This window comes from Platalea leucorodia (genome assembly GCF_965183815.1).
Source record: "Platalea leucorodia genome assembly, chromosome: 1".
In the NCBI taxonomy this organism is placed as follows: domain Eukaryota; kingdom Metazoa; phylum Chordata; class Aves; order Pelecaniformes; family Threskiornithidae; genus Platalea; species Platalea leucorodia.
Genome location: NC_138823.1, coordinates 163,900,003 through 164,188,360, shown reverse-complemented (window position 1 = coordinate 164,188,360; position 288,358 = coordinate 163,900,003). Strand labels below are relative to the sequence as shown.

The 288,358-nt window shown below is 42.4% G+C and overlaps 1 protein-coding gene across 2 annotated transcripts; it reads left to right on the top strand.

Annotated features, from left to right (window-relative positions):
- Positions 1-95,478: 95,478 nt before the first annotated feature.
- On the top strand, positions 95,479-263,357 carry CRHR2 (corticotropin releasing hormone receptor 2; the record flags this gene model as incomplete). 2 transcript variants are annotated; one of them, XM_082306484.1, is made up of 13 exons in its annotated part: positions 95,479-95,584; positions 109,425-109,518; positions 146,262-146,381; positions 190,156-190,241; positions 197,453-197,559; positions 213,052-213,169; positions 217,430-217,583; positions 221,101-221,161; positions 228,105-228,177; positions 242,619-242,704; positions 246,005-246,140; positions 247,895-247,936; positions 262,219-263,357. In XM_082306484.1, the coding sequence occupies 13 exons, from the start codon at positions 95,519-95,521 to the stop codon at positions 262,357-262,359; spliced, it is 1,284 nt and encodes a 427-aa protein (XP_082162610.1). In that variant the 3' UTR covers positions 262,360-263,357. The 2 variants fall into 2 exon arrangements, with proteins under 2 accessions (XP_082162610.1, XP_082162611.1); XM_082306485.1 differs by lacking the exons at positions 95,479-95,584; positions 109,425-109,518 and adding an exon at positions 146,002-146,119.
- Positions 263,358-288,358: the final 25,001 nt, after the last annotated feature.

The following is a 288,358-nucleotide window of genomic DNA, read 5'->3' as shown; positions in this document are numbered from 1 at the left end:
CCACAGATACTTGCAACTTGCTGAAAGTTTGTAGAAATCTGAGTATGCCAGAATGCTTAGATAGTCCTTAAATAGTCCCCATTTAACTCAAAGAGCAGGTTTCCATGAGCTCCAGGGGACTCCAGGGCAGGATTCAGTTGCCTGAATACAGGCATCTGGTGCCACTGCCCTACACAGGTATCTGTGGGTGGCTACCAGAGATGACACAGGATTCATGAGAAGCAGCAGAGGCTCTAGGGGCTGGGCAGGATACTCCCACAGTGCCTGAGATTACAATAGGTGCTGAGAGTGTTAGGCAGCTGAACTGGGAGTTGAATAGGGCTGTACATTTTAGTTCTTGCCACATTTGTTAGTTAAAAATGTTTTTGAATAAGTCTTTTCCCTCCCATCTCATCTTTCCTCTTAATTTGTTCATGCAGTAATCAGTCAGAGCTAGTGCAGTCAAATTTTACTTTATGCATCCTGTAATAGTAAGATTTATTTTCATAGCCTGTAACTAGATCTGGCTGGGAACAAAGATGTTTGGGAGCAAGTTTACACTGAAGGATTTTTTTTTTTTGGTTTGGTTTTGGTTTTGTTTTTCTTAAATTATTAGTAGGATCAAACCAAATCCCAGAATGAGGGTATACCTTTGTTAAAACTTGACCAAATCTGTTTTTCACTCATACCTGTGTGACTCATCTGTAATTCTCTTGAAGTTAAAAGCAAGTGACATGATAGCTCTGCCACCTATTCTAGCTCACCCGCTAGTTTGTCTTATTTCTTTTATTTGTTGTGATAGTTAATTAGAGGCAGAGAGACTCTTCCAGTGGCCGATGAATTCCTCCCCCTCCCATTTTAGCATCAGCTGAATCACTCTCTGGAGACAGCTGTCTCTTTCCATTGCCTGGGAAACTCATTTAGGCCAGAGTCTCAACTTAGGGTAGAGAAATGTCCTCTAAGTGACTTGACCAGGGTTTCTTAGTGGTTCAGTGGAAGAAGAAGGAGTGAAACTTGTGTGTCCTGCAATCCAATGCACTTTATCATCCACTTTGCTTGAAAGCAGCCTAACTTGTATGTACAGCATGAATAAGCCTCTTAGAAATATCTTTCCCATGGCAATTCTTGTCTGGAGAGTGAAAATCAGAGAGGAGGTGGTTCTTTTTCTTTTTTTTAAGTTATGTAACATGCCAGGATCATATAATGGAAACAAGTCAGTGGCAAAACACTGGGGGAGGCTGAATTCAATTCAGGGAATGGAATCTGATTCTATGTAATATCAACATCTGGGGAAAAGATAGCTTATCAGATACAAGGCAATTTCAATTCATTAAAAATGTATGTGCACTCTCCAAAACACACTGTCATGGGAAAATTAACAAATATGAAAACAAACTCATCAGGACTATTGCTGTAATTGAGTAAGGATTCTGTTGTTACTCTGAAACACATAACTAATTCAGGAAGCATACGTCATAGTCAGACACTGCCGATAATGCGATTAACACATATGTATGTGCCCTCAAACTCATTACTGTGCTGACTCTTTCAACTTAAACACACTGCGTTATCACCTTATTCCTCAAAGGTAACATTCACACCATTCTTAATTATGTCTGGTTAAGCAAGAGTCAACATTAAGGTGATTCATCAAAGTTATAAGGCAGGAAAAGTGATTATTTTTATTACTTGCTGCAGTTTTCCCAGGCTGGCCCGACAGCCCAGCTCAACTCTAATGCATAGATCTTGTCAAGTTTTGGATACTGGGACCAGTGATGTCTCTTCATTTTTAAAACTCTAGGCTCAGTTTCCAAAATGATTTATGTGCCTGGGAGTGTTGCGAGGTGTGCAGGCAGGCTGGGTGACTCAATCCTACTGAAACTGGTTGCAGTCCCCTGAAGCGTCTCATCTGAAAACTCTGCTCAGCATCTGTCTGTATCGCCTGGTACCTCGACTCGTAGGGTCAACCCCTGGCTGGCCTCCAGGTGCTCACGCCTCTGCTTCTGACCATTTCCAGAGCTATCCCAGGTTTCAAAACTGCAGGAATCCCAGGTTTCAAAACTGCAGGAACTGGGCCAAAATCCTTCCCAGGGGAAGAGTGTTTGGATCTATACCCCGTTGCATCTCACAGTAGGACAAGCTAAACTGTGTGGCCAGGTCTGGTGCCACTTCTGTGCCTGCGGTTGCAGCTGTGCCGTTGTGCAGCCAAGACCCATCGCTCCATAGGGGCAAAGTGAATTGCTGTAGCCATAGGGCTGCTGTGGGAAACCAACCTCTACTACCTGGTGGGTTTTAAACTGATCAGCACACTGCCCTTTATTCCTGGGTGACTACATTTGGGAATCACACTGTGAGGTGAGCCAGTCTAAGAACTACCCTGGAGAAAGAGGGGCTCTGTTTCATGAACAATACTGCAGGCTTAAATACCTACTGCAACATATATCTCCCCAGACCTGTAGAAAGGGTTATGGTACCAAGGAAAGGGCTGTAGGTTTCATCAGACGAAGGCTGTGAACTAGTCTTGAAGTTGCTTATGAGATGTAGCCCTGAACTTTTATGGGTGCCTGGTGGGATTCTTCCAAACTGTCTTTTTCTGACTTGGCGTTCTGAAGTAGCTTTGCGCAATCTGTAGCCAAGGTCTAAAACATGTCCAGTCCAAATTCCCACCAGCTGTAAGCAAGAAAGACCTAATTGCAGTTCATTCACCATCAGCTAAAGAGTACTGTCCATACAAGAAACAGCAAAAAGTCCTAAAAAGACCTTGTTAAGGTCAAATTTTTACCTGCTGGAAATTTGCACAGCTTGATTGTTACCTACATGCTTCGAGTGTCAAATACCAGCTGAAAACCTGACCCTGTAGCTGAAAGCTCCCTGTTCTGCTTACTTTTTCTGGGCTATTAGCTGAGCTTGAGTGTCAAGCTGAGTAAAGCCAGCTAATGAAAGTATCTGTCGTGGTTTAACCCAAGCTGGCAACTAAGCACCACACAGCCTCTCGCACTCCCCCCCGGTGGGATGAATCGGAAGAGTAAAAGTGAGAAAACTCATGGGTTGAGATAAAGGCAGTTTAATAGGGAAAGCAAAAGCCATGCACACAAGCAAAGCAAAACAAGGCATTCATTCACTCCTTCCCATCGGCAGGCAGGTGTTCAGCCATCCCCAGGAAAGCAGGGCTCCATCACATGTAATGCTTACTTGACTCTGTGTAAGCACTGCTCAGCAAGAACTAAAACATCCCTCTGTTATCATCATTGTTTTCAGCACAAATCCAAAATGTAGCCTCATACTAGCTTCTATGAAGAAAATTAACTCTATCCCAGCCAAAACCAGCACGGCATCACTCTCTAGACAGGGTTACACCTTTCTGTTGAAAGAAATATGTTCCTGTGCCTGTCTCACAAGGCAGTTTGGAGATAACCATCTTTATTGCTTCCTGATGTCTGGGTGAAATGGGTTCACCTGCCTTAGGGCAGACAGCTTCCTAAACCACTCAGGCTTTTGCAAATGCTTCAGGTGGAGGGACAGCAATAAAATGCAGCCAGAGACATTCAGTGGGAAGGAAATGAGCGGCACCACCCCTGCGTGCTGTGCATGAGGTGGGACACGTGGACAGATCTGTGTCCCCAGTGAGGTGACATTACAATCCAGTCAGTAATTCCCCCTGGGGAATTAATTTTTTTACGTTAGACTATGCTGAACCCAAAATAACAGAAGACCTCTTTGTATCCACAGCCCTTGACCTTGAGATATCTTCCCATTAACCTTATCTTTTCATGATCGTAAATCAACCTATGTAGAAAGGTCAAGAAATTGTCTACTACCAGTATCTGTAGCTCAAAACTGCCTCACCTGAGGCAAATCTGAGCTACTGGCTGTAACACCCATTGCATCTGAGATATATCCCTGTCTTAATTTCCCATCTTATCTTATTGATTTCAACTTAATTAACTAAATCAGTAAATCATGCCATTGGATCCAAAAATGCTAACACATGCAACCACATAATGGTTTTCAAGTATTAACTCATAGGGGCAGCTAAAAAACCCAAATAACCGCTCTATCCACCTGAAATTGCTCTTCCAATCTTGCAGTGACCTTGCAATACATTTTCTCCTTACCTCTGCTCTGGGCTTGCATTGTGCATAGTTCTTCACGTACTCTTACAATATATTTGAAAAGAAATCAGATGTTGCATGGGCAAAGAACCAGGCATCTTGTAATCATATTTCTTATTGATTGGAAAATGCTGGAGCAATATGCAATTGAAGGTGTCTGAAAGGAGTGAAATGCCACCTGGTGACCATCACAATTAATGTACTACTGGGACCAGCACTGTTATCCAAATGGCTTCTGGTTTAATTTCACAAATGGTTCCATTTTGTCACCTTAGCGGAGTGGCTCAGAGAATTGGGGAGGGATTATATAATTATTCTCCATCCCTTCTCTCGCACCCCTATTCCCTCTGCTAGTAATGCAAATTCAAAGTGGGCTAGAAGAGAATGACTAGAGATCTCAAATTTTGTTGTTTGTTTTTTTTTTTTATTCCTCATGTTGAGCATCCAAGGCTCTTACTGTATCATACAAATATGTTTCAGATTGTTTTTTTGTTCAAGGGTTGATTAGTATTTTGTTGTATAGGACTGTTGTTTGTGGGCTTTTGCAATCTTTGTGATCAAAGATTGCAGTCCTAGTGACACTGGCTTGGCAATGGTTAAAATGTCTTCAAATCCTTCCTAGTTTTCCAGAGATTACTTCAGCCACAGAAGCCACTTTTTGTTTGCATACTTGCCCTCTGGAAGGAGAAAACACCAGGAAAGACCAGAAGGATGCCAGCCTCACTTATTCGGGCCTATGCCTCTTCCACAGAAAAGATTAGTTCCTTTTTTAACTTCAAGGTATTTTTATTATGCTGTGTGTTTTTTATTATTACAGCCCTGAAGTCTGGCTTGTATTTTTGAGCTGCCATGCTGCTGCCATGAGAAGGGAACAAAAATTCATTAAGTGATCTGTTATCTGTGGTCAGACAAATTTCTTCTGGCCTCTCCTAGGCACCTGTACTCCGACCTCGACTCTCTCCTGTAGCATTGCCTGATGATAAGCATTGATGATAAGCACATGTCCCAGAGGCTCATCCCTCTGTATGCTTTTGGGTCTGAAGAATTGTTGCTGGCCTTAAAATAGTTGCCAAATGGATTGGTCTTTATAGCCTCAGAAGCACTCTTTTGTCACCAGATGCAGCAGGTACCTGAGCAGCTTCTGTTGGGTTTTTCCACTGCAAGGGTGTCCACACACCAGCCTCCACTTCAGCCTTGAGTTGTTGGGCAGTGCACAGAAAAATTCGGGGAATTTGACCTGTTAATGTAAGGCATCTTTAAAATTTGTGACTACTCGAATTACTTTGTTTTCCAGGACTTCGGGTAATCCTGAGCTCGTAGAGGCCACAGAGCAGTTTTGCTGCCTGCATCTTCTCATGGTCTTTGTGACGCATCTTTGCTTTGAAGCTTGGAGGGAATAACAGCAGTAGGGTCTGTAAAGAAGCTATGAAAACTCTCCTGAGCTCAGTAGCTTCCCTGAAACTCTTGCTTTCTAGCAGTTGTCTTGTACTGGGTTTGCATGACAAGGTTTTGGTAGCAGGGGGGCTACAGAGGTGCCTTCTGTGAGAAGCTGCTAGAAGCTTCCCCTATGTCCAACAGAGCCCATGCCAGCTGGCTCCAAGGCAGACCTGCCACTGGCCAAATCCAAGCCCATCCGCGATGGTGGTAGCACCTCTGGGATAACATGTTTAAGAAGGGGGAAAAAAAACCCTGTGCAACTGCAGCCGAAGCAAGGAGTGAGAATATGTGAGAGGAACAGCCCTGCAGACACCAAGGTCAGTGAAGAAGGAGGGGGAGGAGGTGCTTCAGGAGCTGGAGCAGAGGTTCCCCTGCAGCCCCTGGTGAAGACCATGGTGAGGCAGGCTGTGCCCCTGCAGCCCATGGAGGTCCACGGTGGAGCAGAGATCCGCCTGCAGCCTGCGGAGGACCCCATGCTGGAGCAGGGGGATGCCCGAAGTAGGCTGTGACCCCGTGGGAAGCCTGCGCTGGAGCAGGCTCCTGGCAGGACCTGTGGCCCCATGCAGAGAGGAGCCCACGCTGGAGCAGGTTTGCTGGCAGGACTTGTGACCCTGCAGGGGACCCACGCTGGAGCAGTCTGCTCCTGAAGGACTGCACCCCATGGAAGGGACCCATGCTGGAGCAGTTCATGAAAAGCTGCAGCCCATGGGAAGGACTGATGTTGGAGAAGTTCATGGAGGACTGCCTCCCATGGGATGGACTCCACGCTGGAGTAGGGGAAGAGTGTGAGGAGTCCTCCCCCTGAGGAGGAAGGAGCGGCAGAGACAACACGTGATGAACTGGCCGCAACCCCCATTCCCTGTCCCCTTGTGCCGCTCGGCAGGGAGGAGGTAGAGAAATCAGGAATAAAGTTAAGCCCAGAAAGAAGGGAGGGGTGGGAGGAAGGTGTTCTAAGGTATAGTTTTTATTTTCTCATTGTTCTGCTCTGATTTGATTGGTAATAAATTAAACTAATTTCCCCAAGTCGAGTCTGTTTTGCCTGTGACAGGAATTGGTGAATGATCTCTCCCTGTCCTTATCTCAACCCACGAGCCTTTCGTTATATTTTCTCTCCCCTGTCCAGCTGAGGAGGGGGTGTGACAGAGCGGCTTTGGTGGGCACCTGGTAACCAGCCAGGGTCAACCCACCACGCATCTCAAGGGAAGTGAGATTACATTGGTGACTCACTATGAAGAGACTCTAAAGAAGTCCCAGGAAATGGTCTTTGAAGAGCTGTGTGCATCAAACAGCTGCAACAGAAAATGAGCACGTTTAGCTTTGATGTTTTTGATGCAGGACCAGTAATTTCATTGTTTGCCTTATTATGGCAGCACAGCATGTATTAACAGGGCAGACTTCACTTTAAAAAGGACAGCAAAAATGTTTACTGTCTTCCTGGTAATGCAATTGGCCTGTTACATATCATCTATCAGGCATGACAGCATCTCCTATTTCTATGCAGATTTGTTATTTAAGCAAATTTTATGTAGGTGCAGGAGGGGAGGGAGTGTTCTTTCTTTTAATGTACACCTATAATTTATTTAGATCAGAGCTTCCTTGCAGGGAATTAAAAATAAAATCTTAATTTCTACTGTGTTACAAGAACAGGGTTTGCAATTCTTGTCTCCTTAGAGACAGCATTGGCAGTGTGGGACTTTCTGTGCCCCTCTGAGCATTACTGAAATTGCCACGCATTAAGACTGTTTGATCAGTGGAGCCATAACTTGGGTTTAGATGCATTTTCCCTGGACCTAGATATTAACAAAGGCTATTCCAGTTTATGATATTCCTTTCTCTTGGGAGGAATGGTGAGGAGCAGGCAGAAGGCTTAGGGACCCTTTAGCCTTCCCCTTCTTCAGACCAATTTCTACCAGGGGAATGCAGCATGGACTCTTGATTTCTGAATATATGTAGGATCAGGATCACCCTTAGCAGAAAAACAACTCGCAAGGGTGAGCTGTGGCTTAGACAGACCTGTTCCTCTCCTGGAGGTGCATGTTTCCTCCAACACTGTGGTGAGTTTTCTCTTTGGATAGAGACCCGTTTTAACTGGGAGAAGCTGTGGCCATAGTGTGGATCTTTACTTGCAGACAGCCCTAGGCTAGGCACCATACCGAAAAGGCTATGCTGTTCCTTGGACTTGAGATGCTGGCACTAATTCTGTGCAGAGCTGCTTAGTTCATTGCAAAGCGAGGTCTCTTTGCAAAGCGATGCATCATACGTACTTAAGCTATGGAACACCTTCCTGCAAGATGTGGTGGATGTTAAAAAATTACATAGATTCAAAACGGGACTGAAAAGTTCATGGTAGGGGAAAAATTAAATCCATCAAGGCCTATTCAATTTTAAGACAACATCCCTAATGCAGAAAATCCTTAAGCTGCAAAATGATGGAGAGTATTTGCCTTCGTGTTTGCCTGTTCTTTCAGTCTTCCTTGAGCATCTGCTGGTGGAGGCGAGTGGGGAGGTAAATGGGCCTGTAGTCATGAAGCTCTCAAGGGAGAAGCTATTATTTGCTTGACAGAGGCTGGATATGAGCCTTGTACAGGTCTGGAATACTGCCTGCCTTCCATATATCCATGTTCTGGCAAGAGGAACTGAATCACCTGAAGTAGCTGTGGTTTAAGTTGGGTAGAGGTCCCACAGCCACCGCAGTTTCCTGCTTGGAAATTGCTGTTCCCGGTGGCTGTTTGATGCTGCCAAGGAGAGCACCCCTTGGGAGACTGCTGGAGAGGGAAGGGGATCCGCGCTGCCCAGCGGAGCAACTGCCAGAGCAGAGGTTTTCTGGGATGTTTTCTTGCAGGGAGGAGCCCAGTGGGCTCAGGCAGGCTGGGAGTGATGGCCCACCATGAAGAGGGTGGCTTTCACAGTGCTGTGCAAGGCCAAACACAAAGAGGGTGCTTGGGGCGGGGTTCATCACACTTGATTTGGGACATTTGCAAAATGCACAACTAAACTAGGTGCCTCTATAACTTACAGAGAGAAAGAAGCATTTGGTCTGTTTTAGGCATCTGTTTCAGGATGACAGGAGTGGGACTCTTACAAAGGAGGGATCTCCTTCCAAGACAGCCATGCTTAGCTGAATCTCTCTCCTGCTTCTGTGCTAAGAAGGTTTTCCTTGCAGATAAGGACAAATGTCTTCTGTTTCAGGGAATGAAGGAGTGTGTTGAGGCTGCTGTCGGCCCAGACGCGTCTGGAGGCTTGATTGGTTTTCTGAAGCACTACTGTGGAAGAACTGATGAATTCAGTCCTATCATTTGTCTGTCCCTGTTGCTATCTGCTTGTTTAGAAGGGGATTCAGAATTATATTTACTTGAGCTAGAGCATCCCTGAGCAGGTAAGTCAAGCAGAAGGGTGAAGAGCAAGTCCAGTGCCTGGGCTGTGGAGCTCATCTCCCTGGTTTGAGAGCTGTCCCCAAATCCTGCTCACTCAAGCTCACCGAACAGGCTAAATTCACATAAAGCCCGACAAGACTTCACTAAGTTTCTCTGCTGCTTTTCACTTTCCTAGCATCTCTGTACAAAGGCATGGAGTAAAATCTCTGTGCAGTTCATGGCAGAATTCCCACTGACTTCAGGGGAGCAGGATTTCATGTTAGATCTAATATTGTCTGTAATTTGCCTTCTGATTAAGTTAGTGGGCTGAACTGTTCTCAGTGGTGTATTGAGAAAGAGCAGTTCTTTCCACTGCAGGAAATGGCAAGTTCAGTCCTACGTCCTGTACTATTTATAGGAGACCCACATCCTCTGTCCCACCACTGGAGCTCCTTTAATGCCGGTGAACTTCCATGACTTCTTACCAATGGGAATCTCTTTCCTCTTGGTCCTCAAGCTACTGGAAAGAATTAGTCGATGATTAAATTTCTTTCTTCAGTAAAAGGCTTCTAAATTTCTTCAGCGTATGAAAAATTTACTTATTTGAGAACTGATCACTTCACTGCTCCATTACCATGAAACTACAGATACTATATCAGAATAATTATGCAGCAATGTACATACTTATATTTTTTTGCCAGGATCTGCTTCACAGCACAAAGTGAATCAACAGGTTTAATTTTCTTTTGTGGCACCCAGTTAGGCTGGTTGATGTTATCTGGGAACCTTGCCAGAGGTAGTGTGTAAGACATTTTGCATCTGCCAAATAAGAAATACCTACAAACAAATTCATCCCCCTCTGTTTCCTGCATCCAAGCTCATAAAGCGAGTGTGTTCAAAGTAAGTATCCTGAGATCTTACGAAGGAGCCTGAGTGCTAACTGGTGAAACAAGGGAATTCCACAGATTTCTTCCTACCTTTTTTTTCCCTCCAGCAGATAAAATATTTATTGCTCAGCAATTGCAGAAAGGGCAAGCGTGTTGCATCCCTAACTTAATTTCCCTTGGCATAGATTAAGAGGGCAGCAGAATTACCAGGCAATCTTAATGAGGCAAGAGGTCATAATTTATATCTGCCCTGAGAGATGCAGACCCGCCATCTGTGGTGCACTTTACTAGGTAGGAAACTTAAATTCAGGAAACCTGATTTCACACCGCTTAAAGGCAAGCAATTTCCCTCTGATACCTTGTGACACCAAGGCAGCCTGATTCTTCATCTGTTGCTCTTAGGTGCTGCCCTCAGAGCATGCCTTGAGACTGCAGGTGCAGCAACACTGGTATCAAAGTTAGTCTCTGGGACCTTGCATGAATTTTCCATGTATGTTTAACAGCATCCATTCTGTTTAACTGTATGTGATGGGAGGTAGAGACTAAGAGATATTTCCTCTGAGCTCACCTGAGTGGCAAATGGCCATGAAATGTAGTCAGCCTTGCTGGTTTCTCAGAGCTGCTGCTGGGGACAGTGAGCAAACATTGCATTTCAGTAGGTTTAATGTATTAGATGTTAGTGGATGAAAGATAGGTCAAGTTTGCACTGTATGGGAGTCCAGATTCTGTCCATATCATCCATTTAAACTTTGCTCACCAGAGATGTCATCCAAGTAGCCAACACCTGGGCAGAGAGGTCAGAAATCTCCCAGCAAATGTTCTGTAGACTGTGTTGGTATCAATGCAATTTGTTTGTATGGCCATGTGTTTCTGAGGTCCTAGCTATATCCTAGCACTCAGCTGTGCTGGATATGTGCCCTCAGAATCGTAGGAGATGCCTGTAGACACATCTAATTTCCAAGGGAAATAACGGTTCTAATTTCCTCCTAAAGGAGTATTAATATCACAGTCAGCTTCTTTGGAGCTATGGCCTTTGCTTATGTCCTAATGTTTGAAGGGCCAGTGGGAGCCAGTTCACCCTGGAATGGAGCATGGTCCCAACGGAGCTGCCAGCAGAAACACAACTATGCCAAGAAATGAGCCTGTCAGCCTTCTGCTCTGTAGGGACTCTGGGGCATTTGTGCATTGGGAGACTGTTGCTGGTATCTTATACTGCTGGGAAAAAAAGCATGGAAAAACCAACAACCTCCATCCTAGGAGCTGTGTTTAGTTGTACCATAACAAAAGTCCTTCCTCTTAAGTAATGCCCTCATTTTCCAGCAGGTAAATTGGTAGCTATGAAAAGCCCAGATTGCTCCTGCATCTCTGAAGTTGTGGTCAGTAGAATGGCATCAGGCTCAGTCATCTCCCAGTGGTGCTCGGGCAGGTTTCCATCTCATAAGAAGGCAATGCATCTTTCCCATTCCTCCACCCCGTATGTGTACAAGGAGAGGGTGTGCTGGGATCAGGCATGGATGTGACTTGTTAATAATTTCTCATGCAGCACTCACAGACCAGAAGCCAATTGTGTGACATGCTATGTTATCCCAATTACAAGGTGTTTTTTGCCCCAAATGAATTACAAACCCTAAGCTGTACTATCTCTTTCTCTTTAGCACTGGAGGGAGATGGTACTCTTTTTACCAGTCTGCTCCTTTTGAAAAAAGTTCTCCATGAGCTCTGTGGAGTCTTTTGCCTGTTTTCCATTTTCTGTATTTATTTATCATTTCTGCCTGCAGCTTAAATCTGAGATAATTGCTATTTCTTTGCCATAGTGCAAGGTGAGCTGGCTCCCCAATGTGCTTGAGGACCTTCAAAATCTTCCCCGCTATTCCAGCAGCGAGACAGAATGCATTGTAAAATGGTCGCCAGCCGCCCCCGGCAGAATTTGAACACAGGAAACAAAATGACAGATTACTCAACCCCTAGGTAGGCCAATTAAAGGGGAAAAAACCCAACTCAGCAGCAAAAGCTGTGCGTATGCTGTTATAGCTGGGAAAGGGTTGCTTCAAAAAGGAGTTCAGCGTCATCTAATTTTTAGAAATTAATAGGTGCAGTGGGACTGGCTTAGAACAGTGCCCTTTTCTCGAAAGGAAAATTTGGTCTCACTAGAGCTACAGCTTACGTACACTAGCACGGGGAAGCGATGGGGGAATCGTTCTGCCTTGTTCCCAGCCAACTTTCATCCATCAGCTGGAGATCGTGATGCCAGTCAGTGTCAACTCCGGGTACAGCTGGAGAAAAGACATCCCTTGATCATATGGGTAAATGTACCCCAGGATCAGGCTGAGTTAATTGGATTTTGGAAGTAATCCCAAAATGTTGCTTTGAGAAGCTCATGACACAGACAATTAAAGATGTGCGTTGCACAATGTGGAGTTGGAAACGTAAGCTGAATCTTCTGATTTACCATCAGAGAGCTTAATACTATATGGGGAGTGGTTCAGCCATCACCCTGTTAGCTGTCTTCCAAGATCTGAACAATGAAATGGGCACTTATTTCAGATTTGAGAAGGAAAAGTGTAGAGGTCAGCTCTGATAGAAATTGCTGTAGTTCTGCATACTCCAGGAAAGAGAATTACCCCTGCAAAGATTGGGGCTGGTTTGGATCCAGGGACACAGCTGGACCCCGTTCGGCTCACTCACAATCCTTCATCACCGGACAAATACGTCACCAGTTGCAGGGGGGGTGTCGTGCCTGTAATAAATCACCCAACACTGCATTCCAGGCAGAGCAGCTAATAAATGGGAAAACATTCTGTAGTCATAAAACCCAATGATAACTAAACCACAAAGCAACTGAAGCTGGAGCAACTTTACTTCAGCTCTATAAAACTAGGAGTCACACAGAGATTTGGAAAAAGCTTTTTTCCCAACCTGGCAAGTGTCATCTCAAGCAGTAAATCACAAAGCCAGTATGCCTGTGGGTACTGCCTTGGGAGCACTAAGCTTTAACTGTGATAATCTAGAAAAGAGCAAGTCTCTGAATCTCCTAGTTAATACAGAAAGTCTCCTGGGTTACACTGCCTGGTCATCTCTTAGAAGGTCAAGGGTCAGAGCAATCAGATTTGCATTTGTCTTGCCAGTCACCAGAGGTGTCAGTGTGCTACCAGCTGCCGATCTAATCTTTCTAGCTTCCATTCCATCACTGCACTCCAGCTCTCATCTGCTCCACATAAAAGTCCTTACTGGACCTCAGAGATGCTCTGTCTTTTCCTTTTTAGGTAAAAACAAACAAACAAACAAAATATTCAGCTTTTCCTTCATGATTTCTTTGTGGTTTTGAAGAGGAATGGGAGTGGGTTTTTTTGGTTTTTTTCCAGTCCCTGCCTTGAAAAGTACGTTTCATTTGTTTTTCCCAAAATGCTTATGATTTGAGGCAAAACCAAAAAAAGTATTAAAAAGTGTTAATCTTTCAGGCAGTATATCTGATAGATATGTGAAAAAAGGTGTACAGAGGGATATGTCTTTATTTGTCATCCAGTAGGACCAAAATTGCAATTCCTAGTGTAGAATTGATCTTTGTTTTGCAAGTACTGGCATGACAACAAAGAAACTTTAAAGGCTCTGTCTTAGTTTATAAGAATAAATGCAAAACAAGAAAGGTATAAAAGGGAATCTGGATTTTTCCTGTTGTTCTCCAGCGAAAGGCAGTACACACTGTTCTCATGGTCTGTCTCTCTGTTATTGCCTCCAAGGCTTACACTAGTAACGTGTCGAAGTGTCCCACATCTTTAATATTCATGTTAAATTTTTTCAGAAACAAAATGAAGAGCCTTCCACCATAGTCTTCCATGGTCAGGGTTCTGGATGAAGATTGGAAGAGACACCTAGTATTTGAGACATTTGAAACATTTACATTGAGCTAGCAGATGTGCAACAGGACCTACAGGAGACTTGAACCTGTCTGTAGAAACTGTCGTCAGGGTACCCCAGTTTATCTCTGATGAAACTAAGTGGCTGCTCAAGCAACTGAATTGTGCTACTACGTAGGACCCTGCAGATTAATACCTAAACCAGCTGAGTGGTAGTGGGCCTTTGTGCTCAGTTCTGCAAGGGGCTTTGCATCCCTAGCAGTAAGATGAAGGGCTGCTGCTGAGCCTTCTGGTACTGCATTATACAAGCTCATTCCCTACTAAACACGTGTTCCTTCCAATATCTCCACCAGTTAATAAGTTGGAACTTATTCCACCTCATATTTCTGAAGATAAAACAAGAATGTGAAGCACTAAGCTACTGCAGTTTTTCACATCTGGGCTAATTACTTACTCAATTAGCCCAGTATCCCCACAGAGGAGTATGAAGACATATCTTGGCATAATTCATCTGATGTCAATACATCCTTCTTATAATTTGGCATTGCTGTATTGATGATGCAACATCCTTGTATTCTCAATAGTCTGTTGAGGATTTCCGCTCACTGGCTTAATTATCAGGTATGATGGGACATATTTATTCACATTAGCAGGAGCAATTTGTGACTTTATAATCCAAGTCTGCCATCTAAAGAAAGAAGGGGGATGGAGATTGCACAGAGTAGGAATAATGTTTAGGTCCCATCATGGCAGACCTGGGCCACAAAGTTGAATTACCTACTCATTCCTGATTCACTGACATCTTTAGCAGTGATAGATCCAAATTCTTGCTGATTGGTGACTCCAGCTTGTGGTCAAGTGTCTATGCATACAGCTCTAGAAGTTACAACTCACACAGATCAGCACAGAGATTCAGTAGCAATTTATTCCCAATGAATCTGAAGAACCACCCAAGCCCACTGGCCTCGTGTGGTCAAAAGGCGCCATCCTTGGAGCGCGAGATAAGAAAAGGAAGCAATGGTGTTAGCACAGTGCGTGGCTGCCTTTCCTGTTCACTGCAAAAGCTGAGTAGCCATTTCTAGCTGAAGCCAACTCAATCCAGAGCAGGGGATTTTGCACCCAGGAATAATCAAAATGGCAAACTACTGACAAAACTCCTTGAAGTTGATACTTTTTCTCCAAGTCTTCTAAGGTAAATCCTACAACTAGGTCTTTTTCTTGGTGATGTTGTCCTTCTATGCTGTAGTCACCTGCCCGGGATTTACAATTGCCTACTAAGGCCTGAAGTTATGAGCCAAATCTTAGCCTGTTCTCATCTTCTGTGATATCCAGAACTACACCTCTGGACTATCAAACTGACCACAAATATTTCAATGAACTAATTTGTCTCCTCAAGTGAATCATGGTATACGTTCTTCACCTACAATTTTTTAAAGATGTGATTTAATTTCCTCAAACAGGCAAAAGAGCAACAATATTGAAACAAAAGGTGATGCAGCAAAGTTTGCTGAGAAAGTTTCCCCGACATAAATTGGCATAGCACAGAAATGAATCTGGCCCACAGTTAATATCTAGTATTTGTGAAACATTTTAGGACCATTCACACTAAATCATTCTGATAAATGCATTTAAGCCTTGGATAAATAATTTTAAGGAACAGCAAGCATCTTGTTTTCAATTATGACACTGTCACTGAGGAGCCTGGAGGCTCCTATGTGAATGCACTTCTTCATCAACTGCTCAATAACTGTCTGTGTGTTTTACCTTTCAGAAGACAGTAGCAGTAAATAGGAGGTAATTGGAATCTCTGTTTTCCTAAGGGATAAACTGCCTTCTGTTTACCAGCCGATGCTGTCCCCAAGAACATAAGCGACTACTCTAGAGCAGCTGATGTGCAGTATATTGCTGCTGGGTCAAAGCCCTGCAATATCAATACTTGCAGAACCCAGGTCTTCAAAGGGACTTGACTCCTACTGATAGCATTGGGTTTCTGGGACCTGGGACATTTATGCAATTGATTTTCCAGACCCATGTTCATAAGTCACAAGTGAAAATTTGATTTAAGGTCTTATAAAACATAACTTCTTTTGAAAATGTTGCCACTTGGAAGCATGACTTATCTCAGCTAAAGAGCCTTCAAAAATGTTCATACTTTGGCTCCATGCCTGGAACCAAAATGAAAGGCTATCTGTTGGACTAGGAAGAACCAGACAAGCCTTGCAAGGTTAATTTTTAGCCATTTTCATCTGCTGTGTAAAGAGAAGATAAGGGAAAGACAGGAATTAGGACTAATAACAACCTGTTCTTTACTGAAGCTTGTAATCTTCCTGTTAAGTAAATTAATTTTTATATAGAGGAATATGTAAGAAAGGAATTAATTTTTAATTACATATAATGCTTTGCTGCTAAGGGCAATACTGAAGCGTATGGTTTTGTTCATGACTATGGTTTTAATTGTACACATCTCAGACAAGGGTATCTGCAAAAAGTGTATGAAGGAAATGATAGACTAGCCTTCCTGTTAGAAGAACTGGTCTTTTTCGGATAGATCTGCAGTGCCTGAGGACACCTGAATGTACATGGTCTTCCCTAGTAGAAGCTGTGTAGGATTTTGTCTACAAGCTGTTGAGGTTCTGTCTAACCTCCCTCATCTTTCTTCCCCAATGCCTTTAATTAGCTTACTATTCCACTGTGCAGAATTTCTCTTCAGGCTTGTACCAGTCTCATGTAGCCCATAGGCATCTGCCACTCTTCTACCTACACCTCTCTGTAATGGCTCTTCTGGCATTTGGGTGTAGGCAGAATATTTTCCTCCTTCCTGCAGGCTGGTAGCAGACTCTGAAGTCAGAGTCCTCACTACCTTCCGCTCGTACTCATCTCCAAGTTGTTTAATTTCACAATGAAGTTATGTCCAATTTGGGTCCTCTATCATAGTCTAAGAAGCATTTTTTTTTTCTGACAGCTGCTCTGTTGCTATTATCCCAAGTATTTTCAAACTGAAGCTCACATGGGTCATTAGGCAGTTCTCCATCCCCATAAGGATATTACGCATAACCTTTTTAGGGAGCTGGCTCAGAGGAGGACTGCATTTCTTTGTTGAATGCCTTGCCCATAGGTATGCTCACGCAAGAAGCGATACAGCCGGAAACAGGGTTGGGGCTCATTGTGCCAATAAACCTCCTAGCCACAGTCTTTCCTGTCTGCTAGGAAACTGGTCATTTCCTTTAACAAACCGCATTTGAGTGACAAATGAAGATGGGCTCCTATCCCAGGGGACCTGCACAGGCTTTACATCTGCCTGCATTCACACAGCACATGGGCATCTCCTCCTGCCTGAACCGTGATGGTGCTCTGTCCATACCATCTAGGGACAACTGCAAGAAGGTCTTCATGGAGCTCTCCTTATGGCCTTCTGATACTCCTGTCTTCCACAGACCTTCCTTTTAACTCACAGAAGATCTCCTAACACCTTCACCCAGTTCTCACAGAAACGTTTTCAAACTCCAGTTTGAAATCTTCTGCTTTCCTTTCCCATTTCTCTCCCATGCCCTTAATTTGACATTCCAGTGTGGGAAGTCATTGCCCATGGTTAGGACTCCAGATTGCTCTATCTTGCTATCATTCAAACTTTTCTCCATTTTTAACTGTTTTGTAACAGAATTGCTTTTCCCACAATATACATAAAAACCAAGTCGCAGACCCAACGATTAGTTTCTTCCATCTAGTTCACCTTTGCTCCACCAGATACCAAAAGGGCTCTCTGCTCTCCTGGTTTTGGGACTGGAACCTGGGGACTTTGCACTCAATCCTAGTCTCGTCCACCAGGCTTACACATGGTTGCTGCAATGAAGTCCCATACTGTGTTTCTTGATATTCCGCATTGAATCGCCTTTCTGAGTTTTATTTTATGATATGAGACCCTCAGACTAATTCCTTCCCCTGCCTTTGGGTTAAACACTCCCGCTGTGTCCAGGTTAATGTCACGCTTCAATGGCAGCAGTGGCACAGCCAAGCTGTACGTATTTAGGTCTTTTTGCCTGTGCCTGTGGGTTTCTGACTTTCTCTGGTTCTCTCATTTTGGGCATCCCCCCTGCGCACGGAGCTGAGTGCTCAGGATAAAGCATGATATAAAGAGAGAAAGAGAGTCAGACAGAGAACAGGCGCTGTCTTCATGTGTTGAGATGTCTCTGCGTTCACAGTGGGTTTTGGTAACCATCTGTTTTGCTCCCGCCTACATTCCCAGTTCTCTTCTAGCATTACCAGTCCCGAAATCTTTTTCATTTTTCCTTGCCATCTCCCTTCAGATCTGCTTTTTGTGCAGGCATCAGTTTGGGTTTTCCTAAGGAAAATCCCATTTTCCTCACTTTAGTGACAGGACACATCTATCCAAAATTACTCTGTGTTCTAACAGTGGCCATCTCTACCAGATGGTAGTTGTAGTTATCCTCACATCACCTTTATTATGTCCCATTTACAATACCTTCCCCAATTTCCTTCCATCTTTCAAGGGATATCATGACTCGCAGACTAGTCCAGCAGCCGGGATCTGGGACAGGGGGAAGGCAACTGTCACAGGGAGCAAACTCTCCCACAGATCTCATTTATTTCTTCAGTCTGATGGCTTCTTGCACACCTTCTAGGAAGGAACTCTGGAGTCCAGACACTGCTAGATCTGCACTCAGAGACCACCTCTATCCATCTCACAGTAGTCCCCTTATATAGCTTATCGGTTAGACTCTTCCTCTGTGGGATCCCATTTGCCAACATGCTGATGCAACCCAAAAGCAGCTTCTCCAAGACCAAGAATTAATTTAATTGGTCTGAGGTATAAAGCAATGGGAGACAACTGTTAAAGTGAGGGGAAGTGAATGTACAAGGTTTTATTACCTACTCTTCCTTAAACCCATGCAAGTTATGGTAGGTTGCACTGGTGCTGTTGCTTCCCTCTCTGCAGACTCTTCTCTGTGATAGCTTGTGCCAGAGACCCAGAGGCTACTGTCAGTACACCCTTCCTCTACCTTCTTGGAGGAGCATTTCAGATGTCCTTGGCCTTCCTAAATTTTTGGGCTTCAACTTGTTAACTCAGCCTAATGGCCAAAAACTTCCATCCTCGCAGGCTGTGACCTCCATTAATGTGCCATGGAGTCTCGCAGGAGCAGCAGTCAGGCACACCAACACACGTACCGATCAGAGGGAAGACAAGGTTGTTCTTCGCTTTTTCTGCCACCCCGGTGGAACAGCCACCAGCACACCGAAGCCTTTTTAGTAAACAGCCCTTTAGGAGCACCTTGTGCATTTGGGATGTAATCTGCCCATGTGGCGGTAAATCCCAGTTGATTTTTCTACTGCTGATGTTCTTTGTGATTATGCCCATCGCCTTGCACCTGGCAGAGACATCTAGTTATTCTGCAGTGGTTATATAGTCCCATGACACCACCTAAATCTCGACCTATTGCCAATGCTTTCCATGCAACCCTTCAGATGGGTTTTTCAGACCACCATATGAGATTGAGATTAGGCCAATTTGAATACAAGTTGTGTGCAGGACTCCATTATGCAGATCACAAATACTCTGCTGAAGTGCTTGTACATTAGACCTGCTTCACTTCCTTCAATTATTCATCTTATTGTGCTATATTGAAAGGTAATCACATTTTTAAGTGGGTCTGCATTTAAAAAACCTGCCTGATGGCCTTTATTCTCCTTCATTATATGTCTCAGCACACCCTGCATGCATGGCATTTCAGTGTAATCAAAAAGGTAAAATGTATAAAAACCTCCCTGAAAATAATGAAACATCTTATTTTTCATGATGGCAATAAGTAACTTAAACAAGTTGCTACTTGCAAATCGATTTTAAACATTCTTTTACTTTTTTCAGTGTTTATTCGTGGCATATATTTGAATCAAAAAGTTCCCAGAAGAAATGTCATGGTGTGCTGAAAAATTTAACTAACAATATTCAAAACTCAGCCTAGCCTTGCTGTGGCGAATTGCTGTCACATTTAATTACCTGGCCCCATGCAAAACATCTGTTTGGATGTTTTGTTTTAGTGAAAACTTGTTCCCACATCCAGCCTTCCCCAGAGAGAGGAGCAGTGGTCCCCGCAAGCAGGACTCATGCCATCCTTGTGAGCAACTTGCAGTCTTATTGCTTACCAACCACGGACATGAGCCAAGGGCTTGCTCTGGTGTTGAGGTTTGCCAGAAAGCCACTGTCACTTTGGAGAAAAAAAAAAAAAAAAAAAAAAAGATCCAAGTAGCCTTAGACACCTAAACCAATCTCCTTATGCTTCTTTTAGAGTGGTCAGAAGAAATCTTTAGAGCAATATTTTTCTGACCTGGTTTAGACATCTACTTTCATATAAGCTGAGCTATGCTTATGGCCAAGGGGGAGCATGAAACTGTGTGTTAATGCTCATTGCAGTTTCCCATCAGCCATTGAGTGAGCCATCTTGTCACAGAGGAGACTGTTGGGGAGGCTGGTCCGGCCCATACTTGAGGTCCCTCAAACATGAGTACTCCACTACCAACTGGGAGTGGGTAAGAAGAAGAAGTGAACAATGCCTTTTCTCCATTGCTGGGACTGGAAACCATGGGAAGACTGCTCCTGGGACACTATCTACCAGAGATGAGGACTACAGTGAATAAAAAGAAATTTTGAGGGAGGAACTGGGGTAAAAAGGCATGGATGGGTGGATCGGTCTGGGAAAGAGGAGAATATCTACAGCATGGGTTGGTCAAGGAAAGAGCAGACTATCTGCAGCAAGGCTGAGCAAGGCCTCCCAGGGCTTTGGGGTTAGTCTTACCTGCAGTTTTATGGATATACTCTGCCTATTCTGGGTTTATCTGACCACAGTATGGGCTCTGGTATAAAGAAAGATTTGCTCACGGGCACACGAGTGACACCAGAGAGCGCAGTCATGTCACTGATGCATCTGGATCGAGATGGGAGTCCACGGGAGCCCCTGCTTACCCTGTTTGGGGTCAGACCAGGAGCTGCCTCACCAAGGGGGAGCTCTGGGAGACCTGCGAAAATGCAAAAAGGGAGGCACCAAGAGTCCCTGGACACACAGATTCATGACTAGCCCCTAGACTCTGCTGTTTGGGAAGCCCAGGAGGACTAGCTCAGAGGCGCTGCTCCCTTAGAGATGCCTATATTTAGTCAGACGAATTTCTGTTTAAGAGCAGAAAGTTGTCACTAGCAGAGCTGAAAGCAAAACAGATGCTCAGCCCAGCCAGAAGGCCATTACACCGTGATTATTATTACTGTATGCTTAATTTCCAGCTCTCTTGTGACTGTCAGTGATGGATGCTGTGATAAAAAAAAAGTTCTCAATCCTGCAGATAACTGAAAGCATACAGAAATGTAATTCTCTTCCTTTATTCTAGTAAATCTCTATTGTTCAGGTAAACCATCTGGTTATTATCACATATCCACACTTAGGCCCTGGAGGCTTAAGCCCAACTAAGGATAATCCACTGCTGAGCTGACAATGAGGGGCGACATGTGGTAAGATTAATTTTTTTTATAGTTAGAGGTATTAAAAAGCCATTCAGTGAAATGAACTACTTGTTATCACAAATAAATTACAGTTCAGCAGGAAAGAATTATATTGAAAACTGATTGGCTGTAAAATTAATAATGTTTTGGGTGATGTACCTGCTCCTGGCACTTCAGGGAAGTGTCAGGCTGTGGCAGTGATCACACCAGTCCCAGATAGTTCTCCACATCTCACCTTCTAGGATTGATGTGTTAAGTCTTGCTTCTGGGTATCTCGCATGCATTGCCGTATATTGTGGAAGAAGAAGGCACAGTGCTTGTGTGCTGTCTGCGCAGATCTCTATGGGGGACACTTGCCCAAGCGGATGGCTGGCAGAGTGCCCATGTGCCTTTTCCATTCTCAAAACAGGGAGAAGTAGACCCCATGCAAGGTATTTCCACATCAAATGTTTCTATTTTAATGTGTGGGTGTATGACAGGAGGAGAGGAGTATTTTGATTACCCAAAGGTGAATTTTAGCTTGAGAATCTGGTATTTCAGTTGTAGTGATGTCTCTGAAACGGTTGCCAATAATTTGAACAGCAGTGGCCACATCTCTCTTATGCCAACATGTCCCCTTATATAAACAATTGCAGCAACAGATGAGAGCCACTACAACTTTCTTCACTTGGAGAACTGGGAGGAGCTATCTCAGATCCTGTCTGTCAGTATACGGTATGTCTTCATCCAAGTAAGAGCCAGTTTTCTTATATAGACCCTAGTCTCTTTGGAAAAGCTCATGCATGAATTATTAGTGTGTCCTGGTTTCAGCTGGGATAGAGTTGATTTTTCTTCCTAGTAGCTGGTATAGTGCTGTGGTTTGGATTTAGGATGAGAATAATGTTGATAACACACTGATGTTTCAGTTGTTGCTAAGTAGTGCTCACACCAGTCAAGGACTTTTCAGCTTCCCCTGCTCTGCCAGGTGCACAAGAAGCTGGGAGGGGGCACAGCCAGGGCAGCTGGCCCAGACTGGCCAAGGGGCTGTTCCATACCGTATGGCGTCATGCCCAGTATAGAAACTGGGGGAGCTGGCCAGGGGGCAACGACTGCTGCTCGGGGACATGCTGGGCATTGGTTAGTGGGTGGTGAGCAGTTGTATAGTGTATCACTTGCTTTGTATATTATTATTGTATTACTATTATTATTACTACTATTCTATTTCATTTTACTTCAATTATTAAACTGTTCTTATCTCAGCCCACAAGTTTTCTGACTTTCACCCTTCCAATTCTCTCCCCCATCCCACTGGGGTGAGGGGAGTGAGTGAGCAGCTGCGTGGTGCTTAGTTGCTGGCTGGGGTTAAATCACGACATAGTGGAAGAGCCATGTACATCTAATTAGCTGAAAAGTCAGTCATACTCAGAGCTGTGCCTCTGTCATATCTGTGTGTAGACAAAAGTGACTTATGGTTGACATTGGACCTGATTGTTTGAGGACAGCTTGTCCTTACGTCTTCCCTGTGCTCTAAATACGGAACCTGTAGTATTTGGTATGAGATGATAAAAGCCAAGTCTGTTGTGCTGTGGGTTTTTTGTCCCCCTGTTCTATCAGGATGTGCCTATTTAGGATAATGTGAGCAGAGGTTTTGCAAGAAAATTTCTTTTCATGATGAACTCCCATTTCCCAGCACTGAGAATGGCTGTGGGGTCAGCCACGGACAGTAGTCCTGTTAGGAGGGGATGGAGACAACCAGTTTCCTGCCCCAGATTCAACATCAATAAGTTATCTCAAAAATTTGATTGCTTCCAGTCTCTCTCCCTCTGTCAGCTTTATCTTGCTGCCCATCCCATTACACGGGAATGATTTCAACAAAAAGTCCCTAGTCGACTTCCTGATGTCAGAAAATCCTGTTACTAATCCAGATTGTATAGATATAGCAGATAGATACCATGGTTATAGCCTCATTAAAATTGTGTAGAGAATGAATGGGTTCTAACGATACCCTTTGGAATACACATAACTGTGTCAGTTGATTGCCTTTCAGCAAATATCAAGTCATAAAAATGCCATTGAAGGTCATATATATTCAAGAAAGAAACAGTAAGTACCTTCTGAGTTCACAAATCCTATCCTTCACAATAAAAGTCTTATCTGTAGTGATCACTCATTCTTAAAGTTGTCCAAATCTAAAGTTGACTTGAAGTTATTGCTTGTTTCTTTCAGTCTCAGAACCAACTGCAAGAGATTTATCTACGTTAAAAATGTCTTTGCAAAGTGTCAGTCCCAAAAGGCAATTAAACTAAAGCTCAGTGAGATATGATGAAATAAAAAGTAATTAGAACATGCATGTTCCAAAAAAAGAGTTTTCTGGCAAAAATGCATCTGTCTTTAAATTCAGATGTGCTGCAGCAATAGAGCTGAACTGTTTAACTCCACTTGTGGTATTCTGATGAGAATATCACAGTGTGAGATAGTAACACGTGATGGGTAGGTGGTAGCTGATCATGTGTTCCGGAAAGTCCATCTCCTTTTTTTTTGCCTCCATAGTCAGGGGAGCAAGAGGCAGCTTCTGTGGGGCACCAGCTTTGAACTACCCGTTGGGGGAACTCCTCTTCCTTCACTGGCACTTGAGGGAGTCTGGGGAGAGGAGTCTTGGGTCTTACACATCAAATACCAAACACAGACTACGGTAGGGATTTAGCATGATGGAAGTGGTGCAACGAAGTGCATTTCAATGGCAATTCTTTCAGTGGTATCAAGGCACATCTTTTTAGATATTTCATTTTGGAGAGAAATTTGCAATTTTACTCCCCAAATCTTAATGAAGAAAAAAATAAATGATGGAGCAGGCATAATGGTTCCCGAGCCACTCCAAGAAAACCACCCTCATAGGACATTTCTCCTTCATAGGTTTCAATGTGGAGCTGGGATTGTAGAGAGGCATCTGGGGCAGAGCACCCAGCTGAGCTAGGAGTGGCCTCTGAGTCTGTGAGTCCTTGCCTAGCGCGTTATCCACGGAGCTGGACCTCCCGCATTAAACCCATGACACCAAGTGATACAGGGTCTAGCTTGCAACTCTGTTCCCTACTACTTATTTCAGTATTGCAGGATAGCCTATAAGTCCAGGTTATATATCAGATTTACAGCAACATCTGGAGCTGATGTGCATCTTCTTAACTTTTAAAAGGAGACAGCCTTCCATGGCTCCAGTTTCGTGTAAGAACCGTGAGAAAACCAAAACTGAACAGGCTTTCCAAATACTTTATAAATATACATGTATCCTCAAGCTGACATGCTCCGTGCGGTGAATGTGCATATGCTGTGTGTGACTAGACATACAAATTTTTAAGCTGTCGATGCCATTACATAAAATCCAATCCAAACTATTTTAGGCGCTGACAGCATGGGCAATGTTTTTTTCCTGTAGTCTGCTGATTTTAGGTTCAGCCTTCTCAGCAGGCACCTCTTTTCTTGAAAAGGTAAAAAATGTGAAATTATGAGAGTGCACACATGTCTAAGAGGTAAGGAAGTATGACAGCATGATGCATCACCTTCAATGGGTTAGACTGGATTATATTCTTCAGGACGCTGGTGTTTTCTCATTGTCATTTCAGGCTCACCGTAATTGCAGATTCAAGCAGCTCTGAAGTAGACTGGAGTGAGGATCTGCCTTTGGATGGTGCATGCACCTGCACGGCAATGGAAAATTACCTCAGCAAAATGTGTTGTCACTGAGCAGCGGGGTGTTGATGTCAAAATAGAGCTAATTGCTGACCCGGCTCACTTACGTCAGCGGCGTGCTCGCCTCCTTCCCGGCGTTTTCCTTCTCTCTGCACCAGCGCCAAGGCGGAGGAATGAATCTTTCCAACGCATCATTACAGCTGCGGTGGGGCTGGGAACGGCACACACCAGTGATGTGGGATGAGAAGTGACTGTCAGGGCTGACATCATTGTTCTCATGGCATATTGTTCCCTGCTTCACGTGCACCGAAGTCTGTGAAATCTCCGGCGCCGTTCCTCCCAAGAGGTGGCTGTTTCAATGGGGCTGGAGTAACCACTCCAGTCCTTTGGGACCACTTAACACCAAAGGGTGCTGAAAATAGCAATGACTGATAGCTCTGTTTCAGTACTGTAACAGTTTATTTTGCATGTGTTACCTGGTCCCTAGAGTCTTACACATTTATAGCCAGAGGCAAGACTGGCTGTTGGCAGACGCAGGGAATAAAACACCATAGGCTGCTGCGCTTTCAGCAGCGTGCTTAGATTGCTTATTTGTATAGGGCTGGTGCTAATGCCAGAGTCAGATCTAGATCTATTTGTGTGCTTCCCTGAAGCTAGCGGTTGGTGTGTCATCCCTTACTCAACCCCTAATTTTGCACAAGAATGAGGCAGACCCTATGACCTCCCAGTACTGTCTGCTTTGCTCACTCTTTTTGGAGCTCTTTGCTCCTTTCCCTCTTGGGTTTATTGACTATGTGGTCTCTCAGATCCCAAACCCCAGAGTTTAGGGCTCTGACCACTGCCTCATGCTTCCCTCCAGATATGCCATGGCTCAGACTTTGCCTTTCAGCTTAGGGGCCTGTAGCCCGTGTGTCTTCTGCATGCTCCTATTCATGCTCAGTGATTTTTGGTTTTTTCCCTACCTTATCCTTGATACAAAAACATCTAGTGATTAAAGGACCCCAGCTTCCACCTGTAAAGTGATCAGGCTGCTAGATCTGAAGTTACATTAGTTCAGTTCCCCTCACATGAGAAATCATGGCATCTTTGTGAGAGGGCTTTGGTAGATGCATCTGTATACATGTATATTGTATATAATGTGTATGTTGTTCATCATGAGTTGGCATGAGGGGAGGCTCCAGAGCTGATAGATTACCATGGAGAAGAGGCATAGTGAGACAGGTATTGGGACACACACTCAAGTCCTCTAAAATCAAACGAATTGCAAAAAAGATGTGCAATTACCCTAATTATTCCAATATTCAGAACTATATTTGTAGAGGGGAAAGGATTGATCTGTGACAGCAGTGGGGCTGTAGTCAAATGTGCTGTCCTGGGCTCCTGACCCATGCACGGCATATCTTGGGTTTGGCAGTCCTTGGATTGCTCTGTCTCTACAGACTGGCTGGAAGTGTTAAAGTGGGCAAGTAATGAAGAATATTTGCTGTGACCAGCAACAAACCATGCAGCAAAAGGAAACACTGAAAAAAAAATTCTGCCTGGTGTTGTGACCTGGATGGACACAACCATGATAGGTTCTTCCAGGTTTCTGCCTGGGAAGACCAGCAAGAAAACCAGTGTCTTGTCTGTGTGCTGGAAATTTAGCTAACAACTCTCAGTCTCTGGCTTAGACCTGTGTATCCTGTTGCTGCTTGCACCTAAACTGCATCCATATATACTGAACAGTGATGGGAGGATCCCAGGGTCTTTGGTGGAGATGCTTTACATGAGCTGGGCCACTCTTCTTGGCACGCCATTTATTTTTCTTTGTTGACATTATAAAATCTGTTCATTTCTCACACAGAATTTGTATTGGGTTATTTGTGTTTAGGGTGCTGTCCTTAGGCTGGAAACGTCCTTTTGAGCAGAAATGCTGTACAGCCTTTTCCATCTGTACTGTGTTCAGTGAGGAGGCTGAGCTCATATGTTACACTGAATCAAAAGCAAGAGCCTCCTTATAGCTATATCATCGCTGTCTCGCCGCCACGTAGCAGGTGAGAGGGAAACACACTGCGGGCAGCTTGTGGTCTGACAGAGACCATCTGTGTGAGTGCTGACACATAATTTAAGCACTTTTTCACTGTTCCCAAGTTATGTTGGAAGAAGAGACATGCAGAAGGTGTTGAGGAACTCTAATACAGCACAGTGATAGGGGCTCTACAAGCACGTGCTGTCTGGGCAAGAAATTTGCATCTTTCATGCTGCGGGTTTATTATAAAAGGTACCTTCATGGCTTCTTGAAATGCCCTGTCCTCTCCATGGGCCAGTTATTTTTAATGAACTGTCAGCATCTGGCACAGCAAGCAAATCGAGGACTAATAAAAACCTGGTGCACAGGCTGATTTGAAGAACTCTGCGAAACGTCAAACATCAGGAATAGACAATATGAACTAGAGTCACTACCAGGGTGGGCTGCTTTCAAGCACAAAGCCAAGCATGAAATGCTGAGCTGGCTGTACTTTCTGTGTTTGTTTAAAATACAGCTTTTAAAACCTTTCTACCTCAGAGGCCATTTTTCCCTCGGATATCCTTCTCGGGATAAAGGGATACAGTCACATTCTTAAAATGTTCTTTGTTAGTGACAGATGGAGCGGTGGAGGTGTTTCTGACAACCTTACAACTGACAAATGCCTGGAGAATATATACAGTACCTTGCTGCTGGCCCTTATGGTAATTCTTCTTCCCCTTTCATGGAAGCAAATGGTGGGCAAATGACAGTCCGTCTTGTTGCATAAGCACTGATCTGCAGAGCCTTTCCACAGCGATATATGCAGGACTACAAATTTAAAGTCTCCATTCTGCAAGCTGCTCAGAGCCCTGCCAGCATGAGGAGTGGAAGGAGTTCGGTCTTGTTGCATGTCTAGGACAGACAGCAGATTGGTGACGTAGCTGGTGTCTGCACAGATTTTACTAGCTTTTCAGACTTATGTCAAGAAGGCTCTTCCAGTTCCCCTGGGGAGTCCGCTGTGTCAGTGACATTGTGTCATCCAGATAAATGCCAAACATTCACTTTCACCTTTTCAGAGCAATAACAGCCTTACCCCAGGGCTTCTCTGGGGATTAATAACTGTCTAATTTGCAAGGTAGCAGAAAAATCATAAATTACTGATGGGACTCACACAAGGTTGCATAAAAAGACTTGGCCCTTCAGAAAAAACAGGGAGGCGACTCTGTCCCACACCGTCTCCAAAGCCAATCCTCACTGACATCACCAGCTGTGCAGCCAGCTGTTGGGCAGGTGGAAGCACCTCTTCCAGGTTAAGCCTGCCACCTTGAGCAGAAGGAACACCACACTTCATTGGCTTAGGTCCCAGCTGCCTACCACCTAATAGAGCTCAACACACCAACAGACTAGCCAAAAACCCACTTAATTTTACACACCTCAGGATGTGACAACACGTACAGCAGATGCCTAAGCAGGCCCTGTACCCATACTAAAGCCTTGGTGACATGAACAAATAAAAAACTTTTTGAGTCTCCCATTCCATCGTGACACAGCTAAAGCTGAGGCATGCACAGATTGCAAAGGAAAAAATCATGCATGCTGACAGCCAGCTTTGGGAGGACTGGGGTTAAAATTCCTGCTTCCATGTTGTGCAAATTGCTGCCTCAGGACACTTTTCCATCAGTGTGTCTCAAAGGAGGGGGAGGTCCTAGGAAAAGAAAAAGAAGCAGCTTTCTATTTTGGCAATATCTGGTACGAGCATGATCTTATGGTCACGCTCATAACGCTCCATTAGTTGTGTTCAGATCCAGACTGCGCAGTGCTGTCTAAAGACAAAGCAAAGGAGCCCTCCTTCAAAGAGCACAGGCTAATGGATGTCCATCTCCTTGAGGAGCAGCTAAACATGTCCTGGGACATTCTCTCCGTAGCATTTTGCAGGCAGGAGTGAACTGTGCATATGTAGTCAGGACCTTGGTGTTGAATTTGGGTTAATCAGACTTCTCCTGGCTGAATTGGAAGCCATACAGCCAAACCATTTTGTGCTGGGCCACAGCAGAGCTCTAGTGTTAGATTGTGTGATCAAGGGTTAATCACCATAAACACAAAGGCCCGATGAGGAGCTACTAGCTGGCGAGTAGGATAAGAGCTCCAGGAGCTGGGTATGAGAGAGACCATGGCCCAGGGGCCAAATACTGGAGGGACCAGAGGGTCTGTGAGTCGGCTACTGGAGGGACTGTAGGTCTGAGCCAGCTACTGGAGAGACTGTTTGCATGTGTGTCTGTATGGATCTGAGTACCAGCAGCTGGACTGTGGCTGCAGACCTCAAGGGCTCATAGGTCCAGGTGCCAGCAACAGGGGAGACTGGGATCCAGGGACCAGCTACAGGGTAGACTTAGTGTCTGAGCCCAGTTACTGGAGGAATCCACATTGTATGTATGTATTCCACTAACTAAATATATATATGAATATATATATTCCACTATTTTTATGTATATATTTGTGTATACATATTGCACTAACAGACTTCCATCCTGATTAGCAAGAGGAGGAACAAGGTGAGACCACTGGTGCTTACAGTCTTTGTGTGAGGGCTGTGTTTTCTGTCTGCACTGACCTGTGTGACCAGCTGTGTGTGTATGTATGTATATATACATGTAGCATACATGTGTTTGTGTGTGTACCTGTGGGGAATACACACTCAGCCTCACTACTGGTTGGACCTGGGGACACGAAGCTGCGGCAGCCTCGCCTCTGCCGGGCTACTGGATTTGGCAGCTCCCAGCAACTCATGTCTGCCTGAAAACCGCATATACAGTCTGGTCTCTGCAGAATGGCTTTTTGTTTGCTTATTATCCTTTTATTTTGATAACTCTTCTTTCTTGCTTTCTTCCTCCCATCCCTGTGGTATTTGCCTTGAAGTGTCTGTGCACGAGGGATGGTTAGACCCGGTTCCCTTCTCATTCTTCCAGGCAAATCCTGCTGGGCTGTCACTTCACAGGGTCTTTTCCCGTAGTATTTTCTGCCTAACAGGGTTAGAGGGATCTAAGTTAGCACTGGTAACTACTACTTCTGATATAAAGGCAGGCAGCCTGCCCTCGCTTATACATACTACTTATACCAAATTGCATAAACTCAAAACCAAACTGACTTACAAGTTCTGATGACAACTTAATCATGAGAACAAACTGCAGCTTTAAAACCCTGTGATTTAAATCATCTGTAAGTAGGATTTGGATCTAATAGTCTTCCATTCAAGGCTGAACAGCTCAGTAATTGCAGCAGTACACAGAATACAATAAACCACCAGGGGAAAAAAATGAAAAGCCTTATTCAAGACAACAATGCCAGAAGAAGTAATTACCATCGAAGCGCAGGCACTCCTAGGTGTTAGGCACTTCTGTAGCAACATAAGCTCTTCCCAGCTGACTGTGCTTAGCAGAGCTAAAATTGGGAAGAATGAAAACCAAACCAAAATAGGAATAGGAAAAAGCACCAATCCTCTTCATTCGATCCAAGCAGTAGTAACTGGTGGTGGAGGCAGAATAGCAAATACTTTATGAATTTGTCTGGCTTTGGAAGGGTTTTTGCTGAATTGGGGTTTGAAGGCAAAGACAGTCAGTGCAGATTTAACTTCTCCAGTGCAAGAATGAAGTGAGCAGTCTTGCTGTAACGTGACGATCTCTGCTTTGCCTTGAATTTCTGCACACACATTTCTGGTGCTTAGTTAGTTCAGAGATCAGTTTACAGCATGGGTTCTTTTCTCTTGGATTTGACATATTCACCACATATTGCTACTCCAGTGGCCCACAAATGAAAGTGATACAAGATTTAGTAGTGAGTCTTTTTTGCAGGACATAAGCTAACATTTTCTCCCATGCTGAGTGCTGTACAGGTACCATTCGGTCCTGCTTCTGCTGAAGATGATACTTTCCCAGTTTTCCTTCAGCAATGTCAATCTTTCTGTGTTTTTGTTCACACTATGGTCACTTTAATTACATCAAAGATGTTATGTTTCAAGAAGCAGCCTCTTGCTTGGGGCATAAACTTAAAACTGGTTTTCCACAGTACTTATGGCAAAAAATGCTTTAGGCTCTGCATGAAAATGTTAATGCTTCTGATTTCGTAGATTGCTAAGAAAGGATACGCTAGGTCATACACATTGATCTGCTGAATGTCATGTTGTCTGTCCTCTAAGCCCAGCACCAAGGGTAAAACTGAAACATTTCAGTCACCAGGAGAGAGAGAGACATTATTTGTGTAGTATATGACAAGAAGAAAGACTTTAGTGCAGCCAGGTCTGAAGAGGAGAGATGAAAGGACAGGCCCGGGTTATCCCACCAGGTGAGTAATCTTCTGATAATAAGCAAGGATAAAAACGCACCAAAAGAGAAGCTATGTCTTATGGGGAAGAAGAGTGGATGTTTCCAGTATCAGGGCACAGCAGAAAACAGTATTAACAGATTAAGGATATGCAACAGAGAGGCATGAAAATGAGGACAGGGCAGTTGTTTTGATATTCAAGGATGGCATAGATACAGCAACAGAGAAAAACCTAACAGAGAAGAGCTGATAGAAACACAGGACCGGGGAAAGAGAAGCTCAGCAGTAGCATTTGAAATCTGGAATTAGTGAAATGCAGGGATGGCAGTGACGACTCTCTGTCCTGTCATCCACCCCTGCATACAGAGGCAGGACCAAATACATCATCCCTGATCCGTCTGCCCAACCGTGAAGGAACTCCTGGCCTCCTCAGTGTCATTAATCACTTGAAAGCTTTCCTCTGAGTCCAATCCAAATGTTCACATGGTGTTTTCCTTACATTATTTAGTTCAGCGAATTTGCCTTCCCTCTCTCCACTGTAACTAAGGGTTGCACATTGACACATGGGTCAGAAAAATGGCAACCACAGAAGCCCAAATGTATTTGAAATGGTTGGGTTCCACTCAGACTTGTTCAGATATGTTGAAATTGCAGACATTGTCATCATCTGAAACCAGGTAAATTCAATATATTTCGGGGGTCCAGAATGAAAGTGGTATTTCAGCTGAGTCTCTAAACAAACTCAGCCTCTTAAGGTTGTGCGTCCATCTGTCCACGTCAGTCAGTCTTCCTTCCAATAATGTTTTAATATAAAGAAACCAAGTTTGAGAGAGCATTTTGAAGTTTAATAGAGAATTTCTTTCAAGTATTGTGAAAATCATCACCTGGCTGAGTGTGAGAAACCCGAATTAATGGTCACTAAGAAAAAAAGCAGGAACTGCTCAGCTTTATACTTTATTTTCAGTGATTGTGGCTTTCCGGTTGGCATGTGTGTAACTCTGGATCAGCCAGAGTACTTGCAGTCTTGGGGCTGGAGGGGGGGACTGGGGCAGCTGGCTTGGTTGTGGTGGGTTGTGGTGGGATGGTGTAAGAGAAACAGGCTGCAAATCTGGAGGAACTTGGGCTTCACAGATACCACTTCTTCATTTTCATTCTCAGGACATCTGCCCGTCAGAGAGGCTTGTGGCTGCCGGAGGAACAAATCTGCTTTGAAAAGTAGAACAGTGTGGCAACGTTAGGAAATAATTCTGCTGATTTCAGGAGGCAGAAAGCTCCTTTGCACCCTGGGACTACTCATGTTTCTGAGAAGACAGTGGGCAGAGGTTTGGCAGGCTCCCCCGACAGTGATGTGAGGGTACTTTGAACACTGTGAAATGCACATCCCTGGGCAAGTGATACAGAGAAACTAATGCTGGAGGGGAAAGGCTTACTCAGTTTGCCAAGCTGAAGGTCAAGCCTGATATTTGGTTGAAAATAATCCCTTTTCAGATCATTTCTGGTGGAGGGTTTATCAGCATGGTTTTATTTCAGTTCCGTTCTTTCAGCCTGTGGAAATAATGCTTCCAGCCTCCACTTACCACTTTTTAAGCATGAATTAAAAAATCTGACAGCTTGTCAGGCTGTCTTGTATCAGCACTTCCCTCTGCATTGCCAGAGTGAGGTAAAAGAAGGCATAAAGGATAGCTAAGAGAGTGAAGGACTGTTGTGCAGTGAGAGGAAATAGTTTGCTGCTAATGCACATAGACTGAAACATTAAAAGTAAAGGTCATTTTGGGAGTTGTCTTGAAAAGAAATCAGTGCATTTCTAATTCATTGACTAGTATGCCTTAATATGACTGAATATCCCAAGAGACAAAAGGCATTTGGAGAATTTTCTAAAGGTCTGTGGGAGAGCCTTGTGGGTGGAGCAGGGTAATGAAGCTGTCTTTCTACTCTAGCCATCCTAGCCTGTGGTGGGGACTAAAAAGGACCCTACAAATGTTTCTCTGCCCAGCCAGCCACCTCTCCAAGTGACCTTGAAGCCACAGCACTGCCTGGATTATACATGTCGGCAGTGTCACTGTTTGGCCAGAGTGGTCTCAGGTAAGTAAGGTTTTTAGGGAAAGAGGCTATCTTTTACCAGACTTTTTTTGGGGAAAAATGGACAAGGTTTCAAGTTCAGAGTCTTTTCATTGGGTCTGACAAGAAACGGAGCCTATATGGTCTGACTGGAAGATGGTTTCATGTTAAGCATCCTGAAAGCAGCTCTCGGGACAGAAAACAATGAAGAGTTCAAGGAATTTTTTAAGGGAGGAGCTGGTAAAGGTCATCAAATTATGTAGAGCATTTAAATAGGTAATTAAAAGGCAGTTCGGCAATGCTGATAAACTGTAGATGAGAAAATATAGCTGGAAGAGAGGGGAAGGGGAGCTTTTAGAGCACACACTGTGTATCATCCTTGAACCAGAGCACAGTGGTCCAATGTAGTCCTGAGTGATGAGACCAGACCTTAAAAGAGAGCTCCAGGTGGATGGGAATCCTGAGCAGGAGGATTTTGACTTGCGAGAGAGAAGGACCTGAGGGGAAGACCCCAAGACATTCTCAATTTGTGGGTTATCTTTTATCATATTTGGGAAGCTTTCCTTCTTAAAAAAGGAGACAAGCTGTATCATAAACGACAGATGTAGTAAAGCAACATGTAAAAGTTTAGAGAACTGACTATGCAGAAGTGAGAGCAGGCTGTGGGCAGCCTAGCTAAGGCTGTAGTTTGCTGCCTTAGGGTATACAGGACTTGAAAAACATGGTCCTCACTGGGTAGCACAGGTGGTGTATTCTCTCTATGTTTTAGCACAGAAGCCAGGAAACAGTGGGATGAGCTAGTGGAGGGTCTCGATGGTATTAACCATGGGCACCTCATGCTATTATGTCAGCTGTATCTTCACTGAAGGTCTCCTATCCAGCAGGGTTGATTGGATCAGAGACAGGGACTTGCCAACTGGGAACGCTGAGTTACCACAAGAGGAGGGCAGCGGCCAGTGGGGTGGCAGTTGCCTCACACTAAAAATGAGAGCAGGGCTTTAAAGAAGTACCATTGTACTTTGGAAATGCTTGATGGTTGTCACATATTTGCCTGCTTGTCTTCCTGCTGGCCTTTTCCTCCCTCAGTAAAGCATTGCTTTGTTAAGCCATTTGATCTACTGTTTGCAAGTAGGAACTGCACCTCAGCCAGCATCCAGATGGCTCAGAGTGGGACCCCAAGAAGATATTTGTTAATGACACCTAAGAATTGAACCCAGGCCTTTTTTTCTGTCCACCTCCATCTGCCTGCATAGCATTTTACATTAATTAAGGTCAAGCATAAGGGGGCTGTTACGAGTAAAAAATTTTCTGTTAAGTAAAAAATACATAGATCCTCACTTGGGTATTATTTTCTTTGTTTTATATAACCAGTAGTGAAATATCTTTGCATTTGTAGAGGTAAAGTGGAATTTATTTGCAATCTGCTTCTTCTGTTTCAATCTCTTTTGTCAAGACTTCTCATTTTTATGTTCTGGTTAGTGTGTTTGATGCTTGCTCGGAGCAATACACCCACACCTGTCATTTTGACCTTGTGTTCTTACAAATCGAGTCCACTGGCAGCACAAGAAATTGAGCGTTAGTGTTAAACAGGGAGTGTGGAATCATTTGTTTCCATCTGTGGAATCATTTGTTTCCATCTCAGGTAAAAATTCTGAATTGTGTATGGAGGTGGGGCTGGCGCTAAATTAATTGGACATGTAGATTTGTTCACACAGAGCAGCGTGAAACTGCTGCCTTTCCAGCAAGCGCCACCCTAGCCACCACTGAGCTCCCATTCTCACCAGTGTTCCCCTCTACCACCACTCCTATGATTAAAGATTAGCTCTCTGCTAAATTTACAAGGCTCTAAATCTTCCTCTATAACCTGCCTAAGGCTGGTTGGAAAGTTTGCTGGCAAAACAATGTGACTTTTGGACAATACTTAAAAAAGCCTGGGTTCATTCTGCTCCCCCTGATTATACTGGGGCAAAGGATGATGCTGGTCTGAGCTCAGCTCTGCAATGTGCCGCTCTCCTTTTGACTGTGCAGTTTTGGGCACCACAGTACAAAAAGGATGTGAAGCTACTAGAGAGTGTCCAAAGGAGAGCCACAAAGATGATGAAGGGTTTAGAGGGGAAGCCGTACGAGGAGCAGCTGAAGGCACTTGGTCTGTTCAGCCTGGAGAGGAGGAGACTGAGGGGAGACCTCATCGTGGTCTACAGCTCCCTCACAAGGGGAAGAGGAGGGGCAGGCGCTGATCTCTTCTCCCTGACGACCAATGATAGGACCCGAGGGAACAGCAGGAAGCTATGCCAGGAGGGGTTTAGGTTGGATATTAGGCAAAAGTTCTTCACCCAGAGGGTGGTGGAGCACTGGAACAGGCTCCCGGAGGTAGTCATGGTGCCAAGCCTGACAATATTGAAGAAGCATTTGGACAGCGCCCTCAGACATAGGGTGTGAATTTTTGGGGTTGTCCTATGCAGGGACAGGAGTTGGACTCAATGATCCTTGTGGGTCCCTTCCCACTCAGGACATTCTATGATTCTATGATTCTATAAGTGCTACACAACTGAAACCCCTTGTAGTCCCTGAGTGCACTCTTATCTCAATTTCTAGTAAATTCTTCTTTCAGTGCAAGCCCAACACTTGACCCTAGAGCTCATGTTAGCTGCTCCTCTGGGGCTCTGCCCTGTTTGCTCAGGAGGTCGTGGTGCAGGACCAGACCTGCTGTCCACTCATCCCCTAAGCATGAACTAGGAATGATCTTGATTTTTTTGTTTGTTTGTTTGTTTGTTTGTTTTTAATTGAGGGAGCCATCTCCAAGTGCCAGAGCTCAAATCCGTGGAGGATATCCTCCAGTCACCTATACGATTTTCCTAGAGTCACTTATACTGCCTTTGAGGGCCTCATAGTAAAACAATATTTTTATTTTTAATTTAGAGTGTTTCTGACTATTTTGGTTCTTTTGAAGAAGTTAAATCGGTAATTTATAAATTAAGAAATCAAATCGATAAGTATAAAGTATGTCCCATGCATGAAACAGTTCACAATTTATCTGCTGTTAGAAGTTCCAGTCCATTACGAAAAGTACAATTTAAATACACATTAGCAGCTCACAAAGGAATCTGCAGAGTAAGGCTTCCCTTAGTATACTTTTGAAATCACTTTAAAAAAACCCCCAAACATTCTTCTCAAAGGTTTTGTTCAGCACAGTGGAAAGTAGGTCTGGACAAACAGAAGATATGAAAAGCTCCAAAGAGAGATCCTTTATTCACAAAAAGAAACTAACAAACATGGGAATCTACTTGCTAATAACAAGTATTCTGCCCCTCTCACATAAAATACAGGACCAGTTAAAGGAAAAAAAAGATGCAGCAAATTTAAAGAAACATTGAAATGCTCTTTAGAATTGTTCTACTTAACTGGGTCAAGCTATTTTGAGGCTTAAAGGGTGATAGTTTTTACTAGGAACATGAAACATTGATATGGCCAGATTAGCAAACATTATTGATTTAGAGAGCTCACAGGCCAGGAGCGGGAGATGCAGTGTAAAATTCTGCTTATGGCTGTCTGGCCAATCACTTGCTTTCCTTGGAGGGTGCAACTATTTCAGGAAGTCTTGACCTATTGGGAATCAGATATCTAGAATTAGATATTAGTATTTAACATCTTCCTATTTTAGAAGTCTTTATGACCATTTCAGAGGGCTGATTAAAAATGTTTGCTAGATGGGAAATCCATGATATTGCAGGATTAGGGATTTAAGGAGGAGGCGAGGAGGGGCCAGTGCTGCGGGATCTGAGATTGTACTCAGAATGGAGAGCTGAGAGACAGGAGATGGGAGGAGGAGCATCACAAAATATTTGTTTCCATTTTGATATTTAACTTGCTCTCACTTGCAAAAACTGCCATGCTCCAGCTTCTGCTAAATATGAAAGACTGGGTGCCTCAAGCACCCATATCTTAAGTAGCTACCTAAATATTTAGTTTTTACTTCATCCATTTACCTTTAGGAACCCAAAGATTGATCGTTTGGCCTGAAGTTCAGCCTAATACATGGTGCTATGCATGGGACATATATGCGATAGATCTTTGAAGAAAACAGATATCTATTTACTAGCAAGTATATGTATTTGAAAGTAAACTGTGACTGACTAGAATTATGTTTGTGTTAGGCTTTATAGTTAAATATTATAATAACACTGTCTTGCCTTAATTGATGTCCTCACCAAAAATTGCTGAAAACATATCATGTTTGCAGCTCTTGGTTGTATCTCCAAGGAAATTTGAAAGCTCTTGTAAAAAGAGGCTTGGAAGTTGTTGGTTTAAAGAGACAAAAGTGGTTATATTACATCTCTCCTGTCAGACACTGTGATTTGACCAAGAATAGTTGAGATGTGTAACTTTGATTTAGCTCAGCATGCCTTCTCCTTGGATATCATCCTTGATATTTCCCATCTGATTTTCCCATGGCATCCAGCCTCTACAGGCTGAGTCATGTTCTCTTTATGCAATGATATTACCTACTAGCACAGATAGACGAAATCCAGAAGAGAAGCAAATCCCTTCCTGTTGTTTGTTCACATTCTGGTAGTGTCCTTGGCCAAGAGCTGGGTCCTAAGTGTATATTGATGAAATAAAGCCAGATTATGCCTTAGATGACTGAAGCCTCAAGCTCCAGCCTTGCAGGTACTTAGATAGAGGTCATCACTAGGATGAGACCTTTTTTTTTTGTGCGTGTGTCCAAGACAGACTGGAACGGAAGATAGGAATGGTCTCTATCTCTGTTTCACAGTTTGAAAACTACTGTGTTCATAAACATCTAGATTAGATATTAGGAAAAATTTCTTCACAGAGAGAGTGGTCAGGCATTGGAACAGCCTGCCCAGGGCAGTGGTACAATCACAGTCCCTGGAAGTGTTCAAAAAACGTGTGGATGTGGTGCTTAGGGCCATGGTTTAGAGGTGGACCAGGCAGTTAGGTTAACAGGTTGGACTCGATGATCTCAGAGGTCCTTTCCAACCTTAACAATTCTATGATTCTGTGATTCTATGATCTAGACAGACAGCAGCTGGGTTAAAAAATGATCTAGATGTAACATACATAGAAATGAAATTATTTGTCCAAGGTTACAGATTATGTCTGTGGAAGAGGCATGGTTTGAACTGACTCTGATGCCAACAGTTTAACTGAATGTCTCTATCTGTTCTGTACTTCCTTCTCCGAAGAAAGCTTTCTGGGCTGCTTTTTTTAACCAGCTTTCGGTGAATACCACATCTTAGCTCCCGCTAAAGCTATCTTTCATTCGGATATACCTGTTACTTGTAGTTATACAACATTTATATTAAGAACAAGAATTGTGGCAAACAAGCCATTTGCAGCATGCATGATTAGGCATGTGGTACTGCCTCAGCTCCCCAAAGGTTTATGAAGAAATGGGTAGTTACTGGGTACCACAAATGTGGGGGAAATCTTATTTTATGGTGTTTTTTAGAAATCCTCCCTTACAGAAGTTTTGTGATTGTGTGCGTTCTCCATTCTTATCAGGAAAAAAGAGGGAACTTATAAGGATGCTAGATGACTAGAGATGCTGGGTTCCTAAAATGGACTGAGAGGTGAATGACTTATGTTTCCTGGTCATGTTCCCTGATAAAGATCTTTCTGTTCTTTGACATTCACATACATTTTTCATCCTTGCATTTTATTCTTAGTGAGAATTGCCAGCATTTGGGGATTGCATTTTACATTTCATAAATCTCAAAATGTCCAAAAATGACAACGGCACACATGGGTATATGTGAGAGTACATGCACACATTATTCAGGGCACTAGCTGGATAGAGAGCTTTACTTTTCACTCCCAGTAATTCTTAGCTAAGGCAATCTCACAGCCATAAATTCACTACAGAAAACATGCTAAAACTTAGGCGAGAAATGAGAAGTGTTTAATTCTGAAAGTGTAAATGTATTCAACTTTAACTGTGTGAGCAAAACATGTCTTTTATTTTTTTTCCCTGTCTCATTTTATTGAAGCCACCGTTAAAAGTGGCAGGTACTTCTGAATATAGGGGGTTTAATTGTTACACGAAGACAATACTGAGGGTTTCAGCTCTTACTAAATTACTTTGGTTGAGGCTCGGCTGACCCAGAGGGCCCCATGTAGTCATCCTTGTGCCAGTCAAATGTTCTGTCCCCACCACCCTGTTTCTGTGCTGGTGTGACTCTACAGATGCTCCCATTGACTCCATGGCAATGATGCCTTTTGAAATGCCAAGTAACGTGCTAGTGACTCAGGTGAAAGAGCTCTTTGGAAGAGCTCTTATTTTGATCCTCATCATGTTGCTCTTTGGCTTCATTTTATTGTCCTGATGTATTACATTAACAGATCATAATAGGGCCTTTACCTGCCAGGTGCATCACTCTACATACAGGCTTAAAATGTATAAGAAAGTCATTACCCTTATTTTCATAGAAAAGTTGTGTGGTTCAGAGAGAAAATGGCAAATTCCACCATTATTTCATTTGCCAGATATTTTTAATGAGTTTTTTACTGCTTTTCCTATGGCTTGTCTGCAAAGAATGTTGTTTCTTTCCTTTCTCTCCCAAGACCATGGTCTCACTGCAGGTAGGCATGGTTTCAACCTGGTTAGCATTTATGTAGGAGCAGGTGAATTTCAATACAGCTTCACCATTTCTAAGGCCAAAATAGACAGTTATATTTATCCTGTACCGCTCTCTGATGACATAGACAAGCTTTCTTCCTCCTCTTCCTCAGAACAGAAATCGTCAGAGGTTTAATTTAGAATTAGCTCCATCTGACATGAAAAATAGGGATACGTGGTGCTTTTAAGGCAAATGCACAGACCTTTCCCACATAGCTTGGAGGAAGCCTTGCATGCTTTTGGTCGGTCAAACTCCACACGAGGCAGTGTGAGACAGGTGTCTGAAGGTCCTTCTTGGAGCAAAGTAGGAAACAAGTGATATCAAATGAAGTAGAAAATGAAGTGAGATGCACTTTTTTCCTGAAAAACAATCAGTGCAAATGTCTCTCAGAAATACGTGGTTTTGCAAAACACATTTCGCAGTTAGGAAAAACCATTACAATATGACTTCAGGCAGCACTATTAATTGCCTTATAGTTATGAACTGATTTTATATTTAATGATTGGATTTCTCTGTTTTCGCTTGCTGGCATCAAGAGATCTGTGATGGCATAAAATGTCATTCACTCTCAGATATCTTCTTCAGAACAAGTCCATGCAGGCAGTCCTCTCTGATAAGCTGAATGGATGGATGTCATCAATCCTGGCATCCCAGTGTCTTCTTCAGCCCCTAAACTTCAAATGGCTTCTCTTCTTTCTGTGGAAAGATTTGATTTCAGTGAGAGCAGGAATGACTCAAATCTCACTGAGGTTTTAAAATCACCTATGTATTTTTCAGCCATCAGTAATCCCTTTGGCTTTACAGACTTGGCAGCAATTACTGCATTAGCTGATTCAGAACAAATCACTGATATTAATTAGGAAAACCTCCATGGGCAATTGCCTAATTTGGACACCATTTCTATTTCCTTTCATGCCTTTATGAAAACACTGGGGCAGCCTCTTCCTATTGCCTGCACTGGTGTTCATTAAAGTATTTCAGAAAGGAATTGAAACATATTTTGCCTCTCCGTGATTGTTCTCATCAATAACAAGAAAGACATTGCTTGGATTCGAGCACGTCACTGTGAGCCACAGAATCGCTACTCTGCGATGCATAAGGAGAGGGAACAGATGGAATTATATTTAAAACCAATTCTATGGGGAGTTCTCAAATGATAGCAACCTTTGCTACTGCCATTCATTATAGATGCTTATTGTTGAATGTGTAAAGAGAGCCGTAATTATTGATTGCTCACAAGGCTGAAGATGACAGCTAGTAAGAAGTATTAATACCTTGTATAAAGAATTGAATAAGAAATCATTTTTTTCAGAGGCTAGGTTTATTCTGGAGGTAAATTGCAATTTTATAGCCCTCGAGAAAATGAAGTGTAGGAGCACAAAGGTCTGCTCACACTTTCCGCCTGAAGAAACACCGAAATACAGCATATTGCTTGTAAGTTAACAGTCATCAGTGAATGCTGAGCATTAACACAGAGGCGTTTTGGTTTTTTCTTTCACTTATCCCAAGCCATTGGCTTCAGTGATTTTACAGCTGATTTATGTCTTCATAAACAATATTTTAGTGCTTTTGTAAGCCTCTATACAAACTATAATTATTGCAAGCATCAGGAAAGAGACCCGTGGCTTTAGGTCTTGCAAATATTTCAGTAAACTATGCAGTAAATTTATTGGAAAATAAAGTTTAGAAAGACTAAAGCTACATCTGGCCCTTGGTCAAATTTGGCAAATATCACTGACTTGAAAAATGTTCAGAAAATGTTCAAAAAATGTGAATAGCAAAGTGCTAAACTCAGATTTGCTAAACAAAACATTTTGCTCTTTCATTTTGAGAACAGTGTTTTAAATTGAAAATTGATCATAAAAGTAATTGTTTTAATCCCCTTAAATTCATGGAACATTTAATTTCAGTTCAAATAAAATGATTCAAAGTGAGCTCAAATGATTCTTTTTTCCTGCCCATTCCCTCTTCATTTCAGCTGTTTGGAAAAAAAAAGAAAAAAAAAAAACAACCTGTCTCTCTGTGCTCAGCCCCTGAGCTGACACGTCCACCCTCCTGCCAGCTCTGCATAAACCCCTGTGCATTGGATTCTACATGTAATCAGTCATAGAATCACAGAATCACAGAATGCTTTGGGTTGGAAGGGACCTTTAAAGGCCATTCAGTCCATCCCCCTGCCATGGGCAGGGACATCTTCAACCAGATCAGGTTGCTCAGAGCCCCATCCAGCCTGGCCTTGAATGTTTCCAAGAATGGGGCATCTACCACCTCTCTGGGCAACCTGTGCCAGTGTTTCACCACCCTCATGGTAAAAAATATCTTCCTTATATCTAGTCTGAATCTACCCTCTTTCAGTTTAAAACCATTCCCCCTTGTCCTATCGCTACTGGCCCTGCTAAAAAGTCTGTCCCCATCTTTCTTGTAGGCCCCCTTTAAGTACTGAAAGGCCGCAATAAGGTCTCCCTGCAGCCTTCTCTTCTCCAGGCTGAACAACTCCAGCTCTTCCAGCCTTTCTTCACAGCAGAGGTTCTCCACCCCTCTGATCATTTTTGTGGCCTCCTCTGGACCCGCTCCAACAGCTCCATGTCCTTCCCGTGCTGAGGACCCCCGAGATGGAGGCAGGGCTCCAGGTGGGGTCTCACCAGAGCGGAGCAGAGGGGCAGAATCCCCTCCCTCGCCCCGCTGGCCATGCTTCTTTTGATGCAGCCCAGGAGACGGTTGGCCTTCTGGGCTGCAAGAGCACATTTCCGGCTCATGTCCAGCTTTTCATCCATCAGTACCCCCACGTCCTTCTCTTCAGGGCTGCTCTCAATCCCTTCATCCCCCAGCCTGTATTGATATCGGGGGTTGCCCCGACCCAGGTGCAGGACCCTGCACTTGTCCTTGTTGAACCTCATGAGGTTCACACAGACCCACCTCTCCAGCCTGTCCGGATCCCTCTGGATGGCATCCTGTCCCTCAGGCGTGTCAGCTGCACTGCTCAGCTTGGTGTCATCTGCAAACTTGCTGAGGGTCCACTCCATCCCACTGTCTATGTCATTGATGAAGATATTATAGATTAGTGGTCCCAATACGGACCCCTGAGGGACACCACTTGTCACCAATCTCCATCTGTCACCAATCTCCATTGAGCTGTTGACCACTACCCTCTGGATGTGACCATCCAACCAATTCCTCATCCACTGGACAGTCCACCCATCAAATCCATGTGTCTCCCATTTAGAGAGAAGGCTGTTGTGGGGGACTGTGCCAAAGGCCTTACAGAAGTCCAGATAGATGACATCCGTAGCCCTTCCCTCGTCCACTGATGTAGTCACTCCATCATAGAAGGCCACTAGGTTGGCCAGGCAGACTCGACCTTGGTGAAGCCATGCTGGCTGTCTCGAATCACCTCCCTGTCCTCCATGTGCCTTAGCATAGCTTCTAGGAGGATCTGTTCCCTGATCTTCCCAGGCACAGAGGTGAGGCTGACAGGTCGGTGGTTCCCAGGGTCCTCCTTTTTACCTGTTCTAAAATGGGTGCAATGTTTCCCTTCTTCCAGTCCCCAAGGACTTCAGCTGACTGCCATGACTTGTCAACTATCATGGAGAGTGGCTTGGCAACTACATCAGCCAATTCCCTCAGGACTCTGGGATGCATCTCGTCAGGTCCCATAGACTTATGTAAGTTCAGGTTCCTCAGGTGGTCCCGAACCTGATCTCTTACAGTGGGAGGACCTCTGCCCTCCTGATCCCCATCAAATGGCCCATTGACTTGGGAGGTGTGAGGAGAGAGGTTGCCAGTGAAGACTGAGGCAAAAAAGTTGTTGAGTACCTCAGCCTTCTCCTCGTCTGTTGTTATCAGCTCACCACTTCTGCTCATCAGAAGGGGTACACTTTCTTTAACCTTCCTTTTCTCGTTAATGTACCTATAGAAGCCCTTCTTATTATTCTTCACATCCCTCGCCAGGTTCAGCTCCAGCTGAGCCTTGGCCTTCCTGATCCTATCCTTACACAACTAGGCAGTGTCCCTATACTCTTCCCAAGATACCAGTCCCTTCTTCCACTGCCTGTACAATTTCTTCTTGCCCTTTAGTTTGACCAACAGGTCATGGCTCAGCCATGCCAGCCTCTTCTGTTCCTTGCCCGATTTCCTGCACTTGGGGATCGAGAGCTCTTGTGCCCTATGGAAAGCATCTTTGAAGACCTGCTGTTGATTGATTGGTATTCAGTGCCTTGGGGGTGCGATGAGACAACAAAGCAAACAGCTTGTTCATCAGTAAATAAAGACTAATACAGATGGTTTTCTTACAGCCGAAGTTCCTTTACGTTGAAAAATTAATGATTTATTCTATTAAAACATCTCTCTGGAAGTACACTTTATTGAGTTATTGGCTGGCATTTTGATTCCCTCACCAGGGGGAAGTGAAATTTAACACAGAAACACTCACTGAAACATTTCCTTTTGCATTCAGCAGTATATCATGAAGGTCAAAATGCAGTTGCTATAGTTTTTTCACTCTGGTTTTACAATGTTTAAATAATGTCACAATATTATTTCTACATAGTTTGCTATTTATGGGTTCTTTGTACTCAAGCTGTGATTTTTGTATTTCCTGCTATGCTTGATCATTATTGTAATACTTTGATGTCAGTAATCAACTGGTATTTTTTAAAAAGCACGTGAATCTGAACACACGCAGCCTGATTCGGTAGCATTTATCTGTACAGAATAATTCCTTGCTGCCTTTATAACAACTGGGTCTTACTGTGAATGCTCCCAGTGTAAGATATAACTCCAAGAATGTAAGCGGTGGAATTAAAGCCATAAAGTATGGCTTTAAACTTAAGCATTAAAGTATGCTGAAGTGGTTTGGGAGTCTCATATCTTTTTGATATTCAGTGGAACACAGATTCTTAAATGCCTGCCTGACTTTTAAAAAATGAGACTTACTCACAAGATTTCCAGAAAATATATATTAGCCAGGTATTCTGAAGCAATTTGCTGTGTAATATAGGACCATTCCAAAGGGGGAAAAAATAAAGTAATTGGTGCTATCAAATGGGTATGAAGGTCATGAGTTGTTCTCCTGCCACATAGCAACATCTAGTCTGCCTCCACCTCCCAACCCTGATGTAAAAAAATGCTGAAAAGTTCAAAACTTTCTCCTCTACGTGCTTGAAAGGTGTCACAAGGCTTGAAAATTGAACATCAAAATGGGAAATGTGGGTTCCCTTGCAGTCATTAGAGAAGACCATCCCCAGAGGCTGCCACGAGCTTGGTCATGGGAAGCTCTAAGAACCATTTCCCATCTGACTGAAACTGGGGTGCCCAGTCAAACTGCATCTTGTGTCTTGCAAGACTCTGTCTTGTTACTAAGTTAAGCAGAGTCAAGGGCTCCTCTTTCTCCTTGAAGACAAATGGTGCGGCATGGCTTTCATCCTTAAACTAAACTCTGCCCTGCCCCTTCTCCCCAAAATATGGTGGCTTCATCTATATTGATTCTTAATCTGTTCTCTCAAAAAGCTGGGGAAAGGAAGAGCCGTCTGTGCTTATCATCCTGCTCTTTGGGAAAGGAGGAAGGTCTGACTTCCCACAGGGAGTGTCCTTACCTTGGGCTTTTTGACTCTGTCCCTTGTGGTGCTGGCTTTTATAAATTGCTCTCTGCCTAATATTGAACACAGATGCATCTGATTCATCCTCCTCTGGCTCAGGGCCTTCCCCAATAGATGACAATCGTATTTCTGTTTGCCTGATTCTTTCATCTTCATTTTTGCATGTGTTGCTGTACAGTGACGTGTTTAAGGGGAGGAGAAATTCCTCTTTGCCAAATATCTTGTAGCCTGTTTGTTTTTAGGGGTTCTGGGTCTCCCAGAATTTTTTGGTGGAGGGCTTTTTAGTCATCCATGCAATCTCTGATAGACTTTGGCAGCATTGGACCATCTCTGTTTGTTCCTTAGTTCCTGACAGAATGGTGTCTCTGGGTAGGTGAAAATAAATGTCCAGGACACTACCTGAAAAAGCAGCAGCTACAAAAAGAAAGGAAAAGACAAAAGATTAATTTAGCATTGCTGAAATTTGTGAGATATTTGACTATTCTATGCTCAAAAACTGAAATGCTTTGTTTTACAAAAGAGAACCAAAGCCCTTTGTCAATCAGCACGTCTTATGCCTGGATGCCCCATTTTAGTGACTTAATACACTTATTTTTCACAGGTTTCTAGAGGAAGTTTCTTTTAGCCTTCCGCAAGGAGTGATGGTTAATTCTTGTATTTTCTGTCTTCTTTAATTTGTTAAGATAAGAATAGCTCAAATCAATCATCAGAAAGGATGTCATATATAAAAGCTCAAAATGAGATGGTGGGGGAAACAGAAGGTGGAATATTAGATGTGTGAGTTGCCTGGAAAAACAGGAAGGTACTGAGTCACGCTGCTGCGCCTTGCTGCATGTTGGGTGCTCTCTTTGCTATCTGTTATCCCATGGTTTGACACAACCTCTGCCTTGAGTTTCATGCTCTACCACCATGCGACAGTGGACACGATGGGCAGAGGGAGTACAAAGCCTTAGCGATGAATTCAAGACTTCTGTCCGACTCAGCACCTCCTTCCATGACAGACTCACTGCCTTGCCCCAGATGCTCTCTCAGGATCTCCTGCTCTGACAAGTTGCTTTGCAAGGCACCCGGCATGCTGGAAGATATGGTTTGCAAGTTAGCAATTTCCTTCCTCTGAATCGTCTTCTGTGACTGACAGTTTAATTTTGAACCTAAATGAGCAATTTCAGGTTCTTGCTGAGATATGATCCTGCAAGTTGAATGACTCTACCATCCAAGTGAATCCTTAGGATTCAGTTACACACTACTGCAGCCCTAGCAGATGAACCACAGAATTTCTATGGGATTCAAAGAGCCGCCTCAGAAACAGGGTATTCATGAAGACTTTTTGCTTCTACCCAGCTATGCAAAGGTCCTTGGCACTATGGAGGTGAGCATGGAATGGAGAGAGCAAGCTCTGCCATGGCTACTGCGTGCTTATGAGTAAGAGAAAATGGGGGAACTGAGTAGTTTGGGCTGTGAGCTGTTATCCCCAACTCCAGAAGCCCCTCTCAAAGACTGTCACCAGCTGTTTTATGAATAGGACCCAAGGGTTGTCCTGGGGTAAGCAGGTGTCAGATAACCTGCCCACGTCCTCATTATCCCTCTCCTCAAATTAACTGTATCGGCTTAAAAAAAGAAAGATTGCAATAGCTATAATACTGCATGATATCTGTGTTATCTTTGTACCTCCTTGAATCTTCCTTTATTCCTGGCCTGTGTGTATCCTGTTGCAACTGGTTTCCTGCACGTACATGTTCATCAAGTGGAAAACTATTCCTTTCTCTCACTTCTGAATTTGATATTTTGGCTATTTTTTGTATGTGTCTTCTTCACTTCTCCACAGTGAGAGAGAAGTGACATGTCTGAGATGTATTTCCTTTTTTTCTGGGTAAACACAGTTTCATGCTGGCCAGTATTCATATTTTACATCTGACAGTTCATGTCTGGCAATGGAGATCTACTGAAATCACTAGGGATCCATTAAAGAGATGGTCCCTTTTGTGTGAAAGCACCATGTGTCCATTTCTGGGACTGGAGCAAAGAGTCCTCCTGCCTTGAATAACACCCAAGAAACAAAGTAAAACTTCTTTCTTAAAACTGTGTGAGCAACTATTTGGGTGATCATAGGTGAATTCGACCCCTCCTCTGTTGTAGAGCCCCAGAAGCAGAGGAGGATCCTACTGCACTGCCTGAATGGGGTAACTGCAAATCCTGAAAATCAGCTCTTTGGACGTATGTTTCCCATGCAGGTCAGCTAAGCTTAGTTCGAGACAGATGCCTGCCACCTGCATCTGACATTGTGGCATGATATGGACGAGAGGAAACAGCCTCAAGCTGCGCCAGGGCAGGTTTAGGTTGGATATTAGAAAAAACTTCTTCACCGAAAGGGCTGTCAGGCCCTGGCACAGGCTGCCCAGGGCAGTGGTTGAGTCCCCATCCCTGGAGGTATTTAAAAGAAGGGTAGACGTGGTGCTCGAGGACATGGTTTAGTGGTGGGCTTGGCAGTGCGGACTTAACAGCTGGACTTGATGATCTTAAGGGTCTTTTCCAACCTTAATGATTCTATGATTCTATGATATGTTGGTGATTTATCTGGAAAGCAACTTAGGCTTTTTTATTCTGCCAACATTGGGCACATGACATTGCTGTGAAGACAGCAATGGGTAGGTGAAGGTTAGTAGGTCAGGAACAGGGAAGGGGCCCATCCATGTGGCAGATGCTGCTTAAGAAGACCTCTGGGCAGCCTCCCATGCTCACAGCCATGTCCTAGAGCCAGGCCCACCCAGCCTAACCAACCTGGGGATGCCAGAGTCGTGTTGACGTCTCATCTCCGTAAGCAAGTTCTCTGTAGCAGCAGGTGCATATGGTCTGATAAAATTCAGTAAACGCTACCAAAATGTCAGATAGTAACTTGTGCCTTAATTTTACCACATTGTACCTACTTTTTGACTAAATGACAAAAGCCCTATGACCAGGAAATAAAAAATGGCAAGTGGCGTTGATGCGTAATGAATATCCCCAGTCTAACTAACCTTTTCTTATTTTTTTTTTTTTTTTAAACAGCTCCGTGACTGTGTCCCTGAAGAACAGAGGTGCCTACATTTCTGTTTGACACTCGGATGTGATGAACAGTAAAGGATCTAATCAGAGACCTGATGATCATGTTACTGCCTGTAAATTCTGTTTAGTATGTGCTGAATCCAAATAACTAGTGTGCTTCAGCTCCATCTACATAAGAAATAACGAGGAAGAGACTGGGCTATTCCTGTTAGGAATAACAGGGTGGGAGGTAGTCTAGGACAACAAGGAGAGCGTCCTGGATAACCTTTGAGGCTTTTTTCAAGGTCATTCTGGAGTTTTCAAGTTGCTGTAATTTCTTTCTTTTTTTTTCCATAATTACTGGGAAACTGTACTCTGACCTCAGAGACAGGGAGCACTGGGAAAGCTTGGCAACTTATTATTCAGTGAAAGAGACTTTCAAAGGAAGTTTGAATGTATAATGATCTGTGAACATGTACAGGGATTTCTCCCTCTCTCACTCTTTTTCGTGAATTCCCAGCACTGTGTGGATTAAATGCAAAATATAGGGTCAAGACAAATGTGGCTGTTAAACTGTGCAAGTGATAACTGTGTGCCCTTATAATAAGGCCATATTCCTAAACTGTATCTGCTTAGCACAAAATTATTTCTGCAATAGGGTGTCCTTTCATGCAAGCTTTGGAATATGGTATTCTTTTAAATCACTGGTTTTTGGCTTGCCTTGTCTTCTTAGGTCAACATGTGTCCTGAAACTGAAAGACAAGAGAACAGGCATGTTAAAAAAATACAGGGGCAAGAGCAAGTCTAAATATGAGGAAACTTCAGGGTAGTGACCTCAATGGCAACTTCTGCACCATGAGTGTAAGGCTTATGCCAGCCTCACACCAGATCAGAGGTGGATTAGTTTTAAAAATTAAAATTCATCTTTTATAGCTCCCTAATGTCGAGCTCCCATCCATAGTGACAGAGGATTATTGGCTGTCGGAGGAGAAGGCAGGGAAGATGTAGAATAAACCCATTAATCCCCAGTAGCTCTCTACAGGAGGGGATTTACAGATCCCTGAAAAAATGCTTACTCAGCCTGCCAGAGTCACTGCAAACAGCTTACCTGTGTGTAGGACCACATGCACTCATGGAAAGGGGAAAGAGTTTGTCTTTGGTGATCTCAGTGCCACCCCTAAAAAGCAGTCTCTGGAATAAGCATGGTCAGGTCTGCCTCACTCTAAATTGATTTAAGCATTGCCTTGCAGAGCATCCTATATGGAGCTTGGCTGGGTGGTCCTGATGAGGGACCTCTCTCCTCCTGTGTCCAGGCACACAGAACATCTTGAGGTTTGGAAAACTTCCTTTGGCTGGGATGGGTGCAAACTCAAAGCCTCACCATACTGTTCCTCTTAACAAACACGGGAGCTTAGCTAATTAGGCAAACCAGTACTGAGGCTAAAGCCTGCTTTAAAAGCCACGTCTCCAGTTATAGGCTGAGTACAAGTAGCATATAAGCAGCTTGGTGATTAGCCAATGTTCTATGGTCTGGAAGTAAATTTTAATAAAAAATGTAAGACTGCAAGTAATCATGCAAATTAAGGAATGAGGAATGTACATCTGAATTTAATGCTTGCAAAATAGTAAAGCTGAAAAATACAAATCTACCATAATAATATATATCTGTATGCATAGACACAGACTCAACGCACAGTGATCCCATATATCTTGAATGTGCAGTGGTGAACGTAACATAGAATGGTAAAGGAAATGCTAATTTGACTTTGTAACAGAGGAAGGCAAACCAGAGCAATATAAAGTACAGGGCTTCATTAAAGGATATAAAGTACAGATATGGTATTTTAATGGAGAAGAGCAATTCGCCTTAGGCTAGTGTCCATCTGCAGCTCAATGAAGCTGTAAAAACGTGCGTACTTGATAAGATTTGTAATTTTGTATTGCCTCATTATTTGGACATTATGATTTATCTTTGGCTTCGTTGCATCTATAGTAAAAGAAGAACTGGTATTTCCTAGACTGCACTCTTCTCTGCTTCATGACTTCTCCCAGTCTTCATCCTCAGGTTTCATGTGTCACTAATTGAAGGAGACAAACCTCATAAATTATAGAACCTAAAATCAGGTTTTAATTAAACGCAATAGTCTACCTAACAAAAACTAAAGAGTTCAGTCTTGTGGGGAGGAGATTGATGTCCTCCCTTGTGAGTAGTGTCAGCTCTCACTTTCAAACCAAGGTCTTTCAAACATGGTTGAGTCACTTCCCTAGCATCAAAAGTGCTAATAATACTGGAAATTCAGTGAGTGCATAACTCCTGTAGACTCTCTTGACAATCCTAATCTCAGAGCATCTGTGGTCTCATGGAAAATGGACAGCCCTCACATTTCCCTCTGAGAGAGTGTTAGGAAAAAGGTCCAATGTCCTTTCCAAATCCTTCTCTGTGTCAGAGGAATTCCAAAATGACTTTTCACTTCCTGACCTGTGCAATGTTATCTCCAAAAGAGATAAATGACCCAAGGAAAATGGCTTGAGTTGTTCAACCTCAGGAGATCATCTGCACCCTTAGGCTACCAGCCACCAGCTCTCACTGGTGTAAAAAATTAATATTGTGCACTACAGGAGTCAGTCAAGTTTCTTATCAGGGGTCACGGCCCCGTGTGCTGCTGAAATGCAGTGAGAGATGGCTCCTGGCTCACAGAGCTTGTAACCGTAGCCAACAGAGCTGATAAAGGGAAGGTGTCACAGAAAAGCTGAGAGATCTGCCAAGCTTGCACAGCAAGTCAGGAGTAGAGCCATGAGCTGAGCCCAGATGGGTTTCAGTGCTGGGTCAGGCCTGGCCTGGTACTTTTTAGAAGTAGTAAATTCAAACCAAATTTGCAGTAGCCTAGTACAGAATCTACAGCAGAGTGCACAAGGAGAGAAGTCCTGAAAGGAGGACAAACCAAAGGCAATGGGGATCTGCAGGCTACGTAATGCACAGCAAATCATGGCTATTTGCATCCTTTGGAATAAGAGACATTTGTTTTTTGGTTGCATTTGATGGGGCAATAAGTAGCTATTTTTACTCCAGTCTTGAAAAGAGCAAAACCAGAACACTGTGTCAGCATTTTGTCCTGCTGCAAATTCCGGGAGGGTGGATGACTTTGTGTAGGGGGAGGCAGCTCCATTCCTCGATTGGCTTGGGTAGTGCTGTTGGACCTCCATTGGGACATTCCAGTTCAAAACAGACAACGTTCTTGTCTGCCAGCAAGTAGCCTAACAGAGGGGATACATACCTCCTCCTTCCCTCCACCTGCCTCAATCTGCTTTAGCTTCCCTTCAGCTACGATAAGGAATTGTCTTTGGTGGCAGGTGCTGAGTCCCAATTTTTAACAAAGAATTTGGCAGGAACCAGGTGAGAAAAGGTTCAAAAGCTTAAGCAGAATCATCGTGAGTCCTAGCAGTCAGTTTATTTTTATTTATAACTCCCCTTAAAGTCCAGCTGTTTGATACAAATACAGCCTGGGGATTACACTGTGTTGCCCCAAGTTCATCTCTTTGGTAGCTGGTAAGATTATGGAGCTGTGGGTAAGCAGCACGAGGAAGGGTTGTATATCAAACCTTGTCAAACCACTTCAAACCACCTGAGGTGTCTTATTTCGATTATCAATTTAAAAATAGAATTGGTTTTCATTCCCTGATCCACTGATTCCTGCTTGGGTTATTTTAGAATTGCTTTGAGGCTCAGAGGCAGAAAGCATCTAATGAAGATTTAGCTAAACAGATGCTTATCTGACTGTCTCTCTTCTGTTCTTGAAATGCTGTAAGCTATCTTATACTGGCTTGGTCAGAAGTTATTTCAGCCAAAGTTTATACTCAGTCCCAGATTCTGCAAGTTGTAGATGCTCTGCCTTTTTTTTTCCAAGACCATTTCAAGAGCTGCCTTCTTTCAGGAAGAAAAGGTCAAGGATTTCCTTGGAAATTTGGCTTTGATGGTGTCTGATCCTCACAGCTCAGGTACTGTGTCATGGTCACTCCCAGCCACTTCTGCATGTGGCCTCGGCCATCCACTTTATTTGGTTATTCCTGTAGTCCCAGCCTCTACCAGAAAGGATTTTAGGAAGCAACAACACTGTCTTGGATTTCTATGTGGGAAGTGAGATAGCTGCATTAATTTTACATTTCCCAGCCTCTTCCCACTGGCAACAGCATGTGCGAGAATAAGTGGTTATTTAGGGCCAAGGGAGGATGCAAGTTTGGGGCTGTTGCAACCTGAAGGAATCGCTACAATGACAACCAGGAGATGACTGTTTCCCCGGGGAGTGATTTGAGGGATTTCTGATGCATGTAAAAGACAAGTCAACAAATAATACGCATATGCGGAAGAATAAAGTAATTTAAAGCCTCATCAAAAATGAAGCTTTCTGTAAACATGGAGGACAACATGAAGGAATTTAATAGCTGTGTGGTGTTTGTCTGCAGGCCAAGGAGAATACATGGAAAATAATATTATTTCTGAGAGCAGGAGGTCTGAGGTGTTTGGTAGTTGGGAGGGTTTGTTTTGGTTTTTTTTTGGTTTGGTTTGGTTTATTGAAGCAGCTTTCAGGCAATTAATTCAGAGAAGTCTGCAACACAGATATCTCAAGAATGTAAGTCTCCATGTGAAATTGAACTGGGTTTAATGTGTTTCTCTGGCAGTCGATAAAATGGGAGGGAGAGACATAGAGAAATTGTGATGTTGAAAAACCTCACAAAGCTGAAGAGTCAGGGCTGTAATTTTAATAACTGAGGGCAAATGAGGAGACCATCACTTTCAAGCTGCCTCATTACATATTGTGTGATTAATGGCTTTTTCCCTGCACACAAAGGAGCACAGAGACACATTGGGGGTGGTGGCAAACCCCAATAACCTATGCAGAGAAACAATCCCTGGACCCTGCTGCTCCCAGGGCTGCCCCAGGAGAGCACCCACCCCATGAGCTGATGAGGACAAGAGGCTCCTTACGGGATGTTTAGGGGAGGAATTAAAGGAGGGGAAAGGGGGGGATCTGGTTGGTTTGGGGAGGAACAAGCATGGGAAAACAGTGGGATAAAGGGGCAGGTCACAAGTAAACATTTGGTGGCCTGGCCATGCTTGTCTAGCCATGCCCTGCTCCAGATCGGTGCAGCCTGTCCTGTCTCCTCATTAAACTCCATTTCTAAGTACTGCCCTGGGTGAGGGGCTCCCTGTTCTGCATGCATATGTGTCCATGGGGGTCTGCAGTCACTGGAGTCGCACCACGGGTTGGAGGGTCTGTGGGTCTGTGGTGCTAGCAACTAGAGAGACCAGAGTGAGTGCACGTTGTGTGAGCGTGTATGTTGGTGTGTGATCACTAGTGAACACAAGCCAGACTAGCTGGTGAGAGGGACATGGGGCTTGGGAGCCAGGTACGGGGGTGGCCGTAAGTCTGAGCCACATACTGAAGAGACACAAGACTGGTGAGTTGGTTGCTGGAGGGACAAAGGGGTCCAAGCCAGCTGCTGGAGAGACCATGAGGTCTGGGGGTCTGCTGAGAGGCCTCTCTGTGTGCTATGTGTCTGTGCAGGAAGCAACTGGCGATGAGAGGATCCAAAGGCCAGCTACTGGGTGGGCAGTGTCTAAGGCCAATTACATTTTTTTCCTAATTTTCTTCTCCAGTCTCACATTCTCCAGCTGCCATCACCCGATGGTCTCCTTTCCGACTAAAATCCATCATCCTTCAAGTTCCTAGAACTGTCTAATGAACTAATGCCTTGTCTTCTGCTGCTGGCCCCCACCCAGTAGTGAGAGTCCATTCAGAAACATCCCACCAGTGACACCAGGTATCACTAGATTATTTCCTAGTTGTTGGCTCATCCTGATCCTCCAAAAACTGTTTGCCACAGCTTGTTTCATCCAAAGAAAGTTATAAACAAACTTGAAATAACTCCCCACAGCCATCCATCTACAAGTAAAATTACGGTTTCTGAACTCTGAATAACCATTTGCAATTTTTAAGGATCGTTTTGAGATATGCAGGCAGGCACAGTTTAAGAAGGAATTAGACAGGCAGATATTTATCTGGCTGTCTCTGTCTAATTTCATTCCCGAAAGCTAATGCTCTTTGTTGTCTGGGTATGGGTCTTTTAAATGAAGAATTTAATATCGCTATGGTTTGCTCTTTTTTCTTTCTTTTTTTTTTAGGAAGTCAAACCAGTTATTATTTCACGGTGCATTACTGAGCTTTTCTGTCATATTTTTCAGCTTCTTATCATAAATTAAGCTTAACTGACTGGTGGGTAAGTCCAAATTCCATACAATGAGACAGGATCCATTTCTTTATTACACCAGTGTAGGCAAACTATTGTATGTACGGTTTCAGGTTATTATTTCTGATTCAACAAAGGTTTTGATCACTTCTTTAAGTGATTTTCTATATTGGATTTATGATGGTTATGCATCTTTTATATGCAAAATGCTGTCTGGAGTTTGGGACAGCAACCCGAGAGTCAAAACAGCTAGATGGGTCATCTAAGGTTCAGGGCAACTTCTGGCAAATTGCTGTAGATCACTTCTGTCTTCCTTTCTTCTGATACCTGCTATGGAAACAGGAAAGATAATGGAAGCACTTTCCAAGGAAAGCCATGGCTGTTTAGACAGCTGTTTGTATTTGTAGTCTACATATTAGTTGAGTGCTTGGAGATCTTTGGTGAAGAACACGTAACACAAGTTCAAAAACATATTCAGGGCGTGTGAACAGTTTCACTTCTGAGACAAAGGGGTTTTTACACCTAAGTGCCCAATATTTCTATTACCTAGTTCAAACAAGACATTGATAAATTTGTAGCTTGGAAGCCAGGAGTATCAGGCATCTGCTGGGGAGAAAGGGAGCCAGCTGGAAATGATCACTAATCTGGCCTGAAACATGAAAAATCAGTGTCCTTCAAGATATCAAAAACTCAGCTAGATAATGTTCTGGGCAACCTGACCTAACGTTGAAGCTAGCCCTGCTTTCAGTGGGAGGTCACACTCCAGAGGTCCTTTCCAACCTAAATTATTCTAAATTATTATCAGTGTCTGGTCAATTTATCTTTTATATTTTATTACATTTTGTGACATATCTGATATTTTTCTTAAGTCTTATAATGAAATTTAGGAAATTGTATAACTTTAATAATCTATTAAACTGGGGTACACCCACAATATCGATCTGTATTTGTGATGGGTAATCTCTGTAATCTAATGCCATAGCCTATAGGCTTGGGTGCAAAATGATCTGGAAGAAAAAGAAGAGCTTCTCTCTGAGATGTCTCTCTTGGGAAGCAAAGTCTGCATGTGATGCATTTAATTTATTTACTTAATTCAATTTATTTTGTCTTCGCCCTCTTGTTTTCTTTTGTTCCTTCATAAAGTACTATTTTCTGAAGCTATTTAATTAATTGCTTTAATAAACAAGGAGGTGTCAGTCACTGAGCAACATCCTGGCAGTTTACATAATTTTTCCCAGGTTTCTCAATGGGAACGTGGGTTGGTGCTTTAAAATGATCCCTGTAAGTTGAATTTGGCAAAAAGACTACATGGATGAGAATGTAAATAAATAAAAAGCAAAATTAGCAGAACATTTCATTCAGAAATTGCTTGAACAGGATGTTTCCACAGTGTTAAATCACCTTTTCTTCTCTCTGTTTTATTCTGGAAAAGCAAGATTTTTGGTAAATCTACCTAGCTTCTGAAGAAGCTTCAGTTTTGTTCTAACAGCGTATTTTCATTGAGCATGCATCAGTTTAAAAAAGAGCTGATCTACTGGTGGTGCATTAACAAGTGGTGGGCCCAGCTGTCTCCCAACACCACAATTAGAGCAGACTGAGTTATTCCCATGCCACAAACTTTTGTGAGCTTCACCCCAGTTCTCTGGTAAACCACGTAAAGGTGAAGACTCAGATTCAAAGGCAAAGCATGTGTTTCCTCCACGTATATTTGAAATGAAGATCAGCTGTCTGCAAATCCCGTGATCTTTAAGAGCTCAGAACAGCTAGGAGCCTTCGTGGAAAAATGCCTGTTGTTTCATGCATTTTTTTTCCACGTCACTGTCATGACTAGGAGAAATTTAATTTGGCCCTGCACTCGGGGAGAAGTTTGAACTCAGTCCTAGATGTGAGAATGTCGCTGCTGTTCTCGATCCCCAGCTACAAGCACAGTGTGCGCTGCTAAAATTCTTTCACACTGAGCTGCAAAAGTCTGTAACAAAGTATACACCCCTCCAGGAATGATTGCTTTTCTTTTCTCTTCCCTTTATAAAATCTGCTTCTGCCTAAAGATAACCATGAAAACACTAGGAATGAGAAGAGGGCCATAGGTCCACGTGAAGTAGTGGTGCTGGAGGAAAACTCCTTTAGAAATTTAAGAGACTCAGACACTCCAGCCCTAAGTGCAGGAGCTGAAGAAAATCTCTTATTCACGAGGAATGTTTCCTTACCCCTTGCATGCCTGCTTTGCTATATGCTTTGCCCGGCTTGTATCAGAACTGTAAGCACGTGCTGACTTTTTCTCAAATTCACGCCGTGCTCTTGAGAAAGGCTCCAGTCCCTCATCGCAGCCCTTCAGCCCTCCTGAAGTACGAACAGCAATGAGGTAACGCGTGCCAGACTGCAGGAAGCAAGTCTTCACTGTAATGCACTTTTTATCCTGGGGTTTTGTTTTTAATGCTGTGGAAGAATCTGCTGTGGGTTCAAAGGTTTGAGAGGATTTTGTTTAAAGACCACGGATGGGTACCTAAGGGCTTGGGCCAGGTAATACTCGAGCAAACTGTTGCAGTTCGTGAGTTCTGGGCTGGACTCTCGCCTTGTGATAGTGGTAGAGATGAATGTTGTGTATGTTGGCGATGCTTTTTTGAATACAAAGGAGAGTTAAAAATGGACCAGGCTTCCTGGTCTCTTAACTTACTTGCTAGAAGAAAACATCCATGAAACCTGTGAAGCTCAGTCAAGATGCAGATGCAAAAAAGCAACAACAGTTTTGGGTGTTGTTTTTGTTTTTTTTTTCTTCTTTCCTACTACTCATTTAATTAGTATTAGTATGTTTCTCAGTCACAAGCAAAGATCTAAGATTTTAAAGAGCTATTCTTCTTTCACTGAAGTTCACTGTTGAGTGCATTTTGCAGATGGTCTCATTAGGCAGTAAAACCAAGAGCAAAAAGATTCTGGCTTCCTAGTTTGTCCAGCTGATAGTTTTAGTGCTTCAAAGGAGAAACAAAACTCTGGAGTCAGAAGTCAGCAGATAAATATATCTGCAAATTGAGCTTTAATGAGAAAATTCACCTCACCCGGCATGTTCAATGAAAAGATCTGGGGTTTCAAGTGAGCAGCATCACTCTGCTTATCAGCACTAAATTGCAGATGAGTTTGCAAGTGTTTAGCATTCAGTAACCTCCTGCTCTCATATGGGGAGGGACAGAAAAGACTTATTCCCACAGACCTGTCTTTGCTTGGAGAGAAAGTATTCCACCCAGCAGTATTTATGTTTCACAGACACCATAATCTTCCAGCTGACTCTCCTGTCTTCGCCAGCCTCTGTTTATTGCTCAGCTCCAGAGAACACTTTGTGTCTCTTGGTCATTCCTGGAGTATCTTTTGAGGGCAGATGATTCCTCTCTAGCCCTGCACCAAACCACTGCGTTATGTTATCAGGTTGCCCTGACTTTGGGGATTAAATGGAGATGTTCTCTGAAATATTCTGTTGTGCATCGAAGGTGACTGACCATCTGGTTTTTACAAGGTGTGGAAATCTGGAGAAGAGCAGTGCAGTGTGTCAGGAAATAGGACTTGGCAAAGTTCTTCATTTAGAGACTGTCTGGCGCTCATGGAGATCAAAGCTGCATGGTTTAGGAAAGACTGATGGCTTTCACTCCTGCAGCAGAGGGGACAGTCTACTAGAGAATGAAAAATTTATCAAATAGAGCCTTAGGTACAGAAACCTTGAGGAAAAATAGACAGACCGTTTCATTTTGCTTGCTTAGAGCAAGTGCTTGATTTTCTCCCCCAGTCCCCAAAGAGCATTTCTGTCCCTGAAGATGGTTAAGCGGGACCCAATCTCAGCATGCCGTTCAGTCCGTACCAGCTCCAGGCCCCGAGCTGGATACAGACGCTGGAGCCAAGTAGGCTGTTGTTGGCTGCAGGGCTCGAGTGAGCGTAACGTGAATGGCTCCAAGAAAACCGTGCCAAAGCCAACAGCTGTCTCTGATCATCTTTTCCCACCTATGGCTCTTAGAAAAAACACACGTTATTCATGATCAGGGAAGCTGCCCTTCCTAGCTTTTACTGCAACAGACGGAGCATGCTTTGCACAGAAATGTCATTGTGAAAGACTGCAGACTGAAAGTAGTTTGTGTGAGTGGGTTCTGTTTCCCGCTCCTGAGTGTGTTGTGTAAAGCTTAATACTTGCTGGGTTGAAAAATCTGATTTGTCAGGAAAGTTTCCATGAGTTCATATTGGTATAGCAGGGGGACAAAAAAAAATGCCCTACACAAAAAAGCACTATCAAATGTCCATGTGGGTTTCTTTGTGGAAATTTCAGCTAGGGTAATTACTGAGTAACCTATTTTATCAGCAGAGGGCATTTTGGGAATCTAATGGCATATCACCTCCTTGTTCCTGGCAGTTGCCCCTGTCTTAAAAAGAAATGGCATGATAAGAAGCAGAGAGGGACATAAATCCTGCAAAGTAGAACAGCAGGGACTTCAGCTAGGTGGATGTGATCAGCACATGGAATCCAATTATCTTCGGACCCATTAGGCTTCATTTTAAGAGAGTAAATCTGGAGAGGAGGATGTACAAGAATAGAAATTCCATGAGGAGACTGAAAAGTATAGTAGGTGTCCTCTCATCTGAGACAAAAACTGAGCCCAAGCCATGCAGACAGAGACAATTTTTTGTTGATGGAATGTACAGTAGAAATGGTGCAAGTACAAGGAAATTAACTCTTAGTTGGGATATTCCTGCAAGAACAGGGTAGAATCTGGAGATTGAGTTATATTAGCTCTCACACCTGACATGACTTTCAGTAAAGGTTATTTACAATTGGAAGAGTACAGAGAGAGCAGCACCAACATAGTTTTTTAAAAGGTCTGGTATTTAAATTAATCCAGTGGGAATGGGTTTCATCTCATAAACTTCAATTTAGAACTTAATCGTGATCTCTTGCTGAAGGGTTATTCCAGCTCCTGTACAGCATGTCCAAGTCATCTTCACAATGCAAAGATTCTCAGACAACAGGGTTTTGTAAAGCTGAATGGCAACTTAATTGTTTTTAATTGTTTATAAATGTGCTATTCTCCAGAACTTGAAACTGAAACAAAACTGAGGCACTGAATGGCATGTGGAATATCTGTTTGCACTTGTGCCTGCTGAGAAGCAGATAAAACTAGCAAACGAGGACCTCAAACCACTGCAGAAAGACTCTTTCTGGGACCCAGATTAGCATGTCTTAAGCTAACTCAGGCACCTCTGACACCATTGCAAGTATAACCTGAGGTGAACATGAGAGAGAAAAAAAATTAATTATTTAAAATTATTTCTACACATTTTTAATTTACTAAGACATTATTAGCAGAAAAATAGTATAGGAAAACATTGTTTTTGGCTTTTTCATCCCATTTGACCAAGCTAAGAGCATTCTAAAAAAGTGGTTATTTTCTCTTTGGTGCATTTTCATTGCACTTTTAGGTAGCCCTGCCTGTACTTTTCCTCTAAAGAGAGCATAAGAGAAAAATCAAAAGCATTTTGAATTCTCCTTTTTTATCCTCATATAATAAAACAGAAACTGGAAAAAGCAACCTTTTAAACAGAAAACAGAGATCTGGGATGAGACATTAAAATAAAGAGTTGAAAACAAAGTCTTCCTTACTCCATTGTATGTCTTGGGGTGGTATCTGTCATTCATGCTCTTTCTCGGTCAGCATTTCTGGGTTGCAACAAAAAGTCCTGAGTTTTTGAGTCAGAAAAAGAGTCCTCCCAGCTCTTCCCAGTCATGCTCCAGCTGCAGGCAACAGGCTTCCTGGGCTCTCACTATTTCTGTCCACTGCAATTAGCCCTCCAAGAATTACCTGGAAATATTTGGTTGTTCTCAGGGACTGAGCAGTCTCCTCTCCAGGAAATTTGGCCTGGCTGAGAGAGCTGCACAGAAGGAAACAATAATTGCTCTAGTCCAACTTTAAAGAATCTTGTTTTATTAATTTAATTTTTATTTTACCTTTAGCAGTTGGCTCTTCACTGCCCATCTGTGTACATGTCTATAATGGTAAGGAATGGTTTGAGTCTGTCTCCTTTCTTTGTTGCAGACCAGTATTCTTCAATATTCATTTATCTTCCATTTTTATTTCTGCTATATGTAAGATATATGAAGATTGTCTTGGCTGGTCACATCTAATGAGAGGCTAAACTTTTGATGAACCTGTTAATACAAATTTCAGTGGCTGGAGGTGAAGTGTATGTGAATTCCTTAGTATTTATTTAGCTTTTTTGTTTTGTAAGGGAAGGAACAAATAGGCTTCGAAATCCTCCAGACAATTTGAAGCAAGGACTTGCATGTACCGCAGACGCCATAAGGGCATCAGATTATGTCTGGTGTCTGGAGCAGAGCTGGTTCTCGATCAAGAACAAACCCTTTGTGGAGTGCACCAGGGCACTCCCATGGTTGCATGTGCAGGGATCTTGACTCTTGGAGGTCAGTGGTTACCCTAGGCATAGTAGAGAGAGGCTTCCACACAAGACGCGAAGTGGAGAACAGCCACCAAAAGTCTGAAAGAGAACTAAGTAATAACCAAAGGCTGATGCAAGACATATCTGCCTAAATATAGGTTTCCGAAGATGTTGTGCATTGCAAGAATTGTTGACATTTGAGTGGCAGTTGTGTTAATTTTCAGAGGAGGGATGGCAGGGATGGAGGACCGTTGTCAGAGACTCTGCCATACCCCGCGGCCCAGGACAGGAGAGCTGGAATTGATTCCCTGCTTTGAATGAGCCACAGTGGGAACGTGGAAAATGATCCACAAGCCGATGGGCAGAAAATTAACAGAAATAAACAGGAAAGACAAAGTGGGTTTGCGCTGGGTTAAAGTTACCATGTAACTACAATGAGTGTATCTCTGTCCTAGGTACGTGTTCAGAAGGAGTGTGGGTGGAGGGAGGAGGGAGGTATCGTAATGGAGCATGGGTGAATAGATAAGTCATTTAATAGATAAGTCATTTAATAGAATAGTCATTTAATAGAATAGTCATTTAAATATAAATAAGTCAATTAAATATAATATTATATATATAATATATAAAATATAAATAAATAATCACTTAAATATAAATAAAATAAGTCATTTACCCACTTTTTGAGACTTCAGAAAGAATTCTTGTCTATACGTACTGGAATGATGCATGGGTTTAAAACCTCCTGTCCCACCTAGAACGGCTCCAAGAATTACCCATAAAAAGGGGTTTGACTACCTCAAGACAAATCATTATAGCAACAGAAAACATTTTTTCACAGTGAGGTTGCCAGATATTGGAACAAGTTTCTTGTGAGTTTTCAGAGCTTGAATGGACAAAGCCATGGGCAACCTGCTGTAACTTCAAAATTATTCCTGCAGCCAGTTCAGAGATGTCCAGACATCTCTTCCAACATGAATTATTCTGTGATTCTAGAATAATATCTAGTTGGTATTTTTCTGAAAGCTTTCATAAAGCCTTTTTAAAACAGAACAGGATTTTTTTTTTCCTAAATAGCTAGTGATCTTTTCTGCAATTTGCATGAAAAAAACAGGAGTTTCAAGGGATTGGGGTATGTATTTAATGGTGATCTTAAGGTCTACCTGTAGCAGTTCATACCCCAACACTGCCTCATGCTGCCTAGCAGCCTTCCCTTTAGATAAGGGTTACCTCTGCACCTGCAGTCGGACATACAAGATCTGGCTTAAGCTGCTGGCTTAGCCAGTGGCTTTAAGATCTTTTCCTTTAATATCCTGGATAAATCACAGGAAGTTTTCTAAGTGGATCCTAAAAATCACTTAGAGACATCGGAAAACGCTGTCTTCTATCCCTTCATCTGCAGCTGCAGCTGATAATAATTTTCCATGTTGCGGCAGGAATTGTGGGAATTCATGCACCTGTGTTTGCATGTCATGCAGCTTGTGGTGCTAAGTGGCTTTATATGAGTGTGGATAATTCAATTAAGTCTATTCAATTTTTAGTGTAATGTTGCATGCTCCATAAACTCAGCCATGTGGAGATGCCAGCGTTTAAAAACGTGTGCTCACTTCAGAAATATATCCTGTATTAAAAGTTGCTTTAAAGCTTGCTCAGAAATTCTGTACACAGGATAGGGAAGGAATCAACATCCTCTCTAACTCCCATCAAGAGGTAACCTCTCAAAAGAAGCAGAAATATCATTGGCACGGCACCAGAACTCACTCAGAAAAACTTAGTCCTGGCTTAGCAGGCAGGCAGGAAAAGATGTGTTTGTTCATTACCAGCCCCTCTTCAAAGCAGACAGAGAAAAACTTGTAGCCCTCAGTCTTGACAACAGCAAGTCACTCCAGTACAAGCTCCAGTCAGTGGAGGCTTGTGAAGCACGCACGGAGAAGGAGAGAAACATGAAGCCATTGCCTGGGGCAGGCTCGGGTAGACCTTTGAAATATTGATCTCAGTAAAGGGGGTGGATAAAGACATGACAGAAATTAAAAATTCCAAATTGGTCCAAACAGAGTCAGCTTGAAAGGTCTGCTTCATTCTGACCATGTCTCTCTGGTGGCACATTGTTAGCACTGCTGTTCAAACTGTGGCTGATGGGAAGCAGCAGAAAGGAGTTTTGTTCCATTGCTAAGACAGCGTGGACCCAGAGCAGCTAAAGGGCACCAATAACTGGAGCCGAGTGACCGTCAGGTCGATTGTGCTGTGACTTTGGGAATGGTTACAGCCAAGCTGACAAAAGTGTTCCTGACCAACACAGGACAGAGTTGTCACAGTCCCCGAGTGATCAGAAAACCTGCAGATCCTGCTGCTTGGCTTGCAACCGAAGTGACACTCGGGTCCTCAGGGAGAAAAGCCTCAACAAATACAAAACTGATCACATTAAAGACTTGTACAGAAATGTCAGCATTCATATGGAACTATGGCAGGAGTACACAGCACTGATTAACATCAAGGTCAAGGTCAGTCAAGGAAACCAAATGTCATTGTTGCTGTTTAACCTGGCAAAGAAGCCTCTCCTCTTCATGCTGGAGTCAGATGGCAGCAGCGACTAGCAGAGTAGAACAGACCACTGCGACAGCATTTGCAGAAGGTCTGGTCCTGCTCAGTGACTCCTGGGAAGGAAGGAGTAGGAACATCTGGATCATGGAGTCATTCTGTAAACTTATTGACCAGAAGAGCCAGATTAAATAGTGCTATGGGTTTCAGGCCAAACCTATCTTCCAGTCATGCTCAGTTGGTGACTGTGAGGCCTGGGAAGTATGCACTGACAGTCTGTGGTCACTCCAGGTGAGATGGTCTGGCAGCAAAAATGGATCCTTGTATCAGAACACCAAGGTCAGATCTTGCTGAAATATGAAAGACTTGGTTGACCATAAACAGAAGATCATGTTAATGATGTATATTAAAACTTTTGTAGAAGTTCTTTCTGTTTAATGTATTCTCTATGCCAAGCCTCACATTTAGCAGAAAAGTCATACATAAAGGAAACCTATCACTGCAGCAAGGATGCCAGCATTCAGAGGGTCATTAAGGAATGTCTCTTTTCTTCCTTTCACATACAGCAGTTCGCTAAACACCAATACTAGAGATGGAGTGTGGGGTGTGATGAGATTCATTAGCTTTATCCCCATATGCAGGTTTGCTGTCAGCACAAGATCATCCTCTTCAGTAACATCACAGTCTGCCAGATATCTTTGATGGGGGAGTAGGGAAGGAACTTGAGATACTGTTGCTAGCAAAAGAGAAGGAGAGACCTGCCACTGAAAGTGAGATGCAGAGATACGGGACTCAAACTCTTCGCAGCACTGGCAGTGGATATAACAAAGGGCAACAACCACAAATTGCAGCTTGGCCAGTTCAAGCTGGACACCGAGTATGACATTTCCATTTACAGGGGAGGAAGTTGTCAGATCTCCATCCTTGATTCACCACCTAGACTCACCTAGACAAAACCACATCTGAATTAATCTAGTGTTTGTGATAGTCCTGCTTCAAGCAGGAGGTCAGACTGGAGGCATACAGAGGCCTCTTCCAACCAAGGAGGAGAGACTTAAGGCAACAGATGTTCATGAAATTTGATAAATTTCTTTGACCATAGTTCCATCTTCACACTCTACAATCATTACGAAGTTCTCTAAATCTCTTCTTCTCTTGTTTATTGCTTATCTTTTTGTTTGTAGACTATACACAGTAAAATATTCTCGGAAAAGCAATATTCAGCATATCGAGGCTTGTTGAAACAAACTCCTGGAAAACATTGCAAACATAGTTTCCTGACAATCTGGATAACAGAACAGACATAACAGATTCCTCACTGCCTGCCACATGCCTCCTGATGAACCAACAATTTCAGCAGTGGAGCGCAGGTCTCAGCTCATGAAATCTCACAACGCACCATTACAGCCCACAGGGCTGTTGCTATGGCTATTTTTTATCTCCAGTATACATTAACATATGAATTATTGGGGAGGGATATTATTTTTTTCTGGAGAAAGGCTGAAAGTGTTCTTCAGTTGGTGTGATTCTGGACAAAAAAAATCAGCTGCAAATGTGTTCTTTTATCTTGCTGGCTGACACTGTACTTCTATTGTCTTTCCTTCCACACAGCTTGTATAGAGGTGTGAGTCTTGTTGGAGAGAATACAGATCACTTCAGCTTTGTTCGTATTCCTTTCTTATGACTATCCTGAGGACTTACAAATGCAATCAAGTTACCAAGGCCTAATAGGTTATCAAACTTCAGCTGAGTTGTCCATGCACTTGTTCTTATCCCAGGCCAAATGGCAGGCAATGCAAATTATTCCAGACTCCCTTCATTGACAGCTGTACAACAAAATAAATTACTTTCTGTTTCCCACGGGCTGTAAGCATGCACCATTGCCACACAGCTAAAATGGGCAAGGTTGCAGATACCTGCAGCTGAGCACATTACTTGGTGCTTCATTTGTCAATGCAGAGAAATGGGAAATTTTAGGGTGCAAGTCACCTGTCATGTTTTAAAAATCTGTTTAGGGTAAGATGAATAATACCCAGCAAGCACCTATTCCTTCCTTAACTATGCAGAGAATCTAGGCAAAAGCTCAAATGTGGCACTGTGGTCACCTGTATCTGGCCTCGTGAATCCCACTCACTCTCACTTTTTAAGTCATCTTAATTGTGTGTCTGACATCTAAGCTTGGGAAGAAAGAGGAGAAAAAGAGGTAACAAACACATCTACTGTACGCTGCCTGTGCTAAGGGTTAATACCCCAGCAGGGACTGGGTAGACACTATGAAAGGTTTCATTATCAAGTTACCGTTCCAAGTTTGGTTTATAAATACCGCTATATGGTATAATCGACATATATTTCACGGTGCTGAGTTGCTCATTTCCTTCAGCCTTTCACAAAAGTGGATCCCATGAATGCAGTCCAAGCAAAGCAGGACTCTTTCTAGGGCGGCATGGAGTGCAGGCTGGCTTCCCTGATGGGAACAGCCAATATCTGGTCTAGCAGTGCAGGTTTCTTGGCAGGGCTGTAACAAGAGACAATTTTGCATCATGGAATATATATTTGGGGCTTTTTCCTCCACTCTTCTGCTCAAGGAAAGATCATGGTCAATTCAGTTTTCCATTAAACTGTTTCTTTGGTAATAAATGTTGACAATTAAATTTTAACACACAAAATATATCTAGTTGAGGGACCCTCTTACCTAGTCCATCTTCTTGCCTGTCGTCCACAAACCTTAGAAAAAGCTGAGATTTATGTCTGTTCTTCAAGCCTTGTTCCTATGCCTGCCCTAGTACCCTTAGCAAATTGAAATCTTCGAAAGGATCTTGCTGATCATTCTGCCAGTGAGCAGAGAAATCTCCCCATGCTTTCTAGCAGGCAACTTTTTTTCAGTCCCATTCTAGTTATTTTTGCCAAGTGAAGCTTTTTTGAATATTGAATTGGCCATAGTGGCAGTGGTGTACAGAGGGAAAAAGAAGTTGAGGCCTTGTTTGAAACATGGAGTGCCTGGGGAGTGGGAGACCTAGCTTGCACTGAAGCTTGTGGCAAGTTTTCCTTGTGGGGTAAATTGGAATTTGATTGACCTTAAGCTGAACAGTGTGAATTACTGACATGAAATATTTTCTATAGTCTGTCTGTTAGGGAAGATGCCAGGTAATAAACTATTTCTTGCTTCTGTAACTAGCTCCTACAAGAAGGTGGTGAAGTAATCTATCCTAGCTGTGAAAAAAGAGGGGCTAATTGGGCAGGCCAATGTCAAGGAGGAAGATAAAATCATCTGCTGTGCTTGTGGGAACAAAACAACTTAGGTTAGTACTCAAGTGTATTTGCAGAGAGCATATTTGAAATTTGTAAACATCATAATTATTCCCTGAGGAAACGCGATTCTAATAGCTCTGTTCCCTATGCAAGGAACCAAAATGCACCGCAGCTACCCAACACATCCTGAACTTTGAATCTCTGTTCAAACCTACGTAATGAATGCTTGTAAAGAAAGTACAGACCAAGAATCACTCACAGATGTGATCTGACAAATAAATTCTTTCTCTGGACTGTTGCGCAAAGCAAACATGGTAGGAATATCAGGATAAGCCAAGGTTTATTTAAAACCAGGAGCAAATATTTGCTGAACATCTCTTGAATATTCACAGTTTAAATGAGCAAAAATAAAACGCATACATACTGAGTCTCCTCTGCTGTTTAAAGATTCTTCATATTAACAAATCTACTGTATTTTTGGTATTGCTTAAAAAAAACTTGATTTATATTACAGTCAGTCACATCCATAACTATATGCACCCTGAAATAAAATAGTTCTAACCTTTGGCTTATGCATCATTCCTGCAGGGGAATAAAGGTTTTCTCAGCATAGCAGGCTCGACTTTTTCACTATTTATTTCTGAAGCGCTTCACAATTCAGGCTTGTCAACTGTTGACACTGAAGCAGCAAAATGCTAGTGTTGTGGGTGGGTGTGGAATTTGAGCCAGCTGTCTCCCACATCCACTTTTTAAAATGATGAACAGGGAAGAAAACAACCCTGACAGGACTGGAGAACCTACAGATCGGTACAATCACTGCTGCTCAGCATGAGCTGGAGCGTGTGAGCTGCAGCTCTGCACCTGGAGGATGAGTACGCAGCATGGTGGGCTGTATTGATACGGGGGCTTTGTCGCAAGCCTTGTTCTCAGATGTCAGCACTGGATTATGGAAGAGAATTATGAGTGTCCTTACCTTTGAGTATTGCCAGAAACACTGTAATTTGATAAACATAAGAGCCCCCAGATTTAAGTACAAGATTATATTCTTTCATGCTATAGGCCGTTGGCTGCACAGACGATAGTTAGATGATCAGGAACTGTAACTTCTCCTGAATTAGATTTTTTCATACCATAGAATCATAGAATTGTTAAGGTTGGAAAAGACCCTTAAGATCATCGAGTCCAACCGTTAACCTAGCACTGTCAAGCCCACCACTAAACCATGTCCTCGAGCACCACGTCTACCCTTCTTTTAAATACCTCCAGGGATGGGGACTCAACCACTGCCCTGGGCAGCCTGTTCCAATGCTTGACCACCCTTTCAGTGAAGAAGTTTTTCCTAATATCCAACCTAAACCTCCCCTGGCGCAGCTTGAGGCTGTTGTTATGGGTGAGTAAATGCCATTGAGTTCTTTGGTAGTGCCTAGTACCCTGGCATCACACCACATACGTCTCTGCACCAGGGCCCTCCCAGACACCACCATTAGCCTCATGAATACGTATTACTGTCTTTATCCTGGATTCATAGTGTCCCAGAAGTTTCATTAACCTGTCAGTAGAACGTTCAGTGAGGAGCGAGTGATGGATTGCATATGTAAATTGCCTCTTGTCTGCAGGAAACAAGCAATTTCTTGTACACTTACATATCTATTTGCAGAACTCTGGTTTGTGCTGCAGCTTCACTAATACTTACATTTGGGACCAAATCATATCAGAACCCTTCTCATTTGTTAACTAACACTAGCAAATAAATTAGATCGAGAAAAGACCTACAGAAGAGATTACTCTGATAGAGGCTAATGGGATCCTAAGAAGGTCTGGCTGAGAAATTCCTAGCAATTTCAATTTTTTTTTTATTTTCGCTGCAAAAGTGTCAGGTTTTTATGGAAATGAGCATAGCATTTCAACAGCGTTGTAATGTCTGGTCAAGGAAGGGTCTGATGAAAGGAGCAATAGTTCACTGTTTATTCCAGGAGCTTTGGGACTGCAATTCAAATGTCTCTCCTGTCAGATTTAGACCGGGGACTTGCACTCAGACTCCCGTATCACTGAGGGGTGCTGGTGCTGAGTGTAAGATTTAGTCTTTAATCAGTCAGTACCATCTAAGAGCACTTTAGTATAATAATACTTTTTTCCCCAATCCATTCACTGTCCTCTAGACACTGTTTGCTTTAGCTTTCTGCTTATTTTCAACCACCCAGTTTTCATGTTAGCTGAATAACAATAATAAAACAATTATCAGAAATAAAAGAACAGCTGTACCATTGCCCAGGAGAGAGCATTGTGTGGGTATGTGTGTGTCTGAACAGGCTTGCAGTAATAGAGAAATCACAGCTCTTCTCCCAGTCAGTCACAGTTCTCAGAAATATAAAAAACTCAATACATAGAAAAAAACATCCTGGTTTCATAAACGCATATGCCCAATATAAGTGAGCTCTCTTGGAGGAAGCAGAATGAGACTGCCACAGGCAGTTACAGATGAACTAGTTGCTGTTGTTAGTATTACCACTGTAGGACCCTGTCAGTACCTGAAAAACCCTGGAGGGAAATTTGTCAGGAGATCCACCACAATAACACTGCTTGAATAATGGTCAGGTTTGATTATCAGTCACTCTGGCTTGTCCAACAAGGCCAAAAATTGCCAGCTCTGTAAATTGCACAGCATTCCTGCCTTTCTGAATGTAAGGAAAAGCACGGCAGGAGGGGAGCTGCACCTGCTCAGGGGAGTGCTGTGAGCAAGCGTTTACCCTCCACAAAAGCATGTGGGGCAGGAGAAGGACTGGCTACAGCAGAGCAAAATCCCGTGTCTGGTATCAACAGCTTGCAGTCACTGCTGTTTTAAATCCTTCACCCAGTGCAGCTCAGCACTCCTGGGGTCCCCCCAGTAGTTGCTGGTTACCCTCTGGATGCTACAGCAAGTGTGGAGGCCACCTTACTCACATCACTCTACCGACACCTCTGGGGCCCTTGTAACCCAGTGCTGTAGTGAAGAGTTATACATAGGTGCCTGAACAGGTCTATTTTTTTTGTCTGCTGATGTCTATAGCAGTGTTACTAAACATAAGAAGGGCTGGAACAGCTCATTTTTTAATGAATATTGCAAAACAATCCCAACAACAACAACAAAAAAATCATGACTGGTATTAGCCAAGTAAACACATCTGACAGGAGGCCTTACACAAGAACTGTGTAAAACATCACACAAAAAACCTTCTCGCTCTTCAGCAGGCTCCAATGGCTTGGAAGACAAAACTGCTTGTTCTTCAATTAAGCCTAGTTCTTAGAAGCATAAAAGCTCATTACCCAGAAGAGACTATTTACTGCTAATTGCTCCTTTCAGATTTGTAAACATGGCTTTTTGCAATACAAGGATAACTCAACTGAAGAGTTATCCTCTTCCAAGGAGGACACAGAAACCTACCGCAACCCATCCAAACAAGCTGATTCTTCAATATCATATATTGCATTCTGGCAATAAACTGCTTGTGAGCAGGCTGGAGAGCATGGATTACTTCCTAAAGTGTTCTGATAGGAAGGGGGAAGGTGGGGAAGGGAAAAGAGTAATAACTGTTGGACCAGAGCAATTCACAATCAGAAAAAGGAGAATAAATCACTCATTTAAGGTTATTTGTTCATTCTTGATTAATGTGTTACAATTCCCTTTGTGCTCCCTTTCCCTGAATTGCCCTGATCAAGTTATGGTTGACCTTCTTCGTCTTTTTAAACAAGGCATTGACTTTGTTTCTATTTTTATTGAACTATATAATCCCTTTATGGACTTGGTGACATTCATATCCTCAGGGGACTGTCTCGATTCCAAGTCAGTGAGCTGTTTTGCTTTCCTTTTCCCATCTATACACAGCAATGGCATTACTACTGACAATTAATTCAATAATCCACTGGATTGAGGAGCACCTTTCCAAGAATCTTGTGCAAAGTGTCTTGTGAAAATGTCGGGGTTGGTTAGACTTTTAAACTGAGCATTCAGAACTGACAGTAAGATTTGTGGTTTAACAAGTATAAATGAATATGCAGATTTAATCTGCCTTAATTCAGAGTTGAAGGATTGTTATGAAACTATGAAAGAAACTAGAAAGATATCACATGGTTTTTAATCCAATAATTGGGAAGATTATTTAGTTAAAGAGATCAGTCTACTGGTACACAGCATAGTTTAGTGACAAAGGGACAAATCCAAGGTTGGGACAAGTGTTGGGACATTGACATTATTCAAATTTCCCATGCTGACTTGGGCACCAGTTGCAATTCAGACTACTCGCACTCACTGAGCTGACCAGTAAGAAATGCTGAAGAGAGGAGCACATCAGAAACACTTTCTTCTCTTGGTTTTGTGGCACTTCTAGTTGTAGTTAAGTACTGCCACAAAACCGGGGTTCAGAGCCCAGAGGATCCCTGGGGATAGATGTCTGTATCTCATAGGGCAAGAGGAGGCAGAAGAATATTTCCCTGGATGGTTTCTAGGATTTGCATTAATTATTGAGGGGAAAAAACCCTACTGACTTCAAGGTCTGTCAGGGTTTCCACCCCAAGCACTGCACATTTGGCTTGTAAGGCAATTTAAGCAACACCTGGGGCATGCCTGCATGCCTGAACCATTCTGACTGTTCCCTGCTTTTACTTCAGTTCCTCAGAGAACTCATTCCTTGCCATTGGACTCTTTCCTGATGTTCACATGAAAACAACCTGACTTTACTCCTGGTGAAGCCAATGCAAAAGGTCTGACCTTCAGTGCTGCATCCTTACCTCCTTTAGCTTCTCCTACACTAAGAAATTAAAGCATGACAGAAAACAGTTTTGGAAATATAATGGTCTGTCCTGTCAAAGGAGAGTTTGCTGCTGAGCACAGCTGAGAGCTGAGCCAACAAGCATCTTCTGGACAGGTTAGGAATTAACAGGCCATCATCTGTTCCCAACAGGCCCTTTGGATGTGGGCCCCTTATTTAATACAATAGATGTGGGTTGTTCTATGCTGGTTGTTCCCCAGGGCTGGGGAATGCATTTAACTTGTGGATGTAGATGCCTGCTTGGACTCCCTTGTACTGATGCAATGCAGTTTTGAAACCATGACCACAGGTATCCCAAAACAAAAGGCATCAAATGAGTGGCAGAAAGCTGCTTGCTTACCTGCCATATCAGACTCAACTAGCCAACAGCCTTGTTTAGCACTCCCTGGAGGTCATTAAACGCAATCACTGTTTTAGACTATGCTAATGTGTTAGAAAAATCACTTTGGAGCACCTGCATGATTACAGGAATTATGTATAACCTTCTCTTTTGCCCAAATTTTCTGTCTAAGTGACCTCCATTTTCAATGGGGTGTAATTTGTCTGCCTAGTTTTATTTTGTGCTACTGTCTGTCACCACAGCAGTGAAACATCTTCTGTATAAAATCAACAGCAATGGTAAAATCTGACTTTGACTTGAGCTGGAAAGGAATTGTGATGCCTGGATCTGTTGTTGCACAGACTAGTTTATTATCTTCAGCTTCCTTTACTTAGCAGAATTTACCTCAAGTTACTCCTGGCCAAAGGAGACAGACTTAGACTCTTTAAAACAGTCTTTCTAAAAATAAATTGACTAAATCACTCACCATGAGGGTAGTGCAGCTGCTGGGATTTCAGTGAAGAATTTGAAAGTCTGGCTCCACCTCCAGGGTCAAAAGCCTCATGCTGACACAATAGGGAAATGCAATGGTAAGTGAGTATCCTATGGCAGGGACAAGCAGGCAGTGTTCCCAAACATGCACTGCTATTTTTAAAGGAGAGTTGTCTTATGAAACATATGACTTAGTGCTGCAGTTTTAAACAGGAAGAATGCATGTGTGTTCTGTTAACTGGGTAAATAGAAAGACTGCATTAAGTATTGTATTTGTGAATGTTTGAAATGGAGAGACAGTGGAGTGGACACAGTACACCAGGCTAGAAAGGGTTGTTGGGATAGAAGAGCAGCATCAAGTCAATGCACGAATATCCTGGATGAAAAAATGTCCCTAAGTCTCCTCAAATTTTCATGGCTGTTATATTTCCATTACAAACTCTGAAAACCTGATCATAGAATGGTTTGGGTTGGAAGGGACCTTAAAGATCATCTAATTCCAACCCCCCTGCCATGGGCAGGGACACCTTCCACTAGACCAGGTTGCTCAAAGCCCCATCCAACCTGGCCTTGAACACTTCCAGGGATGGGGCAACCACAACTTCTCTGGGCAACCTCTTCCAGTGCCTCACCACCCACATAGCGAAGAATTTCTTCCTTATATCGAATCTAAATCTCCCCTATTTCAGTTTAAAGCCATTACCCCTTGTCCTATCACTACATGCCCTTGTGAAAAGTCCCTCTCCAGCTTTCTTGTAGGCCCCCTTCAGGTACTGAAAGGCTGCTATAAGGTCTCCCCGGAGCCTTGTCTTCTCCAGGCTGAACAACCCCAACTCTTTCAGCCTGTCATCACAGGAGAGCTGCTCCAGCCCTCTGATCATCTTCGTGGCCCTCCTCTGGACTTGCTCCAACAGGTCCATGTCCTTCTTATGTTGGGGTCCCCAGAGCTGGATGCAGTACTCCAGGTGGGGCCTCACAAGAGCAGAGTAGATGGGGAGAATCCCCTTCCTCGCCCTGCTGGCCACACTTCTTTTGATGCAGCCCAGGATACGGCTGGCTTTCTGATTCTCCCTGGCTGACACACTGTAGAAAGCCATCAGTGACTCACGATTTGTTACATAAAGTCTTTGATAACTCTGTGCTACCCACCAATATGGAAGAGCACATTAATTTCATGCACAATTCAGTGCTGTCAGCTCACACCCTTCACTGTTCACACTTCACTTATTTCTCCGGCTTCTGCAGCGAAGCCATTGGAAAGGAATTTAGTGAAGGAAACCCATAAAGCCCTCCAAATTTTTTCTGCCCTGACTGGTTGTGGAGAGAGTCCTGAACATTTGTTGCAAAGAAACCAGATAATCCCTATAAATATAAGGAAAGGCTTGTAAATAAGCATCTTCAAAACCCCACTTTTGGAGGACTTCTTACGATTTCTAAAAATTCAGCATTGGCAACACCAATTTTAAAAATAAATTCTGATCTGTGTGCTTACCAGAAACTGCCCGAGAAGCAGGTCAGATGAGTGTGCTAAAGCACAGAGATGGCTTAGCTTACTGTTTCTAACAATAAGAGTTCTTGGATAACATTTCATCAAATCTTTGTAATTACCATCAAGATTAGTTAACCCTAATAATTAAGACTTGGCAGTGGGTTTTTTTGTTTGCTTGGTGGTTTGGGGTTTTTTTTTTTGGTTTCTTAAAAAAAAGTCTTTCCGAGGGTCTTCAGCAATGAATGCAAACCCTGATTTATGATGCACAATGGAAGAAGGAGAAAAAACACCCAACATATCTTTTTTTTTTTCGGAGTTGATTTTTTTTTTTCGGAGTTGATACCTTCTGGGTATCCAGCAGTGTTCACAGTGACCAGTATTTCAGAAGTGTGATAGTTATATGTAGCAGAAATCATGGTTCCATATGGCATTTTCTGCAGCAGCAAAGATGGTTCATGCTCCCTCACTGTTCACTTCCATCTTTATGTCGGTACACTTGCACCCTCATTGAGCTGTTATAACCCTTTGTGAGCCAAGCTGCAAGCCAGATCACTAAATCAATTGAGGTGAGAAAAAGCGCCAAACACAGGTAAACATTTTTACTGACTATTTCCACCACTTTGCATTTCAAAAATACCACTTAAAAGCTCCTCAGGTGCACTGTCTTTCAGGAGGATGATATAAATGTCTTTTTTGACCATAAACTCTAAATGCTTTGGGATTTAATCTGGAAAATACTATTACCATAGTTCAGGCTGATTTGGCAAACATTCTTCAGCTCCATCATCAGCTCAGCCTTTGAAGGAAAAAAACATGAAGTTAGAGACGATAAGCTCTTCTTCCAGTAAGTGCTAAGCAATTCAAGCCTCATTCATCTTGTTACAGAACTAAACAGCTGCTTATTGGAATAAAGGAATTACAGTCCCCTGTCAAGCTCACTTCTTGCATTTGCTGGATATATAAGGGTATCCAAACCTGATCAGCCTGGGTTCATTCAGTTAATGTCGCCTGGCTGAAGCAAGAGAGGAAAAAAATACCTATTAATGAATAGCCATATATAAAAATTCCATATTAACCTACTCGTTAATAAGAGCATTACAAGAGTAACGCTTGGCTTAAATATCAAAAGCTTACCAATATCACTTGTAAGTATATAGGCATAAGCACTTCATAGGGAAGCTTCTAATTACTCATTTGAATATATACTGCTTTTCAACTTGTTCCACAATTTTGTTCTCACTGCTACCCAGTGACACAAGATAATTTTTGTCTCCTTCATTTATAAAGGTCTCTCTCTCTCTCCACAGATGAGGTTTTGTCTGCGGTGGGACTGGTCGCCTTAGGGCTTTGGTGCTATGAGCTGTTCAACATGGCTGCTGATTAAGCCACATCTCAAGTAATGAAAAATTGCTTATCACCTTGTGGGGGTTTGGCAGTCTTTGTAAAGTGTTGGTGCCGTTCCAGGTTGTAGTACACAGCTGTCATGCAACAGCATGAGCTATAAAATGCCTTTGTCAGGGAGCAGCAATGGCCAGCTGCTCCCTGAGGTGGAGGCAGCCAGGAACTAAGAGTGATAAACCAGCCAGCAGGGCTGGGACCTCACTGGCCAAGATCCTGCCTCACAGCACCCCAAAGTGAGGCAAATCCAGAGATGGCACCAAGGTTCAGCGAAAAGTCCAAATCATCAGGCAAGTTCACGCTGATGAGGTAAGTCCAAGGTTAGGCCAGGAAGTCAAGGTTAGGATCATGTCTAGCAATAATAACCAGTCAGACATAGTCCTGTGATTGCCACTCAGGTCCATGGTGACAAGGTAGGTTCAAGGTCAAGCTGGGAAGTCACCTTGTGGGTCAGAGCGTAGATCAATGGCATCCATGTCCACACACAGCTATGACTGAACACAAGACAAATATTCCTACAACATAACTCAGGCCAAGGCTGAAGGACAAGGACTGAACTCAAGACAAATATTCCTACAACATAACTCAGGCCAAGGCTGAAGGACAAGGACTGAACTTAAATGGAGCCCATGAGCAGGGGGTGAGCACAGAGGCCTCAGGAGACGTTGGTCAGGGTTGATACGGTCCGTTAGTGCTCTCAGGACCCTGGCAGCCTGTTTCTGTCTGCTGATTATAAAGGCAACAGAGACAACAAGCTCAGACACCTGCAGCTGATCAGGTGAATCTCACATCAGATCTAACATCAGTATTTACCTGAGTCTGTCTTGATTTCTGGTGGACCATAGCCTAAAATCAAGCCTGCTTCAGAGTAAACTTTTCATCCCAGTTAGAAGCAGGGCACTTTTGCAAACTGGAATTTAAGTTATTGAGTGCTATTTAGTTTCCACAGGAGGAATATACTGCTTGCTGTATGCAGAAGAGAGTAACTGAATTAAGTAATGCCTCCTTAAGATCTCTTAAGATCAGTTCGGTCTTGCCTGAAGGGCAGGAAGCAAGCGGAGGGCCAAGAGACCCAACCTGATGCTGCTGAAATGCTAGAATCAAAGACTCAAACAAGAAACTGTCTCCCTGAAAAGCATAACAGCCCTTATTTATGAAGGTGGTATGAAGCTTTCCAGCATAGTTTGACTCCTCAGTCCCGGATGATCCAGATTTTCTTATTGTGGTACTTCATTCTTACTGAGGATTCCCATCTTTTTCTCCTGATAAGCCTCTGTAATCCATGCATTTATCACCTTCAGGCTAGGCTACAGTGACTCACTCATCATTACCCGGACACCAGCTAGTACAGAACATGACTATTTGTATCCCCATGCCTCTGTCAGTTCAGTGGTTCTCAAACCAAGGTATGTTAAAGCCTAGGACAAACTCCTGTGGGCCACTGATGTCTGCCTATGGGAAAATCTGCTCAAGAAGTTCAAGCAGCTCCATTTCCTGGTTTTCTTCAGGAAATATTTCAACACCTCAATCTTGGAAAAGATCTCTTCCATTTTGAAATTCTCCCACACTTTCTTTCACCACCACACAACAAAATAACTGAGCCAAAAAACATTGTAGCCTTAAATTCATTCTGAATCTAAGAAGAAGAAATGCCAAAAAATCTGCACAATACTGCTATTGCTCTTGATCGTATATGGAAAGCAATATTATTGTAATAGCTGACAGCATCTGTCGCCAAAGCAGACAGATTATGGATATTTCTCCTGGGAAATATCTATGTTCTGCAATGTGCTGCCAAAGCTGAGATATTCAGTCTAGTCCCAACCAAGCTAATTCTGGACATGCAAACAATACAGTTGTGGTAGTAGGATGTTCCACTCAGATAAATTAGCCTTGCTAATTGACGAATCATAGCTCCATTTTGAGAGGGATATGGCCTGTGACACAATGAGTTTCCATGACTATCATCCAAAGCTTCCCACAGAAAGGAGAGCACACATTACTTTAGCAGACGACAATGGCAAACCCATGGGTAAAACAAACTAGTCTCAGAAGAAGTAAAATATGCCATGTTACAAAGACATTAGTCGTGGCTTCTTGTTTCATTGCTAGAATCAACCTAAGTTTATGCTGATTATTGCACTGGAGTGAGGCCTGATAGCAGTCCACACCTGCTAAGGTTCAAGTGTTCATGTCCATGAAGATATTTGTGGAGCCAGCCAGATTCCCAAGGTCAGGTGGTATGTCTTTGTATTTAAAAACCCTTATAAACTTTTTCTTCTATGAATTTGCCCATTTTTTCCATATATACCAATATATTTCCATATTCCAATATTACATATTTAATTCTATTTATTTCTGTGTTTTCTACAGTTTCCTTTCCCTTTCTGGGAGTGTATAACGATGGGGAAAATATACTTGTATCCATTCTCCCCAGTTTAAGGAGGGAAGAAGAATCTAATTTGTCTGCCCCTTTCCTTAGCTGAGAATCTCTTGCCACAGCTACACACTGAGTCCTCGACACCTCCCTGAGAGGGAGTGGGAAAAGATCTGGAATTTTAGGCCATGGTGATGTCATGTGATTCCTGAGAACACACACGCTACTTCTAAATCAGTCTTATTTTTGACCTTAACTGTAGCTATTGAGTTGCAGGTAAGGAGTTATCTCATGTCCAGGGAACTCAGCATAGCGTAAGCAGTGCTTTCACTAGACTACACAGCCAGACACAGAGATGCACAGTAAATGTGAAAATCCATGGCAATGACACAGTGGTGCACTTATGGATAAAATCCACATGGGAAAATGATTTAGAGGGATGTGGACCCAAAGACACAGCTTATGGAGGGAATGCTGTCATCCTCATTTAGACTATTTTTCTTCTTTTTTTTTTTATTCTTCTTTCTGGCCCTATATTCCTACCACAACTTCACAGTACCTGTTTCTACCCAATTTAAGAATGCTTGCAGGACTTTAACCATTCCACTTCCGATTAATTTTTGGGAAACACACGGCTTAATTAAAACTGGAGGAGGAAATAGATTTTCTTTTTCACTTGAAATTCTGACAAGTGAAAACAAAATTCAATTTTAAATGGATAATAGAAAAACAGATTTCCCCATGAAATGAAATCAATAGTAACATCACATGCTGTTTGTTTGGGGGCATTAAAATGCTTCATTATGATTTCTGATCTCTTTCTTTCATGGGAAATAAAGTAAAACAAAAAGCTGTTTTAAAATGGAAAACAAACCCTGCTGCTCCTGAAAGACTGACAAGAGAATGTTTCTATGGGTGTGTTCTATTCTGATTTTTCAATACACTGTTTTATCAAACTTGATGTATTCCCATCGTACATTTTTCTTTTGACAGGTTGACATTTGCCAGTGGGAAAACATTCCCTAGGAATGTTTCTGATGGGTTGTTTCTGCAGTTCTTAAAGTAAAGGCACAACTTGTGGGATGCTAAAAAGAGTTATAATAATTCCATGGGTGGTTTTGGAAGCAGACAGATCACTGCATTTTGTGTTCTGCCTTAATGAATCGCATAAACAAGTACTAGGGCTTAATGAAGCAGGTAACCTGATGCCTCTCTGTCATGAGAACACAGCCGCTGTACAAAATCCTTAATGTGAGACTTAATGTCTTGACTCTTAATAAGCATCCCCCTACTAATCTTTTAAGTCTCCAGATTTAAATAGCTGCTCAGAAGCTCTGCAGACTGAATTTACTATTAGTGAAAAGTACACTTTACTGAAAGGCATTTATTTCTTGAAAACAAATGAGCAGGGCTGGAACTCAGCTTTTAAGCAGAGATCCCCACTGAGACTGAGGAGAATTACTGCCTTTTACATGTAACGATGGCAAGATCTGGCTCAGTAGTTAGACCATTCTAGAACTATGAAGCCATATTCTCACTGGCACTAGTACGAAACGAGAATAATTTCAGCAAAGGTGACTTGCTCCAGCAATAGCACATTATCTCTTTTCTGCTTCAGATGATGTTCTCACAAAGGTCTGCATTTTTTCATTATTTAAAAAAACCACAAATTTGTGTGCACTTTTTTGTCCTCTACAAAATGACTGCTTGTTTGTGCTATTGCTTGTACCGCCAACCTGTCTTTAGACATTGAACTTTTTACCTAAATGCATGAACCTGGGAATCGTTATGTCCTCAATTCTGAGACTAGTAGAATTATTGATCTTAGACCTTGAACTATCAGAGAAGGACAGGAGGGATTGTAAGCCAGTGGAAAACAAACGTGCATGGCAAATAAAATAAAAAGTGGTTATTTGCTATATTATCCTATTTTCATTTCACGATAGTATTCTGTGAATTTACAATGGACTATATTGCAAACAACATGGTGTCTGAAAGATTTGGACCCTGCAGAAGGTGATCAGAGAATGATTGTTTACCGGTTCTTTCAATTCAAGAACTAAGAGTTGCAAAGCAAAACTACAAAGGGTCAGTTTGAAAACCAATGGTAGAAAATGATTCTTCACACTGCAAGAACTCTGAAACTCCTTGATACAGCATGTTGTGAAAAGTAAGAGTTTACATGGGTGCAAAATAATGGGCATGTATAGAAAAATATGGAATATGGAATGTATGTGGAAAAGACAAATTCATAGAAAAGCTATTTTTAAAAATAGTTTTTAAATGCAAAGACATACCGCCTGACCTAGGAAATTGCTGGGACAGAAATTGCCAGAGGCTGGGTAAATACTCCAGGAAAGTACTATCTGCCTGTCCCATTTTGACAGCATACAGTCCCAGCCCATGAAATGGAGCTAGACAGTCCTTTGTTTTGGCTAGGCACAGCCATCGTTATGCAGTCATATAGCCTACGGTGCTTTGACAACATTGCAATTTCAAGGACGCTACTCCTCCTTTAGCCTGGGGGCCACTGCTCTGCTCACACAGACCCATCCAGGAGTCAGCGGCATCTGCACTTTCCGTTCATCGCAGTCAATTTTTTTTTCATAGCCATTTATGCCTCCTCACAGTTGAGGAGCCAGGTACGTAATTTCAGACTTCATTCTGGAAAGAGAGGATGTGTGTTTCCTTGTGGAGGTTTGTGAAATTGAGGTGAGTGGAGCAGATGTGCTTGAAGGATGAATCTGAGATACAAATGTTTACTCAACACATTTATCCTTATCCATTTTCCATTGCTGTGTTTCCTCAAGCTCTTGGAAATTTTATCAACATGTTTGTCATTGAAGTTTCCACTCACTTAAAACACCACTGCCTGTTGCTACATGAAATTAATCCAAAGACTGCAGACCTATTCACCTGACTGCAGACCTATTAATAACATTCTTTGCATGCTTCAGTAATCACAGACAAGTCATACATCTAATAAGTGCTTTTGAACTACTGTCAAGCTCCTTTTTAAACCTCATTAAGATTGGATTACTTGGTTATACTAATCCTGGTGGTTTTATGCCAGTGGTCCTGACTCATACTGGTTATTGTAACATATTGGCCACCAGAATACAGGAAATGGCAAATTCAAAACTGAGGCTGAAAAAAAGAGAAAAGCAAGAAGCTGCCCCCATGGCATTTCTTGTTTCGTAGCACTGTCCACAGGTCAGATGAAGTTAGGAGTCAGCATCCTGTGCTTTCAGCATTAGATTATTACATAGTTGAGACATATAAAGAGTTGCCTTTAGTTCGTTTCCAATACACTCAGTAATCAGTGCACCCACCATGCAGTGGAGGGGAGCTTTCTGCCTGCCGCCCAAGCTCAAAAATATTTCCTGTTGATATAAACACCACATGCTCCACGCTTTGTATACTGATGCTGCATTTTATGGTAACCACAAAAACATTCTGGGTCTTTCCAACTTTACAGGTAGGGAAAGGAAAGAAGAGAAGACTTGACCTAAAACACAACAAGTCAGCATTTGAATTCCTCGCTCTCATGCCCTTGCCCAAGCCAGCAGACCAAGGTGGTCTTTTCTTATTTTGTGTTTTGGGTTTTTTTTCTGAATCCAAGAATCCAAATATCTGATACTTGGTTAGTTTCTGATTGCTGTGGGAACTACACACTGGAAAGTTTCTGATTGTTGTGGGAACTACACACTGGAAAGCCTCATAGTGTAAGTCTTGCTGTATAGAAAGAGAAAGGTTAGAGGAGGCTGAAAATCAATGGGCTTCCTACACAGAAAGACTGGCATATTGTGAGAATGCAGAGTGTTATATCCTAATGCTTGGCAAATTTGAGTTAATCTAGGATTTGCATTCTGACAGTCACTCATCATAGGCTTAGCATGGTGAGTCTCCTTTACTGAACAGAGGCAGGAGAAATGGGCATTCCAAAATAGTGCTCGGAGTTCCCTTGGATATCACTGAGGAGACATGCTGTCAAAAGGTGCTCAGGTGGCCAAGAGGGCCAATGGCATCCTGGCTTGTATCAGGGATAGTGTGGCCAGCAGGACCAGGGAGGTGACAGTGCCCCTGTACTGGGCACTGGTGAGGCTGCACCTCGAGTGCTGTGTTCAGTGTTGGGCCCCTCACTCCAAGAAGGACATCGAGGTGCTGGAGCGTGTCCAGAGAAGGGCAACGGAGCTGGTGAAGGGTCTGGAGCACAAGTCTGATGAGGAGCAGCTGAGGGAGCTGGGGTTGTTTAGCCCGGAGGAGGCTGAGGGGAGACCTTATTGCTCTCTGCAACTGCCTGAAAGGAGGCTGTAGCCAGGTGGGGGTCGGTCTCTTCTCCCTAGTAACGAGTGATAGGAGGAGAGGAAACGGCCTCAAGCTGTGCCAGGGGAGATTTAGGTTGGATATTAGGAAAAACTTCTTCACTGAAAGGGTGGTCAAGCATTGGAACAGGCTGCCCAGGGAAGTGGTTGAGTCCCCATTCCTGGAGGTATTTAAAAGCCAGGTAGATGTGGTGCTCGAGGACATGGTATAGATGGACTTGGCAGTGAGAGGTTAACGGTTGGACTCGATGATCTTAAGGGTCTTTTCCAACCTTGACGATGCTATGATTCTATGATTCTATGAAAAATGAACCCTTCTTGAAGACAGCACCACAGGGGAGAGGCACTGCTGAGATGGTTCATCTGCTGCACTCACCACCTCCATGGCAGATTAACAAGAGGCAGATGTCAGGTGTATTTAAGGTTGCCTTTTCTTGTTTTTAAGGTTTAATTCTGTAAGCTAGAGTTTTATTCAGTAAAGGACTTCCCCACTGGGCTCACTAGACTAAAGCCTGCTGTCTTTGTTTTAATCCTGATCGCTGCTTAAAGTAGATGAACATGATTCAGAACTCTGCTACAGCAGTTATTTAGATGGCAGGTATGGTCCAATGCCAGAAAAGGGAATAAATCCTCTAAATCAGGCAGTGCTCTGGGGAGAGTCACTCACCTGTGGGAAACTCCCTGCCCCATAAATGCCTTTTCCTTTCAGTAAAAGTATTTTTGTCTATGTTTCACTCTGTGGCCTTGTCAGCTCTGTTTATCTTCCCCACAATTTTATTCATGAGCCAGATCAGACTATCGACTCAGCTTTCTCCTGATTCCGTTTGGTTGATACCACCCTTGGCAGGCAGGTATGTGGAAAGCCAGTCCAGGTATTTGAGGTAGCAGGATGTGAAGCACATCCATGCAACATCTGCCTCCTACTGTAAATCACACAGGTAGAGCATAACCTGACAATGACCACAATCTACTGATGATAACTAAAGTTCACCTTTTTCCCCCTCAGGAGTTCTACAAAGATTTTTCCCAAAGGAAAAATGTTGCCTCCGCATGTAAATTAAATGGCAATGAAATACAGAATCATAGAAAAGCTTGGGTTGGAAGAAACCTCTGGAGATGTCTAGTCTAACTGCTGCTCAAAGCAGGGGTGACTTCAAAGTCAGGCTCAGGGACTTTTCCAGTGAGGTATGGAAAACCCCCAAGCTTATTTTTTAAATAGATTAGTTCCCTGCAGCACATATAGAAACTCTTTGAATCTCTTTTCCTTAAATAATGTAGAATACATTGGAGTTCTTTTCAATTTGGATCAGAGGAGGTGTGCTAGCATTGTATGAGACGGTGTTGGTTTCATTCATTACTGCTGCTTGCTTTCTGCCTCCATACAGGGAAATTTCTAGATTTTTAATTTTTATGAAATATTTTGGTGTTCAGTAGGTCACTGCAAAGCTTAGAATTCTTGTGGAGCACCTGCACTCATATCTAAATTTTAATTCCAGCCTTATAAGGGTGATGTGATGCAGTCCAGCTGCATTTTATCATCATACCTGTCACTGATTCTCAGGCTGGTATGCAGGAACCACTGTTTTCAGGACATATTTGTATCTGTATGCTTCAGCGGCGTCCTGAATTTTTTCATGTGGAGTGAAAGAAAGGTCTGTGGCAACTGTCTGCATTCAGCCAGTATTATTGACAGCTGCGGGTACTTGGGGAATATTATTCTGTCCATCCCTACATTATTCACCCAGCTGTTTCAAAGATTTCAAATGAGAATGAATAAAGCCTTTGTTAAGTCTGTCAAACACCTGTATCTGTTCTTGGAGTTGAAGAGAAGTTGAACCGGTTTATATATAAAATTTCAGTCTTTCACACACTAGAAGTTGTTTTTTTCTGGGAAGTGCAAGATTCAGTCAATTGCTCTCATCAGCTTTTCTGGCAAAAGAGTGTCTTGCTTGCTTTTCACCTAAAAAAGAGGACAAACAAGACAGAAATTGCACACCCTCAAGGATTTCAACTGCAGGTGCCTTTAGCTCAATTTCTCTACATCTGTTTTCATTAGAGTGTAAATTGCATTAGCCCTAACAATAATGTTCTCCTTTCCTTTTCATATCTCAGTGTGTAATGCAGCATTTATTGACAAACAGCCAATACCCAGGGAACTCAATTTCTGAAATTCTTTATTCCCAATTTGCTGGTAAATAAGCATGAAATGATGCATCCCTTTTCTGCTATCATAAGTCATTCTTTCATATCTTCATAGTAGAATTAGCTACTTTCACTGATACTTCAGCATGACTTTAAATGAAAACCTTCCTTTCATGAAGGTTTTGCCAGTAGGGCTGGTTCTTCACCTTCACACTTTATGGTGGGAAGATGAAAACCTGAATACATATTAATTCTCCACTTTAGAATAAACAAGGCGAGGGTTCCCCTTCCATTGCCAGATAGTGTGGTACATTCCGTTCTTCAAGTTTTTCTTCAAAAAAGGGATGGAGGAAGTCATTGATAGGAACACCTTACAACTCAGTACTCCACTTTGAGAAGATTACTGTCTTTCTTACAGTGTGGTCTCTGTCATAGAGAATGACGGTTCTGGAAAAGGTGGAAGTAGAGGCAGTGCAAAGGGAAATGGATGAGTCTCTGAGCAAGCAACAAGTCCTGCTGAATGATTTCCAGTACCAACCAGTGTGGTGTTGTGCTCTGATGTATCATTTGCTTATAATCATTGAATGCTATGCCCTTTTTCCTATAGACAGCACATTTTCCAATTGTGTTTGTAACCCTAGTTTCAGCCATCTGGTGAGACAACTGCTTTTTGTTATTACTTACCAGCATGGCTGCTCCTTTAGCTCCTGTGATAGAGGTCTGGGATGTGATATTGAAAGCGAAAGGATCCAAATCTGAGCCCATTGGTAACTTTACAGAGGCTAGGTAAAAGGATCAGGGAAGGTAAAAAGTGGTTGTGGAGGGAGTGATCACCATTTGCTTATGTTCCACAGCTTTTCAGCTTGAGATCTGCAGAGCTCAGACATGCTAGAGGAAGATAGGGCTTGGATGGCTCAGTTTCTCCCTGCAAATTATCTAGAATAAAAACACTGCTGTGCAAAGGATGGTTTTCAGATGAGACAGCAGCTTGGTACTGGCTGGATTAGAGAATTAGGAGACTAGATGGATGAAAACATGGTTAAGAAATGCAGAGTGGTGAGCAAGCAACATAAACATCTTTGCCTTAAAGAGCTGGAAGGAAATTTCTGTAAGTGATCCGATAGCTTCATCTCTGCTAAGATGAATAAAGTGTTGGCATTTTACAGGAATGCATTTTGATGGAATGTTTCCCTTGGTAATCTACAGGCTGAGTCCACCCACTTTGCCACCTTTTCTGCAGTGACCATGGAAACATCAGGGTAGAGCTCGTAACGAAGTATGTGGACCCCAAAAGCCAAATCTTTTGTACTGATGATGTGCACAGCCTTATCCTTGGGAGGACTTTGGAGGTTCCACTGCTAACTTCATCTGACCCTTCAGGTGGGAGGTTTCAATACTGACATATGATATCTAGCCTGGAAAAGGTTCAACCATCCTAATCTAAGGTAGCATAAGTAAGGCCATTATTTCTTTGTAAAATAAGTTGTGAACCTCCCAAAATGACTGTTAGCAAAAAATGGAGACTGTTGGAGCTAAAGACAGCTGATGCAAAGAAATCCTGTGGAAAGGGGTTATGGTTGATCGTCAGAAGGGCTAAAGGAAATGAACACAAGCAATCTTGGCGGAGCCACAGTAAGCCCGCCAGCATGTATTTTAATTAGGTACTGACTGAGTGCATGAAGCATTGCTCTGTAAAATTTCATACCCGAAGCTATCAAATTTGAAACTGCTGTAGCTGATTGCTGAAATATTTAGGAGCAAATTAACATGAATGACTAAAAGGTCCTACAGCTCTCCTGCCTGTAAGAGCTCTCATATAAAATAAGGCAACACATGCAGCTTTGATTCAGATTCTGGGAGACAGATGTTCATCACAGGGAAGTATTGCCAAAGGTGGCACTAATTAATTGCTGTGAACAAGATGGGCGTCAGAAATCAAATACTCTCATGCCTAAAGATGATGCCTTTCAGTAAGGATTTAAGCGCGTTGGACCAGACCTTCAGTCACTGTAAACTGTCATAATACTGTGGCAATGAAGAACAGCTAAGTATATGGCAAGTAATAAAACCTGCAGTGTAATTTCTTCTCTCATGGAAGATTGGATGGGATTCATCTCATCTAACTTCAGTTATCTACAATGCAGCTGTTCCCATCTGAACTCACAGCTCTCAGCTCCTTTCATAGTCAAGGGAATAAAGAGACAGAACTGGGATGTGAGTCAACAGACTGACTGTAGACTTGAGTTTATGGTCTTGTGAAGCTGGACTTCTCTGACTGTATGGATTAGAGGTCCACTAACTATAAAGGGAGAGTGGAGAAACCAGATCATCTATAGGTACATTATCAATAATGACTTTTATTCAGCCCACTCTTACCTATGACGGCAGTTTGTCAAGCCAGAAAATTTCCTAGGAACTGATGTCTCATTTCCTATGTCCTTTTTTAAAAGTTCAGTGTCCTGTACTGGACATGTTATGAATTTCTTATGCAGAGACTGAAATATTAACAGGAACCTCTGCTTAGTATGCAGGCTGTCTGCTTGCATTTATTTCTATTTATTTATCAGCATAATTTCTAGACCTATTGTTTACCAAATGGAGTATTGTACTGCTGGTGACTCTAGTAAGTAGCAAAACCGAGATGACTGAAGGGCAAGAAGTAAAATGAAAAAAACATTACGTACAAGTTCCTTGTTTTCCTTTCCTAACAGAAGATAGTCATTTGTTTGACTATCAGTTTCTTGGCAGGAAGGTTTTTGCAAGCAATTTATAGACTAACGCAGATGTTGCAAAAGCAAACTCTATGATCATATTCAGTAACTTCAGGATAAGTTTTATAATTATGCATCCAGTCTGAGAGTCCTAACTCACAGAGATAGATACCTAATTCTAATTTATTTTGTGTGGATACTTAGTTCACTGAAGTAAGGCTAGTCCTTATACACAAATGCATATGCTTACATGCCCAATATGGATTCAAGTGGCTAACTTTAGGCACTCAAAATGGAAAAAATGCAGCAAGGACTATCCAAAATAGAAGGCAGACATTCTTCGGAAAAGAGTGATGCTTTTCTTCAGGGATAACACAGCATTATTAGGCTACAGAGATGAAAAGAGATAAATTATGCTGACAGCTGAATTCTAGGCAAATGTATGTAGAAAATTCCCATTTTATGCATTCTTCCACTCTCTAAGCCTGGTTCTCCTGTGTGTACCTCCAGCATTACTTCACTGAAATCCACATGTCTACAAAGTGTAAAACTGGAGTATTATTGCTGTGACTGACAAACAAATACTTGTAAAACTGCTTCTGATTCATTTACCTGCCAACTGCTGAGTCAAATTTTAGAGGCTCCTCCACTAAAGCTGACAGTGTCAGGCAACTATGTGAAGAAATATCATGAACGTTTTTTGCTTGTTTGTTTGTTTGCTATGCTGTGAGCTCCCAGAGAGCTTCCAGACAGTTCTTGGGGGGAAAAAAAAAAACAAAAAAACCAAACAAACAAACATTATTTTCGAATATTTCACTAAGAAGAAAGTTACATGAGCAGTGTTGTCAGATGATGGCAAAAAATAAAACAAACGTTGCATCGGCTAGAAGTTTTTCTAAGGAAATTCCTGACATGCTGAGTGTGGTGGTGTGAGAGCCCCCCACAAGGAAATCCTAAAGTGACTTGGCAGTTCTGGGGCCAGGAATTGCTGACAACTCAGCTACTAAAATAATTAAGACCTCCAAGAATTCAAAGCAGCCTACTCAAGGGAAGGATCCTCTCAAGACTTCATCTGGTGAAACTGCACTTCAGCAAGGAAGCTTTCAAAGGCAATGATGAAGCTTCTCAGAAATGACAGACTGAAATATAGGGAAATCAGTGAAGATCTAATTGAATTACCATGTTCTGGCTGCCGTCACCTGCCATGTGCATACACTCAATCCACAGCAAGCAGAGGCTAAGCACCTTAACTTCTCTGTTTCCCTGAAACTTGTGATGGGCTGGGAATGTGCAAACTGTGAAAACATGGTTCAGCTGGCATGCAGTGGGAGATTCAGTACAAATATTAAGACACGCTGTATTTAGATGTCTCCATGTGAGCTAGGTGCCTCACTAGTTAAAGGACATCTACTCCATATAGCCAGTGGAACATAAAGAGTGAGCGCGAAAGAGATATCTCTATTAGACAGACAAGTACTTCTTAGGTTTCATTGGATTCACTAGATCTCCACTGACTATGATATGAGTTCAGCATTAAAATATGGACACACCTACATTTATTTTTCTCAGTCCATGAGAGAAGTCCTGTCCATAGTAACCCATTTAAACTGCAGGACTTAACTGAGTGTCTGAGCCTCAGTTGAGAATGGAAGCTACTATAGCATGAAGCGTGACATTGAAAGCTAGAGATGAACAAGCTATTTGAGCCAAACACACATCTTGCAGAAAACAAAAATCCAGACAGATTAATTGAATCCAAAATATCCAAAGAGAAAGAAGAAATAGGAGAGGAATAAGATATATGAATCTCTTTGCAAACCTGTAAGTCTCTCAAGTGTACACTGTATGTTCCCAAAAGTATTGTAATAAGAGTTCTTCTTATTGAGGCCTTAACAGTAACTTATAAACTTGTTTCAAGTTAAAAGGATTGGGGGTTTGGCCCTCAAGCTTTGTTATTTATTTTTCTTTAAGACTGCTGATATTAAGAAATCACCCCTTGGAGAACGAGCATTGTTTGAAGATATTGCCTGTGAAGTGGGAAAACAAACATAAAACTTCGGAAACAGCACTGAAAACTACATCCTGTAGAAAGCATTACAAGAGAAAAAAGATGAGTTAGATTTAAGTGTAATCAACGGATTAAAGTTGGATGCAGAAAGTGTGGGTCTCAGTCTTCATTTGATTGCCTAGTGTCAGATCCCTTTCAGTGTCACTGTGGTAAAATACAGGTTAACACTGCAATCTAAATGCAAAATGCAGAATACATTTCTGGTAAAAGAGTGAAAGAGAGAGGCTAACTCAGACATTCCTTTCTGCTATGCGAAAATCCAAGATTTACTTCCACAGAAGTAACTTGAAAGTTATTTGGTAATAATCAAGTCGTACCAAGGATCCATCAAAATATCAGATCTACATAGAGGGTATCAGTGTGGCTTGAACTTCTGAAGCCAAATTAGGCAGTTGCTCTCATGACACATTTTCCTCCTTCCCCATTTGTAAAGGGAAACATTTCCTGATAATGCATTTAACCATATTTTAAAGTCCCACTGAATTAATTGCAACCATGGCACAGGTTTGTAGAGGTTTCAGTACTTATCTAAGTATGGATGGGCCAAAGCGAATGCAACTAATGATTTCCTGAATCAGGATCTGTGTCATCATTTGTGTAATGAGTAGTTCCTCCTTCTTCTTCATGTGATCCATGAAAAAAGGAGTAACTTAACCTTCTAGTGAGGCACGGGAATAATTTCTTGAATAACGAAGGAAACCATGGGAGGAAGACAACTTGAGACATGAAATTCGAAGATAGATAGCTGTATCAATAAATACATGCCACAGATCTCTGGATGATGGAAGTATCACTCCACATTTTCCCTGTCCTTGTAATCATCTCTCTGCAGTAGATACTGGTCTGACTATCTTTTTTGGCCTCTTCCTGACAAGTCCAACTACCCTCCCATCACACATGATATGGACCAGCTGGGAGTGCATTGATTTAGGTACTTTTTCACCTAGAGAAAAGTGAAGGAAAAACTGTTGTCCTGCAGTCAATACACCCAGATTTTTGCATGAGATGTCTGCCAGGCACTGATATCTACAGTCCTTTCCACAAGACAAGGACAGAACAGCACTAGTAACAGTGATGATTTAATGACAATTGTGGTCTGTGATGATAGGATATTCTCCTTCCCCTTGCCCCAGGGTGGGATACCTGATCTTAAAACCTTGCTGGGATGTAGTGCCTTTGTTTTCCTTCTAGGAGTGTCCTGGGCTGAGAGGAGTCGCCATACCAGCTTGTTTGGACAGGAAATTTGTCTCTGAAGCTGCTTTGCCAGGAAACTTCAGGATCCCCTCAGAGCGATGGTGTCCAGGCTGACAGTTGTCCTTCACAACTGGAGCTGGAGCAAGGCACCTGAAAGTCAGGCTGCAAGGCACCCAGATCAGCATCCCCTGATGTGGCAGCTTTGCTGTCCCCCAGCCAGCTAGGGAAAGAGGAGCATTTAGCAATGCCTGCGGTCACCAGAACAATTTGCCCAGCCCATGTGGGCTTGGTGCTAGCTTGGGTTTGTTGGGCTCTAGGGAAGCGATGAGCTGATTGCATTGCCTTGGCAATAGGATGTGCAAACACTAAGCTGGGGGTACTGTCGCAAGGAAAAGCCTTGTGTTATTCCATGAGAATACTGTGTCCGCATGAGTTCCACGGTAAAGAAAGCCAGAAAATCTATTTTATGCCTAAGGGGTGATGCTTCCACCTCATTTTCCTCCTCTCCCCCCAATCCCAAGGTTTATACTACACCCCAGAGACTCACTATTAAGAGCCATCTCAAACAATGGAACTTCTTTAAATATCACCATTTTCTCCTCCATCCTACTTACATTCCTCATTTAAGTGTAATTGCAAGTACTAGCTTGCTGAAGAGGACGAAACTACGTGCTTTTACTTTGTTAGAGGGATTTCTGTTATCCTGAGCTGTGCTCATTACCAACTCTGACCCACCATTATTTCAGGAAACCATTACATTCATTATTAATAAGAGCCTTCCAGCTAACTTTCCTCCCTTGGAGACATTATTGTGGTGTCAAATGCCATCATGTGCTCTTTTCCCTATGGCATTCACTCACTCTGCAACAAGCAGGAGGGACTTCTCCCATTCTCTTTCCCAGCCTGACCTTTTTCAGACCTGGCATGCCGAGATCAATTCACCTGCCTCTTTGAAACAGAGCTGAACTGATGCAGTCAAAAGGGGACAGGGCAGTACAACACTTTCAGAGATCTGTAGCTGTTCTGAGCTGTCACAATATCTCTGGAAGGAGTTTAGCTTTATTAGCTTAGGGGATGAATAAAATATCTGATACATACTTAAAATTGGATCCACTCAGATCCTGAACAAGAGACCTAAAATCTATGTGAGGTCCCAAATGAGGACCCAGTCTGTCCACCTCCCCCAAAAGCCTGCGTCATTTGCTTGCTGACAATACAAGTAAAACCTGCATTTTGCACCGAGAGAGCCTAGGTAGAGGTTGAGACTAGGGTCAGAAACTGAACCCAGGCTCTTTGGGTGTTTTGATCCACTGAAGTTCTAGCAAAAAGTGCAAGCACCACTCTGCATCCAACCATATGCCTGTGATTGACTGCCACATACTCATCTTTTCCCGATCCCAGAGCTTTTTCAGTCCAGGCTCAACCTCAAGAGGAGACAGAGAGTGTGCTCATTCAAGATACTCATAGGACAGATGCAGCAGCTGGAGCTCAGCCCCAATAAGCTGAGCTATTGCTGAAGACCCATGGTGTCCACTTCGCAGATGAGCAGTCCAATCGTGTCACCCCTGCCATCGCTCTGCTGCTAACACATCCATAGAAGAGAGCTCTGGATCTCGCCTGGAGGGACATATTTGATATTTTCTGTTGGTTCCCTTTACTCTAACTGAAAGACATCTCATCCCTCTGAGAGGTCATCCAATATTTCAGAGAGACAAAGTTGGCACCTGATTCAGTCCTATTCCACCCTTTGGGTACTTATGCCTTGTGTGATGTTTGTGGTTATTATTAAAACTGTTTATCAAGTTACTTAGTTGTATTGTAGAAACTCCTCAGAATTCCAGACACAGCAAGGACCTTATTGTCTTAGATGTTACACCAAGAGCTGGCCATGCCCCTCCTCCAGCGAGGATGCTTTCTGTACAGTTTCACCACTGAGAGCAGTGGGAATACTTGCAGGCTTAGAGTTAAAGATATGTCTAAATCCTTTCAGGAGCTTTAAAAAGAAAAAAAAAAACCTACCACCAAACAAGCAATGGGGAGTCATCCTTGTATGGGCATGGTTGCAAACAATATCTGAAAGTCATTTGGGCAAGAACTGAACAATTGGATCCATGCCATGATCCCATATGGAGACTCGCTCCATCCAACTTGATCAGAATTGTCACGTTCTTCTCCTGCATTCCTGAATCTCTGCGTATGGATCTCATGGGTCTTAGTCTGTTTCCTAAAAGAACAAGGCTTACATTTCATATGCCATATCCACATGCACGAATGTGTGTGTGTATATCTGTGTCTGTGTATGTCTCTCTGTCTCCATTTTAACTCTTTGACCTGTTTCACCCATAAAGCCAGACAGTATGACGAATGATCCTACAAGTTTTATAAAAGGAGATGACTGGGAGAAGAGTCCCCAGGCGCACCATGAAGCTGGAACATGAGCTCAGCCCTTAAAGAACACAAGGGGATCTGAAGGGGAGTGACCTTATAAGCAACCCAGAAAATGAAAAGCTTTGGTTGGACTTTGCAATCAGCTATAAGGAGAAAAGCCCTGGAAACGAGATGGAGGGAATGATTTGTTTAATCCTTAGATAGTCACAATTTGGGATTGTTTTGTTCTGTTTCAATACAGCTTTTAACATTATAAGGCTCCAGTTCTGGACAGTGCAATAAACACAGATAAATCGTAACAGAAAGCCATGGAGCAGCATGCTGGAAAACCTTTCTGGTTTCAGTGCAGATGACCTATGTCTGTGCACATGCAGCTTCAGGCTTCCTTTACCAATTCTCATGAGTTCACGTAATCCTGTTGCGTGTGAGTTTCTAGTCCTGGAGGTGGACATTTAAATGCAATAAAAAATTGTGCTGGATTTATTCCTCCTTTTGCATTTTCATGAAAGCATTCATATTAATTGGAAGCATGCAACTTTGGGTTATGGGTTTGTTTTCTTTTAATAATGAAAGGAAACATGTTGGTGTGCAACTGACAGGGGAGGAAAAACTAGGCAAGCTTAAATATTTAAATGCATTCAAACCATTGAATAGCCAGAGGAAAAGAGAAAATAATGCTGCGTTGTGAAAACTTTTGCTGGTGTGTTAGGAGGATTCCAGGTCCACTAGTGTATATAAGTGCCCATAGCCTTGCTGTGATATTCACGCTATATTAAGCAGGATTCCTGCATGGGATTAGGGATGTAAGCCTCCTTGTAGGTGTTTTAGAGAGGGTGAGAAGCTGTTGTTTTATGCCTTTCTGAGCAAATGACAAAATAATTCAGCAAGGCCCCAAAGAAAGATGTCCAGGTACTTCTGCTTCTATGTAAGGCTTGCTAAACTTTTGCAAACCTTGAGAATCTGTTGGGGCTCTTTCCTCTGTGACACCATGACCTTCATACCAATTTATTTTGATTTAAAAAAAAAGGAGGGTGGTGGAAAAGCAGTGTCTCAGGGAGGAAAAGGCACCACCTCCCTGAAAGGAGACCGTTGGTAACAGATGACTAGGGCAGGCTTTGCCCGTCAGAGGTGACGGGCAGTGTATGACACTGCTCCCTGTGGAAATCCAGGAGCTGGGCTAGGAAGGAGCAGCTCATGTCTGCTCCTGCTCCAGAATTGTGACTGAGGTTTGTGTGCCTCAGAACATGGCTGGGCCTTTAGGAACAGTCCCAGCTGCAGCTGTGGGCAGGTACCAGCTGTGATTCAGAACACAGCTGGCTGTCCTCTGAGCAGATGGGATGGAGCAGAGGAGGAAAAAGTCTTATTAGGCTCATTGCTGGCACTGGGAAGACCAGGGCTTGGCCTGATGCCCACAGTCTAACAATACCACAAACACATCCATTGTATGGAGAGGCCTAGCTGGATGCACAAGGCAGGGAGTAATTAGTCTCTGTTAGGCCCAGGAGCTTATGGGCCCCAAGAAGGTCAGGCATCCAAATCTGTAAGACTCCAATTCCCTTAGCACCAACAGCCACCCTAGGGCAATAGAGCAGAGGGTCTGAAGCCCCTTGGGCAAGTGTGTCAGTGTGCGTATGGCATGGAGATATGGGGTGACCTTGTTTAGCCTTCGCTTGCATAGGGGTCCAGTCTGGCAAATATCCATAGATGAGAAGAGCAGGACAAACGTCTCTTGTTTCAGAGACCAAGAGCACAAGAAACAGCCACACAGGCTGCTTTTGGGTTGCCTGGCGAGGCGGGTGTGCATTCCCAGTTGAGACATGCTGCTGGGGAGTCTTACAAGGCTTGGTGCTGTTGAGGAGAAAGGGCTTCCCAATGCAGCTGGGGAATAGCAAAGGGGATGCCCCACAGGCTCGGAGATTTGGGGGAAGGTGTGCTAATGAATTTGGTGACCAACAGGCTGGAACCCCTTTGCCCCTGGGATACCCGGCAAGCTTGGAGTCTTGCACCTTGTTATCTTGGAGGTGGAGGTCCTCATTGCACCTAGTAACATTGCATCTAGGGCTGGGGGGGTGGCCCCTTACTTCTGGAGGATTGGTAGGTGGTTCACATTGCACGTAGTGTCAGGGAGGATTCCCTCTTCCTCCTCAAGGCTTGTAGGGTTCCACAATGCACTTTGTGCCTGGGCAGCGGGGGAAACCCGTTGCTCCTGAAAGTTTATGAGCAATGCGGTTAACATTGCACCTAATGCCAGGCGGGAGGGGGTGGTGGTGGAGGGATTCTTATTGCGGGGAGGGTGTCTGCATTGCACCTAATTTTCAAAGGGGTACCCATTGCACCTAGCGCCTGGGCAGGGGGAATCCTCTTGTTCCTGGAAATTCTGAGGCAGTGGAATCCCCAACGTGTGGGGGAAATGGAGGAGGATCCCCGTTATTTCTGGAGGCTTGCATGGAAGGCATCCCCATTGCACCCAGCGCTCGGGGAAAGGGATCTCCATTGCACTCAGTGCTTGGGGAGGGGGTGGTCCCATTGCTTCTGGAGGACTGTGGGCAGTGAAATCCCTATTGCACCCAGTGCCTGGTGGAGGGGGGAATCCCTCTTGCATCCAGTGTAGGGGGAGAGGAAGGTGCCCCTTGCTCCTGGGGGCTTTGAGGGTCGCTCTCTCCCGGGGCGCCCCCAGCCGCCTCCATCCCCGAGGCGTCCGGGGCGGAGGGCGGGCTTGGCTCCCCCGCCCGGCTCCCTCCCTCCCTCCCGGGGGTTTGCCCTGGGACGCGCCGGCGGCGCTGGGGCTGGCTCCTCGGCGGCGGGCAGGGCTCAAGGGCAGCAGCGCGGCGGGGCGGGGGGGGGGGGGGGGGGGGGGGGGAGATGCCAGCGCCGGGGCAGCGCGGAGGCTCCGGCTGAGCGGGGAGCGCCAGCCCCGGGGAGACCCCCCAGCCCCGCCGGCCCCATGGCGGGGCGGGCGCCGCAGCGCAGCCTCCCGGCGGCGGCGGCCGCCGCGCTCCTGCTCTTGCCCGTAAGTGCCGAGGCCGGGGAAGGGGTGGCGCGGGGGCAGGGAGGGAGGGCGGGGGACGCCCCGCGACCGCGGGGAACCCACTCGGTCTGTGAGGGAGCGGGGGCCGTGCCCCGTCCCTCCCCGGTCCCGCCCGCCGCCCGCTGCCGAGGGGTCCGTCCCGGTGCCCGCTGCCCGCGCCCTCACGGATCCCGCCCGTCCCCGGGCACTGAGAGACCCCGTCCCGGTGGTTACCCGCTCCCTCCGCGGTCCCGCTGGCCGCCGGCTGCTGAGGAGTCCGTCCCGGTGCCCGTTACCCGCTCCCTCACGGATCCTGCCCGTCCCGGGGCACTGAGCAACCCCGTCCCGGTGGTTACCCGCTCCCTCACAGGTCCCGCCCGTCTCCAGGTGCTGAAACAGCCCATGGCCGCTCACCTCTGGGTCCCCTCAGAGCCCCTGGGCTGAGCCATGGCCTTCTTGCTCTCCCCTCCTCTGTGAAGTAGCCACCTCCCGTCCCCTTTCCTTGCCAGAAAAGGTCCAGCACAGGGACCCCACTGGGGTCGCAGCTCCCTGCCCCAGAGGAAAGGGGCTTTCCTGCCACCGCCCAGTTCAGTGGGGCGGCGGGTGGCCATGTCTGGCACCCATGGCCCCCAGCCCCTCGCCCTGGTCCCTCTCCTCGCAGCAGGTGCTCAGCATCGGATGCTTTTTCACCGCAAGGATCAGCAAACAGCGGTGGCAGAGGGCAAGGCTCAGCCTGCGCATCCATCCAAGTGTTCGCTCCGAGTTTCTCTTGAGGGATTTATAACATGCTTTTCCTTGTGGTCCTTCTTCATCACAAGCTTCCCCCTTGGTGATGCTGGGATGAGGTGGAGATAAGATTGGCCTGTGTCAGGCTGGACTTAAAGCAGCTTTCCCAGCCCACACTCTTAAGCCAGACTGACTTCTTTGGTGGCTCGTTTGTTTTAAGTGATAGTTTTAAGTGTGGTTAACGGATACGGATACTTGCAAAGCAAATGTGAGAGGTTAAGCAGGAGGTGCATTAATCTTGCACAGAATTTGTAAAGGCGGTTCCCACAGCATTAAAAAAGTGTCAGTGATCCTTCTGGACTGTAGTGTAATTGGCCCATCTTTAACATTTCCTTAGATAAAGAAAGAAAATCTGTTCTATTTCCTTATGTTCTGTCTTTTTTTTTTCTTTTTTTCTTTTTTTTTGTTTTCCTCCCTATCTAACTTACAAAGAAAGATAGAGGGAAGGCAGGTCAGGAAAAGCAACAGGCTCCAAAGGCAAGCAACAATTTAATCTTAAAACCTTTGTGGAAGGTTTCTTAGAAGACAGAGAATATTTTCTCAGCTCCGCCAATGTCTTTTTTTCCCCAGTCAAAGACCAGTGCACATGGGATCAGAGAGGCATGTTTTTCAATCCCAAACCAGTTCTTCCTAATCTTTGTTTCTTAGTCCCTCTTCTCTTCCAGGCTGTGTTTTCCCTTAGTGATTTCTTTTGGTCCAGAAAAATATTTCAGTTTATGTTTAGAGAGGCGGACTTCTTGCCAGTGAGGTTATCAAAAGTACGCAGGTTCTGAGAGCTGCCAGGCTAATTCTTTTTCAATAAATCAAAAAATATCATGCGTTTCCTCTGTAGATGTAATCTATGGGCAGTTTCTGCGTTCCCCTGTAAATTTTGGTAGTTGGGTTGCTGCTTTAAAAACAAAACAGCTGCCTTGAAAGAAAGAAAGAAAAAAAGTAGCACATCTTAAGAATCAAAATGTCAAGTTTCCATAAAATGCAGTTAGTCTGAGAGAAATGTGTACTTGGAGCGTATTCCGAGTGTGCTTATATGGAGGAGCTTGTTTGGATGTAGCATACTTGTGTCTGATACAGACTCGTGTATGCCTGTGCGGTGGAAATAACGTGTTGGAAGACGATCTTCAGCCTTATGTACAGAACAGCTCTTGTTGCTCCAGTTGTAGCAAAAGCAGAGATTTTACTGTTCTTTTGGGGTGTTTTCATCCGCAAATGCTGGTAAATCTGTATCTCTGCTTTACAGCTGGACGAAACTTTGCGCCAAGAAGCTTAAGAGAAATGTTTTAAAACTTTGGCTCAAATCCAAAGCTCTTAAGTTCCTGTCTGACTTGAAAACACTTGCAAGTTGACTCGAAGTCAATGGCTCTATTCACATTTGTGGATTTGAGAAAAGGCATAGCTGCTTGTGGGAGCAGGCCCTCGCGCGATTAAGGAAGCTTAAGTTTTCACAGCAGCTGAGCAATTGTGTTTTATGGGAACTGCAGGTTTGCAACACTTATGAAATGAGGCAACTTTCTAGTACAGAATTAGATCTGCCACATGAAAATGCTGGTGCAAATGATCTGTCGGATTTCACAGGGCCGGTCAGCAAAAGGGTGAAGACTTGCACAGCAGGCTCCGAGATTTATGTTCTCTTAAAGGGTTTCTGTATATATGATACACTGGAAAATGCATTTCCTTGAATGTGAAAAACAAACAAACAAGCAAACCATAAAACAAAGGCAAATGAATCTTTTGACATTTTGATAGAGAGTCCTTGCTGAGTTCACGTAATTTGGAGGAGGGGGGATTATTCATCAAAAACAACAGCAAAGCTTGCTGTAATTCACATGCTCTCCTGAAGCTGTTAAAACAGCCAGAGCAGTTTGAGTATATCAGCCAGTGGTGACAAGTTAAATAATATTCCCGGTCTGAGACTGCCAAAATTCAGTCCTACTGTGAATTAATGCGGTATAAACATCTTATCATGAAAAGCCTTTCCTGGTGTAGTACTTTGGCAGGGTTTAAATCTGTAGCCATCTTGCGGTAATTACTGGATGTTTGGAGGAGGTAGTTGTACGCAAGGAAGAACGACTGATGTTGGCTCTGACTGGTAGTTTTGCCATGAAACATTTCAGTGATATTCATAGCTGCCCTTAGCTAGAAAGAAAGCAGCCTTTAGCTTTTGTTCATATAAGGCATCTGCTTACACATTATTATTCTGTCAAGAGTGGAGGAGAAATAACGATTAAGTCTTCTAAACTCTGTGGCCTTCATATTGCAAACCAGAGTGGAGTTGTGCCTGCCCTGCTTCTCGCATGCCTCTCCTGAAGCTGGTGGAGGAAGACAGGGCAGGGATCTCATTGCAGAGTGCCTTCTATCAATCAGGTGCATACTGGTTTAGTTTCAGTCTCATAGGTTATATCTCTACGAGTACATTAAGATTGCCAGGACAGCTCTTCAGCCTTCAGGCCAAAGGCCAGAGAGTGGTTTGTACCCATGCTATTAAGCTCCTGCAGCTTCTAAAATGGGGAGACTGTGCAAACTGCCCACTGAGAGTGGTCCATGGTGCAGCCTAACTCCCAGATCATTCCTGGGAACTGTTTGAGATACCGCTAGATTGCTTGGGGCAAACATGTGGCCAGGAAGCATTCCAAAAATTGAACAGTATAAATGATTAAGTACTTAAAACAGACCTTTGCACTCTTTGATTTATTAGCTTAGATGAAGTATGCTGTACTCCCATTGCTCAGGGCTCTCAAGGAGTGCCTGAGGGAGGCATTTTCCTCTAAGGTGAAGTCTTCATTGCTTTGAATTCAGCAATCAGTTTTCTTTGTGTTCGAGATTACTGTGGGATCCTGCTGGTGATGTGATGATCTGAGAGATTCACAATGAGAACAGGGTAGTGGATAATATCACCTTTTAAAGTTTCTGTTTTCTTTTTATTTTCATTTTGTCCTATATATTATTAAACCAAATATTTGAAAAATGTTACTATTAGACCAAACATTTGCACATTTCTGTATTTTTTAATAGTTCTGAAGGTATTTTTTGGGGGGAGGTGAGGAAAAGGGGGTAGTGAAAACAGGCTGTGCTCACTGCTGAATTTGATCCTTTTTAGTTTGTTTTTTTGAGGTTTGCAGCACTGAAACCCATGAAGGAGGCTTTGGGAGAAAGCTGGTTTACTTTAGATTAAAATTTTATCCAATAAATGACATTTCTGCAGGAATTTACTTTTCCACTCTGTGTCTATAAATTGAAACAGATAGATCAAATCTTGATCAGGTACACCTCCTTCTTTCTTTTAACTTACACCAGTTTTAATCCCAAATGCAGTCTGTTCTCCCTTAAAGTGCAAACATTAATTCTTGGATGTGAAGCTGGAGCTGTCCAGCGAGCCACATGGCACCTCCTCACCTCCTGTAGATACGCAGTGATATGTATCAAAGCACTGCATAAACATTGTCTTTGCCTCCTTATCTTTCTATTCATAACAACTAGCCTTGACAACTAAACATTTCCTGCTGGTTTGCTTTATCAAACTATTTCTTTATACAGAATTACTTTCTTTTACTGCTAATCCCTTTTTGTATCTTGATAGCTTTGAAAATAGCTATATTTGATTTGAGCTGGTGAGTGTTGGGTAAAGGGCTGTATGTGTTTTATTTTTTTTTTCTGAAGAGTTGGATAAATTTTTGCTATGGCCCTTATTACAAGAGAAGGCACATAGAAACTAGTGGTCAGTACTGTCCTTCAGATGAACGGCTGCTTGAATTTCATCAATCATGTCCAAATGTATGAAAGTTTCACTTCCAGTTTCTGGTCCCAGTGTGGGGATAATTGTTAGATGCTTCCTGCAATGCTTTTTGACATATAGCATGTCATGCTTTTGTAAGGACTGATCAGTTCTCTGGGTCTGGGACCATCGGGATTGGCTCTCACAAGGAGAAGTTCTGCCCGCTCTGCATGATCTTGACAAAGGCTGTGCACTTTGGGAAGTGCCGTGGCAGGGACAGTGGCGTTCTGAGAAAACCAGTTCACAGAGATGGGTTTTGACATCCTGTCCTGACCTCTGGCTGACGAGTACCTCATTGCTCTGCGGGTGAGCCCACGTTGAGAGTCAGGTGTTGGGAGCGTGCTGCTCCTGCCCGTGCACGTCTTGTTCCCCGGATTGACAGCTCTGTTGTGGAGCTAAACGGGTGGAGAACTTGGAAGCCATCCTTCTCTGGGAATGATCAATTAAATGGCATGTGTTTGTACAGAAACGTGGCTTGTTTTCACTAAATAAGAAAGAAAATCCATTTGGTATTTCAAGAGCTGAAGAGTACTTCTTCAACAGAGCTGTAAGAAAGCGAAACTGATTAAAGCTCTACAAACTTTTGCGTAATCCTAGATGAATAACTATCCACTCTGGGTTGTGTATGCCGGGAAAGTAAATAGTGAGCAATGCAGATGGAGATTAAAATACATTAGCTGTCCTCACTGCAATGCTAAACCCTTGCCCTGGTAATAGTAGCTGAAGTGCCAGAGAACTGGAAGGGAGCCACCTGCCTCTGGGGGCTATGGGATAATTTCTCTTGCTGTTATCCAGGCTCCTGGGATGTGGGAGGCTCTCTGACTGCTGTTATCTCTGTGCTGCCTTAGTTTTGGGAGTGCTGTCCTCTAGCAAGGGTGGCTTTTCCAGTGGAAAGGAAGTTCTGGAAGGAAGGAAGGAAGAAAGAAGGCGAAAGCCAACAAAAGGAAGTGTTCTGATGCGTCCGAACAGGTTGCCTGCAGGGCTGCCAGCCAGGCTCCGCTAGCAGGCGTCTCAGTGCATGGACTAAAGTATCGATTCCCTTTGAGTGGCAGTAGCAGACTCCCACAGCCCAGACATAGCTTGGGTTTCAGAAGGCTCATGCCAGCAGAAGCAGAGAGATGGCCTGTGAGCCAGCACCAGTGGCTGGACTTTGTAGCGTGGCCATCACAGGCATAACCTTTCTGCTTTCTCAGTTCCAGTCCCCAGGGCTGCTTGGAGGAACGCTGTGCTCCTGCTGTTCCCTTGTTTTGGAGGCAAGGATGTCCAGGGACCAGTCTACTCCTTCTGTTATCGATTGACTCTTTCAAAGCAGAGAGGAAGGCCAGTGTTATCCCTCTGCCTGACAAGAATGATGTCTCAAAGCACACGACAGGATTTTGACTAGGCAAGCTCCAAATCAGATGGAGTGAGGATCTTCCTTCATCCTGCCTCATGTCCTAACTGCCAGGAGATCAGCTATTTAGTCCATCTTGCACTTGAGAGACCTTCCCAGGTGTAACAAATCCCTACTTTCTCAAAACAAGTGTCTTTTCATGAGACAAAAACTTTTCAAGTTTTGTCAGACTTTTCATGAGACAAAAACTTTTCAAGTCTTGTCAGACTTTCAGTATTTCTTTCTTTTGGACAGAAAAAAATGTTTAAAAGAAAATTCTGTCTTTAAATATAAAAATAATTTAAAAATATCTTTTCATAGTATTTGGCACAATATTTTAATTATGATTATGTGAACAGGGTCCAAAATATTAGAAACATGACTGAAAAAAACCTCGAAGCCTCTAGATTGCCAGTTATTGTTCAAGATACAGTCTGTAAACTGTTCATTACAGCATTGCCAATAGGAAGGGTTTGGTAGTAACCGTTATCTATTGCTATTTTTACCATAGGGGCTATATGTCCTAGAATCAAGGAATGAAAAAACAATTTGTGCTGGAATGGACTGCCAGAGGTCTCTTGTCCAGCCTCCTTCTCAAAGCAGGGCTAATTTCAAAACCAGATCGTGTTGCTCAGGGCCTGATCCAGTTCAGCTGTGGAAATCTGCAAAGGTGGAGATTTCACAACATCTCTGAATCTCTTTTCCAGTGCTCAGCCGTTGTCCTGGCGCATTATTTTTTCTTCATGTCCTGTGAGATTTTCCCTTGCTGCAACTTGTGAATGATGCCTGCCTCTTGTCCTTTTGCTGTCAACTTCTGAGAAGAGTCTGACTCCTCTGTAATTCCCCTTCAGGTAGTGAAAGACTGTTGTTAGACCTTCTCTTGTTCCAGTCTTGGAGTTAAATTTCACTGTGATAGGTGCTTTTCAAATACTAAAGGTGGGCTCCAGCCCAAGAGTAGCAGTTTAAGGAAGAAAAAATGGATGGAGAGAAAGATAATTCAGAACAAGCTGGTGAGGTGACACTGGTCATCAGCAGTGAACTATCATGAAGTCTTGGGTCAAATGAACATTTTACGGAGGATATAGAGGTTATTGTTGGCATTCCATGGACAGTGAGAGCCGGTATCTCTAGCTGATTAAAGTCTTGATCCAGAATGGGAGATGGGTTTTTACCTTTTTTAGGTGGGAGCATACTGGCAGAGACCTGAAAAACAGAGATTAGGAGCTTGCATTTGATTATCTAGAATTGGGAGAGCCTGTGAATGGAGGCCTTGAAGTGTAGTGGCAGTGTGATAACAACGGATGGGTGAAAGATCTTTGCAGAAACTATTAAGGTAGGTAAGAGTTTGCCTGGGAGAGCTAGCTGAGACACTGGCATTCATCTGGGTAAATGTGACTTTTAAACTTGAGCTACTCTGGATTCCCTGTGTGTTTTGTCTCCAGTGCATAAGTCATCTCGTCCTAAAGTACATGTTTAAAGCAGAAGTGATGGATTGTTCCTTGATAGTGCTTCCTTCTTCCGCTGAATATTAAGGAGCCTAAAACAATGCCTTCTGAAATAGGTGAGTGAGGTGAATATCACATTTGAGCTGCTGGGGGGATTCATAGTAATGTGAATTGGGTGGAAAGAGCGGAGAAGAATTAGTCACAGGTTTGGTGTGAAGACCTAGGAAAAGTGCAGACATGAAGGCAGGAGTGCTGTGAAGGGCTTACTTCCATTCCAGATTATGAATATGATATCCACAGATATGGGGAATGAAGAACAAAACTCTTCAAGGGTGTGAAATTGAAAAGTCTTTCCATTAATCAATCTTATTTGAAGACAGCTGTAGCCTGTGATTCAAATGCTATTTTGCTCCTTTTTAATATCTCATGTTGCTTTCAGGGGGCATGGAGACTTGGTGGGACAAGTCCAGCTCATGGGTGGTCTTAAACAGTTTTGCTTTGTATGCTGTGACTCAGAAAGGCACTTAGCACATGCGTGGTTTTGAGTGGATGAAGGACTTCCTGTCTACATCCCTATTCAGCAGAGCACGTAGGCAGATGCTTAATGAAGGCAGATCTCCAAGTTTCAAAGACAGCAGTGAAGTTCAGTGGGGGGCTCAGTGTAGCAGATGCTTGAGTTTTTTTAATTTATTTTTTAATAAAGATGAATTTAATTTCATGCTTAGAACTGATCATGTGTTTAGTTGCTTTATTGAACTGACGTCCTACTTCCCATTCCATGCACACTTATATTCTCTTTCTCCAGACTTCCTGGAAGAGCTGCAGAATACATGCTGGCCTCTAAGATCATAGAGCAATGTCTCCTGGATCATTTGAGGTTCACTAGCTAGTAGCACTGTTTTATCTAGATGCTTGGATTACCTGAGAGACAAGTAATGACAGGGAGTTGAAAGAGCTGAAGGGTGACTTGAAAAGGAGACTGGTTTTCTTGAACTGTGCTAGCAGTCTTTCCTTTTACTGTAACCTTAGCTGGCTCAGGTTTCAGGTTGCAGGTTCCTGTGAAAACTTGTATTTAGACCTTCTATCACAAATGGAAATTACTTTTCTGGTGAAGCGGAGCCAAATGATTGTGTACTGCCAAATGCCGCTGCACTAGCAAAGTTAAGTTACTGAGTTGAGAAAGGCCAAAGATATCTTGAAGCAGAGGAATGACCTTTTTTGGTTCTTCAACAAGCAAAGTATTTCCACCATGCTGGCTCTCTTAGCACTGTCCTTTAATAAGCATCTCTTTTGCATACATCTTGTGTATGAAGTAACCACACAACAGTGGATATAAATCTATCCTGGCCACAGAAAAGACTGCCTTCCCCTCCTCTCCTAGGCTGGTCTCTGTTTTCCTCTTTAAGTAACATTCTTCACTCTCCTGGTTGTGCATATTCATTCAGGAGATTAGCAGCAAATATTCTGGCTCTCCTCACTCTCTCCCATGTATTGCCATCTCTTGTTAGAGAGAAACAATGTTGGCATTTGTTATAAGTGCATTCCTCTGAATACCTGGTGTTTTTCCCAAAGCATCTGTTTTCACACACAAGTATTGGTGATGGTAGGAACCCCTGCAAAACTTGCCAGATGCCCACCCGCCCTGGAAACTCCCTAGCTGTATTCAGAGTATGGGTTTTGTCAAGGAAGTGTGGGATTTGCTTTGATTTTGCTGCGTCAAGCTCTTTCACTAATTATACTTTCGTGGTGAAGTTAGATGTATGTGTTTCCCTAAACTGAGCTTCTGTGGACACAAACTAACAGGTTTTGCATTTAATTGGACCGCTGCTCTGAGACAGTCCTTCCAAGCGCTCAGGTGAACACTCGATCTCATTGTAGAAATGGTGCATTTGGAGACCTTAACTTAATAAGGTTACCTTTGAGCCAGGAGTATTTCTCAAATTAATTTATTTGAATTGTTTAATTGAAGAACTAAAAATTAAATACAGGTTTTTCTTTTCGTTTTCTTTTTCTCTTTATTTTTACTTCTGGGGCAAAACTACGAAGTCGCACCTTTCTGTGTGCTGAAGGCAATTTCACTGCACTGTTGACATTGAAACGGGGTAGAATTTAAGGCCTGAGCAGACCCAGATGTTTTACAGAAACCCCTGGGAGGAGGTGCAGCAGGAGTCTTAACAGCAGTGCCGCTTCACAGAAATGAAGGGTGGCAATAAGCATCCTCCGAACATGATCCATGCCATTACCATAGATGTCTACTCAGGAGGGGAAAGTGGTTTGACTTTATAAGGAGCACGGATGGCTGGTTTAGACCGAGACCTCATTTTTATGTGGCAATGGAGACATGAGATGGATCCTTCTCTTGTGAACTGTGGCCTGAGCACATGTTTTGTGGTTGATAACTACAAAATTGTTTGGTGTTGGAAGGTCACTTCATCTTACTCACTAAAAGAAAAAAAATAGTAGTACTCCAGACAATTTTGTAAGATGGTGATGTGTTCCTGTCTTCTGTAGCCGTCACCTCTAAGAATGTTTTTACCTCTCCTTTTGTTTATAGTGTCTAAAGAAAATTTAGGAAGGATTCATCTAAGTTACTCTGTCCTTATAGTGGGTGAGACCCAGCTAATGCAGTCAGTGGAGGTCAGAGACCGATTCATTTCAGCCTAAAGATTTAAAATATGGCAGATGAGCTGCACCTGAAAAATTCCTACTTCTCTTCCTGAATTGCAAAGGAATCCCCGGGTAATCAGCTCAGCTGATGCTCTCTTTATTTTGAAGTCTGAGCTATTTGAGATAAATCCTACTGCTTTTCTGAGAGTGGCTTTCTGATGAGATGCTGTTATAGTTCCACAGGATGGATTTCTCTAGGACCTCGTAAGTACCAGATACTGCATTTTTTTGAAAGGGAGAATTTTTGCTCTGTTACTTTGAGACTATGTCTCAGATGTCAGCACCTCTGCTTTTGTTCGGCATGCCACCAGCAGAGGTTTTACAGGGAGGCGTAACAGATTTTTCTAAAAAGCTGGCTTTTATTAGGCAACTAGAATATGGTATCTGGGAATTCTTACGTGAGAATGGGACAGCGGAGCATATGCATCTGTCCATGTTTGGCAGCATTCGCTGCCTCTGAGCTTACCTCCCCCATCTTGGCAACAAATTTTGCACTGTCATGTGTCATCTTTTTCCACTTCAACTCTTTCCTTCAGTTTCAGTCATGCTGACTTCATCTGCTCTGCTGCTGCTTATTGCTAGATATTTAAACTTACAAGATGCTGTCCATTGTATCTCTGTGGTAGCCCCGTCCCAATATTGACAATTCTGGATCCTATTCATAGCTTTGGAGTCTTGTTTATATTACTGTAGCCATTTCTTACATGCTTGAGAGAAGAAAACAACTTCTCCAATGCAGGTGAATTACAGTACCATTGTTCATTTGTTTTTTTATATATATATATCTGTCTCACTACTTAGTGGAATACAGTAATCTTTCAAACCAGGACTCTATGTTAATTGTTTTTAAAATTAAGTTACAAGTCCTCTCTAATCTGCATGAAATAACCACAAATTCTGGTAGGAACTGAGAGGAGGCAGCACTATGATGGGTCAGATATTTGTCTATGCCCAGAGCTCTCCATATGGATACATCGAGGCGTGTTACTTATATCATATAATGTTGCATATGTGTTTTTATGACTTCATGTTAGTAATTTATGACAGTACTTTTGTGACAAAGAACAATTTCTGCAAAAATAAGCGTTGGAAAGATTGGAGCCCTTCCGTTTGCAGAGGAGAACACACGACTATTAGTGTCTTGCAACTTCTAACAACGTAACATAGCAGTATGTTACTCTCTCTTAGGTTGTTGCCCTTTTCATCTGCCCTTCCCATATCTAGAGGTGATCTTATGGTGAGTTCTGCTCCTTGTGTCACGTAGTTGCATGCCCCCTGACAGAGGTGAAGACCTTTCATGGATTAATGAAGAGCAGTGACCATGGCCAAGGGGAAAGGTCTAACAAAATGACCATGAGAGCCACAGACAGTGACGCACTAGAACAACTCATCCACTCCTTTTCTTAAAGTCCTCTCAGATGCGAACAGGAAGTTGACCAAAGGCTCCATATATTGTTCTGAAGAGTCAGAACTGGCCTGCAGACTATTAGTTGGTGCCCCTGCTTTATAGAGTAAAGGACTCCTTTTCACCTTAATCTCTGGCTCAGTGCATTATTTTTATTTGTTCATAAATGTCTACAGTGGCTCAGAGAAATTAAGATAGACATGCATGTTTCAGGTAAATGTGCAAGACAACGCAGAACTGATTTGGTGGGAAGAGGTCATGGAATAGTAGCTGTCTTAAGAGAAATGCAGTTTGAATAAAGTAGTACATTAGTTACTCAAAGCAACTAATATTTCAAAATATAAACACAGTCACAGGCCCAATTATTTATCTTTAAAATTCTACATTACTTAAATATTTCTTTTTTTGCAGTTCTTTATTATTTTTAAGAGAGGTTTTTAGGCTTTTGGGGTTTGTCTGCTTTAAATACAATTTTTAAAAATTATCACACACAAGAAAGCTGTTCACTGTGGTTAGTGGAGAGAAAACGAAAGCAAAAGTAACATAATATGTGGAAGGCGCTTTTCCCTCTAGCCAAATGAATCTAAGTTGACCCTAAAGCAAATGTGACATTTAACCTTTCTTGTTCCTACACATGCTGTGCTAAGCTTGACCTCTGTCTGTTCTTTCCCATCATCTTACGAAGTGGACAGCTGAACATGCAGTGTATTTACAGTACATGGAGATGTCTCAAGTTTCTTCTTTGAAGTGAGACAGTGCTTTGGCCTGTGAGGTAGCGGAGGGGCGGAGGGATAGAAGGGAAGAAATGCCTCTGCTATGTCAACTCACGTGACTGGGTCTGACATGAGACATGACCACTACAGAGTCTGCTTTCTGGCAGGCTCGCCTGGAGTTCTGCGCCTTGTAAGATGGCATCTGCCCTGGCTGCAGAACAGAGCCATTGCCTTTCTCTCTCTCCTTGACCATGCGTGGCCAGTACCCTGGAAGGCTTTGCTATGGGAGGCAGGAGTTCGAGTCTCCCTAGAGGAGAAACAACAGCTTCACGGTGTTTATTTGAGAAGAATGAAGTCTGAGAAAGGCTTTTTTGTTTGTATTTCAAGACTTCATATTTTGTAAAATAACAGCAAAGTGAGAAATAGATAGAAATGGTATTGTATAAAGATCAGTTGTTCTTTAGAGACCAACATTGCTGATGAATTCTATTGTCATGATCATTTGCTCCATTTCTTATTAAGTGACAAAGAATTCAGTGACATAAAAAGGGTTCTGCAATCACTTAATGCCTCTTAAGGCACTGAAAGGTAACGTCAACATTCAAGGAGTATGGTCGTTTCCCTGAGTAAAAGCTGTCTGTATTATGTTAGAGTCATTCTGTGTAAATAGAAAAGCAAGGGCATTTTGTGTGTTACCACGGCTTTATATCCCCTCAGAAATAGTCAGGAAGATTTCGTGTCATAGTTTGAAAATGGAAGTTTCTGTCCTTGATGTGTAACTCCTGAATTTTTTCACCACGTTTAGTTCTACCTTTCTTAAAGGGCTTTTCAAGAGCTTCTCTTGCTCCAAGCAGTATCCCAACTCAGCTGTACATTGAGATGTACAGTTCTGTGGGCTTCTGTCCTTTGTCTGCAGCGGTCACTTCAGTAATTTCATTTCTGAATGTGAAAATGACAATGTATTCCTTGGATTCAACTCTAAATATATATTTCCTAAAATTTACTTGGGGATGTACTATTGTCCTGTACTGAACCTGCAGCTTTCTTGAAGTGCCCATGTTGATATTACTGCTCTCTTTCTCGCTAGCATTTGCTCTCAGTGGAGGGCTCGGCACTCTGAATTCTGAGGGTCAGAAACTCGTGTCTTTTTTACTGGCTAAAAAGAGCCAAGGATCACCTTACAGGGATGCCTGCTTTTCCTATACAGTCAATGGAAGCACTTTCCTCAAGCCTTCTGAATTGCCCTTTGCCAATTGCTGTCTCTCTTGAATGTGTAAGGATCTTTAGCACCCATGTAACCGTTAAAAGTTAGTTGAAAAAATTCCACGCATGATCTTTAATGGGATGTGATTCATCTTCTCTATTTTAGGCATCTACTTCTAGGTGAGATAAGTTGTGTCCTGAGCTTTGTTAATGTTATTGACTTGCTCCCACAAGAAGAGGTCCAGGATAGGTGGTTCATTTATAGATGCCTATGTTTAGTCAGATGAATGCCACCTGATGTCATGGAACTAACCAAGTATAACCGTAAATCTTCTCTGTCATGAGGGGGTATCTGTACCTGAACCAATTTTGAATGGGAGCTGCTATAAAAGTGCTGGGGATCATTGTACTCATGAAGGAGAAAATCTGTCTTGTGCTGCTGTTTTACTGTTTGTTTTGTTTTGTTTCTATCTGTTCATCCAGATAGTTCTTCACTGTGAATCTTCTGTGAATCTGCCCTTGTCTGTTCTGCTGGAAAAGTACTGTGAAGCTTTGTCAGCCCACACCAATGTCACAGGTATTTATTCCTCCATTTCTTGTTGGCTTCTTGTTACTGTAGGATCTGTTTTCAAAGTGTCCTTGCTCCAGGAACATCTTTTCTTGCTGAGATAAACATAGTGCATCCAGCCTTGGGTTTTCATTGGCAACAATGTGCAGTGGTGTGACATGGAAAGAAAACTTTGAATTTTGCACACCTGGAAATAGCTTCAGGTGAACTACTAATGATAGCACTTTTTTATAACTTAATCTGTTCAACTGACTATACTCACCGACTGATATGATAGTTGAAGGTCAGTACAGTTAAAGTGTCTGTATGCAGACTGGTCCAGACTCATTGCCAAAGGCTGTCCACAATTCTTCAAGTTCAGCATGGGACATCCAGGTTGGGCAGGCAAAGACAGGTGGATGTGCTAGTAAAATCCAGCCCTTGTGTGGCATTCACTGTAGAAACTGGGGTGCTCTGACCGGACTGACATCTCGTATAAGCTAGGGATGAACCTTGGACCATTTAAGTCAGATCAATGGAGTATTTACCATGAAAACCACCAGTCCTTCAAATTAGAACACAGTACATATGTTTAAATTCAAAACTTTATCATTTCTGTTTCCTGATCCCACCATCAAGTCTCCAGAGCCTGACTCTAATGGTTTAGGTAAGGACAGAAGGCTTTTCTGACAGAGAGGTAGGGCAGGGGCACTTAGGGGCACTGGCAGTGGGGTAAAGGAAATATCCCATACTCTCTAGAAGACTAAGGGTAGACAGCAGGAAGGAGTGGGGGGAATATGGTGCCTTTGCTTCTCTCATACCAGTTTTTGAAAGCAGGGCAAAGCACTGATTCTTTTGCTTGATTCTTGGCTAAAATGCACCAGCACAAAAATGATACTGTAAGAGATGTGAAAATGGCTCCAGGTTTGCTTCAGGAGTGGGAGAGGCACACTCACAGCCACTCCTCTGTGGAGTGACTAAAGAGGGGGCCGTGCTGCAATGAGTGATGCTATTAGGGGAAAAAGTAACTTCGTTTCTTTCTCCTTCACTTTTCTTTCACCCTGGTAAATCTTCATGGAGGGAGGAGTTTAAAATATCTTGTAATAATGTAGATATTATCATTCAGCCAGTTCTTCAGCCCTGAAAAATAACAAAGGAAATGAGGCTCAAGGAAGAAAAAATCTTTCAGTATAATATATCAGATCAATTATGTTTTACTCTGACTGTATCAATTCCTTGAGGACAATAAGCTCATCTAGACAAGCTGATCAGACTGAAGTCTGAAAGTTGTGTTGCTTTAACTGCCTCTTAATTTGCATATAAATGGGTGTGTTGACCTGTATTATGAATCTAGCCTGAGCTCTGCAACTTGTTCCATTTTGTTCCAGGGAGCAACTCTGCCTCATGTGGTATATTTGCTTGTATAAATTTTAATGACCATCTATTCCATTCTGTAGCTGGAAACAAAGGAAATACAGATGAGGTTCTGTGAAACCTTCCGTAATTTTGGACCTTTCTTTCAGGTTTTCTTTGCCTTTTGAATATTTTTGTAAATATTATTGTAAAACTTGCCATTAATTCATAATGTATTTTTCCTTGTCCAGAGCTTCTATTGCAAAAAAACCCAAATTTCACACCAGGCTGTCTTAGAAGTTGGCAAACAATCTACTTCTCAATTGTTGACAAAAAATAATTTTCTGGGCTATTTACGTGATGCACGAACACAGGGCATCTTCTCAGGCTGAGTGCAACTACTATAATAGCATTTCAATATGAAAAGGGAAGTCACAGGAGCTATCATTGTAAGGTATCACTGATCGAAAAGGTAAAGCACTGCTCTGAAATTAATGAAACTTGATTGTTATATAGAGACAATCCAACATGCAGCTTTTCTAGAACATACCTTCCCATGATGCTTGCAACCATAGCCCTTTCTGCAGCATGCTTCAAAGTCCCGTAAACCTCTACCTTGCTTGGAGCATGGGCTTATACATACAGTAAAACCCAAAGCTGCTTCATGTTCAGACCAGTTGGACATAAGCCCAGACTCAGGCATAAGCATGAAGTGAACTTTAGGACATACTAGGGACAAAAGTTCTCTTCTTTGCTTAGCGTGGGCCGATGTACTTTTCTCAATGATGTGGTGGATCATCAACATGGTGCTTCTAACCACTACAGGTTCTTTTTGCCTTCCATGACAGTTGCAGGAGCTTCAAAATGGTCTGGACTACTCAGCTATGAGTCTTCTCATTAAAAATGGAGGTCTGCAATATAGTGATACCCTCTTCATACTGAGTAAAGTTCTAGTTGGTAGTTAAAATCCAAAACGTGATTTCATCCTAAACTAGGATCTAAAATGGAGCAGAAATGAAATGCTTTTTCTTTAAAGGGATCCAAGGATAACAAGCTCCTGTGACTAAGTGTACTCTAATTTTTTGATGTCCAAAATTAGGTGAGCTGTGTGCATCCTTCATTTTGAACCCTCATAAAAATAAGGATATATCACGTTGAAACATTGCTGTGCTCCATTCAGCAGCATGGATGTATAGAACCAGACCATAGAGTCTGCAATGTCTGAGTCTTTTCTCTGACTCATGTTCTTTGACACAGTGCAGATACCATATTTTAGAACGGAAAAAAAATCAACAAAAAAACCCCAAGGAGAGCCATATTGAACAATCTTTATTTATAGCTGGGAGAACAGTAAACATTAAAGTTTTGTAATTGGTTATCTTCCCCATCTCTTTTCCAGAAGATGCTGTTAATTAGTCCAATATGTTAATTTCCGCCCCCTATAATTACTAACTTCACCCCCCAAATATGTTCTCACTAAGTGTCCCAAACAGATGGCATAAAATGCTTTTGAGAATTTCATGTATGTGTAATTTTACTGAATTGCTGAGTGAATGACATTGTAAATTCAGTCTGAAATGATTTAAACCAAGCAATACTTTTTCAGAGTTGGAAGGCAGTATAACTCACTCTCTCTTTTGGGCATTATTTCCTTGAAAAATCCCTGGATGACACCTTCATGATTGCTTGGGTGCAGCTTTTGAGCTTGATGGGAATGCATGTTTCTATTTGTGGACCTGAAGAAGAATTTTATTTAGTTATTACTTTGCTTTCATATGTAAGAGGAATTGGCTGAAATGGCAGGATTTTTCTACAGTGACTCAGCTGAATATGTTTCTGATGTTGTAATCTCCTGATATGGTTCGGCTACCATTACAGTAATACCCATGATGACCGGATGACTGTAATTCTATATATCTGTATGATATATGCACTGAGTTATAGCTTGAATTTTTATAGGACTGTAAAGGAAGTGAGTCCTCACTTCACACTGATATTCCATGGGTTTTGTCATCCTTCCCTTCACATCCTTTGACTTTCCCCTCTTACATGTTTCCACTAGAGACTACAAGTCTTGGCTTACATCTGATCCTACTCAATTTTGATCTCTATGGAAATCTTTTGGTCCCACTGTTTGGTCCATTGACATGTTTGTCCACACAATCTTTAAGACAAAAATCATCAAAAGATGATTCATCTGAAAACAAATTTTGTCCAAAAAATAAACCAGAAGGTGGATGGCCAGTGCTACTGTGCTGATTGTATCAGTATAAGAACTACATTCTCTGTTTTCCTTCTCTTTCCTACTGTTCAGTCACTTTGAAGATTGTAATTTGCATTTATGGTGTTTAAGGCTATTCAGACAACCCAGTAAAAGAGAGACAGCAGATCAGATGTCATGCATTTCATTTCGTGAAGTTCTGGGATTCACTGAAAGGAAAAACTATTTGTTCCCCCTGGTGACTGGATCCTCTTGAGGTGAGGGTTGGTTCCTTGCCCTCATTCTGGTCACTTTGTAGTACAGTGAAAGACTGTTGTCTCACAGAAATGGTGTAAACCTCCTGATTCTGAGTGGTGCAGGATTCCACCTGTACAAATTCTGGCTTATACTACTCTGATGTTGTTTTCTCGAGTCTCTGGGGAAGCTCTGGTTTAAAGAACATGTTGGTGGGTGTGGGAGGAATGTATCCAGGGATGGATTCCAACACACAACTCCTCAAAGATGCTTGTCAAGTCGCCAACTAACCTGACATCACTCGGAGATTGCCTTAATTTCACCTGTTGCTGGGACAGCGTCTTATAGTAGAGGCTTCTCCAGCACTTACAATAGCACAAAACTGGGAAGGTATGAAAAATGGTCTTTTCTTATTCTTTGTTCAACTTCTTTGTCATGGTATAACCCTGGTAGGCAGCTAGGCACCACGCAGCCACTCACTCACTCCTCCCCTAGTAGGAAGAGAATCAGAAGGGTAAAAGTAAGAAAACTTGTGCGCTGAGATAAGGACATCTCAATAGGTAAAGCAAAAGCTGTGCACACAAGCAAAGCAAAACAAGGAATTCATTCGCTGCTTCCCATTGTTCAGCCATCTCCAGGAAAGGAGGGCTCCATCATGTGTAACAGTTACTTGGGAAGACAAACGCCATCACTCTGAATGTCCCCCCCTTCCTTCTTCTTCCCCAGCTTTATATGCTGAGCATGACGTCATATGGTGGGGGATATCCCTTTGGTCAGTTGGGGTCAGCTGTCCTGGCTGTGTCCCCTCCCAGCTCCTTGTGCCCCCCAGCCTCCTCGCTGGTGGGGTGGGGTGAGAAGCAGAAAAGGCCTTGACCCTGTGTAAGCACTGCTCAGCAGGAACTAAAACATCCCTGTGTTATCATCATTGTTTTCAGCACAAATCCAAAACGTAGCCTCATACTAGCTACTATGAAGAAATTTAACTCTATGCCAGCGAAAACCAGCACGGTCTTATAGGCCCCACACCAAATCTCGTCCAACACATCTGACATACGTTTGTACTGTTTCTCCTGAACAGGCATTGGTGTCAGAGTCCAATACCTTCTGACCAGGTTCTTTTAGATATTCCACGTGTGGCGGGTATGAAGTTTAATGACAAATTTACTTATTTGAAGATAGTTGATGTTCTGATTTAGAAGTGATACAAAATATACTGAAAAGACAATACAAATGTAAGTTACACTTAGGAAAATATGACAATTGCAATACACAGTTCAATCACAATACCAATGTGATCCTCATTACTGGTCTCTATAATATGCTCACCATCAGGACACTGGGTATCCTCAGTCACTGGGAAGGAATATGTGGGTTGAAGCCAGCTCAAGCCCATTGCACTCTGCAGAATTCTTCTGTTAGTTGTTTAGGTTTTATAGTCTCTGTTGGGCTGAGCCATGTATACACTCCCCCCATGCTGGTCTGCCTCACTCTGGGAGACATTAATACTCTTTTAATGAACTCAGGGAGAAATATTTACACCATCAGTTGATCCACTCAACTGTTGATAGCTGTTTATCTAAAACAGAGGCCACCCTCCGGTCCCCTTCATGTTGAAATAAAGTCAGCTTCTTTGCAACAGCCGTGGTCAGTCACACCCGACATCATTATTCCCTGAGCTTCATGGGCACAGCACCTCTGCCTGTCTCCTCTGAGCTTTGTTCCATTGTAGGGATCTGTTGGTCAGTCACAACTGGCCAAAGCAAGGTTCATTCGAGAGAAGGATTTCTGAAACCTCATGCCATTCTGAAGCATGAATCAAACTTCCTCTCTGGTCACCGTCACACTTCAGATAACTTCTTAATATGGCTATCAATGCTGAGCTACCAAAGACATCCTCTTGCCTAGAGGCCTCATAAACCAACTACAGATAGCCTTATGCTCAACTGCTGTGGAATAAGTTATTACCACTTTTCAGAGGAAACTGTTCACAAGTATGCTAGACAGCAGTAAAAGCAACTTAGGAGAGGGAGAGAGAGCATGTGTCTTTGCAGGTTACTTTTTGAAGTGTATATTGAAAGAGAGTAGCTGATAGCTGTGCGTTTACTGCATGATCTTTGTCTTTCAAGCCTAAATTAATGAGATTAAGATGCAAAAGTGCTCTCTGTGACAAAAAAAACCCAAACAACATGTACATAAGGGTTGCTTCAGACCTTTGAATACTGCTTCAATGTTATGGATCTGTTTTTTTTTCCGGCTATGACAAGTACATATCTACAAAGTAAATAAGTGTGTGTGTGTGTACTGGTGGGAGTATGTGTTTGTGGTTTTGTATAGTGGTGGCAAAACCACATAAATTGGGGAAAAGTAGCATCCTAAAAATGTGGATTCTTGTTGAAATTAAAATTTGAAAGATTTCTTTGGAGAACCAATTAAATATGTAACTTAATTTTATCACTATTTTATAGATTACATTTATATTAACTTGAATTTGAAATACTCATGCACAAAAAAAAAAAGTAAAAGGTTGTAAAGCTTCATTTCAAACATTAAAAACTGTCAAGTTCATTTTTTAGAAAATTATTCCCTATCATTTTGATAAGAAAGAGTTTGAAGGCTTGATGCTATGTTTGTGCAGTGTTTCTGCCACCTTGAAGCTGACCATTCATTACAATGCTTTTATTTCCATCATTTTTTGTTTTGATGTTGTCCCCAGATAGATCTGCCTCTGGGAACGTGGCACAAGTGCAAGTGTCTCTAAACAAGGTTTTGTAACTATTGTGAAATAGTGGACCTTGCAGACTCTGTGAATGACTTAATTTTTAAATGATTCCGGTTTTCTTGGAGTTTTATTCAAACAAAATATGAGCTTTCTAGGTTTTGGTTATGGAGGATTTATCTGTGTTACTTTACTGGAAAGGGTGCTCTCATCTGTGGCTAGAAGACTTCCTTTTTCATCCAGATTCTTTGTACTGTGTTCATTTCTAACCCAGAAGCAACACAGGCCTTTTCTCAAGGCAATCTCCATGCCTATTGTAACGGTAGCGATCCTGTGCATGGTCTATTTGTCTGTGGTAAAGATACTCAGTGTTAAGTTGTTCAGTTCAAAACTTGGTTAGATTTTTCCCTAGGTTCACTCTTTAGATCTGACTGGGACTTCTACTGATCATGAATCTCTGCAGATCAGACAGGTGTGACCATCTTGGGCTTGCAGATGTTTCAGTATGGCTTTGTTTGCTGGTCTTAATACCACTGTCCTGATTTGCTGTTAATACAGGCTCGGGGGTCATTTCTGCTTAATGCGTGTATGGAGGTCACCTCTGTGAACCAGGCAGCTGGGACTGAACCTGGAGTTTCAGAACAAAAGCTAATAGCTGAAATTAGAAGTGCTTAGGAGCCATTGCACTGTAACTGGGGTTCTCATGCATTCATAGGGTGGGACTCATCTCACATATTACACATCTGAATATTTGTGTTTACATGTAAGTCTGAGCTCCCATTATTGCCAGCGGAATGGGATTTAGTTGCCCTCACATCAGTGCCCAGTACCCTTTGAGATGCTTTAGGGTAACCAAGACCTGCAGGGCTGGCAGATCCGACACAGAATCTACAAGAGCCTTCTGCCCTCTAGAATAGCTGCATCTGGCTGGAGGGATATCTCAGGGCATGAGTGGCACTACGTGCCTGTGTGTGGCCATCTGAACCCTTCCTTAGATCTCCATTGACTGCACTATATGAACTAGATGTCTAGAAGAGCATAGACATCCCTGTATAGGCACTTCCACACAGGAGTTTATAGAAATCTGCATGTAGTCTGCAAGTTAGGAGTTAAATCCACATTTGTAGCTCAAATGCATGTCTGAAATCTTCTCTGACAAGGTGATTTAATCACAAATGCTTTAGCTATCAAAAAAAAAAAAAGTCATGGGTGTTTTGCCTTAATGCCCCTGCTGCTGAGTGCACACAGGCTGTAGATTTTTCTTGGCTGACTGTTGTTAATTTTTAGTAGTCAATCAATCAATTTTTTTTTCAATCAATCATTTTTTTTAGTAGATGAAAGCTTCATGAGAAACTTATTTGATAACTTGCTTTCTATCCAGAGCTGCAAAGGTGAGGCACTCCCTGCTCCAGGGGTTATTTATTTCTGTACATTGCACTATTCTGTTTCTTGGAAACAGAAGATTTGGCCTCGTTACATCTCTAAATATCCCCCCACAGTAATGACATGGCAGCAATTCTCACTGTTTCCTTTCTTATTTTCCCAGCAGGTCACATCAATGAGCACTTCCATTTATAATGATACTTGGATGAGCTATTCATTTTAATGTATGCTTTGCACTCTCCTCGCGTCAGCCTGCTGGCTGAAGCTACATGTGCTGCTGCTGCAGCTGCCTGTGGGGCACTTAGGAATGTGCTTTCATCACATCCACACAACCCAGTTACGGCTCACAGGCATAAAGTTAACCTTGAACATCAGCGTTTGCATGATCAAAGCTCGAGCTAAAGACACAGGCAATCTTCCTAGCACTTCTTATTTTCAGATGTTGCAATAACACTATTTAAATAGAGGTGATGACGTTGGTTTACTTTCCCGTTGCCTCAAATGACATACCAGGCAGTCTAGCACTGCTTTCTTGTACTTCCCAAAATAAAGCTGACTGTGTTGTATGTTGTTGCACAATTTGTATTACTGCCATTGGTCCTTATAATTTAAAAAGTTGCATTTCTTAAGTCTGATGCAGTTCCAAGCTGAGGATATGGAAAAACTCTCACATATTAAGAAACTATGCAGACAGTCCAACAAGTTCTGTGGTCCAGTAGAGAGGATTATTTAGAATCACAGGATCATAAAAACATTTAGGTTGGAAAAGACCCTCTAAGATCATCGAGTCCGACCATTAACCTAACACTACCAAGTCCACCACTAAACCATGTCCCTAAGTGCCACGTCTACTTTGTATGTTTGCTGTAGAACGGAAATATTTATGGTGGTTTTGGGTTTTTCTGGGGGGCAGTTGTTTTTGGTTTTGGTTTTTTTTGTAAATGGTTTATGGCTGAGAAATTTAAACATATCTTAAGGTTCCCACATTTACCCTAGGTGTCCAGAGGCTGATACGTTATTCCAAAATTTACTGCAAAAAATCTCTAAGCTGTGTAAATGAGGCTGTAAAGTGCGCAGCTGTTATAGTGACGAGAGCCACACAGAGAGTTTTAGGGGTTTTGGGGGGTGGTGGCGGTGGCTTTTTTTTCTCATGAGTAGCTATTTTTTGTGGTTTGGCTTTGTGTTGTGATTCTGCATGCGAAACATGTTTCAGGAAGAATTTGCTCCAGTGCCTTGATCCTGCGAATGGGTGCTTTTGCAGAACCTCAGGAAACTACCAAATGAAGTAATTTTGTCTTAGAAGAGTGACCAACTACATTGGAAGCAGTGCTAGTGATTTAGGATGAAATATCAACTCCCCTGATATCAGTAATCACTTTCCTCAGACTTTACATTATACAGGAAGGTAACAACACTCTGAACATCTTCATCAAAAGAGTCTCTCAATGGCATCAGCTCTGAACGGACTGAAAAGAAAATCTGTAGCACGTCTGCCTGGAGTCACTAAGATATTGGGTATGTGAGTCTGAGGGAGGACTGCAGAATGGGGTTGCTGATGGTATGAAGTCAGGGCAGATCCCATGACCCTCTTAGATACTAGAAGCGTTTACAGTGATCAACCTGATGGCATTGCTGTAGTGGTTCCATGTTGCCAGCCTGGGATGCTGTGAAGAGTAAGGAATAGGAAAAGTGAACAGTGTAACATTTTAGAGGAATGCAAATACCACAGGCATAGCTCATAAACAAAAACATGTCACAGTGGGAACATGCCATGGAGTTTTGTTTCCTATTTCAGAAGAGTGGCACACCTCAATCCTGGATCTGTCACTTCTGCATGATATGTTCTCAGCAGACTCTCAGTAATGACTGTTACAATGCCACACTTCATCAAATATACTTAAATCTTTGAATTTATACAGTTGGTACAATAAATACCATTTGCTGAATGTGGTTTCTAAATTAGATATCTTTTTTGTACACTTGGCAGATAAAAATATACTCTGTAGAACCTCTCATTTTGTCAAGTTCTACTAAACAGATGGAGTGCCTTTTCTGTTCACATGGAATCACGTCAGTGAATCTGGTCTTAAATGAAAACACCTCCTGTCCTTTAAATCAACATTTTTCTCTAGGTTTGTGGGTTGATGAGCCCTTCAGGCAGTGAAATAACACTGTGGCCAATCTAGAGAGCAAACCCACATAACAATAGTGATACTACAAACTGCACTATTTGGAAGGATGGGCGGTTCAAGAGGATGTCTAATATATATAGTGCTGGAGGATAATTATTATTAGGAAATGGGAGAGATGGGCTAGAATGGGAATTTTGTTGTTGCTGTTTCTGATTTCAATAAAATGCTCTAGACCTTATGACCCCATGACTAAGTTGGCTCTCCAGTTTAGGAATGACCCTCTAGATGTGCTCTTGTCGACATGCAGTAGTTGCCTTGCCTTTGTCTCCCTGCTTTTGACAAAATGAATGTTTCCATGCTTCTTTTGGAGGAGTGTCCCTGAGCCACACTCAGAGCCAGATTCACCGTAGGGACAGACCCAGGTGAGACTAGGCTCCATCCGTTTCTTTGTGAAGGTATAATCATAAACTCTGTATGTCTTAGGCCTCTGTGTATAAACTCATACCTGCCAGCACTGCCTTACTTCACTAGCATCTACGGAAAGCAAAAAAAGAGGGTGACCTACTATCTGTTATTAGTATGTTGCAAGATGTGCTCGAAGCTGTTTGAGAAGCCGGTGGATGGTCTGAGGAAGAGAAAGTGGTAGGATGCTTCATACTTACAGATGCCGTCATGGCCTACCGTGGACTAGAATGTGAACATAGACAGTAGATCAGAGGTTCAGCTTGCATAAATCGCCTATTGTAAAGTTGCAGCTGGCAGCTCATGCCCCCTTGTTTAGTTCTCAACTGCATCACTTGGTCGACCTTTTCTGAATAAACTGTGTTATGCATGGAATTGATTTGCCTTGGCCTCCAGCCCTGTGGTGGGGACATCTTATTGTATAGTCCCATGTATGAAAAAATAGTTAAGCACTAAAGCTAGTCAAAACGCAAAGCTGACCTGTAAAGCTCCAGCTCTATATTGTTCAGCTTTCTTATTCCGTTACAAAATAAGAACTGTGCGATTTTTTTTTCCTCCAGGCATTCATCTTACTCATTAAACTGTCAAAGTGTGGAAGCTGGCTGTATAAGAAAAAGATAATGGAAAATGTTAGCACAGTTTATGTAAGCCACTAGGACCTGAACTGTTCAACCACTTCACCTTGTGTAAATCTTTACTTGTATGAGAAGACTCATTCAATACAGTGATACACTCCACTGAGTAATGTTACTCATGTGCATAAACATGTTAGACAAAAAGTTTGTTTATGGATGCAAGTATTTCAAGTGCACATACCCATAGCTAAGAGGAAGAGACAAATGAGAAACAGATTCCTAAAGGTGTAAATGCTATGTGGTATCTCAACTCCTTTAATGTGCTACAGGAATTGGATTTCATGACTCTAAATAGCACTGCTGTAAAAAACCTGCTAGCCTATCTGTGGATTTGTTTGTCCTCCCTAAAGCCCTCTAAAGAACACCATAGGGAACGGTACCATTGCAAGGCTCTGTCTTCTTCCTCTTGAAACTCCATCTTGTGCAGATGTCCCTGGTACATAAGGCCAAGCATTTAGAAGACGACCTTGACTGCTAACACTGTTAAATGCACGGAGGTTTACCATACGAGAGAAACCTCCTCTTGTTCAGGAAATCCTCTGAGCTGAATGGAGGCTGGGAGAGTGCTTATGTGTCTCCTGTTCCTGTGTTCTTCCCCAAGCATCCACTTAAGACAGGAAGATGTAGTAGGTGGACCTTTAGTCAGAACCAACAGGGCTGTTCTGGTATTTTTAAACAAGCCTATTTTATCACTGGGTATATAGAGGCAGCCTAAGGTGCACTCAGCTGCAGATGTCTGCTTTGCAATGTCTAGAGTTACAGGAAATTAATCATACTCCTAAGAACCTTCTCTTTCTTTGAAAGTACCCCTGAGGTAATTGAGCAGCATGTGGAAGACTATTACTTTCTGTGTTCTGTGTAAATAAAGGGGAAAGAGTTAATATCAGAAGGGAGATATAGTTGCAATATCATTATTAATCTGCTCAAGGAGACTGCTTGTGAGTTCATCGCTGTGAACGTGGGTATGAAATCTCTAGATGAATCCTAAATGTGTAGCCATACTTCAGTGGGCATCAGGTCTTTAAAATTTGTATTAGCGAGCTAAAACTAAGATTTCTGGCTAAGATGGGTGGCTTCTTATCTGAGCAATTTGTTGTGGTGGTTTTAATATACATATATGTATATGTATAAAATTCTCTCTATGTATGTATAAGTATATATAAACATCCGATTATTTTAAGAATAAAAAGTGTCATTATGCTGAAATTGTCCTTCTTCCAGTAGCCACTGGGTGAACTTTGAAACCTTTGAGTTGTAGGATTTTAGAATACGATGGGTGTTTTTTGCATTAATCTCTCCAGAAAAGTATATCCTGTTCTCTTGTTTGAGTTACTTTAAAACTTTGCACAAATCTCCATTTTCTTCATGAATAAATAAAGTCAATGATTTATGCAGGATGCTCACCATTTGCTTTCCCATTTCTCCTAGAGGCTTTAAAAATGTTGAGTTTCAGAGGGGGGAAATGCTATTTTAAATGCCACGGTTGCTACCTAAGGTGTTTGTCATTTCTGCTTGGGAGAGACTGCCCACTTCACTCAGACCAGGCTGGTGTTCTCTCATGTTGTTTTGATTGATTACTGTTCTTTTTCACTTAATTTCTTATAAAGCCTTCTCAGATCCAAATGTAAAACTCTTATTAGCAGAAAAGATATATTTTTCCGAGTTGCTATAAAATAGCTTATTATGCTAGTTAGGATACAAATCTCTGAGATAAGTGATACAGAAATTCACACAGTATATGTACTTTTTAAAAAAAGTGATGATTTTTCTGTAAGAAAGATGACAGTCAAAATTAATATAGCTATCATCTATGTTATTAAACTTTTTGGCTACTATTTCCCTAACCTGGAGGTTAAGATTATTTGACCGTTTTCAACAGGGAGACAGAGAACTCGGGGGTATCAGTGGAAAAACATGCAGTAGAAATGATTATGCCTTCTATTTTTGTGTTATAATCTTTAGAATTTCATCAAGATCCACAAGAAAATGAAATAAATGTGTCCATTTTATTTGAGAAAACACACCGTTGAGGAAAAATGCATGCAGCATTACACAGTATCTATTACTTTGTTTTTCTGCAGTCCCATAAGCAAAGAATACTTGATTTTTGATCTGCATTGCAGATTTCGGAGCGCTTTTTAACTCTTCATCTCATTTCAGGAGGCCTGCCTCTGTTATGGATTATTTCACTTTAAGTCTACCATTTTCAGTTACTTCTTGTTTCCAGTGTTACAACAAACAGGAATATTTTGTTCTAGTTAGCTTTCCATAGTTTAAAATTTAAAAAATTAATAGCAAAAACATTCTTACAGAATCCATGGAAATTGAGGAGTGGATATTTTTATCTCTGTTTTATATATAGTGAAAAGTTAAATGATTTGCCAAGAATTCAAAGCCAGTCACTGGAGGAGTATTAGAACTTGAGACGTTCTCACTCTTCAGCCTGCCTGCGGGAGTTGGTTGGTACTAAAAACATAGCAATTAAAAGTAAGCAGCTGAAATTTTTGCATTGCAAAAGTTTTAAATATTCCATGGTAGCCTTGCAAGCCCACCTGCAACGTGAGAACTTTCTAATTGATTGATGTTATTGCTCTTGCTTTTAGCTGGAGCTCTTACGGGTTGATACTTTCCTTTGATCTTCAGAAATCTTGGAGGCCCAAAGGTGATACTCACAGTTATTACTCCATGGAAAAATAAGGGCTTAAATTTGGATTTCAGTGGCTGGTGTGAAGTTCCAGGGAATAGAATTAATGATTTTGGGGAAGGGAGTGCTGAGGTGTTCACAATGAATAATTATTTAGTGCCTATTGGAAACACAAGTAAAGGCAAGGGAGATAACTTGCCCAAGATCACAGCGTTAGCTAGAAGTGGATTTGAAATTCCTCTGTCTCTGCCTCATCCTCTAATAACTACTCTTTTCCCTTAGAGGAAGAAAAATGTGGCATTTTAATGTAAAGGAAACAAGGTATATACATTTTAGCATGACACTGACGGTGGCTGGCATGTTATATGCTGTAGAAACACCTTTATCCCGTACTAGCCCACCAAAGACCTGATGGTATTTAAAAGGTTTGCATTTGTATGCAGCAAGGGTAAGGTGATTAGCATAATAAAAATGCATGTCCTCTTTATCTGCTACATGTATACAGCTCTTCATTGATATGTAAATGCTACTTATGGATGCTCTGGATTGTCATGGTTATTAGTATGTTTATTGGATGAATACATTAGCTTAACTAAATAATGGTCAGTATAGACAAGACTGTCATGGAAGAGAATAATGATGTGGGCAAGCCAACAACTACTGAAGTCTTACCTGATCATGTCCAGCCTTCATCTGATCTACAAAGTTGGCTTTGAACAGTAGCTGAAAATTCTCAAACACATGAAAAAACCCTGACAGGAAAAAATTGAAACACAGGCCAAGTGACTGGAGTTAAAGAAAGTTGTTGAGTCACTCTGGTCCTGAAGGACACCGGTGAACTGTTGCAGGATATTCTGGCACAAAGCCTAAGAGGAGGTTAACTGGGGGATTTACCTCAGAGAGATATGTGGCCAAACACCTCACCACATGCAATTACAGAGTTTAATATGAGACAAAAATGCTGCTAGCCTTGTTACCATGACAGCCTTTGGTATATACAGCACTTTTCTTCCTGGAACATCTCAGAGCGTCTGTTAATAAGCATCGGAAGTGCTACATTCTTAAGCTCTTTTTGAGTTTCTCTTCATGTCAGTGCAGCCTGAATCAGTGGTTCCTTCACCTTCTACACTCTGTTCTTGGTAGCTCATTTGTTGTTGGGTCAAGTGAGCTGTGCAAACATAGGGGCTCAATTCTGCCAAACACTCTCATTAGTGCTTCTTGTACTTCTGTGGCTGACAGCAGAATCCATCTTGGAGTGCCATCACCTCTGGCTTCAAGTAGTGGAATGCCTCTCCACATGCTTTTTTTCTCCTATGCTTTCTTTATTATTTTCAAGGCCAAACTTAAAACATTTCTTGTTTTCAATTGTTGGTTTTTTATTCAATTTTTTTAAATTATTTTATATGGGCCTTTAGCCCATGATTGCATTACACCTTGCAAATAACAGTTCTGTTTTGTAATTACTACCCTTTGCCCTCTCCAGCTGAGTTACCAGGAGGTAGAGGAGACATAGCCCCATTAGCTAAGTGCTACCAAAGACTTTGTGTGGGGAAGCAATGTTTTTCTTTCCCAGGCTGTATTATGGGTAATTTCAAGTCAGTGTTGTTTCGATTCCTTCTTCCCACTGCTTTCCTCTTTATTTATTTTTTTAAAATCAGGAGTAGTTGTGAGACAGCGTCTGCGTGCAGATAGGCATCCTTGACCCTTACAACTCTGCAGCTGCTGCCTGTGTTGCATAGCTGTACTTTATTACTCTTGATTGTGTGATTGTGATTGCCTGTGGTGAAATAAACTTGCTGCTCCTTGCAAACGAAGAGATTTGGCTGAGCTGGTTCCTAATAGAGAGCAGAGAGGGTAAAGAGTCAGTGCTAATTTGGAAATTTCACTGCATAGGAAGGGGCTGAGAAGTTGAAAGATGGACAGACAGACTATGTATTTTTTCCCTCTTCTCCAGGTTCCTCCTTTACTCTTTCTCCTCTTCCTGCTCCTTCACAGACTCCTGAGATACAGGACATCCCATCTCTTGCTCCATCCTTCTCTTTGACCCAGAGGTCCTCCTCTATATCTTCTTTGTTTCAGGTGTCTAGAAGTCCCCACCAGTCCTTATTTATCTTACTGAGCCTGCTGAGCTGTTAGGAAGATGGGGGTGATTGAGATGAGATAGAGCAGGATCTAGAGCTGAGCTTTGCTCTTAAGATCAGGGCTGGGGTGGATATCTGGAAGATGTTAAGGTTTTCTTCTGCTGCCATTTCTGCACAAGCTCATTGGTTTAAGACTTAATGGAGAAGCAATTGTCATGGAATATTACAACCAAGATTTAAAAAAAAAAAGTGCTTTTAAAACTTACTTACATTTATGTTTATTGGATGCTATGTCAAGGTCACGGTTTAAATCTGAAATCTTTAGGTACACCTAGAACAGCAATATTTTCAGTAATTGTTAGCATGGCAGAGTATTTAATGACAGACACTCTTTAAAAGTGTCAAGAAGCACTTAAACATGATCTTTTTAGTAAATTAATTTCTAAATATGACCTAGATTAAAAATAACAAAACAGGGTAGTAGAAAAGCAATATAAAGTTAGTAGTGTGAGTATGCACCTAGATTCAGTGCCTTTTCTTTCAGTTCCCCTAATGTACTGAGGGGTTCCCAAACACTAAATATAATTACAGTCAGAGTGTTTGCTATTCCTGTCTGTTTAGGAATTTCCAACACAAATTCTTAAGGCAATGATAATGTAAAATTTCCCATAAGCAAAAACAAACTTAAAAAAAAAAGAAATTAAAATCTTAATACTTCTGGTTGCTAGTAGATGTCTAGGTAAGAATAAAACAAATTTTACCTTTAGGAAGATTTTTACTTTATAAGATTTTGAAAATATTTTGGAAACTACTTTCAAGTGTATTAAAACCTTCAGAAAAGATAAAACAGACCTCACTTAACTGGCTATTTTTTTAATTAAAAAAAAAAAAAAGAACATTAGCCTGGAAAAAAAGCAGCAGGATGTTTTACTTTGGGTATAATCAGATAAGTACCTGTTATCACAGCCTATTTTTGAGAAGACATTTCTTCCCTCTCCTCCTTTCTTAAATGCTGAAACTGATTTAGGCAAAAGCAGTTTGCTTTTAATTCTAACTAATGGTCCTTTGTTAGGTATCAGAAGAGATGGAAACTTCTCAGTCTGTGCTAATCTTATCATGATTGACCACATATATTTTTCAGTAGTTGGCTCATCTGTTGACAGCCGAGTCCAGTGAGAATATAAAACATATGGAGTGAAGACCAAATAACCCTCAGGGGGGATCAATAATAATCTGATGGGCTCTTCATTTCCAGGCATCCCTTGGTCACTGGTGGGTGGTGGAACTTCCTCTGGAGCTCACCAGTTCTGTTCTAGACACATCCCAGAGAAGTGTGCTGACTCCTGATGCCATTTAGAACAGGGTGAATGTTTTCCTTCAGTATTCCTTTTAACTCCAAAACATACAGATTTTGTCTTTAGGAATGTGTTTAATTTTCAGCAATTACTGCCAGAGGAAAAAATAAATCTGGATTTATATAAATGTATATGTTTTCTTTTGACAAGGTAAAAAAAAAATCCCACTTTGACGTGTTTGGAAAATCCATGTATTAGAAAAATCACATTAAATCCATAAATGAAATAAATCTCCTTCAAATCAATTTCTTTAAGTTATGCCTAATCAGAAAATAGAGGGAGAAGCTTGTCTGAGTAAATTCAGACATTTCCACACTTTAAAATAAGTAAGATAAAACTCACACTCTGCTGTGGATGCCCGAAATTGGGTAAGATTAATTCTACCCCACTTGTTTGTAAAATCAGGCCTTTTCTCTTCTTACATTGATTTCAGTGCTATTAAGGTATATAAACATTTTCTTTTTGTAGCCTTTGGCCTGCATTTTTTTATGTTTCTCTCATAAGCTGAATAGTAGTTATCCAAGGAAAATGCTATTCTGGAGAACTACGGGGTTCAATTAGGGAAAGTGACAAATGCATTTCTAAGAATGATCATAGAATCATTTGCGTTGGAAAAGACGTTTAAGATGATTGAGTCCAACCATTAACATAACACTGCCAAGTCCACCACTAAACTGTGTCCCTAAGTGCCACGTCTACCCAGCTTTTAAATACCTCCAGGGACGGGGACTCAACCACTTCCCTGGGCAGCCTGTGCCAGTGCCTGACTACCCTTTTGCTGAAGAAATGTTTCCTAATATCCAATATAAACCTCCTCTGGCGCAACTTGAGCCCATTTCTTCTCGTCCTATCACTTGCTGCTTGGTATGTAACATTTCTTTTCCATTGCTATGGGCTTCTGTCCTTCTTCCACAATTTGTGTACCACTGAAGATCATTTTCAATGATTCATCATGAAGGAATCTACTTTAATGGTGAAAAGATACCATTTTTTTATCATCAGCACACTGTAGTGTAGATTATGTAGTTCAGAAACGTTTACTTCCTCTTGGGGTCACGAAGGTAGGGGCTATTCATACTTTTGGCTTCTGAGAATTGAAATGGTTAAAGTGCAGATAGGCTTCTTTGAAAACGTTACAAAATCCCTCTTTTGTCTTTAGAGAACAGGACAATTTGAGTCACATTATAAACACAAGGAGGGCCGGTTATGTTGCTGCAGCTGAGAGAGGAGGACCCGTGATATCTGAAGGCAAGAGCATGGCCTGTAGGTAATTGAACAAGGACAGGAGAGGTGCAGGGTATGTTTCTGGGCTGTTGGGGCCTTGCTCAAAACACTTCGCCACCTGGAGAGGTACAGTTTACCCAAGTGTCTGTCTACATCTGAACTGGTCACTAGTCTTTACAGACCAGTGGTACAGCCAGTATACAGACATAGGAGCTCCAGAGGGCTAGTTGACGTTCGGAGCAAATCACAGGATAAAATCAATTGACCTGTGGAGGCATTTGTATTCCTCTGCTGGACATAAATGGAAGGTTACCAGCTCTATCTCGGAAACCTTAATTATCTATACCTCGCTGTCTGCAAATCCATGTAAACTCTGTGTATGTAGATTCCCAGCTGCTTTCTAGAATAAGTTTTTCCTTTATTTTTGCTGTTTCAGCCCATTAATGGAAGATTTTAGGAGACCAATGAGTTCTCATTTTCTGGGGCACTTCTAATCTCAGAAATGAAAACTCAGAGTCTGTCTTGTGGTTATAAATCATATTGTTATTGTTATTATTAATTTTCTTATTATAATAGTATCTAGAAGCTAAATCGGATCAGCATGTCTCTTGGGATAAACACTGTGCAGATCTCAACATGCTCAGAAAGAAAGAGTTTTTTTATCCTTTAAACAGTAAGAGTTTATAGCTGCTTGTTTGCCTCCTTCCTTCCTTTTGTATTTATTCTGGAAAGCATGGGCTTCAATGAGATTTTCTCCTCTTAACTAATGTTCTTAAAATTACATCAGTCCCAAACTGATGGGCTGTATTAACAGTAGAAGTGTAAGCTCTGAGAAATCAAAATCTATTTTCTATGCAAATGGAATCTATTCAGTCGAAAATCCCCAAACTCAGCACTTTGCAGTAGCTGGATATTTTCTGAGTGCGTTGTAGGAATCTTGTATTTTCTCCAGTGATGCTGAGTTCTCACTCCTGAGTAGTTTGATTCCTACTTGGTCCAGAAAATGGAGCAAAATGGGTTGTTTTGGTGCCGTTGTTTAGCTGGTTAGATTGTTACAGCCTTCTGCATGCTTGATCAGAGACCATGAATTTGTGAAGTCAGCAAATGCAGTTATGGCCATTTAGCTCACAGCGTAGAAACATACTGTATAGGTCCAGCTGCCTCAGGTTTAGCCCTGTGTATTAAGACAGCTGTCGCTTCAGCTTTCCCACGGTGTGTTTTATTGGGCTGGGTTGTAGCACGAGACAGCTTTGTTTCCAAATTCAATTAATCTTAGGCTTAAAGTTAATCACAGAAAGGTCAGTCGCACATGAAAGGTGTACAGCCTGCTCTAACTCAGTGCTACAGGTACTGAACATATAATGGTGCGTTCAAGCCACCTTTTCATTCTGCCTGTGCCCAGAGTTGGGTGTGAACAGTTGTCAGCTGGGTTAAATCATTTTAGTTTGGTCTCTGCAAATTCCTTTGAAGAACACTAATTTTTCTGCAACATAAATAATTACCTGCATGAGTACTTCCTACTTCAAAGACCCTGGTAGTTATTTTGGGGAGCAGGACACAGCTACACGTACCAATGAAATGAAAAACTGCACTTGATCTCTTGGAGCAATGCTGGTTCTGTTGTCTGGCTTGTGAAGGCCTGTCTGTCAGGAGGGCCCAAATTTAATGATGGCTAGTGTTAGAGACTAAAAAGCCAAAGTCATGCAGTTAAGATTATGTGTAAGTAAAACTGTGGAAGCAATTTCTAATTCATTGTTCACTTTTCTCTTATTTGGTGCTATCGGTTGGTGAAAACCAATCATCCATTAAATAAAGGCACTGTGATAAGGAACAGGATTCCTATGTAGCTATAATAGACATCATCATAGAAAATTTTACAAAAACGAAACCAAAAGCAAAGACGCAGTAGAAGTGTTCAGCTCTCCACAAATTGAGGCTATTTTTACAGGAAAGATTTTTTAGACCTGATTTTTCTTTTATTTTCCCTACAGATGGGATTCCTGTCCCTAAGTTTAGACATTTATAGCACAGACACGTCCCAGTGAGCAGGTCAGCCCAGGTTGCCTTTATAGTTAATGATACAAAAGAGAGACTTTTAGAAGGCAATTCATCTGACCCAATTTAAGTATCTTCTGTGTAATGACAGAAATCATCCCGTAGAGCCCACTGACTGCACTGACTAGATCCCTCTTGACTTTTAAGGGAGCCTAGAGATTTCTCTGCCAATGACAGCTACTCTATAGATTATTAAACTGAGACGAATGATCCCATCCGCATCATCTGCGACTCAGAGGAGAACTGGCCTGAGCAATGCCCATCTATCAATTCTTTTATGGACTACTTGGTTTATATTTTCTACAGAGTTGCCTCCAGCAAAGTCTTTTAGGGAACATAATTCATAAAAACGAGTGGAATTCTTCTGAAGAGGAGTGGTGTTTTCTTCTGAAAATTACAAATTTCTTCTTATTCTTCCCAGAATTTTCTTCTAAGGAGGTTATTGGGTTTTATCTGAAGAGTGTAAAATGGGCTGTTCTTTCATCTCCGTAAAATAATCAGTTATTTCAAATGAAACCATGGCTTTCTTGGCGTGGAGGAACACTTAGCTATTGATTTCAGTGGAAACTGGAATTTTAACGTTAAACTCACGGGACTGTATTGGAGGAATAACCTTTGCTCGTAATCAGAGGTGGAAAAAGAATTCAGCTCACCTAACGTGAGATATGCATAATGTAGACAACTGCAATTAAGTCAGACACCTCAGGCTCCTCTAATAGGCAATTGCTAGTGTGGTAGCATTTATACGTTCATCCGATTTAAATGTACACTTTATAATGAGGTGTGCCTGGTTCTTCCACTGGCTGTTACGGGAGCGCAGGTGGTTCGCTTGCAGGCAGAGACTGCTGCACACCCACGTGGGCAGAGTATTCTCACCCGGAGCTTCCAGTCTGTGTTTGCAGATGACCTACTGCAAGTCCAAGCACAGAAATATTATTATTAACTGCAATAGACCAATGCTATCATAAGGGTCTTTAGGATAAGCTAATCAACATATAAAATTTAAGGATCCCAACCATTTATTTCATTCAGGAAACTGCAGATTTCAAAAAAGTCAGGAAACTGATGTAAACTCCTGCTCTGGATTTTACACCTTTGTTCCTCTCCTGTCTACATTTTCTGTCACCTGGCAAACTAAAAATCCCATAGAATTCAGACCAAATAATTAAAGCGTAATTTAAATGACCCCTGGGGTGTTCCAGCCCAACTAGCTAATCTTATATTCAAAGACAGAAGCAGAGTCACAGAGGCCAAGAAAATCCATTTGTGCATTATCGTAGGTAGTTTTTTCTATCTGTGTTAGAATATCTCAAAGGATCTGGGATAAAATGGTCACAGTCAGGACTGTTTATTCAAGCTGGTATCCTTCTGGAGGTGGACATCGTCCCGTGAGGCCTGTGCAAGCTACTGTGTTCTCTGCATGTAAATAAAGTTCGCTTTAGTGGGGTCAGGGAAAAGAGAGAAGAGATTTTGATTCAAGATATAACTAAGAGTTTGGTTGAGCGGTGAGTGACAAAGGTATGGGGCAAAACTGAGTGAACCAGGGCTACAGCTGGGTTTCCCTCATCACAAGGGAAACTCCATTCCCAATGATTATTCTGGGATGGTCAAAGCTACTTGTCTCTTGTTTTGGCACTGTCCTAAGAAAAGATTTAACAAACTGTTCTGTTTCCACAAGACAATTTAGCTTTAAGTAACTCAGTCCTTTTGATCAAAAAAAGGCAGGAAAAAAAAGAAACACACTGTCAAAAATTCTCAATTGGCAATAGTCTGTAAGTACTCATGGCAGCGTGGGTATAGCGTGCCTCTCCCAAGAGGGGAGTGGAAAGCCTTACATGATCTCCTCTTTCCACAGGAACAGCATTAATGTGAAAAGGATAAGATGATTGATCCATCAGTGTTTCCATCAGGAGCAAATTGAACCAGACAGGGGAATTGGTCTCAAGGTGGGGAAATAGGTTGGAAATCAGATGACAGAGGTCTGAAAGCACACTTACTTGAAAAATGAATTAAGTTGTGCAGTGATTTCAGAGTGAAACAATGTGGTATGAGGAGGAATGGGTGATGAAGACAGACTTTGCTGTCCATCTCAAACACATAATCTCTTGTGCAATTGATAATCTTGTGTGTAAAAGGAAATTTTCTGTTCAGTGAAATTCATCTCTTACTGTAGTGACATTTTTGCTGTTAAAGAAGAAGGGGCAGTAAAATGCACTTTGTCCACGTGCAGATCTTTGTATGAACTAGTGACCTCTCCTGTTTTGGTTGTCATTGTTTTTTTATTCAGGTAACTATAAACAGGTTTTCTTTTATAATGTTTTTAAATTCAATCAAATGTTTCTTTTGCAATAATGGAGAATTAGGAGAGCCCTCCAGTGGCCAAGCAAAAGAAATCAACATTGCTCTGGCAGTAAGCCAAACAAGTCTGCAATCTAGGGGGAGAAATATGTGCTACATATTTCAAAGGTAGTAACTTCCAGTCTTGTTAGGGATGACTTATATTCTGCTTACATTGGTCCTGTGATCCAGAAGAATTCCATAGCACGTGACAAACTCTCTGTCTATCCCTGATGAAATAGTATGTATTTATTCATTCGTCATTTCTGTCTAGGAAGGGCTGTTCGCATGAAGGGGAAAATACTTTAGGGATAAACTAATAGGTTTTATATTTAATAACTTTACAGGAAATGAAAATGAAGAGAACTTGGCCCTCACTGAAGTAACTCTTAGTATTCAGACTGCAATAGCTGCAGAAAAATCTCTTCACAAAAAATAATTATTTCTTCATTAAATAGCCCCCAAAGGCAAAGTTGTGATGGTCAGGTGCTTGTTGCATGCAATATTGCTGTAAATGATGATTCTGATGATTTTATTAGCTGGGGAAGGGAATAAGTGCTTTAAAAAGAATATCTTTTCCAGGCATCAGTCTAGAGAGTTTGACACCTCCTTATGATAACTCTCAGTTAGCAACATCATGAATGGCTACTCTGATTGGAGGTAGGAGATTTTGAAAGGTTAATGAGAAGATTTGATGGGTCCATAAGAGAAGCAGCACTTGCTTAGCAAAAAGATGATAAGTTATCTGCTCTTTGCAATTGAGTGTGAGAGCATATGAATGACAAAATGTTTAATCAGAATGTTACATGTTTTCCCAAAACTCTTTCTTTAATATTCACTGGGGTGAGATGTGTAGTTTACCAAATACAAAACAGATTAGCACATCATGGGAAAAGAAACCCAGCTGTGCTGTCAAGTAGATTGGAAGTGCCACACTTCCCAGGATTAATTTTTCGCTGCACCTGTTATTAAAATATCTATCACAATATCAACTGTTTTATTTTACTTGATGACAGTTACATGCATTTTACATCTATGCTGAAATGAATCTATTTTAATACTGGTGCTTATTTCAGTCTTCAACTGTTTTACATTGAATTCTTGAGGACTGATCCTTGACTTTTGTAAAAATCCACTGTAAAAAAAAAACAGTGCTGATGTAACCAGCTATGGATTGAGCTTTCCCTACCTAAATACTTGATAAGAACATAAAAACATTGATTTTGAGGATTTAGACTGTTTTCCGAGGTTTATTTTTCTTGTGAAAGTTCTCACCCATAAAATGGATGCAGTCAGTTTACAGGTGGTTCAAAAAGTATGTGTCAGAATAACAAGCTTCCATAAGCTTTATACAAGACCAATAAAATCCAAGGGGATACATAATATTTGAACAAACATATGTGCATTTCAACCAAAGCAGCATTTAAATCCTAGTTCAAAAAATTACCTCTACCAAGTCACTCAAATTCCTCCTTAATTCCTGAAGTCAGTGAAAGTTAAGTGTGGGTTTAAAGGTAAGCAATGTTTAAGCACCAAAGAGCCCATCAATGAAACTGACTTTGAACAAGGAAAGAGCCCTTACCAAAGAGCGTATCGCCCAATGATGGACATGCTTAATAAAAAAACCCAACAAAACTAATGATAAGCGGAATGCATATTTTACAGTGTGTCACTATAATGTGAGCAGGGCATTTTTATTACGCAAAATTTTAAGCTGAGGTCTGTCACACAGCTTAAAGGTGCCAAAAAGGACTGTCATGGTTTAACCCGAGCCAGCAACTAAGCACCACACAGCCACTTGGTCACTCCCCCCCGGTGGGATGGGGGAGAGAATCAGAAGAGTAAAAGTAAGAAAGCTTGTGGGTTGAGATAATGACAGTTTAACAGATAAAGCAAAAGCCGTGCACACAAGCAAAGCAAAACAAGGCATTCATTCACCACTTCCCATCAGCGGGCAGGTGTTCAGCCATCTCCAGGAAAGCAGAGCTCCATCACGTGTAATGGTTACTTAGGAAGACAAACGCCATCACTCCAAACATCCCCCCTTTCCTCCTTCTCCCCGAGCTTTGATTGCTGAGCGTGACATTCTATGGTGTGGGATAGCCCTTTGGAAAGTTGGGGTCAGCTGTCCCAGCCGTGTCCCCTTCCAACTTCTTGTGCACTCCCAGCCTCCTCACTGGTGGGGTGGGGTGAGAAGCAGAAAAGGCCTTGACTCTGTGTGAGCACTGCTCAGCAGTAACGAAAACATCCCTGTGTTATCAACACTGTTTTCATCTCAAATCCAAAATGTAGCCCCATGCTAGCTACTATGAAGAAAATTAACTCCATCCCAGACAAAACCAGCACAGACCTGAGTGATCTTAAATTATTTTTTTCTATTACATATTGTGCAACATGTGAGTATGATCACACTGACTACTTTTTTCAGAAACTGCTGTATTTGAGCATGAGTGTGTGTGTATACAGTAGAGTTCCCCAACACAATTCACGGTACACAAGGCTCCATGAAATGGAGGTGTTTCTCTGCCTTCGGTGGAATTCCTCCCCATCAAACCATCTCTATGAACAGTAGTTAATATAATTTATCTTGCAATATTTAATCTTGTAATATAAGCCACCTCTCAAGACTGTCAAGGTCCCTCTGGATGTCATCCCTTCCCTCCAGCGTGTTGACAGCACCACACAGCTTGGTGTTGTCGGCAAATTTGCTGAGGGTGCACTCAATCCCCCTGTCCATGTTGCCGACAAAGATGTTAAGCAGCGCTGGTCCCAATACCGACCCCTGAGGAATGCCACTTGTCACTGGTCTCCGCTTGTATATCGAGCCATTGACCGCAACTCTTTGAGTGCAACCATCCAGCCAATTCCTTATCCACCGAGTGATCCATCCATCAAATCCATGTCTCTCCAATTTAGAGACAAGGATGTCATGCTGGACAGTGTCAAGTGCTTTGCACAAGTCCAGGTAGGTGATGTCAGTTGTTCTTCCCTTATCCAACAATGCTGCTACCCTGTCGTAGAAGGCCATGAAATTTGTCAGGCACAATGTGCCTTTAGTGAAGCCATGTTGGCTGTCACCAATCTCCTCCTTATTTATTTATTTAATAAATAAATCTCCTCCTTATTTATTTAATCTCCTCCTTATCCTTAGCATAGTTTCCAGGAGGATCTGCTCCATGATCTTGCCAGGCACAGAGGTGAGACTGACTGGCCTGTAGTTCCCCAGGTCTTCCTTTTTTCCCTTTTTAAAAATGGGGTTATTTTTCCGCTTTTCCAGTCAGTGGGAACTTCACTGGGCTGCCACGACTTCTCAAATACAATGTCTGGTGACTTAGCAACTTCATCTGCCAGTTCCCTCAGGACCTGCGGATGCATCTCATCAGGTCCCATGGACTTTTGCACCTTCAGATTCCTTAGATGGTCTCGAACCTGATCTCCTATAGTGGGTGGTTCTTCGTTCTCCCAGTCCCTGCCTTTACCTTCTGCAACTTGGGTGGTATGGCTTGAGCACTTGCCGGTGAAGACTGAGGCAAAAAAGTAATTGAGTACCTCAGCCTTCTGCATATCCTGGGTAACCAGGTCTGGTCTACTGTTTCCTTCCAGAGAGGGCCCACATTTTCCCTAGTCTTCCTTTTATCACTGACATACCTATAGGAGCTTTTCTTGTTGCCCTTGACATCCCTGGCCAGATTTAATTCTATCAGGGCTTTAGCTTTCCTAACCTGATCCCTGGCTGCTCAGACAATTTCTCTGTATTCCTCCCAGGCTACCTGTCCTTGCTTCCACCCTCTGCAGGATTCCTTTTTGTGTTTGAGTTTGTCCAGGAGCTCCTTGTTCATCCATGCAGGCCTCCTCTGACTTCCACTTTGTTGGGATGCACCTCCCCTGAGCTTGGAGGAGGTGATCCTTGAATATTAACCAGCTTTGTTTGGCCTCTCCTCCCTCCAGGGCATTATCCCATGGTACGCTACCAAGCAGATGCCTGAAGAGGCTAAAGTCTGCTCTCCTGAAGTGCAGGATCGTGAGCTTGCTGTGCACCCTCCTCGATGCCCTAAGGATCTTGAACGCCATCATTTCATGGTCACTGCAGCCAAGGCTGCCCTTGAGCTTCACATTCCCCACCAACCCCTCCTTGTTGGTGAGAACAAGGTCAAGCATAGCACCTCTCCTCATTGCCTCCTTTATTGCTTGGAGAAGAAGTTATCATCAATGCATTCCAGGAACCTCCTGGATTGCTTATGCCCTGCTGTGTTGTCCCTCCAATACATATCAGGGTGGTTGAAGTCACCCATGAGGACCAGGGCTTGTGAATGTGTATCCTACTAACTAGAATATCTAAGAGTTATGAATTTGAAGAAGGTATTTTTCTCCAAATTAAATGAATCATCATTCTCTGAAAGTGGTCATTTCCCTGGAGACTGTTAGAGAGCCTAGATACCTGGCTTAGTCTAGACGCCCAAATTTTAGATGGCTGAAATTAGGTGAGATGAATCCCTCCTCTGCTACTATCGACCTCACAAATATCCAGCCTATATCTCTGCAAGACCTGAGTTACCCTGCGGTACAGAATCAGAAATATTGGCCCTGGTAATAAAAAGGGCAAAGGGTAGTGAGTCAAGCTAGGGAAGAGATCTGAAGGGAGGTAGATGGATTTGTTACCCCTGGAGGTATCCAAAATTATGTAGATAGCAAGGGTCACTGATTCCAGACACAGGCACAAACTAATGGTACTGAGATTATGTCCTTCCATCCATTCTATTCTTCTGGGGCTGCAGTCTCATATGGTAGCAGTTCGAAAGTGCTTCACAAATCACAAATCAGGGGGTCATTAGGTTCTTTTTCCTCAGTTATCATGGCCCTAATAATATTATGATAATCCATTTTCATGCCTAATCATTCCAGCTTCTGTCTAGTGTGACTGGACCCTACCTCATTATCTATTAGAGAATGGTGTTCTTGAGAACTACTGTCTCACTTCTTGAAGTTGGCATTACTGCCCATGATTTCTTCCGCTTAATTTCCAGGCATTGTCTCTGGTGATTGCTGACTGTTCTGGAGTCCTTATAATAATCATCTGGCTAGCAGAGAGATACAAATCTGTTATACAGTGTTTGTATTGTATTGGTTTCCTCTTGTAAGTAATTACATTAAATTTAAGACATGGAATCTTTAAACATAATGATATGTTGCTAGCATTTTGATAGTCCTGTCATAACAGGACGTTTTTATTCTCATCTTTATTCTTGGTGTGTTTAATTTAAAATATTTTTGTTTGATCTCTCATTAAATAAATGAGACGCCCAAATTCATGGGATTACAGTTGCCAAATGCTTTAGGGAGACAAGGTGCTGCGGGCCAGTGGGGAAGAGCTCAGCAAACAATTTGATCTTTGTTCTAGGCATCTGGAATGGGATTCACTTGACTAAATGCAGGCATTTACATCAGCCCGAGTTGTTATATGTTCCTCTTAGAGACACCAGAGATCTACTCAGGGTATTGGATGGAGCTGAGGGCAAAATCAGTCTCATCCTAACAACAGATCAGGTGAATTGCATCACAAAAGTCCCTATTTCTTTCCATTGGCTGCAAAGGAAACCTAGGTTGATTGGCACCTCTGGAGACATCTGCACTGGAGATACCGTAAGAGATACGACATATCCAGAATTTGTTTCCTCTCTGAGAGGATGTTGTAAGCATAACAGTTCAACCAAGAGTAGAAAATTATCAGGAAAGCTTCATTTGCTCTACAAGGCTACTTGTGCTACTCTTTGTTTGTATCCTAGGAGGTTTCCCATATTTATGAAGGATTCACATTAGGTAGCCCAAGGAATAAAAATCTATTACATAGGGTAAAGCCTAAGCAATAATAGTGAAAGACTCTTCCTAGTGACACACTGATGATGGGCTTCTTCCCTTCTGTGGAAGGTCCAATTTTTTCTCAGTCTAATATCCAGTAGCCTCAGTGGAGATACGTGCTAGAAGACCAAGTGCTTATAAGAAAATTTGCTTTTGTTGCTCCTTGTTGAGTCTGACAGTGGTGAGGCACTTGTGGGGATTTAGAGGAGCAGAGTAAGTAAGATCTGATCAGCCCTTATAATCAATGGATATCTGAGGCTCAATTTGGTTGCTTAGATATGGGTGTCTCAGAGCATTTGAGATGCTTGAGGACAAATTGTCTGGCCTCCAGCTGCTGCTTCAGAAGGGGTGGGTCTTCCCTAGGTCCCATGTTTATCTGCCAGCCTCATGTGGCTATCTCAGATATGCTAGACTATCTATCTGAAATGGTGCTGGCCATGTATTTTTGGGCAGTTGAATCAAAATCTAGGTCCTCCTTGGCTATAATGGCACCTTAGATAGATACCTCACAAAAAGCAGAGTCAAAGCAATCTGAATCTGAGAGCTGGCAACTCTGCAGTGTTTAAATCTGTTAGAGTCCTGGATTTTGCACCTGGGTTGGGCAGAAATGCCCAAAGGAGTATGTAAACTACTAAGCCAAGGTCTCAAAGCCAGACCAATGATACTTCTCAAAAAAACAAGCAAATATAAGTTAGATGGTTTAAAACTAAGAGTTACAATACTGTAGGTACAATGCTGTGTGCTGGGCAATGAAGGAAAGACTCATAACCCAAAGAATTAATTCTCTTACTGCATATGTTAAGGTTGCTTAGGATGCCCTAGTGATTAGATCATGGCAATTTGGAGCAGGCTGGTTTTGCTGGTGGGCCACATCATTTTCTGAAGCATCTGATTTTGGTCATTGTCAGAAGTGGGATACTGGGCAACATGATCATATGTTACTTCTATCTCGTTCTCTGCTTTCTGAGCTATATGAAGTTTCAAAGCCAGTTGTCATGCAGAGTGTCTGTGTGTTTTCAGAGGAAATGGGGGATTGACTTCTGAGTGGTTTATTACCCTCCACCTTTTCTTTCTATGCTTCCTCCCAGCTTACGATCATATGAGATGACTACTAAAATCTTCCTAGCATGCACTGGCAGTCATCACAATGAAGCAGAGTGGGAGGCAGGGAGAGCAAAAGCTTGACTGGCATGGGCTGAATTAAGCCACAAGAAATCTTGTTGCCTAATGTGTTGTAAGGAGGAGAGCAGGGCAAGCCCCCTGATTCTATACATCTTATTGGCAGTGGTCCCATTGTACTTAACAGAAAGAAAGTGGGACTAATGCAATACATCGTCATTGTCATCATTTGTTCAGATGTGACCTAACCTCCATTTTTTTAAATTTTATTTGCTTATGCTGTAAACAGAGGACTGGGCCATTGCCAGGCATAAATAAATATATAAAATGGGTCCTTTGTGCTCTTGTCAATATCTGTGAAGCATTGACTCTGAATTTGACCTTGTATAAAATCACAGTTATTCTGGAATGAATGTTTCTGTGCTCTCATATGATAGGTAGTGTTCTGCACATTCATCCAAAACACCTCACTTTTTAAAAAAAAAACAACATTGGCACTTTATGAGTGTGTCAAGGTTGGTTCTTTTGTGTGTTCTTACAATCTCCCTGCAATGTCTCATCATTTGTCTCATGTAACATGATTCACTTGTACAGGTTTTATAGCTGTAGAGAATGACAAGTGTATTAATGTGCTGAAAGAAATATATTAATGTGTAGCTACAAGCCATTTATTATTTATGCTGTTGAATCTGTTTACACCCACAGTAAATATTTTCTAACATCAATGAAACTGCAAAGATTCATCACCACAGACCTGCATTTTTGAATTTTATCTTTGCTTGGTACAGTCATGCTTCATTTCTAGCAATAAAGGATGTCTCCTCGTTCTAACAAATGAGTCTATCAACTGAAACAAAGATCTGTATTTATATATGTCTGATATTCCTCTCCACATACAACAATTTGCAACTCTGCACATTCTGTCTAAATCTCAAGTATATGCAGCAAGGACCAGATTTTGATTAGAAGAGTAGCACTCGATTTGAGAAGTGGTTTTCTTTAACACTCATGTAGTAGAGTATAATTCATTGTGAGAAGCCGTAGCGTGGTGTGGCAGAGAAGATAGCCATATATGACATTCCTATGGTAGAGGTGTACTGTCTGTGAAGATCTTTAAGCTGTCCTCGATCTCTTACTGCTTGAATTGTCTCGCTCCATATGGTATGAAGTTCCCACTCTGAAAATTGCCTTTACATTCACTGCCAGCATACCCGGAACGAGAAGGAATGATAAATATTTTACCACGTAATGGTCATGTTGTCACTGCATTTGAAAGTGCAGTCTAATCAGTTTTGCAGTGCATGTTGAGAAGGAGGGTGGGCCTTCATGTTTATGGTCCAGAAGCCACTCTGGTAAATTAGTACCTTCCTTAAAGTGTATGGTCTTGCATTCTTTACCTAGCTGAATAGTCCCACTAACTTTAAAATCAGATGCTGAAAGGTCATTGCAATAATTAAGGATTACTGAGGGACATTTTTCAAACAGAAAAAGGAGAGATGAGGAAAAACTTATTGTGTCATTTGGTAGATGTGGTGCTTGAGGACATGGTTTAGTGGTGGACTTGGCAGTGATAGGTTAACGGTTGGACTCAATGATCTTAAGGGTGTTTTCCAACCTTAACGATTCTATGGTTCTATGATTCTATGATTCTATGATCCTATGTTTAAAGGTAACAAAAACATAGAGGTAGACAAATGCAGAGGTAGATACTAAGCTCCAAACGAGAGCAGCTGGGCTGTATGAGCAATTAGTTGATGACCCTGTATTTCTGCCATCAAGCTTAATTCTGACTCTTGATTGTCCTCTAGTGATTTAAAGACTTCATTTCTACAAATAAGAGATATGTTTCCTTCTCTTCCTCTTTCTTCTCCTTCGTCTTACTGCCATTTTTCCATCAAAACCAGGGTAGGGAAGGCTTTCTTTGAGATTCACCTGAGTCTTTCCCTCACTCAGGATGTCATAAACACCACAAAGTGTTCATGGCAGATGTTCATTTCACATGAACCTGCATTAACGCCGTAAGGGCTGGACAGAAGTGAGGTTCAACCAGAAGGCCTGCAGACCATAGTGCACTTTTGAATCCGTTATTTGGGTATGTAGCTGTCTTGCTTATCTCATGCTCCAAACACAGATCCGTGACTCTGTTAACAGACCAATTTATAATGCTAGATGATAAGTATAGATATGGATTTACTTGGATTAAAAGAAAGAGACCTAAAAAGCCAATACTCGGACCATGACTCCATGTGAAACTTCCATATTGCTGAGGTAAATTCCTGAAAGCCAATGGAACTGAAGTAAGAAGGGTATTGGTGTAACCAGGTTGTCTGAGGATTTGCATTTGTTGTTTGAGGATGTGCATTTCTTGTCCTAAGTTTTGTGTTGCATACCAGAAGAGATGGGTGACTCTTGTGACTGGAAACCATGAGCTCTTCACATAAATGGATAGGGAAATGGGTGATAAAACCATCACTGTAGTGGGAAAAGAAGGCTGGCTGAGGTGCAGTGGGCTTTTCTTTCTCTAAGGAAGGGAAATGAGGAGAGAACTGTGCTTTTTTTTTTTTGCTTTTTTTCCAAAACCCATATTGGGTATTGAAATATATAGCGGTCTTATGATTTTGTGGAGGTTGAGTGTCTGAGAAGAGGTCCCTCTAGCAGACATGACCAGGGAGCAGTCAGCTGGGTCTGGGGGCAGTGCCACCCAACGCAAATAGGTATGTTGGCTGCCTGAGTCTGCGTAGAGCTGAGTTTTGGTGTTGCTGATTAAACGGCACAATGTCATCCTTGTCACTCACTGTTAGTGGGGCAAATTAAAGCCATCCTCTGGCTAATTCTACCAACTGTGGGTTGAGTTGGAGATTGAGAAAACAGCTGTGCAACAGTGGTGCAGGGGTTGGCATACAAAGATTTCCATTACCAGGGAATATTGTATCCCATTTATGAGCAGAGCCCATTCTTTTACTAGAGCAGCTGTAGGTCACTTTCCAATACCTCTTCTGTAAAACAGGCTTACTGAGCTGTGTATGCGTTCACATGTTTATTTGTCTGTCTTGTTCACTTCCATAACTTTGCATATTCAGATGTTTTTATACAGATTGGTTGTACATATGTCTTGCATACTCACCCAAACAAACCAATGAATACCACCACATAGGAACAAGCCCACTCTTAAGTTGAGAGAGTTTTTCTGCCTGCCAGGTGCAATTACTGGCTTTCTTGGGTTGCTCAGTAATTTTTAAGGCAGATCTCTGCTACCTGCTGCCTGGCAAGATCTAGTAGTTATTGCTATCAAATGCATCATGGAGGGGTACTGCATCAGCAGAGAATCAGCTGTGTCAGCAGCTGCAACATTTCTATCGGTCGTTCATTTAGTTACATTTGCCTTTTTTATAAAGAGCAACATTTTCACATCAAATGAGTCAAATTGACATGGTCAGGATTTGACTAGATCCAGCCAGAGGGAAACTTTCACTAAGCGGTTAATTGTACGCAGGGAAAGTTGCAAAAGCAGCTTTTCATGAAGAGGCTACAGCAGAACGGGGAAGGGATTATTAAATAGTGGTGCTCATTTCTGGACTGAGGAACAATAAATTATTTTCTTCATTCAGACTTACTCCTAGACAATTTGTTCATCACATCTATATTTATTTTTGGGGTGAGTTTTTTTGGTTGTTAAATATATGGAATGCAGTATTATTATCTGTGTGATATGTACTGCCTCTGATTTTCTAAAGTTAGCTGAACTGAAATGATGGAGGGAAGAATGATTTTTGATTGAAGATTTTCTAGCTCTTCTCACTTAAATGAAGAAATCATTCTCTTAATCCTGAAAAAAATATTTAGTTTAATTCAGGGCTGTTGTTTCAGATGTTGACCACTATAAAGAACAGTTTTGAAATGAAATCCAGCTTAGTGTTCAACTCTCTAGTATTTGAACCATTTGAAAAATCTTCAAGTGTTTATGCTGGAAAATACAGGCCAGCATTTTAAGAAAGTGAAATATTTACCAGATTTGAAAGTATTTAATTTTTTGAAACTGTCTTTCTTTTTGTAATTTATTAAGTGATGCATTCCTCCAAAAATTCAGGAAACTCTAGCGCCCAAAGCCTCCAGCCAAGTTTTTGATTCAAGTGTGGTAGGTGCTGCACAAATAGTGTGAGAAAATAGACAAGGCAGACAGTATGTAAGAAATTAAGACTTTTGGCCAGGCTATGTGATTTTTGCCCTGCAGAGAGGCAGCAGAAGCAGGAAAAAAAAATCTTATCGGCATCCTGGACAAGTGCCCTACTCACTGATCACTTCTGCCTGAACTGAAATGGCCAGTGGGCTTGGTGATGACATTGGGCACTTACAAATGCTGTCTTCTGAGAAGATTTCATAGCATCATTGAGAGGAATAAAAATAAATTTTCTGAACTCAACTGCACTGTCAGGAAGAAGCAAAGAAACTTAGAGTTGAAGATACTTTGAGGGATAGATGTCTGTGAATTGCTTAGAGGTTTAGAGCACCCTTTATCCCCCTCACTTGAAAGTTCAAGAAATAGGGTTTTCTCCTCAAAATTCTGTTTAAAGGCAACCAGTATATTGGTGGTGGTCATCTTGTGTGAATGATGCTAAAGAAATTTTCTCTCCTGCTTTTTGTGATAAGAGATGGATGGGACAAAGAGATCTGGTGGTGTTGACAAGGGTCAATTTGTTGAAATGCAGATTTCTCAAGAAGAGTTGCAATTCTGGGAACATTCACTTGGGAGGGAGCTCATGGCTGCAGAGAGAGAAACAGAGAGCTGCATTCACTTGCCTCAGAATATCATGCTGCCTAGAGAGTTAGGACACTTGCTTTTGTGGGTTTTTACATATTTAAACCAAAAATACTCATCCCAAAACCACGATGGCACTCCTCCCCTCTCCCGCAATCTGAAAATGTTAAAAAATCTCCAGACTCCCAGATGGCAAAATAGCTTCCTGGCTAGTTCTCTCATCAGTGCATGTTGTTAATTTATTTGCCCTTCTAATCCAGTGGTTTTTTCTTTTTGCTTTCTTTGGATAACACAATTCTTTTGGTCCTTGAAGAGTAAAGAATGAAGCCCTTCAATCATAAATAAGAGTAAAGGGAAAGTCCAGGCCGATAGATGTTATTGGAAATCCTATACCATTGTTTTGAAGTCAGTGTAAGCACCATGTCTAATCTAAAGCTGTGAACACAGACTGTAAACAGGAGTTCATTTCTGAATCCCTTTTTTTCTGTCAAAGCTTCTTCATTGTCCTTGCCTTGTTTCCGCATTCATCTCTGCTACTATCATATCTATTTATCTTGCTTTTCTCCCTTACAAGTCAGTTTTCTATTTGCTTCCCAAGATCCTTCTGAATCTGTGACCCTAAATGATCCTCCTTAGCAAGTTTTTGCCACTTTTTCATAAAGAAAGATTTCCTCATATCCTAACGTAGCAAGTCAGAAAGGCTGGTTAGGTCTAAGCTGCTCTCCAGCACGTCCCAGAGTGCAGAACTTCACCCAGTTCCTATTGTACTGAGCTTTGATTTCCCAAAAGATGACCAATCATCCAAACTTCGCATCTTTCCCCTTCCCCAGGTCCCTCTCATCCTGTTCCATAATGACCTCAGTTTGTCAAGCCCTCTGCTCTTCCCTCTCTCCCCACGTCATGATTTCCTTAATTAGAGGCTCTTCCTCCTGCTTTCTGGATCAGTCTGGGTGCTCATCCCTTCTGAAATGCTTGCTCCCTCCTACCACTGGAAAATGAGACAGTGGCCTCTCTTTTCTTCCTTGTCCCCTGAATGATCCATCCTTCTCTCCAAAGCTCTACTCTGCTCTCTGTGCCTTGCCCTACCAGACTGTCCAGCCCAGCCCATCTGCCTGAGGTGCTGAAAGACGTGTTGCCTCTGTGCCTTTCTTTTCCCAGGCTGGGTGCTCAACCCTTCTCTCGGGCTCCCCACTCTGCCTCCCCTCTGGGTCGTTATTCTAGATTCCTTTGTTCTGATGCCTCCTTTCTGTCAGAACATCTCCCTCATCCCAGCTTTTATTATTTTTCTTCTTTCTTGAGGCCTGCTCACAATCCAGTTCTGCATTTACGGGACTGGGTCCCTTCTTCCCCCTCCCTGTCCAAGCATCTCTGCTCATCCTCAGTTCCACACAGTAAAGGCAGGAATTGCTTTGCTTCACAAAAAGCCAGAGGAGTTATATTCATCTGATGGCTTTTCCTTTTCTCCCTGGCTCTAATTTGCAGCGAGTATTTTTGCAAAAGTGCTCATCCCCAAAGCTAACAATAAAACTGTCTCTGTGTGTATGTGTGTGTGAGAGAGAGAGAGAGGGAGAGGGAGAGAAGAGGGAGGGAGCGAAAGCAATACAACAGTCTGGCAATGTGAGGCGGCATTGGAGAGCTGCTAGACCAGGGAAGCTGGCTAAGAGACGCAAGCCCCTTACTCTGGGCTCCGTGTGATCCCATTGGTTCCTGAGCTGCTGTTTTAAAGCAAAGAAGAGCTCGGAGGATTGAACCGCACAGCCAGACGCAGACTCTCAGCCAAGTTGTCAGCACACTGGGAGGAAGAGAGGCTCACACACACGAGATCGCAGGGTGTCCGCAGCTTGATGTTCATTTGTTTCCAGAAAGGAAGAAAAGAGAGGGGACAAAAAAAAAAAACCAACAGAAAAGGGGGAAGGAGCCTGATCCAGTCCAGCAGTCCTGGGTGCGATAATGGATGTGACCATATCTCAGTTCATCTTAGAAGAATTTGATGTCAACTGCAGCCTCCTGGATCGTTTACAAGAGACTTTTTTAGAGAGTTCCTCTATCCCTTTCCTGCGCTTTGATGGTAGGAAACATTACCTAGCGCAGGGCTCGGAAAAGCTTTATAAGTGCTAAGATTCGGTTTGCTTTGTGATGCAAAGTGTGTCACTTTTGTGCTTTCTCAACTGCTTCTTTTTCCTCTTCTATCTCCTTTTTTAATGCAAAAGGTCTGTACTGCAATGCCACAACTGATCAGATCGGGACCTGCTGGCCCAGAACCTCTGCGGGGGAACTAGTAGAAAGACCCTGCCCGGAGTTCTTCAATGGGATCAAATACAACACCACGAGTAAGTACAACCTCCTTTCCCTCTCCCACAGATCTGGTGTTGAGAAGGCACCCAGGGGAGACCCAAAATATATTTTCCATTTAGAAAAAAAAAAAAAACAGAAAAAACGTGTTTGCCTGGGAATCAACATTTCCTCCACATTCCAGCCTGTATATTCAAAATTCCTCCCTGGAATGATGCAGATTTCTCAAAAGCACAGACTTTTGGACACCAATTCCTCTTTACTTAAGTGTATTTAGGTAGATCTGGGCAAAAAATGCCCTGTGCAATCTAAGGACGGTATACTGTGCTTTGTGTGTTTGTTCATGTGTAGATATGTGTAGCTGAACGTATTTGTACCAGTGCTTCAGCCATTTAGATAATTAAAGATCCTTTGACTTGTGAAGTACTTAGTCCTAACACCTAAGAACTGTATTTTGAAAGAGCTCTCTCTTTGAGAGGCTGTCTGTGTGAACAGGGGGACAAACGGGGCTGGAAGTTGTATCTGACAAACAGAAGGCTGGGGTCTGGATTCTGTTTAGCAACTTCATCAGCAGTTGGCTTATCAGGCTGGGGTGGCTGCATCATTACTGCAAGGGAAACAGTAGAGGATATTATGAGGTAAATAATATTCAAAGCAAGGGGGTATGGGGGCTCCTTAGAAATCTCTTGGAACTGATGCTTTAGTCTTAGAGGTAAACAATCATGATGACTCACTAAAAAATTATTATTCAAGCTGTCGGACCCAGGCACTCATTTCCTTTTCCTTATCTGTCAGTACTGTTTGGACCTTTCATTAAGTTTTTAACATATTAGTTCCAAATATGTGTACCCACTTGTTTGTCACTCATTTTTTTGAGACTACTCAGTGTGCTTTTGACTGTGGGGACGTTTCATTCCATGTTTCACTCTGAACTGTTGCTCGGGTGTTAGTAGTCTAATTTTCAGGTAGCGTTAATTTTGTGAGGCTAGCATTCTCAATAAATCCCATAAAAGAATGACCCTGTCATCTTAGACCTTATTTTTTAACTTGTTGGAAGTGAATTTATTCTTTCCCCAGCTCTAGGTGTCAAGGGTCAGATAACTAGACCAAAGTTCCGTGTATTTGCTATGCAAATCAAAGCCCTCTTCCAGATTTGTTCTTAGGCACCAGTTTCTGTCATCCTTGACTCTGAGCAGAGTAAGGAGGTTATCTCGAGAACTGCAAGATCATCCTCAAACCCTATATTCTCTCACCTGTGCTCTTTGGAATAAAATAGGTGGGAACATGCAAAGGGCCGGGTTACACTGTCTTTGACTATAGCAGTTAGTTCACTACATTTACAGTCTCAGTTGAGATAAAAAGAAAATTTCTGAGAATTAAGGCAGCTCAGAGTAGAGCAAGTGTATCAGAATGGACCCTGAAAGAACAGCCATAGAAAAGGTACCTCAAAGATGTATGACTTTTTTTTTTTTTCCATTTCCTTTTTTTAGTGGAGGATGTCAGTATTTTCACTGCCTTATTTTTGTTTCTCCAAAAGGAAAGAGGGAAAGAAAAAAATAAAAAAAGAAATGCATTATGAATGATTCCTTATTTATATCATAAATGTAGTGGAGAGAATTTAAATGCTTTTTCTGTACATAGAAGAAAAAAAAATCTTGACTGCCTCATTTTATTTTGATAAACTCTGTTAATGCTTTCAGTAGTTCATCAATGACCTGATTTAAAGTTCTTCCCTGCTCCTCTCCTTCTCCATGGTGGCTAATGTTTGTATTACGGTACTAATAAATTTTCATAAATTCATGGCTCTTAAAACAATGGCCTGTTAATTAAATAAAAGACTGATGAAAATATGTTATTGAAATGCTGAAGGTTTATTTTGTCATAGTCTGGGCAAATGGACATTTTTCTCCTTTCAACATAAAATGTGACTAGTCACGTTGAGAAAATGTATGTCTGCAGGACTGATTGGTAGTGCATACTGGTGCCCAGACGTAGTAGCGTATGTGGCTTGCGGTAGAGAACTAAAGTAAACCGAAGCCACTGCAGGTGGCTTTCAGTTGATCTTATACAATTTCATGTGTGTTCCTCCAAGTTGTGGCAGAGAAAAGGAAGGGAAGGACTATACTGAGATTTGAGTCAACTTGTAAAATCAGTAGCTTCTTGGGAGGTAGTTGTTGGTGATTAAGGCTTGGGAAAGCAGTAGGACAACAGGTTAAGATTCGAATACAGAGGTGCAGTCTCTTCTGTGATTTGAAAGATGTGGCAACTAGTACATGCAGAACCTGTCCGAAGTTTGGGAAGACCAAATACTGACACAGTCTGGCTGCTTTTACTTGCGTGATTTCACCCAGTTAGTTCGTGGGCTGACTAGAGGGCCATTTGTAGTGGGACTCAGTGTGCTAAAAACCTAGACTGTGCACCCCGTGCAGATAAAAATATAAGCACAGACAATGGATAAAAAATGAGAAATGGATCTTGCAAATTTCAGAGGTGAATAATTCAGCTACAAAGTGAATGTGTGGTCGGGAGATGGCTTGGATCAACATAAGATGTCTGCCTAGGACATGTAGTGTATTTTTGTCCTGTTTTGTTTTGCCTTTTGATGAGGCAAAGGGAGAAATGATGGCGTGTAATATTGTACTGAATTGTTTTTGAGAGCAAAATCAGACAAGTTTAGAAAAAGCACTGTGCAATGCCTTTCTTTTACTGAGGGCTTATCCAGTTCTAGGTCGTAACTCAGCTATTTATTATACTGTCATGCATCCCGTGTTTGCAAGCTACCACGTTTTAGGAACTATAGCATATCTTTAGTTTGGTTATGCATGACTGTAAGTATATTTCTCATTCTAATGTGTATAAAACTTTTGGATCATTTCAGTAATTTTTTTTTTTTTTTTTTTTTAAATTAAGATCTCAAAGATTCCAAGTTCCTACCGGTTTCATAAAAGTAGTTCATCAACTGGAGGAAACGAACCCAGTAGCATTATCCGTAAACAAAAGCTTTGCATTATAGATACTAGAAAACCCAGACTTGGAAGTGCCTGAACTATTTCAAAATCTTATACCAGACTCAGTCAAGCACAAGACGCTGATCCATGGCAAACCAGGCTGCCCAATTTCTGATACTCATGGGGCTATTTCGGCACCTTATTGTAGTCTCTGTGCACATAGTGTATGGAACTCAAGACAAAATGCGATAAGTAGGTAGCTCCACAGATCAGCTCATCAAAGGCTTTGGATGGACCTACCCTGGCTTGGTATCCATCTTGTCAACTATCATGCTTTGATTGTCGCTCTGTCTAACTCAGAACGTCTGAGTGCTCGGACGGGGAATGCTCTCAAACCCTGCAATATGCCAGCAAAATTTAATGAAAGGGTATTTGAGTCAAAAAACTTAAGAACAAGAACTGGTGCATAAAAAAATCCCCTCCTGCTTGCCACTATAGAATAAACTGTTTGCATAAAATATTTCCATTCTAACTGCAAAAAATTCCCATGGTGATTTTGTGCATGTGTCTATGTTTCTGCTGAGTGACTCAGATAAGTTTCAGCTGGATTCATAAAACAAAGTCTGTCAGTCTGTGAGTATTTTTCATCTCCGACACTTTGTTATTTTGGTGATTTTTCTCCCTCTTTATTTGGGAAATAAAGTCGTGCTGACAAATCAAGATCTGGTTACCCTGTAGTGGGATTTGTGAATATAAGCAAAATGTTCTTTGACCAAGGATCTAAAAATGATGCCATCCGCTTACAACTTTGCAATTTTGCAGCAAAGCTTATGTATTATTCTCAAAGGGGAAAAAAAAAGGGGGGGGGGGGGGGGAAATGTATGTGTTGGCGCAGCGTGTGGCTGTGCACTTGTCTCTGCTCAGGACCTATATTTAGCTAAAGATGACAATATCATTGCTGCCCTCTAGATGTGTTTATACTTCGAGAGTGTGAAGCTTTTATTCTTGTTTTAGGAAACAGGTTAATTCACTTATTAGGATATCCTGAAGCTTGATTAATTCAGCAAATGGGCAGTAATGAGACCCTTTTTGCTGCTTGCAAAAACGTGGTCGTACATGTAAGTACTTACACCGTGTTACAGGCTACAGTATGTGTACTTGAGCTCTTTCCTTTCCCTACAAATTACCCTGTGCAATGAGGAAATCCAGGATTAGATGTTCATCTTATGGACAATAAGTGTTGACTCTTGTAGCCTTAGCTGTCTGATTTGAGTTTGTCTACGACAGCCAGTGCAGCGGAGGGCTATTCTATGGTGAGACCTGTCCATCGGGGGCCGGTCAGCTTGGTTTGTGCTGGTTGCAGGCAGGAGGTGGAAGCATTGGAAGGCCTCCAGCTTGTAGATTAAGACACACAAATCTAGCTATTTCCATGTAGGTATCAACAGCTAATTTAAGTATCTAAGCTGTAATACAAGTTAGTGGAGCTCTAATTGATATAGGGGATGAAGCCTAGAGAGTTATTCTGCTCAACCTAAATGTACGAATCAGTTCAGGAGCCCATGCAGAAGTGCTAGTGCCATTTGATATGTCCAGGGGTATCTTGCCTGGTATCTAGTTCCTGTTTCAGAGGGCCTAGGCCTTGTGTAGTTTGTGTTTTGTCTTCCGGACTACATAGGTGTTGCAGATACTCTAAGACAAATGATACCATGCCTGTGTTTAGGCAGCTGAATTCATCCCTGGGTGTCTGTTGAGCTGAATTGAACCCACACCTGGGGATTGACATTAGGAGGCCAGACTGTTTTTGTGATCAACAGGAACAAAAGGCCTGTATAGTTCTAACTCCCTCTCTGCAAATCCCCCTCTCTCTCTGTATAGGAAAGCTCTTCGAGATGATAGCCACTTCAGGTGAGTGTTTTGGGTATTGCAAAAAGCATCCTCATTTTCTCCAGGGACTATGCTGCTGAAAACAGGCACATAAGCACTGCTAACCTTGCGCTGATGGGGATTTGGTCCCTCCTTGCTTACTCCTTGTTCCGAGTGTGTGTACACCACGGTGTACACACCGTGTCCTGGGGTGCATCAAGCACAGCATAGCGAGCTGGTCGAGGGAGGGGACTGTCCCACTCTACACTGCACTGGTGTGGCCCCACCTCAAGTGCTGTGTGCAGTTTTGAGAACCTCAGTATAAGAAAGACATCAGACTATTAGAGTGTATCCAGAGGAGGGTGACCAAGATGGTGAAAGGCCTTGAGGGCAAGACTTAAAGGAAGCAACTGAAGTCACTTGGATTGTTCAGCTTGGAGAAGAGAAGGCTGAGGGGTGACCTCATTGCAGTGTACAATGTCCTCACAGTGGGCAGAAGAGGGGGAGGTGCTGATCTCCTCTCTCTGGTGACCCGCGACAGGACACGAGGAAATGGAATGAAGCTGCTTCAGGGGAAGTTCAGATTGGACATTAGGAAAAGGTTCTTCACTGAGAGGGTGGTCAGTCACTGGAACAGGCTCCCTAGGGAAGTGGTCACGGCACCAAGCCTGTCAGAGTTCAAGGAGCATGTGGACGATGCTCGTAGTCATATGGTTCAGTTTTAGGCAGTCCTGCGAGGAGCAGGGAGTTGGACCCAATGATCTTTATGGGTCCCTTCCAACTTGAGATATTCTACGATTCCTTGGCGGCCCTGTAACCAGCTGCCTTGTTGAGAATGATTTGGAGAGGGCTGGTGGCTTAGCAACTGGATTGTTGTTCACATGGATGGACATGGGAGAACGAGCCATTGGCACAAGTATCACAGTTGTACCTATTGACATGGCTTACTCCACAATGAAAGAAAAATTCCTGCAGTTCTTTGTTGTCTCATCTTGAACAGAGGCAAATAATCTTTTGTGTGCTGAGGGAAGGGTGAAGGAGTGAATTAATAGTTCTCCTGTTTTGCATCCTCCTTGTTTTGAAAGGGGTTAAAGAGATGATTTAATTTTTAAAAGGGCAAAAGAGCTAATTTTCATAGGTTAAACAGCCATTCTTTTATCGAGATCTAACCTCTGCTGCTTTTCTTTTTGATTAATTATTGTTCAAAGTTATTCTGGAGCAGTGGCTTCAGCTTGCATGTAAAACATGAGCCTTGCTTGGAAATCGTTGGTCACAGAGTCTTGTTCGTACTATATGGGTAAGACCTGTCCTGATAATTACAGAAATGTGCACTTTTATAAGTGGCTAGCCTAGAGGCTCAATTAACATTTTCACTTGTGTTTTATCATCTTGTGTATTGTAGTGTCTTGAGCACTTCTGTTGATCACATTAGCATGACCGACTTTTTCCTCAGAGGTTATTCTGGCTTGATTTCTAAAGGGTGCATTTTTGAAAGCTAAGTCCCTCTGTAAAAGACAGAGACCCTTTATGCTCTGGTGGCCTTTCATCTTTATTGGAGAAAGAGAAATAAAATGCCCATCACCAGCGCCTTGTACACACGAGCGGTGATTTCTAGAGGTACAGCTGGGTGCAGTGAGGAGATGCAGCTGAGCTGTGGGCTGGGGAAAAGGACAAGGTGAGAGGAAGCATCCCAGCCTGAGAGGCAGCAGATGCTAAGCAGTTCTGGTGCACTGCCATTTGGATTGAAGGGCTCTTTCTATATTTAAAACACATTTCTGAAGGAAGATTTTCAAAGATCAAGTACACAACTTTCTCTTTTTGCTAGGCAATGCATGTGTGTTTTCAGACTCAGAAAAGTACTACGAAGCTCTAAACCTACTCCCACCTCATCCCTCTTCTGTAACCTTGTTATATGTCCGGAAGGCTTTTATTCCACTGGACTGTTTAAAGATAGAAGGAGATTTGGAGTAAGAAGAGATATTTTGTAGCCAATTTTAATTATGGACTCACTATAAAAAGGCTGTAAAAAAAAAAAAAAAAAAGGAGTCTTCAGTCTTGCAGAAGCCATGTTTTAGCCATCCTGGGATGACCAACACAATATTTGTCAGCTAGGAATTCTGGAGTACATGGAAGTTAAAGGAAGGAGAAGATGAGAAACCAAACAAACACAGCAGAGGAAAAAGGCCAGAATTGGAATTCTGGGGGAGGGAATAAAACATAATTTTTAAGCTCGTAAAGCTTTTCTCTGAGGAGATCAAATCTGCAGTTGATTAGGTCAGCTTGACTCCAATAGCACTGTATCCAGATTAAGATTTCAACCATCTTTGTTCATTTTCTCTTGCTAGTTTAGGTTGAATTCTTTCACAAATACAGCAGTGGGAGGCTCTTGATTTCAGTATATGCACAGATGGAAGAGGCTTTACTTTTTTCCCTTGAGATGATCTTCTTTTTTTCTTTCCATTGTGAAGCATAATTTGTGGTAAGAGATCGCTCTGATTTTGCAGTGTGGAAAAAGAATGTTGAAAACAGTATTTAAAAGGAGGAATGAAAATAACCCATCTTTCTTGCTCCCGCTACTATCATCCTGTGAAATGTGTGATTTCTTCATTGAGCACAGAACAGAAATTAATTGCATGAGTAAAATAAGAAGATTGTTCATGTTACTTCAGTCATGTTGAGGGATCTTTTCTCCAGCTAATTAAATGCTGATTAGTATTTTTGTTCTTCACTTGTTATGTTACGAGGTGGCTTTGCTATGATCCTATGGTGTCTGATTGGGAGTCTCTTAAATAAAAGGCTTGACTTTTGAGGCAGACTTCACACATTTCCCAGAGCCAGGTGTTGCTGCTGCTGTTCTGCACCAAGCCCATCTGATCCTCTGTCGAAGTCAATCAGACCTGACAGCAGTAGCAGGAGGCCCAGGCCCTTGCTTTGCCCTTCAGGATGGTGACCCTGAACTCATGGCAGAGGGGTCATCTCCCAGGATTGCTGGGGAGAGTGGCTTGTCACAGCGGAGAGGGATGATGGGTCTCTGAGAGGGCTCTGAACCATGTGGCCTTCAGGTCAGCAAACACAGGGTTGCCCACATTATTTTTGGAGGCTTCCGTAACCCTCTCTCTAAGGAAGCTGCACCATCCACCACCTCTCCGTCACTTGCATCAGATAGTGAGCTGTTGTCTAAGGTGACAGCAACTACCAGCTGGAAAACAGATGGACTGAGGTTCAGTTTCTTCCCACAAGTTTGCAATTAGATGATTCTTTCAAAATCGTGTGCTGCTGGGGCCAGGGGAGGAGTGGAAGAGGGAACATATGGGGAAGGGAAAGAATCAAATGCATTACAAAAGGAGAGAAAGCAGGAAATCCGCATCTCACGATGTCAAAATGAGAGGAAAAATCCCACCCAGCTGAATCTAGTGAGAGGACTCTTGTGGATGTGGGATTTCTTCTATTATTGTGCCTTATGACCCATTTTCTGTCCAGCCAAGCTGTGAGAGGATGAGGTCTGAAACCCCGCTGCAGAAGGTGAAATCAGACTGTTCTCTCTGGCTGCTGAACACTTGAGACTGTCTGAGGCTCACTGGGTTTCAGCCTCTGTGTCTATAGTCACAAAACTTTAAGGAGAGCGTCACTGAAGGAATGGTCACCCGTAATTCCTCCTCTCAGCCACAGGGTGTCACTTAAAGTGCGGGTAAAGTGTCCACAGGCATCTGCACCGAGTCACTTGGGGGTGGAAATGATGGATGGGGTGAAAGAAAACTAGTGTGAATAGTGATCCTGGACTTTGTCCTGCTATAATTACCGACAGCGCTGCTTCTGCAGCTTCCCCATCCTGGTGGGTGGTAAAAGAGACTCACTGAAGTGAACTGGGGACAAGGACACAGTGGAGGAGGAGGTGGAGGATGTTCTGGAAGGAACCCTGCTGCCCCTGACTTTGTGAAGCACTTGCTTGAGAGCAGGTACCTGGCTGAAGGTAGGTGGTTGGTGGTGGTTTCACCGGGTCTGCTCTGAAAGGCTAAAGGAAAGGAAGTGCTGAGCTTTGTTCCCAAGAAGGTGTGTGCTACGTTAGAAGATGTGGAGCTATGCAAAGCATAATGTAACCATTCAGGGGTGAAACATCTCCATCGAAGAAGCTTAAGCAGTCAACAAGAACCTGCATTTGCATGATACAGGGATTCCTCCTTGCTGTACACACTGTGTTCATTGCTGTACTGCTTGCTATTGCATCAACGGGATTTCTGCTGCCTGAGTGCTGTCCCCTGGCAGATACTGTTAGATTCTCTCTGTGGACCCTCAGGTACCTGACGGATGCTCTAGATGCTCCAGCTTAATAAGAATAACAAATAGGTATGTTAACAGTGGGACAGTACCTTCCTCAGCTGTGATTGCTGAACTTGCCTGTTGCTCATGGGAAGAGTGTTCTGCAGATCAGTAAGTCCATCGACCGGATTTAGGTTCTTTGTATTTTCTTCTGTGTTCTTCAGTAGCATGGAAGTATCTTTGCTGTTCATGTAATAACGAATCTTTGCAACTTCTGTGGCTTTGAAGAACAGTACTTCAAGCTGTGTCCTGGTCCCAGTAAAGTTCTTGGACTCTGAAAGTCATGCAAGACTTTGCTCATGGTCTGCTGTCCTGTGGAAGAGAAACTCTTACTCAGTTTTGGACCCCAACATTATGGCTTGACATCCAGATTAGAATAGCCACACTTAGTAGCTTGGGAAGGTGATGAGAAATATTGTTTCCCAAGGAAATTGGAGCGGAACGGAATTTTAGTAGATATTTTCCTTTTTCAGTGCAGTTTCATTCCCCTCAGATGTTATTCACGGAGTTTGTAATTGGTAGCTCTTGGGACAAATTCATAAAATCAATAAAACTCAGATTCCTTTAAGCTGACTTCTTTTTCTGCAGTGCTGGGAATAGCAGAGGGCCAGATGCTGCTCCATATGAGACTTGTGGAGTGAGAAGAAATCCATTGAGCAAATGATAAGAACAGAAACTCAGTGTTTAAAAAAGAAAAACAGAAAAAAGCTCTCCAGATCTCAAGAAGAGTTTTCCCTGGGAAAATGGAAGAAGAAAGAGCCATCCTCAGTGCGGCTCCATTGTCCGAAACCCCTGGTGGTTGGAAAGCACTGACCATAGAGTGCACAAGAATTAATGCAGTTCCTCATGCTCCTGATTCAGCCAGGGAGCAAAAGGAGATTTGGAAAACAGAAAATGTGTCATGGAAATGAGGCAAACAAAGAAAATAGAAAATTACTTTGATAGTGCATCATCACCATTTTAACTAAACTTAAATGTGAACTCCTAGTGATTCTTTTTCTCACTGCTAAGAATTTTAACTTAATTATTGCTGAATTATGCCACTAGTACCTGAAACATCAGCATTTGTGTATTTCAAAGTACATGATGAACAGTCATTACTTCTTGCAGAATCTCCAGGCTTGCCATATTGATTTCTGCTTTTCAACTGGAGCAGCTAATGCAGAGTTTGGAAGCAGAGGGTTGTTGTGGTTTAACCCCAGCCAGCAACTAAGCACCACACAGCCACTCACTCACTCCCCCCCAGTGGGATGGGGGAGAGAATCAGAAGAGTAAAAGTGAGAAAATTCGTGGGTTGAGATAAAGACAGTTTAAAAGGGAAAGCAAAAGCTGCGCAGGCACACAGAACAAAACAAGGCATACATTCACTTCTTCCCATCGGCAGGCAGGTGTTCAGCCATCTCCAGGAAAGCAGGGCTCCATCATGTGTAACGGTTACTTAGGAAGACAAACGCCATCACTCCAAACATCCCCCCTTTCCTCCATCTTCCCCAGCTTTATATGCTGAGCATGATGCCATACGGTGTGGGATATCCCTTGGGTCAGTTGGGGTCAGCTGTCCCAGCCGTGTCCCCTCCCAACTCCTTGTGCACCCCCAGCTGCTCGCTGGTGGGGTGGGGTGAGAAGCAGAAAAGGCCTTGACTCTGTGTAAGCACTGCTCTGCAGGAACTAAAACATCCCTGTGTTATCATCATTGTTTTCAGCACAAATCCAAAACATAGCCCCATACTAGCTACTATGAAGAAAATTATCTCAGTCAAAACCAGGGTATTTTTGAGGATCCTAGTTTCTGTGCTGATCTTAATACACTTGACCAACTGAATGCTCTGAGCTCTGCTTGGAAACCAGTGGGGACAGCAGGTGTTTAGTTGCTGGAAATGGATTTCTAGCTATCATAAACTGGGGACACCCTATTCCTTTCCAAGACAATAGAGTAAAAGGCAGGGAATGATGGGGGTGGTGAAAAGCAGAGGCACTTCAGAAAGACCTCGCAGTGTTAAGCTTCCATAGAGAAAGCGCATAGCAGGTTCCTGCCTGGTAGGAGTTTTTTTCTGTCCCAGGAGCTTGGGGCAGGGGGAGAGAGAGAGACTCCTGACTTGGGAAGCCCTTTTCTTCAAGGTTTTATGTTCCTGTTCTGTGAGTTCCCTGCCTCAGGGTGTGGATGGTGACGTTTGGGGTGGGAAGTTGCAGGGATTTGCACAGTCGTGCACCTTTCCTCTGAGTGACATGGGGCTGTGTGGGAGCCAGGGGACGCTGCCACCAGCTCCCAAGACCTCTGTGGAGTCCTTTCATTCTTCCTTGTCAATGCTTTGTACTAAAGAAAGCCAAGTTCCCACAGATCCACATTTGGTTCATTTTGGCCATCGAATCTAATCTTCTGAATTTCCCACTTCACATAATCCTCATGTATAAACTCAACCACTTGCCCCATTACTGTGCCAATATTTAACAAATGTCTCCCTCTCGTTAGGACTCTCTAAAAATGAACATTTCCACCTGTCAGCTGGCAGCCCTGCACCAAAGTTGACTGTGACTAAGGAAGCCTTCTTTGCAGCACTAAAATAAGAAGGTTTTCTGTTTGTTTTGTTTGAGAAGTGAGGGAACAAAGTGCTGTTTGGATCTGCCTTCTGTTTCAAAGCTTAAGTCTCAAAAAGGACAAGGATGGAGCCAAATGCAGCTATGGTGCATTGCATTGCGTTGCCCAGTCCAAGGGGGAGAGGCTGTAGCAGTATGAATACTGAGTTTTGCTGCTGTTGTTATTCTTTCTTGAGGGAGAGCTAAAAGATCACAACCAAGGTCTTATCTTGTAGTTGTCACCCCTATCCACCTACAAACCTATTCTCAGTCTGGCCTTGTAGTTGTCATCCCTATCCACCTACAAACCTATTCTCAGTCTGGCCTTGTCTTTTTCATCCTAATCTGTTCTTAACCCTTTCATCTCTCCTGTATTTACTGCACATTTCTCCTGTAAAATAAATTCTGGCAACAATAATAATACCAGTTTTATTTTCACACAAGCACTTTGTTTTATTCCTTCAGTGAATGCTGAGGGGAGTAGAAGGGTCTGTGAACTGAACCAGAGAGGCGAGTATGTCAGAACAGCACAGGCATCATAGTAGTGTGTTTCAGTTTATAATGTCATGGGAGTAGGTAAAATGCTCTCCTGTAACTAGAAATATGATAAATAATAGTTGGATTTTTCAGCAAATGGGTGTAAAGTATCTCCTAGAGATTCCTATTCTCTGTTAGATCTCAGCTGCAGATCCATGACTGAGTTACTGTGATCACACCAGCACATGGACAAGCAGAGGTGGAACACCTGACCATGCTCGTTCCAATTACAGGGCCTCAAGAAAATTTGTGTGGTTATTTTTTCATCACTTTTTTGACTGGTTAGATAACTGCATGCCTCCTGTCTGCCTTCAATGCATTACCTCTATCAAAACCCCAGTCCGTTTTCCCATTCTCCACAGTAACCTGACGAGACACAGAAAGTACCATGAATGGGCCAGACACAGGAATGAGTCACTGCTGCTCTGGGACCATATGGAAATTGACTGTGTGTGCACTCAGCTTCTGGTAAACCTGAGCTAAAATTCACCTTCTGAAATCTCAGGGAAAGAAATTGCTTTCACTGTGGTAAGTCAGTTATGTGGCCAAGTCCTTAAGTTCATGAGTAGCTTTGAAAACTTTAGTCTGGTTTTACCAGTTCCTTCTGGAAACAAAGAATTTCTAGTGATTTTGAGCACTGAGCTGAGGAAGTCCTGGTTTTTCTTGGTGAAAATAAACATGGTGTGGCAACATGATATATTACAAGTTGGACTAGATGAACTCTACTGCTCCTTCTAACCAGCATTTCTATGGCTTTGTGATACCCCTACAGATTTCAAATGGATCTTTCAGTGTTCTCTATCATCAATCTTTTGTTCTTCATGAACACCTGTGACATGGCACTCAGTGGTGCTGGTTTTAGTTTCTAGGACACTTGGGCTATAAGCAGAATATGAAGAATTTGTATTACATGATAGGCAACAGCGTGAGAGTAGTCTCAGTCTCTTGTTTTGATTCCATATACCTATTGATGTGTAATGTGTAATTTTTCTGCACCTTTTTACTTGTTTTAGTTCATTCTTTGCTTGCTTTTAGGGGAATCAAGTGAGACTCACAGGGCACTGACCTTTGTCTAGTTGCCATGTTACCTTAATGAAAATCAGCTGGAAAAGGCAGGGCTAATTGCTTTGATTTAATCCTGAAATGTCGATGACTCATTGAAGGCTCATTCAGAAAAGCTATCTGCTCAAGGTAGAAGGACCGGCTAAAAATACCTTCCTTGAGATGAAGTTAAGGAGTTTAAGTGTTGGAAGTTTCAAATGTCTAGGTCCTGAGTATTGCATACTGCTTGCTGGAAACTTGAACTCTGACTTTGGCATCCACATCCTCTTCTACCTTGGGGTAAGAGGGATAAACCTTCTGCTCAAGTCTCAGAAGAGACCACCAGTGACTTGGTTCAGATGTCCCTCTGATGAGCCTAGAGCTTGCATCCAAGCAGTGAGCTAAATGTCTGATGCAGGAGCCCTGCCACACCTGAAGGATGACACTTTCTGAGACCATCTGGGAAACAGGTAGAACAGTTCTCAGAATTAAAGGATTTTTCATTTCACTGGGACTGATTAGCTTCCACTGCTAGTTTATTTCTCTCCTGCAATTACAAAAGGTTGTAGGAAGAGTGGAAGTATGAGGAGAAAAGATAGAGGAAGAGCAGAGCATCAACCAAGCAGACTGGGAATGGAAAGGGAGGTTACTGGTTGAGGTGAAAGCGAGCAGAGAGACAGAGACCTTGTGCCTGGACAAGAACATGAAGTAAGAGTTGCTGTTGGAATGGGTGAGGGTGGAGTTCCTGCAGAAGACTTTAGTGAATGGGTTAAGTGATTTAAAATGTAGAAATGCCATTGTGCAGGAGTTAGAGCTGCCAGTGTAGCGTGGCAAGTTGTGCACAGAAGCAGCAACGAGCTCCTAGACAATTAAGGACAAAGTGTTGTGAGGTTAGATGGAAAGATGGTGTAGCAGAACACAGGCAAGGAATGGCTCAGACATTAGAGCTGTCAAAGAATGCAGTGCATGAACCCTGACAGAGGGATGGAGCAAGCATTAGGAGACATGCAGAAAGCATTTGTGGCGAAGACCTGGAGTGCCATGCAAGCTGGCTGCCAGCTGTGGGACAATAAGAAAAATCTCAGTTGCCATCCCAAAGAAGAGCAGGTGAGAGAAAAGAATTGTTGGTTAAATACCAGATATAAAGATTAAGTGTGATGCGTGCTGTACTGCATTCAAGGCAGGCAGCATAGAATAAGACACGATTACCGACAGCGGTGCCACCAGAGTCTCTGAGCAAATTAAAACCCAACAGAAGAAAATGTCAGAGCCAACGTATCTGTCTTGTAAATGAAAAGGTAATGTGCAGCTTTATTTTTAGCATGTTTGGTCTAGGTACTTCTCTCTTTCCATGCTCCTATGGGAAGAGATGTTCATAGACTAGTTTCCTTCATGATCTTTTCTTGCTGCCTCTTCTCTGACTTTCTCATCCCCTGAGTTGGTGGGCAGGCACCTGACAGGACCGCAGCCTCACATTAGAACCGCTTTGGTTCTGACTGTGTTGCCTTGAAAGAGCAGCTTTCAGTGTGAATGCAAAGACTTGCCTGACCATGGCTCGCATTGATCCACCTGGGACATCACTAACGTGTGGGGGTGTTCTGGTACCCTGCTGCAGTCAAGAGACAGTGTTTGTGGATGTGCCAGTTTGAAAGGGATAGGGCTAGGGTAGTTTCACACTGAATGCAGCTTGTAACTGTCAGAACAGACAGTAAATAAGACCTATTTCATACCCTGCAACTGACCTCAGGCAAGCTGCTTCAGTCTCCTGTCCTTCGGTCTTGCCCTTTGTAAAGTAACTCCAATAAATCAGGAACTCTGAAGCCTTCCAACTCTGTAAAGACTTCTCTCCTGCTTTTTTGGTTTAGAGTGCAAGGAGTTCCCTGGTAATATGTCACCTCTATTCTTCAGTGTCATTAATTTCTTTGGAGCTGAGCAGGACAGTTTTGAGGACAGAATCTGTGTTTTGCAGTCCTTTATAAGAGTTTTCGTACAAAGACTTTCAGATGTACGAAGTGCTAAGCAGGCAATTGAATTTCAGTATCTTAATATCGTTGTCTCCAGGACTCTCTTTCATCAATAAAAATCTTCTCAACATGAAAACGTGAACTGAATGGAAAGCATCCCTTTGTGTGGTCCAGGAAAACTGAAGTTATTGTAATTAATGTTTTCAGAGTTGCAAAAATATCCATGAGCTTGGATATTTAATCTGTGTAAGTGATTGCTACAGTTATCAATATATTTCTGTGTTTAAATATATGTTTTCATAGCTTATCTGTATCTTCATGTATTTTCATGCCTTATTGTCTTGATGCAGATCTGCTGGTCTGTAGCACCTGCAGTTTTTCTGTCTACCAAAGGAAATGCTTAGTTATCAAAATCACATTTATTGAGCTATTCGGTGCTCTCCTCTGCAATGCAGAGTTGTTTCCTAGGCTACATTTTCTAGTATAATACATATTCTGTTGACAGATATCCCATCCAGTGGATTCTGCCTCATTCCTTGAACCAGTGAAGATAAATTATTGAACTGTCCTGCTTTATTAGTGGAGATTTCCTTCATTTTCCATAGGCTGAGTTTAGTTTTTCGATTTTTTTTTTTTTTTTTTTTTTCCTGAAAATACACTTCAAATGCATCATGCAACGTAGTAGCACAAACGAAGAAAAGGAATTCAGACTCTCAGGCAATGATGTGAGAAAGACAATATTTTAGGAGAAAACAGCCTTTGATCAGGCTCTGCATTGCCTTTTCGTGCTAAAACCAAAGTAACAGTATATTGATTCTCTGAAGGCTTATTGCCTGTTTGATATCAGCCCCGTGAGTGCAGCTGCAACTTGTCTGTGGGCAGCGCAGGTGTGTGATGCAGTGTCGCTAGGCTCCGGCCAGGCCACGAGCATAAGAAATGAAGGGGTAGTGAAACCAGTAGCTTCACTCTAGGTTAAAGAAACTGCAGAATCAGGGCTTATACTTAAGTGAGTAAGTAGTAGAAGGAGAAACAAAGCTGTTGTCAGGACAAGAGGCAAAAGAAGAGAAAATTAAAGAAAACTAGGAATGGGGAAGGATTAGTTTTTTTACTGTGCATTGTGGGGCTTTGATGCATCAGTGGGTCTGGCATAGCCTAATACAGAAGCTGAAGATACTGTCTCTAACTGTTCATCCCATGCCCCAGCTCACAGACACTAATCTGTTTACAAGTCAGCTTCTGGTTTGCTGCAGTTTACAGCAGGTATTTGCTATAAATCAGTGTCTTTTGAGTGCCTCTAGTTAACGGTCATCTCAGCTTTCTGTGCTCTGGGACAATACAGACAGCTAGAGCCAGTCAGTTTTACAGTTGCAATCCTTATTCGTGAATGGATGCCATTAACTTTCCCTTCTGTTCAACCTTCACAGCTGTTTCCATTGCCAGCAATGACTGAGATGAGCTAATTACACAGATTATGCAATTTTGCTGTACATAATACATATAATTTTGTAATGAAGGCGTAGTGCTATGTAGTAACAGTTCACATAAACCTGCCTTTGACTACAAGGGTCTGCAATGAAGCTTTGCAAGAGAAACTTTGCATAAAGGAGTTAAATAAGAGTCAGATCACTGATAAGGAAAAAGATCTCAAGACATTTCTATGTTCTTTTGGAAATGCTAATATATCCACAAAAGTGTTTTTTAATAAGTAGGTTTAAGCTCCAGTATTAGCAACATCCTGAATCTCATGAACACATGCAAATGTAAATGATGCTTTGCAGTTTTAGAAGAACTGATTCTATTTTTTTGCAAGATCAGGCAAGAGATTTTTTTTTTGTTTATTGTCATGATGTTGTTTCTTTGTTGCAGTATTTTCTTGTTTGCTTCTTCCTGTATGGACCAGATTATTGATAAATATTGATATTAAAAGTTACCTTCATTTTGTTTGCATTGTTGTGGTGCCTAGGGACTAGACCTTTTTTTGGTAGGCTCTAAGCAAACTCTGAAAAATATGTGCTATCCCAGGCAACTATTAGGAGGCTCTAGAAGGCCAGAAAGTGTGAGAGAGGAGGTGTACCAGGCTTACATGGCAAGGGTTTGATAGCAGGGGGGATGCAGGAGTGGCTTCTGTGACAAGAGGCCGGGGCTGCCCCCATGTTGGACAGAGCCTGTTTCAGCTCTTTTTAATTAAAACTGTCTTTATCTTGACCCATGAATTTTTCATTTTATTTTATTCTCCTGTCCTGATGAGGAGAGGCAGAGAGGTAACGGTCTGGTGGGCATCTGGCAGCCAGCCAAGGTCAACCCACCACAGGAGGGTGTGAAATAAATACAGCAAAATTCATTCTTTTTTTTTTTTCCTCCCAAAATTCTTAAAGCTTGGATATATGGTTATGGGTACTGAACGCTACAGAGCACAGGCTGTTATCCTAGGGAAGTGCATCCTGAAAGATAAACTGGGGCATTTGAATGGAATTTGCAGATTAACATTTCTATGCAGTCTACCCAAGCTGACTTAATTTTTAGTGACATATCCTACCTTGAATATGGAAGGAGATCAGTTATTTCTCCAAAGAACTATGCAAGGGGGTAGGTTTACTCTGCAGAGGTGTGATTTTAAGTTGTTGACTGTTGCAGGCGCACCTAGTGTAGTTCCACTTAGTACTAATAGCATCAAAGCTGTAACAGCACAACCATCAGTTTCTGTTGCTCTAGCCCACCTAGGACTAAAAGGAAGAGATGTCAATACTTGGGTATGCCACTGCAGTCCCACTGCCCATTTGTCTTGGTTGTGTTCCAATCACTTCTCTGTAAATACTCCCTACAGTCATGATTCTCATATAGCTGTTTTGGTGATCTCTGGCTGTATTTTTAGCCAGGTGTAAATATTTTAAATTCAACACATGGTCTATAGCTAAATACACTAACTAGTTTTCCGTCTCAGAAGACAATGAGGATTCAGTGTACTGAAAGACATTTTTATCTTGTAGCAGCTTAGTGAAGTCATATGGAGAAATTCTCTCTGCCTGCAGCACATATCCTTTCCCAAAATAGACACCAAACTAAACTGACTCGTTATTTTTACTTAAAGGTCTAGTTTGGTTGTCTTACTTCAAAGGATTTCAAAATTGATCTTCTTTCATTGAAACAAAATCACTGTTCTGTAGTAATTATCTTAATTCCCTACAAATATTTTTAAGCTTCCCTGGAGTTTCTGATATCATGTCCTATTTAACATAGTCCTTAAAATTCCACAGGCCTGTGAAAGCTGAATGCATGTTTCTGCCTCCTCTAACTTAGCTCCAAAGATGAGGCTCTCAGTTTTCAGGCAGTCTGGTGCCATCAGCTGATGGTCAAGGAGCTATGCCATGACACCTCCAGGCTTCTGTTCACTAACTGCTCTCCATTCAATGGACCTTGAGGGAATCCGGTTTCCACTGTTTCAGCAGCATTTGTGAAGCCATGTCCCTCACAGTTATCGCAAGGAAAGTTATCTTTTTACACTGATGTTTCACAGGGTGTTGGAAAGGGCAAGTGGTGAAGCTCTTGCTCTTCAGCATTTTTTTCTCCCTTTAACTAAGTAGGACAGTAAAGGCACTCTGAATGTTGTTAAAGGAACTAGCACTGACGTATAACTGCATGAACTGCTTAGTTCTGTTGATCCAGATGTTTCATATGGTTCCAGAATGAAGAAGTGTTTAGAAAGCTGCAACAGTTAAGGATGTGTTAGTGCTACTATATGGCTCACAAAATCCTTCTGCTAACGTATGTGTGACTCAGTGTTCAAGTTCTGAGATCAGTTATTTTGACTGATCATGAACAACAGTGTTTCAGGATGGAAAAATGTGTAAGTGGTAAAAAGGGAGAAGGTAGAAAGATTTAAAGGAGGATTTGTAAGCTGGCTGTGGTCACATGTGATAAGTAACATTCTCTGCAATCTGAAGCATCGTGTGAATAGTTTTCATAAACAATTTTCAATACTAAGGTAACAGAGGCACTTGAAGTAATTGGTATATGCATACTGCATTGTAAATCTATTTAATAAACAGAGATAATGAGCTATATTCTTCTCTTGGACTACACTAAATCCCAAGTAATTCTCTGAAGGTAAATATTTCTTCCTGTCATATTATGGATGTATAATCATGTAACAGCTAATTATAGTGATTAACTGAATTTCACAGATGACGACCAGAAGAAACTGTTACATGATGTATGTTGCATCTCCTTCATGTTTCAAAAATGAGAAGAAATTTTAGTTAACATTGTACTTTCATTAGAAAATCTGCTAACCTTCTTCTATCGATTGATCCAAAGATAAATTCTTGTGCACAGGAAAGGAAAAGACGTTTTATCCTAAACGCTTCATGTGTAATTACAAGAAGAATCTTCTATCTATATAAAGATTTAGATTCTATTTTAAGAGGAGAAGAGTTAAAGGGTAGTGCATCAAATGATCTTATTTTACATGATATAATTAAGATCAGATAGCCGAGAAGAAAAAAATTTTTGGTAATGATTTCATTTAAAAAAATCTTTAATGGGAACTACTCCAGGACATTGTAACTGTGTAAGTGACCGTAAAGTTGTCTTTTACTCACTAAGGTTTCATTGGGAAGTGTTACGCAGCAAATCTCTCTTTGTAAGTTACAGCAGGTGAAATGAAGGTTCAGCCGTGAACTCCCTAATCTGCTTTTTTGGTATGGTTGGGTTGAGCCTGGCTTTTATATGAGTGCCAGGAGCACTGACATAAAAGCCATCCTTCCCTTGGTGGGCTCGCTGTGATCATCGCTTCTTTGGGAATGCAGGTTTGTGCCATGTTGTGTGGGTTGGATGGAGGTTAATGGCAACTCTGTCCTGGAACAACTGTGTTCGTTATTAGCTGTGACCTGTGACTGGGTTTTTTTCGTTACGCTGTTTGCAGTCTTCTCGCTGTCTGGCTTGGATCCTGCACCCTACCTCCCGTTTCTTCTTATTATACTGTTTCTTCATAACCTTAGGTCATAGAAACTTAGGAAAGGTGCCATTTTCAATTTCATGTGAGTTCATCTTAGAGCACAATGAGGGCCTGGGTCTCTGACTGAAGCTTCTGCTACTGTAAATGAAGTCAGTGCTGGACAAAACCTCCAGATGCCACTTCAGAAGAAAGAACCTAACTCGGAAGACTCAAAATGTTCTCTTGTGGGTATTAATTTGTCATTACTCCTCCTAAAACCATGAAGGGATCAAAGTCCAGACTCTGGAACTGTTAGCTTCTCTTCTGCAGGTATGGCTTGCTTCATGTTCTGTGTGCACCCTAGGTGACCCTCCCATATCACTCCCTTCCTGAAAGAAGGTACAATTCCATATAGCTTTTATTACTCTAGAATTCTTCTAGGCTCCGTGCTAGAAAACTGTAGCATTGTACTTGCTGAACCTTAAAATCCAAAATAAAATTCTTGTTTGGACCATATGTGTAAGGTGGGATTTATCTCACTGAATTTTAGCTATCTCTGAATGATGACTAATCTAAGCCTGTCATCTCAATTCCATTTCTGATCAACAGAGAAAGATGCGTACACCAAATCACTCTCTGGACATGCCCATCTTCAGTAATAACCCAAGAGGGTTCCACATCTGTACTGGTTCTACGATTAAAAGAAAGTACATGAGGGAAGCCTGTTTTACCTTGGCTTGAAGATGGAGAGGCTGCTTGGATGGGCTTTTGGAGCCATCATTGCAATGCAAGCAAGAGAGGGAGCTCAAAGAATTCTTTAGGTGTAGTTTGTGACAGCTAATTAGACAGCCTTGCCAGACTGGCAGATATGCTAGAACAGCTAATTAGAACTTAGCACTATGGATCTTTGTATTGCATTTTGTTACTTTTTTAAAAAACTTTCTTCCTTATCTTTATTCCTCTCCTTCTATCTTGTCTAGAGATAAGGTCTGACCCACATATGGAATTACATGCCTTCAGGGGTGGCAAATGCTTTACTGAAGGAAAAACTGCAGGTCTTCCAGAAGGTCTTTGCCATTTTGCATTACTCTGTGCAAGGGAGCTGATAGAGCAGTGGGAGATAGACTGGGTTTCCCTATTGCAGTATTTTAAAATAAAATTCATAGAGTAAAAATGGAAACAAACACTGTGTTAGAGCTTAATAGAACAGCACTTACTTAGTCTCTTGAGGCACTGGGCCAAGATGAACGTTTCCAGTGGAAACTGTAAGTGCTTATTTTTCTTACAGAAGAGGCTTCAGGATTTGGATGCTCATTTGTGCAGAGGTTTTATGTTGCACTGCAGATTTTTTTCCTGTGCACATTACACTAAAAGTATGTTCAAACTGTCAAGCTAACATACTTTTCCGCAGTATTATGTAGCCTTTCTGTACCCCAATCATAACATGCACATGAAGGTTTTATTGCTGTAAAACGTAATTCACTGTTCTGCAAAGGCAATCAAAGTTTCACCCTAACTTAAAAAAAAAGTATAAAAGTTACATTTTAATTCATCTCTCAAAGAAAAGAAGCCTAATAACACCTTTTCCACGTTTGATATGTAAGCCAGTAGCTCATTGTTATTTGGCAGATGAAGTCAAAGCCGTGTTGCTTTGAAAAGTGTTATAAATTTAAGACACCTTTTCATGCACTATTGATTCTTTGAAGTCCAATGCAGTTTGCCTGCCCATTCACACTTTTTTGTTTTTCTTCCTCCTTCTACAGCACAGTTGTTCATGGTAAACTTGTGAGTTAAGATTTTATGGTTTGGTACCAAGCAGAACATAAAATCGTAGAATGCTTTGGGATGGAAGGGACCTTTAAAGGCCATCCAGTCCATCCCCCCTGCAATGGGCAGGGACATCTTCAACTAGATCAGGTAGCTCAGAGCCCCATCCAGCCTGGCCTTGAATGTTTCCAAGGATGGGGCATCTACCAGCTCTCTGGGCAACCCATTCCAGTGTTTCACCACCCTCATTGTGAAAATTTTTTTCATTAATTAAGCAGCCCTCACTTGAATACCCAATGGTTAAATAGTGCACACTCAATTTGCTCTCAGGGGGTTAATTCTGTGGTTGAAATGGAAATGGGACTGTGGATAAATCTGCCTTGGTGTAAGAAACATAATGTATGAGTTCTCAGTAATGTGTTTCTTTTCATAAGAGAAAATCTATTACCAAAGAAGGTAGTAAGTACTGGGAGAGTCTCATCTAAATGGAAGTGAATGATGAGCACTAAACACTTCTCCTAGGTGAATGAGCACTTTCAGACATATTTTACTTGATCTTATTGCTCTCTTTGTTGAAGGGAAAAGATAAATCTCTTTAAAGACACCTTTTTTTCCTTCTGTTTCTTGTTGTATTTTCTAAGAATCTTCTTCTTGCATTCTCACAGTAAACAACCAGTCTTAGTGCCCATCTTCCATGTCAGCATGACAGGAAATCTGCAGCTACTTAAAGATCAAGCAAATTCAGCTACTGAATCATCAGAGCTTTCTACAGCATCCTGTCTTATGGTCCTTTGTGCAGTTATCTGTATTAAACTGTACATCTGACATGTGCTGAAGCATCACCAACTCTTTTATCCTCTTTGAAACACCTAGAGCATTTTCTTCCACCTCGAGTTCTGGGCTGATGTCCTTGCTGGATGCATCATTTGTTTGGGGATGGTGCTGGGGTAAGAAGACTGCCTTGGTTTCCTCTCACCTCTTTCTTTCCATCTTTTGTTTCCCCAGTGCCTCATTCATGCTTATATTGTCCTTTGGGAACCACATTAGGCTCTGCAGACTGATCTGGATTAAAAAAAACCAAAATCCAAAGCCTACACATGCCCCCTTTTTATTGGTTATTTTCAGTCTGGATCCCATTGATACTGTTTCTTCAGAATCCCTGGAGCTAGTGTTTTCCCCAGGAAGGTGGTACATAAACCTGTGGTTGATGAAACCAACAGATTTGGGTTCTGAAAGCCTCAATTCTAGAACTAAAGAGAAGACCTTCATAGTCAGCTTCAGAAAAAGAAAAAAAAAGTGAAATATAGGGAAAGGTTTTCTTTAACATAGTCACCTTTCCTTCTTGGTTAGAACAAGCTCCTTCTCAGCAATCATGGAAGGAGAGTTTTAGCTTTCTGGGGCAAGTGTCTGATGGTTTGGAAACAAGCACAGACAAGCATGGGCTATAGTATACATTTATAGTATACACCATTCAGTCTCTTGCAGGACTGGAGAAATTAAAGAATAATAATTATAACCAGAAATAAAATTTACAAAGATGGCCTGAAAATGAAGAATTAAAGGTATCAACAGTATGACTTTAAAGCAAACTAACTAATGTCATTCCAGATTGGTACAGACTAAGAGGAACCTGCCTGGAAATGAATGAATGTTGAGGAAAAATCTGAGCTAAGTTGAAACAGTGAGAAGTGCCATTTTTAGTGCTCTGAGAAGTCTCTAGAATATTATGGGGGCTGATGGGTCTTTTTTTGTACTGGGAGGAGAGTTGTATCACCAGCATAAGATTAATATCCTGTGTGTAAAGCAGTGCATGTAACTGTTGAGAACTGGATGCGCAGCATTTGCAAGGTGTGCAATGTTTTGTGCCAGCATGAAATGACTTAGTCTTTCCACCCGTTTCCTTGTAGTCGTGGAACTGTGTGGCGAATTAATCAAAGGGAATAGTGTTCTTTGCCAACTTCAATAGTACCAATTTTGGACACAGACCTTTGGACACAACCTTCACTTTTCAGACACTTCAGTACCTGCAGGTGACACATAACTGACTCTGGGAAGTTTGCATGCTGGTACCTATTATACAGTTCTCTTCTGCTGGGTGATTGAGCTAATTCCAATGGTGATCAAGGACCCACAGCAGCGCCTGTTTAGAGAGCATCTTCTCTTCCACCACAGGTCTGGGAGAACAATTTCTGTTCTCACTGTACACAAATGCATATCCCTGTTCACTGCAACAGTTTCCAAAGCTTCCATTGCCATGGAGTCTCTGTTGTCTTTTGGCACTAAAAGGCTGCCCAGGTGCTTCTTTATTACCTTGACTGGTGCTGGGAGAGAAATACAAGGACATCTTCTCTGCAGAGTAGCCATGGTCTTTCCCTGAGACGGGCTTCCACCAGAAGGTAGTCTGCATTCAGGGGACTGAATGCGCTGTACCATTATAAGGATGGCTCTTGGCCTGGTTTGAAATCCTGATCCTTTTCGTGGTAGGGCTTTATGAAGGGTTTTACAAACAGCAATGAGATCGTATGTATATACATCTTAAAAAGATGCATGTGATGATGTTGAAGCTGCCACACCATGTTTGCCAGGCTACGGTGAAACCAAAACCATGTGGAATGGTTCAGAGATGGTCTACTAATCATTCCTAGTCAAAATGAGCTCAGGTTCTTAAGATTCATCAGAGAGCTTAGCCAAGAAATGAAGCTGCTGAAATGCTTTTCTTAGACTGTCACAGCATGTGCTGACAGCACCCATTATATGCTATAAAATTAGAAGAGATTTTAAAATCCCCTTTCTCCCTCCCATGCCATTTCAAACCCCCAAAGAAACAATAATTATCAGGTGATAAGAAAGCACCTTCCCACATAACAGCAGGTTTTCCAAGTGAATGATGCATTGTATTAATAAGGTTATGTCAGGGGAACAGCCTCTTTTTCTCTTTTTCACCTGCCTGAGCTTTTACAGATTATTCATGGTCTTCCTGGCCAACATGTGATCACTCAACTCCTTGTGCACAGGGGGTTTCTTGTGAGGAGAAAGATCACCTTTGTGCGAGCTGGGAGATGCCTTGGGAAGCTGGACTGAAACAGAGACCAAGGAGCACTGCAGACAGTCCCATCTTGCACTCAGAGTGCCAAATGCATATCTCTGATCTGCCTTTTCTGATTCATAAGGTGACTCGTGCATGAAAACAACCCTCACAGAACAATATGGTTCTTCACAGTTCCCTCTCAAAATTAATTTTGTACTTTTTCACTTCCTTTTTGATATCACTTGCAAACCAAATTTCCTGGTATCTGTCCAGTACTAGCATACATTAGATGAAATATTATTTGTCTCAGGTTTCTGATCTCACTTAAAGTTTTGACACGTGCTGTCGCAGAGGAAAGGATTGGCACATGATTCATGTTTCATGCTGCATTTTGGGAAAGCGTGCAAATGCAGCAGTGTTTACAGCAATGGAAGCAGTAATATAAAGCGTAGGAAGGGGAGCCCTGGGTGGTTTAAGCAGTTGGTGGACTTTCAAATTCAGGCTCTAACAAGTAGGTACATTATCAACATAGCACATAGCATTATCTACAAAGTCAGCTAATGCCTGCCACCCTCCTTACCAGAGAAAACATCTTTGGACACTGTGTTCTCCACAGCAATGCTGTTCTTGGTTTGTTTTTTATTCAATAAACCTTTGGCACTAGTTTCAAGGATGGGAAGAGAAAAACTGATAGACAGGGAAGCAAAAGTGGAGCTCAAGCCCAGTGCTCTTTAAGGTAATTTTTTTTTTTTTTAGTGAATGTTTCCTGTTCCTCATTGTGGCCGTGTAAGAAAGAAGATCTGAGCTGGGTGTTGCTTTTCTCCTGGCAAGTGTTTTCATGCAGTTGTTTTTAAACCTTATTCTGCTCCCCAGTGGGAGAAGGAGGGTATTTATAGGGAGGGACAATCACCAGAAAGTGTAGTGTTATTATTAGCTGTAAAAGGACTTTAAGACTTAGAATTACTGTTGTATTGCCCTGGATCTGCAGGGACTTTACTTTCTCATCTCAAACAAACCTAATCTGTGATGGTTTAAAGAAGCTATTTATAACCTGTCACATCAAAGTCATCTCCACAATCAAAATTCAGGCTCTTGGTGTTGCTGAATATTTTGCTCATCCTGTAGAATAGTATTATGGGGGATTTTGTATTAAGAAGAATTAAGTCAACTTCACAGAAATTGGGAGAACTTGCCCATTCTTATCCCTATTTTGGAGTTACATTTTTAGAAGAATTGTGGCTCAGCAAAATGGGCTCCTATCTGCCAAGAGGCATCTGGAATTTTTATGCTCTTATATCAGGTTTAGCTATGAAAGCTGGCAGGCGTGACTTTGGCAAATGGTCATCCGTCTCATGCTTGCAGTCTTTTTTTTTTTTTTTCTGTCTTGTAGACAGTCTGTTTCTTCCCCGAACTCCCCTGCTGGATATTGAGGCTTAAGGAAGACACGGTGCTTTCTGGCAACCAAACCCAGCATAAGCTGACAGTAGCGTATGTTGTGTTTTTGTCCAGACATCCTAAGACATGCAAGTGTGACAGGATCTGTCTGAATCATCCTGTAAGACTGTAATTTTCTAAAAGGCAATGATTCTTATAAAATGCTGGATCTATGATCTGGACAAGAGTTTGACATGAAAAAAACAACCAACAAAAAATAATCCCTGTAAATCCCAACAACTGTTCTGGTTCCTGATGGGCGTTACTGTGGTATAGGCAAAACCCCGGTGCTGACTCTGTGATGATCAGGTTTTGTAGATCCTCTTGACCTTTTAGCAAAACTAATTCCCTGTGTCATGTGTGATATCTTCCCTTGTGTCCCTGGGTTGCTCTTACTTTCTGAGGGCCCTTGTCTCTCCTGTGTGCTGCTTCCCTCTCACAGCCTCTGCTCTTGGACTGTAGGTTTCATCTGTATTCCATGTCAAAAGGTATTTGAATGTTATCAGGCAAATATCACATGAATGGGAGCATTTTGGAATCCAGTCCCATCCCTAGCCACCACCTCCTTCTTTTCCCAACCACCTTTCTCATTATTTTTACAGAACTCTTAACTGGGACCAGGTCAGGATTCCCAGTGAACATTGACTCTATGTTCCATCATGAACCATTCATAGAGCTGCTGTGCTTTGCTTAAGTGATTGCAACTCAGATTTCATAAGGTTACCAAATTCCTGAATAAATTCCAGGCAGTGAAGGCTCTATGAGAAGAACATTTCTCCCCACATTCTCGCTTATGTCAGAAGAAATTAAACTAGAGGGAGGCTCTAGTGGAATTGAGAAGCACTGTGATCTGATTAACACAATAGTGGAAGAGAGAGGAAAGGAGCCTGAGGCTGGAGTTCTCCTAGGACAGCTGACTCGAGAAGACAATTTGTACAGCCTGTTGAGGTAAAGGAATCACAGTGTGCTGGGCTCATAGTGCTTCTTAATTCCACTGTGCTTTACTATGGGTAATAAAGTACAGTTACACCTCTCATTGCCATCTCTCTGTGCGTTCAGTGATTATGGTAAGTGACTAATTGAATTCTGAATTTCAACTAAGAAGCAATTACTATAAAGATCAAACATCATTATCAGCCGGTGCCCTGACAGCTTTCCAGAAAGGGGTTAGGCAGCGAGCTTCATAGCTCTGTGCTCTCCTAGTCTGTCAGGCTGAGAAACAAACTGTGCTTCAGCCCTGGGTAATGACTTTCCTCCTCCAGTCTTAGTGCTTTGCAGAAACTCACTACCACTGCATAACAATGGGAGAATTAATGGCCTGTTGGACTAACCAGCAGGGAGAACCTTTTCTTAGACCTTTCTTACTCATGTGTTTTCTAGGTATCTGCACAGGTGGATGTTCCCACGTGTTTGGGGACATAGAGGTTTTCCTAGCAATTTGTGCATGTTTCCTGTGAACACTAGTTGGATGATAGCCTATGTTTCTTAAAACAATTACATCATCCAGACTTAAGTGGGGGAAATCTTTAAAACAGACAGAGGAGTGGTTGTTCAACATCAAACTACAGGCCCATCCAGGCCAATATTTTGTTTAGCCCAGACACCTAAATTTAGTTGTCTATGTGAAGGTGGTCATATGTATTCTAGGTGATTAAGTTCCCCCTCTTGTCAATAGAGATGCAGTCAATGGAAGAACAATTCAGCTCCGTAAAATAAACAGCCACTGATCAGCTGAATCTCAGTCTAGACTGTGCTGGCTGCAATCACTAGGGGTCAATTCAATTGCTTAAACTTAAGATAAACTTGAGAATCTGGCACTATTTGGATGCCCTAGATTGAGTAGATGCCATGGACGCCATGGGCCATCTCAAATAGTACTACATGTCTATCTAGCAGCATGTACATTGTAACCTTCGCTTACATGTGAGCATTTGCACCATGACATCAGAATTTATATGTCTTAATCTTGAGCTCAAGTTCCTCTGTAGAGAGGAGTGTAAAAATAGGGCAACCATGAAGAGAGATTGCTCTTGGGTGCCGTTTTAGTTTCCAGCAATCCAAGTTTCTGTGACTTGCTGAACTAGAGATGATGTCTGTGCATGTTAAATGAGTGACAAATGTCTGGTCTTTCTTGTGTATGATACTTGGCCTTTCCGCAAAGATTAATTTGAATAGGTGTGTGTGTAAATGGTAAGCCCAGCATGAATTTCAGAGTGTTCTCTCACAACAGGTTTTTTGGGAGTCAAATAAATTCTGGTTTCTGCTCAGCTAGAATGAAGAGGTTCAGTACTTTTTTGCTTTTTTTTGCTCCCCACCCCCGACAACCAGGTGAAAGGAAAAGGTGATAACCTGAGGAATAGTTCAATACAGATTGCTTCATAATTTCCCTCTTTTGTCTTTCTGCTTAAAGATACATGCAGGTCTGAGTTGAAAACCATTGGGTTCCATGTGCATTCACGTTTGCGTATGTGCTGTCTCAGGGAATTAGCTGCAAGGCACAAAGAGCCTTGGAAGGTTGCAAACTCACCCTGCGTCTTCATGTCAAGTTCAGCACAGTAACACAATACAGAAGAAAGTAACCTCCATTTGTTTCAAAACCGTGAACTTTGCAGGCTATCACAAGGTACGCTTTTAATTTCAGGTAATGCAGCACTTTGTGACAGACACTGAAAAGGAGGGATTATTCTCCTTTTTGCCTTTCCTTAGTGCTTTTGTCACACGTTGCCCAAACTCTTTCATGTCAATCAGTATGAGGAAAAAAACTGTGCACTTGCGTGTTTGTGAAAGCGGGGTTAACTGAGCATTTATCAAATGCTAGTGAGCCTGTTCACTTCTCTCTCTCTCCCTGTCTTCTTGATGTTCCCTCAGCTGTTTCCGTAACAGCATGGTCCTGGCATTTCAAAACAAGAGTTTTCTTAATCACAAGCCATGAAATAATTTCCTAAGGAAATTAACAGTTTATAGGGATAATAATTACAGATGTGAATAATAATTCTGTTTTGTTGAATGATTAATAGAAGGGTTACAACAGGAGCTGTAAGGAGATGTGACAAAGAAAGCAGCTTCCAGGATAATTCCTCAATCATCCTTCTGAGGAGTGATTGTTTTGGGAAAGGGCAACCATTTGGGGATTCCCTGCCACTGTCCACACCTCAATCCTGAAACAGTTCAAAATGAAGCTGTAAAGAAACATAATATGCACTGTCAAAGAGATGTATTTTATAGAACAGTTTTTGTTAGCCCTGAAGGAATGAAAAGAGCAAAAAATATTGCAAGAAATTGTGGTTTTATTTCCTGAGGAGAACTGTGTGGTGTTGACTTGCAAGAGACTGAAAAGTCAAAAAGAATGTGTACTTTCTTTTGTGTATAGCTTTATATTAACAGGTATTCATTGAACAAAGTTAAAAAGAGACACTTTTCTGACAGCTTTGCACAATTCAGTCTATGGGATCTTTCTTAAGGTGCTAAAATAGCAATGCTTGCTGCCAGGGAAGCCCCAGCCTAGGACAAGAGTGACCTGCTGAGCACAGTGGCGATACATCAGAATCGGAAACTCTGGATTGGGACCTACTTAGGTCAGTAATGGGAGTGTGGAGAAAAGAGGTAGGGACACAGAGGCCAGGCCGTGGGTCCTGGAATCAGCTGTGGTTAAGAAGGTGAAAGCATAGCCCAAGATCTGGCCACAGCTCAGCAGTGAGGCGCATCTCAGAAATGAGAAGCAAGGGAACAGCTGGCTGGCCCAGGAAGGAGGTGCATGTGGGATCCAAGCCTCAGTAGGGTTTGCAGTGAACAGGGCAACGCACCAAGTAGGTTCCTAGCCAACCTGTCTAGGAGGCAGCCAGGGGGTGCCTGGAGAAGTTTTAATAAAGGTTGATTCTTGGACCTCAGCACTTAAGTGAAAAATAGGAGGTGGAGAAAGAGGTACAGACAAACAGAACTGTATACCTCAGATGCCCTTTTATACTCCTGTAGTCCAGGAAGCATTAAAGCTGCTCAGCTTGTCTAAGGAAAGTTGGGTTCAGGAGTGCTGTATACGTGAGTGAGAGGATCTGGGTAAGAGTGGGCACAAAGGTGTGGGCAAGACTATAATCTTTACCCCTATGCCTAATGGAGTAGACCTTGGGCTAGAAATCCAGAGAAATGTTTTTCTAAACTGAAGAAGTCTGGAGAACTTTTGAACTTCTAAAAGGTTCTGTTCCTGCCTTTGCTTTTGACATGTTATATGACCTGGGTGAATCACTTGAGCTTTTTAGCAGATAGGAAATCGATACAGAAAGTGAGCATAATTAGACTGCTTGAGCTTCTCGTAAAGCATTTTAGGACTTCTTGGCAAAGGAAAATGATAGAAAGCCGAGCAAAGTTTCTTATGTGCTTGAAAGCCTGGAGAAACATCAGGTTGGTGAGCTAGACAGAGCTGAGGTCAGAAATATTTTTCTAGGAGAACATTTCTTGCCTAAAGTATTATTTATCTGCCTTCCAAGACTCTCTTATAAGTGCATCATAATTCCACATAAATGTCAAAAAAACCCCAACCATGACATCTAAGAAAACCTCTTTTTTCACAAAGCTTGGCTTTCAGGATGATGTTGGCTGATGTACAAAGTAATAAGCATTGGTTGGATAACTGTTCTTTCCTCTCCTTATTTTTGTCTGAATATCCCTCATTCACAAATAAAGTATGTGGAGAGATATTTTTCTTTTCAGTCTCCTGGACGTCTGACTGCTGTTACAATTATACCACTGTCACTTATGATTTCTAGAAATAGCAAGCAGTGTACTGGAGCATTGTGAATGCTACCTGGCTGTAGCTCGTCACTGCAACAATTAGAAGAAACCCACCAAAGAGGAAGGATGGCACATGAATAAATAATTTATAGCCCCATGATTCAGTCCCTATTTTTAGATGCTTGCTGTTTTTCTGAGACTTTGAAAAAGAGCTAAGAATAGTATATACATGAAGTGACATATCCTTTATGCAACACAGTTTTTGTCTCGCTTGATCTGAATCCTATGAAATCTGAGTAGTCAATCTAAGGAATTTATATCGTGCAGTTCCTGTTGGATTTACTGGGGATCATGGCGGATAAGTACCCAAGAGAAAAATTTTTGCTTAATACCAAACAAAATGTCTTATTTTGAATGTTAAATGAATAAAAATTATTTGGAGGAGACACTGGGAGAATCTCACAATATCCCAGTGTCTCCTCCAGTCTTTCAGAGGACACTCTGAAAGGAAGGAATCCATTGAACCAGGTTCAAGTTCCTCTTGAAGTCCAACAGTGGAAGGACCAGAGTAAAAGTACTCCATGCTGTGAGTAACTTATGGGCTACAATGTTCAACACTGGAATGGTTTGTTTTGTTTTACTCCTGCGTTCTTTGAAGTTTTCTAAAATTTTTCTTTTGGGGAGGTAAAACCTGGGTCCCGTTTACCAGACTTAACAAGTGATTCTAGTTGCCCCAAAACTGTGTATTTCAAAAATCATTTATTCAGCTCAGAAAATGTAATCTAGCTTTAGGCCTGGCACTGAGACAAGACAGGTTTTCTTCACTGTCTCTTCTGATTTTCAAGGCCAGCATTTCACAGAACCTATTTTAATGTTGCATACCTAAGGAAAAACCTTACTTATTTGTGCTTGCTTTCCATTGTCAAACTTAGTATAAATACTTCTATGTTGTGGGGACCATTGACTGGTTGCTATACACCCTGCTTTGCTGTGCCCTGAAACCAGTGTAGGAAAGGACCAGTAAGATGTGCTGAATAAGGCTTGTTGCTACTTGGTATTCTAAAATTACAAGGTTGAACTCTGCCTGAGGTAAATATGCAGGTCTAACCTACCCTGAAAAGGAAGGCAAGTTACTCAACTTGCTCAAAGGGCAATACAGAGGCAAAAAAAGTTTAACAGTTGTCTTAAAAAGGAGGGGGGAAAAAAGTTATTTAGGATACCAGCAAAAAAATTCCCAGTGGAGAGATTTAACAGACTGTCTGAAATAGTTTTACAAAGCAATTACTAGAAATTCTTGGGGCTTACGCTTTTTAATCTGGACTGAACAAATCCTGTCAGTAGGGAGATGGACAACATGACCCACTGTGCTCTTTCAGTTGTTTGCTGCATCTGTGATTCTCTGAGATTGCTGTAGTCACTGCTAACTCCACTTTCCAAAACTTTGCACTTTCTAGGGAGTTTGTTCAGTGGGGGTTCTGGTTTTCTGGTTGATGGACCCTTCATTTCAGCTTGGCTGACAGCTAACAAAGATCAGCAAGCTGTCAAAGCAGTCAGATACCCTTAGCTGTGCACAGCTCAGAACTTAACAGAATGTGTTTTATTTATTTATTTATTCATTTGTTGCCTTTGCTCCAGTAGCAGATGAAATTGTCTCATGATAATAGGGCCACTCTGTGTGCATGGAATCCAGGATGAAAGGCATAAGTAATTGGAGAAGGCAGATTTCCACTTAATGATGACTGAAACTGTAAACCTTGTCAGAAAGTCAACTACATGAGACACAGCAAAATGACTAAAATCATTTTCAAAACCAGCTTAGTTCCAGTTGTCAAGGACGAGACCATTACAGTAGTGCTTGCATGCAGTGTCTGGAATTGTCTTTCACTTGCTAATGACTGGAAGGATGTGGTTAACTTCCTGCTGAGAATTACATCCACTTACCTTTACCTTGTGCTCCTGGCTCTTGTTTCTTTCATGCTTTTAATGGACTTTTACTGACTAAATACAAGCCTACCACCAGGCCAATCTATACAGATTGAGTTACCGCTACCTAGAAAGCTTTATGTTCTTCAACAAGGTCAATAAAAAAAATAAATGAAAAAAAAGCCACTCATCAAATACGCCTCTTTGCATAGTCCATTCGGAAATGCAACATCATCTCCTGTTGGAAATTAAATTAGGGTCAAGGTTTTGCCTCTCAAACTCATGTAAAACATTGAACCTAAGCTGTTTTAAAGTTGTTGCAGAGCATAATAGTGTCCTGTTAGTTAGAAGATCACAGGATGGTTGAGGTTGAAAGGGACCTCTGGAGATCATCTGGCCCAACCCCCCTGCTCAACCAGGGCCACCTAGAGCCAGTTGCCAAGGACCATGACCAAACAGCTTTTGAATATCTCCAAGGAGGGAGACTCCACAACCTCCCTTAGCAGCCTGTTCCAGTGCTCAGTCACCCTCACAGTAAAAATGTGTTTCCTGATGTTCAGATGGAACCTTCTGTGTTTCAGTTTGTGCCGATTGCCTCTGGTCCAGTCACTGGGCACCACTGAAAAGAGCCTGGTTCCATCCTCTTTGCACCCTCCCTTCAGGTATTTCTGTACATTAATAAGATCCCCTCTGAGCCTTCTCTTTTCCAAGCTGAACTGTCCCAGCTGTCTCAGCCTTTCCTCATATGCGAGCTGCTTCAGCCCCTCCGTCATCCTTGTGGCCCTTTGCTGGAGTCTCTCCAGTATGGCCATGCGTCTCTTGTACTGGTTAGCCCAGAACTGGACACAGTACTCCAGAGGTGGCCTCACCAGTGCTGAGTAGAGGGGAAGGGTCATGTCCCTTGACGTGATGACAATGCTTTACCTAACGCAGCCCAAGATACAATTCGCCTTCTTTGCAGCAAAGGCACACTTCTGGCTCATGTTCAACCTGGTGTCCACCAGGACACCCAGGTCCTTTTCTGCAGAGCTGCTATCCAGCTGGGTGGCCCCTAGTGTACACTGGTGCATGGGCTTGTTCTTCCCCAGGTGCAGGACTTGGCACTTCCCCTTGTTGAACTTCATTAGGTTCCTGTCAGCCCATTTTTCCAGGCTGTCGAGCGCCCTCTGGAGGGCAGCATGACCCTCTGGCGTTACCAGCCGCTCCTCCCAATTTGGTATCATAGAATCACAGAATAGTTTGGGTTGGAAGGGACCTTTAAAGGCCATCTAGTCCAACCCCCCTGCAATGGGCAGGGACATCTTCAACCAGACCAGGTTGCTCAGAGCCCTGTCCAGCCTGACCTTGAATGTTTCCAAGGATGGGGCATCCACCACCTCTCTGGGCAACCTGTGCCAGTGTTTCACCACCCTCATGGTAAAAAATTTCCTCCTTCTACCTAGTCTGAATCTCCCCTCTTTTAGTTTAAAACCATTCCCCCTTGTCCTATTGGAACAGGCCCTGCTACAAAGTCTGTCCCCATCTTTCTTGTAGGCCCCCTTTAAGTACTGAAAGGCCGCAATAAGGTCTCCCTGCAGCCTTCTCTTCTCCAGGCTGAACACCCCCAGCTCTTTCAGCCTTTCCTCATAGCAGAGCTGTTCCATCCCTCTGATCATTTCTGTGGCCTCCTCTGGACCTGCTCCAACAGCTCCACGTCCTTCCCGTGCTGAGGACCCCAGAGCTGGAGGCAGGGCTCCAGGTGGGGTCTCACCAGAGCAGAGCAGAGGGGCAGAATCACCTCCCTTGCCCTGCTGGCCATGCTTCTTTTGATGCAGCCCAGGATACGGTTGGCCTTCTGGGCTGTGAGAGCACATTGCCAACTCATGTCCAGCTTTTCATCCATCAGTACCCCCACGTCCTTCTCTGCAGGGCTGCTCTCAATCCCTTCATCCCCCAGCCTGTATTGATATTGGGGGTTGCCCCGACCCAGGTGCAGGACCCTGCACTTGTCCTTGTTGAACCTCATGAGGTTCACACAGGCCCACTTCTTGAGCTTGTCCAGGTCCCTCTGGATGGCATCCTGTCCCTCAGGCATGTCAACTGCACTGCTCAGCTTGGTGTTGTCTGCAAACTTGCTGAGGGTCCACTCCATCCCACTGTCTATGTCATTGATGAAGATATTATAGAGTACTGGTCCCAATACGGACCCCTGAGGGACACCACTTGTCACCAATCTCCATCTGGACATTGAGCTGTTGACCACTACCCTCTGGATGTGACCATCCAACCAATTCCTCATCCACTGAACAGTCCACCCATCAAATCCATGTGTCATCCATTTAGAGAGAAGGCTGTTGTGGGGGACCGTGCCAAAGGCCTTACAGAAGTCCAGATAGATGACATGCGTAGCCCTTCCCTCGTCCACTGATGTAGTCACTCCATCATAGAAGGCCACTAGGTTGGTCAGGCAGACTCAACCTTGGTGAAGCCGTGCTGGCTGTCTTGAATCACCTCCCTGTCCTCCATGTGCCTTAGCATAGCTTCTAGGAGGATCTGCTCCCTGATCTTCCCAGGCACAGAGGTGAGGCTGACAGGTTGGTAGTTCCCAGGGTCCTCCTTTCTACCTGTTCTAAAATGGGTGCAATGTTTCCCTTCTTCCAGTCCCCAGGGACTTCACCTGACTGCCATGACTTGTCAACTATCACGGAGAGTGGCTTGGCAACTGCACCAGCCAATTCCCTCAGGACTCTGGGATGCATCTCATCAGGTCCCATAGACTTATGCATGTTCAGGTTCCTCAGGTGATCACGAACCTGATCTTCTCTTGCAGTGGGACGGACTTTGCTCCCCCAGTCCCTGCCTTGAGGTCCATCCACTTGAGAGCTATGGGAAGAGAGGCTGCCAGTGCAGAGTGAGGCAAAGAAGTTGTTGAGCACCTCAGCCTTCTCCTCATCCGTTGTTACCAGTTTGTCAGTCTTGCTCATCGGGGGGGGAGGGGTATGCTTTCTTTGACCTTCCTTTTCTGGCTGACATACCCGTAGAAGCCCTTCTTATTATTCTTCACATCCCTTGCCAAGTTCAGCTCCAGCAGTGCCTTGGCCTTCCTAACCCCATCCCTCCACAACCAAGCAGTGTGCCTATACTCTTCCCAGGATACCTGTCCCTGCTTCCGCTGCCTGTGCATTTCCTTCTTGCCCTTTAGTTTGACCAGCAGGTCTTGACTGAGCCATGCTCGTCTATTTTCCTTTCCTGATTTCTCACATGTGGGGATCAAGAGCTCTTGAGCGCTATGGAAAGTGTCCTTAAAGATCTGCCAGCTCTGTTCTGCTCCCTTGTCCCTGAGGGCAGTTTCCCAGGGGGTCCTATTGACTAACTCCTTGAAGAGCTGGAAGTTTGCTTTCCTAAAATTCAGGGGCCTGACTTTACCCTTTGCCTGATCCATATCCTTCAGGACTGCGAGCTCCACCAGTACCAGCCTGCCTCCAATCTTGATGTCAACGATCAGCTTACTTGTGTTGGTGACCATCAGGTCCAGTATCACATCCGCGCTGGTAGGGCTGTCTTTTACCTGGCTTAAAAAGTTATCCTCAATCCATTCCAGGAGTCTCCTGGATTGCCTACAGCTCACCATGCTACTTTTTCAGCAAATGACGGGGTGGTTGAAGGCCCCCAGCAGGACAAGAGCCTAGGAGCGCAATGCCTCCTGTAGCTGGAGTAAGAAGGCTTCATCAACAGGCTCCCCTTGATTGGGCAGCCTGTAGTAGACACCAACCACAAGGTTCCCTTTGTTACTTTGGTCTCTGATTCTTACCCATAAGCTTTCAACCTGCTCGTGGCTGTTCTTCAGAGACAGCTCTTCACACTCTGTCCATTTCTTGACGTAGAGGGCAATGCCTCTGCCCCTCTTTCCTCTCCTGTCCCTTCTGAACAGCCTGTAGCCGTCGATAGCTGCACTCCAGTCATGGGATTCATCCCACCAAGTTTCAGTGATGGCAACTAGGTCGTAGCTTTCTAGCAGCACGGTGGCTTCCAGCTCCTCCTGTTTGTTTCCCATGCTGTGTGCGTTGGTGTAGAGGCACTTCAGCTGGGCTGTTGTCCATGTCACCTTCTTAGAGGAACACCCCTTAATTCCTTTGAGGTATTTCGCTTGTGTTAGCTTGTTGACTCCTATTACCTCAGGAGCCCCTGGCTCATCTCCATAAGACCTCAAGTGTGCTGCAGTGTAGCCAGCACATCTCAGAGCAACAGGCTGAGGGCCTTTTCTAGCACCCTGTCCCTCTAACCTTGGCGTGTCATCCTACAGCTTGTCACAGGTAAGCTTGGTATTTACATCTGCAGACTTGCTGAGGACACACTCTTCCCCATCATCTAAATCATTAATGAAGATGTTAAATAGGACTGGACCCAGTATTGATCCTTGGGGTACACTGCTAATCACTGGTCTCCAACTAGACTTTGTGCCACCTCTGGGCCTGGCCATTCAGCCAGTTTTCAACCCATCTGTTGGTACAGCTTTTGCAGCTAGTCTGTGTGTGTGCGCACTTTTGTTGTCTCATGTTATTGGCTATCAGTATTTTAAATATAATCTTCATGTAAGCACTTGCAGTAAGCACTTGCAGCTTTGCAGGAGTCAGTTACACTGAATACTAAGACTTATCACGGTAATCCAAATTCAGTGGTTTCTAAGTAGCAGAAAAATCACAGTTGGGATGACAAGTATTGACTGTTGCTGCTCCATTTGCTGGTTAGGCACAACACTGAGGTCTTTTTGGATGAGTCTCTAGCAGTGTTGTTAATAAAATTTAACATGTTGGAGAGGAATTCATTTTAGATGAGTTTGGATGGCTAAAAGGTACACTTCTGTTCTGGGATAAAGGCCTCTGGGCTTATTTGTGAAAAACTGCTCCTATCCCTTGCAAGTTTTCCCATAACTAGTCTTGTGATACTGGTACTGAGTGGCAGGGATGCTGAAGAGGGTTATGAGCAAAGCTGTAAACAGAGGCTGGATGTCTCCCCCCTTATCAAACACCAGTATCCTGAGTGTGAGGAGCCCTTCAAAATGAACAAGTAGTCTGCAGGTTTCTCTCATGTCCTTCAATGTCAGATCAAAATCATTATCCATTATTATTGGTGCATGGGCTGTTCGGGGATACATTGCTCAAATCTGGGTTGATCATCTTCTCTTTACTTAAACAACAGCTATGCTGGGGTTTCTTAAAAAACTTGTTTGCCCCAAAACCAGAAAGAGTTTATGATGTGATTATCGTGCCCAGTTTTTGGATAAACGCAACACTATTTTTCTTCTCCATTCGAGGAATTTTTGATCTTCACCTTGGAATTTCTCACTTGCTCTTAAATAATTATACTCCACTAAGGAAACATCAAGTTCTATATAGTAGTATGTGTGTGTATGTGGGTATGTATATACAAACGTATATGAGTGAGACATTCCTGAAGTTATTTGATTGTTTCTCTGACTTTATTCAGAGAAGAATCATAAAAAAAATAGACTGATCTGGGCACACCTTTCCCAAAAACTGGAGTGAGGGAGATTTGGCACCATACTACTACCTAGAGTATCCTCACCACACTGCTCATTCTTGAACGCTTACCAACAGGAGGTAATTTTTGAAGACCCTGTGAAATCTGCAGTGATAAAAGTTCCCTGCTCGCGGAAGGGGCTCTTAAGGACTATTTAAGCTAAGAGTGAACAGTGACACATTGCTAACAAAGACTTTATGAAGTGGGTTGAAACAGTGTTGTTCACTAAGACTTTTTGGCAAGCATTGCTTTTACAACAGCTTTGTACTTCAAAGATTTGCTGTTCCTGCTATGGGTAGCTGGTTGTAAGGAATAGGGTTTCCCAGTTCTGTTCCTGCTAATGCTTTGTTACACTCATGCTCGGATGTCTTACCAACCTTTTTATGATGTGATACAAAGTTTTTCAGAACTGGAGATCCCTTTACATCACCTTAGAGCCCATGAGAACTACAAATGTTGGTACGTCTACTGGCTTTGTGTATGTGTATCTATATTGCGTATGGAGCTGAAATGTTGGCTGACGTGTAGCACCAAGGTCTGGCACTGGGCTGTCAAAACAGCAGCCACCACTACAGAGCAGGAACAGCAGTGGAAGGCATTGCAGTACGCTGTCTGAGGGGCTCCAATTGCTGCATTTGACTCTTGGAATAGTGCCATTGCTGTCATCTGCTGTATTGATAGAATATGACTATGATCAGCATGACTGAATCAGCCCTTAGAGGAAATATTGAAATGAATATGTTATACTGGGTGGCGTGGAGGGGATGAAATACATTTTCTGGAAGTTAGCAACCTGTACGACAGTCTGAGTACTACTGGATATTTCTTTCTATTCAGGGAGTTCCCTTTTACCTCCTTGCCTGTCCCCTGGACTGATGGTTAAGCAGAAGCAATCAAGTGCCACAAATGTTGCTAATAATCTACAACAAAAGGAAATCAGCATTTTCAAAGTCAAAGAAGAGGCCACAAACTGAAGCATAGACTTGAATATTGGATGATGTGTCAGAAGCTATGTGTATAATGGCTGTGTGTTGCCTGTGTCATCATGAGTCATCTGCTGCTTATTATTTGTTTGCATGAAGATTAAATCTGCTTGTCCAGTTGTATTATATGACTGCAAGTGCACACAGAGCACAAATAACCACAGGTTATAACCACCAAAAATCTCTCTATTTTGTGTATCTGTTCTTTAGAATAAAGCCAGTAAGGAAGGAGAAATTATAGGAAGAGAAAGTATACCGAGTTCTTCAGTATGCCATTTGTCTAAGGAAATGAAAATTGGCACAATTTTTTTTAACTAGGAAAAAAAGAAATAGTGCTAATAGCTCTCATTCGCTATTGTTGCCCTAGAAAGATCATGTAACTGTTCTTTTCTTCCTGAGTGTTCATTGTTTGTTTCTACAATGGAGTTCTCCATCATACTCTTCCATTTTCTCCTTATTTTTCATGACAATTGTTAAGAAAAACTGAACTTAATCCAGTCTCTATCTGTACACAGTGCTTTAAAGCAAAAGGCAAGAATGCTTCTAGCACAAAGCACATTAATCCCAGTTCTCACTGGAAAACCAGGTGAGAAGGAATGTTCTTCAGCATGTTCCATCACCAAAGAGATTACAGAAGTCTCTTGGTAAGATCACTGACTGTTGGTTTCCCTCTTCTCTTCCTTTACACATTCTGAAGCTGGGGGACACGTATCTTCCATTGCTGTCTTTCGTAGAACCAATGTATCTGTCATCTTTTTTTGGCATCCCTTTGCTCCTTCGATAACTGCTACAGCTCTGCATGTCCCAGTGACTCAGCCTGTCATTGAGTCCAGTGTCAGTTATTTTTTCATCTCTGTGCTGCTTTTGACAGTAAGTAGGGATGCTATGAAGCAGCTGTTTGCTGCTATGAAAAAGACTAAGATGATTATTTGAAGTTGCCATTATTTTATCCAGGGTCTTCTGTGCAGAGATATACAAGCACACACAGGAATTTCAGCACATGCCAGATGTGACTGACTGTCTGCAAACGCACTGAGCCTCTGTCCAGTGCATATGTGATGGGTCCAATGTCCCCAAGAAATGCTAGACTCACTATATGCCATGGGATTCATCTGTGTGTGAACAAGAGCGACTTCTTCCAGATGCCTGCAGTGAGGCTCTTACTCTCTAATATTACCTCACTCACTAAATCAGCTATTTCTCCTTTAAAGCACGGGGTAAGAGATCTGTATTACATTATTAAAATAGATATATGAAAATACATTCAGTATGATTGGAAACTTGTTTCCATGTGGCTATTAGATCTAATGCTGTAAGGCATTTGGAAGAAAGAAAGAAGACCTTTGCTTTGGGGTATAAATTACTTATGACTACTAGAGTTTGGAATGAGACATTCCCAGAAGTCAGATCTACTTGCTGCTTTTGTTTCCAAGAAGTGGCTGATACTGGAGGAGATTCTGGACTAGAGAAATTCAGAGTTTGATTTTATCCTCCTCTCGATCAGATGCTCACTATTTAAGAGTCTGGTGTGACAGCTCAGATCACTGTTTCTCAAAGAACGGCTTTGATGTGGGTGTTGTATAGGATTCCTGTACTTGCACTGAAAGAGAGCTCAAAGGCACATTTTATGGTTCCTAATATTCTATGTGGAGGGGTTACACATTAAAATGGAGGTGGAAATGGATGGCATTCGTTACACTCGATCTTGCTTTGCTGATCCTGATCTGTTCTCTAATAATTCTTCTGGACAAGAAACATGAGACATGCATTTATCCTTCTGAAAAGAAGGTTTTCATGAGCAGGGAAGACGTAGTACAGCAGACAGAGGCATCGTGGCCTGATAAGGTAGAATGCATGGCTTGTGATGGTTCACAGCTCTGCCACAGTCCTGCCAGGTCATTTTCAGGAAGTCACGTACACACGTTTTGCTTCTGTTTCTGTACGTGTAGAATGGAAATAACAATGAGAAGATGTTGGTGTGGATGGGGGGAGCACTCCTAATATTTGCTTTCTTTTTCAACTAAGAGAAATTTTTGAAGGAAGCCTTGGGGTCAAAGGGGTCTTCTTTCCGTAGTTTTGACACTCCTCCTCTCTTTCAACCAACTTCAAGCTATTTTTGTTTTCTGTCAATTATTCATCTAGAGGGAAGTCAGAAAAAGAAGAGTGGTTTTCCTTTTGCATGGATAAATAACTCCTTGATTCAAATGCGCCTTTCCCTCTCAGGTACTTAGGTAGGCCTAGTTGGATGTTTGAAGTGTCTCATAGTGTTGATTGTGTTTGTGGTCTCCACACCCGAGCTGGAAAGATATGGTGAGGGAAAGGAAGAGTCAGAATGAATAAAATAAGGATTTCTTATGTGCGCTGTCCTGGCAGTGGGACTCAATATCCAACTAAGCACCAAAGCTTCCCAGGCAGTGTGTGGAGAGTCAGATATTTGCTACAGAGACTCAAAATCAGCAACCATTCTGCACAGAGACCTTCAGCACTGGCCAAAAGGATGGGCCAAATACAAGGGCTTTCAGGGATGTAACTCAGATCCAACCACCTGAATGCCGCTCAGACCGGGTCCCAGAGGAAGGAGGTAAAAGATGCCCTGAGACATATTTAGCTTTGAATGTTGAACTTGCTGAACAGAGCAGTAAGGGAAGAAATCTAATCACCTGTTTAGCCTTCAGGTAAAAATTGCACAAAGAAATTGCACAGAAAATGGAAGTCTATACCTGATTCTCCAGTAAGAAATAGAGGCAAGTATGTGAATTTGTCTGTAAACTAGTGACAGAAATGGAAACTGAGGTCCTTAACCTTTAGCACAAGTTTCTGTAGTTGACCCAAACGTTACTAGTCATTTTATTTTATTTTATTTGGCCTTGACACTCCAAGAAGAAACCGTGAAAAAGTACAAAGAGACAATAGCAGTATGAAATTCAGTGATCTGTATGGATACGGTGTAACCTGGAGCATCTAGGTGAACTGTTCCTTGTTGCTTTCCATATGGGCTATTCTTCTCTGTAGGAAAAAGCACCTTTTCAAAAGTCTTTCTACCTTTTTCTATGGCTGTTGTCAACAACACTTTTAGAAATGTTCAATCTGATGCTTTTATTTGACATCTTATTTTCCTGATGGCTGGGTGCTGAACTAACATTGAATGACCATGGCAAAGGCCCAAGAAGAAATTGGGTAAAGGGCAGCAAGAACATCATGAAGAGTTCATTAGGAAGTTGTTTATATGTGTCCTTTGGGGATCTTTCTGAATTTCCTGTTTTATTTTAATTCTCTTGTTTCTAAGACATAGTTGAAAATAAGTGTGGAAAAAACCTATTGCTTGGGATTGGATGTGCTTTTGGTGGCTGGAGGAAGGTAGCTTGTACAGGAAAACTGCATAGTTTTCTCTCTGAGTTCCTTGTGAAGAAGAGGAGTGCATGCCAGAAATTGAACTCCCCTCATTGCTCCCAATATTGCTACACACCGTTCCCAGAGCTCTGCAGGGTGACATTGCAATTGGATGTGAAATCTCTGTGCTTCAGTACAGTAATTAGTGATTTTCACTAACATTCTGGGAGAACTGGCACCTTGGAAAAAAAGACCAGAAGTGTTTCATTTTCACAGAGGATGGGTGAACACATCCTAACCTAGGTGTACGCATTTCTGAAATCATCTCAGAGACATTCTTGTATGGCCTCCCCAGCCTGCCTGCCCAGGGCTGGCAGATGTGGTTATCTTGCTCCTTTTTCAGGTTCTTTGCAGAAGTTTTACCGATAATGTTGTTGCATAAGAAGACTCTAGGAAATCAGTATCTCCAAGAATGTTGCTTCTGGTTTGCAGTGGGATAAATGGGAGGGGAGTAGAGCAATACATTTACCATACACATACCATTCTCCTAGATGGAGCACTAAAGACCTAAACTTTTCTGCCCATTTCTGAATACATCATTTAACTGCTTTTTAAAAGACTATACTAACATTAAGCTTTCTCTTGCAATGCCCTCCTCATACATTTGCTGTCTTCTGAACCCATATGCTGTAAGAAAACATTATCAATAAGTATCTTTAAATACTTTTCTCTAGATATGTTTATATGTCCTTTATTTCTCCTCTTCCTTCCTCAGCAGGCTGTTCTAGTCCTCACAGAGGTGGGATAAATTGATTTGCCTTGTGAATAATCTGTTCTGTAACCTTTTCTTAAATCTGTGATATTGCTAGGCTGTTTAAAGTCCAGCACAGAGTATTCATCTCTCTTTTATTTTGGTCCGTACCAGGAAATGCCTACAGAGAATGCCTGGGCAATGGGACATGGGCTTCCAAGATAAACTACTCTCAGTGCGAGCCTATTCTGGACGACAAGGTCTGTATTTTTCCTTTCATTCTTCTCAATGACATTTCTCAGCATACATGAATGCAAAGCTAAGCTTAAGGTTAACATACTAATTTGGGACTTCTGAAACAGATTCCATTTCTGTCTCTGCAACAAATCCTCCCTGTGAATTCAGGCAAATCACTTATCCTCTCTCCATATCCCCTCCCCACGTAGTTTTTAAAAAAGGATGCTTTATTATACTCTGTCCCTGATGATGTATATTTATGCAGATCCTTCCTAGCTTTGTTCTGAGCCTACGGCTGCTACAGTAAATGTTAGTAATAATAGCAATAAGACCAAAAGCTTCTTTGGCACTGAAAAATAAGCTTTCAACAGCTGATTCTACCCTGTACCTATCAGTTCTGAGGTCTCATCAACAACTGGCCTTTCCGGATCTCAATGTCATTTTTTCTTCAGCAAATATGTACAGGGGCAGCAGCAGAAAAATACATAAAAAGCAGACTTGGGTCCCAGCTGTCTTTAAAAGATTGAGTCAGTCTTGCATTATATAGGCGTTTACAGAATGAAATTAGTATATAGGGTTAAGTTCCTTCAGAAAGGCTGCAAGCAATTATGCAAAGTCCTTTTCTTGTCAAATGTCTCAGCTTTTCTTGGAGGCATCACAGGCATTTATCCTCACACAGTTTAAGCCTTCAAGCCTTTCGTGCCATGTTCTCTTTCTCTTCCTCCTGTTTTGAGTGCTATGGTAGGACACAAGCACACACAGGCTTTGTGCTGTCTCTCTGCCAGGGGTGACTTTCCCCTCTAAGAACGAGGCTGGAGCCTAGCAGCTCCGGCCTGTTTATGTTTTGGGGTTCGTTCCACTCATTCCATCATTGGAGTTGTGCCATGCCAGTTGAAAATGGAGAGGAGGAAGACAAGGTCTCACCTGCTGAGGGCTGCTTGCAGAGCTAATCAGGATTTAGTACTCGGGAACTATCTGGACTAGTGCTGTACCCAAAACAGTCATGATGTGCTTTGGCTGTGGCCCAGCATGTGTCCTGTAAGATCTATGTTGTTGCTGAATGTGGGCTTTGACAAGTGAATCAGAAAACAGATAACTACACACCAGCTGCTGAGGAGTGCCTACTCTTACCCACTGGCTAGGTAATTTGGTGGTAGCCCACCCGCCCACACCTCCATTTGCTAGAGGCTTCTAGAAAGTAAGAAAAAGTGTACCAGTACATGACTGCCATCCAGAGGGACTGATACACGTTCAAGGTGGTCTAGCATAGTGGAGAGGCTCCCATGACAATTTAAGCTGACCTAAGTTGGGACCACCCCAGTGCAGCCCCTCCTTACATTTCTTTCCCACTTAAAATGAAAAACTAACTTTTTGCTGGTTCATTTTTCGGACGAATCAGTTCCTTAAACCATGTTATTGCATTATTGCAGGAGTGCTGGGGACGGCACATGCAAGGGGAGTGAAAGTGTGGCTGGGATTGAAGGGGACAGCAGACCATGGTAGCAGACGATCTCTGGCTGAAATGAATTTCCACTTCTGTGAAACCAGCCTCTCCAAAATGAGCAAGAGGGGATGTGTGTAGCAGCCAGTGCTGATTTAGAGAATGGGGAGCAGAGCTGGGCAAAGACTCAAAGTCTTTGATGTGCTTTAGCTGGTATGGGAAACCTGAGCTGATAGTGGCAGACTGCTGTACCAGCTCAGGAAAATGCTGCTGTATTTTAATGACACTCTTTATATGTCTGTCTGCATGACTTGAACAGTTGCTATCTCTGCACAAGCAAATACAGAGGAGTGTTATTTGAAGAGGCTGGAGAAGTGTTGTGACTAGAGGACAGGATTACTTCCTTTACTCTGTTTTTGCTTTTAAAACTTTGCAGCTATGGTGATAGCTTAAAACTTCTTAAATAGACCGTTCCTTTAACAGACGAAAGTGCAGATGTTCCCCCACCCTTGTTTGCAAAAGCTTAAAAACTCATTTATTAGATCTTTAAAGATTTGCAACAAGCTTTGCAAATATTAATATTTGTGAATATTTTTGAAATCTCTACATAATGTTCAGTGTTACAGATGAATACTTGGGTTGCTTTGTGATCCCCCCCCCCAAAAAAAAAAGAAAACTCCCCACAGATTTCCATAATCCTCCATTTTGATTAAAGGTGAGATGCAAGCACACTTGTGGGTCTATTGTTATTTATTGACTGATCCTAGTGGATGCCAAGCATCCGCCAGGTCGTACGCTCTGTGTTTCATGTTTATTTTTAATACAGAAAACAACAGTACTTTCAAGCTTGGCCACTCACAGCCAGAGTGCTAAGAATTTTATGGTTTGACTTCAAATGCAGTAATTGATGCATGGGACAGGAACAAGACTTTTGAAGATCAACCCCATGTCCAGTGCTACATGTTTTATGACAGAGTGTTGGTAATGGAGCAAGGGAAATTTTAGTTTTTTTCAGCTGTAGGTCAGTCTTAGGGGGCATAAGCTCCTGTAACACACATTCACTGGATTACATTAATACATCATTGCTTTACTTGTGGTCAAGACCTGTGGCAGCAGCTGATAAAACTGTGCTCTCGGAGTGCTTTGCTCCAAGATTCCCACTTTGGCTAGGATCTAGTTGCCTGCATGTAGTTACACGGTGTAGTTTAAAATGCCCTAGTGTGTCTCCATGCATCTTGCAGGTGTGACACAGGCCTTCTGGAATACCTGTGTCCTTCAGCAGCACCACCAGGACCAGCTAGGAAGCAGACAGTCTCCTGAGTGCACCTCAGGGGGCACTAGATGCCTGGGTGTGCATAACTGTTTCTAGCCGTTGCTTCAGATATTGGTTCAGATGTTGGGTAGATACCCAAACGTAGGTGTCCTAACATCAGACTGAATCCCATCCTCTGACCAAACAGCTCCTTCTCCAGGCACAGGAATCGGGTACAGAAATTATTTTGATCCAACAATCCAACTGGCTGTTTGATGGCATAATGTGTGACAAATGAAAAGCTTCTGCTCAGCCTACAAGCTCCTGTGTCAAAGGGACCTTTGCTGCCTCTGGCACAAATCTGTGCTCTTGTTAGAAGACAAGTGAGAGTCTCAGGCAGCAAAAAATACATCTTAACCGCCAAAAAGAGCTATAAATTAGGAACTTTGGTCTTGTCTATGTGGCCTATGGCAGCTGGATATGAATTTCATTCTGCTGTTTTGAGGTGGCTTCAAGCTGTGTAGCTGAGTTAGCACCATGCTGGGCTTAAGTTAATGTATCCTGCTTAGAAGCACAGTCACATTAGCCACAGCTACCCAGCTTCCAGCTGGCTGAGAACAGGAAAGCAGTGAACTCAGAGGCATCTTGGATGACAAAGATATCTCCCAGTTGCTTCTGAAAGTCTTTGGAGAGGAGATATGGTGGCTTTAAACTGTACTGGTGACAAGATCATTCTGGCAACAGGAAGAAAGACTGAACTGGGAATGGAGTGCAGATCCTTGCAGGAAGACTTGTGCTGCAAACACTGGCAGGACCTGTCAGGAAGTCCTGTTAGAGGGAGAAAGATCCTTGTCATCTGGAGAATTAAGAGTGCTGTCATTAGGTGGTTATTAGTTCAAATCATTACCTGATTTGGTTTGGACAGGTTAGCAGTCACAGCCTAGCTAAAGCAAAGGAAAAAGTCCTCTAGACAGAATGACTCCATCATTCACCTGAAATCTGGCTGCAGGGAACCCAGTGTGCCTTAGATTTGCAAAGCTGGTGCAGGTAAAGACATAAAGCTGTACTTCCTCAGTTTACCTGGTAGAAGCTGGTTGGAAAATAACTCTGCACTGTCTGATGTAACATTATTGTCATGCATAAGGTACGGCATGGAAGAGGATTCCAGTGATGTGACCTGCTGTGGTCCAGAGAGAAAGGCTAACAGAGTGTCCAGACCATCTCCTTTTCTATCTCCTTTCTAATGTAACGACCCTCCTCCCAAGCCTGAGTAGGATTTAAATCTGCATTTTAGTGGAGTGAAACATCTTCCTGGAAGCAGAGGAATATTGGGTAACAGTAGAAGGTTGTTACCATTTTAAATGTATCAGTCTTCAAGAGGGTGAGACAGAAAAGAGTTATGCAAGTATTTTACATGATCTGAGCTCTGGCCAACACATGACTGATTCTGGGCACGTGTTTTTCAGCCCTGAAGGTGTTGTCTCCAATTCTACCAGAGATACAGATTGCATGTAGGCTGGTGGAAAGTGATCTTGCCACCCTGTCGGCTTAGTTTTTCATAGGCACCGAGGCAGTTCTTGTTTCTACAATATTTGAATTTGCCTTCAGGAAACCTTGTTAGAATCAGCAAGAGAAAAAATAAAACTCATGCCTGTTTTTTCCTTCAGCATCAGTGCATCAAAGAGGACCTTAATTATGTTTTCTTTCCAATTTTCTTGTGTTTTGAGCCATACCTTCTTAAAACTTGAGTGAAGTTGAAATAGTGGTTAGAAGCCAAAGCAGGGAGCTGAAGGGTCAGATTCAAAGAGCAGGAACCTTGGCCTGGGAGAAACATTGTCATCTTCTAGAAAATTTCTAGCACTACATGAGCAATTGTGGGCGATGCTCTTAGTCATATGGTTTAGTTTTAGATAGTCCTGTGAGAAGCAGGGAGTTGAACTCGATGATGCTTATGGGTCCCTTCCAACTTGAGATATTCTGTGATTCTATGAACTAAGTGGGAAAGTAAATAAGCAAGGCAGTTTGCCAGAGCACTAGCTGAACAGTAAAACATTGGATTTCAGGTAGGCACATGAGTTCAGGTGTGTTTTCCTCCCCTTTAGGTGCCTCCATGACTTAAGGATAAATAAAACTCAGTGTGGAATTCAGATCTTGTGGATTTTGGGTTTTTTTCCCCCTCAAGGCTATTCAGAAACTGGGCCTGTGCATAGGGAAGTTTATTTTAGGGGACTTTATAATAGACTTAAAAATACCTTGCATGGTTGAGTTCTGTCCAGAAACAGCACATTACTCCATGTGCTGAAGATACAGGCGGATTTCATCATGTAAATGATTCCAAGAGGGCATGCTCTCTCTCTGGAAAAGCACTGGAAGATGCTATCTTCACAGAACAATGGAACAGATTAACTACAGCTGCTGGTTGTAGTTTCATCCAAACATTCATTCACTGACAAATTCCTTTGACTAGAATAAAATGTTAAGGGAACTTGTTAGAAAAAAATGAAACAAAGGAAGTTCAACCAAAATTAGAAAACTGATGCCATTTGCAGGATTTTACTTTTATATTTTTATCACAAGTGAGGAAATTTAGGTGATTAGTTTTCAAAGGTCTCATTCTGCTGGAGGAGGACAACATCCCAAAGTGGGGAAAGATCTGCTTAACCTGGAAAGAAACAAATGCCAAAACTAATAAATAAATAAATATCTTTTTTTTCAGGGGGGTTATTCTTTAAGTAGCAAACCAGTGGCAATTTTTAACCAGCTTCAGTATTTATCTGAATAGTGTTTTTCTACTTTTTCCTATGTTTCGGGCAAAGAGAGGTGATGCTTCTCTTTTCTCTGAAGCCAGCAGCAGCTCACCACTAAAGAATGTTCCAGTTACTTCAAGGTGAAATTTTGGTCACATCACTAAATTCACTGATTTAGGTGGGAGCACTTTTGTACTTAATTTTTTGTTTAGAGGATCAAGAACCTACCCATAATCTCCTCAGCATCCTAGGAAATAGACACCAATACATTAAGTTTCACCACATATTTGGGCTTCTGCTAAAAACAACAGGTTCTCTGGTTTGTCAGTCTTTCTCAAAACTGAAAGGACACCAGCAGATTCCAGTTCTTTCAGTTTGCCTTGGTTCTGCCCTCAATTTGAAAGATAAGGATTGTAGCTTGCAAGGCAGGTACCTCAGAGCAAAATCTGCCTGTATGGAAAGGGCTTATTATTTATTCTTACTGACAACTGATTCATTTTTGTATGAAAACCAAACCATTTGAGTAGGAAAGTAGCATAACCTGGCTCATTAAGACCATGCGGTTTCCTAACAAAATAATGTTTTGTAACTTTTGAAACTGTGAGAAGATGTGTCTTTGGTAGCTTTTTCACCCTAAAACAACAAAGTTTTAAAATAGTGTAATAATGAAAATAAGAAATCATAGAATCATACAATGGTTTGAGTTGGAAGAGACCTTAAAGATCACCTGATTCCAGTCCCCTTGCCATAGACAGGGACACCTTCCACTAGACCAGGTTGCTCAAAGCCCCATCCAACCTGGCCTTGAACACTTCCAGGGATGGGGCAACCACATCTTCTCTGGGCAACCTCTTCCAGTGCCTCACCACCGCCATAGCGAAGAATTTCTTCCTTATATTGAATCTAAATCTCCCCTATTTCAGTTTAAAGCCATTACCCCTTGTCCTAACACTACATGCCCTTGTGAAAAGTCCCTCTCCAGCTTTCTTGTAGGCCCCCTTCAGGTACTGAAAGGCTGCTATAAGGTCTCCCCAGAGCCTTCTCTTCTCCAGGCTGAACAACCCCAACTCTTTCAGCCTGTCTCCACAGGAGAGCTGCTCCAGCCCTCTGATCATCTTCGTGGCCCTCCTCTGGACTTACTCCAGCATGTCCATATCCTTCTTATGTTGGGGTCCCCAGAGCTGGACGCAGTACTCCAGGTGGGGCCTCACCAGAGCAGAGTAGATGGGGAGAATCCCCTTCCTCGCCCTGCTGGTCACACTTCTTTTGATGCAGCCCAGGATACTGTTGGCCTTCTGGGCTGCAAGTGCACATTGCTGGGTTATGTTGAGCTTCTCATCAACCAACACCGCCAAGTCATTCTCCTCAGGGCTCCTCTCAATCCATTCTCCACCCAGCCTGTATTTGTGCTTGGGATTGCCCCAACCCACGCACAGGACCTTGTACTTGGCCTTATTGAACTTCACGAAGTTTGCATGGGCCCAGCTTTCAAGCCTGTCAAGGTCCCTCTGGATGGCATCCTGAGGAAATTACATTAAAAAAGGGGGAAAAAAGTAACTTTTTTGCTGAGATTTTTAAGAAACTGCAGAGAAGTCCCAAACTGAAATGAAACCAAGCCTGTACTTCTGTGCCTGGGCAGCATGTTTGGCTTATACATAGGCATCAGCCCTGGGGCTATTATATCATTTGAAAGTAGAGAAAAGTAATTACTGTTTCCTAAACTGATTAACTGTTCCTTAATGTCAGTGCTTAGAGAGTCATGCTGATTTAATCATGTTATCTCTTTACCTCCAGAGGAAGTATGCGCTCCATTACAAGATTGCTCTCATCATAAACTACCTGGGGCACTGTATATCAGTAGGGGCCCTTATAGTTGCCTTTATGCTTTTCTTGTGCTTGAGGTGAGTAATCTGTTTGCATGCTTCTAACTTGGTTGGGTGTGTGACAGTTACCGGGTTACTTAAGCCCTCTAATAACACTCTTCAGGTTATGTATGGTCTTGACAAATGGTCATGGCTTTTACACTCCCAAGCATGTACATGATTTCATTGACTGATGCATTGGATGAGCTGTAATGGTGGCTTCCGTGCATAGGACCTAAAGCCTATTTGTATTCAGGACGAGAACTGTACATGATTTATTGATGCAGGAAAAAATTCAGTGAGCACAGAGTGCTTCATTAAGGGAAGCTGGGATTTGAGTGTGCCGAGTTGCAAGTTTTGGGGGCAAGTTTTCTTTTTTATAAGGCAGTGCCTGATAACATAAGGTATTTTGCATTCCCTGACAGATAACGCCCAGATCTAGACCAAAGGAGACAAAACGAAATCTTTGTATTTTGCTTTGGGTTAATTTCAATTTTTCTTCCATTAAAGAACTTAGAAGTTTTCTTAAATAACAAGAGAAACCTTTAGAAAATCTTTAGAGGAGCTTTGTCCCTACCAGTGCTCATGAAATGATGAATGCAAATCAATGCAACTGCATAGAAAAATTCCCTTCCCTGATTCAGTGGTACAGAAGGGAGTTTGTTAGGTCAAATGGATATGTCAGTGAAAGAAAGTCTGTGAAGAAGAGTTAGGGGCACAGGGAGAAGGGCAGGAGGGAAGAAAACTTAGTGGAAAGTAATAGGCAGATGTGCATCAGTCATCATATGTATTGTATGTACACAGCCTGAGTCACAGGAATGTATTTTAATAGGATTGGCCTCGTTGGATATTTCTGTATTATTTGTTGGATTACCCAACTGGTATTTCTGTACTATTTGTGCTGTCTTACCTAGGAGTGTTCAACCTCAACTTGGAACCAACTGTACTAAGTGCTATGCAATGATAATCCTTGAGAAAAATTTTATACTAGTAGCAGAGGAGAAACAGGTGGAGGACCCCCCACAGGATTACAACATGATGATTGACAGTGACCTAAGTGAAAGAATTACTGCTTTCCTAGAGTGGAGCATCCCTACAAAGTCTTATGCTAAATCTTCCTCTTGAGCATTCCTGACAAGAGGGTCTTTCTTATTAACAACAGGAATCTTTTTTCACCTCAGCATCTATAAACAGAATAATCTATGCTAACGGGAAGACAAAAAAAGCTTAGAACATTCAATGGGAACATTTGTGGTGCATCAGTTTAAACTTCCATTTCAACCTTTTTACTGTGTGTATAATGCTAATTCCCATAGTGCTTGGAGACCTGAATTAATTTACCCCGAATAAAGAATGCAAATTATTCGTTGTAACTATATTCCCTGCTTCGATGCTGAATCTTTTATAAATGCTTGAGTAAATAATGCAAAAACAATTAGATAATATGGTATAAACGTATCCAGCTTCTAACACAGAAGTCTCCCAACTGATCTCTTTTAAATTGTTCTTCTGGTATTTAAACTTTGACTTTAAGATTTAAATTTTGCAGCCAGCTTTCAGCGTTAAAAATGACTGCAGCAATTAAGTACTTCCCTGTACATGCTGTGAATTAAGATAGTCCATCTTTTCAAATTCCCACTCTATCATGCAAAAAATGTCTAGTGTCTAGCCAGCGTACCAGCATGAGCTACCTCAGTGTCTGTAAAGTTACACCTGTTTTCAGAAGTTCTAAAGATGCTCCAGTGAAGGCAGTCCCTAGGCAGATTTCCCCTACACAAATTCTAGGTTATGCACATCTTCGTCACACTTACCTCTTCAAAGTGTCCCAAGAGCAATTCAGGTCTGATAATTGAGTCCTATTATTGGGGGCTTTTTTTCCTGTTTTAGTTTGGATGGAAGAAGGCATCTACTAATTGGGTGAAATGAGAGAATTTAGATAATTCCTGGCTAAAAAAAAATAGAAGACCCTGAAGGCTAGATCTGCTAGTCCCACATCTTGGCCCAAAGTAGAAATCTACCAGTTCCTTATTCCTGCCCCACTCCACCCATCTACCTCACTCCATGAGTGCCTGCTGAGAGAGAAGATAGAGGAGACCTCCGGGAATACTCAAGTTCTACAACTGCTCCATATTTTTATGCTTCTCACCCATCACCTGCTTGATTTTCCTTTGCTCTGTCTGTGCAAACAGAGTCCCAAAGGCAGTCCTGTCTGAAGGAAGAGACTGGAGCACACCTGATGTATTGGAACTGCTAGGAAGGCTCTGGGATCTCTCACACTGGAGGTTTTAAGAGCAGGTTAAATATCTGGTTGGCATGGCAAAGAGTATTGCTTTGATGATCAACTAGTGAGATGGGTGTTCTGCTTTTGGAGATGAGCTTCACCATTAGTGTTGCTGCCCCAGCCCAGGTAGCTGTTGCATTGATAGGAAGCTTAGTCCTCAGTTGTGCTGAAGTGGGAAGGGGAAAGAACTGGACCTAGTTGCTATTCTTCCAAATCTATCCTGTGTCATCTTGTCCCCAGTTCCTGTCTTCCTCAGTTCCTTATGCAACCCTCTGTCCTCCATTCACAACCCACCCTGCAGTCCAATAGAAATGTTCTACTGTCCTAAACTCTAAGGAACCATACACCAAAGGATATTTTGAGGGTTGGAAAGGTCAGGTGTAGCAGCAAGTAATGAAATCATCTGCCATCTGCGTTTGTATTGCCAGGAGACCCCAACACAACTGAGAAGGGAGGAGAACTCGGCCAGAAACTCCCTTTTACTGTGAAGACCTATTCCAGCCTTGTTTTCTCCAGTTCTGTCTCATATGAATCAAATCCTTCTTTTTTGGCTGTGCAATGAAAAATAAGCCAGTAAACATTTCATTTAGCACCCAAATAATAAAAAGTGAAGCCCAGCTTATGGAAGAGGACTTGATTTTTGTTGACATGCTGACTGAATGACAATGAGTCATTGAGATAGCTCCTAAAGATTGAAGTCAAGGATTATTCCTTAAGGTCTAAATGTAGGTGGCCTTAAAAGTGTGACAGCCATGCTGTCTTTATAACGTAAAACAAAACAAGCGCACAAGCAAAAAGAAATATGCTGAGAAGGAAAAATGAGGAATTTGTGCATAAACCAAATGTGCTGTAGAGCTGCATTGATCTCCAACACCGGATCTGTAGAGGTTTGCTTGGGGCATTTCACAGGGCATTGCTAAATGTATCTGTACCGCTGTGAATCTCATAGTCTGTGTGTTCTCATTAATGGTAAAAGTTTGATCCATCCCTCAGGTGCACACAGGCAGTTCCCACTGACATGGCTCTCATCGTCCCACATAATCACATTCTCATGCTAGTAAAGCAGAAATTTTCCATAGGAGGAATCCTGCTATCAGTAATACCAATCAAGCTGAAGAAGGGAAGAAAAAAAAAAAAAAGCATAAGGATGAAAACACTTCTTTGTTCTTTTGAATCGTATTTTTCCTTTATTGTTGCTGATAATGCAGAGACAGAAATTGCTTTGTCCTGGCTTTTTCCTTGTTAGTGTGCTGTTATACCAGCCTCTGAGGTGGAATAAGAGTCCTTTGTAAAACTCCTGACTTGTTATTAAACAATGTGCTGGCAATGGCCAGCAGTGACCTGACTAGATTCAATCAGGAGATGATTTATTTGTGCAGTAGTGACCGAAGAAGTACGGGAAGACAGGTATTTGTTCTGGGAAATATCTAAGGCCCTACTGAGTTTTGAATCCAATAAAGAAGGATGGTGCTGAAAGGAAGATAGGCTGAAGATTAAAAATGACATGTCCTGCACAGGTTGCTCGATAAAGGCAGCTCTGAAAAAAACAAACCGACAAACATTGGCATAGCATCTTTTGTCACTAGTGTGGTGATTACGAAAGCAGGTTGAGGTTTTGAGGGAACCTTTGCTTTCCTATTGCCCATAAATTTACCTCTTTCTATTTCCCCTTTACAACATCTGATTTATTTTTTTTTCTCATAGGCCTGAGGCAGTGTCCCTTTTCTTTCTTGTGATTACAGCCAGATTTCCTAAATCTCACATATTTTTTTTCCCAAAGGACTGAAACATTTTTTTCTTAAAACAACATAGTGACTTTTTTTTTCTTTTTTTCTTTGCCCCCCCAACCATCTCCTAGAATTTAGGAGAGGAAGATCTACTTTCTTTTATCCTCCCCTGTTCCAAGCTCCTTTGAACTGCCTCTTGATCTTTAGTCTGGCGTGCAATTGGTGAGACTGCTGCTGCAGGCATCTGTTACTAAGAATGGAAGAGTTTGATTAACTGATTTGTAGAAACCTGTCAGAAGACATGTAGAGCATCCCTACAGAGCAGGTTTTGTAGAGCATCCATACAGAGCAGGCTTCATAGAGCAAAGTGATCTGACACCTATCAGAGCCTAGATACTGAGGATATATTAAGTGGGTAGGTGATGTGCACAATTAGTACTGGTTTGCACTTAAAAGTCATGTGGTATCTGATGTGATTAGAGCAGAGCAGACTCCAGATCTAAGGCACAGTCCTCCCAGACATACCTTTCTGTCGTGGAGCAAGGGGAAAAAGAGCAAGTCCCAGGACAGGGCATCAACTAACTGAATTCATGAGTTCATATCAGTGCTCCATTTTCCTCTTCATCTCCTGGCTTTCCATCTAGCCTAGTTACATCTGTTCCATCTGCCACTTAGAACAGCAGAGCCTGAAATAATGATTCAGGCACATGGCATTTTTTAAACTTCATCATAAATTCCAGTAATTGCAGAGCATGTGTTCGGTGGATGCAATGGCTCTAGGTCTGGAGACAGCACTCTGTCCCACCCTGTAATAGTGCACAGAAAAGTTCTAAAAGCAAGGCAGGAATGAAAACAATGGAGCTCTGTGAAAAAGGACATATGCAACGAGATGGTCTTCTTTGAATACAAAACATCTGAAGTGCCTGTACTGCCTGAAATCATGTGAAGCATCTCATCTCATGAACTCAGATAAAGGACAGAAACACATTTCCTATTGATTAAACTTAGGCCAATGTCTTTGCTTCCCACTGCCTTTACTCACCCCCTCTCACATCTCATATCTGTATGACTTGTTCTTTAGACTCTTTGTATAGAGCCTACCTAGTGCAAAAAACACAGCGGAGAGCAAAGCCCTCCTGAAGCCCTGGAATAATACCAGTAATTAAAAGTGTACCCAGAGAGCTATATTCTTAAAATGTAGAAGGTTTCATAAGCTGCATCTGAAATAGTGGTATTGTAGCCTAGAAATATGAAGGCTGGCAAGAAGTATTATTGCTGCCTATAAATACACCACTGTTGGATAAACATTAGAAACTGAAGAGCTACTTAAAATCAAGGACAATGTCAGTGCAAGAAGAAAAGGGTATAGGCACTCTACAGATAGACTTGTAAGTGGACGTTAGAGGATGATTTCCAACACACAGAGCAGAGGCATCCAGGAGCAATGTAATGGAGGAAAAATTTAACCTGGAGTTAAACTAGAGTTTCAGGAATTTATGAAGGACTTTTACCGAATGAATTTCTTGACCTGGGGTTTGAAGGATCAGGAGGCCACTTCCTAGCCTATGCTTGAACTATGTTCCCAGTGGTGTATTTCTGTCATTGCCAAGATTTTAGCTGTGAGGCAGTGTTTTTGGAGATGGACACTAACTTTAAACTTAAATTCCGGTAATAGAACTGCTCTGTGCAAGATTAGGTCTATATTGACTGACTAGCTAAAACTTGTCTGTGCACTGTTCTCCTTTTGGTGAAGATGGAATGTTTCTGGGAACAGTGGAGCAAGCCTTGCAACTTTTCCAAGGTTTCAGAGGAAGGAAGAAAATAAAGTTTGGTCTTTACAGTTTAGATATGAATCATGCTCAGCAGTGCAATTTACTTCAAAAAAGAACATGTCCTGAGTCATCTCTGGGAAGGATAATCAGAGAAGATGTTTTCAAGCCTAGATGTTTAGTTACCCACTACAAATGCACCTGCAGGTGTTCAAGTACTAAATGGTTCAATTTCAGTTTTCATCCAGGATTTACACATCTACATCCCTCACTAACGCCACTGTAGTTGTTCAGCACCCAGCCACCTTCTCTTCTGCCTAATCTAAAAGATGAATACTGCTGCTTCACATTACTCTATCAAGTAAAACACGAGAGAGGTGGAAAATCCCTGACTTGTGTCACCCCTAAATGGGGCATGTACACTCCTGCTAGCATGTGGACTGCCTCTGCGTGTTGCGGAAAGAGCAGCTTCTTGGAGGAGGTGCCCAGGTCGAACCACTGGAAACATTTCTGTATGCAGAGTGAGCACCATGAGGCTAACAAATTTAGACCAAGCACAGGAATGAATATTTGGAAGGAGCAGGCTATGAATGATCCTATATGGTCTTTCCTGAATTTCTGGCCAAATACTCAAAAATAATGAAATATTTCACATTATGTTTTGGTGGAAATGAGGCCAAAGAGAGTCTGAACAGCAGCTTCAGTGCCTCAGACTTTATTCCTTGGTTTATCCACACAGCAAAAGTACATAATTTAATAAACATTGCTAATTGTATAATTGTATTAAAAGCAAAAAAACCATAACCCCTGAATTCCCTAACTGGTCATTTAAATTAATTTTCTTTCAGATTTTTTTTTGTATAATCCCACAAGGGGATTATGAATGAGGACATGCTGTGCACTCTTACATTTCCCAAACAGTAGCTGTAAGCCAGATCAACCACTATCAGCTCTCACTGTCTGGCTTCTGAAGTCCTAACTCTAAGTTGTGTAATCCAGCCGCAGTGGTCACTCTTCATAGAAAACATTCATCCTTCCACAGTCTGGACTGATAACTACAACCTGTGTCAACAGGGCAATGTCTTAGATAAACCCCAGAGGGCTGCAGCCACGTACTGTGCCCCTGCTACTCTAAAGCTGGTTTGTTATGGGGTACTAAAGCCTGAGCGGCAAGGTAGCTTCTGCTAAAAAGACACTTTACAGCCCCGCTTCCTGTTTGGTTCAAAAATGACTGACATCTGACCTCCGTTTAGCAAAGCAAATTAGAGCAGCTTCCTAAATCTTTTTTCAACCAGCTAAACCACAAGCACATGCTGTACAAAATGAAGTCATCTGTATCTGACTTTGTCGTTCCTGTGAAAGTAACAGAGGAATTTTCTCCAGTGGAAGGGCTGACTGCACAGTCAAGATTGGAACCATATTCTTAGACTGGAGTACCAGAGACTGGGTTTCAGTTAGCCCACATTTAACCACACAGTTCTCAGGGGCAACATTTCTCTTTGCACACAGACTAGGAACGAAGCACAGGCTGATGTAGTGTCCCATAGTTATCCATACTGCTCGCTGTCAGCATGCTCACGGGTAGTTTGCAGAGAGCCATTTTTGACCCCTTTTCCCCGTGCTACGCAGCCAGACAGTGCTGGGCACAAGCACTGACAGTGAACACAGTCGGTCTGGTCCTGCCCGGGGGCTGTCCTGCCTGGGGTCCTCTTCTGTGTTGTGTTGGCTGCATCCTTCCAACCCTAGGAACATCAGCGCTTTAAGCCTTCGTGTCTAAAGCAGGCAGAATGCCCTGTGTCCTGTGATTAAAAATTGGCCTGAAGGCAGGAGAAAGAAGCTCTGGAAAAGGCTTAGAGAAGCACAGATAGTTCCACAATGGGTTTGTTTTTAGGGTCTATGCACACTCTAAATACTAATGGAAGCTGCTGCTTCTCCTCTTCACCTGAGCATTTCACCCCTGTCCTCGTAATAAAACTGTTATTCCCTTCCAGGGTTTCATTCTTCCCTGCAACTGCCCCTTGCATTTCCTGTGGGAATATTTATATTTCCCCAGGCAACTGCCACCAAGAAGCTCATTTTCCCTGCCAACCTCTCCAGCTGCTTTTCCCATCTGTAAGCATTAGTCCCAGAATATGTGCAGTGGTTGAACATGAGCACACAGGGGAAGCCATGAGGACCTCAGGGGAGGCCTCCATGTGGATGAAAGCAAGTAGGCCATGATAGGCACAGAGCCTGAGAAATAACTTGCTGTTAGGTATTCTTCCCACTCCATGCCATTTATGGCTTGTCCATGAGCTTTGCCTGCCCTAGAAAAGACTGAAGGGGAAAAATATCCATGATTCTCCTTCCTGCTTGTTCAACAGTCATGGAATGGGAAGGACTCCAGCAAAGTGCTCTCAGATTTCTCCTGCCAACTGTTTTCAGACAGACTTTGGGACAGCTGTCTTAATTGAACATCATTATTAATGGAATACTACATGAATTAATAGAAGGTTTCCAAGCTTCTTTAATAAAGTTATAATTTGCAATTATTTCCATGCAGATGATTCAAGTAATTCAGCTAGCTTTTGACCATGCTGGCACATTATTATGATTGCTAATGTTAATTGTTTGTGTCATGCTTTGAATCAGAAAATAGTAGCTCTGCACATCCCAGAGGAAAAATACCGCTGTATGGATAGAGTGAGGAAAAAACCCATGAATCAACAGAAAGGCTACTTTGAGTTTTACCAGTGCTATTTTAGAAACCTTTTTATAGATCTCCATTTCTGATCAATGAGGCCACCTGTACAGGAATAGTTGATCAGATTTTCTGCCTTTTCAGATCTCAGCATTTCTCAAGTCAAACAAATGGATTTTCTAATTCTCTGCTTTCTGTATCCAACCCTACAATTAAGGTCATTTAACGGAAATAATTAGCAGAGTGTGCTTTCTCTACCAACAATCAGAAACTCTTTCTGCCCACCTCTGACCCAGGCTGCAGTCAACTGCTGGAGAATTTTGCTTTTTTTCATTTGCTGCTATTGTTCCTAATGTGGAAGCCCGGTTATGACACCCCACACACCAAGCAGCTCAAGATGCCGGTGGTATGGTTTCGAGTCAGAGAATGACATTCGGGCTTGAAACATGGTCTGCTCTCAAATCAAATATAGAGGTCATTATGTGTAATTTCCCACCGTACACCTGGCTTTTGATTTACTAATTAGGAAGGCCAAAGAGAAGTATGTTTGCTTTCACTTTAATTGCTTCTTTTTGTCTAACCTGCTGCAGAGCTGAAGCTAGTGCTTTTATGGGGCGCTTTGTGTGTGCAGCGAGGAGGAGGCATGCGCTCCCAGGTCATCTTATCTGGTTTTGGCCAGCACAGCCAGAGACATACTCTGGGACTCTCGACTCACTGGAACACACACATTTTCCTGTACCACTGTCCCCAAATTCCTGTAAATATAAAACAAGGTACTTCATAACTCAGTCTCTCATGAAAATATGCTGTCACTTGCTACACTCTTCTATCCAAAGCCTCACATCATTAGCCTTGAGGCAAGTGGCTGTACCCTGAACAACAACTCCTGGCAAAAAGCCCTGCCTGCCTGACATGAGGACACCTCTGCCCAAACCAACGGGAGGAGTGGCACAGCAGCAGGACTCTTGGGCGGCAGGCCCTCAGCAGAATCTCCCACCTTGTCGGAAGCAGTCATCTGGAGATCACTCAATAGGGGGCAAAGCACTGGTTCTTAAAAAACCATGAGGAGCCAATAAACCCTTTCACTTACAGAACCAGGATGCTTCCAGTGGCAGTATATTTTCTCCCTCCAAGTCAGAAACTGTAAGTCCTTCTTTTCTTTCCTTTTCAAGGAAATTGTTTTCCTTCTGCCCGCTCCTTCACTCAGTGTAACATACACTGCTTGCATATGCCTGTCTGACACTACTTGCCATATTTCAGAGGATTATTTCAGGCCCAAAATCTGCTGTCAGGCACAGCCAGAAGTGAAATTGCTGCATGAACTGTGCTACTTCAGGAGCACATGTTGGAGATATGCTACCAACCGCTCCTCCCAGCTTGCTCCTGAAGCCCACGGGACTAGCAGTGTCCTGCTGTCCAGTTCCAGGCTCTTTCTATCCCTCCTCCCGGCAACTCCCAAAGGACAGGAGGGAATGTAGTTGTGAGGAAATGCCTTCTCATCCAGCCTTTGGGAGGGGACAGGCAAGCAGAGAAGAGGAACCAACACAGACAAATGTATTTTACCGCGCATAACAGCTTATGAGCTCTTCATTCCATCATGTTAGTAGGATAAGCCATGGCCTGACCCCAGCGAGCATAAACCACAAAAGGAGTTCAGTGACTCCTGTGAGGAGCTGGGGCCACCAACGGGGTGATTGAATGTGATTAAATGTGGTCTCTGAATCAGGACTATCTTAAAACCTCTGACTGCCAGAAGCAAGGAGGTAAGAGCAAGGAACAACAAACAGTCTACCTGCCCTGTTTCCCATACTGTTTCCCAAACTGTTTCCCAAACTGTCTTTTACTGATCACCACTGAGGACTGAGTCACAGCCTGCATGGCTCATTGGTCTGACTGAATATGGAAGTTCTTATGTCTTTATGTTGTGGCCTCAATCTTTAAGTCTGTTCTGACTGAATTGCTACAACCTCTTTTCTCATTCCTTGTGTCCTTGGACCAATGCACCAGGGAAGAGTTAGTAGAATAGTCCAGCCAAGGCCTTGACCAACACTTTTTGTCTGAAAAGGATCAGGGCAGGAAGCAAATAGAGGAAAAAGCTCTTTAATGGAAGCCCGTAGCCTCAGTGCATGGTGTCTCGTGATGTGCCAGCCTTCAGGCTCTCTGGGATCGTGACTTGTGCTGCTGTTCTTGGAAGCTGGGCTACACTTGCACCATTCAGTCCACATCGAGGATTGTAAAACAAGTGGAAACAGCATGAACAACGTTACCTGACATGAAGATGAATATGAAACCTTCTATCATCTGATCTTTTAGGCTAGGGGACTTTAAATGGCTCTGTAACTCACAATTTCTTCCTAGCGATGCTGTAATTGTGTCTGAAGCACCAGTTCAGCACCCAGTCCCCTTATCTCCCGTTTCTCCCCTCTCTCACATGAGTCTTTGCCCTCCCAAGAAGGTAGCTCTCTGCTGTCTCTGCTCTCATTTTCCTGATGTTGTCACTGCCATGCTCTCCAAACTGTGATATCTTCCAACTGAGGTGATAACCCCAAGTTTCTTAGCTTCTGAGTTGTGAGGGAATGCATTCATGCCAATCACTGTGACTCTAGGAAAGCTCAATTCACTAACTAATAATACAGTTCAATGTGTTTCAAATTCCACCTCCTGCCATTTACAATGATGTGATGTGAATTCCTTTTCAGTGCTGCCTGTGAGGGCAGTTACTGCTGTTTCTGGAGCACAGGCTTGCTTCCTTTTTCACTCCACAGAGTGAAGGCAATAATTAATCAAGGAGAAAGAAATTGTGGAGCCCATTGTCACAGAAGACTGTTGTGACTGTTTAACAAGTTTTCAGAAGGGGACAGGTCATTTTCATGAATAACAGGAGTATTCAAATTTAAATTAAGGCTTATAAATTTAAGCTAGCTTCCATCTACCAAGAGCCAGGAAAAGACCTGTGGAGGACAAATTACCCCTATGAGTATTATGAGTTTCTTCCTCAGGCTTTGAGATGAGTGAGTATGAGAAGGTCAGCTTTGTCCTTTCACCAAACATTAGCTGTGCTGCAGGTCTTCTATTACTCACTAGCTTTGTTGCCCAAGCGGGGACATGTCCTTCATTCACTGTCCACCTCAGACTCCAGTCTGGCTGCACAGATAAACTTTGTGCACAGGGTTGGCTCCTGAGCCCAGCAGAACAGTCTCATGTGAATAATGCCTGAAATGAGGGGACCCTCATCTCAGTCAGTATCCCTCTAGATGCTTTACCCATGCTAAATTACAATAATAACATTCACCAGCAGTGCCTGTAATTGAGAGCAGCTTTCTCAGGTGGCTGGCAAGAGATCTTTCCCTTGTTACATCAATTGACTTAGCTGCAGTCCTCCACTGCTGTGCCCTGCAGCCTCCACACACTGCGTTAACCCTGCTGTTTCTCCCGCCCCGGTATGAACCTGACACAGTTATTTCTCAAGCTTTTCTTGCTCTTGGCTATGAATTGCATTACTGCCACCGTGATTTCTGTGCTAGTAGTAGTTAGGAGACAGAAACAAACAGAAACCATGTGCTCTGGGGTCTCTACAAACAAAACCAAACTTAAAGTCTCCAGTTGGGACGCTTACTAAAAGAAAAGGAAAGGAAAAAATAAAAAAAAAAAGATAAAAGGTTAAAACCATTCTGTGCCTGGGGTCATGTCACTGCCTGAGCCATTGAGAAACTCTGTGGCACTTTCAGACATGTTCCTCAGCCTGACTCTGCTGGTGGTTCCATTAAAATCCTAATGGCTATTAACAGCAGCAGAGTAGTGGCCCAGACATCACAAAAGCAAAGCCTGCCTCTCTCCTGTCTGTGCTGCTTTGCCGAGGCAGTGGTGTGGTGGGGAATGGGACTGGGGAGAGACTGCAGCCGGAAAAACAAAATGCTTGCTCTACAGCCTCTTCTTCATTGCTCTGTTAGTCCCGAAGACATGAAGCTTTTTAGCTCCGTGCCACACAGGGTGTCTCAGAAAGGGAATGAGGCCATGGTACAAGGTTCCTGATACCCAAAGTATGGCTTTTGTTAAAGGTAGTGGGACATGGGAGCCAACTGTCCCTGTTTCATGTCCAAAGCATTATTTGACAAGGCTTTAGGTCATTTTGGTAAATTCCTGCAGCTGGTCGCATTTATACTTTACTTAATTTTACACCAGGAATGCATCTTCCCTCAGCACATGTGGCTTTTTGTAAACAAGGAGAGTTTTAATCATAATTATCTGTAGAGCCTGGGCATTCCCAACACAGACCAGACCCTCTTGCTCTGGATCCTGAACACATGCCACGAAAAGTTTGCCTCTGTCCCAAGCATTTTACAATCCAAACAGAAGTCAATGGCTAGATGCAGACAAATGGGCAAAGAAGACAAAGAAGTATGGTCAGAAGTAGTAAGGAAGGCAAAGATCATGCAGCCAGTAGATGCTGAGGTTGTCTTTATATTCCAAGTTACAGAAGAGAATGTAACTTTGATTACTAGGATCCTACTGGGGAGAAAAGCTCTTTATAGGAACTGAACCAAAAAGTCTACAACTATTTGTTTGATCCTATTTGCCTCTGCAGCCAGTCCAATGTCCTGCTGTAAGTCTTGTGGGATTAAGGTTTCCTCCAGCCAGATTTAGTGATGTTCCAGCATATGGGATAATTAAACTACATCTAAATGGGGGCATGCAGCAAGGATTTTTTTTTTTTCTATTCCTTTATCTTCTCTCTGTCAAGAAATACATTCAGGTGGCAAGTGTGCTGGATCTGTTTTGTTGTTAGAGCTCTCAAAAGCAATTAATTTCATGCCAGTAACTCTACAATTTGACCTGAATTTCCTCAGTTTCTAGTCCCCTGCCTCCCTCTCCCCCTAGAAGCAGTGTTTCAAACTCCTTCCTTAATCTGCTAATCCTTAACCTGAAGGGAGTGAATAAAACATCTAGATGAACAGCAGCCACAGGACATTTATATGCAGAACGATCAACAGAGAACAGACCCTAACAGCATGTTTCAAAGTCTGTCCAGAGCCTGATGGGTTCCTGGGGTTCAGCATGAAGGGCAGTAGGTGTTGGTTGCCTGGTTCCCTTGAAAGCCTAACCTTGAACCTTTGCCTTTTGTTAGAAGTGTGTCTCTGACATGTCCCCTGGTAGCACAGGTTACACTGAGAGCAACGCTTTTGAGTTTTGTAGCTTAAATCAAAGTGAATGGATCTGAGCAGCTGGAGATTTGTATTCCAAATTGACTCTAGCCATGCGTCACTGAGGCTCTCAAAACCAAATACCAATTTCATACCTGGAGCCTGAGTTGTTAAACTCAGAAGCTATTTTGACATTGAGTTAGTAGGTTATACCTCTGAGCATCTTTCTGTAAGTTGCAGTATCTCACATGTGGGAGGTCTTCTATTTGTTTTTATGCTGGATTGCTGTGAAATCTTTGAGAGATTTGTGAGGCTGAAGGACATAACAGAATTGCTTCTGGTCCTAAAACTGACTAATCAAGTCCTAGACAAAGTGCAATAAGTGTTTTATGATAGCAAAATAGTGTTTGCTATTAAGAAGGCTGGCTTGTTTGTCACGCAAAAGACCTGAGGCAACAGCAAAGTTGGTTACTAGATTGTGCCTTCTCTTTTTGCTGGGATGAGCTACAGTCAGCTACAGTTGAGCAGGTTTGAGAACACCACTTTCTGTGTTTGTCCGATGTTATCTGACAGCTTCCCTTGCAAGCAGGGAGACTGATATGACAAACACAGAATCCTAACCTGATGATCCTGGGAAATGCACTGGCTATTTGAACCCCTGTGGAAGTGATTTTAGTAACTGGAGTGTTTTGTGTTTAGCTGAGAGAAGATCATTTAATTGCAAAACTGCAACTTGACACTCACCTTCCTTTACCGTTTCACAAAGAATGAGAAGACAAGTCATCTTGTCTCAGATGACCGAATGAGTAACTTTCTCTCTAGCTTCAGTGATACTTTGGTTGCTGGCATCAGCATCATGCACAGGCTGCTGGCATCAGCATCATGCACTGCCTGCCTCCTGGAGCCATTCAGCAGCAAGCACTATTTAAGACGTCCCCTCTTTTCTTTATAGCACTGTGTCCCAACTCGTTGTAGCTCATATTTTACATTATGCTCATATTTTACATTGAATCTGAAAGGAGGCTGGGAAAGGACTAAAACCAGACATAGATATTTTCTGGTGAACGAGAGTAAACAGCTCTGCCTTAAGAAAGCTTGGTACAGCCAACTGAGCTCAGGACTGGCAACCAGGCAGTCCATGCTCTCCTGTCGCATTAATGGGTCTGAAAACTTTGAACTTCACACAGACGAGCCTGTTCAAGAGACTGACCGAATGTAAACTATTCCAGTTTTGCCACTCCAGAGCAGATATTTGTCACCAAAACTCCTTCTGTGAACAACGCAACAGACTCCAGTGCAGCCTTGCTGTTTAGGGGCTTATCAATTCTAGTTGACATTATAATAGAGCTGATGGGATGGGGTGGAGGGGAGCAAAAATGATACCCAAGGATGAAATGACCATTTGAATATTTGGGTCTTTCCAGCAGATCCTGTTTCACTTGCTTGAATCGATTATTGTCAAAGTGAGCTCCTCATGTTATCAAGATAAATTGTTGCACGTGGCTTTGCAAAAGTTATGCTGTGTGGTTTCTGGAAGAAAGGTATATAGCAAGGAAAAGAAGGACAGATTTTGCCATCCTCCTCTTGCTGTTTTATATTTATGTCATTTATTTGTGTTGTGACTACACTGCAAAATCCAAGTTTTGTCTTTGGCACTGGCTGTGCAATTTACCCTGAGAGCAAGAGAATGGGACCAGACCCAGATATGCTTGCTGGTAAAGGTAAAAGCTACAGGCAGCCTTATAGACTGTTATTGCTGATCCATTGGACAGACAAACCTCCTGTTTCATAGTGTAAGAGAGGTAATGGAGGGGGATAAACCATGAGGAATTTTGCAAGTGAACAAAATTAACTCATTTATTTTATATAGTCATTAAAGTGTATGTGTATATGTTCACTATATGTGATTATTTAAATGTATTTCCCTGTTTAGGAGTATCAGATGCCTGCGGAATATTATCCACTGGAACTTGATCACCACATTCATCTTGAGGAATGTGATGTGGTTTCTGCTTCAAATGATAGATCACAACATACATGAAAGCAATGAAGTAAGTGCTTGGAGGTAGCACGTCTCTGCCACGTAGTCTGGGGGCAGGCAGGGATGCTGAATTTGTTCAACCGATAGATATGTTACAAAGGGCACCTATCCACATGCTCAGAGTGACTTTCATGTAATTTCAAAAAGATGAAGAAAATGAGCTTAGATTTATTAAATTTGCATTTATTTCTGCATCACTGAATATCAAAGGGTTTTTTTAAAGTAAAAATCCTGCCCAACTGCTTCTCTCTTATCTTCATTGACCAAAGATACTTTCCAAATTTATTAAGACACTAAATTTGGTGTTTCTTGAACATTTTTGTCAGAGCATCTTGCAGTAATGTGCACTTGTGTAGGGAAAGCATTCATTCCAGAGCGCAACATCTCCATGAACAGGGTACAGAAATAATTGATTTGGCTGTTGAGGCTCTGAGTCAGCTACTTTGTCTGGTGACAGAGGGCACCTTGCTGTCTGGAGTCACTGGGACTCCCGAGAAAATAAGAAATAGAGCCTGAAACAGTACAATTTTTGCTTGTTGATATCTTTTGTCTTTTTTTTTTTTTTTTTTTTAATAAAATTCCATTTTTTTGCTAATCCTTTCTTCACTGTGCTGGCCTTGAGGATGAAGTTCTGTGATATGGGCTGCATCCAGCAGCAACTCCCTGTCACTGAAAGGGATGGCTCATTCCTCCAGGGACCCAAACACTTCACTCCAACTCCTGCTGCTTCTTTTGCACTAGCTCTGTTCCTCTTTTTGATCCCTTGAGGAGGACTGAACCCTTGGAGACTGAACTCACTAAACTGGTGGAGAACTAACCTAGGCAACAAAAAAGCAAGGAAGAGTTGTTTTACTGGCATAGTGATCAAAGTCAGCTTTCTGATGGGTGATTGAGAGTCAGAGCCACTTCAAGGGACCAGACAATCCACAAAATAAAACATGGGAAGGCAGAAGGGGGCAAGAAGTGGAGCACCTTCTTTGCATGGCATTGAGCACTCTTGAGAAATGCAGTGCATCACCATGCCCCCACTTCTCTTATTTTCCATGTAATTTCATGTTCGTTCAAGTAACTCCCAACTGCAGATGCTGGTTTGAGTGAGGACATTGAATCAGTCCCTATATAAGTATTGTAATGCCTCACCCTGTTTCTCACCAAGCAGCCCCAATAATACGAGGATTTGGGAGTAGATTAAAAGCATCCACTCCAAGAGAAAAAACATTTATCTTCATTTTTTTGGGGAATAGTTCTTCTTGATAGTCCCTTGGCAGAGGTTTCTACTCTTCTTATTCCTGGAATATTCTTCTTTTAGGGTTGTCCCCTGATATTTACCTCCATAATCAAGAAAAACTTAACAGTGTGCTACAAACACACATGCACACACGTACAAACACACACCCCTCTTCATACTCTCTCTCTTTGGAAAGCAGGTGGACTAAAGTGCCTATGGAATATGGGCTGGATCTATAGCTGGTACCAGTCAATGGGGCTCCGCTCAGATAGGAACTGGTCCTGTAGAAATTGAAAACCACCCCAGGAGCCTGGATATCCATTCATTTTCATGTCAGCTGGGCACTCATCATCCTTGGTTAACTTTTCAAATGTAAGATTTGACATCTGAACTTTAATCCCGTACTTTGGGAAACCAAATAGAAAAGTCATTAGTACCTAGATAAAGAAGTCTAAGATTCTAAGTTTTTTGAGACATCTATGCAGAACTCTGTATCATTATTCAAGCAGATGCTCCTTTGAGAAGATGTAGCTTCTATTAATTCACTGTTCGCTTTGTCTGTGTTTCTGACGTTTTCAGGCTACGGAAGATGGTGGTATATGAGCTTCATTGTTGACAGTTTTATGCTGCGTGATTTACTCTCATGACAATACTGCAAATCTTAATACAGAAGTTTACAGTTATTTAGGAAAAATCAGTTGGAGTAAGGCACTCAAATGCCTTTTAAAATGTGATCACAATGTGCCAAGGAAAAAATAAACCTGCAAATATAAGGACAGATCCTCAGATGCCTCAGTTTTCGTTAACTCATCTTTTCTCTGCAGAACACTGCAGTCTTTTGGGGAAGGTGCTTTATACAAGCTTAGTGATAACTTTGTTATGTTCTTATTGTGGTGTAAGTCAGAGTCAAAATAACACCACTGAAATCAATGGGAGCAACATCATTTATGCCAGCTAATGATGTGATCTCTTCTGTGCTGATCAGCAATAATGCAGTTACAGAAGCATCAAGGACTCAACGTGGAAACATTTTGCATGAAGTTATAGTGCTTATGTTAATAAATCAAGAAGGGGAATTGCTGAAGATCTGGAGCCTAATATTGGATACATATGGGGATCAAGAATCCTCAGTCAAATAAGTGAAATGGTATAAATTAATGAGTTCTGCTAATTGGGTTTATTATTTAATAATAATAAATCCACAATTCCAAAAGGAATTGCTCAAAATTCATTTTATTCTGGTTTCCTATGGAAACGATGCAGAGGGAGATCTCACCACCATCATGTGTATTTCTCCGTATTTGTCCCAGTACCTTCCCAGCTCACTGGCCAATTCCACTCAGTTCTGACACAGGAACAACAGGCTCAGATAAAATTATTTTTTACAATTCTTGTGAAAATGAGCAGCTGTGAAGAGGCCAAAAACTGTATAATTGAGGGAGAGAGGGGAGCAAGAGTCTAGACATTATATCAGAGAATTTACATGAGACTAAGGCCACAAGGAAAGATTTAATTCATGCTCATACCTTCAAAAAATTGAATGTGAGACTCAGAGTCTTTCTTTGGAAACCTAGTCTTACTAGTTTGGGGGTCAATCAGAAATGGAGCCAAAATATTTATTTAGTGTTAGCCAAAAATAGGGGGTTTTCCTGGTTCGTGGTTTTATTTTCCTTTGCTCAGGCCAAAAGGAGAAAAAAAAAAGAAAATTTCATTTGGTTTAAACAAAACTTTGGAAACAAAATGTTTCATCTTCTGCTGAGTTGTTTTGGTTTTTAATTCTATTTTAAAGATGAAGCCAAACTAAATTTCAAATCTTAATGAAATAATACAGAAATGAAATTTTGAACACATCCAAGATATCTTCTGTTTATTTCAGCTCCATAAACACAAGAGATCACAGCTTGTGAAAGGGCTATCATTTTGTAACTGTGTTTCTGGTCCAATAAATTCTTAGTCCACAGATTTTTTCTTGATTTGATAGTGTGTCTGCTGCTTTGTTGACTGCCTAGAGATCATCGATACCTCATCCATATGAAGTCTGAAATAAAATTAACTGAGGGTCAAAAGTTTCAAATACTTTAGTAGAGTTAATTAAAAGGCTGGAAAGTGGTAAAACTAAAATGACATCAATGATACCAGCTAACACAGGTAATTAATGTCATGCTTCAGGGAACACGCTGAATGCCTGCTTGGTCAGAAAGAAATTTTCCCAGACTTCTGTGTGTAGCACTATGGAAATTACCATCAGCAGTTACTTGTGATTTATTGATGTGATGTTACCATCTGCCTCTCTATAGCTAATTGTGTATTCCACAGCTGTGCTCTCACTGCACAGCCATCAGGAGAAGATGCCTTTACTGATACATTGAGCCTGACCAAAAATTCCTATTGAAGTTATGGCAAAATTCAGAGGTGATGTGTGTAGTGATGTGGCTTACAGACTGAAGCACTAATGGCAGGAATAGAGGGGATGAAGTAGCTGATAAAACCATATCTTTAAATTAAATATCTTTTTTCTGAACGTCAGTGGTGCTCCTTCCCTTCAGTGGAAATGAAGCAAGACTGTGACATCAACTTCTATCTTATATTTTCTTTGAATTGCTCAGCAGGTGGGTTATACTGCCTAAGATATGCTTAGACTCTTATGTCATCTTTGGATATGACCCTAGGCTATGGCCGTACCTCTCTGAAAGATCATCTGTAGTCAAATGACCTGCCTCTTCTTGTCTTCTTTCCACACGGCTGCTTCTTAAACTTCTTGCAGACTGCTGGTGTGGACATGCCTTATGGCATGTTAACTTGCCAAACCTGTTCAGGTACAGGAGATTCTGCATGTTGTGGTCAAAGCCAAGCCTCAGTACAAAGTCACAGACATAGCTGTGAGTTCCCAACAGCACCTGAGATATTCTGATTCCAAGTCACAGGTATAAATCTGCATCCCATGAATGAATTCTACCATTGATTTTTCAGGGAATAACAAGATATAGAATTTTTTAAATGTTCTCACCATTATTTTAAAATATTCTTTTGTTTCCTTTCCAGCCCTGGTGTCGATGTATTACCACTGTCTACAATTATTTTGTGGTGACCAACTTCTTCTGGATGTTTGTGGAAGGCTGCTACTTACACACTGCTATAGTGATGACTTATTCCACAGATAAGCTGCGGAAATGGGTCTTTCTCTTCATAGGATGGTGTAAGTGCCTTGTGTGTTTAAAAAGGTGTTATGTGGTACCTGGCATTAAAGTGACAAGAGCAGCAAGAATAAACTTTAAAAGTCCCACTGTGGTGAAATCTGACATTCAAACCTAACTTTGTCAGAACAACATGAGATCAGGTTTAGTTCTTCACTGTGGTGATGATATAAAGCTGATGATAGGTTATTGCTGGATTTATCTTTTTCATTTAGATCCTCAGGCACCCGGTGTTAAGGAAAGAAAGAGAACTCCCAGACTCAGCATTTTGGGAATGCAGCAGTTCATACCATGTCCCTTTCACTTTGATCAGCAAAGCAGTGATCACAACCCCTTATACACCACTGCTCAACACAGCATGAAACAGAAAAGGCACTGTCCATGCCCTGTGGACCACTCAGTCTCAAGAGACAGATGAGACACTTCTAAGTGAGGAGCTGACTAGAAGAGAAGCCTAATTATCTGCCAGTCCAACCTTACAGCTGTCTTTTGGACTGCTGAGGGGTTTGTTCCTAGAAAACAGCCCTTAACAAAGAGTCACGTGTCACCTTTGTACTATCCTTGTGACTAGTCAAAGAAAAATAGCTCATTGCATGCCATTACCTTCCTTCTACTATGTCAGCCTGGGCCAGAGCAAAGGATGCTCCTTTTCCCTAGCTGCATCAATATAGGCTGGTTCACCAGTACAGGCTGGGAACCGACTGTCAGAGTAGCAGTCCTGCTCAAAAGGATGTAGGCCTTGCAGTGGATGCAGGCTGAGTATGAGCCATCAGTGCCTTCTCATCACGAATAAGGTAAAACACATACTGTGTGGCCAGAAGATTGAGAGAAGTTACTAATACTTTCTACTCAGCTTTGGTAAGGTTGCCTTTGGAATACTGTCGTCAGTTTTGGGTCTCTTAGGTCAAAGGGGATGTGGAAAAACTGGAGATGATCAAGTAGAAGGCTGTCAGTATGATCAGGGATCTAGAGGACATGACCTGTGAAGTGAGGCTGAAGAAACTGAGCTTGTTTAATCTGGCAAAGAGGAAGCTAAGGAGGGATCTGTTAGGAACCAAGAATGATTTGAAGGATAATTACAAAGATGATGGAGCCAAATTCTTCTTGGTATTAGCAGATGTTATAAGAAGGGACAATGACCACAAATTGCAGACTGGGAGGTTCCAGTGAGACATTAAGAAAACAGAAAATTAACCAAAAAGATAGCGCAACACTGGAACAGATGACTTAGACACTGTGGAATCTCTGACCCTGAAGGTATTGAAAATTCAGCAAGGCTAAGCCCTGGCTGAGGTGAGCTAGTGTTGATAGCTCTGCTTTGAGCAGGAGATTGCACTGGATACTTTCAGAGGTCCTTTGCAACCAATATATCCATGATTTGAACTTGGCCAGGAGAGGTTTGGCAAGACAAGCCCCATGCGAGCAGCTTGTTTGCCTGAATGCAAAATCTGAGGTCAAACAGAACAAGTGAATTTGGCAGTTCTTTTCTGTTGAAAGAAGAAAGGTGGGAAAAAGTTGCAAATATTTTCTTTTCTGAAAGTAGAATGACATTTTGTTCAGAAATGCTTCTTCCTCTCAGAATTGAGCAGAAGTAATTGAATTGCAGTTCTGAAGACAGAAACAGCCTTTAAAACAAAATATGTCATTCAATCCAAAATCAAATGGGAGGAAAGAAGAGCTGTGGAAAGAAAATGTTTATGTGGGGAATTGATTCTTTTTTTTTTTTCCCCAATATTTTTCAGTTCTTTTGCCAAACTGGAAAATCAGCTGTTCACACAGCTCTCACAGACCCCCTGATTGGTTTGGTCCCTAATATTTTCCCTCCCTACCTCTCTCAGAGCCCTCTGGGTCTCTGATATGTGAGCTGAATATACCTTTCCTCTCTCCCTTTTGGGTGCTTTCTGGCTCTGCTTTGCCTTCCCATACATGATCTTTTACCATCCTCATTCTCAAATCCCCATTCTTTGCTTCACAAGGAAAAGTAAGATGGTTTCCTCTAGGAGAAAGGACATGGCACATTTTGTCTGTTCATGCCTAGCAAGAGCATAGGGAAAACAAGTGCACTGGACCCTGTGAGTCAATGGTGAACGAGATGGAAGACAACATAATCACTTGCAGGGCACAAGAGCCACCAGGGGTGGTGGTGCAGGAGATCAGAGCTGCACTGTATTTCTTGCTGAGGTCAAAGATGAACACTCAGCAATTCAGTCCCTTCCCTACTGTGTTGTGGTTCTTTCAGCTCTGCTTCATCTCTCTAAAGCCTCCATTTCCCACAGAAGAGTCAATAAATGGGAGGTTAAAAGGCAGTGTTAGATACGAGGCCGTGCTGACTCCTACATGAGGGTTTAAGTCATGTTCAATCATGAATTCACCTTAGAGTAGCAGTGATTTCAGAGGGACATGAAGCTGGAGGTTGGAATGAGGGATGGAGCTAGAGAGGCTTGTCTTGTTTGGTTTTGCCTGAGTTGAAAGGTTAAAGGTAAAGGAGAAATGGAGAGAAACTCTCCTCCTCCAATTTTGACATCAGTCCAGTCTTTGCTTGGGGAATGCCTCAGTGAAAAAGTTTGTGTTTCCCGCAGGAGGTCTGTGTCAAAAGGCCAGCTCCACTTACTCTTCCTCATTTCCAGTTTCCTGCTCCAGCAAATCCCCCTGAAACCAGCTGGACTCTGACGGCCTAACACAAAACAAGCACAAGGGCAAGGCTCTGGACATGAGACTGGTATAATAGAATTGGAAAGCAGAGGATGTGGCACTGCAGGGACATTAAGTGTACAAATACACCTCATCTACTGCAATGAGGTTGCATGCCCAAGACACACTACTGTAGCACCCTCTGGGTATAATTGAGAAAGCAAGCCCTGTAAAGCAAACTGCATGGCCTTGATAAGATCTCACATGCAGGCGCAGAGCACACTGCACGTCATAGGTCAAATGATATATATATAAAGTTAAGAGTAGCTGGATCCTTTAGAAAAGGCAAACAATGAATGAATTCTGACATTGCAAGATATCAAGAGATTATTTCTCATAATCCTGTTTCACAGGGAAGACTCAATGAAAAAAAATGTTGAAAATGGGCTTCATCCAAAGAGCCCAATAAGTTTACAAGCTTCTTTCAGCCTGGGAAATAAAAATCTGAGCACGTCCAAGTGGTGTCTCTAAGGTTTTGCTGTATCAACTGCAGGAAAATTAAAAGGGACCAAAATTGCCTTTAAGCCAGCCAGAATTGTTCTGACCACTTATATAGAAATATAGGTATATATGTGTGTTTGTTAATAATCTTTCTTACTAACTTTTCTTACTGGTACTAGAGTTTTCTTTTTTTGAGATGATCTTTTTTATATATACATAAAGAGGTCTTGGCAATTGCAATGTCTCAAGTATACCAAGATAGGACCACTTTTATTTAGAGTCTTCCAGTTCATTAACCAAGACTCTCCTCACGCAAATCTGAATCTACATCTGTATCATCCATCCATACGTGGGTTGTGATTAACTTGTGACTTTTTGCTGTTGCAGGTATTCCTTGCCCAATCATCATTGCCTGGGCCATTGGCAAACTATATTATGAAAATGAACAGTAAGTGATGTTAACATTTGTGTTTGTGTCGCTCTCTAAATAAAGTAAGAAATGCCTGCAGGTAGAACTGGAAATTTAGAAACAAGGCTGATTAAGACGAAAGAGGAAAGGTCTTATCACTTCCATCCAAATCCAGACCATCTCAAATTTCAGGGCACTACTTGAGCCAACTCCTGAAAATAACTTTCCCAAATATCCTTGGCCAAGCCCTGAAGTTCTCATTTGATAGCTTTGTACTTGATTTACAGTCAGGGTAATCTCCTTCAATTGAAGTTTTGCTTGAGTAAGACCTTGGTAAAAACTACAGTTGAGTGCTAAAGGATTTAGCTTTCTGGGTGTGCAGAATTCAGTTGACAGTCTGCCAAGAATAGTCTTATGGCTGGAATTTTTGCATTTCTGTTTCTGGCTTTTCCAATTGGAAGCAGTTAGTGCGTGAAATTGAAAAATATGGGAGATAAAGAGGTATCTGTCTTTTGGGAATTTTTCCCCCAAACATCGATACTGGTCAGATATAGCTCAGCTTGTACTTTTCAGCTGGTGTTTGGATCAATGTCTATTATCTGTTACAGCTCCCTTCCCTAATCTTATAAAAAATATTTTCTCCATGAATCTGTTTTTCATATGACCACACTGTTCATCTGTCTGTAGCACATCTGATTAAATGTAAAAGTGTCTACCTTGTAGGCGTCTGCATCTGCACTAATCTGTGGTGTCTTATGATCAGTGGTGATCAGTCAAAACAGTAAATGCAGTCTGGGGAGCATTTCATCTCATGTGGAAGGAGATGTCCAAAGTAGGCTGGAGGAATTAGACTTACATACACTGTTTCTCCTGACTGTAAGGGAGATGAATAGGATGACTGGCTGAGCTTTGGGCATCCATGTTGTAGGCATGGGAGGAATTCTGTTATGCACTACTAAGTTCCTCTTCTCTGCTCCTCACAAACTTTTGAACCCTTGACCAGTCTCTCTTCTGTAGCTTTAGTGGTGACTTTGAAGGTGATAATCTAATTCCCAGGAGCTACACATATTGGCAATCAATCAGACAGACACCCTTTCAATGAGGGAGAAGTTTTGTGTGATTCCATCCCTGCCTACAATAATCATATAGGAGAATTCATACTGTAGTCTCAAAATGGCAAGAAAAACTTCAGTTGGAACCTGTTCCTTCTTGTTGCTGGATGGGTCAAGGATCACAACATTCTGGGTCTGCCTCATGGTCAGGTTCCTTGTAGTTGTTACCTTGCACAAGCCAGGGCAGCATGGCAGCTGTCTCATTGTGCTGAAGTAGGACTTTCAGCTCTAGAACTAGAGCTGAAGGAACTAGTCAGCTTAAACAGCACAAAACAAAATAACCAAAGCTTGTGTCTTGAAACCTGGAGAGGCAAAACACCACATGCTTTAATAATGGCGATGCACATCATTAAACATTTCTGTTGTGAATTCAACACCAAGGTTTGAACACCTCATTTTAGGAGACTGCTCACTCCCAAAAGAAATAATGGAAAGTAGGACCCCTGATAGCAACATGCCACAACAACTGGGATTGTGCTGCGCACAAGGTGGATAGATGGAGAAACCACTGCATCATCTGTACCACTGCCTCCTTTCACCATCACTGTATACCTGCAAAGTGAATGTGAAAGAATCTCCCCTTGATGTATCATGGATACGAAGAAAGACATGACATGTTTACGTAGGTATGTGTGCCACCTTTCACCAGCGAAGGTGTAACTGGCCCAGATCCTGCGCAACAAAAGAAAGGGGGATACAAAATACAGTCAGCAGGGCAAGAAAGACAAAGTCATCCTATTTGGTATGCAAAATATCCAAGCCATTCCTGTTGAGTGTCTAGGCTCAAGCTCTCTGCCTTGAGTGGATTATCAAATGGAGCTTGTGCTTTTAAATCGATGTCATGGACAAACCCGTACACTTTAACTCATATACATAATTTGCCTGACAAGCTTAGTGATGAGGGAGGCGCCAGGTTACTCTTGGTTGACCCGGACAATTAAACCTAATGTGATGGTTTCACCTTTCTGTCTTTAATGCGGCTGTTTGCCTTGCAGTGAAACATTCACATACATCCTCACTGCACATCATAGCTATTCCAAATGTGTTGTGCATTGAGAAAGTGCAGAGTTTGGCTTCTGCCCACCATAGCATGAGGTGTGATGGCCTGGAGCCTCAGTGTTGTGCTCGCTTATTGTCAGTGGTGGGGCCAAGATTCACATACTTTACTCTGCTTGAGAAATCGAGACTGGATGCTTCAGTAGTGCCATTCCTTTGATCTAGCATACGAACTCAGGCAGACAGGGAGAGCTCTCGTAAATGAAGAGCTGATAAGGGCATTAAGCTGTAAGGCAAAAGCTATTAAATGAAATCTGCTTTTTGCATTTGTAGTAATGTCATATGCAGAGGAGATTCAGTAAAGTAAATGAACCGAAGCAAAACAAGAGGAATAACTTGCTGAGGGCCTGTCATAAATATTCAGTCATCTTCTCAAGCATTAAAGCATGCGATACTTCAGATAGCCCCTGCTCACTGCCTCCCAGACTGAGCAAAGGAGCAGATCCTGCTAAACAGTCAAACTGAAGCTCCTGTGTGAATGCACCTCTGGTACATGTGTGTGAGATGAGATGCTCACATGTGCGTGTTTAACTTACTTATGGTTTATTCTCCTCTCCAGTCCATCAGCCATTGGCATAGTTTAGACTAAACTTTGTGACTTTTACAAAATCCTTTCTCTGTGCTGGGATGATGTGGAAATCATGCCTTTAATTTGAATTCTGTAAGTGTGTGCAAATATAGACAGATGAGATAAAACTAATCCCCAGCTTTGCGAAATAATTGCTGTCAGGATACTGGAGCATCTCTCATGCAGGGTGAGGCTGAGAGGGTTGGGAGTGTTTAGCCTGGAGAGGAGAAGGCTCAGGGGTATCATCTTATCAATGCTTATAAATACCTTATAGGACGGTATGAAGAAGGTGGAGCCGGACATTTCTCATTGGTGCCCAGTGATAGGACAAGCGGCAGTGGCACAAACTGAAACACATGAAATTCTGTCTGAACATTGGGAAACACCTTTTTACTGGGAGCGTGGTAGAACACTGGAAGAGATTGCCCAGGGAAGTTGTGGAGTCTTTATCCTTGGAGCTACTCAAAAACCAACTGGGCACAGCTCTGAGCAACCTGCTTCAGCTGACTCTGCTTTGAGCAGGGGGGTGGACTAGACAATTTCCAGAGGTCCCTGCCAACCTCAGCTATTCTGTGAAAACAGGCTGATCTCCCCAGTCAGCCTAGCTGTTACGCTCCATTTATCTTGACCACTGCGGAGAATCATGTGTTATTCCCCCATGAGGTCACACCTAGCAAACTGGGCACATGAGGAAAGCATGTACTCTTCTGCAGCTTCCAAGGCTGTTTGGATATCCCAGTGGACAGCCCCAAATTCAGGACAAAATGGGAGACTCCTTCATCTAAGTATGCATTTCAACTGTGCCTTACGTTGTTTGGAGGTTGAACTGGGGTTCAAGTTATGTAGCTCGTAATAGTTTAAAAGCTCAAAATAGCACACAGGAAGAATGTTAAGAAAATGCTTCAACCAACTTATTTTTTTCATTTTTGTACTTACTAGAGACCGTGTTCTGCATAGTGAGGCAAATATAATTGGTACTGTGGCAAATATCCTGTCTGGGTTTAGCGGTTCTTTAGGAAAACCTGACAATTCTGAAAAAAGTACTGTTAAGTCTCAGTAAGAAAAACCCACACAAATGATTAAGAATTATTGTAGTAATTTCATTGATGGACAGTTAGTAAGGGGAAGAACATTAATAAGATCTAATTAACAATAATGATAAAACCAGTGGTGGTTTTTGTTGTATAAAGAACTACAGAGAAGCATGAAGAATATTAATTAGTGCTATTCAATAGAAGTGTGTTTACATATCTGAGTCTAATCAGAACTGTCTTCCTAAATTGTCCTCTGCAATATTCAGGCAGTGTTTGTTTATTCTTTCAGAGGTAAAAAAAAGAAAAAAAAAGAAAATGGCTTTTATTTCACACAGATAGAATGAAAATTCTGATGCACCAAGTAATTTTCAGTGGTTCATGGTTCTCTTTTAGGTTTTAAAGAAATGTGCGGTGCTGATTTTAGTGCAGAAATAATGGCTTATGTTAGGTTTAAAGTAAGAGTTAAGATGACAGGCAGAAGAGTTTGCAATATCTCAGCTAAGGTCCCAGTTTGAACAGTTAGACTGTAAATACGAAATATATCTAATCAAATGCAGACATATGTAATATCACTGGCAAGTATCTGTCCTCTCACCCTTACTCGCCTGATTTAATGGGTGTATTAGAAATGTTTACATTACAATGTAACTCTGTTTTATAGCCTAATGAGGTGAACACCGTCCTAGAAAAGCTGCTTTTTTTTCTCCACTAACTACAAAAGGAACCTGGAGCATCAAGCTCCCCTGTAGATGCCTTTGTTGTAAAGTCTACCTTTGGCCACAACCTTGTTTCCTCAAATTGTATGAAAGTGTGCATATGCACATGATGCTTCACTCAATGCAACCTTGGTCTGATACTGGGCTTCAGATAATAAATGTCAGCATTTTGTTCTTCAGTATGGTCTTACAGTTAAGCAATGTTTAAATTCCAAAGAGCAATCAGCAGCCTTTGCCCTGGAACCTCATTTGTGCTCTATCAATCAGCTCTGTTCCAAATTCTCTGCTGACTTTTTCTAGCCCACTAAGTTCTGCCGCATGCCTCAGTCTGCTTCTTATTAGTCCCTCTGCTACGTTCCTCTGCTAGAACAGCCAGCTTCCCAGAAACTCTTCTTCTAATAGCTCTTGATTCTCTGAATTTCAGGCAATATGTAATAGTTCTGCCAAAATGCCCTTCAAAAACCTCTCTCAAATGTAGGTCTTGCAAGTTCTGGAGAGCTGTGTTTCATGCCTTGGCATATCGTGTAATTAATTTTTCTTCATATCTTTCCATCTCGATAACAAAAAAGCATAAAAATCAGTTTCATTCATTTAAGGCTGCCCTGGGGATTCTTCTTGGATAATAACTTGGCTGGAGGAAGTACCTTATTCCAAGTCTTGCTCTCATCACCAGATCTTGGAAGATTGGTTGCAAAATTATCAATTTACACTAATTTGCAGTCCATGTACCGGGGAATAACAGACGTGTCATATTTATAAAATATTCAAAGCTCTCTCATTCATTTGGAACTTAAAAGATGTAGAAATTGAATCAAGAAAAGGCAAACAATTTTGTGATACTGAATTGTGTTCCTAGATGCCTGCTGCATATCTCAACGTTTCTGTACAGTCAGTTCAGCAAGAGCATTTTGCAATGGGCAAACAGCTCCTTCTGTTTTAGCAAGCAACACATTTTGGAGAAAGGCTTTGGGGGCATTATGTGATTCAAAAGAATTCCATCTGAACCATAGCTTTCCTTATTGCAGTTTATTTGCCTTGAACTCATGTCTTACACACTGCAGCCTCTTTGAGGCAACAAGTATTATTGCTTGCACGCTTGTAAAAGTGAAAATCTGCATCATGGTCTCCTTGGCTCAGGAATTACCCTTGTTTTCATGTCTCCAGTAGCACTAAGCTTACCTTTTGTCACAAGGCGAACACAGGGAAGACATAATTTTTGCTGTGTAGACTTGTTATGTGGTATCCTCAAAAGGGAAGAAAAGTCTCAGAGCCTTGAACTCCAAAATCTACTTCCTAAGGGATCTGGAGCTGCAATGACCTAAACCTTAAGGCATCATGATAGCAAAGTTGTCTCTGCTTGGTGGAACCAGGATCCAGACCATGTGGCTGTATCTGTAATATTAAATTAGCTGGACCTGGAATCGTTCCTGGGGCTGGAGTCCAAATAACATGGAGTAGTTCACATCCATGTTATTAAACCTTCTTGGCCTTCAAATCAGGGTAGCTGCAGTTTGTAGACTATTGGGAATGTCCTCTGGCTCATGCTAGCTCCAGATTTGTTCCCCAGGAATAGTTTCGGAGTTGGCTATTGTTTGGCTTGGGCCAAAACTGCATCAAGGAAAATGTAGTGGTGTAAATGATTGAGTCCAGACCTGAGCTCAGTTTCTGATTCATTTACTGACATAAATACAACTGATTTATTACTCTCAGTTAAGAGAATGAAGTGAACGTCAGTACGGGCTGCTGTGAAATCACGGGCTTAGTCTGTTGTGTAACACAGCAGGGAGAAAAACACTTGTAATTAATGGAAGTGAAAGTCAAGCCAGCGCTCAGTCACACGTGACACATCCAGGCTCTCTGCTAGTTCGAGGCCCTTCAGTTTACCTGTAGTTTCACTTAACCTGAGCTGATTTGTCTTTGGTGATGCTGGATCAGGTATTTGCTAGCTACAAATGATGTGTCTGTACTGTATGCTGGATTTGGTGGTCACCAGCTTGATTCAAGCCAATGGGATGAACTCCTTATTCATCCAGTACCTTATCAAGACAGCATTTCTATGCAACTTGAGACACATTTGGTGTAAGTAACAGCCCTTACTTTATGGAATTTAAGTGTCTCTGGGCACTGTAGTAGATAACAGATTTTTTTTCCTTATACAGGATATTTCTTTCATCCCTTTTTCAGACCCAGCAGGACACATCTTCTGCATCCTCCTTATAGCAGGTTCTCACATTTCATGTAAATATTTACATAAGCAATAGCCAAAAACATAGTGGGAACATGAAAGGTCTAATGGGAGGAGAAAACGGAGCTCAGATCTATGTCCAAACAAAAGGTGGCTTTGTAGCAGAAAACGCAATCACTTGCTGATTATGTGTATGATTAAACAACTCGGGGAATAAAGGAACATCTCTCTGTGGTGTCCTTGATATTACAATCTAAAAGAAGTGCATTCCCCTTTATAAATTATTTTCTTATTTGTTTTGTTTCTTACAGATGCTGGTTTGGAAAAGAGCCAGGGAAATACATCGACTACATATATCAAGGGCCAGTGATTCTTGTTCTTCTGGTAAGCATGCATGTGGGTGGAAGGACACTGCCATCTCTCATTCAGGGATAATTTGATAGGCATCTGTGATGTTCCACATCTACTTTTATGTAAAATAAGACAAAAACAGGTTCAAATGTCTTCAGCTGTTCTCTGAAGTTGCCACAGTAGCTAACACTGCAAGTCAGAATTGCAGTGATCTGGTTTTGGCTGTTTCCTTGACCTTAGGCCATTCTTTCCTCCTCCCTCTGTAATGCCATTTGCCTTCCTTTGTACAATGTTTTGGGATGTGGGAAGGAAAAATGTTCAAAAAGAGGAGGTAAATTACCATATCTGCTCATCCACTTGAGGCTCTTGAGAACTAGAGCAATTCCATCACGCACATTGATTGGAAAAATGTAGTAATCACGGTAAGGAATTGCATCTCCTTTTACAGTCATCTACATCTTCTACATCCCCATCACTGCTGTGTATTTGTTTGTTAGCTTTCCTGTTGTTAAGTTTCCTTTTCAGTGCCACCTACAGTTAACATGCTGTTCATCTGTTTACCCAACACTATCTCCTGTGCCAGCAAACAGTAGGCAGAGGAAGAAGGAAGCTCATTCATAAACCATGTTGAACCATCAAGAGAAGTGCAGTGATGCTTTCCCAGAAAATACTGGGTGTTGATGGAAAAGATCAATGCTATTAGAAAGGACAATGCTGAAAAACCTGATAACTACTCTTCCACTCCTTTGCAGTAAAAGCCACCTAGGAAGAAGGCAGATGTCCTAACAGAATTCGCAGGGCTCAGTGGGGTCCCCTCTCTTAGGGAACCAAGGCTCGGTGTAGCTGTCCCTTATGCCACTCGAACACCCATGGGGAAGGTGCAAATGCTCCAGAATAGGCAGCCACTACCAGCTTTTTCAAGGCTAAGAAGACTTGCGCTCTCACCTTGTCAGCGCTGTGCTTTCATGTAATTCAGCATGAAAAAAGCTTCTCTGTTGCCTAGGAAGCCAGCTGAATGTTTCCTAACCTGAAATCAGGAGAGTTAATTTCTGTGTTAATTGTTAAGATGCAGCAAACAGGTCATATTGTGCGTAGCTGAAAAGAGAAGAAACGTAGTAGGAGTCTTTTTATGTAAAAATTCTTTTCTTTATGTTCTAAGGAGAGAAATACAATTGGTGTGATACACAGAATATAGTTTTGTGTCACCAAGGGAGCCACCCCAAAAACACAAACAGCCTCACAGTAAATTGACTCACTGATATAAAGGCTAACTCACAAACAAATCCTATTTAGACAACACAAGGTAGCAGGTTTCCAATACTCAGAGTATTTAGTTTTCACATCATTGCCTAGAAGTCTCTGAATCTACCATAACCCCTTTAGTCAACAAGATCTGTAAAAATCCTTGGATAGCATCTCTAGCAGACACCATAGGTAGCTGAGTCATGAAAATAGCTGTGTTCTCCCCAGAACAGCACTTTTTGTTTAAAGGCCCCAAAGAGGCACAGAAAATGGAGGTAAAGTTAGAGGCTGCCTCTTTATATACAGGTCATTATATCTGCCTCTAATTTAGAGCAGCCTTGAGACCCCTCTAAACTGAGCCAATAACTATACTGCCCTGAACTGACATTGTGTATTGAACCTTTCTACATTGGCCTGCACTTGAGCTCTAATTAAACCATTAATGAGATAACAACAGTCATTGCTCTGTGGGGTGGAAAGCAGCTGATATAATTTAGAGGAGTAACATAAGGGCAAGCCCTTCCCTCCTTCTCCTTATGGTTGCTCCCATCAGAAAGCACTGCTGGGTGAGGAAAAGAGCTCTCTGGAAATGTAGTCTAAAAGGCAAATCTGTAAAAATCCTGTTACAATACACTCCTGATTGCTAAAACATGCCCCCCCCCCCCTTTTTTTTTAAAACTGACCGTTCAGTCTTGTGTTTATAATTAAAATACACAACTCCACAGTGTGTTAAAGCAACTTGACAGGCTCATTTTTTGATCCTTATGCAAATAAAAGGAAATCGTATATAATGACTCAAGCATCACTTATTATTATTGAAGTTACTGACCCTTTCAAGGATGCTGTGAGAAATGCTGGATTAAGAGCACTGAAGTTTGACGTCTGCCGTGTCCTCAGGGCAACACAGTCAAACATCACCCCCTCCTCGTACGTCAGTATGCCTCTGCCTTAACATAGATGGGGACTAAGTGCTGCTTTTCTCTTCCCTCCAGTGAACAATGATCACCAGAAATGGAAGACACAAAGATTTCAAAAATAGTACAACTTTGTGACCTCTTTAAGTCACAGCTAATGAGTTGGACTAATGAAGAATTAAAATGTTCAACTGAACATACAGGACAATTCTGTGTGAGAACTATCCCAGTGTACTGCTGGAAAGAGAGAGAGACATGAATGTTACTAGAAGAAATTAATGGTATTAATGTTATTTCCAAAACAGGGCTCACACTAAAACCTAAAAGTCTAAAATCTCCATCAAATTACAGTTCCTGTCCATATGCGAGCACTCAGACTGTGGCAGATAAAATTGTTTCCACCCACTTTAGTTAGTTAAAGGCCAATTGCCCAGTGTACAGCTCCGCTGAGTTTTGGTTACCTGTTAGACAAAAGTAGCATCATTATGTGTTCTAGAGGTATTGTTATACCAGCCAGGGGCAATACGATTTGAGTGCTCATATTAGTAAATATTCTTAGTTCCAGAGGGCTAAAACCTGCTTCTAAAGATGCTATGTCTCTTTAAAAGATAGGAAGATTTTATCTGTCAAAAATTATTTCCACTGGTTTTGATTTTTCATTTTCTTGCCTCTATGCATTGAACTGCTGCAGCGCAAGATAGCATAACACCAAGAAACAGGTCAGGCAGAAGTGCTGGGCTTCACTGGGAAAAGCAGATTGGCCAAAAATAAAGCCCTTTGATCATGGTAGCAGTCCTCCAGTCCATCCTTAAACAGTATTATTCTCTGTTATATCTCAGGGTACAAAAACTTTGAACAATGCAGTAGAGAGATTTTTATCATTGCTTTCCTACTTGTCTTTAGAAAAAACTTGAATATTGACTTGGGCTGAAAACAGGGAAACAATTTCAGAGGCAAGGGAAATTGGATATAAATGCTGATCCTGAATATTGGGCAAGAAACCTGTATTTTTATTGACAAAAAATGTGAGGGAGAAAATGTAGGTATTCATCCTTCTTTGTTTCATTCCTGAATGGATTTTGGCTTGAACATATCCCAGGAGAGATCTAACCATTCAGTACATTGGATGCTTTGAAATTCAGTTTCTGATAGCACTAGAAAAATACACTGTTAGGTATTTTCTCTTCAAATTAGTGGGTTTTTTAATTCTCATATCTTTCCTCAGAGTGGCATAAGCAAGTTTTAATCATACATCCCTCTCTGAAGGTAAAGAAGGGGCAAAGGATTGGAGATACATGCCAGGGAACTGAATTTCAGCCTGATTTTATTAAGAATACATTTCTTACGTGCAATTTTCAATCTAATCCCTGTCAAAGAACTGGTGAACCATGAAAACATAGCAAGATCAGAGGATGAACCTCAGAAAATAGACACCAGAGGCAGTTAACTGAGCTGCTTTTTTTCTCAGTAACTACTGTTGTGAACTGACCCCAGATATGAACTGCTCTGCAATATTTCTCAGAGCTAAAATTGTATTAAATTTTAATTTTTTCAAACAGACAGATCAAATATTTAGTTTTTTTCAAACCTAACATTCAGCTTTAATAGATTTTTTTCCCTTGTGCTTGACAACTGAACAGTTTTCCAACCTCTGCTTTTTGGGTCTCGTTGAAAATAATTCACCACAATCAATTAGCTGCTGGCATAAGTGGCTGTATGAGCTGATAGGAAGACCTGGAGTTCACTTCTGTCTCTACCTTCATCAGCTACTTACTTTTGAATAAGTTAGATTGCTGCTCTAGGTCTGTTTCCCCAGCTGTAAAGCAAGTTTAATGATACTTATCTTCCTTTGTAAAATGCTTTGAGATCCCTGGATGACAAGTGCTGTAGAAGAGTTAAGTGTCCTTAAGAAGATGGGCTCATCCTTATTGCAATGAGGAATTTTGCTGAGGAGATGGCTGACACGTGTACTGAAGTGGTCTTTATGATGTGCTAATCAGTAATGAGATAGCGTTTTTGTGGTGGCAAGATCAAAGCTTGCCCCAGTACACAAGGTGTGACCACTCAAATGGATTTTTATAGCAACATCTTGTTCTCTGTTTTATTGTCTTTTTCTTTCTCAGCAATTCCAAACATTTTTTATTTCCTTTCTTGAGTACCACTGGGAACTGAGATGAAGTCTTCAGGGAGCTAGCTAGTGTAATTCCAACATTTCTTTTGTGAATTAAAATACCCAGAGCTCATAACTCTTCATGTAAAGTTAAGATTGCTTTACTTTCCCATTGTGTTACCTTTATATCATGTGATTTCATGTGCCATGTTACTGCCTGGTCACTTAGTATTCAGTCGGTCTCTTCTCCCAAGTAACAAGCGATGGGAGGAGAGGAAACGGCCTCAAGCTGCGCCAGGGGAGGTTTAGGTTGGATATTAGGAAAAACTTCTTCACCGAAAGGGCTGTCAGGCCCTGGCACAGGCTGCCCAGGGAAGTGGTTGAGTCCCCATCCCTGGAGGTATTTAAAAGACAGGTAGAGGTGGTGCTCGAGGACATGGTTTAGTGGTGGGCTTGGCAGTGCTGGGTTACTGGTTGGACTCGATCTTAAGGGTCTTTTCCAACCTTGACGATTCTATGGTTCTATGATTCTATTGTGAGTCCTTATACAGGTTTTTGCAATCATCTTTTGGTTTTACTATCCTGAGTAGCTTAGTGTCATTAAAAATCTGTCAGCCTGCTTTTCATTCCCTTTTATAGATCACTAAGGTCTATGTAAAACAGCACAGATCTACAGATTTCTCTCCACTGAGGAAACAGACTATATATATGTATATTCCTACCCTTTCTTTCTTGTATTTTTATACATGATGCTCTTCGCTCCAAACCTATAACAGCCAACCTTCTATAGGAGCCTTTGGAGCAACAAATTTGAATTCCTTTCAGAAACCTGAGTAGACTATCAGCTGGATCTCCCTTGTCCATGCTGACTCTTTCAGAGGACTTCACAAACCATGTAAGTCTTCCCCTTTACACCTTACTTCTACAAATGCTCTTGTTCACGGTGCTTGCAGAGAATTTGTCCAGCTCCAGCTCACGTTCAGGTTATGGGATATAGCAATATCCTATACATAGTAATCACTGGCTGATGTCCTGGAAGACCACGTCATGGAGAAAGTTTCAGTAAACATCTGAGTTTGTTTAGTTTTTCAAAACCAAGACTGTGGAAAGATATGGTGTTTTTTATAAGTATGTCACAGAGGAGAGTGGAGGTACTTAAGCTTAAAAGTGTTACTGACAAAAAGGAAATTATCATAAATGACCATTAATATATTTAAGCTAAATTAACAAGACTTCTAGCATTCATAGACGTAGGCTTCATTAGCTAGAAGTAAAGGAATAGTAACAATTTATTTCATATTGCCCACTTGTGCAAAGGATGTTTCAATACAACTGTTTACAATAGCTATAGGACTTGACTCAATAATTCTTCCCATCCTGTGTCCTAGTTTATCAGTGTAATGAGACTGTACGCTGTTCACGCATTGCACTTTTTTTCTTGAAATGTGCTGCCCTATGCTTTTGCATGATTATCCTAACACCACATAGGTACTTACACTTCTGAAAAGCACAGCTGTCTTTCTGCCATCTTGTTACATACATCTTTTTCCAATATGTCTTTAAAAGTATTTCAGGTAGGGGAAATAGGTTTATTAAGCAACTTAACCAATATTTATGTAATCCATTCCTTTCTGGTGTCGTCCAATAAGATAAAATTTGTGGTGCATCTTAATCCTGATCTTCACTTCCTTGTGCTTGACTGTAATGCTCCACTCAAAATGTTGCGGTCCATGTTGCTAAAGTTCCTTTCTTTAGATCTTCTAAAAAAGTCATAAATGTTTGTTCCCTTGCCATTTTATATATAGAAGCATTGCACCTATGTATGTATTTATATGCATTTCATTTTAGTTTTCCCTGAAAAGCATCCCCTAGTTCCATGCAAACATCTTTCTTGCTGCTATAAGTGCATCTCTGAATATTTTCTCGGTTTCTGCTGACTCTCTTCACACTTCTGCTTCCACTTCTGCATTGTTCTGTTCAGAGACTGATAATTTTCTTTTATTATTATTGATATACCCTTTTCATTTTCCCTTCTCCTTCCTATCTGACTGGCTTATGTTTTTTCTCAACCACTGGATTGCTGATTAATTTAGTTTTCCTATTGATTTTTTAAATTTCCTTCTCTCTGCAGATTCCCAGTTCTTCCACTGCTAACAGGGTTGTAGTACATGACCTGCAAACTTGTGACATCCCTTAGTTTTTCTTACAAGACATTTATCATAGTTTTCATTGGTTTGCAAGCATGCTGTCATAGCTATACATAGGATAGAGATAATACGTTAATTTGACTACAGTCCATCCAGAATTTATCTCCAATTCTGCCATCGTTGCTATTACTGTCTTCCTGTTGTTTATATTTTGTAGCTGTGGAGTAGATAGTGTCAAACAAGGCATCCAATACCACGTACACTCCTATAATGTCTCTGTCTTTCTATAATTTCTAATTCTGTTTGTGAGATGTTCCACAGCCAATATGAAACTCATATGACCAGCAGCAGTTGCCCAGAAAACTTACTCAGAATACTTTCTGGATAGGAAATCACATTTCATCAGCAAGGTGCTGGATGGTTCCTCTTCGGAGGAAGACTCTCTCTTGAGTCTTGTTCTTGCTGTCAACACATGGCAACTTGAACCTGCCCAGCCTGGGGAACTGCCAGGTGGACTATTCACAGCAGTATGCCCATGTTTTAGGCTGTCATGTCATCTTGGTCATCTTGAATGTGCTGGTGTGATGAGTTGGTTGTCAAGGGGCTATCACTCCCTCCAGGCAAGAACTCTCCGTGTGCCATTGTTATTTTTGCAAGGATATGTGTTTGCTGGTGTTGCAACATTCAGTGTGTTCCTGGCTTGTCAGGTGAAATAGTTGGAGAGAAACCCTGTTGACCAGTACAGTAGTGAGAGGATCACAGATGGGGTTATAAGACTGGAAAAGAGGCTGTGGACATGCTCCTGCATGATGCAGGGCTCTAGTGAGGAAATGGTGTGATCCCAACTAGGACTGGAGTTGAGTTTGGACTTGGTTTTAGGTGACAGTGTGTGAAAAGGCAAGGGGGTGTGTGCTGATGTGTAACACAGACATGAGGTAAGGGAGATTCATTTACCACTCTCTCCCTTCCTCACCAAATCATGACTCCATCTCATACAATCTTCAGGATATGTATAGTCCTGCTCTGCTTGCCTGAAGAGTTGGTCTTTCACTGCTGCCCTAGGGAGTCTCTTCCACAGTTTCCCTGGTCATGACCATCCACCACATTATGCCTCGCTCTTCTTGATCGCATCTCATTATTCCTGATCAGATAGCGTTTTCCAGCACTTTGCTGTATGCCAAAAGGAGTCATTGTGGTGCCTGTGACCTTTGAAAGGGAAACTTTTGTGATAAAAGGCCCTGTCTGAGAATCATGTCAGGACAGTATGATAGAAAAATTAAAACGAGGCATTAATAAACTGGCAGACTATTCATTTGAGGTCAGAATGGCAGTATATAATGCTCCAGCTAAAATGACTGCTCTGATGCCAATTTGGGTTACTTAATTCTGGGGTGGATTTTACCACATTGCATAAAAATGCAAAGTCTAACTAGAATAATATTTACAATTCCTGGGAGTGAAGAGGAGCAAACATTCTAGGAAGCACAGAAGTAAAAGCTTTTCGTGAAGCATAAAATAGGAAGCCCAGCAGAAATGAGCAAAATAAATGCTAGTTGCCCATTAAACTCTCGAAAGAGAAGGAGAAGAACTTAATGACTTCCCATTTAAATTCCTGAACTTAAGGAAAACTGCAAAGAAGCCTTCACAGTCAGAGTTCCCTCTTTTGCACATCTTGGAATATTTTGGCTATTTCATCTCACTAAGGGAGATAAATTTCTTCTCAAATGGAGTTTGGTTTTTATGACAGAAAATTTTTATGACCAAAATCTTTCACTGAAAAGTTTCTTTTCGTTCAAAAGAGCTTCTGGGTTTGTATGTTCAGATTATAACTGATGAGTGCCAAAACAGGTGGTCCAAATGCTTTTTGGACCACTGGCTTATCACTCCATTTTGAGGCTCTGAATTTTCATTCCAATTTAGAAATGGAAGCTCTAAACCACCGAAGTCCTGGCAAGATATGAAAACTACTTCTTTCCCATCTGTAGTTGGAGAGTGTCTTATTCCAGCAGTAAGGGTATTCTTGGCACATCAAAAGTAAAAGTAAGAGAATAAGAAATAAGCTGTTTTATTCTGCCTCCAAGAACTTACCTTTGGATTCATTTTATCTATCAATAAATATCAAGGGAAAAATCCTTAGTTCTGTTTTCCATTATGAAGCAGAAAACACGTATAAACAGAAATGAATAAAAATATCAAATAAGATTAAAGATAAATAAAAAGCAGGCACTGCCTGTCATCATTACTTCTCTTAAACGTCCATTCACCAGTCTCCATTTATGGACCTGATGTGTGGGTTTTGTTAGAGCTGTCCAGTTCTGAAAGAAATTAATTTGTTGGCACAGAGCTCCAATAATAACAAGAAAGTCCTTGACAAATAATTGTGTACTTTGCTAGATACAGTCCAGAGGCTCTTTTCTAGGAAAACTCACTTTGCGGTAGTAAGATCTTTCTTCCTTTGAAACGCTACTATATATATATAAGGAATAAACACCAGAGGCTTCATCTTCTTTGCTTGTAAATCAGAATCAATCTGGTAGTCACTACAACTGTATGGATTCTCTCCAGCTTAAAAAATAGCTCCATTTTCCTTTCAAAGACTTCAGCTTTTGCAAGCTATGTGCAGCAGCCTGTTCCCTGTTTGATTCCCAGATTGCGTCTTCTGTCCTGAACAAACTCAAGCTATCATCTCTGTGAGCTGTGGTATCAGGCCCAATGTGGACAAATGGACAATAAAAAAACCATCTGATTATGCAGTGAAAATTTATCTTCAGATTAGATCTCTTTGAGTGCTACTAAAAGGTTCTGCTGAGCCAAATGTCTTTCTGAAATGAAGGAATGTTCTTTTAAAATAAATCATTAAAATTGAATACACTGAAATGTGTTTCAAGTAGGCAAAACCAGAAACAAGCGTTTTGATCTTACCACATTTGCATCTTTTGCCTTGGAATTTTTTGCTTGCTAGGCTCTCTCTTTGAGAGGTTATCCTATTCAAGTCTTAAAGATCTCCCAGAGAAACCTTAATGGAGACAAAAGGGAACCCTTGATAATGGTGCCTCAAAATATTTTTTGAGCTTTTATATAATATAATGTCACATATCCTCAGCAGATACAGCCACATTCATTCAGCTGAAGCTCAGGTGGGATGCCCCTGGACAATCTGAAGATCGCTGTATGATTTGTGTGGGCAACTGGTTCAAGTCCAAGCACTATTTATCAAAAAACACTCATTTAAAATAAGTCAAATGAACCACTGTTCAAAAGTGCCTGTTTCTCTCCGCTGAATATAAATAGAGCCTGGGATAACCAGCTGCCTAGAAGTAACCTAAAATGAAATTACACCCATCCGGCTCAGCTCCTTATGCTTTTACTCTTCTTACCCTCACTGTGTGATGGAATCGCTTTATAGGCAAGGCCAAGTCATTCTTTACTCTCTTAGGTAGCTAATCTAGAATGGGGAAGAATTACTTATTCTTTTTCCTGAAAAAGTCTGTGGGATGAAGCCAGTAACAGGAGCTTTGTGCATATCAAGCCAAAGGCTGCACTCATGTCCTGTCCTGGTGCAGCGAGAGCTGTGGAAAGTAGCTCTGTGAGAAAGTGGAAAACCAAGCCTTGAAAGAGCTGCATACATTATTCATAGTTTCTAAAGCCAGAAGGAGATGTGAATGATTTTTCTAACCTTACTTCATGCATAAAACAGGCCATAGGATTCTCCTGACTTAATGATCCTCTTTGCGTCCCAGCCATCATCTCTTGGGCTGATATATATGACTCATTTTTCCAGTATCTTCCAGCCAGCCCAGGATGCTCTACTTCCCCCTGTCCCATTTACCAACCCTTTTGAAAAAACAAGACTTTGGTTTGCAGGGAAAGACAGATCAAATTTTGATGTTATTTTTTTCCACCCTCCTTCTCTTGGAACGGGTTTCTCTTTGCTTTTCAGGCAAATTTATTTTCTTTTCAATGTTTCCTCCCTCCTCCTCATGAACTGCTGAAGTATAGTACTCACTGACACTGGACGTTGTAAAGATGAAACCAAGAGGAAATTGAGTTAATGGATTAGACCCATTCAGGGAGGAAAAGCTCATTGAGGCACAGAGATGAGTCTCTAATGCCTGTCTCAAAAAGTCCTCAGAGCTGCCTATTGCTGAAAGCTAGGACTCCTTACTTAGGCAGTGTCATGAGTATTTGTCCTCACACTCTTTCTTTACACATCGGGGTACGCGGAGTGATCAGATGACTGGGTGTCAGGACTGACATTTGTCCTTAGGTGACTATCAGGGCTTTGACAGGCATTTCAAATTGATTTATTAAATGTTAGCAAAGTGTAATTGTGTGAGTAAATGTCAGGTCTGGAGTTTGGACCAGTTTAAACTTGGGACCCTCCCTAAGAATCCAGAGGAGTTTGGATCCAGCTTTGCTATTTACAGAGCAGCCATTTATGAGGATCAGAACAGGAAATAAAGCTCCCAGGTCTGAATTTGTTCCTGCAGTTAGGTAAGGTGGAATTTTGGATCAGTGTTTCTGGAGCCTTGGGTGAGCAGTGGGACAGATTTTCTGCAAATAACAGTTATTACTGTAGCGCCAAAGTGCCAAATGGGCTAAGGCAGCCAACCATTAGCCAAAGAAGTCTTCTTCTGTTCCTTCCTGCTTTTCCAAAAATCATTGTGATTTTGTATTCACAGCTGTTCCACTGAGAAACATTAAGACTATCAAGATATGATTTATTTAATCTAACTCAGAGGAGAGATCTTTTTGCCTAAATATAGGTGCCTAGTACCTTTTCAGATGCTTTATCAGCCCCACATGGGTCTGGCAGAGAGGATACAGATCCTCTAGAAAGCCGATGCTGTTCTGAAGTAATAGTTTGAGGTCAGGCAAGGTACACCGTGGCACCAAAAATGGCTCTCAGTGGCTGTGTTTAGGCAACTAAATCCAGCCCTGTAATACAGCCCTACAATATATGCCCTCCCAACAGGTCTGTCTGTGCAAGTCACATAAAGAGGCACTTCAAAGTGGGGAGAGTCATCTCATACTGAAGTAAACATCTCACATGGACAGGAGGAACTATAATGTAAAAGTAGATATTTTTCTCCATCGGTTATTAAAGGAGCTGGTGGTAACTAGCTCAGGGGCAGATATCTAGCTTAGGGCTGTCTACAAGACTACTCAGTTTTATTGCGGGCGTGAGACCTAAAGCATCCTCTCCAGCGTTTGAAAGATTGCACAGCAAAGGAGAACTTTGGGAGGAAGATAGAAGGAAAACAGTATAACAATAAGATGGTTGCAAGACCATCCACCTTGTTGACAAGCACATGACTACAGACATTAATGGAAGAGGCAGGATGACAGTCACTCTGAAATGCAAACTTGAGATTACTGAGTACGTCCTCGGGTGGATTTTAGCATCTGGCTTCAGACCCACAGGCTTGAGCACTGCCCATGTGGCTAAGGATATGCAGCATATTCAATGCAAGAACTAGGAAGAAGACTCAGGGTGAGTGGCCAATGCCCCTGTCCTGGCCTCAGTGTTCCTCTCTCCTAGAAAATGTTATAGAAATAGTGTCCCTAGAAGGCTTTCCTCTGATGCTTGTTAAAAGTGACCACCAATGTATCTGCCTTCCTGTTGCTGCTGTAGACAGTTGTGGTCTTTTATCAGCCCGGTGTCGCATGTACCAGTGCCACTCATAGGCCTTAGCTATGCAAAAGTGCCTCAAATGGCACTGTGGTCTGTGCTTGGGTAGTTGAATTGTCTCCCTGACCGTGGTCTCCATTGGGATGCTCAGCTTTTGGTGGTACACAGCACGCAGTGAGCTTCAACTGAGACAAGCAGTATTAATGCTGCCAAGCCGATGAGCAAGCCAGCTGTCACCGGGGATCAGTGCAAACACATGAAAAATCTAGGTGTGAAGTATTAATACATCCTTTCTGTATGTCATCATTGTTTTCTTTCTGCAAACCCTGGATGGGGGAGCTTAGGGGAAAGAGTGGGAGAATGAAAAAATTCTTTATATAGAATAAGAGTATTTCTAGTGAAGTAACCCCCAAACTTTTCAGCTAGCAATTCTCCTTCTGGACTGATGAATCACACTTCTGCAATTTAATTTCAGAGGAGATCAAAATCCCTAATTTTTCTGATGCAGCCCATGGCAATTTGAATTTCCAGCTCCCTGCTGTCACATCAAAGTAGGACTCAGGAAACTTGAAATGCTTTCTCCAGTCCAGTTCATCATGTTAATCCCATGTGATTAGTCTTTTTGAACTTGCCCTTGCCTAAGAGTCTATAATTCCATCTGGCACCTTCCATTATGATTGCAAAAGCGTCAAGCTTTGGATTGGTGCCTTTTTTGCATCCTTGATAGAAGAAACCCAAACCTGGCTCTGAGCTGACGAAGAACCTCAAGATTTGGTAGCAGAATTTCGGAGGCAGAAGTTTTCTATGGGTGAAGGACACCCCTGCCCCTTCAGTAGACATTTTCTGGTATCGAGGAATGGTGCAATCACCAAAGTGAGGAGTTTAAGATTCAAGTCAAACCAGTGATATGAAGCAGTTTTTGTCTCTGATAAATAAAGTAAGAACCAGTTGACTTCAAGCTCTTAAATATGACAAAGACAATTCTAGCAAGAACAAGTATACAAACTGCGCTGTTTTATTCATTTCTTTTACTCCTTAAGGCCCTGCTCTGCTAAGAAATTAATTTCAAAAAATGTCACATGTTAACTCCTAGAGAAGCATTTTTCTGTCTCATATAATAAGTGTTTAATGTACATAATTCCCAGCGCTGCCAGCATCTATTCAGGTGCTTATTGCACCATTTGTTATAAACCATGTTACAGCAACCACAGGGAATGATATGATGGATGCCAAGATACTGTAATCATTGAAATATAGCACATTGCACAGAAAAAAAAAAATGTATTTTGAGAACACCTTTAAATTGGCAGCTGTGCTACAGTGTTCATAAATAGTAGGAAGTCAATCACAGAATTGTTCTGTTCATAGACTGCAAAATGCCAGGAGCCCTGGGACTCTCGAAATGCATGTGAGATAAATATCTTCTCACAAGCTTAAGTTGTGACCTCAGCAATCCTGAGATAACAATTCTGTACCTCTGACAGCGTACACCACCGACAGTTTTGAGACAGATGAGCATGTTGTAAGCTACCCTACTTTATGTGTTGAAAGCAACCCAAAACCTGCTGCTAGGTGCCAAATCCTTCTGCTGATCACAGTCTACAAATCAGAATCTTCTTTTCAGGTTTTTTTTTTTTTTCTTTTCCTGTTTACACTGAGAGGAAACTTATGTAAGAAACTGGCTAGCAGATGCTACAACAGTAATTAGAGCAAATCTCAATTCTCAGTGGTGACATTGTAACAGAAATAATAATTACCCAGCTCAGCAGATTAAAAAGGGAAGTGGTAAATCCATCATCTCACCTTGAAAGACAGTGCAAAAAAATAAGCATTTTTCAGGCATGATTCATCTGCTCTGTTTTAAATGTCTCTTGTGGAGTGCAATGGATAGTCTCCATTGAATACAAAGGGAGTCCAGTGTGACTAGCTCACATTCAGATCTCTGCAATGCAGTCTTGTGCTTTGGGTCTGGGGAGCCCTACCTAACCATTACAGCCTGCCGTGGAATGGGAGGAAGGTTTCAGACGGCTGCCGTATCAACACAGCACAGTGCTGCCAAATACTCTATGCGGGGAGCCTTGGATGAGCTGAGCTAGAGACATGCAAATAGCCAAACAAATGCCACCCTAGTTCCTTGTGGCACCCAGGAAAGGAGTAAAGCGGAGTAAAAATAAGTTCCTTGCTGGGACCATTCATTTTGTACTCCCTTTTCATTGTTGTTTTGAAAACTTTAATGGCTGTTGGATATTTGCTGTATAATCTGATATTTCTAGTAAACTTCTGAGTCTGTTGCAATCAATGGTAAAACCAAGAAGCTGTTTTCAATCAGATTGGAACTGCAAAATGTGCCTTTTAAGGTACATCACATCCTTTAAGCCATTATTTGACTCACTGGTCTTATTTTTTCCTCTCTCTTCCTTCTTTTCCAGATAAATTTTGTATTTCTGTTTAACATAGTTAGGATTTTAATGACAAAGCTGAGAGCTTCAACCACTTCAGAAACAATACAGTACAGGTAAGTCAGCTGGTGCTTCTTGCTGTTTGTGGTGTTAACAAAGAACTGCCTTGCCTGCCCTGTCCTTGTCCCGTTGTAGTGGTTTAACCTGGCAGGCAGCTGAACACCACACAGCCGTTCGCTTACTCCCCCACACTGGGATGGGGGAGAGAATCGGAAAAAAGGTAGAACTCATGGGTTGAGATAAAGACAATTTAATAGGACAGAAAAGGAAGGGAAAATAATAATAATGATAAAAGACTATACAAAACAAGTGATGCACAGTGCAATTGCTCACCACCCACTGACTGATGCCCAGCCAGTTCCTGAGCAGTGGCCGCGGCCCCCCCGGCCAACTCCCCTGAGTTTTTGTTCAGCATGATGTCGTATGGTATGGAATATCCCTTTGGCCAGTTTAGGTCAGCTGTCCTGGTTGTGTCCCCTCCCAGCTTCTTGTGCACCTTCAACCTACTCGCTGGCAGGGCAGTATGAGAAGCTGAAAAGTCCTTGCACTGCTCAGCAACAACTAAAACACCAGTGTGTTATCAACATTATTCTCATCCTAAATCCAAAACAGAGCACTATACCAGCTACTAGGAAGAAAATTAACTCTATTCCAGCCAAAACCAGGACACCCATCTTTGTCTTTCCAGATGCCACTGTTGATCTCAGAAGGTGTCTTTCTTGCCCCTTGAGCTCATACAGTTAGGTACACAGTATTTATTTTTGCAGGCTAACCATAAAAGCCTGCCTGCATTTTTTCTGTCCACTCCATTTCAGTGTGCAAACAATGCAAACAGCCGAGGTTTACAGGCACAGAGGCATGTACAGTGCTGCAGACACCAGCCTCTTACCTCCTCCAGGCTTGCACATGCCCCAACACACATGCGAAATTTCCCCCTTCCAATGAAACCTGAAGGATTCGATTTCGAGTGAGGATATGAACTTTATCAATTTCTATATGTACACAGGCATATGTGGTATATTATATAAATATATCATAACTCCTTTCACTGATGACTGGACCATTCATTCACCTAATTTGGAGAATCGGTGAAAAACTGTTCAGTCCCTACTAGGTTGCTTCTCTGTCCCAGTCTCTAGCTTTGTAGATGCAGAACAATACAATATCAAGACTTCCCAATAAATCATGTGCATATGCATATTAAGATCCTTGTTCACACTAATATCCTATCAGAGCCAGAAGTAAAAGAAGAACGGACCCTGGGCCAAAACATTCATATCATATCTGTAATCAATAGCAGTATCATTACTGATGATTGCTGTGCACATGCAGGTATTTACAGCAGGGTTTAATGTTCTTTTTAAAGTCTAGGGTATGGGAATGAAGGGCGATTGTGCCCCCTCCCTTCAGCTGGTACCAGCATTAGTGTAACCACTCAATGGGTTGCATCATGGAATCATCCTTAACTAATCATTACCTTTAGATGGGGTGGCTTCTCAGGTGGATCCTGAGCTGGCTGGCTGTGCAACCTCACAAGCACTAGTATGGCAGAAAAGAGAAGACAGGACTGTTTCGCCCAGGGCAGCAGAAGGAAGGTGGCCTGGCCCCTTCTGGCAGCAGTGTGGACTTACATCAGCCTGAAGAGTCCAAAAGTAAATTCTTAGAGATCAGGAGATGCTGACTGCCCTTCCTCTCTAACCATGTGCAGTATCTTGCAAGATGTTTGGAGCATTTTTGGACAGACAGGTCCTCACACTGGGAAACAGCACAGGTTTTGTGGAGTAAGACTGGTCACAATCCTCTAAATAATTTCTAGATAAAATCTCAGTGTATCAAGCTTAGGCTTGAATCTTGATGTCCTCAAATCAGCCTGCTCTTGACTTTGGAAACAGTTTTGCTGCAGTTATGGGGTTTTGTTGTTTTGCTTGAATCCTTCCTTTTACTCCTGTCTGAGGTTTGGGGACAAATGTGAAGTTAATGCGGTGGTCTGATTTCCTTGTTCAGACTCTTCTCTGCACATTTCCTGAGAAACAAAGGGGAAAAATACCCCTTTTCCATTCTCAAACCTCATGCCATAAAACTAAAACTAGCATGAAAGAACCCTGATTCAAATCTCAGTACATTTTTATCCCTTCCGCAGTTTGCAGGGAGCATTAGAGGTATTAGATTCTGAGGCAATCTAAAGTAACTGCCTTCATCCTTGAACAGATGACGGTGATCTTATCCTTGCTACAAGCTCTGTGAGGGAATCTTCTTTTTCACAGCCTAAATAGAAAGCCATATAATTCCAGGAAAGTCTGGGGCAAGCCTTGCTGCTCTAAAGCTGAGTACTCCAAACATTTGTTAAGCAGGTATTAAATGATGTGGCAGCTACTTTGTTAAGACTGTCAATCTATCCTGATACTGGCAATGTTTTTGTGCTCCCCTGCCTGCTTACCTGCCTGTCTTTATCTGCCTCTTACGGCATTATACAGAGATTTATACAGACTTGGCAAAAATGCAATCATCTTCTGTGTTTGTCCAGTATCTAGCACAATGAGTGCTGTTCTGCAGCTGACATCCCAAGGCACTATTACAGCACCAAGGCCAGGTTGGATGGGGCTTTGAGCAACCTGGTCTAGTGGAAGGTGTCTCTGCCCATGGCAGAGGGGTTGGAACCAGGTGATCTTTAAGGTCCTTTCCAACCCAAACCATTCTATGATTCTATGATTCTATGAATAATAAAGATTAGCCCCTAATAATTCTGTTAATAATCACTTATGCTTCATCGTGCACCACCTGCTTGTTTATTATTTATAAGACAGCTCTAAGCAATTGAGTTGGGTGTGCAGAGAGAAAGCATTTACACTCCAGACAGAATCAAAAGATGGGCATAGAGCAGGTCTCATGGGCATAGCATTCCTGCCCTGGTCAGCAGCTAAATTGTACACTTATCACATCACCCTGAGGTGTAAGAAATCCCTCACCAAACCTGCAGAGAATCTCAAGGCTTCAGCCTAATGGAAGCCTCATTGATAGGACAGAAACTGTCTGGAGGAAGAAGAGAGAGAAAGGGAGGGATATAAAAAAGGTTCGCATTTGTCCCGTGGAGTGTGGGGACAAACAGCAGGACATGTCTCAGGCTGTCCTTTTGTTTTCTTCTCACCCTGTTTGACATGTGCAGGTGAGGTGCTGAACTCTCTTAAGGACTGTTCAGCACTGAATTCCCTCTCTAGCTGATGTAGGTACTTCACTTCCCTCTGAATTGCTCTGAGACTCATCCCCTCTCTCCACTAAAGGAGTGATTTGTTTGGATTGGGCCAATCTACAGTGGTTCAGAAGTGTGTTCACTTGTGTTTTCTGTGTCCTGCCCACAGGAAGGCAGTCAAGGCAACGTTAGTTCTTCTGCCTCTGCTAGGCATCACCTATATGCTCTTCTTTGTCAACCCTGGTGAAGATGACATTTCCCAGATCGTCTTCATCTATTTCAACTCCTTCCTGCAGTCTTTTCAGGTAAGACAGCAAGTTTACAGCTGGTATCAGCTACTGCTGAAAGGATCCTCAGTGCTTTTCAGCCATGAAGCTTACGGCAATGAAGTCCATGATAGAAATATTAATTGAAAACAGCTCAGCTTTGTTAATGGGTATGTAATAGATATATAAATATGTCATATGGAGTGGAGATCTCCTCTCAGGTGTGTACGGGAGGGATTCATCTGCCTTAACATTAGCACTATGTTCAGTCTATAGCTACAGCTCCTCACCTGGGCTCCATATAAAGTCAATGGAGAGAGACATGATGTTTCATTCTATCCTAAACTGCCTGAGACAGGATGATGAATCACCTTCCCAAGGTACCTCTCTCTTCACAGAGCACACAGTGAGCTGAGACTTAGACTAGGTGTTGCTAAAACGAAGGGAAACAACTCCTACCTGTCAGGCTCACTTGATTAGGACATTAGCTGGATTGCCCAGCCTCTCACTCCAGCTCTCCTGCAATGGTGCATGCACGTAGCCTGTACCAACGGAGAACTCATACCCTATCTTCTCCCTCCCCTGAATTTAACAGGAGTTCTGCCAGGATGTAAAAGGCAGTGGAACATGAGTAATTGCCCCAGCTTTCTGGATTTGTCACAAAGCCAAAAGTGACTGAAGACCTTGAATGGTATTTAGCCACACATTTCTGCTTAGGTGTGTCCTACAGCTTTACCTGTGCTTAAAGACCTTCTTGAACTAGGGTGGGACTATGTTTGACATTAATGTTTTACCTCTGATATCTGCAGAAACAAGCACTCTGATACCCAGGATATCAATACAAATATACAGCACACATGCTGTCAAGCCAAATCTAGGGTTATGGATTACAAAAGTTTTGAGCTTTGGATTACTGTTTTTACTGATTGCATGTTTAGCTTTGAAACACAGAGCATCCCACCAGAAATGGCACCCAAATATGCAAAATGAAAAATGTCTCTTTTAATCTATGAACAAAGGAACTTTAGCCTTTACCATTGAACCAATCCACATTTTTCATTCCCTAAAATTAATTGTATTTTTTATCTGCTCATGCTCAATGTCTCAAAAACTGCTACACTGCTTATTTTATTGTTAGTGTTATGAAGACATACGTAAGAAAGAAAGCACAAGGAGTCTCTCCTTTATGGTGACAGTAATTACAGTCCATTGCTGAAAGCAAAATGGGTAGGATTCTGCTTGCACGTTTAGAGATGAAAGTGTCATCATGTTGTCATCTGAGCTTCCATTATAGTCATTACAATCTTTGCAGTCATTACAGGGGTCTAGTCACTGCTGTCAATAGATTCCACAGAGCAATTCGGCTCAGACAGATGTAAGCACCCTGATGATACACTTGCCCACATAAGACCATCTAAAGCCATTTGTCACCCCCCGTAAGTGTCTGAGACGTCCGCATATAGCTGGCAGGCATGACATAGCACCTGTGAGGGGTCTGGGCCATTTTGGGGAGGCAGCTGGAAGCTGTAGATATGCTTTAGCACAGCTGAAGTGGCAATCCCCTCTATCAGTGGAAGAGCTGTCTAGGTTCTAGCTCTCATGTCTCACCTGTGAGCTGCAAGACACTTAGTATTTTCTCATGAAGTTGTAGGGTAAAGATTTCATCTGTCTGGAAGTGGATGATCTCAACACAATTATGTTTTTGCTCAGGATGATCCTGGGATAAAGCTCAGTCCCCGATTCTGTGTGTAAAAATACTTACCTAATAATTGACTGCTTTCTATTCTTTCCAGGGTTTCTTTGTGTCAGTATTTTACTGCTTCTTGAATGGTGAGGTAAGTAGTGTCCCCTGCTGTCAGTGTAATTGATTCTCGGGAGGTGGAACTTACTTGAATGCCTGATTATAGGGACATGAGATGTTTTTACATGGGGTCATAGTCCCATCAGTCTGTTGCTCCTGCACAAGTTTCTGTTAATGTGCATCTGAATTTCCCAGCCCTCTTTGTAGGTGTCCTTTGTTCATAAAGCTTTATCAAATTCAGATTATTACCTGGGAAGTCAGGGTAGAGAAAAAGAAGTCTTCTCAGATTATAAAAATTATTGTTCTTCATTTAAGACTTCTTTGAAGTTTCACATTAATTGCAAATACGATTTCTGGGCATACATGAGCATTACTTCTGAGCTGGGCTCTTGTTAAGGGTATGCTGCAGGTGACCCATTTATATAGTGGGATTGCCATGCTGAGTTGAGTGAGTTAGTTTTTCTGTGTGGATATCTGTCTCTGAGTGATCAATACCTGTCACATTCAGAAAAGAGGGTTGGGAACAGGGTCGGTGGTGTTCCTCAGAATTAATTTTAGCTACCGCTACTCAAGCAGGAAATGTTTCACTAATATCCCTCAGTGTTTGACTTACACCCCAAAGTGTGAGAGATTTATATCTTTTCCCATGCTTACCCTGCCAGTGTCTCATTTACCTGCACTTAAGTGTGTCATCTTTGTCCAGTTAAAATTTGGGTCTCTGCAGAGATTAATTCAATGTCTTAATTATTCCTGCTGTATCAACATGTATTTTGTTTCTGCTGCTTCTTAATTTCATTGTGGGCTCCCTGTGTGGCACTATGAGAAAGAATGGGCATGTCTTCTCACCCAGCTGCTCTGCAACATTTTCTATACCTCAGCCAATGAAACACGACTTTTTCTTTTTTTTTTTTTTTCTTTTTTTCATTTCCCTTCTTCCTCATTAATTCTGAGGCGATGTCAACAAGAAGCAACACTGCTTTCTCAGGTTAGGCACATGCTACTTTTATATACTGGCAGCAGAGTGTTCTCTTTCCAACTTCCCTTCAATAAATTCTGACCACTCCATTTGCCTCTTAATAAATAGGGAGGTGAAATCTTCCCCAAAAAGTACAGACACCTCAACTCTGTGACTATGGTTACCTCAAAACCTCGCCATATATCTGAGTTGCTTTGTGACTATACTTTTTTTTTTTTTTGTGAGCTGCTGTGCTGCACCATCTTAAAGACATCAGAAGTCTGGCATGTCCCTTCAGTAGCACTTGTCATATTCATCAGGCTGACACTGTCAATGCAGAAGGAGAATCTTCCATGTAGACAACAGCCTTTTCTGTCTTTTTTTTTCTTCTTTTTTTTTTTTCATTGCTGCCACAGTGAACATCAGGGCCCGGAACCTGGGCCATATGATTTCGTAGTCAGTCAGGACTTTGTATCACCCTAGTGCACACTTCCATTTTGTGCACTTGGGCTAAGACCAGTTGGCTGTTCACACCAGGCTTTCGCGCTTTTGGCTGTTCTGGAATTCTTTCAGCTGTCTTGTAGTGGGAGAAATACCTCCTTCACTACAGCAGTCTGAAGTTCTCTGTCCAAGGCCATGAGCCAACTTCTCATCGCCTGTAACTTAAATGAGTTCAGACATAATCAGGCTTGTTGAAAGGCAGGATGATTCACCTCATGTACATCTTCTATGCCTTGATAACAATCTACTAGCAGAGCTGGAATTATTTCCACAACAGTGATTTTCCCAGCTATGTCACACTACCATTACAGTTTGAATGGGCATTTCTGTAGGAGTCAGTTCAAGGTTAAGACACCCAACTTGAGTGATATCTTGATTCATTTCCCTAAATATAGATATCTAGTGCCGCTTGAGAGGCTATAGAGTATCTGAGGCATCCATGTGGGTCTACCAGATATGATACAGGATCTATAGAAGATTCACACCTTCTGACTGGGAAGTGGGAAGCCAAGTGGGATACAATGGGGCTTCTCAAATGGCACAAGCTCTCTATGCTGTCACTAACTCAAGCCAGTCAATATAATCTTTTTCTCATCAACTTAGCCTACAATAGACACCTCCATTTGCTTACTTGAACAACTCTAGACTTCACTGACAGTATGGACTACCTCTCCACTGACTATAATGCATACCTAGACGCTCCGGTCACTATGTGACATGTAGACACCTACAAACAGCTGAATTTGTGAGGAAAATATTCCCTGTAGCCATATGTTTATGTCTAATGTGCAACTTCTGCTTGACTGGCTAAACCATGGCAACTCCCTAACTACTTCTTTGAGATATAAATCTAAACTCCCCAGATATTGCAGTATTGTCTACTTCAAAACTGTGAAAGGGCTTTGGACTTGTCTAAAGGTACTGTGGGAATTTTTTTGAAGTATCATCAAGGTTTTAAAGGATGGAATTTCCTGCTCAGCTCTAGCTCCAGCTCTGCACAGCTTAGAAACAAGTAGCAAATTCAGCGAATTTTCAGAGCTTTCTAGGTTTGTAATCATATTGTACAGAAAAAAAATTGCATCTTATAGTATACTATTATAAAAGCTCTCCCTTGTGATACTGCCTATCCTCCCTAGATCTCCACATACTCACAAAGCATTCTAAGAAGGCCTTATGTTTCCCAGATCACATCCTGAAGCCCACATCACATTGCAAAAGCTTGCAATAATGCTGTGTTTTGCCTCCTTGTGAAGTGAGAGGCCGGTACAGGCTACATTGCCAACTGAGGCACATATGAAGGTCCTGGTTGTTAGCATAGTGTGTTTTCTTATTGTGAACTTCCATGTCTAAGCAGTGAAAGCCATACTCATTTACTGCTCAGTTAAATTTGCACTACATTGTTTTCCTCAATTATCTGCTATGAAAAAGCCTGTATTTCTTAGTGCATGTGAACAGCATCACATCAGAAGTACAGAAGTACCGAAATATCACTTGCATTCTCCTGACATCAGTTGCTCTCAGAGAGGCATCCTTACTAGAAGTGGTGATGAAGGTAATGCCACCCTATCCACATGAGGTACCAGCACTCTTAGTAAGATCCACAGCAGATTTTGCTCTAAAAGAGGAAAATAGCCTGTAAGTGATAGCCTTTCAGTAGCCTGAAATCTTTATAAATATCACTGAAGCCTTGTTGAATTATTAGCTCTTCAGTGAGGCCGATATTCCTGTCTCTGTGACAGATGGGCTGGTGACTTGCTATCTCAGAAGGTTTTAAATACTTCAGGTTTTCCAGTTATGACAGAGTTGGGTTCTTTAAATGCATGTAATTAATAGTCTTTAACAGGTTATTCATCCCACACAGTGCCAGGCCTGCTCTGAATGATGACACAAGCATAAAGGCTAGAAAATCCATTAATTTAAAGCTTTAATAATGCTATGATCTCAGCTGCATCTCTACCATTTCATATTTGATACAGATGCTACTAGGTACTTACAAACTTCCAATAACTGTCTATAGTAGAGCTCAAACAATATGGATCTCAGATGAAAGTTATCAAAGTTTCTGTCTTTTTGTCCGTGTTCTATCTGTGAAGTTTGGCAAATGAAAGAGAAAAGAGTTTTTTCTCTGTAACATCTTGGAGTCTCCCTTGATTTAAACAAACATGTCCTTATGAGAGTGTTTCTCTTCCTATGAGCTCTTTTACCCCAAATCAGAGGAGTAACACAGCTGTGCTGCTTGAATAGGTCTGATGTTCTAGTGGAGAAGGCAGCGTCTCCAGCACTCTAACTGAAGATGGCACCTTGGTAATAGAAGATATCACCATAAAAGGTCTTGGACCTGATTTTGCAGTGATTTGTTCTGACAGTTCAGCAGTGGGATCACTGAAGGGAAAAAGTGAAGCTATTAAATTGCAGTCCATGCAAAGAATTTCAAATGGGACAAGTTTATTTCCTTATGCTTTGGAGTGGGCATTTGACCTGGGAATACAAACATCTCCCTTTCCCTCATTTCCACAACACACAATCTGTTTCACACAGATCTTGGACTAGCTTTGTTGGCTGCAGTGAGAATTAAGGCAATGGGCCAGGTCTTGAGAGAGTATGTATCATTCAGGCCCCTCTACTGAAGATATGATCCTTCAGATTTTGAATATGAATGTCTTTCCAAGTCAATAAATTATACACAAGTTATTGCAGTGAACCTAAGGAGAAGAAGCAGTTTAGATACAAGGTTGACATTTTTTAATGTTTTATTGCTTCTGAAAAGTTCTGAAGCTGTTTTGAACAAACTCTGTGTGCCATGGATGGGCATGAGAGGCATTGGCACTTGATTCATATTAATTTGTCTAGAGACTTTATGGAAAAAAAAAGTTGTATTTTTTGGACACAGAGAAAATCTATTAGCACTAGAGGGCAAAAATATGCAAATTTCATTTAATCTGAGTGGTAAAGAGCATCTCTGGACTTCCAAGAAAATTGAAGATGAGAGGTTTCTGAGAATTTAAGATGTTATGAAAAATGGCATAATGAAAAATATGTATGCATTTATGTTAAATGCCACTTAAAGAGAATGAATGTAGGTTGTGAACTTCTTTTTCAATGACTGCAAAAATCAAGATGCTCCTCAGAATTTTTTATATCAACTCACAGATAACGAGACTGAATTTAATTTCACATAACACTGGATTTAAAAAAAAAAGATTAAGATGGAGTTTTTTGGAAGGATAGATACAATGGCTTGAAACTGTGCTGAAGAAAATGCATTTCCACAAAACTCCTGTTGGACAATTTTTATTGCACTTCACTAAAAAATCTTTAGTTTTTAGTTGATGAAATTTATTCTACCTAAATCAGCTTGTTTATAACAAGGTAATAATGTTTAATCAGGGATATGCTTTCATGATATATCTCATCCTTATGTAAGTTTGGATGAGAGTATAGATCCATAGAAACCACTAAATCATCCCTTCAGCCTCTGTAGTACAAGCTGATGAGTTCAATCCAGTAACTGAGCTTGATAGCCTGTGTTTAATTAAAGCCTGTCTTTCAAAAGGGTATCAAAGAGGTACATGGTACCTCTGATTTTTCTGACAATGATCGTGAGAACTGAATGTCAGATAAAAACATCACTATCCTATCCAGGTCACAGCCAGACCTGAAACTGAAAAAAGGCTCAGTGAAGGTTATAGTCTTTAGACATATGTAGAGTAGCCTTATAATTGTTTGCACGATATGAAAGCCAGGAAAAAATATTCATTATAGTTTCAGTACCAAAAGAGGCTCACTGTTATTAGACCAATGAAGACAGTTGTCACCTTTGGTTTTTCATAGGAGAGCATCAAGGGAAGACAACAGAAGGCAGTAGTGACACTCACTAGCACTATAATCACTCTTTGTTGATCTCTGGGCTCACAGCTCACTTAGGCGTTCTTCATACTTTTGTCTCAAAGGTCTTCTTTTAGTTCTTTACTAGACACCTTCTGGTCACAGGCAGATGGGTACAGCATTCCCAGCATTTCTGTTCTCTCTTTGACTGATTCCAGATAAAGTATCTTTAAAGGAAAATGGAACTTCCCTCTAGTTCCCTTTCTAGTGTGGTATCTACCTTCTCAGCCAGACCTCCTTGATAGTAATGTTTTTCCCCTGAGAGAAAAGAAAGTATTTCACAGAGGGAAAGAGTGTATTTATAGTGTTTCATATTCCAAATATATCTTTCTGTACGGTTGTGTTAGCTTTGGTCTTATGGCTGCTGTTTGTTGGAGTCTGGAGGGGAGGAGGTCAGTTCTCAGATGCTGCAGCATCTCCCAGAGAAGGAAATTAAATATTTCCAGCCAGCCACTGGTAAACCTCCAGAGGAATGAGAACTTCACTGATAGGCCTGGCTCCACTCTTGCTACCTCAACAAAGGCATGATGTAAACAAGAGGGTAATGGGGGAAGGATCCTTGCCTCCAGAGAACACTTATCCATGTTATTAGGTGCTTCATGTCATTTCCAATAACCACCAGTGCTGATCCCTCAGAGAGTTCTGTGATCCTTGGAAACCCTACCAGCCATAATGGGAGATAATAACACAGCTGTACCACAACAGGTTGCTTGTGAATGAAGGTGATGGTGTGTGAGACTGACCCAAATTTATAAAGTGATAGTGTTTGATGAAGGGCTAGGCAGAGAAGGGCAGTCTCCACTATCAAACTGAATGAAGGAAACAAAGGAAATCCTAATTAAACATGGTGGAAAAAAAATCATAGTGGGGGTGTTTAAGCAGTAGAAGAGAGGCCCAGAGGTGTTTTGAAATCTCTGCCCTTGGATGTATTCAAAATGACTGGGTAAGACCCTGATGTAATTTCAAAACTGGATATAATTTCTATGCTGGACTTCCTTTGATCATGGCATTGGACCAGAGGCCTTCTGAGGCCCCTTCCAACCTTAATTGTTCTATAATTCATGAATCCTATGTCCATAATAAGGTGGCTGTCCTTGATTTCTAACCATGCTCTGAAGGGATACATAACTAGCAAGGCCTGTGTCAGAAATCGTCCTGCAAAGCATGAATTCTCAGCTCAAGCAGGCATCAGATTCTAGTATTATCTGGTCAATATCGATAATCAGCTATGAATTAACATTTAAATGGAAAGCAATTAGCTGACTTAGAGAGAAACCATAACCAGAGAGGAATAGAACAGGGTACTTCTTCGTTAGATGGCACTGTAAATTATTCTCACAACAAGGTGCAAGGCAAGGATAAATATGTTCAATTTTTTTGTGTGTTGACCCTTTACACAGGGACCATCTGTCTCTCAAAATCTATTAAGCTCAAAGTGGCTTACTTTGATCTGATCATCTTGGGAGGCTATTCACTATAATTGCCAGCTATGAATCACCACCTAAATGGTTAGTCATCCACCTGCCCATCAATCTAAGCAGACTTCACATTAATCATTCTGAACCCAAAGGACATGCATTAAGCGTTCCTTCAAATCACTGAATAAATATGAATATGGGGGTGGACTAGAGGGCTAAAGTTTAATTCCACCTCCCACAATGATTGCTTTCCGAGCAAAGGTTTCCAACAGTGTATGAGTACTACTTCTAAATGCTCCTGGGGGTGCTTGGTCAATATAGAGTCAACTGAAGGGATCAAACCTTCCCTTTGGGACCACCAGGCAGCAGTTCATTACAGGACTGCAGTCTCCTCTCAGTACCCATCTCCCACACCCAGGTGTATTCTGGTAGAAAGTCACCTTCATTGCTGTGACTCCAGTAGGTCTCTTCAGACTGGGGTCCTGCCAGAAAGAGAAAAATGAGGAGAAGTCCAGACAAGGTGAAAGGCAGCAACCGGTCTGAGGGTCCTTCCCCACCTCATCTTCCTTTTCACTGCACCACTGCTGTTGTGAGTGTGCCTCCAGAGCACTCCACAACACCACCACAGAAGCTTGGGGTGGGCTGATTGCATTCACGGCCTCCCTCTCTAGTGGCTAGTTCTGGTCATTTGTGGCCCAGAAGAAGGGAGCAGCATTTGTTTCCACCCCAAAATGTGTGGCAAATCTTTACAATTAGAACTGTTCTAGCTTCTCAAACAATTATATATGATAACAAAATTACATTATTGTCATCTTAGAAATAAAACTTCAACATCCCAGTCTGGCAGGGGCTGCAAAACTATCCACCTGGTACTGGGTTGTATGGAATTGATGCCAAAGGCTCTGGCAAAAAAAATGAATTGCAGACTAGTTAAGCAGGGTAATTTTTTTAGGGAGAAAAAGAAACTTAACAATGTTACGTGAAATAGTGGTGTGATGTACGCTATTTGGGAAAAAAAAAAGGTCCACCTGAGCTTCATTTTTGTAAGATTACAGGATTTATTGCCATGTTCCCTTTGAGCCTTGCAGATTGTTTTGACTACATCCCTTCCCTGCCTTAGGAGGATTGAACACTGGTAATGGCATCTTTATAGAGATGATTGGTTCAATTTTTTGTCTAATGATAACATGGCCATCTTTGGCCTGAGAGTTTAGCTCTACTGGGAGCCTTGTAAAGCCATACCAATAGGGTGAGAGGTGCCTGGAGGACATAGGTGTAGTTGCTCAGTGATACACTTTATTTACAGAAAATAGATAAAGGCTCACTCCTGTCTCTGAGAACATTAGCAGATGATCATTCCTCACCTGCAGATCCCCAGGTCTGTCTGTCCAGTGTGCTCTGTGTTTAGGCCGTTCTTTGCTTCCATTCAGGACTGCACTTAATCCTTCCAAGGATCTGGAGAGGCTTGGCCCATAGGCTTCTTCATAGCATTTACTATTAAATCCAGCATTTACCGATCCTCCTCCCCTGAGGTACACCCTAACCCTTTGGAAAACTTTCAAGGTATCATGTAAGTAAGGTACCACCTTTAGTTTAAGTTCTATTATGTAATGGATAGGATTTATTCCCTTACCATTAGACATCTAATACACACACATGTGCAGTTGAGCTGATCACCCTCAACTCCCTTCATAGTCAATGATTCACACAAATGAATGTAGAATTCATCTGACCTATTTTAGTTGTCTCTTCTTGATGAATTGTTGCCAATACCTTATGGCCTTTCCTATGTCTCTGCTGGATACAGAGAGAGGCCAGCGCTTCAAAAACTTCATGGAAGTGGATTACAGAGTCAGACACAGTGAGACCAGTGTCTTGAAATTTAAGTCTGCATAGCCAGTTCCCTTTTTCTGATCTGGACATTGCTTCAAAGTCCCTCTTGCTCATCTGTAGCTTACAATAAAATTGAATAAATCATCATCAACTTTTCCACAATTTGCACCGCCATTCATAACCAAAGATGTTTAAAGTCCAAAGTTATTCTCCAGTTGCCTCCAACTGCAGCACAAGGATCTGAAACATGGCACAAAGGTGCTTAAGTGTAGATGGAACTAGATGAATTCATCACTGAAACCTATTTTCATAGAGCAAAAATCAGTCTGTTTGAAAGGCCATTGAGATCTATATAAACCGTTTTCATTTATTTCATTTGTCTTTGGGTCAGGTTTTCTGGGAGCAAAAAGTTGCATATGAGCAAAGCAAGAACTTAATTAGGGTTATGTAATCACAGACTATGGAACACCATGATTATTCTATAGTCGGAGAGTACCTGTTGTCCCTCTGCCCCTCACTTGTTGACACTTTCATGTGAGAGGTGTTCTCTGGGGACAGAGGATGGCAGCATTCCAGCTTCCATTACCATTACAGCTCATTTAATCCTACTCTTCTTATCAGACCTTTCCTTTTTACCTACATCACTACTATTATATTTTAGTATTACGTCAAGAAGCCCCAAGCAAATGGGCCCCTTTGTTCTAAGCAGTGTGTAAATGGATCAAGCTTTCTTCCTCTCTGCTAATAAGACATGACATTTCTTCCAAAACACGATTTTTAATGTCGCTAAAGGCTCTTTCTTCATCTCATTTCTAATTGATGGCTGAAAGAAATTAGCCAGCAGCCACTGTCTAGCATAAGTAATAGCAATACAAAGTTGATCTCTATTTTATCAAAAGCAAACCTTGCATGCATGTTTTCATCCTTCTCTCCATCTCTTTCGTTCTTTTTGTTGTTCTTCTTCTTCTGAGGAGGAGGGGTTTTTAACAATCTTTATGAACAGATGTGGGTTTTAGTGATTTTCGGATGTGATCTGAAAGTTTGAGAACTCCTCGGTTAGGTGATCCAATCAGGAAAGAAAAACTATCAGCCACTGACTGACTCCATCCCATCACCTGAATTCTTTCTCTTGACTGTCCTAAAGCAATCCTGCTGAGAGCAGTGCCCACACACTGTAGGCACAAATATGTCGGTAAATCTGATTTGACCACATGTTCAGAAACCGTGATTATTCACAGTACGCAAAGTGCAAAGAGCTGAAAAGGGTAATTCTGAGAGAGTAACTGCAAGAAAAAGACAGACCAAGGGTCAACACAAAGAAGTGAGCTCTCTGCTCAGCAGCACGGATTAATGTTGTCATCTCAAGCAACTAAAGTTACATAGAAGTGAAGCTGATAATTTCTATTCCCACGACTCTTTGTTAAGCTTTAACCACTGATGATAGCCTGTAGGCATCTTTGGGCTATTACAGGCAAGTGCTGTTAATGTCAGGTCATAGATGTGCTAACGCTGACTCTAGGACACTCACTGACTCTACAAATGCTTAATGGATCGAGGCAGTTGCTCTCGTGGAGATTAACAACAAGGTTTGAAGTTGCTATTTTGCTTTATCTTTTTCTATTACTTTTCCGCTGTGTAATAGCTTTTTTGGTGTCTTTTTTAACATGTTATTATAGCAGTCACAGCCAGTTTTCTTTTTTCTTTTCTGACCTGAAGTTGAGCTAGAATTTTGTTCCTGAGTTCAATTGTAAGAGATAAATTTGAACTTAACCTTTTTCTGCTTGCGCCCTGATCACATCCTAATTGCAGTGAATTATTCTGTCATTAAGAAATGCTGTGCACTCACCCCTGTAAGTGCAGAGTCTATTTCCATGTGCCCAGTCCATTAAGAATGGCTCCAACCATACAAGAAGACAGCATTTTTGTTACTACTTTTTATCCTTTCTCAAAGCTTGTAAGCAAACGATATCATAAAAGCCATTCAGACAACTGCTTGTTTAGACTCACGTCTTTATCTCCAGGTGACTCTTTTTGACTTGATTGGTTTGAAGCACAAATGATAAATCTAATCTGGCTTCACTGGCTGAGTAAGTATCTGTTCACACAAGTTGCTCAGAAACACAAAAAGCCCACCAGGTGACTCCCCCTTTTCATGACCCAATGAAATTCTGCTGTAGGAGTACCTGGGATACTTGAATTCACAGGACTGCCAGTCTGCTATTAACGTCCTTAGCATGACTGTGCTGTACACAGAGATTTATTCTCTGCTTTTGCACCAGAGATGAAGAAATTCACCTCTGAAGGACTTAAGTGGCTCACGGGCTCCCTGTACAAGGGTGAATTTCGCTCCAGCAAAAAGGGGAAAAACTTTTTCTAATAATATCTCAGCATTTGGTGACATCTGGGGAGAAATGAGCATTCAAGAGGCAACATCCTGCTGCAGGTCAAATCCCATGTTCTTCATGGGACAATTTCCCATGACAATGGTTACCCTTCTGACACTTTACATGTTACTTATACCATTTGCCTTAGGTGCCCAACATTTAGCTAAGCTGGTTTTGTACTCAGAGGAGCAAGATGGAGCAAGGACTTATTCATTCCACATATCTAAGTCACCTCCTTACGGAATTGTCTCACTTTCTGCATTGTCTATATTGAAAGCGTAAATAATTGGCCAAGACTAGGTATCAAGTTTTCAGATGAGATGCATTCCCCCTTCTGTGTACTCTGGCACAAATATTTGCCTTTGGGTGTATATTATATGCACCCTTAAATCCAGAATCATAATTAAGTATCCCTCAGCCACTCCACGTAGAACCATGATAGCGTTGCAAAGAGTGGGCATCCAGGAGAGTGCAACACCATAATACATCTTCTTTCCACCGTTTCTCATGTTTTCACAGAAGAGTTCAGTGAACCAATGAGGCCAGTTTGATGAGACAGTGAAAGTCAGCAGACCAGGCTAGCTTCTACTGTAGTAGCATAGAGCTGAGTCAGCCCATCCCGCCTCTGGCTATCTCGTATAACTATCTTATTTAATTCATTTTGTAAACTGACCAAACCCCATCTTGAAACCAGGGAAAGCATTTTGTACCTACTACTTCATAACGAGAGGCTCTTCCAGAAATCCCCTGCACTGTTGTTTAACCACATTATTCTCATTCTCGCTGCAAATTCATTCATGATGATCATGCTCCTCCTGGCAGTGCTTTTAACTTTAATTCTTCTTTCATTGGATGTTCACTCTTCCCCTTTTCCACGCAAGCAGTCCTGTCCCTTCATAGCCTTTATTTTTCTAGGGTCTGTTCCACCTATTAAGTGTAAAACCTATTATTTTATATTGAGACATACCATTGATTCAAAATCAAAAGAAAGAAACCCAGTGGGGCACTCTTCTCACCTTACTATAAACATCTGCATCTACTTGTTTTAAGTGTCAGATCAAACAGCAGAGATCACACACAGTCAAGAAAACAACCAAAGAAAGAGATCCTCAGGTCTGTTTTGCCCAATCTGCACCTTCTGGAAGGGCTCTGATAGAAAAGCCAGATTTCGAGCTTCAGGACTCCCCTGACAAGGCACCAAAGAGGGCAATTGCAAAACTGTTTTTCAAGCTGATATTCACAAACCTGAAATGGTGCGTATTTCATGGACAAAGCTGGTGATGAGAAGGGATTGTTAGGCAGCAGACCACAACAGTGCAGAGTTTCTAAGTAATAGTGCTACAGACTATGGGTCTGTCAAAGTCCCTGAAGGCCCACCAAGAAATGGGGTGGGCCCACTATTGAAACCATCTAAGAGAAGGAGTGCAGATCCCACTTTCCCATATCCTCCTTATGAACTGTTGTATGTTTTAACTATCAGGCCATCATTCCTGTTCATCTAGGACACCTGATACTGACAGTGTGTGGTTTGGGTGGGAAATACCCCTGCTGCTACAGCTTGTCAGCTCATTTGAGCACCTGTTAGTGTGTTGGAGCTGGACTGAAGTGGGGTTGGGGAGTGTGTGTTCCTCATGTTTTGAGTATACTTCACACTGCACCTGAAGACAGGCCCCAAGTTTTAAAAGAAATGGAGAAAAGCAGTGGCTGTGCACCTTTGGACAATTTGTTTCAACACCATCTTCCCTGCAATCCCAGTGGTGATTATAGATACACCCAGGATGGCTTTGATCTACCTCAGGTGCTGATAGCTGAGAAGCTGTGTCAGCATGGGTTTCACACAGGCTGTGCAAGCTCATCCCAGGCCTTGTACAGTTGCCATGGTAGCTGATCCGTGTTGAGGTCTACTCTACAACAACATCACTGCTATTAATACCCAAGCTTTAGACTGCCAGTGGTAAAATGGGGATAAGAGCACTCCTTTACTTTTGAGGGATGCAGTGAAGATAAATGCATTAAAGATTGAAAAACATTCAGGATAAGATATCAATATTGTCTAAAGTTAGCTAAATTTATAATCCAGACATCTAAAGAAGAGCTAATTGTCTAGACTCACTTTATAACTGATGAAAGGATATAAGTATTTTTCATCTGACCACAGTATCTGGACTACTTTGGACATCTGCTTTAGGAGGACATGAATCATACCCTTTGACCATACTGATTGGTTCTCTCTTGGTCAGGAAGAGAACTATGGGTCAGTAGCTGAGGTGTAATGTCTATGTTATATTATTTATAACCCCACCTTCTAAGCAAATGTGGTTTTTGGCAAAGGATGCCCTGGCTTGATATAGGGGTTGTATGTAAAAATGCACTTTTTTCAATGTTGACTGGATTTCAGGTTGGCAGCAGAATGTCAACATCCTTTCCAAGTGTCATGAGTACACTTACCCATTGACTGTCCAAGAAGCTGTGCCCAGATTCATCTCACCTGATTTTATAGGCTTACCTAGCTGCCTAGGCTAGGGATCTGAATTGCTCTCGTCTCTACAGTAAGCAGAGATCAACAAGATTATCCAGAAATTGGTCTAAATGTTTCATTTCAGCTTCTGACTTTGAGTCTTCTATGCCAATGATTTGGCAGGAATTGATTACAGTCTATGTTAGGAGTATCTCAAGCTTTCCCTCCCATTGTGTTTGAGGCGAGGTTTCCTATCACCTGTCTTTCTATTGCTTATGTACGTTAATTTGAGCTAGAACTCCTGGGCTCTCTCTTTGGTTCATGCAACAAAATATACACTTAAAGTTCAAGATCCATCTGGCCTGTTTGTAAGCATCTGCTTAAGGATGGCCTTCTGTTGACTGTAGAGTAGCTCTCCACTGCCTATACAAGATGCTCACAGGGATTAGGTCAGGTGTATCTGTGTTGTAGACACCAATGTTTAGTTAGATGATCTGTGATTCCCCTTCATATACAAGGGAAGCAGAGGTAACTACAGGCCCTGTGATAGGTCTCTCTAAGACCTCCACCAGGTGCATGCATCTTGAGAGCTTGATTCAATTGCATAAGCTTAGGCATTTATTGCCATTTGAAATGCTCTGGGGTATTTAAGAAAACAGATGTGAGACATGAGATATGTGAAACCCATGCTTTTCCCAGAGTGCACTACCCAGGAGAATATCAAGTGAAGTAGATGCCTATGTTTAGGCAGCTGAATCAACCCTTGCGTGCTTCACTGGCTTGACACATATCATCATTTGTCTCAGAGCTGTCTAGTGTCCCTTTACAGAGGACACCTGAATATTCCAAGTGTTCATGTTCTTTCCTTTTTTTTTTCACCAGGTCCGTTCTGCTGCCAGGAAAAGATGGCACCGCTGGCAAGACCATCACTCCCTCCGAGTGCGTGTGGCACGTGCCATGTCTATCCCCACCTCTCCGACACGAATCAGCTTCCACAGCATCAAACAGACCGCAGCCGTGTGATGTGCCCCACACATACACGCACCACCTGGTGGCCTTCAGGGTTCTTCTTTCTTCACTCTCCCCAAGCCCCTTTCTTCAAACTTTCTTCCTTTATTCTGCACTGCTCTCTTTAGCAATGAGGTGCCCATCAGATTTTTGTGGACTCTCATCTCCCATATTCGTGATGCTGCTTTAAGGCAACCAGGCGAAAGCCTCTTGGAGTAGGTGGTGGCGAAATAGATTCAAAGAAGAAAGAGATTCAACACTGACTGCACCTTGTGGAAGTTCACAATACAAAGTCTAAAACAGCACACTGGCAGGAACAATCAATTTTTTTTCTCCTTTCTTCTTTTTGTTTTTACCTTCTGTATTGTGGTGAACAAAGACTATTTTTAACATACTGCCCATCTCCCCCTGTACATTGATTCCCAATGATTTCAATAGTTTGGTGTATAGATAGCCCATCTCTTTCTTGTTTCTTTGTAAAAATTTCTTCTCTGCAGAACTGTCATTTGAGAACATGTGGCAGCACGAAAAAGAGCATCTGAAAGGTGGTGTGAAAAATCCAAATTTATCTACCTTCCCCATTTCTCCCTTTGATAGACTGGGAGTTGGCCAGGGCATCGCTGGACTGTTTAACACAGGGCATTTTGCTTTGCAAGAACCATGCCCTGTTCATACACAAAATTTTGAAAAGGACAGCAATATCTCTAGATAGCTCTATAAAATGTCCGTATTCCTCTTAGCCCTGCGCTTTCGACACAATGTAAGTAGCCTTTGGAAAGTCTTTGGTTTTTTTCAACTACGAGGATTGGGGTGGGAAAAGGATAACAGAACATGTTTTCGGGGTTTAAAACACATAAAAGGGAAGCACTGTAAAAATAATAATGGGAAGAGGGTGTTTGTATTATGAAGATAGTGCTACGTGCTGCACAAAGACTATCTATTAAGCATTTTGAACTAGAGCGGATGTATCTACTAGGCTTTTTATGTGATGTTCAAAAATACTGTATATTTTCAATAATAAACACTACTCTGGGTTGGTTTCAATAAAACCAGGCATCATTTTCTTTGCTCTGGAAAGGAAGAGGACACCTATCTTGAGAGGGTTTTTGCGTCTAAGATCAGGGAAAGAAATCCTGTTAGATAATGAGCCAATAAGAAGAACAACCTCATGATAAAACCTGAGCGAGAGGGCATTTAAATGCAAGATGAATTGTCTCCCTTCTCAGCTCATGATGTTACACTGGATTCCTGTCCCTCTTCACTCCCCTTCGCTCCATTGGGCTTTGCAATGGCAGAAAGAAAGAAGCAAATTCTGTAATATATTCTCCAGCACCTGTATCTCACCAGTGCTGGAATAATTTGCTCTTTCCACTTTAGCATGCTTATTCCAAATTTTCTTCACATGTTTTAGAGGACTTCCCAGCACAAGCTGGATTTAAATCTCCAGATTTAAATTGGTCTCTCTGTAATTTTCAGGACTAAACAGGGCTGCAAAATATCTTGGAAGACACTGATGTTAATCCCCTGCTTTTCATAGAATCATAGAATAGTTTGGACTAGAAGGGACCTTTAAAGGCCATCTAGTCCAACCCCCCTGCAATGGGCAGGGACATCTTCAACCAGACCAGGTTGCTCAGAGCCCCATCCAGCCTGGCCTTGAATGTTTCCAAGGATGGGGCATCCACCACCTCTCTGGGCAACCTGTGCCAGTGTTTCACCACCCTCATGGTAAAAAATTTCCTCCTTCTACCTAGTCTGAATCTGCCCTCTTTTAGTTTAAAACCATTCCCCCTTGTCCTATTGGAACAGGCCCTGCTAAAAAGTTTGTCCCCATCTTTCTTGTAGGCCCCCTTTAAGTACTCAAAGGCCGCAATAAGGTCTCCCCGCAGCCTTCTCTTCTCCAGGCTGAACAATCCCAGCTCTCTCAGCCTTTCCTCACAGCAGAGGTGCTCCACCCCTCTGATCATTTTGGTGGCCTCCTCTGGACCTGCTCCAACAGCTCCATGTCTTTCCTGTACTGAGGACCCCCGAGATGGAGGCAGGGCTCCAGGTGAGGTCTCACCAGAGCAGAGCAGAGGGGCAGAATCCCCTCCCTCGCCCTGCTGGCCACGCTTCTTTTGATGCAGCCCAGGAGACGGTTGGCCTTCTGGGCTGCGAGAGCACATTGCCAACTCATGTCCAGCTTTTCATCCATCAGTACCCCCACGTCCTTCTCTGCAGGGCTGCTCTCAATCCCTTCATCCCCCAGCCTGTATTGATATTGGGGGTTGCCCCGACCCATGTGCAGGACCCTGCACTTGTCCTTGTTGAACCTCATGAGGTTCACACAGGCCCACCTCTCCAGCCTGTCCAGATCCCTCTGGATGGCATCCTGTCTCTCAGGCATGTCAACTGCACTGCTCAGCTTGGTGTTGTCTGCAAACTTGCTGAGGGTCCACTCCATCTCTCTGTCTATGTCATTGATGAAGATATTATAGAGTACTGGTCCCAATACGGACCCCTGAGGGACACCACTTGTCACCAATCTCCATCTGGACATTGAGCTGTTGACCACTACCCTCTGGATGTGACCATCCAACCAATTCCTCATCCACTGAACAGTCCACCCATCAAATCCATGTGTCTCCCATTTAGAGAGAAGGCTGTTGTGGGGAACCGTGCCAAAGGCCTTACAGAAGTCCAGATAGATGACATCTGTAGCCCTTCCCTCGTCCACTGATGTAGTCACTCCATCATAGAAGGCCACTAGGTTGGTCAGGCAGACTCAACCTTGGTGAAGCCATGCTGGCTGTCTCGAATCACCTCCCTGTCCTCCATGTGCCTTAGCATAGCTTCTAGGAGGATCTGTTCCCTGATCTTCCCAGGCACAGAGGTGAGGCTGACAGGTTGGTAGTTCCCAGGGTCCTCCTTTTTACCTGTTCTAAAATGGGTGCAATGTTTCCCTTCTTCCAGTCCCCAGGGACTTCAGCTGACTGCCATGACTTGTCAACTATCATGGAGAGTGGCTTGGCAACTGCACCAGCCAATTCCCTCAGGACTCTGGGATGCATCTCGTCAGGTCCCATAGACTTATGCATGTTCAGGTTCCTCAGGTGATCACGAACATGATCTTCTTGTGCCGTGGGACGGACTTTGCTCCCCCAGTCCCTGCCTTGAGGTCCATCCACTTGAGAGCTATGGGAAGAGAGGCTGCCAGTGCAGAGTGAGGCAAAGAAGTTGTTGAGCACCTCAGCCTTCTCCTCATCCGTTGTTACCAGTTTGTCAGTCTTGCTCATCGCGGGGGGAGGGGTATGCTTTCTTTGACCTTCCTTTTCTGGCTGACATACCCGTAGAAGCCCTTCTTATTATTCTTCACATCCCTTGCCAAGTTCAGCTCCAGCAGTGCCTTGGCCTTCCTAACCCCATCCCTCCACAACCAAGCAGTGTCCCTATACTCTTCCCAGGATACCTGTCCTTGCTTCCGCTGCCTGTGCATTTCCTTCATGCTCTTTAGTTTGACCAGCAGGTCTTGACTGAGCCATGCCCGTCTATTTTCCTTTCCTGATTTCTCACATGTGGGGATCAAGAGCTCTTGAGCGCTATGGAAAGTGTCCTTAAAGATCTGCCAGCTCTGTTCTGCTCCCTTGTCCCTGAGGGCAGTTTCCCAGGGGGTCCTATTGACTAACTCCTTGAAGAGCTGGAAGTTTGCTTTCCTAAAATTCAGGGGCCTGACTTTACCCTTTGCCTGACCCATATCCTTCAGGACTGCGAAGTCCACCAGTACCAGCCTGCCTCCAATCTTGATGTCAACGATCACCTCACTTGTGTAGGTGACCATCAGGTCCAGTATCACATCCGCTCTGGTAGGGCTGTCTATTACCTGGCTTAAAAAGTTATCCTCAATCCATTCCAGGAGTCTCCTGGATTGCCTACAGCTCACCATGCTACTTTTTCAGCAGATGACGGGGTGGTTGAAGGCCCCCAGCAGGACAAGAGCCTAGGAGCGCAATGCCTCCTGTAGCTGGAGTAAGAAGGCTTCATCAATAGGCTCCCCTTGATTGGGCAGCCTATAGTAGACACCAACCACAAGGTTCCCTTTGTTACTTTGGTCTCTGATTCTTACCCATAAGCTTTCAACCTGCTCGTGGCTGTTCTTCAGAGACAGCTCTTCACACTCTGTCTATTTCTTGACGTAGAGGGCAATGCCTCTGCCCCTCTTTCCTCTCCTGTCCCTTCTGAACAGCCTGTAGCCATCGATAGCTGCACTCCAGTCATGGGATTCATCCCACCAAGTTTCAGTGATGGCAACTAGGTCGTAGCTTTCTAGCAGCACGGTGGCTTCCAGCTCCTCCTGTTTGTTTCCCATGCTGCGTGCATTGGTGTAGAGGCACTTCAGCTGGGCTGTTGTCCATGTCACCTTCTTAGAGGAACACCCCTTAATTCCTTTGAGGTATTTCGCTTGTGTTAGCTTGTTGGCTCCTATTACCTCAGGAGCCCCTGGCTCATCTCCATAAGACCTCAAGTGTGCTGCAGTGTAGCCAGCACATCTCAGAGCAACAGGCTGTTAGACATCCTGTCCTAACAGCTCGATCACATTCAACTTTGAGCTGATTGGCAATGCACAGCAAATTTAAATTAGCAAATTAAAATTTTGTAACTTTTCCCTGTCCTAACTCTCATTTGGAGTCATGTGCCTCAATGAGATAACTGAGGGAGGAGGGAAAAGGGAAATTTGAGATTCTGTCTAGTTAGACCTATCATCTCTGCCAAAGAGGAGGAGCAGGGAAGAGCCTTCAGAGACAGCCTTCCATGTGGCATGCCAACTAGCATGATAGATCCCAGTGCGGCAGAGGTACAAATAAGACTGGAAATGTGCCTGCCTGTGCCACTCACTGCTGTCAATGCTCCGCATTCTGCAAAGTGATGCAAACCGTCTTCATGGTAGCTGGGAGACAAAAGTGTCTGATGAGAGAGGACTGTGTCAGTGCTTTTATTCATTGCATGCAGCACAATAGTGTTGCACAGCCTCCTGGCATTTTGTGTTTGAAGGGACAATTATATCCACAGGTTAGAAATATGTGGATTGAGTACCTCTGTGTTCGCTCTGTCTCTAGGCGAGTCTGGGATGAAAAAGGGATTTGCAATGCAGCAGATATACTGTCAGAAATTGCAGGTTATTGTTGCTACCAGGAGTGTATTTTCACAAAAAATAAAATCCTTTTTCCAATTAGTATTTGTCCAAAGCAGAGATTTTTAGTCCTTCCAGCATTGAACCCTGTTTCAGGCCAGCACGGTGGACATACACCATTAATGGGATACAGCTTATGTTAATTTTGAAGTGATTGCCATGCTAACACATACACTACCTCTGCTTGTTTTGCCATGGAAGCTTTCTGAAGTTTGTCATGCCTGAGGCACTGACAGCCACAGCCCAATTTCTCTAGAGCACTGTGATGAAAATCAAGCTTGAATTTCTACCGTCAGCCTTGTAAGAACAAGATTTCAGTCCATCCCTGAAAGAGTAATAAAAAATTATTTTGAGGGTGGTGCTTTTTTTGTCTGCTCAGAGAGAGAGCAGGGGAGAACAATGAGATAGATAGGTGTATCCGGTGGTGGTCATAAAGGCCAGGATTTGAGAAAAAAAAAAGCAGGGTCTAGGTTATATCAGGCAAAGTCCTAGGGGGTGACTGCTTTGTGGCAACTAGGGGAAGAAATATCTTCTACACCAACTGAGGGTTTCCTATCTGAGATTGGATACATGGGGCTCAATCCAAAGCTCTTCACATTATATAGAGAGTGAGTTCTAGCTTTTCTGCACATGGCTGCCCTGTAGACAACCTATGACTAGTTTGTAGGCTCCCTAACCTTTCAATGGGCACCAAACCCTCCTGGTTGGCAACAAGAAGTGGAATATCTGTGTCCTGGAGCTCATGTTCTGGTTCCTCTGGAGCCACAAGCTGAGGCACACGATCTGTGGGCTCTCTGCATTTGCAAGGTGGTCACTGTCAGTCTATTTTCTAGGCATACACTTCAAGTCTCTGGAAGAACTCTTACTGGTGTCAGTAGAATTGGTGTCAGGCTCACATTTGCCCTCTCAGTATCCCTTTCTAGTTCCCAATAAAGAGCCAATTCCTATCTTTCCCTTTCTCTTTTCCACATCAAGGACCAGGCAGGCCATAGGGCAATCAAGATCTCCTGAGGAAAGCTGCCATAGAACCAGGGAGTGGAAAGTAGTCTCCATGGAAATAGTGCTTTGAAGGCTGTTTCTTTTTCCCCCAATCTGTCAACTGATCAATATGATCTTAAGTTCACCTGTCTGTCTGTATCTTTCTTTTGGTTTTATTAGGTGCAGGAAGATCCTACTCAATACCATAATTATGAGTCAGTATAGCCCATGTTAGCTGTGAAACCAACCTGCCCTTCACATTTTGGGGTTGAACAGCTAGGATTCATCCTGAGTTTTCCTCACTGCTGTGGACATGTACCCAGCTCTGAAGTACAAGTGCAATGCAGCAACACAGCAACACTTTCACTGGACTGGTTTCCTTCCCCTAAAATGGGGTATTTTCTTTTTCATTAAAAAAGAAAATACACAAAAGAAAAGACACAAAACACAGCTTTGTGGACACAGCTGCATCTGCCCTTGGAGTGCTTAGCCAGAGTGACTCATCATTATCCTTGTGCTGTGAAGCCTGCCCTTTATCAGACAAGGCTTTGCTAGTACTGTAGGGAAGGGATCATCTTAGTCATGTGTGTCTCCATGACACCTAGCACCATATACTTCTCAGCCACAACTGGAGTCTCAGGGGCAGTGTAAATAACCAGGGTGACTGTCACTGGAAGGGGACACTTGTCCTCTAAATGAAGCAAAAGTACAATCTGGGCACAGGATACTGTTCTTCCAAAGACCATTCTAGTGGAACTCACTTGACTTTAAGTAGCTCTTCACAAGTCTCAACTGGAGCTAGTTCCTTCTATGCTCATTGGAGAACTGCTCAGTACAGTCAATGGAGTCCAAGGTATGAATCATCTGATCCTAAAGTAGATGTCTACGATAGGGCAGGGGAATTGCACCCAACACCTATTTTGTCCCTTGACCATGATGGCCACCTGAGTTAGTGGCTGTTGTAGAGACAGACACAGTGCAAAATTTGGTAGCCTGAATCCCACACCAGTGACTTGGACTGGGATATTGTAGCCAGTAAGCAATAAGGGGGTGGCAACAAGTCCATTTTGTGCTCTTCACAAGAACTAAGGAGTCCACGTACCAGAACTGGAATTGAAGAATTACCAGGTCTGTCTAGCCCTGGTCCAGATGCTGTTAGCCATGCATCTTTCTAGTCCTATGGTGTGGCTACAGAAAGAAGTTAGTCTTATCTAGACCCTGTGAATTGGACAACCAAACTTTTGAAGGACTGTGGTGTAATCCATATACCTGACCTCAAATCTACATTGTCCAGATCAAATCCAGACGTCTAGCAGGTCTGAGTAGAAAAGAAATTTGGCACCTGAAGAAGTGAACTAATGTCTCTGGCAACAGACATTCAACCGCAGGGTTTGCTTTCACAAGGTCCTTTAGAGCTTGGAGTCATTGACCTCACAGTAAACCACTGGAATATATCGATGCCAGGGCATTGACCTTTTACCAGTGTTTTCAGGGCTATTTCTGGGATGCCCTGTTTTCACTCACAATAAATATTCACTAATCATTTAAGATCAATAAATAGATGAAGACACCGAAATTTGGTCTCTAAGTCAGGTGTCTGATCTCCCATTGCACTTGGTGCATACCTAAGCAAATTGTGCAGTGAAGTCTGCAGATCTTCTTAGCTGGCCTTCAGGAGGCATCTGCTTCAGGAGGAGAGCTTGGCCTTGCTGGATGGAACACATCTCTTGGCCTTGCTGAGGGCTTGATTCAGTTGCCTAAATATAGGCTTCTAGTATCATTTCTGATGCCCCGGCAATCCCAGCTGCCTTCTAGCTGTCAGTCCAGAAAAGCAGCTGTATGGCCTGTGCAGGTCCCACCTTCTCTATGCTCTTTCAGATGGGAATAGACATCTATTCAGATGGGAATAGACTTGTACACTTACTCAACTACTTCTCTGATCTTCCCCTAGGGAGAAATCGAATTGGACAGGGTCAAGTCAGCTAACCCAGGATCCTGCAAATAAGCCTCTTCTAGCTGCAGACAGAGTGTAGGGAGACCTAGTTAGCCAGGGAAGCTAGGAGGGACTAACGTGGGTTTTTCTTCCAGTAATGAGTTCGATGCAAAGTGCACTGAAGCCAGTAAGATTTACACTGCCTAAAGAAATAAGGCTACGAGAGGCTCTCTCCTTTCTCTGCTGTCAGGCATGGTTCAAAGGTGAAAATATGATATCCTTTATTTTATTAGTGTAAACAATTTGAAGAAGATAAAAATAACCTTTTCGACTCTGCAAGTTCTCACCCACAGGAGTTTGGAAGAATTTCCCAGTTCACTTGACTGACAGCAACGGTGATACTCTTGTCTCTGCTGTGGTGTATAGTTCCACTGGTGGAGAGCTGACTTCTGTCATCAACAACATTTGGCCCATCCAAGCTGGGATGACAAAATGCTCACCATCCCTTGAAACACCAGCCAAGGTAACTGCTGATGCCATACCAAGGCATGGCATGGGATCCAGTCATGGGGCTGCTCAGAACTGGATTCATTTGAATTAAACTGTTTGGAAATCATCACAGGAGAAAACTACCTGGGAGCAAAACAGATAAGCAAGAGCTTCCATTTTGCCTGGGTAGCCTTTGATAAAAATGCTGGCTGAGCTGGAGGTGAGCCACACACCCTCATCTCAAGAAGACAGGCATTTCCAAATTTGCATTGGCACATGCAAGTAAGCTTATGGCTGCCTGGGAGCCTAAGGCACCCTTCAGGGATCATCCCAGCTCAGACACCAAAACCCTGGCTAGACAAGGGGGCAGGAACAGGAGCATACAGGGAAGCACTGGCCTGAGTGCACTTCTGGGCCAAGGTTCCTGTGTTTCTATAGGGAGGAGCTCCCACCTCTGATGACAAATTTGCCAGTCAAACCCAGCTTCTTATCTCATGTTCAGCTATACCTTCACAGACCAGAGTCATATCTCAGAGACGGTTGTCTCCTCCCTGCCTTCCACACCAGCCATGTCCCCCAGTGGTGTTTGGCCTCCAACAGCACTGTCCATTTCCAAGGTCCAGGGGGGCTGTGAGTGATTTTCATGCTGTCTTTGAATAGTGACTTAATGATTTGATGATTATTCAGGATACCTGTGAGCAGAACTACCGAGATGATCCATAGATGTCCTAGACAGCAAAGGGGAGTCCCTTGGCCACATGTGCCCTCTCAGGAAAGTGAAGACCAACTGGCTGAGGAGCAACCGTGTGGAAAAGCACCCAGGGACCTTGGTGGATGCTGAAATGAACCCAAGCCAGCCCTGTGGTCTGGCAGCAAAGGTGGCTAACAGCAGTCTGGGCTGTTTTGAGGGAAGTGATTATTTCCCTCTACTTTACACTCATTAGACCAAATCTAGATGCTGTGCCCAGTTTGGGGCCCCCCAGTATAAGAAGACATTGATAAACTAGAGTAAGGTCAGCTGCAGGTCACCAAGATGCTCAGGTCTGAAGCGCTTGCCATGTGCTAGATGAGCTGGTTCAGCATGGGGAAGAGGAGACTTTGGGTGGACCTAATAACAGCCTGCCAGTACCTACAAGGAGGTTACTGAGAAGACAGACCCAGGCGTGGCAGGAGGACAAGAGACAACAGACATAAGCTGAAACAAGCAAGGGCCAGATCAGATACAAGGAGAAAGTTTTTCCTCAGGAGACAGTCAAGCAATGGGACAGGTTGCCCAGTGAGGGTGTTCAATCTCCATCTCCAGAGATTTTTCAAGACCCAACTGGATAAAGCCCTCAGCAACCTGGTCTGCGATCATAGCTGAGCCTGCTGTGAGTAGGGGGTTTGGACCAGAGACCTCCTGAGGTCCCTTATGACCTGAATTATCCTATCATCTTAGTAGTAATATTGTCAGCCATTCCACTAACACCAGGAAAGAATGAACATGAGCAAGTTTTGGCTGTTGTATTTTTTTCAGGTGCACCTTAGGGGTCTTGGAAATATGCTCATGCTCTCTGTCTTCAAAAGAAGCTTCTTCCTTTGCTTTCTCCTGGCAAGGATGCAAAGATGAATAAAGTCACATCTCTTTAGGGAAAACTATCTCCTTTACATTGTGACAGCTTTTCAAGCCCTACGTCCCTTTCAACAAAATAATCGTTCACAGCACAGATCTGGGATGATTCAGATGTAGCTTTTGGATCAGCGGGAAAAGTCTCAGCTATTCCAGGGAAATGGTTGTGGGTATGATGAACTGACAACCTCTCTGTGAGTGTGTATGTGTGTGTTTATGTACCAGTGTATGCACGTGTGCTTACATGTCCAATTATGTGTGTATGTGTGAGTGTGTGTCTGTGTGTGTGAAGAAAACTGGTCAAGCTACTTTTGATTTATAGCGTATTATGTAGGAAGAAAACAAGGCTTCTTGTGTTCAGTGAATCATTATGGAAATGAACATCCATGAACACTTAAGTACTTGAAACAGAACTCGTAAAAGCTCTTCCAGGAAAATGTTTGTAGTGCTGAATGTTGCAGGTAATGCATGTGCCAACTGGCATCTGAGAGCAAGTGTAAGCTTCCTTTGGATCTGGACTAATTGCTTCCTTCTGACACTATTTAAATCTTTTCACTCTCCTCCTTTGCAATACTCATAGAATCATAGAATGCTTTGGGATGGAAGGTACCTTTAAAGACCATCCAGTCCATCCCCCCTGCCATGGGCAGGGACATCTCCAACCAGATCAGGTTGCTCAGAGCCTCATCCAGCCTGGCCTTGAATGTTTCAAAAGGATGGGGCATCCACCACCTCTCTGGGCAACCTGTGCCAGTGTTTCATCACCCTCATTGTAAAAAATTTTTTTGTTGTGTTTAGTCTAAATCTACCCTCCCTTAGTTTAAAACCATTACCCCTTGTCCTGTCATAAATCCCCAGTCCCAGCTTGCAATGGAGGCAACACATATTGTCTCATCTTGACTGCTCCCTGTGGGAGTCAGCAATGCTGCACTGCAGTTCCTTGGATGTAGGGATATCAGCTTAGGGATTCGGTTTGAGTGCCATCACACGGCATGTACAGGACAACCAAGTGGCCAGTCAGCATGGGTTTATGAAAGGCAGGTCCTGCTTGACTAGCCTAATCTCCTTCTAGGACAAGGTGACCCGCTTAGTGGATGAGGGGAAGGCCGTGGATGTTGTCTACCTGGGCTTTAGTAAGGCCTTAGACACTGGTTCCCACAGCATTCTCCTGGAGAAGCTGGCTGCTCATGGCTTGGACGGGCATACACTTCACTGGGGAAAAAAACTGGCTGGATGGCTGAGACCAAAGAGTTGTGGTGAATGGAGCTAAATACAGTTGGCGGCCGGTCACAAGTGGTGTTCCCCAGGGCTCAGTACTGGGGCCAGTTCTGTTTAATAGCTTTATCAACAATCTGGACAAGGGGATCAAGTGCACCCTCAGTAAGTTTGCAGACAACACCACGTTGGGCAGGAGTGTTGATCTGCTGGAGGGTAGGAAGGATCTACAGAGGGACCTGGACAGGCTGGATTGTTGGGCCGGGGACAACTCTAGGAGATTCAACAAGGTTAAGTGTTGGGTTCTTCACTTGGGTCACAACAACCCCATGCAACGCTGCAGGCTGGGGGAGGAGTGGCTGGAGAGCTGCCTGGCAGAAAAGGACCTGGGGGTGTTGGTCGACAGCCGCCTGAACATGAGCCAGCAGTGTGCTCAGGTGGCCAAGAGGGCCAATGGCATCATGGCTTGTATCAAGAATAGTGTGGTCAGCAGGACCAGGGAGGTGACAGTGCCCCTGTACTCAGCATTGATGAGGCCGCACCTCGAGTGTTGTGTTCAGTTTTGGGCCCCTCACTCCAAGAAGGACATCGAGGTGCTGGAGTGTGTCCAGAGAAGGGCAACGAAGCTGGGGAAGGGTCTGGAGCACAAGGCTTATGAGGAGCGGCTGAGGGAGCTGGGGTTGTTTAGTTTGGAGAAGAGGAGGCTGAGGGGAGACCTTATTGCTCTCTACAACTGCCTGAAAGGAGGCTGTAGCGAGGTGGGGGTCGGTCTCTTCTCCCCAGTAACAAGCGATAGGACAAGAGTAAACAGCCTCAAGTTGCACCAGGGGAGATTTAGGTTGGATATTAGGAAAAACGTCTTCACCAAAAGGGCTGTCAGGCCCTGGCACAGGCTGCCCAGGGCAGTGGTTGAGTCCCCATCCCTGGAGGTGTAGATGTGGTGCTTAGGGACATGGTTTAGTGGTGGACTTGGCAGTGCTAGGTTAACGGTTGAACTCAATGATCTTAAAAGTCCTTTCCAACCTAAATGATTCTATGATTCTATGATACCGAGGAATCGCTATGGAGACTTGTATCGGATGGAAAATTCCAGTTTAAATGCATGGTTTCATAGCCTCCTCTCTCATCTTTTGCTTACAAGCAGAGCTCCAACCCCCAGGAAATGCCAGTAAAAATCCCCTGTATCTGACACATTAAGTATCAGTATAAACCATTCCAGTGGAGTACACATGGACACTGCTGGCCACCAGACCACAGTAACACAGTTTTCAATGCTAAAATGGCACAAGGAAAGAACACAATGAAGATTTGCCATTCTTAACAGTCACCTGGCAAACCTGGCAGCAGTCTGTTGGAGGATGAGGAAAAGAGAGAGACAAAAGACCTAGAGCACCTGTACACTGGAGGAACAGAGGATGTGCCTCCAGGGCATAGAGGTCCATATGGCTTAAGGACCAGAATAAGAAAAAGAGAACCTGAATTCATGGTCAGGTGGAGGTCCAATTTCAGGTGAGGGTCACAAGGATGAGCACAGCAAATAGGCAGTGTCCACTGGAAAACTTTTCCCAGTGTGGGGAAAAGCTCAAGGGAGTCCAAGGAGAGACTATGCCAAGGCTTGTCCTCAGAATAAAGTCACTTCTTGCTAGCTCTCTTCGATGCAGCATCCTGCGATGAGCAAGTATGAGAAAGAAGATTTTGGACACCCTTTTAAAGCCTCACATCTGAACAGAAATTCAACTCCTTGAAGCTCACACATCTCTTCAGAAGATCTTCTCCTTTCCTGCTGGAAGGAGGGGCTGGAAGCAAGTCCCTCTTAACCCCTTTTCCAATATGAACGTTACCACTGACTAACAGGGTGATGCCTTGGACGATTTTCTAAGTGTTGCCCGTTTCATAGATAAAGAAGTCTTAGAATCATAGAATCATCAAGGTTGCAGCAGGCTGTTTTGGGGATGGATCATCAGTCAGTTTGGGCTGAGGATTTTGGTGCTGTTTTCCTGGCTGCCCCTTGACTTGCAGAAAGATTTTCTTACAGAGTGTTAAGACAACTTTGCTGTCCCCAACATTGAGCATTTGGGTGCACAAAGATGGATATGTTCATGGCACCATGAAGGAAAGAGGAGTTTGCATGGCATGAGCTCTGAGCTGGCTGGAGGGCAGGAGTAGCACAGCCCTGAATCCATGGTATGCAGTACATAGCTACGACTTCCAGCAGCGCTCATCACCTTGGCTACGTATCACACTGGTGGTAATGTGCTGTGCAATGTGAGAAGGTGATGTGCGCAAGCAAATGGGTCTTGGGTAGAAAATGTGTTTTGATGCTGGGGCTGAATCACTCAGGAAAGTGTGGAGCAGGAGGCTGGGCAGAGAGGAGTTGCGAAGGGATGTAGCCAGCTTCTGACCACCCTGGTCTTTGGTCAGCCTCACCGTTTCCGCAGTGTTAATACCTGCTTCTGCAGACAGCCACCACAAGGCTTTCCTTTCAGTCCATGGAGAGAAACAAAGCACTTTTGGGATTACAGTCCTCTGAGTTCGCCACCCAGAAAATGGCATTTCCTTATGCGGAAAGGTTATTGTAGCTTCATGAGTGTGAAGGTTTCACATAAATCCTTCAAATTTTTGTACACTAGTTCACTTTATTCCCTTTCTCATTTAATGCCATAGAGCTGGAAGATAACAAGCATCTCAGGAGAAACCTTTGGAAAAGAAATAGAGCACATCTATAAATTGTGGACTGATGGCAAAATACATAGTTAAAACACAAACGTGCATCATCTGTGTAGTGCTGTTGGGTTCTACATTTGTTTCTTAAGTTTCTCCACTTGCTAATTAGTTTAGTAGAAAGAAAATATTTCTGATTAGTATAATTACCATAGAGTAGTGCTATTGTGACCTTAAGCTATGAGAAGCCAAAGCTTTAAAAAAGAACTCATAAAACTTTAATGAGTTTCCCAGATGCTAACAAGCAAGCCAGCTTCCATGAAGGCTATCTGTGCTCAGTAGTCTCCAAAGGCTATAAAATGAATCCTCTGACCCTTTTGACACACCTTTCCTCTGCACTCCCAGGCTGCAAGGGGTCATGTCAAAGGCTGAACCAGTTAATTTCACTCTGGATATTGGCATATGTCAAATGAGTGATTCAGTCTTCTGAGGTGGAAAAATGACAAATTATAAAGCTGCTGGCAAGGTCATAAGAAACAGCACCAGCACCCTGCAGGGATGCTTTCCTCAGGGTCCAGCAGTGTTGTGTTGATTATTGGCACGCTGGCTAATGAGCTGCCCCATCCAGGCTGAGCAGGGAATAGCGGTTAACCTGGGTCATCCCAATCCTGGCCAGGCACATCCAGCCTGAAAGCACATTTAGACAGTAGAAATTCTGAATGTCCTTCAGCTGGCTTGCCTGTGATTTAGTAGTTGACTCATTTTGACCTTGAGGATGCTCACTGATTGCTGACTTACAGCTCAGCAGTTCAGCCAGAGGATAACTGATCAGCTGCCGTGTCAACCGGTGGGTCCTGACACATTAACTGATCACCTCCGATGTCTGAAACAGAGATTTCTTCTTCCTAGCACAAGGGTGAGGCAACATCTAAGCCGACTCAGGAGCAGTATGCAACCAAAGTCATGCAGGCCACAGGGTCAGCCCAACTGCTTGTTTGTGAGATCTGGTGATTGCCATGGCTTCATAACTCCCAGGGATCCCTGCAAGTCTCCTTGCCCAGCAACCAGAAGGGGATTGGCATCAGTTTTGTAAATGTGTGCAGGTATTTCAGATAAGTCATCAGCCTTTCTTTAACAAAAGGATTGCATAACCTTTTTGGGGAAAAAAAAACCCAACAAACACAAATCTAGTCATCCTATGCTGTTTTGCCACAATAACGACACTCAAGCGAAAGTTGGAGTTCATTTTGAATATCTAGTGATGGCTTTTATTAGCCTTCAACTTGTTTGCATGTATGTATATGAACACACATGGATTTTTCATCCTTCTGTTTACTTAAGAAGATGTCTTATGGCTAAAGAGTGACTCACAGACCAAGAAACACTCGGCAACCAAATCAAAGGCTGGATTAGGAATAGAATCCCTACACACTCTTCCCACCTCTCCTGTAGATTTATCATGGCACTTCAAGGAAGTTTCTTTCTGTATCTGCTTGTATTAGTTTCTCCCTGCATTTGTCTAGCTTGAGCACTTAGACTGGAAGCCCTTTGGGGTGCAGACTTCTCTCAGTGGCTGTCCATATAGCATCTAGCAATTAACACAATGTGAGCTCTTTTTTCAATGCGCAATATCAAAATACAAAAAAATCCATAATAATCTGAGAGGTGCACAGTTCAATCCATATCTGAAACCCAGCATACAATATTGGGTCAATATTGTCCATCTATGATTTAGCACAGACATCAGAGGTGTGAGTTGTATACATTGTGCTAACAAGCCCCTGTTAGAGGTGGCTGGCTAACAAACACACAGTCATCCAAAAATAATGTACATTTTTCCATGCTATTGACCAAACGTGTATTGGGCTCTAAGCATGCAGATAAGCACCTAATGGGATTTTCAAACATTCCTATATAGGCTGAGTACTTAATTCCCATTGATTTCTGGTGGAGTTTCTGGCAGTGCCCAGCTGCTGAGTGCAACCACTGGTGCTGAGTCCCCCATGCACTGCAGAAAGCTCCATAGCTTCATCGATGCAAAAAAAAAGCTGAGAGCTTTGAAGACACAGATCAAGCTTTTGAATGCAATATCATCACATATCTTGGGAAAAGAGCAAGTGGGAGGAACAGCATTGCTCTATTTCCTGAAGCCATTTTGAATTTCTTTGATGGTGGTGTATATGAAAATATAAAGAGGAAAAATCTCTGTTATTTTTCTCTTGCTCTGTTTAATTTAGGTGAGTGGGCTTTTTTTTTTTTTTTTCTTTCTTCAGATTTTTTTGCAGGCAGAGTTTCCATTTTGCAGGGGTAAGTATGTGCAAGTGTGTGCTGGATTTATATATCCAGCTCCACCACCAAATCAGTTTAGGTCACTGAACCAGAACAACATCACATTTTTCCAATAGATAGCAAATTCATGTCTCTTTTCCAAAAGGGAATTTCACAGGAACTGAAGCTATTTGCAAAACTGGGTTAAATGAGACAATAATTTTGACTGATGGAAAACAGGTTGTTCAAAATGCTGTTACTGATGACTAAGAACTGCATTTCACATTTTAAAAAGTGATCTTTTTTATTGTAAGATTCACCAAATTCTTAAAAAAAATGGATTTTAAAAATAATTCCTATGTCAAATCACAGGAAGCTCTTTATCCGGTGCTTCCTTCTGTTTTTCCCAATTTCTCCAGCATTTGTGGGTCAGCAGAGGAGGCTGAGATTACTTCTGCAAATGTCTACAGACTCTAGTCCTACCAGGAACATCTTGTAAAGATGGGCTTGCAAAAAAGGGAGATTCTAATTGGTTCTTCTTTTCTCCCTTAGGCATCACAGATGAAAGCTGCTTAACACATCTCCCAAACACATCTCCCAGTCAACCTGACCGCCACACACTGCCAGTTGCCAAAAGGACACTTCTCGGTGGCTTTCCTTATACGAGACTGGCAGCCCATGAAGCAAATGTCTCAGTGACCATGGTTCTTATGTTTCCCCTCTGACTTGCCTCCCCAGCATATAACAAAACACAGACTTATTTCAGGCTCTAAAATCTGCATCAGCTTTGGACATACTGACATAAAGATGCTTGCCTGCCTTGTACAGCTTCCTACCTAGGACAGTACCTTTTATTAGACCCATTCATGCCACTGGAAAAGGTATATGACCTTTGGGCACTTGAGTCCCTCTTCTTCACACGTAATAAAGCAAAATGACCATCAAAGGCATGGGAATGTCCAGAGAACTGGAAGGACTGGCTAAATGGATGGTGTCCATTTAGCAGCTGCCCATTCCATTGAACTGCTCTAAACTCCTCTTCCTTCCAAAAGCATCACTTGCAGACCTCACAACCCTAATTCACTTCAGTGCTTTACCCCACAAGTTATCTCCACATGTTTTGGTGGCTGCTTTTGGCGTCAGTTTGACTTGAGGTTGTGGGTGAGTCCTTGGGGGAAACTTGGGTGCGTTTTCTCCCCTGCCTGTGGTGATAATACTGCCGTGAGTTCTGCTAGGACCCTCTGAATTCCGGCCAATTCAGCATCCACTCACTTTATCTTCAATTTCTATTTTTCCAGAAACTTTATGCTTGTCTGTTGATCCTTGCTCAGCATTGTACACTTCATTTCTCACATGCCTAGCTCCAGAACTGAGACAGCTAAGTCTTCCTTTGCCAAGCCTACAGCATCTCTGAGATGCCTCCTCCAGCTGGTCACAGGAATGTGCCCATCACAAGGGCATGAGTACCTATTGGGAGTGCAAAGAATATGAACCCAACTGGATATGATCCCACCAGCAGGATGCTCTTCAGGGATGTGAAGAGACTGAGTGCCAGAGAGAGAGATATGCAGAGAAATAGTGATTGAATTTGTAGAGGTTTCCAAGAAGCAGTCAATTCACAGCTGGAGCAACAAGGACCAACCTACTGGGCAAGATGATTTAGTGAACAACCTGCCCAGAGGAGGGGAGAGATGGTTGATCTGAGGAAAGGCTTGTTGAGATCAGAACAAGGGCTGGATGTAGAAACAGTGTAGATGGTCTGCTGCTATCGGTACATGCTGCAAAGGTTTGAAGGCGTAGGAGTCTGCACGGAAAATAGTCAGTCCTGGGGTTGGAGTAGGAAAGTGATGTTCTTGCACTGGTCCTGCGCTCCATCCAGTGCATGCAGAGTTCATTGCCTGGGAGAAGCAGCACACGACGACGACACAAGCATCCAATGCTGTAACCGTTAAGGTTGCTTGAAGGTTTTGTTTCAGCTTTGCTGATTTGCATTTTCTCATTTTATTAGAGTTACTCACTTTGCACGTTTTACACGGTCACTGATAAAAATCTGTGCCTAGCAATATGTCTCCACATTTGTGCTGTTCTCCAGGCTAACCTTCACCTTGTTAACAACAGCTGGCATGCTCATCCTCCTTCTTTTCTCCCACTTGGTGTACACAGGCTTTCAAAGCATTTTTGCTTTGGTCAGCATTGACAAGTACTGGGAAGTTGCTTGCAAAGCAACAAAGAGAAAAAGTTGCATAAAAATGTTTTATCAAAGTTGCCAAGATCATAAATCTTCTAGGAAGCATGCAGTTCCCTCTCCTGCTGAACTCATGGAGGCAGAGATGTAAAATGAAACCAATCCAATCTGCCACCCCCTCCAACTCACTGGGCGCCTAAGGATAGAAAGGAAAGCCTCAAGCTGCTGCAGACCTAAAACTCATCCTGTGACTCCTTCAATAAATCAGCCCTTCCCACACGTTCTGAAATGATATTAGCTTCCAGCCACAAGACATTTATGATTCATATGGGACAGGCTCCTTACGAAACGATTACAAGCAGTCCCATCTGCAGCATAAAACTGAAAGACTCTGCAGTCAAAGTCAATTAAAAAACAAATACATCAGACCTCCTAGTCCCTGTTTCAGCAAGGAAGGATCACATGCTTTTCCCTATCAATTACTCATCAGCATCATTTTGAATGGTGTTATTTATTAGTTGTTCCTCTCTGAATCAACAACACAAACAATCAAACTGTCACAGCTCAGTTATTTCACCGTTTACAGACAATTTTGTTGCCATGACAGTGTCTGTGTACCCCTCGAGTATGCTATATATATCCCATCTGTGCCCATATTGAAATGAGAATCTTTTGTTTGCCAGGGCCAGATTAACATCGGTATCCAGAACCACATGAAAGACTCACCTTAAACTCGGCAGAGATCATGCTGAATGTGTGTAGCTGTTATCATGCAGAGGGCATTCGCTGCATGGGATTCAAAATGGGCTTTCAAAAGGATGGTGGTTTCCCAAGTGTCTTTTTGCTGTATGACAATGCAGCAGGCTTCCTGGCTCACCTCTGTCCCGACCTAAGGAAATCCGCTGCAGGAGCGGCGTACAGAGCACCCCCGTTCCTGCCCCTCTCCAAGGGCAGTCAAGCTCACACCTCTCCATCAGGATTCAGCTGGCTGACAAGGACACCTCAGTCAAGGTGTCAGTATGCAGGCACACCTGAGGAGCTGGTGTCTTCATCTGGTAGGCAGTGGAGATCTCATCCGTGCAGTGAGCACAGCCCAGGGAGCTGTTTATCCTGTCCACACGCAGGTGTTTGCCTTTGAGTGACCCCAACAGCTCCTACGGGCTGTATGATTCTATGATTCTATTCCCACGGGCTATGAGAGGAGCTTGGAGGCTGGCTCAGACACCTGTGGGTTAAGAAGAGCTATCTCCTGAGCTAAACCTCAGAACTTGGTTGACTGACTTGTCTAAACATACCTGCTAAGTGCCACCCGCGATGGCCTAGGGAGTCTGAGACATCCACATGGGGTGGCAGGGTGAGAAACCAAACTAGGCAGGGCTCCAAAGGTGCTAAACACCAGTAGGTGAATCACTTGTGTGGGGCTCTTCTGTATCACAAGCACCACATTGCATTATCATTTTATATCAAGCCAAAGAAAACTACTTTGTATTTACTTAACCTCTCCTGTACCTCCTGCTCTTCATTTGCAGTTGAAATGCTCTGATTATCCTGCATTAGTCACCCAGTTTTCTTCTTTGTCATTTCCTAAATGAAGACTTTTATTTATTTTGGTTTTTTTTTTATCACAGCATTGGACAGCAGAAGGAACAAGAGAGAGAAAGCCCACGAGGTTATGTCTCTTTCTGCTGTGATGACTGAACTGGCACAGTGCAGCAAGCAGAAACCAGCAGACTTGCAAACCGAGGCAGATGTAGGCTTGGTGCTGTAAGGAGACAAGCTGGCTTGATCTCCGTCTCACAGGCTGGCGGTGTAAGGTGAGGAGACAGCAGCAAAGAGCAGTGATTGCAAGGTAATGAAGGGATGGACAAAGAGGAGATCGCTGTTATGTTTTCTGTAATACAAGCAGGTGTCACACGCTGGGATCTAAGCCCTAAGGATTGCAAGGATAACAGAAAATGGCACTGTCTGGGGTCCACCATCATCAAATTACTTCTCAGGAATGGAAGATAATAGGTGTATTTCTTTAGAGAGATACAGACGGTGGTGAGGACTTGAGTGTGGGATTTTTTTGCTGTTTGCTTTCTGTGCCCTCTGCTTTTCTAGTATGATTAAGCTGGGGGGGGGGGGGGGGGGGAAGAGAGAGAATAAAAGCTATAAAATGGCTATAACTCATAGCCAGCTCCAAGGAAAACGTTCCAAAGTTACAGTGCAATTTTGCATTGTAAAACCGCAGGCTTTGGCTGGAGAGCTGAAGGAAGAAAACTCTCTCAAAAGCAACTCTGAGCCTTTTCTGACAGAGCTTTTGGGCTGGGGTGTGTCATAACCTCTGGGGCCAATGGTCTCATCTCCAGCAGTCCTAGGGCATGGCACCCCTGTGGGTTCCAGCAGCGTGCGGGTGGGACATGGCTCCCATCTGCCCAGCCTGGGAACCCGGCAGAGCGTGCATAAAGCCTCCTTTGGGGAAATCACCAAGGGCATCATGGACATTTCTTCTTGGGTGACCTTTTGTACTAGATCCCACCATTCTCATGTGGGGAAAGGAGTTTGATGTGTCTTGCTGCACAATTTATAATCCCAGATATATCCCCCATGATGTTTCCATTTCCCCTACACATATACATTCCCTGGGGTTCCCATTCCCTGCACTTCACCTGTTCCTAGCCTGAAATCCACTCTCCAATATGCAGGACAGTCTCTGTCCTGCTGCCATTATCCCTCAGGAGCCAGCAAGGAATACTTTATTAGTAGCACCATTACTGTCCCTCATTCACAGTTCAGAGTGAAGAACAAAGTGAACAGCAGGACACTGCCACTGGGAAGCAACAATCTTCCCATCAGACCTCTTGTCCTGTTCATTATCTCCCATTCTCTAAATTAAAATTCCAGACCATGCTGCAAGCACTTTGAATATAATATAATACTTTATTTACTTGCATAGAGGCTGCACACATAATACTATTTACATATGAGATCCGCTGGGTTACCAGTGAATACTTACCATTGTTCCACGTGTTGCAGAAAACAGATTTTGCAGATTTGCTACCTCTCCACCTAACTATGTTTTTGGATACTGCTAGAATCTTCCTTGTGCTCAGGTAATACCTTTCAATGCTTAACCCCATTAGTGAAAAAATAAAATTGCTTATGTCTCAGCTAAGTTACAGAAACCTCTAGTGTAGCAAGCTTTCTCCCTAAATAGACTGGGGGATTCACCTGAATGTAAATGCTTGCAGCCTGGCTGCTGTATTTGAGCCAGTCAGCCCAGACTCTGGTCTGTACAGTCCATGGAGTCCAGGCTGCAGAAGTAAGTGATGAACAGGCTCTGCCTGTGTAGAAAGCTTAAAAGCCATGTTTCATCTGAGCCCAGCGAGCTGCCCTTTATCCATCCCTTCATTATTTTGCAATTATTCTGTTTTGCCACTGCTGCCTCTCCTTACACTGCCAGCCTGTGAGATGATGCTCAAGCCAGCTTGGCTTGCTACAGCACAGATCCCACATCTGTCTCAAGACACTGGCTATGACAATCTCCATCTGACTTCAGTTTTCAGTGAATTTCTCTGCTTCTTTCATGTACAAGAAGGTAAACAAAGCAGGGTTTCACATCATGCCTAACATAGGATTTATCTGCAGTCTTCTCTTATGGATTTATTAGCTAATTCAAACACAGTCTGGATCAAGAGTCATTACGGGCTCATGTTATTCCAGCACAAATTCACCATAAGCAAAGAAAAATTAGACGGTCACATTAATGCTCAGCGGAAAATTGAAAGGGAATTATTCAAGGTTTGATATGAATTAGTAAATGCACGGACAGTGACATTTTAGAGTCAGACACAGGAAATTTAAAAAAAACTCTTCTATCTTTTTCACATATGCGTACTTTATTTGTAGCTCTTCAGAGAAATCAGTGAATTTAACTGACTCTTGTCCATACCATGTTGCTGGAAACTACTTGTCTAATTTCATACTAATTCAGTCAGGAGCCTTCAGCGAGTGCCCAGCTATCAGATGGAAAAGATCCAGGATCCTCATGTCTCAGTACTACAGCTTTTTCCAGATTTTTTTTTCCTTCTCTTCTGATCAGGAATATATCATTATGTATCTATATACAATTGATCCAACATCACGTTTTGCAGGTAGTGACAGGTGGCAGTAAGCGCGCTTTTCATAGAATCATAGAATTGTAGAACCATAGAGTGGTTAAGGTTGGAGAAGACCCTTAAGATCATCGAGTCCAACCGTTAACCCAGCACTGCCAAGCCCACCACTAAACCATGTCCTCAAGCACCACATCTACCTGTCTTTTAAATACCTCCAGGGATGGGGACTCAACCACTGCCCTGGGCAGCCTGTGACAGTGCCTGACTACACTTTCAGTGAAGAAGTTTTCCTAATATCCAACTTAAACCTCTCCTGGCGCAGCTTGAGGTTGTTTTCCATTTCTTTAATGGTTTTTGTCTATTCATTGCTCCAGCAGCTCTCTGAAAGCTAAAACATGTCCTCATCTGCTTTGGTGGAGTGGATCAGAGCAAGGGATTGATACAGAGACTCCATGCCTCAGCTGTCCATAAACTGAAAGGATGGATCTCACCATGTCATAGAAAGATTTGAATCTCCAAAGTGAAAAAAAGAAAAGATTCATGAAATTGGACTTAGTAAAATACAAATTCTGGCTTATTAGTATGGGAAATGACCACCAACACCCAAAGCCACAGTGATCTTTGCTTTGAATTCACTATTTCTTTTCAACTTCATTCTTGACTATGACTATAATAACTAGTAATGAAACAGGCATTAATCGGACTAACATCTTTCACATTTATTTTCTTTTTTGTTGTTCCTGGCAGAGGCTGTGTGTATGTGTGCAGATAACAGCGGGTTATTTTTAAGTAACCTATAAGCACTTCCATATCCTTGAGATTGAAAGGAGCCTGGGCAGAAGGTGGTGAGGCTTGTGGAGGTCATTAGTTCTTGCAGAAAGTTCATCCCAGAGCTTTAAACTAGCTCCCAGCAATGTTTGCTCTTCCAGAAAACTTTACTCTTATTATGGAAAGTTATCCTTTGCCAAAAGTTAACCACTAGATGAGGTCTCAGATGTTTTCCTCCAGTCCTTGTTCTTATCACGTGTGAGAGATCAGAAACGTGGACACTTTGAGGCCCAAATAAAGAGTACTAACCTTCTAAGACAGCTTTTTTCAGACCGTTACCTTGTCAGGCACCACTTTGTAGTTGAACTAGACCAAACCCCAGCAATTTACAATCCAAATGAAGTGGCATTTGACACATTGTTTCCAGTTAGTGCAAATAATGGCATTGTCACTAATAATAATAATAATCTTACTGTTGTGCTAATTTTGTAGTTTGAACTGATGTAGCTTCATTTCCCAGGCTGCAGATCTGCCTTTGCTTGTGTCTCTTTGCTGGAGAGCCCTGTACTATGAGAAATCTTTTGCTTGCAAATTTTTCTCTAGGTCATGATCAGTTCTTCCTTTATCCTCTTCCTCCGACTAAGCAGATTCAACATGCAGGCTGGAATTCCTCTGAGCAGCTGCGGTTGTGTTTTTTACAATGACAGAGTTCATTTAATTTATTATATTGGCTTACTCTCTGTTCCCTCTAATGGTCACGCAGACCTCTCATGTATGGGCATCTACAGTGTAGGCACCTGGAGTCCTCCTACTGCTGGTCAAGTACAGTCCAGGTCTTTTAGGTTGCTTAGCACTCCCATCACATGTGCTATTCCAAATCCAGGTGTCTGATGGTATAGAGCATCTCAAATGTTTAAGCAACCGTATCAAGAATTGTGAGTTAGTTTGAATTAATGTGACACCCCCAGATGTAAGAAATGTCCTGATCCAGACCTTGAACAGACATCTCTCCCTTTTGCCCAGGCCCCCCGCTCCGCCTTTGGAGAGGAGGTTTCAGTATTGAATATCAAACAGAAGACTTGGTGTAAGCTGTGCCTTGAACACATAACAAGTAGGAAATAACCCTTAGGAAAGTATTTACTGTTTTCAGTTATCAGATCACGAGCTTATTCCACTATTTTCATAACCATAGTCTTTAGTAGCAGCAAGGCAAACCAAGCCAGGGCAAATTTTACACTGGGTTTTAAGTCAAAGGCTGGCAAGGCTCACGCCCTCTGTAGACAAACAATCCAACGCTCTCTGAGACTGAAGAGCCACAAGGATATAATTTTATTTCATAATTCTCTGAGCTCTGCAATAAAACCCATGAAAACTGAGCCTAAGAGAAATACTTACGTAACACAAAGGTGGCATTGGTTATTTTCTGTTATGGCTCTAGGGAAGCCGTAAGCCTTCACCAGGTTCATGGCAGAATCATTCATGCTAGCACATAGCGTGGATTTTTCACTGCCAACCACTTCAGTAGGGAGAAAGGAAAACCTAAAATCCTATTACTGCCAATGGCTATAGCGAATCTATTGATCAGGACTTCACAGGAAATCTGTCATTACTTCATAATGCAAATGAACTTGACTATAACCATCTCAAAGGGAGAAAAAAGTGGAACAAAACAAAAATTTTGCAAAATTTTCATGAACTTATTGAGAAAAGAAATTTCATTTTGATGTTAGCCTTCTAAAACTATCATTTTTAATGAATATTAATTCAGACTTCTGAACTAAGAATGATTTTCAAGAGGAAAAATATTCATGCAAAAATAGGCAATGTCAGGAATGTCATAACAAATTATCTTTTGCTATTAATAGCTTTTATCCCTTGAGAATCTTGAAAACTAATGACTTCCAGCACTCAGCTCTTCTTTCAATGACTTGTTACTTTCTAGAGACCAATAGTTTGATCAGAAAACTCAAGGTCTCCTTTTCAATCCATGGTTACAGCCTGATTTAGCCCTTTCTCAATTTAAGCTTTTGCCAGAAGAATCTGGTTAACATTGAAATAAAACCCTTAATAAATTTATATTACTCACTCAACCCGAGACACATAGGTATTTGTTATGATCCTTAAGGAGCTGAGAGCAAAGGTAGCTATTTCAGGAGGAATCTGAGAAGCTGGAGGCAGGGGTGTGACCACAGTACATTTGTACATGCACACACTAAAATAATTTTCCAGTGTTGCAGGATCCCATAGCTGTAATTAAAGAGAAGACAAAAAAATATGTGCTGTACTGGGTTGAACAAAGGTCCATCTGACCCAGGGTGGTTTGTTTTCAGCTATAGACACCAGTGGATGCTTGAGAAAACTGCTCTGTCCCTATACAGAAGCATGGCACTGTCTCTGAAGTCTCTCAGAGCCATATAGGAGCATGTGGCTCCTACAAATGCTCTCGTCTGTGGTCCTAATCCTGTCAAGGGCAATATGTGCACCCATAGCACTCCCCTCGATTCACTTTTCCTGACCCCATTCTTCTTGTCACCTTCCTTCTTTTTCCAGCAATAAGGAAGCAAGGACGGAGTGGAAGATGGCAAGTGCTTTCCTGAGGCTGTACCACACAGTCTTGGTTTTGTGGGAACATCTTCCCCAT